At 43.9% G+C, this 221408-nt stretch overlaps 3 protein-coding genes across 3 annotated transcripts; 1 reads left to right on the top strand and 2 right to left on the bottom strand.

The window, feature by feature from the left end:
- The first annotated feature begins 14628 nt into the window (after positions 1-14628).
- Positions 14629-25810, top strand: LOC144492461 (uncharacterized). Its single transcript, XM_078210512.1, has 2 exons — positions 14629-14737; positions 23257-25810. The coding sequence occupies exons 1-2, from the start codon at positions 14647-14649 to the stop codon at positions 25305-25307; spliced, it is 2142 nt and encodes a 713-aa protein (XP_078066638.1). The 5' UTR covers positions 14629-14646; the 3' UTR covers positions 25308-25810.
- A 1475-nt stretch (positions 25811-27285) lies between these two features.
- terb1 (telomere repeat binding bouquet formation protein 1) lies at positions 27286-155806 on the bottom strand. Its single transcript, XM_078210448.1, has 21 exons — positions 155474-155806; positions 151978-152116; positions 151769-151879; positions 147018-147146; positions 143422-143553; positions 140776-140836; positions 139320-139435; positions 138119-138241; positions 128497-128649; positions 123338-123469; positions 113500-113625; positions 104956-105119; positions 97147-97514; positions 94397-94458; positions 92736-92837; positions 83615-83779; positions 74487-74600; positions 71282-71395; positions 38804-38904; positions 34200-34406; positions 27286-28298 (listed from the first exon to the last, which is right to left on the bottom strand). The coding sequence occupies exons 1-21, from the start codon at positions 155804-155806 to the stop codon at positions 28278-28280; spliced, it is 2973 nt and encodes a 990-aa protein (XP_078066574.1). The 3' UTR covers positions 27286-28277.
- Positions 155807-167797: 11991 nt separating this feature from the next.
- Positions 167798-208722, bottom strand: nae1 (nedd8 activating enzyme E1 subunit 1). Its single transcript, XM_078210511.1, has 20 exons — positions 208614-208722; positions 204632-204735; positions 204485-204545; positions 200669-200699; positions 195775-195846; positions 194519-194598; positions 193022-193131; positions 189495-189604; positions 187770-187832; positions 185359-185422; positions 183589-183680; positions 181594-181653; positions 181264-181397; positions 180157-180232; positions 179189-179228; positions 176876-176962; positions 175303-175395; positions 171275-171389; positions 170169-170218; positions 167798-168034 (listed from the first exon to the last, which is right to left on the bottom strand). The coding sequence occupies exons 1-20, from the start codon at positions 208664-208666 to the stop codon at positions 167925-167927; spliced, it is 1605 nt and encodes a 534-aa protein (XP_078066637.1). The 5' UTR covers positions 208667-208722; the 3' UTR covers positions 167798-167924.
- Positions 208723-221408: the final 12686 nt, after the last annotated feature.

Below are 221408 nucleotides of genomic sequence, written 5' to 3'. Positions count from 1 at the left end.
TGGATTAAAATCTGGAAACTCCCTCCCTAACAGCGCCGTTGGTGTACCTACACCTCATGGACTGAAGTGGCACCAGGGGCGACAGCTCAGCATTATCTTCTCAAGGGAAATTAGGGATGGGCAACAAATACTGGCCTGGCCAACGATGCCCACATTACATTAAATAATTTTTTAGAAGTGTTCTTCACAGGGGCAATTCTCAAAATCTGATGCTGAGCCAATGGGAGCTTGCCGTATGCAAGCCCTGATGAAGGGTCATCCAGACTCGAAACTTTGGCTCTATTCTCTCTCCACAGAGGCTGTCAGACCTGCTGAGACTTTCCAGCATTTTCTGTTTTTGTTTCAGATTCCAGCATCTGCAGTATTTTGCTTTTATATTATGCTGCGTGTAAATTGGCTGCTGCATTTCCTGCATTAAAATGGTGAATGCATTTCAAAAGTACTTCATTGGTTGTAAAGTGCTTTGAGATGTCTATGAAAGGCACTATATCAATGCAGATCTCTTTCAATGTTTGGTGTGCTTTTCATCTGGGCCATTCAGTGGCTCTACAGTGACACCATTGGTTCTTTAGTGAATTGCAGCAATAACCTGTGGCAATTCCACAACCGACCAGCAGTGTCACTATGGAACAACACTAGACCAATTCATCACATAAAACAACAACTTTGAACAACATAGAACCAAATGTGGGCTCTCTGGAAGAGCAATTTCGCTGGTCCCACTCCCCATATTTCCCTGCAGCCCTGCAATCTTCCATCAATGCTTAACCAGTTCCTTTTTGGAAGCCATGATTGGCTCAGTAGCACAGTGGTTAGCATTGCTGCTTCACAGCTCCAGGGACCTGGGTTCGATTCCCGGCTTGGGTCTCTGTGCAGAGTTTGCACTTTCTCCTCGTGTCTGCGTGGGTTTCCTCCAGGTGCTCCAGTTTCCTCCCACAGTCCAAAGATGTGCGGGTTAGGTTGATTGGCCATGCTAAAATTGCCCCTTAGTGTCCTGAAATGTGTAGGTTAGAGGGATTAGTGGATAAATATGTTGCGATATGGGGATAGGGCCTGGGTGGGATTGTGGTCGGTGCAGACTAGATGGGCCAAATGGCCTCTTTCTGCACTGTAGGGTATCTATGATGATCTATGAGCCACTCTGATTAGAAATCATAGAAACCCTACAGTGCAGAAGGAGGCCATTCGGCCCATCGAGTCTGCACCGACCACAATCCCACCCAGGCCCTACCCCCACATATTTACCCGCTAATCCCTCTAACCTACGCATCTTAGGACTCTAAGGGGCAATTTTTTTTTTAACCTGGCCAATCAACCTAACCTGCACATCTTTGGACTGTGGGAGGAAACCGGAGCACCCGGAGGAAACCCACGCAGACACGAGGAGAATGTGCAAACTCCACACAGACAGTGACCCGAGCCGGAAATCGAACCCGGGACCCTGGAGCTGTGAAGCAGCAGTGCTAACCACTGTGCTACCGTGCCGCCCGGATTGAGGCCCTCGCGATCTGTATCAAATCTCCTCAACCTTCTCAGAGGAGAACTATCCCAGTTTCTCCAATAGATCCGTTCATCGGTGTTGTAAAACATTCCAGGATGCTTCATAGGAGCAACTGTCAACTAAAATCTACACAGTATAAGAAATAGCAGCAGGAGTAACATTCAGCACCTCAAACCTATTCTGCCATTCAGTGAAATCATGATCAATGGCATCAAATCCAGTTTCCTGATCACTCCTCATATCCCTTGACTCTTCAGGTTTATCTCAGCATTGAATATGTTCGGTGATGGAGCACCCATATCTCTCTGGGGTAGAAAATTCCAAAGATTCACAATCCTCTGAGTGAAGAAATTCTCCTCATCCCAGTTCAAAATGATCAGCTCCGTATATTGAATGTGCCTGTGGAGATCTAAACTGCAGGCAGTCAGGTGTGGTTACACCATAGCTCTGTACAATTATAGAAAGATAGTCATTTGGTAGGACAGAACTTCTTGACACGTTGTCAAACCAGTTTGTCTTACATTCATCAGGAAGACCAAATGTAAAGGGAACAACAATACTTCATGAGCAGAGAGTGCTAATTAATTGGCAAGTGGACTCTGATTGGTGGAAGCGTTGCCATGAAGAATGCACCAGTTAACTGATGATTGACAGTTAACTGCCAAGCATTGATTAAATTCAAACCAGGCAGTTTGGCTCTGATTGGTCAAGGCATTGGCCTGAGGCATGAACCAGAGAATGGCTGTTGCCCATTTTGTTTAGTTGCAAAAGGTGCATTGCGCGCACATCTTCTGTCTGTCTGTAAAAACAGGGGTCTGTGTATGAATATATATAGCTTCAAGCACACATAAGGGAGCCAAACTGATAATCTTAAATTGGTGGTCAGTGTAATTCTTAGCACAATCAGGATTGCTTAATAAGTGTTGCCCAATCAAGGAATCAAGTCATAAACAACACTTGTCTGAAATATGCCTGTGCTGTAACCTCACTGAAGCAGGAACAGTTTGGCAGTGCAATTAACAATGTCAACAAACACATAGTAAATCTCTCTAACCTTGAACTCACTGAAAGTCAGGAGTTAGTTCTTGCGCATGGTTTAAATTTCATTCTGCCTTCATCCCATGTCAGACAGGAGGAGGTATTTGCTGAGTTTGAACTCCTCTACTCCAAGATCTCCAGCCACAAAGCGGCCTCCACTGAAGATGTTGAGTTCTGGAAAGTTCACCAGGTTGATCGAGTGCCCACATATTGTGGGATTCTGAAAGACTTGGCTGATTTTCACATGCAACACAAATATCTGTTAGCATTGTGAAGCCTCAAGGCCGTCAGGCATCGGTTAACTGGTGCATTCTCCATGGCAATGTCTCCACCAATTAGATTCTACTTACCAACCAATCTCATGGAACATAAATTGTTGTTCCTTTACAAGTGGTATTCTTGTGAATCTGTCCTGATGAGTGCAAGACGAAAAGCTTCCACAACTTGTATCTTTTATTGAAAGACCTCCTTATTCTTGTATTCCAATCCCCTTACAATAAACACCAACACGACATTTGCCTTCGTCATTGATTGCTGTCCCTGCACATCAAGAGGGAGATTTACATAGTTCTAATAAAAAAAGGGATAAGGGGATATGGGGAACAGGTGGGGAGGTGGATTTGAGACCAGGGAGAGATCAGCCAGGATCTGATTGAATGGCGGAGCAGGCTCGAAGGGCTGAATTTGCCGACTTCTGCTGCTAATTCCTGTGTTCCTATATTAACTTTCTGTGATCCTTGTTTGACTGCACCCAAGCATCTCAGAACATCACCATTTAGAAGTTTCACACCTTATAAAAACGATTTGGTTTTTCTATTACCAAAGTGAATAACCTCACACTTCCCCACATTATTCTCCATCTGCCACCTTGTTGCCCATTTACTTAACCTGAAGTACGGCCCTGTCCTCTTATGGAGTGAGCTGGCTCTCACCATCGCGGCCAAGTCTCCCAGGCGGGTGGGAGGTGGTGGGGTGCGGGGGTGGGGTGGGGGGAGGGGGGGGGGCGAGTGAGGAGGGGTGAGCTTGCTCGCTGGATGTCTGGCTGGTCGCAAGTGCAGGGTATCATGCCTCTGCTCCACACTATCCAGCAGTTCCCTCCATGATGCATGGTGCTGTGTTCCTGGCAGCCACCCCCCCACCGGGAATCGGACTCGGAGCTGGGGAGTTGGTTACAAGGAGCGCTGCACTGATTACAGAGATGAAGATTTCCCAGGGTAAGCCAATCAGAGATAGGCCACCACGAGTGTGGCGTGAATCACATGGGGAAAATATTCTTGTTAAAGAGTTGAATATATGGTGAGTTTTCCTGCCATCGGCACCAGCGGGATTTTTCCCGGTCTCATCGACACCGACACTTTGGGAAAATTCTACCCCTAGTCTGAGCAGGCCATAGAATCCCTACAGTGCAGAATGAGGCCAATCAGCCCCTCGAGTCCACAACAATCCCAGCCAAGCCCTATCCCCATAACCCCACGTATTTACCCTACTAATTCCCCAACACTAAGGGGCAATTTAACATGGCCAATCCATCTAAGTTGCACATCTTTGGACTGTGGGAGGAAACCGGAGTACCCGAAGGAAACCCACGCAGACACGGGGAGAATGTGCAAACTCCACACAGACAGTGACCCGAGGCTGGAATTAAACCCAGGTCCCTGGCGCTGTGAGGCAGCAGTGCTAACCACTGTGGCCATGAGTATAAAATCATAGAATTCCTACAGTGCAGATGGCCCATCAAGTCTGCACTGACTTGCCGAACATCTTACACAGACCCACCCTCCCACCCTATCCCTATAACCCCACATATTTACCCCGCTAATCCCCCTAACCTACACTTCTACCTGTAGTATTGTGTGCCGTTTCGGTGTCCTTATCTGAGGAAGTATGTCCTTGCTATAGAGAGAGCACAGCGAAGGTTTACCAGGCTGATTCCTGGGATGGCAGGTCTGTCATATGAGGAGAGACTAAATCAGTTAGGATGATATTCACTGGAGTTTAGAAGAGTGAGAGGGGATCTCATAGAAACTTATAAAATTCTAACAGGGTTAGACAGGATGGATTCAGAAAGAATGTTCCTGATGTTGGGGGAGTCCAAAACTAGGGGTCATAGTTTGAGGATAAGGGGTAAACCTTTTAGAACTGAGGTGAGGAGAAATTTCTTCACCCAGAGGGTGGTGAATGTGTGGAATTCACTACCACAGAATGTAGATGATGCCAAAATATTGTCTGATTTCAAGAAGAAATTAGATCTAGCTCTTGGGGCTAAAGGGATCAAGGGATATGGGGGGGGAAGGGGGGGGAATCAGGATATTGAATTTGATGATCAGCCATGATCATAGAACATAGAACATAGAACATTACAGCACAGAACAGGCCCTTCGGCCCACAAAATGAATGGCGGAGCAGGCTGGAAGGGCCAAATGGCCTCCTCCTGCTAATAGTTTCTGTGTTTCTATCTTGGGACACTAAGGAGCAATTTAGCATGGCCGATCCACTTAACCTGCACACCTTTGGACTGTGGGGGGAAACTGGAGCATCCAGAGGAAACCCACGCAGACACAGGGAGAATGTGCAGACTCCACACAGACAGTGACCCGAGGCTGGAATTGAACCCGGGTCCCTGGCGCTGTGAGGCAGCGGTGCTAACCACTGTGTCACCGTGGCGCCCACAATGACACTTAGGAGCAGGGGGAATCTGGCTTGAAGTGGACAAGGTGTATTTAAATGAATATTTAACTATGCTAATCTGCTTCGTGCACTCGTTGGGCAGGAACCAGATCACGTCCGGGCACAGGGACTGGGGGAATCTCAAAGGAGGTTCTCGCCAGCGCTAAGCGTGCTATCCCCTCCCCCCCCCCCCACCCCCCCGCCCCGCGATCCTTCCAACCTGCGCTATCTGTGCCTGAGCAAATGGGATCAGAAAATCCCCCCTCATTCTCCTGATGAATTCTCCATCCCGCCTGATCTGTGCTGTGATTGGCCGGGGGTTAACCACCCTCCGGTCTCATCGCTCCAGCATTCCCAGGCTGGGAGAGAGGCTCGTTGCCACCTCACTAATGGAATAACACAGGCATCGGTCACGTGGCTTTGTCGAGAAGCATCCTCCGGGTGCCCTGATCCCTGTAAACAACCACTTCCTCTCGAATCCCCAGTGTTAAATTACAGTGAGCAGAGTTAAACACCTGGTAAATGACAGGGCTGGCTGCAGATAACCATTAGACATTCTCTCTGCGAGGGTGGGGTTACCCAGCCAGCTGTGCCCTTGCTGCTGCCAGTCAAAGCCCAGTGCCCCTGGAGGAGATTGCCAACCGCACAAGCCATATGTCTGTCTGCTCTAAAACCCTGAAGACGTCTGTACCAGGCTAAAGCTCTGTGCCAACTCAGCTTCCAGTTCAGCGCCAACTAATTAAAATCTTTGTGTTGAGTCCTTTGTTGCAGTCAGACTAAAAATTCAAATGTTCACTTGTGTTTGTCTACCTCGGTTTGTTTATCATTGTGTGTGTGTGTGTATGTGTGTGTGTATGTATGTGCGTCTATCTGTATTTGTCTATCAGGCTGTGTGTGTATGTGTAAAGTAAAAAGTTTATTTATTAGTCACAAGTAAGGCTTACACTAACACTGCAATGAAGTTACTGTGAAATTCCCCGAGTCACCACAATCCGGCACCTGTTCAGGTCAATGCACCCTGACCAGCATGTCTTTCAGACTGTGGGAGGAAACCCACGCAGACACGGGGAGAATGTGCAAACTCCACACAGACAGTGACCCAAGCCAGGAATCAAACTCAAGTCCCTGGCGCAGTGAGGCAGCAGTGCTAACCACTGTGCCACCGTGCCACCCATGTGCTTGTGCCCGTCTGCATTTGTCTTTCAGTGTATGTGTACGTATGTGTGTATATGTGTTTGTGCGTGTATGTCTGTGTCCATCTGTACATTTGTGTCCCTGTGTGTTTGTGTTTGTGCGACTGTGTGTGTGTGCACGGCTGTGTCTGTGTGTATCTGTGTGTGTTTGTGTTTGTCTAACTGTGTGTCTGTGTGTGTGAGTGACGTGTGTGTTTGTGTGACTGTGTGTGTGAGGATGTTTGTGTGTGTTTGTCTAACTGTGTGTGTGTTTGTCTAACTGTGTGTGTGTGTGCGCATGCGGCTGTGTGTGTGTGAGGGTGTTTGTGTGTGTTTGTCTAACTGTGTGTGTGGTTGTCTAACTCTGTGTGTGTGCACAACTGTGTCTGTGTGTGTGTGTGTGTGTGAGTGTGTGTGAGTGTGTGTGTGTGAGTATGTGTGTGAGTGTGTGAGTGTGTGTGAGTGTGTGTGTATGAGTGTGTGTATGTGAGTGTGTGTGTGTGAGTGTGTGAGTGTGAGTGTGTGTGTGTGAGTGTGTGTGAGTGTGTGTGAGTGTGAGTGTGTGTGTATGTGTGTGTGAGTGTGAGTGTGTGTGTGTGAGTGTGTGTGTGTGAGTGTGTGTGTGTGTGTGTGTGAGTGTGTGTGAGTGTGTGTGTGTGAGTGTGTGTGTGTGAGTGTGTGTGAGTGTGAGTGTGTGTGTGTGAGTGTGTGTGTGTGTGTGAGTGTGTGTGTGTGTGAGTGTGTGTGTGTGAGTGTGAGTGTGTGTGTGTGAGTGTGTGTGAGTGTGTGTGAGTGTGTGTGTGTGTGAGTGTGTGTGTGTGAGTGTGTGTGTGTGAGTGTGAGTGTGTGTGAGTGTGAGTGTGAGTGTGTGAGTGTGAGTGTGTGTGTGTGTGAGTGTGTGTGTGTGTGTGACTGTGTGTGTGTGTGAGTGTGTGTGTGTGTGTGTGAGTGTGAGTGTGTGTGTGTGTGAGTGTGTGTGTGTGAGTGTGTGTGTGTGTGAGTGTGTGTGAGTGTGAGTGTGTGTGAGTGTGAGTGTGTGTGTGTGTGAGTGTGTGTGTGAGTGAGTGTGTGTGAGTGTGTGAGTGTGTGTGTGTGAGTGTGTGTGTGTGTGAGTGTGTGTGTGAGTGTGTGAGTGTGTGTGTGTGAGTGTGTGTGTGTGTGAGTGTGTGTGTGAGTGTGTGAGTGTGTGTGTGTGAGTGTGTGTGTGTGTGAGTGTGTGTGTGAGAGTGTATCTACAGTCTTCAGCCTAAGGTAATTGCTGAGAAGAGTGATCGAGTCGGAGGTGAAACCGGAGATTGGAGCGGGGACAGAAAGCAATGGCTTCAGATTTGCTGATACTGGGGAAATTATTGGCCATCCGGGGCTGGATGTTGGACAAGAAATCTGGCAATTTCCCGACAGCGTGGGAGTGGAGAATGGTGCTGAGATAAAGCTGGTGACCATCAGAGATCATTGGAAACCAACAACGTGCTTTCAGACAATGTGGATGAGAAATAGGGTGGATCCACACAGAGATTCTTGGGGGAGACCTGAGCTAAACCTGCGGGAGCAGGAAGGGAGGCTGTTGCAAGTGAATCTCTGCTGTAGATCGATAAGAATGGAACCTGGGAGAGTAATCCCAGCCAGTGGGAGCACCCAGTAGAGAGGTGTAGAAGGAAGATGGGGTGGTCACCTTGTCAGAGGCTGCAAACAGCTGGAGAAGGATGAGGCAGGAAAGTGTATCTTTGTGACAGTCACACAGGCTGTCACTGGTGATTTTGGGAAGAGCTGTTTTGGTACTGAGGAAACCTCATTGGGGGAATTCAAACCCGGAGTTCCAGGAAACACGACATGAATCTGGGAGGTGACAACTCGTTCAAGGATATTGAACAGGAAAGGGGGGTTGGGAGTGAGATGGTGGAAATGGGGTGCAGAATTATAGTGATTCTGTCTAATTTAATGGTTCAAAATCCTGGAACTCTCTCCCTTACAGCATGGCGGGTGTACCTACACCACATGGACTGCTGCGGTTCAAGGAGGGAGCTCACCACCACCTTTTCAAGGGGTAATTAGGGATGGGCAATAAATGCTGTCCAACCAGCAACACCCACATCCCATAAATGAATAACATAAAAGATGAGCCGAAAGTTATCCCCAATGTCCCGGGCAATAATTATCCCTCAATCGACATCAATCAACGTGTCTGTCTTTCACGTGTAGAGTTTGATTTGATTTGATTAACATACAGTGAAAAGTATTGTTTCTTGTGCGCTATACAGACAAAGCATACCGTTCATAGAGAAGGAAAGGAGAGAGTGCAGAATGTAGTGTTACAGTCATAGCTAGGGTGCAGAGAAAGATCAACTTAATGCAAGGTAGGTCCATTCAAAAGTCTGACAGCAGCAGGGAAGAAGCTGTTCTTGAGTCGGTTGGTACGTGACCTCAGACTTTTGTATCTTTTTCCTGACGGAAGAAGGTGGAAGAGAGAATGTCCGGGGTGCGTGGGGTCCATGATTATGCTGGCTGCTTTGCCGAGGCAGCGGGAAGTGTAGACAGAGTCAATGGATGGGAGGCTGGTTTGCGCTGAGCTGTAGTCAATAATTTAGGTGGTAATAATAGTGAGACTTCCTTAAAACTCTGCCCCAAAAAGAGTCAGGATTTACTGAAAAATGGAGAAAATAAGAACAACAAGAAAGTGTTAAAAATAAGCAACACCCCTTGGCAGCAGTAACGTCAGGGAGAGGAGAGAATGTCATTGACAACGTCAAGCTACAAGGAGAGATATTATTGAGTTTTAAAATCTATTTACACTCCTTCAGAGAGTGGTTTTGCTGCATTGAAACATGAGACTGCACATGGATAGAACTTTACCCGACAGCCCATTCGATTGCACTGGACCTCAGCACAGCTATCCTTTTACCATCTGTTTGTCCAGCTACAGCTAATCTATATTCCAGTGACTCTCTCCCCTCTGGATCCTCACTCATACCAGGGGGCAAGAAAGACTGACATTTCTACAACACACAGGAGACTTCAGTCTACAGATAGACTGGAATAATCAGATGGGCAAATGTTGCATTGATGAGGAGTTTTGTACCATGTTTTTCGGATAGTTTCTTGGAACAGCCTGGCCAGAGAGCAGGCTCAACTCGCCCTGGGCTGGAATTCTCTGATGTCAGTCACTCCGCCACCGCTGCCGGTGAGAACGGAGAATCTAGCGCTCACAGCAGCGGGACTGGAGAATGGCAGCCGCGGGCGAGGTTGGAGAATTCCAGCCCTGGTGTTGTGAAACAAGATGGAATTAATTGATGGTCTCATCGTGAAAGCAAACCTAGGTGGCAGCAATCATAATACAATTGAATTTTATGTTCAGCTTGAGAGAGAGAAGAGTGGTTCTGAGACTGCTATTTAAAACTTAAGTCAGGGCAAAGTATGAAGGCAAAGCTAACGAAAGTGAACAGGCAAATGAAGTTAAGGGACAAGTCCATTCAGATACAATGGCAAACTTTTAAAGGGATATTTCAGAACAGACACTTTTCAAGAAAAAACCTTACAAAGAAAGGACACGTTATTTGTGGTTAACTAAAAATGCTAATGACAGTTTTAAGGAAAAAGTATATTCGGCCCATCAGATCTGCACTGACAACAATCCCGGCCCCAGCCCTGTAATCCCACTGACACTAAGGGGCAATTTAGCATGGCCAATGCACCTAACCCCGCACATCTTTGGACTGTGGGAGGTAACCGGAGCACCCGGAGGAAACCCACGCAGACACGGGGAGAACATGCAAACTCCACACTGACAGTCACCCAAGCCGGGAATTGAACCCGGGTCCCTGGCGCTGTGAGGCAGCAGTGCTAACCACTGTGCCACCGTGCTGCCCAAGTGAGCCCAGGGAATTAATAATGGAAAATAGGGAGATGGCAGATGAATTGGAATGGGTATCTTGCATCGGTCTTCACTTTGGAGGATACAAGTAACATCCCATAAATAGATTGAAGTCAGGAATTGGAAGGGATTGAGGATCTCAGGAAAATTACAATCATCGGGTACATGGAGCTTAGCAAACTGTTGGAGCTCAGGCTGACATATTCCCGGGTCCAAATGGATTTCATCTCAGAGTCTGGGAAGAAATGGCTGGTGAGATGATGTGTTGGTGTTAATTTTCCAAAATTCCCCAAATTCAGGGACGGTCCCATGAGATTGGAAATTGCAAATGCAATTCCATTATTCAAAAAAGGGAGTGAGACAGAAACTGCAGGCACGAGAGCTTAACATCTCTCATAGGGAAAATATTAGAATACGTTATTAAAGATGTTACAGTGGGGCACTTGGAATAATTCACGGCAATCAGGCAGAGTCAACATGGTTTTGTGAAAGGGAAATCATATTTAACCAATTTATTAGAGTTCTTTGAAGGTGTTAGGGACCAGATCAGAAACTCCAAGGTATATTATTAAGTTAGCTGAGACCCCAACTTTATTTGACTTTGGCATTAAAGTGAGCAGAAGGTGTGATTCTATTGAACCACTAGGTAGTTTTTGTTAAAACAAATTTTATTAAAGAACACAGAATATAACAAAAAGAATTGGCATAACTTTTACCAATTGGAATATTGAACATGACAAAATTTGATTTGATTTGATTTATTATTGTTACATGTATTGGTATACAGTGAAAAGTATTGTTTCTTGCGTTATACAGACGAAGGATACTGTTCATAGAGTACATAGGGGAGTAGGAAAGGATAGAGTGCAGAATGTAGTGTTACAATCATAGCTGGGGTGTTGAGAAAGAACAGCTTAATATAAAGTATAATTCTTAACAGCGATCCCTCTCTATAGTTCTAATTTAAGTAATATCCCCAGAGACATACATCCTTCTTCAGAACCACTTAGCACTAAAAACAGATATTCTCACATGGGTGGTAGATTTTCAGGTTTTTTTCCGACTTTAAGAGTTGTAAAACCTCATTAAAATGCTGGCATCTTTTAAAGTGAAATTAAAACTCAAGTTTCCTGAACAGAAGTCTGTAGAAATATATATTATGCTCACACATAAAGCCATATCTTATTCCTAACACCTACAAAATACAAGTAAGACTTACTTAAAACAGTTATATTTTAGAACAAAGTCTCCTTGATCTTGAGGGACTGCCTAATGGGAAGAATGCTCCAAAAGCGGTGACTTCCTGATCCAGCGATGAGAGTGCTGCTCAATGAACCAGACATTTAATCTCAGACATTGAGAGGCTGCAGGTATTCAGTGGATCAAGCGATCAAATTCAACCTAGTCTCATCCTGGCCTGACATCCGGAGACTCTCCAGACTGAGCAGCAACAAGGAATGAGAAACCTGATGGGATACACCACACCAACAGCACTGCCCTCACCAACCTTCTCTGTTACCTCCTCCAAACACTCCAGCAAGTTAGTTAAACATGATTTCCCTTTAATGAATCTGTGCTGGCTTTCCTTAATGACCCTGCTCCTGTCTAAGTGACAATTAATTTTGCCCCAAACTATAGTTTCCAGAAGGATGGTTTGACAGCCAATGGGGCCTCATTTTGTGCTGGAATGGGAATGAGATGCTAGGTGAGTAGACAAGGGTCACAGCAACATAAGGCATCCTGAATATAGCAATGAAAGATATGGCCTCATCAAACCAACACGATGCCAAAATAAGCAATAAATCCTGTGTAAAAGGAAATACTTTCTAATGAAATCTAATTGTTATTATTGATATCAAGCAGGCACTCCAGCCCATTGTGTTTCCCATTGGTTGCAGAAGATACGAGAGTCACCTGACCCACAGAGAAAACCATGGCAGAGGTGGAGAGACAAACCAGCCCCTTGCCCTGCACCCGTCTGCGCCCCAGCAGCCCAACAATACAACAGCCAGGGGAGACTGCAGTGAATTGTGATCTTATTTGGGAAGACCCACAAGTGGGTCAATGTTGCTGCTCCTGCCTGACTACCTAGCGGAATGTCAGCCAGTCAGTGTGGATTGTGGACAGGGTTAGGGAGAGCCCTCTGTTAGTACGTAACCGGTGACAACTTTGTATTGGATATAATGTGACCAATGGGAACAAGATGTAAGGGTCAGCTGACCAGTAAACCAAGGAACCAATTACAGAGTGATGTAATAGTCAGCTGACCAGCTGATTCACGATAAATAAGGAACGAGGTAGAATTGTGGGAAGCTTGGATTGGCCCAGGCGAGGAGGCCCCACATTTGGCGTAATGATGTTTCTTTATTTAACCTTCTCTTTGATTTATAAGTTGGAGTGAGTTTTATTGTATTTTCATTAGCTGCATTTTGATGAAACACTCTCCTATTCTGTGTCCGGTTGGTGTGGACTGTGGACAGGGTTAGGGGGAGCCCTCCTATTCCGTGTCCAGCCTGTAACCCCTTACACAGGAATATGTCCAAGCCTTGCACCTTTCTTTGAATTACCCAGGAGCTTGGGGAGCCACTCCCTCTGCGACTGGATCCTGAACTTCCTAACTCACAGACCACAATCAGTAAGGATAGGCAACAACACCTCCTCCATGATCATCCTCAACACCGGTGCCCTCAAGGCTGTGTTCTCAGCCCCCTACTATACTCCTTGTACACCTATGGCTGTGCGGCCAAATTCCCCTCCAGTTCAATTTTCAAGTTTGCTGACGACACCACTGTAGTGGGTTGGATCTCAAACAATGATGAGACAGAGTACAGGAAAGAGATAGAGAATCTGGTGAACTGGTGCGGTGACAATAATCTCTCCCTCAATGTCAACAAAACGAAGGAGATTGTCATCGATTTCAGGAAGCGTAGTGGAGGACATGGCTCTGTCTACATCAAAGGGATGAAGTGAAAATGGTCGAGAGCTTCAAGTTTTTCGGTGTCCAGATCACCAACAACCTGTCCTAGTTCCTCTACACTGACTCGATAGTTAAGAAAGTCCACCAACACCTCTACTTCCTCAGAAGACAAAGGAAATTTGGCGTGTCCGCTACGACTCTCCCCAACTTTTACAGATGCTCCATAGAAAGCATTCTTTCTAGTTGTATCACAGCTTGGTATGGCTCCTGCTCTGCCCAAGACCGCAAGGAACTACAAGGGGTCATGAACGTAGCCCAATCCATCACCCAAACCAGCCTCCCATCCATTGACTCTGTCTACACTTCCCGCTGCCTTGGCAAAGCAGCCAGCATAATTAAGGACCCCATGCACCCCGGACATTCTCTCTTCCACCTTCTTCCGTCGGGAAAAAGATACAAAGGTCTGAGGTCACGTACCAACCGACTCAAGAACAGCTTCTTCGCTGCTGCTGTCAGACTTTTGAATGCACTTTGCATTAAGTTGATCTTTCTCTACACTCTAGCTATGACTGTAACACTACATTCTACACTCTCTCCTTTCCTTCTCTATGAATGGTATGCTTTTTATAGCGCGCAAGAAACAATATTTTTCACAATCCAACAGCAACTACCTGTGGAAAAACATTTCACAACTCAAGATGCCCTGAAGCTCTTTATTGTGGATGAAGTATTCTTGAAGTGTAGTTCGCTGTTGGATTGTGGGAACTGCAGCAAGCAATGTGTGCACAGCAAGATCCCACAAGCAGCACGAGATAAACTGTCTCTTTAGTGATGTTTGTTGGGGAATAAATACCAGCCAGGGCACTGGGGAGAACTGCCCTGATCTTGTACATGCAACAATATTCCGCATCTGAAAGTTAAATAAAGTTAATGTGAAGAAACAGTGGTTAGCACTGCTGCGTCACAGCGCCAGGCAGCCGGGTTCGATTCCCGGCTCGGGTCACTGTCTGTGTGGAGTCTGCACATTCTCCTCGTGTCTGCATGGGTTTCCTCCGGGTGCTCCGGTTTCCTCCCACAGTCTGAAAGACGTGCTGGTTAGGCGCATTGGCCATGCTAAATTCTCCCTCAGTGTACCCGAACAGGCGCCGGAGTGTGGCGACTAGGGGATTTTCACAGTAACTTCACTGCAGTGTTAATGTCAGCCTACTTGTGACTAATAAATAAACTTTAAAGAAGTCAGGAGCAGGATTGGAGCGAAGGGCAGTCTCTCTGCCAGTGGGAATTGACTTTTAGTGAAAGGATCTGTTGAAATAAGACAATTGTTTTAATCTAAAATAAAAGGGACTGAGAAAGGATGGGGGCGAGTTGATGTTTTAGAGAGAGAGCTAACAGGGAGATCAATAATGAGTGAAAGCCATTGAGTGGGAAGGGAATAAAAAGGGGGAGGGCTGGAGGAGGGGGCTCTGTGAATCGGGTTTTCCAAATGTCCCGCCCAGCTGCTCAGTCGTTGCAGAGCCGCTGGTGTGAGTGGAGCAGATCCTTGTGTTGCTGCCGGGGAGGAGAAGCTCACAGCGGTAGGTGGCAGCCAGGGGAGGGGGTTGTTCAGGCTGGGGCGGGGAACAGGGACAGATCTCTATTGTGTTTTGCAGAAGTTCTAATTGATTTTTTTTGGCATGTTTTTTTTTGGGGGGGGGGGCGGTAATCGAACCCGCTGCTTGTCTGCAGCCTCTGGGTCTCTGCTTCCCACTGTGTGTCTGAGCTACAGTGAAGTCTCAGCTCAGTGTTGGAGAACCCGGGGCTGCCCGAAGCTTTTGTTCTCCATGTGCTCACTCCCATTACTCTATCCCCGGGACTGAACCCTCCCTCCTTCTGTCTCCAACTCTCCTTAACCAAGGGAAGGTTCTTGGTCAAACTAGCTGATTCCCTGCGGGTCCGAGCTGCTTCCTCCCTCCACCCCTTTGGGAATTTCTCCTTCATTTATCCTCTGTCATGTTTTGTATCTTTCCCCCAGTCCCGTTTGCAAGGAGCTGGTCTGTATCTCAGGCTCAGTTGCCCCTCTGAGTTGCACTGTCTGTGATTTCAAACCTGGTGTTGAGCGACTTCTTGCTGTGATTTCAAACCCAGGAGAGATTGACCCTGATTTCAGAAATGCCTCTGTATTCCCCAGAGCCCTAGGGATTTTTTACACGCTGCAACTCCCCCTAAATCTCCAATTCTGGTCTGAATCTTCCCTGCAATGATTCAGGGAAATGTTCAGATCAGCATTAAGACAACTGTGGCTCTGAAGAGTAAAAATGAATAAGATACAGGATCGTCCAGTTGATTGTGATTATGGTGCTGTTAACACTCCGGGTTTGTGTCTCCACCAGAAGTGATTAAAACAATATTTAAATTAGTCACTGCCCTGAATAAAGTAGCTGTGAAATTCCGGGGGGGGGGTTCATTGAAATCAGTGACTTCATTAATTAAACCCTAATCTTGATCCAGTTCCCAGCGACATGTTTTCCACCAGTTATATTGGGGGGTGGAATTTGTCCAATTTGTCAATGTTAGTTTCGGCTTCAGAGGGTGTGAGCTGCCCAGTGGAATCTTGGTGGTTAATTTAAACACCTTCTGAATTCCTGATCGAGACATCAGCATTTCAACCGTGAAGCTGCGGTAAGATTAATTCCCACTGAAACTGGGGGTTTCCCCCATTTGACACCATTGCTTCCGGGGGTGGGGGGCGGTGGTTATTTTTGTCTCTAATCTTTCCCGGAGGCGCTTCCTCATTGAGACCAAAAAGATTTGAGCAAGGAATTAATGTGCTAATGAGTTATTGCAATCTCCTGGCATATTCGCGGTCTGGATTGACTATGGAGTGGGGAACAGAGGGAGGGGGTTCCAGGGTGGGGCTGCTGGCCAACATTTCCCCCCCCCCCTGTAAATGGGGGTGGGGTCATTCCAGTGTGTGCTTTATCTGTTCATACTCTGGACAGCTCCCACAGCAAATGTGGGACTCTGTCTGAACACTGACCGGGGGCTGGTTCCCCGCTCACTGGCAATGTCTGGGTGGGAAACACACCCTGTCTGGGTGTGAAGTGACTACTTTCTGCTGCCCAGATTTTAAAACGGGGGGGGGGGGGAAGAAGAAAAGAGCTATCTGGAGGATAAAAGGGTCTTCAGTCAATCCTGTTTGGACATGGTTTGCTCGCTAGAAGCAGTTCAAGGCTGCTTTTTGACCTAGGCTTCTATAACGGAATTGGCTTTGCTAATTTGAAGGGGTGGTGTCCAAATCTCGGATAGAAAACCAATTTTTAAATGTTGAGCTGGCTTGTCGCTGGGGTATCTGGATGTTTGCGTCGATGGTTGGGTTGGTTACCTAGCCTCCTAGAGCTCTGGATTAGTCTGCATGTGATTTGACTACACAAGAGGCAGAATGCAAACTGCTCCAGTCGCCTTGGGGAGTTGTCCGTTTGCCCTTTTGCTGTGAAAGCAAGAATGGGATCGAACAATGAAGTCTTTGTGATCTGTTTAAGATGTTGGATACTGTTAAGTAGGTCTTGATGAAGCCTAATCCTAAATGGGTTAACTATGTATTAACTACAACTGTGTATACAGTAAAAGGTATAAACCAGCAGTTAATGCCAAGCTTGCTCATACACACAGCTCTATCCCAACATGTCATGTTCTCTTGCATCATGGACTCAGTCCCATGTTAACCCTCCACATGATGTGGAGATGCTGGCATTGGACTGGGGTAAACACAGTAAGAAGTCTAACACCAGGTTAAAGTCCAACAGGTTTATTTGGTAGCAAATGTCACTAGCTTTCAGAGCGTGCTGCTCCTTCGTCATGTGGAGTGGGACACATCTCCCACTCCACCTGACAAAGGAGCAGCACGCTCTGCAAGCTAGTGGCATTTGCTACCAAATAAACCTGTTGGACTTTAACCTAACCCCGTTCATGCTAGACCCTTTATCTGGACTAAATTTCTTTCAATATGCTTGCATGGGAACTTCACCACTAACTACTTTGCAGTGTTAATGTAAGCCTTGCCTAAAACTTTACTTTTTACTTTACTCTCCAAGGCTAGACTGGTTTTGACATTGACACAACAGTCTGGCCTTGCTGCTATTGTTTGTATAGCACACAAGGAACAATACTTTTCACTGTATTCCAATACATGTGGTGATAAATGAAATCATCATTGACTTGGTCTTGGAGAGTAAGCACATTGAAATAAATATCTTCCAGGATAGAGAAGGTTCTGACATGTATAGGGTTAATGTGCAGAACTGATTGGATTTGTTTGTTCAATCTATTCAACTTGTCGCCAATCACATGAACATTGGGACAAAGAATACAGGCAATGGGGAAAGTGATGCCAGAAATCGGGAAAGGCTGAGCCAGTTGGTGCTGCTTGTAGGGATTTTTAAATTTCCCACTGTTATCCTGAATCTATTGTGGCAATCATTTTAGTTGGAGAATGGGAGAGGATTGGTGGTTTGTGTGGAACATGAAACACTTGATCTGAATAGCCTCTCGTTCTCCTTGTACTCGTTTTCTGCGCCAGTTTAAATGATGTCCCTGCTGTGGTCTACACCTTGCAGATCAAATGATTTCCAATTGGAGAAGCTACTTCAGATTAGGATACAAGTCCAATATTACTTCAACTCTGCATTCATAAAGGAGGCTGGCCTATTTTCTTAACCCTGAAATGTATATGTTGGGGGGAAAAAGTGCCTCCTCCTTGCATTCGCTTCCCACCTCGAGTTGTGGATGAGATATTCAGCATTGCTGGAGGCCACACCCAAGGGTGAAAAGGAGGGATTGAAACCTCAATTCCCTGTTGGAGGCTAAGGGTGGAACTTGGAGTATTTATCTGTGGCTTGAATATATGCTCAACTGAGCTATCATTGGATTATTTACTAATAAATTGGGATTGTTGCTTCCAGTAGGACTGAGCAAGTATGACCACAAAGTTTTCTATAGTGTAGTAGAGGCAGATAAGTCGCCACCACACTGCCCCTAAATGCATTTCAAACCTTGTTGACCATTTCTAAGATTTGGACTTATTGGATCTTTTGGGCAGTGAAATGTTGACAGTTTTACCTTCATTTCTCTAGATTCAATCTTGGATGGAGAGAACTGCCTATTGATTTTCATTTCCATTCAGTGTGCATCTTGCAGTGTCCTTCTGTACACCCAGGATGCTGGGAAATGTTCACTTTCAGTCTCCCATCTTGCTCAGGCTTTCGGGGTGAGACAAATGCCATTGTTTCCTGATTGGAGGAGCCAAATATGGCAGTGACCATATAGCTGCCTCTTGTTATCCCTGACCTCCCATGACTTGTCCATGGATTGCTCCTAGAAAGGTGAGCTACCTCTTGAAGTTGCAGTCAGTGCAGGCAGCTTGCTGGATGGTTCAAATGAGGCTAGAATCTCCATTTCAGAACTGTCTTGCTATTTGTATACCGGCATAATGTTTTCACCATTATTCAGTGAATGGCAATATTGTGCTGCATCATCAACATCCTGGGAATTGCCATTGACCAGAATCTTAATGGGACTAACCATTGAGCAGGTCTGAAGTTGGGAACCCTGCATCAAGTTTCTCACCTCATTGACTCCCCAAAGGTTGTCTCCCTACAAGGCAGGAGTCAGGAGAGTGATTGAGTACATTCTGTTTGACATTGACCAGTACAAAGCAGCCTACTAGATTGGAGGAATTGCATGCACCTGCTAGTTGCAGAGTAGTTACAAAGCATTGTAGCTGTGAGGGACAGCTCGGTGGATAGGATATTAGGATGTAGATAGGCTGGAAAATTGGGCGGGGATCCTGGATTCAGGATTCAATCCTGGACCGGGGAGCGCCGTGGGCTTGGAGGGCCGAAGGGCCTGTTCCTGTGCTGTATTCTTTGTTTTGTTCTTTGTAGCATGGCCACAGCTTCTTCAACAGCACTTTGTCCTTCTGCATAGTTGGTCTGGATTTGCAAAGGGCAGCAGATGCATGGAAATGCTACCAACTGTTACTTCATCACTTGATGCTATCTTGCTGTTCATTAGTTGCCGGGTCAGAAATCTGAATTGGAGTTTGTATGGTGTTGGCACAAGGGGGTGGCTCGCCTTGCTGGACAATTACATGTTGTGCATCAACAACTCGTCACATCCTTAGTCGATGTTCACTTGAAAAACAATCATGTGAGAGTTCAGCCAAACATGTTAGAAATATTGAAACCCCAAGTGAGCAGTTTGGATTTTTTCACGAGGCCTTTGTTTCAGGATTCCTAGTGTAATATTCTGGCCATAAGCTCTATGACCAGTTTGAACCGAATTCACTTCTGACTAAAATTTCAAACTGGCACTTGGGATGGAAAAAGAGCCTAGTCTTTGAACCTAAATGACAGAACTAACAGCCAGGCAACAGTGCCATCTCCTTGGGATTAATGGACTAGGCTGGTTTTAAAGTTGTTTTCCCCACTATCTTTTAGGATTGGGGGGTTATTTTTGCCATTGAAGCATTTCGATGCTCCAAGTGACTGTTACTGCAATATATGCAGGGTGCCAGCCTGGGTAATTACACCTTGGGCAGAAGCATGTATAGCTTGCCCATCCTGCCTTGGTGTAATAAGAAATGCTTTAATTTATAGGGAACCTGATCTGTCCATTTCTGACTATTGACAGGCACAGCTGTCTTTATTAGGATTGAAACTGAGCTCATTCCTCATCCCTTTGGACAGATGAAGCCAGCAGCTTTCAATTGTGGGTTTGTTTAGCTGCCTATGCCTCAGACTAAGTGGAATGAAATCTGATAGGCTGAATGTGTAGCGAGCAGCCATGTTTGTGGGCCCATTTTGTGGCAATAGTGCAATCACCAGTTTTGGTCTCCTTGTTTGAATTGCATTGGAAATGGCTCAAGTTCACTTGGCTGGGTTGGGCTGAAGGGTTGTTGAGAAGGCTGGGTGTCTATTCCTTAGCATTTCAGATATATTGAGATGATCTTATTGAAACCTGAGATTGGGGGCCTTTGGGGGCAGATTGTGGAAATTTGGCATGAGGGAGCATGGTTTAAAAATAAAGATGCCCATTTAAGATGGGATAGGAATTTCTGGGGCTGTTGGCATCCTGTACTTCCTGGAGGGCAGTGGCGGCTGGGTCAAGGCTGTTTACAGATCTTGGCTGGAATATCTTGAAAGGCAGTGCAAGCTCTGACCAGTAAAAATGCTGCAAGTACTGAAAATCAAAATGTAAGAACTCTGCAGGTCTGGCTCAGTTATATGGAGTCACAATATTATAGTTCACAAGATCATAAGATATAGGAGCAGAATCAGGCCATTCAGCTCATCAAGTCCACTCTGCCATTCTATCATGGCTGATATGCTCCTAATCCCCATTTTCCTGCCTTTTCCCCATAACCCTTCAACCTATTACCAATTAAAAATCTAACTCCAATTTACTCACTGTCCCACCATCCAGTGCACTTTGGAGTAGCAAATTCCACATTCTCAGTCCTTTGGGAGAAATAGTTTCTCCAACCGTTTTAAAATTGCTGCCCCTTCTCAGTCTGATCCCTCGTCCTAGAATGCCCCACAAGAAGCATCTGCTTCACGTCTACTTTAGCCATACCTTTTATCTTGTACAGCTCAATTTAACCCTTGTTCTTCTAAATTCCAGTGAGTATAGGCCTAAACTAATTCTGTTTGGCTCCATGAATGCTGCCATTCAGCATTTTAATTTTGTTTTTGAAAATAGTCCATTTATAAATGCACTTTTCACTAGTACAACTATTTGCAGATTTACTCTGCTCTCAATATCCTAATACCTGTTTTTGTCGAGGGTCTGAGTCTCAACACTTGACCATGTCATGGTGGGGGAATGAGGTCCATTTTAATGAAAGCCCTATTAGAGGACTAGGGTGAGGCATTAAATGAGAGTTCAGATCCTCTTGAGTAAATCAATCATTGATTCTGTAGAATCATAGCCCAAGCTTTAAAGCACTTTTCAGCAAAGAGTTTCTCTTGCTACATCCTGAGCTTTGGATATATGCCAGAAAAGATGAGGTGAGTTCAGATTTATTAAAATTGAGTCCATCTGCTGTTTAAGCAGGGTCTACCTCGTGTTGATCCTAGCGAAGGCTCATTGCCAGCTGTGCTCATGTGATTAAAGTGCTGTCCTCCCTCGGGACGGACTTGATGCTCAGCAACCTGAAGTAATCAATTGCTAAAAGCCACTTTGATACAGCTGCATGGTTTTGGGAGCTGTCTGCTTCAACTAGATTACATCAATTCTTTTGTTCTGTCAAGATCTTCCAGCCACCAATTAATTCCCTGCTGCATCAGACTGCCACCAGCTTGAGAGCACCTACCAAAATGTTAGTTTGTGCTTCTATCAAACACAGCTGGTTCATCCAGTTTATTTGTCCGAGCAGCTCTTTGTATGGTTCAATTAGTCCAGTAGACCAAAACATTCTCATCTTCATCTCTAGTCTACAGCACTGCCTCTTGAATGTCTATTTTCAAGCTTTGATGTTGCTAGAAGTGGTTTGGGAAAGATTGGTTTGGGCTCAGCTGTTTTTTGTTCCATTAACTTGTGTCCTTGAATGAAATAAACTTGCAGTTGAGGCTTCTCGAGGTTGGGCTGGAGTGGAGTAAATCTCCAAATAGTCACCCATTGTGCAGCAAGAACTTCAAGTAATATCAAGTATCTTAGAAATTAGAAGCAGGAGTTGGCCATTCAGCCCTTTGAGACTGCTCTGCCATTCATCTTGATCATGGCACACCATCCAATCCCATATCTTGACCCAAGATTCCTTTAGTCCCAAGCTGCTTCCAGTGTTCTGAGTCTATTACTCTATACATTAACATAAACTAGAAGCAGGAGGAGGTCATTTGGCCCTTTCCAGCCTGCTTCACCATTCACTTTGATCATGGCTGATCATATTCAATATCCTGATCCCTTTAGCCCCAAGAGCTATATCTAATTTCTTTACATCAGACAGCATTTTGGCCCCAACCACATTCTGTGGTAGTGAATTCCACACATTCACCACCCTTGGTGAAGAAATTTCTCCCTGCCTCAGTTCTAAAAGGTTTACCCCTTATCCCAAGAGGCAACTTTATTGAATGTGAGGGGTATTGGCAGGGTGGATGTGGAAAGGATATTTCCTCTTGGAGAATCTGAAACTAGGTTGAGGCTTTGGAATTCTAAAGGTAGTGGAGGCAAGGCAGAGCAAGGGGCTGAAGGTTATTAGGTGTTGGGCAAGAATCTGGAGTTGAGGTTAAAATCTGATCAGCCATGATCTTGGTGAATGGCAGAGCAGGCTTTGGGGGCTGAGTGGTCTACTCCTAACATTGTTTATCAGGATGAAGTTCCTCTTCTCAGTCTTAAAGTGGCTTACCTCTTATTCTGAACCTCCCCCTGCCCTTCCATGAAACAAGGCATCCTACATCTGCCTTGTCAAGTCCTTGTCCCTCAGTATTCAAGAGAATATGGGCACAGCACAGTGGTTAGCACTGCTGCCTCATAGTGCCAGGGACCTGGGTTCAATTCCAGCCTCGCATCACTCTGCAGAGTTTGTACATTCTCCCTGTGTCTGCATGTTTCCTCCAAGTGCTCAGGTTTCCTCCCAAACTCCAAAATGGGCTAGGTTGATTGGACATGGTAAATTGCCTGATAGTGTTATGGGGCAAGGGCCTGGATGGGATTGTGGTCACTGCAGACTTGATGGGGCCAAATGGCTTCCTTCTGTACTGTAGGGATTCTAGAATATAAACTTGGTCTCCTCGCTCCTTGTAGGACAGTCCTGACATCCCCCTGTATTGGGGTACAGATGGTGAGACAGCAACTTTCCCTCTATCTGTAGCCTAATTGTGGGGCAGTATCCTGGTATCCCTATCAACTGTTGGCATGTTTTGCCACCATTACTATACTACAGGAACCTGTAGAGCAAATTACTAAACTCTTTTGAAGTATGATGGTGGTTTTCTGCAATATCAGTTGTAAACTGACTTGAGATGGGTAAGTGGAAGGAAAACATGCCATCTATGTACATTAAATTCTTGTTTTAAATGTCCCTTTATTGCCAGTTGACCTCTTGACTTTCAATTTGCAGTTAACGGCATGGGTGGCAGGTTGAGCAGAAAGAAGAGGGGCTATAATGTAAATGACCCAAAAGAGGGCAAAACCACTGCAGAATCCCCACAAGATCCAGAGGTGAAAGATGACCTTGAAAATCCAGATGCTTCAAAGGAACAGGTCAAGAAACCAGAAGTTGAGCTGCCTGAAGAGAAACCAGAAACTGAGGCCCCCAAAGCAGCCAGTGATGCTGCAAAACCAGCTGACTTGGCAACACCTGATGTGAAAACTGAGGAGAAAGCAACTGTTGTACCAGCTACTGATCCTGTGCTGGTTTCAGATGTACAAGCCAGTGTACCAGCTACTGATCCTGTTCAGGCTTTGGATGTACAAGCCAGTGTACCAGCTACTGATCCTGTTCAGGCTTTGGATGTACAAGCCAGTGTACCAGCTACTGATCCTGTGCTGGTTTTGGATGTACAAGCCAGTGTACCAGCTACTGATCCTGTGCTGGTTTTGGATGTACCAGCTACTGATCCTGTGCAGGCTTCAGGTGTGTCAGCTATAAACTTGGTAAAGGCAACAGAACAGTCACCTGAGCCAGTTGAACACCATCTTGTAACAGAAACTGTGGAATTCAGTTCTACTCCTGATACTGGGTCAAGTGCTGACACTCCAGATGTGCCAGAGCTCAGTGAAGGGAAAACACAAACTGTTCTGGCAGTGTGTGAAGAAACCCAGGCAAAACCAGTTTTAGACAAAGAAATGGGTATGACTTCTGAACACCCCTCAAATGAGACATCTAGTTTAGGTGACCATGTTGCAACAGAAATCATGAAAGTTGAACAGTTGGAGAATTCCCACCTAATCCCAGAAGATCAAGATGAATCTGAAGTTCCTGAAGTAATTGAAAACCAGGACAATGTTTCCCCACAATCCACTTTGAAAGAAGTTGAAAGTGCTCTCCAGGAGACATCGTCTGAGTCTGGAGTTGAGGTTCCCCCTAAGGAGATTGAGATTCCCAGATTGCCAATAACTGTAGAAACACCCATTGATATTGTATTGAAGAATGAAATTGCAAGCTGTGAGAAACATGTAGCTGGACCAGACACTCGGGATGAAATCCAGGAAAAGATGGTGAGTGAAACTATTCACCCCACTGACCAAATGGTAGCTGATGTAAAAATTGAACCTACAGAGCATTCTGTAAAGAATTCTGACCATGTGCAAGATAGCTCTGTTCAAGAGGATAGTGATAAAGTATTAGCAGATCAGAGCTTGGCAGAAGGATCTGGAAATCTATCTGTAGACACTTTAAGGGGAACTAGTGTGACAGATGTAGTCCCAGCACAATCCAAGGATGCCATGGCAGAATGTCCTCCAGAGATGGTCAGTACATCAGTGAGTGCAGCAGAGGTTGTCACTGCAGAATCTACCCCTGAGACCAAGTCCAACACGGTGACAGAAACCAGGTGTGAGCAAACCCCAGAACTGATCAGCCACCAAGATAGTGTCAAAACACCTCCACTTGAGACCAGTTCTGAAGCAATACCAGATATTAAAGTCACTGTTTATACAGAAGGTTTACAAGAGCAAATAGAAACAGGAACTGAACCAACAAAGGCATCTACAGGTGATGAAAGTCTTCCTGAGAGCTTTGTTTCTGACTCTGAAGCACATCCACCCAAACTGGATAGCACTGTAGAGGATAGCACTGTGCCTGGAACTGCAAGCGCTCTGACATTTGGAGAACCAAGCCCAACAGATGTGATAAAGACAGAGGAAACTAGTTCCATGAAAACTGAAAATGGGTTTTCTGTAGATGAGCAAAGCCAGAATGAAGGAGACAAGCTGCCAGATGCTTCAGTTGTGAATGGGACACCTGTAGATAATGGAGATCAGAGCAAAAAGAGCCAAGTTGAAGTGAACAGCCAAAGTGAAACTATAAAAGCTGAAGAGAATATCCAAGGCAGCATTTCTGACTCAGCAGTAGGGTCTAAATCCATTGAACAAGTGAATACAAATCCACCTGCAATGGAATCTGGATGTGTCAAACTGGATAATCAAACTCTAGATTCAGAGCTATGAGAAGATGTCGAGCAGAAAAGCTCCTGAATGCAAGCTTGGAATTGATCACGAGATGTGTTAAGTGGAAGATGGGGAATTTGGATTTTATTCAAACCAGCTGGTGCCTAGGTTTGACTTGAGTAAAGACTGAGCTTAACTGTGCTACAAGTATGATGGACTCTTGACTTGCAGCATATGAATGAACTGGTTCCACAATCTTCCACTGACTACTTGAGATGCCAAAAAACCACGAAGATGGAATGAAGATCCAGCCTTGTGCCAATAGCTTTTGGTGTGCAAGATGTCCAATGTTAATACTCTACTTTTTAAGGCATGTAGATCTACTAAACCTGTTCAGACCACTTTAGCTCTACAGTAATTTAAGGATAGTTAAACTGCAAATTTGAAGTAGTCAAGGTAACTAGAAATTTCCAATTCATGTTTTGCAAAGTTGATTGTAACTAATTGGATGAGGGTTTTAAAATTTTGATGCTTTGACAACTAAATAAATATTATCTGTCATACTTGTTTGCACAATTTATTTTGCTCAATGGTCCAGTCCAGGGTTTACATAGACATGGTAATTCTCCTTTTTTATTCCTGAATTAAGATTGCATCAAGTTGGTAGAACTTGATTCTCCAACTTGGGAGTTGACTCCTGAGCATTACTTTCAAAAATTTATTTCCTCAACACAGATTTTAAATGTTGTGGATTGGCAGAAACCTCTGCTGTGAAAATTCAAGTGTAACCTTTAATCCCATCTTTCTAAGAACATATTCAACTGGTGCAGGAACCTAATGTCAGCACTATTGCACTTTGCAAAAGTAGCAATTTCTTTCACTTGTAAGGAAGGGTTCTGATCAAGTCCAATATGGAATTCTGGAGAAACTGGTGACAACCATTGCTGAGCAAATGCAATTACAAGAAGTATAGAGATATTTTGAGGTAAGTCAGCTTTTCATAGGATGTAGGTATCATTGGTTAGGACAGTATTTCTGTTCATCCTTAATTGCTATTGATGGTGGTGAGCCAGTCCCTGTGGTGTAGCCACACCCATAGAGCTGTTGGTAACACCACTCCAAAGGAGCATAAAGACTGGCACAGACCCATCAGTCAAATGGTCCATTCTGGACTCAGCCAGTTGAGCAGTAGCAACCTGCACCTCTGCCTAATATTCACTAATGTCAGGAATGTTGGGCTCATCAATGCAATTTCAAAAATAAATGGGCATTTAATGGCCAATGAACAGATAGGAGGGGAAGCACATCTGTTTTCTAAACAAGTTGCTTTGAGATCTGAATAGTGTAGTAGCCACTTTGGGCATGGCTCCCACATTCCACTCATTGTTAACTTCATGTTGGGATGGTGTGGGATGAAGGCTTGAGTCCAGTCTTATCTGAAGCATGCCAACTCTAAGTAATACTTAGTGGCTGCCTAAATTATGCACCCTCTTGTGGGGCTTGAATCCAAAATTGTCCTGTCCTCTGATCAGTGTGCTATCCAAGCTCTAGCTCATACAATTTTGTGGGATTACATAGGATATACCGGGTAGAAACTGCTTCAGCTCAACAAGTCTCATTCTCTGGTTTGTTCCCCAAACTCCCATCTATTCCCTCCCTAGTGTTTGTCAAGCTTCACCCTTAACTACATCTCTACCAGTTGCTTCAACTCTGCTTTCCATTCTGGGTAGGAAGTTTCTGAATTACTGATTGGATTTCTTAATGGCCTTCATGCTTTTCCCTACAAGAAATATTATCCACATTGTCATAGAATAAGATTAGACTGAATCAGCTAACAGCAATCTTGCAGTACCTCCCCAATTATATTTCCTTAACCATTTTACAGTTTACTTGTGGCCATGAATGATTTCAAAGCCAAATACTGGATGCTGTAGATGTAAGTGAGAAATTTAGGCTGCATGCGCGCACATTTGAAACTTGTAGAAAATTGAGACATGCATTCAGTACTTGCTGTGATCACAATACTTAACAGATCAGAAATGCCAGGATTAGTTTATTTTTAGATGTGTTCAATTTGATATAAATACAATGTGGACTCAAAACTAAAATGGAGAAAATTGAATTCCTAATTAAGGGATTGGGTCACTTGGGTGTGTATGATGATCAGCTGAGGGACTAATAGGATGCTGATAAAGCAATTGTGCCAAGAACCAGCACTAGTCCTTTCTGGGCCTACCTGTTGGATTCAGCAGGACTGCCTTGGTCAAGTTGGAGTTTTCTCATGATTTTCTGAGCAGTTGCTTCAAGCAAGCTCTACACCACTGTTCTATAGAACCATAGAAAATTACAGCTCAGAAATGGGCCTTTTGGCCCTTGTCTGTGCCGAACCATTTTTTTTTGCCTAGTCCCACTGACCTGCACTTGGACCATATCCCTCCACACCCCTCATCCATGAACCCGTCCAAGTTTTTCTTAAATGTTAAAAGTGACCCTGCTTTTACCACTTTATCCGGCAGCTCATTCCACACTCCCACCACTCTGTGTGAAGAAGCCCCCCTAATATTCCCTTTAAACTGTCTAAAGCAGAAACATTTTGGGTACACTACCCAATCAGTAAGCCATTCCTCTGACCACTAGTTAGTACCACCTGTTGGTGCACTCATAACATTGAGGGATTCATCATAACCTGAAAAGGTCTGGATTAAACATGGGGGCCATCCCATAATATGCCAATGAACCCCTGAAGGGGTTTGATTTGGGATTGTGCCCCCTCCCATCCACTGACTGTTTTGAATACAGTGAATGCTGACTTCTAACCAATGCAAATTCTGACACATGGAGAGTAACAGCTGTTGCAATTGATTCATTTTTGAATGTAGTACAATATGGTGGCAGGGTCTCTTTAGACTTTTACAATATGTACAGCAATTACACTTCAGCATAGAGCTTGGTTCCTTGCAGTTGTGTATCTAACAAATTGTGGATACATTTGAGGGCGTCCATTCCACTGTAGCCTGGCTGCTTTGATCTTTATTTTGTGGAGTTTCCCTTCTGAAAAATGGAACAGGGTTAAACATTAATGTCATGGCAGATAAAACATTGCAAGAGGTAGTGGACAAAAGGTGCAATAACATTGTTGTAAATTCACTTTTTCCTCCCCTCTTTCCTAAATTGAGACTAGTGCATATCTCGGCCAATATCCTACAATGCACAAGTGACTCACAGTAAATGAGACTAGAGGTGCAGTAGGAGTGGGAGAGACCATCCTATTTGGGAATGAGGTGCTCTTTTGCTTTCTAATATGGTCTTGCCCTCTTACAGGAATAGTTAGCTGTTTGGTGTGCATCTGTTGGCTTAATTCCTAAGGTTTAACATAGTAAAGGACCTAATTTGCAAATTAAAATGCTTAAAGCACCATATTTAATACTAAGGATGGTAGGACGGGTCATGTGTCAAAGCTACAGCTTGTGGCAGCTGCTGGATAACATTGATCTAGAGTGCACATCTGCAGTCAGTGAGCTGGAGGCTGAGCTGTGGACACATCAAACCAGAAGACCCTATACTAAAGGGAGGACCACCTCCTGAAACCAAGCATCCAGGTAACTCAGTGTTATGGGTGGGGGTGTGACAGCAGGTAAGGGGGACCCAGCAGGCAGGACTGCAGGGTGTTATGGGATTGGAAGTGCACTGAGATGGATAGAAAACTGGCAGAGGAAACGGTAGGAATTAATGGGTGCTTGTCAAATTGGCAGGCAGTAACTAGTGGGGTGCCACAGGGATTGGTGCTGGGACCCCAGCTATTCACAATATATTGATTTTGGATGAGGGAACAAAATGTAACATCTCCAAGTTTGCAGAAAATACCAAGTTGGGTGGGAGGGTAAACTGTGACAAGGATGCAGAGATCCTTCAATGATCTGGACGGGTTGGGTGAGTGGGCAAATCAATGGCAGATGCAGTATTGTGTAGTTTTGGTCTCCTTTTGAGCAATGATGTTCTTGCTGAGTAGAGGGAAGGTTTACCAGGCTGATTCCAGGGATGGTGGGACTTGTGTATGAGGAGTGTTTTTGCTGGAGTTCAGACACATGTTTTGGGGGGGAGGGGGTAGGATCTCATCGAGACTTATTAAAGTCTAACAGGATTAGACCAGGTAGATGAAGGGAGGATGTTACTGATGGTAGAATCCAGAACTAGGAGTCAGTCTGAGGATTCGGGGCATTTAGGACAAAGGTGACGCAACATTTCTTCACCCAAAGAGTGAGCCTGTGGAATTCATTACCACAGGAAGTAGTTGATGCCAAAACATTGAATGCATTCAAGAGGTGGCTGGATATAGCACTTGGGACAAATGGGATCAAAGATTATTTGTAAAAGCAGGATTAGGCTATTGAGTTGGATGATCAGCCATGATTGGTGGAGCAGGCTCAAAGAAACAGGAAGCCATTTGGCCCTATGAGCCTTTGCAATTGTCACAAGTTTGGGGTTCTCTACTTGTTTGGATGAGTGGGGGCTGATGAGCTGCGGAATCAATAGGCCAGAGCACTGGCACAGGAGCCATCAGTTGGGGTGGGGGGGTTGTTCATGAAGAGAAACACAATATATTGGCAGTCAGTATGAGGGGAATTTACACTGATCTTTGCATCAAAGACAGAGTCCAATGGCTGTGTTGCCCATTTGGTGGTAAAGCTAGAATTGAAAGTGGGTAAGCTTTTCTACAATAGCAAGGAATGATCTTGGATCAGATGTAGAATCCATGTGGGTGGAGGTAAGAAATAGAGGAAGGAGACATTAGTGGGAGTAGCTATGCTGTAGGATGGATAAATCCTGATGGGGGGCATTTTGTTAAAAATGGTGACTTCAATCTTTATGTGGATTGGGGAAATCAAATTGGTAGAGGTAAGTGTACTCGTCCCTAGAACAATATGCTGCGGATACAACCAGGATCGGGTATTTTGGATCTGGTAATTTTTGAGTGAAGCAGTGATCACATTGTAGGATTTGGCTTCTAGTTGAGAGAGAAACTTTAAGGTTAACTATGGAACAATTAAGAATTGACTGGGCAAGTAATTAATGACTTGCAACAAAGATGTATCCCAGTGAGGAAGAAGGCTTCTACTCCAGTCTTGCATGCCCCTCTACCACTTGAAGCAAGAACTGAAGTTGGCACACAGCCAAATCTCCATTCGCAGCAGCAGGACTGGAAATTCTGACCAGTGTTTTCTTTCACCTTTAGTGTGGCAAGTTAGAGGATTGGGAGGCATAAAGATGACCATGAATAATACGGAGAATAAACAGTGAACTAGTAAGTAATATATAGGGCAGCAAGAACTAAATTTTATTGGAAGAAGCCAAAGCAAACATGGGTCTGATAAAGAATGAGATTGTGGAACCAAATAATGGCAGACGAGTAAATATATATCGTCAATCCTCATGGTAAAAGATCCAATACCAAATATACTAAATCCAAGGTGCAAAAGGGGAGGAAATAACTCAGTAGAGGGGAGGCAAAAGTACTAGGGAAACAAATGGTGGTACAGTGGTTAGCACTGATGTCTCATAATGCCAGGGACCTGGGTTCAATCTGGCCCTGGGTGACTGGAGTTTGTATGATCTCCATGGGTTTCCACCAAGTGCTCCAATTTTCTCCCAGTGTAAGTTGGGTTGATTGGCCATGGTGAAGCATAGGGTTATGAGGATGCTGGAGTGGACTGGGGCTTGTGTAAGGTTCAATGGGCAAAATGGCCCATCCCAGAGGATTGGAAAACTACCAACATAACACACTTGCTCAAAGGGAGGGAACAGGTAACTATATAGGCCAGTTAGTTTGACATGTCACTGGGAAAATGTTACAGTCCAAGGTTGTAATATTAGCATCTAGAAATACATAATATCATGGCTTCATGAAGGGGAAATTATGCCTGACCAATTAAAATTGAATTGGTAAGGGGAACTAGTGAAATATTATGGATTTGATATGTAATAGAGGGGGAAGTATTTGAAAGACCACCATAGTGTTGCAGGTAGTATATTATGGCTAGAGGATTGGCTAACTGATGGACAAGAGTTGGAATAAGAGGGACATTTTCAGGATGGCAACCTGTAACTAATGTAGTGTTCTACAGGGATCAGTACTGGGGTCATAATTATTTACTATATTTATTACCTGGACAAGGATGACACATCAGTGATAGGTTAGGGGAATTATTCTTCCAAAAGTTGCAGCAGAGGGATTTGGAGGTGCCTGTACATCACAAAGCTGGTATGCAAGTTCAGCAGGTGAGGGAAGGCAAATGGAACGTTGGTCTTTGTTTCAAAGAGAATGGACATCTTACTAAAATTACACAAGGCATTAGTTCGGCCACACCTGGAATACGGAATAGTTTTTTCCCCTTTGTCGAAGGAAAGATATTCTGACATTGGAAGCAGGCCAGAGAAGGTACACTAGGCTGATCCTGGGTATGGAGGGATTTGTTTTGAGGGTGGGACTGTACTCACTGGAGTTTAGAAGAATGAGGTGACCTTGTTGGGGGAGGACCGACTAGATGCCGAGAGGTCATTTCCTCTGATCCTACACTCTCCCACAAGAGGATATTAAACTAGACAATGCAGAGAAGATTTATTAGGATGCTACCAGGACTTGATGGATTGAGTTATAAGGAGAGGCTGGATAGACTGGGACTTTTTTTCCTCGAGTGTAGAAGGCTGAGGGGTGATCTTATAGAGGTCTATAAAATAATGAGGGGCATAGATCAGCTAGATAGTCAATATCTTTTCCCAAAGGTAGGGGAGTTTAAAACTAGAGGGCATAGGTTTAAGGTGAGAGGAGAGATACAAAAGTGTCCAGAGGGTGGTGAGTCTGGAACAAGCTGCTAGAGGCTATTGTAGAAGTATGTACAATTGTCTTTAAGCATTTAGACCATTACATGGGTTTAAAAAAAACAAAGAAAATTACGGCACAGGAACAGGCCCTTCAGCCTGCCAAGCCTGCTTGACTGAACTAAAACCCTCTACCCTTCCGGGGACTGTATCCCTCTATTCCCATCCTATTCATGTATTTGTCAAGACACCACTTAAGTCACTATCGTATCTGCTTCCACTACCTCCCCGGCAGCATGTTCCAGGCACCCACTACTGTTTTTAAAATAAAACTTGCCTTGTACATCTCCTCTAAACCTTACCCCCCGCACCTTAAACCTATGCCCCCTAGTAATTGACTCTTCCACCCTGGGGAAAAAGCTTTTGACTATCCACTCTGTCCATGCCCCTCCAATCTTGTAGTCTTCTATTAGGTTGTCCCTCAACCTCTGTTCCTGTGAGAACAAACCAAGTTTCTCCAACCTCTCCTCATAGCTAATGCCCTCCATACCAGGCAACATCCTCCACATCCTTCTAGTAGTGTGGTGACCAGAATTGAACACTATATTCCAAGTGCAGTCTAAGGTTCTATAAAGCTGCAACATGACTTGCCAATTTTTAAACTCAATGCCCTGGCCGATGAAGGCAAGCACGCTGTATGCCTTCTCGACCACCACCTCCACCTGTTTTGCCACTTTCAGTGACCTGAAAACCCAGATCCCTCCACCTATCAATACTCTTAGGGGTTCTGCCAATTACTGTATATTTCCTGTCTGTATTAGACCTTCCAAAATGCATTACCTCACATTTGTCCAGAAAAAACCAATAGCTTCTTGGTCGTCAGACTTCTAATTCCAGATTTATTGAATTCAAATTTTCTATCCGCCATGGTGGGACTTGAACTTGTGTTCCCAGAGCATTAGTCAGGGTTACTAACCCAGTGACAATACCACTGTGCCACCACTGCCCTACTGGGTACAGAAGGATATGGGCCAAACACAGGCAATTGGGACTAAGTGGTAGAAACTGGGTGGTATGGACAATTTGGGCCAAAGGGCCTGATGTGCTACCCTTGTCCTTTAAAGATAGTGGAAGTCATGGCTTTGAGAGGTACTATTGGCCACCTTCCCCTCTAACCATCCCACTAGCTCTTTCAGTCTTACTCCATGGTATACTTTACCTCACTGGGGTAGTAAGGTGATGTGGAGATGCTGGCGTTGGACTGGGGTGAACACAGTAAGAGTTACTCTTACTGTAGTAAGGTGAGACAGGAAATTAAACTGCACTAATTGCTTGCCAATGCAGGGAATTTTCATCACTGTACAGCTGGCATTAAGCCTGACTGAATTCCATTCAGGCTAATCCCTTAAACCCATTGCTGAGTCGTATAGCTGGCAATCTCAGTGATTTGCAGGTTGGAATGAGGAACGTTGGAATAAATCCAGTGCTTCTGGACTATGGAGGGGAAATTCAACCCAAACTTGAAGTCATTCACACTGCTCTAATGTTTTCTGAAGATGGAATTGGGCCTGGGTTCTGTTACTTCCTCCATCACAATGTAAAGGTTATGATCCTGGATTAATAATCTAGAGAATGTGGAGTTCAAATCCCACCAAAAGCAATTTGAATTCAAGTGACCGAGGGAAGGAGACCTCCGGCCTATAGATGACTCCAATTTTACGCAATGTGATTGACTCATAATTGCCCCCACTTCAAGCCTCTTGGTTATAAACAGGAATGTGGTAAATTCCAACCTTCACAACAATGCTTGAGTCTAAGTTTAAAGAAAAGTTAGAGTTACTGATTCTTAATGACTACTAAATCCAAACACCAGTCTCTGTCTTCAGACATGTGGAGGAAAATGTAATCCAGCAAAATCAGAGTCTGAAAATCAACAGACTATTTTATTAGGGATGAGCCCAATCCTGTACTTACTCAATATCCAATCTTTCTAACTAATATCATTGGCTACCCATCAGGAATGAGCATTCCAGGTGCTTGCCAGCTTAAATCTATGATCTGGTGGTCCAAATGCCACTGGAACCAGCTGAACGGAGCCAAGAGAATTCTCTGCTCAACGTGCATCTTTCCCCTCACCTGCAACATGCGGTACTTGTGTGCTAGATCCACATTGGTCCTTCCTTTCTGGAATGGGTATGACCAAAGAATAGAATTCCAGTGGTACCCCATTTTCTTCACCCCTTCTACAAGGTAGCTAACTTCCTTTTCTGTGAAATTCTTGCGCCGTCGCCGCCTTTTTGTCTTTTGTTTTGTTCTCGATGCATATTTACAGATGTCTGAATGCTAAAACAAAAGAGGGACAGGTTGGTGCAAAAGAAAAACCCTAACATCAATAGCACACACACTCTGCTTGGTAAATATTGTCCAACGTGCTGCTGAGACGCAGTCTGGATGGTTATAAATTAAAGTCCTGTTCTCGGACTGGAACACGTGCTGATAACAGTCCTGAAGGAATGCCATCATTCAGGTGAAACATAACACTGGCTCCATCTACAAGGATGTTCAAAAACCCGTAGTGTGGTTTAATGAGAGAGCAGCAAGAATATAAAAACTAATAGGTGGCTGATCTTTTTGTGGACTCAGCTCCACTTACCCGCCGCTCACCATAACCCTTAATTCCTTTACTGTTCAAAGATTTATCTAACCTTGCCTTAAAAACATTCAATGAGGTAGCCTCAACTGCTTCACTGGGCCGGAAATTCCACAGATTCGCAACCCTGAAGAAGTTCCTCCTCAACTCAGTCCTAAATCTGCTTCCCCTTATTTTGAGGCTATGCCCCCTAGTTTAGTTTCACCCACCAGTGGAAACAACTTCCCTGCTATCTTATCTATTCCCTTCATAATCTTATGTTTCTATAAGATCGCCCCTCATTCTTCTGAATTCCAATGAGTATAGCCCCAGTCTGCTCAGTCCCTCCTCATAAGCCAATCCTCTCAACTCCAGAATCAACCTAGTGAATCTCCTCTGCACCCCCTCCAGTGCCAGTATATCCTTTCTCAAGTAAGGAGACCAAAACTGTACACAGTACTCCAGACGTGGCCTCACCAGCACCTTATACAGCTGCAACATAACCTCACTGTTTTTAAACTCCATCCCTCTAGCAATGCAAGACAAAATTCCATTTGCTGCCTTAATTACCTGCAAACCAACTCCTTGACATTTTTGCACAAGGACACCCAGGTCCCTCTGCACAGCAGCATGCTGCAATTTTTTACCATTTAAATAATAGTCCATTTTCCTGTTATTCCTACCAAAATGGATGACCTCACATTTACCAACATTGTACTCCATCTGCCAGACCCTCGCCCACTCACTTAGACTATCTATATCCTTTTGCAGACTTTCAGCGTCCCCTGCACACTTTGCTCTGCCGCTCAGTGTCATCTGTGAATTTTGATACACTATACTTGGTCCCCAACTCCAAATCATCTATGTAAATTGTAAACAATTGCTGTCCCAATATTGATCCCTGAGGCACACCACTAGTCACTGATCGCCAACCAGAAAAACACCCATTTACCCCCACTCTTTGCTTTCTGTTAGTTAACCAATCCTCTATCCATGCTACTACATTACCCGTAACACTGTGCACCTTTATCTTATGTAGCAGTCTTAGGTGCGGCACCTCGTCAAATGTCTTCTGGAAACCCAGATACACCACATCCACAGATTCCCCATTGTCCACTGCACATGTCATGTTCTCAAAGAATTCCACCAAATTAGCCAAACATGATCTGCCCTTCATGAACCCATGCTGCGTCTTACCAATGGCAAGTTCTTCTTCCTTCAATCAATACCATCAACCAGTGTGTTTGCTCTTTCACTCATTTGGCATTTGAGATTGGTTACCATGTTCATCAATGGTAACTGTACCCTGAGGATGGATTAAAATGGTTTTAAAGGTAAGTTCTTTAGTGATTGGAGTGTGGGATGCACTAATCGGTGAGTCTAGTTTAAGTTGCTGGTAGGAACGTTTGATTTCTGGGCTGAGAGAAGGGTGAGGGAAGTAAATCAGCCATCATTCTTAACTGTTATCTGGTGAAGCAAGTGGTTGAACAGGATAGCCCGGCTGAATGTAGAGTCACTTGCTCAGAGATTATAGATGCAAAACCCATGCCGTTTGCTAATCTGTGGGATTTGTGATGACCAATATCCGGAACTTTTACTTGGGCCTTCCTGACTTTAGCAAATCATGGCAGGTTTACCTTTTGGGCTGTAACCAGTGATTAGCAACTAATGGTGTTGCAGATCTCAGTTCAAGGTCAAATAATTAAAATGATGTATCAAGATGCACCGCACCGTTGGCCACCCAAACATGCCACAGTCGCTCAGTTTATCCAGTGAGTAGTTTTTAATCATTCATGGGATGTCGGTGTCACTAGCTGTCCAGCATTTATTGCCCACCCCTAGTTGCCTGGGGACAGTTGAGAATCAACCACATTGCTGTGGCTCTGGAGTCACATGTAGGCCAGACCAGGTAAGGATGGCAGCTTTCCTTCCCTAAAGGACATTATTTCAACCTTACGGAGCAGTCAGGTAAAGTACCAGGGCGCACATCAACATTATTGAGCAAGCAGAGAATTCTAGAACCAGGGACATAGATTCAAGATAAGTGGCAGTAGGTGTAGAGGGGCATGAGGAAGAACTTTTATACACAGAGGGTGGTGGGGGTGTCTGGAATTCGCTGCCCGAGTTGGTGATGGAGGCAGAGACCCTAAACTTTTTTTAAAAAGTACCTGGATCTGCACCTTAATTGCTGTAAACCGCTAGGTGCAGGAAGGTGGGATTAGCAAGGGAACTGGGTGTCCTCTGGCTGGAATGGACAAGATGGGCCGAATGGCCTCCTGTGCTGTTACTTTTCTATGGTTATAAGTGAAGTTACAAGATATGGCAAATGTCACATTTTTAAGTCTGTTTTGCCGGAAATGTCATGATGTGGAGATGCCGGCGTTGGACTGGGGTAAACACAGTAAGAAGTTTAACAACACCAGGTTAAAGTCCAACAGGTTTATTTGGTAGCAAAAGCCACAAGCTTGTGGATTTTGCTACCAAATAAACCTGTTGGACTTTAACCTGGTGTTGTTAAACTTCTTACTGCCAGAAATGTGACAGACAGCAACAGATAAACGAGTATGATAAATGAGCCAGAAATTCAAAGCCATCTTCCACTGATCAGCAATAAACCTGACGTTATGTTACACAGCTTTCAGATTTGGCAATGATAACTAATAATAAATTTCACTTTCACATAGTTCAGCAGAATTGAGGAAGCATATCTTACTTAGAAATATTAACAGTATTTTGTGTTCAAAAACGGGTACGAGGGATAGGCCAGAAAACTAGTCTGACTTTGGTGATGGGCAAATTATTGGCAAAAAATTAAGATGGGATAAACTAGCACGGATTGATTGAGATAGGATCATGAGGGGCATAGTTTTAGGGTAAGGGGCAGGAGATTCAGGTGGGATTTGAGAATCTTTTCACTCAGGGTTGTGGAAATCTGGAATGCGTTGCTTGGGAAGGTCGTGGAGGCTGGAAGCCTTACAACTATTTGAATGAGCACTTGAAATATCAAAACATTCAAAGATATGGGATAATTCACTGCCTAAATTGGTGGTTAGGTAAAAGGTATCTGAAATGCTGCGAGGCTAATCAGTGGGATTAAAATGAGCAGCTAACTTTATTTTATTTTGGGCCAGACATGATGGGCAGAATGGCCTATTTGTGCATTTCTATGGTCAGGGTTGACTGTGATGCCTCAACAGGCAATGTTCCACATTGAGCTGAGGTTCCAGACATTTACCTTTGCAAATGTATTCCAGGACGATTGGAGAAAATTGGAAACACTGATTATCTGCTGACTCACCATTTGAGTTTACTCCACATTCCAGCCTCTAGCCTGGTCCGGCCTCACAACTACTTGAGAATTCTGTTTCTCCAACCTGCAGGTTCCCAATTTCCATCACTCATTGGTGACCATGCCTTAGACCCTAAGCTTTGGAATTCCATCCCTCAATCTCTCCACCCAGTTCTCTTCCTTTAAAACCTGCCTCTTAGATCAGATTTTTGGTTGTCTATCCTTGGGTGGGATTCTCCAATCTCGTCTGTGGCTGCCCCACTGCAGGTGCGAATGGAGAATTTGGTGTTCCAGCCAAAATTCTTGTTTGCTTTCAGCGGCACCGGAGAATCCCAGCTGCAAAGGAGGACGGAGGTATTTGTCCTAATCTCTCCATGGTGGCACAGTGGTTAGCACTGCTGCCTCACAGCGCCAGAGACCTGGGTCTAATTCCGGCCTCTGGTAACTGTGCAAACTCCATACAGATAATCTCCCCGGTGCTCAGGTTTCCTCCCACAGTCCAAAAATGTGTGGGTTAGGTGGACTTGGCTAGGATAAATTGCCCCTTAATGTCAGGGGGATTAGGAGGGTAAATATGTGGGGTTATGGGGATAGAACAGGACATGGGTGGGATTGTTGTCGGTGCAGGCTTGATGGGCCAAATGGCCTCCTTTTGCACTGTAGATTCTATATGTTGGTCAGTGTCAGAATTCACCTTGTGATACTGATACGGTATGTTAGGGAATACAGGCTGCCCAATGATTCCAGATATAACCAGTTAAGGCATCAATCTGCAAATAGGAATTCCCTTACCCTTCGCAATAAAAAAAATAGTAAACAAACCTTATTATCATCGAAAGAGTAAATATGATCCCTGAATGTGGATTGGTTGCAGGCCTGCGGAGTGCACAAATCTTTTCTCTCATCTGCCAGGTGTTTCTGATCTGTGAAGTAGATTTATCCAAGTTACTGTTTATCTGCATTTGAAATGAAGCACTTACTATGTATGTGCTGAGCCTCCAATGCAATTTGAGTTAGAGAACAGAAACAGCACAGATTTCCCGATTGTTACTCCTGCTTGTCAGTGCACGTGGACTTTGGTGAAGACAGATTAGGATTGGGCTCAGCTTTGATGATCACATTGGCACCTAAGGGTCAGTGTCCAGATTATCAAGAAAAACAACCAACTGGCTTAGGGAGCTGGGTATGATCAGCCAATATCTGGTGGAATCATCAGGTTCCGAGTAACATTTGCAGAGGCCTGGGAAAGATGGTTGTACGTGGGTGCATATGATGTATAGAGAAGGTCTATTCTATCATTAAATCAGATTGTGGCTGTAGTGTATCACAACTACCCTCCTTTAGTCCCATTTCTCTTAACACTGTTACTTAACAATCTATCACTCTGTTTTAATTTTTTAAATTAACCCCAGCCTTCATAGCTTTTTGGGGAGAATTCCAAATTTCCACTTACCTTTTGCTTAATGAACTGCTTCCTGCCATTACCCCTGGATGACCTAGCTATAATTTCAAGATGATGACCCCTGTTCTGGATTCTCCCATCTGAGAAGTTTCTATCTACCCTATCAACTCCTTTAACCAAATTAAACATTTGCTTTAGATCACCCCTTAGCCGTCTATATTCAACAGCACATGAACCTAGTCTAAACAACAAATTCTTGCAATTTAGCCCTGGAGGTTCCCGTCAAGTTATTCATTAACCATCCTCACTTGGAAATATATCGCAATTCCTTCATTGTTGCTGGGTCAAAATCCTGGAATTCTTGCTAACACTATACAAGACCACACCTGGAATACTGTGAACAATTTTGTCCCCTTATCTAAGGATAGATATTCTGGCATTGGAGGCAGACCAGAGAAGGTTTACTGGATTGATCGTGGGTAGGGAAAGATTTTCTTATGAGGAGAGGTTGAGTAGGTTGGGCCTGTATTCATTGGAGTTTAGAAGAATGAGAGGTGACTTTATTGGGACATATAGGCTTCTCAAGGGGCTTGACAGGGTAGATGCTGAGAGGTTGTTTCCCCTAGTGGGAGAGTCTAGGACCAAAGGGTATAATCTCAGAATAAGGGATTGCCCATTTAAGACAGATATGAGGAGGAATTTCTTCTCTGAGGGGAGTGAATCTGTGGAATTCTTTACCACAGAGGGCCATAGAGGCTGGGTCATTAATATATTCAAGTCTGAGACAGACATTTTTAATGTGTAAGGGAATCCAGGGTTATGGGGATAAGGCAGGGAAGTGGAGTTGAGGGTTATCATATCCGATATGATCTCATTGAACGGTAGGGCAGACTCAATGGACCAGACGGACTACTTCTGCTCTTGGGTCAAATTGTCTAAGGTGTTTTCTTTCAGATGAGACACAAAAGCAATATTGGTCAGTACTCTCAGGCTCTTCTTCAACATAGTGCCATGAAATCCTTTACAACTACTACCTGAGAGTGGCCAGGGCATCAGTTTCAAGTTTTTTTATTCATTCGTGGGACATGGGCGTCGTTGGCTGGCCAGCATTTATTGCCCATCCCTAGTTGCCCTTGAGAAGGTGGGGGTGAGCTGCCTTCTTGAATCGCTGCAGTCCATGTTCTGTGGGTTGACCCACAATGCCGTTAGGGAGGGAGTTCCAGGATTTTGACCCAGCGACTGTGAAGGAACGGCGATATATTTCCATGTCAGGATGGTGAGCTTGGAGAGGAACGTGCAGGTGGTGGTGTTCCCATGTATCTCCTGCCCTTGTCCTTCTAGATGGAGGTGGTTGTGGGTTTGGAAGGTGCTGTCTAAGGATTTTGGTGAATCGGTGCATTGCATCTTGTAGATAGTACACACTGCTCCTACTGAGCATCGGTGGTGGAGGGATTGAATGTTTGTAGATGTGGTGCCAATCAGGTGGGCTGCTTTGTCCTGGATGGTGTCAAGCTTCTTGCGTTGTTGGAGCTGCACCCATCCAGGCAAGTGGGGAGTATTCCATCACACTCCTGGCTTGTGCCTTGAAGATGATGGACAGGCTTTGGGGAGTCAGGAGGTGAGTTACTCACCACAGGGTTCCTAGCAACCTGTTCTTGTTCCCACTGTTTCATCTGAAAGCAAGCACCTCTGGCAGTGCAGCACCACTTCTGTGCATAAATGAACTTTCTGCATTACTTTTCGGGTAGCTGATGCTGCCTTCCAAAGGTTAGGGTGGAATGGTCCCCAACAGTCTGTTAATATTTGCAGCAGAGCACCCCCTCCACCCTTTTAGTAAAGTCTGAAAGACCGGAGTTGTATTTTGTTCCTGCAACAGGGTACATGGTGGAATATTAAAGCAAGGAATCTCATTTAATTATTCTCGGTTTAAAAGCAACAGAGCTGTGACAATCCAGTTACACAAATCAGTTTTGCAAATCGTGTTGCAGTTGTGCAATAGAAAGAAATTTAATAAAGGTTGTTTTCAATTAAATCTGTCCTGTGCTGAGTAAGTCAATCTCAGAAATTGGCCACCCTGAGAGAAGGGAAAATCGATCTGTGTTCCTACCCCTGGGCTGGCAGCTGGTGAAATGTTTTAACTGTGAACATTACGTGAGGACAGGATTAAACTACCAACATTTGGAGGGCTGTTTGATCAGGAGAACAAATCCAAAAGTCTATTTATTAAGCTGGCTATGGGCGGCATGGTGGCACTGTGGTTAGTGCTGCTGCTTCACAGCGCCAGGGACCCGGGTTTGATTCCCGGCTTGGGTCACTGTCTGTGTGGAGTCTGCACATTCTCCCCGTGTCTGCTCTGGTTTCCTCCCACATTCTGAAAGACGTGCTGGTTAGGCGCATTGACCCGAACAGGCGCCGGACTGTGGTGACTAGAGGAATTTCACAGTAACTTCATTGCAGTGTTAATGTAAGCCTTACTTGTGACAAATAAATGGCTGCTAAGTGTCTGACTAGTTTAGACGGTAGCATGTTTGTCTGCAAGCCGGTTCAAATTACATACTAGACCTTGCATAGATTATATATCTGGCAGTGTAACATTCATAATCTCTCAGTTAATACACTTTAGAATAACCGCATTCAGTCCTGGGCATCATGCATCAGAACCCCGACCCGAGCATCTTTAGACTGGGGTGGGGGGGAAAGGGGGTGGTTTAAACATATATCAATAATTCCAGAAATTTCAATCCACTATTTGGAAACAATTCTGTGCCAATTATACACTTTGGAGGAAATAATAACAAATGGGATTACTATCTCAATGGAAACAAATTAAAACATGCTACCGTGCAAAGGGACCTGGGGGTCCTTGTGCATGAGACGCAAAAGCCCAGTCTGCAGGTACAACAGGTGATCAAGAAGGCAAATGGGATGTTGGCCTACATCGCGAGGGGGATAGAATATAAAAGCAGGGATGTCTTGATGCACCTGTACAGGGCATTGGTGAGGCCGCAGCTGGAATACTGTGTGCAGTATTGGTCCCCTTATATGAGGAAGGATATATTGGCATTGGAGGGAGTGCAGAGAAGGTTCACCAGGTTGATACCGGAGATGAGGGGTTTGGATTATGAGGAGAGGCTGAGGAGATTGGGTTTGTACTCGTTGGAGTTTAGAAGGATGAGGGGGGATCTTATGGAGACTTATAAGATAATGCGGGGGCTGGATAGGGTGGAGGCGGAGAGATTCTTTCCACTTAGTAAGGAAGTTAAAACTAGAGGACACAGCCTCAAAATAAAGGGGGGTCGGTTTAAGACAGAGTTGAGGAGGAACTTCTTCTCCCAGAGGGTGGTGAATCTCTGGAATTCTCTGCCCACTGAGGTGGTGGAGGCTACCTCGCTGAATATGTTTAAAGCGCGGATGGATGGATTCCTGATCGGTAAGGGAATTAAGGGTTATGGGGATCAGGCGGGTAAGTGGTACTGATCCACGTCAGATCAGCCATGATCTTATTGAATGGCGGGGCAGGCTCGAGGGGCTAGATGGCCTACTCCTGCTCCTATTTCTTATGTTCTTATGTTCTTAATTCACAAAAGCGAAAGGTATTTCAGCATTATACAATGCAGAAGAGGCCCTTCGGCCCATCGAATTCGCACCAACATATGAGAACCACCTGACCTCGCGACCTAATCCCATTTAGCAGCAATTGGCCCATAGGTACATCAAACTTTTTAAAAAAATGATAAGCAGAGCGTGTATCTGCAATAAAACGAAGCCAGAATACAATGTTGTGCTTGAAAAAATTGTTTTTCTTTAAAACAATTAATGTTAAATGAACGAAGCATTCGCTGCCTTAACCAAGGATTGTGTCCCATCTGGGATGATGTAAACATGAAGTTGAGAGTCAGCTTGGCTCAGTGGCAACACTAATAGGAAAAACTAGAACCAGAGGGCACAACCTTAGGCTAAAGGGACGATCCTTTAAAACAGAGATGAGGAGGAATTTCTTCAACCAGAGAGTGGCGAATCTGTGGCACTCTTTGCCGCAGAAGGCTGTGGAGGCCGGGTCATTGAGTGTATTTAAGACAGAGATAGATAGGTTCTTGATTAATAAGGGGATCAGGGGTTATGGGGAAAAGGCAGGAGAATGGGGATGAGAAAAATATCAGCCATGATTGAATGGCGGAGCAGACTCGATGGGCTGAGTGGCCTAATTCTGCTCCTATGTCTTATGGTCTTAACAGTCCTCCCTGAGTTAGCTAGTTGTGGAGGCCATCCTCACAGGCACTGAGATGAGTACAGAAGATGCAGCCTTTTCTGAGGTGTATGCATGTTATTTCTAGCGTTTCCCACTAGCAGCTATGCAGTGGCACAGGGGCGCTTTCAGAGACCAATCACTGAGGGCGGGCAAGCGGGCAGTCTATTTTAGCCGTGTGTAATGTTAACGTCCTTTCAATAATGTCTCAGTATGTTTAAACCTTCAAGTGTACCTTTTAAAACCACCAAATATTTCCACGAGTGATTCAACTGAGGTCAGATCCCATTTGGAGCATTGTGAGCAGTTTTGGGCCCCACATCCAAGGAAGGATGTGCTGGCCTTGGAAAGGGTCCAGAGGAGGTTCACAAGAATGATCCCTGGAATGAAGAGCTTGTCATATGAGGAACGGTTGAGGACTCTGGATCTGTACTTGTTGGAGTTTAGAGGGATCTTATTGAAATTTACAGGATACTGCGAGGCCTGGATAGAGTGGACATGGAGAGGATGTTTCCACTAATAGGAAAAACTAGAACTGCAGGGCACAACCTCAGGCTAAAGGGACGATCCTTTAAAACAGAAATGAGGAGGAATTTCTTCAGCCACAGAGTGGTGAATCTGTGGAACTCTTTGGCGCAGAAGGCTGTGGAGGCCAGGTCATTGAGTGTCTTTAATACAGAGGTAGATAGGTTCTTGATTAATAAGGGGATCAGGGGTTATAGGGAAAAGGCAGGAGAATGGGGATGAGAAAAATATCAGCCATGATTGAATGGCGGAGCAGACTCGATGGGCCGAGTGGCCTAATTCTGCTCCTATGTCTTATGGAGGTCCCCAAGTGAATATTAAGTATTTGCATTTTCACAGTAACTTCATTGCAGTGTTAATGTCAGCCTACTTGTGACACTAATAAATAAACTTAAACAAAAAGCAATTTGAATACGAGTGGGAGAGTTCTCCCCTGTGTCCTGGCCATTATTTGAATTTCAACCCCAGATTATCTGGTCATTCCACCTTCTGCTTGGGAGGTGTTGCTGGATACATATTAACCGCCTACACACGTGTGACTACACTTAATAACAAAGTAAGTAATCAGCTGTGAAATGCCTTGGGAGGTTGTGGGGATGCAGATTCTTTCTTTCAAAACACAACTAAATCATGTACCAGTGAATTAAAACGAGTAGATAAAACAAACGCGTGTGGTACTCCCAGCTGACCCGAATTCCCCTGCAATCCGAACAAGCCAGCATCCACTGATGCTCCTGGGTAAACATGACCTACTGTCCTCTGTTTATAGAGAAACCCTGGAGCTGTTGTATATGTAGTACACTATATCACACAACACTGAGAGAAGCCATGAGAAAATATGACCAATGCTCAAATCAGAGAGGTGGCATCACTTAAGCTGCATTCAAGATTTTTAAAAAACACTTTTAGTTTAAGAGGACAGGTTGGAAAGATACTGCAGCTCAGTTAACATCTGAAGTTTAAATAACAAATTAACATTTCAGGGCAAGGGGCTTTAGAATTTCAGTTCTGATGCCACACCTCATCTGAAAGTGATGATGACTAATTTACATGTTTATAAAGATTTTGCTTTGATTTCAAATTTCCAATTTTTCTTTACATCTCCCATGGTAACCTCAGGTTTCACTTCACAATCATCTCCCTCAACCTCTATCCTCTCCCTCTCTTACCTGCTCCTCTAAGAAAGTTAAAGTTAAGTTAAAGTTTATTTATTAGTCACAAGTAGGCTTACATTAACACTGCAATGAAGTTACTGTGAAATTCCCCTATTCGCCGCACTCCGGCACCTGTTCAGGTCAATGCACCCTAACCAGCACGTCTTTCAGAATGTGGGAGGAAACCGGAGCACCCGGAGGAAACCCATGCAGACATAGGGAGAACATGCGAACTTCACACAGACAGTGACCCGGGGCCGGGAATCGAACCCGGGTCCCTGGCGCTGTGAGGCAGCGGTGCTAACCACTGTGCCACTGGGAATCGAACCCAGGACCCTGGTGCTGTGAGGCAGCGGTGCTAACTACCGTGCCACCGTGCTGCCGGGAATCGAACCCGGGTCCCTGGCGCTGTGAGGCAGCGGTGCTAACGAACCCGGGTCCCTGGCACTGTGAGGCAGCGGTGCTAACGAACCCGGGTCCCTGGCACTGTGAGGCAGCGGTGCTAACGAACCCGGGTCCCTGGCACTGTGAGGCAGCGGTGCTAACCCACCGTGCTGCCCTGCAAGAAGTGCAAGCAGCTCATCAATTTCTTTATTGTAAAGATAGTGACTACCTTTCAGCTGCCTCTGCTGTTTCCTCCCCATCCTGTGAAGCCAAGACTTCCCCACCCCACCTATAGCAGTCTCTTTAGCTTTATTGCCATGTTTCCCCCTCACCATGCTTTCCTCAAACCCATTCCATCCATGAGATCAAACTCTTGTTTCCTTAATCCAAACCCATCAAACTCCTGATCACCCAAATATTTCATCCTGGCACGCATGGCTGCTGAAATCATAAATGACTCCCTCTCCTCTGGACCTGTTGGGCAGCACGGTGGCACAGTAGTTAGCACTGCTGCCTCACAGCGCCAAGGACCTGGGTTCAATTCCAGCCTCGGGTGACTGTGCGGAGTTTGCACATTCTCCTTGTGTCTGCGTGCGTTTCCTCCGGGTGCTCCAGTTTCCTCCCACAGTCCAAAGATGTGCAGGTTAGGTTGATTGGCATGGTAAATTGCCCCATAGTGTCAGGGGGAATAACAGGGTAAATACATGGGGTTAAGGGGATAAAGCCTGGGCGGGATTATGGTTGATGCAGACTTGATGGGCAGAATGGCCTCCTTCAGCACTGTAGGGATTCAATGATCCCTTCCATTCAAGACCACACAACAATTTCCATCTCCACATCCTCCAAAAAGCCATCCTCTGTTCTATTATCATCTCGTATTTTAACCTTTCCATTTCCTTCCAAAGTTCTTCAACCTGTTCTTACTGCCTTAGCCCATGCCCATCATTCCAGTTTGCATCCTTTCATTGGGGTTTCTAACCTTTCCTCTAGCTGAGGCCAAGTACAATATTGCCTGTGACTATGGTTGGGGTACATTATTTACTCAGCATAATCAAGGACCCCATGCATCCCAGACATTTTCTCTTCCACCTTCTTCCATTGGGAAAAAGATACAAAAGTCTGAGGTCACGTACCAACCGACTCAAAAACGGCTTCTTCCCTGCTGCCATCAGACTTTTGAATGGACTTACCTTGCATTAAGTTGATCTTTCTCTACACCCTAGCTATGACTGTAACATTACATTCTGCAGTCTCTCCTTTCCTCCTCTATGAACGGTATGCTTTGTCTGTAGAGCACGCAAGAAACAATACCTTTCACTGTGTGTTAATACCTGTGACAATAATAAATCAAATCAAATTACTCATCATCCTTGACCTCATTCACAGACTTGGGATTATCTTCCAGATATAGACACCCAATTCTACTTCACCACCACTCCCAACTTCATTCCTGTAACTGTGTTTATCACATTGCTTTCCGACATCCAGCCTTTGACAGCCCACAGTTTCATTCAGTTAAACGTTTGAACACTGGATCAATTGCATGTGGCCCTCGCAACAAAAACCATTTCCTCATCATTACTTTCCATTCCTCATCCCTGACCACTGAGTAGGGTTGAACCTGACTGTTAGCAACATTGGCATCATATTTAACGCCAAACGAAGGTTCTGAAACCACATCCTTGCCATCACAAAGACTGCGTTAATCCACTCCTGTAACATTGTTCACTTTTAGCTCTATCTCTAGATTGGACTATTCCAACACAAAACAGAGAATTTTTGGAAAATCTCAGCAGGTCTGACAACCTTTGTGGAGAGAAAACAAAGCCAACATTTCAGGTTTGGATGACTCGTTGTCAGAGTTCTATATTCCGATGCTCACCTGGCCAACCTCTCAGCAACCACCCTCTGTAAACTTTAACTCACCCTAAGCCAACAACTATCACCTTTGACCTTGCTGAACGATACTGGATTCCTGTCTGGATTTAAAATGTTTTTTACTTAAGTCTCCTCATGGCCATATTCCTATCTACTTCTAGTACCTCCTCCAGTCTTACATCTCTGCCCAAAGCTTTCCATTGCTTCTCTCTGGTCTCTTATGTATTACATCTTTATTTATCCCGTCATTGTAAGCAGCAATTTCTGCATCTCCAGCCTTTTTCTCTGGAATTCCCTCCATAACCCCTGCCTCCTCACCCACCACCCTCAGCTTTAACACCCTTTGCAAAACCCACTGCTTTGTCTAATTTTTTTGTAAAGTTTGAAAAGTTTATTTATTAGTCACAAGTAAGGCTTACATTAACACTGCAATGAAGGTACTGTGAAATTCCCCTGGTCGCCACATTCCGGCGCCTGTTCGGGTCAATGCACCTAACCAGCACGTCTTTCAGAATGTTGCAGGTAACCGGAGCACCCGGAAGAAACCCATGCAGACACGGGGAGAACGTGCAAACTCCACACAGACAGTGACTCAAGCCAGGAATCGAACACAGGTGCTGTGAAGCAGCAGTGCTAACCACTGTACCACCATGCCGCCCCTTAATATCAACTTTGAGTCAATGTCCATTTTAATTCCTTACATTTCTGTGAAATGCCTTGGAGAGTTTTTCTATGTTAAAATATTCTAAGATTGCAAGTCGCTGCTTCATAGAATCATACAGCACAAGGAGACGGTGTAGCCCATCGTGCCCACGCTGGTTCTTTGGAAGAACCATCCAATTATCCTTTGCTCCCTCCCTGTACTGATACAAGTTATTCCTTTCTAAGTATATGTGCAATTCCCTTCAATTTATATATTTTTTAACTTTTTAGATGTCTCTGGAGAGGGTTGAAATCAAACCTTTGGAGATTCAAAGGCCAAGCTCAGCTATGAATGCCAAAGCACTACTCTGCGCACAGATGATCAGAATGACAGTGAGTCTGACTCAGCCCTGAAGGAGCTTTGAAGTCACATAGCATTACATTGCCCATCAAGTCTTCACCAATCATCTCAGAACATCAGGCCAGTATTTCTGTTCAGCCTGTGACGCTCGAGACTAGCTGAAAGGCAAACACTGCAGGTGCAAATATCTCCTGAACAGCACATTTAGAGAAAAATCCAACATGGGCATTCGACTCTGTTAAAGGGACTATATTAGTGCAAGATATGTGTGAGAAACTGAGAAACGTTCGGGCAAACCAGTACTCAAAGGGATGTGACTCAAGTCCATTAGTCAGAACCAATTTAGAGCATTGCAGCGATTTCAATCTTTCATCTTGGCTCTAAGTTTAACAGTGTGTATTCTGCATTATGTATTCTGCATAATATATAGTTGTTGTTGACTAGGATTCTCTAAAACATGCTTGTTCAACGCGCGGCCTGTGAGCCACTACATAGCCCAGCAGGCCTCTATCCACACACGGACCCTATGTTCAAAAGGTGAATTTGAAGATTCTTCAAAGAAGTGTTCCTCCAATCACAGGCTTTTGCTGTTGCCAAAATCACGTAGTGAGCCAAACAGCAGTAAAGACGAGACAGAATCAGTCTCTGATTGGAGGAGCAGCTTTCTTCAGCCTAAAGAAAGGCCAGAAAATATGGCACGACTGCAGTGGTGAGTCTGCTGGGGAGGGAGGGAGGTTTTCAGGGTGGGCAAGAGTCAAAGTGGCTGCTGAACGGTGTAAGTGGCTGCCAAAATGGCTGGCAAGCGGGAAAGTGGAGGCTGTGTGGGACCAAGTAGGGGAGCAAGTGAATGACCATCGGGTGGGGGCAAGCAACTGGCTGGTGGTGGGGAGAGGAACCGGATACTGCTGGGGGGTGTGTGGGAGAGTTTGTGTGTGAGCGAGCGTATGAGTGAGTGAGGCTGTGTGTGAGTGAGAGTATGTATCTAAGCGATACTGGGTTCATTCCCAGTCTCAGAGTTTGCACCCAACCTCACTGTCGTATGCCAATTCACTCACACCAATTCACACAGGGTGGGGGTGAGTGAATAAATACCGAGACTGAGCGTGAGCCGGAAATACACAATTTGACCCTCTAACGCTCTAATGGCCATCTTTATTAATTACTCATAATTTTAACTTATCAATTTATTGCTTTAACATTGCTTTATTTTTACTCAGCAGGTTGTTCATTTTCTTCATACCTCAATATTTTAATGATATTCATGTTTAATGTTGTGCCAAACCGTATCATTTTGAAATTTGCTCATTGGCCCCTTGCACGAAAAAGTTGGACAAGTCTGCCATTCATGAATCTAGCTGATATCGGTTGCACTTCCAAAAAACTTCAGAAACCAGTATCGATAATCTCTCTGACGACCGAGTGGGTAACCATTTGGTGAGGTGCTGAACGGCCCCAATTCCAAAAACGGGTTTCTTCTTGCTTTTTATTACACCACAGCATCTTTAATTGTCAGTGACCCTGGGATTGAGGAGTCAATAAAAGTATCAGGGTCCCTAGTTTTGATTGTGATCTAGTGATTGTTGCTGCATTGTGTTTGTGAGACGACACCCGATAAGGACATGGCTTTGACTCAGCCACACTGACTTCATGGTTGAACATTCTGTCAACGGACACTGTGTTGGTTCAAGCAGATATGTTGGCTCTTGGACAAGGCATAACTACACCAGCATGAGCTACCACCTTTAGAGAAAGCGACTGGAGGAAATCGGGATTTCAAGTGTTAGGAGCAATGTGAAACTTGAATTTTAATTTATATTTGTGTGTTAAGAAAGGTGAAACAGGGTTCTTGTTTCATTTTGAGTTCTTTTGTGAGCTGGGTAGCGGAGGCCCTGTCTGCATACACGCAGTTTTCAAGAGATTTTACTACCCTTAAAGTGAAGGGGTTAGATGTTTAGTGAATTTGGGCAGAAAAGATAGTGGAAAAACTGTGCTCATGACAGGGCCCAGGGACACATAGAAACACAAGGAAAGACAGAAAGGCAGTTCAGTCATTTTGTGTATGCCAGAGAATGGAGGCAGAAGTTGTCAGCTCTCTAGCAAGAAATCCTGCAAGACTGCTTGGGAGTTGAAGTAATAGTGAGTATAGATTGTGGTTTTTAGGTGTTTCAGGGACAGGGACAGCTGAGGAAAAGCATTTGTGAATGCTCCGAAATGCACTGAAAGAAAACTGTCTGCAATTGAGACAATCTGAGCAAGAAACCTTGGTATTAACTTAGTGGTAAATCTTCACTGGGGATTTGTGTCTGTAAGGGGTAAAAGAATAATGTGAGTTTAAATGAATTTGTTGTTTGTAGTGAAATTTTTCCAGCTACCGTGCTAAGTGTGACGCTAAGTGCTGCTTGCACGTCACCCTATCCTGACTAGTCCGCACTGGTTCCAGGTTCCCTTCCACAGGGTAATCATTTTCAATTTCTCATTTTCAAATCACTGCATGTTCTTGCCCCATATCTGCTACCTACTTCACCCTCAGGATCCACCATGCCAACCGTGCCTCTACCCCTTTAATCCGCTAATCCTTTTTGCACTCCCTATCCTGAACTCGCCCTCAAATTCCCCCTCCCCTCATCTAAAAGCCTTTATGAAATGCATCAGAAGAAGCACCTTTTGGAAAATCCCTCCCTCCTCTTCACAGTGTGTTTTTTTTTGTTTCTTAGCTTACTTCCATTTGTGAACTGAGTTTTTTAAGGAGTTATACAAGTTATTTCAGCAGTGGTTAAAATCTTTGGCAAGGAAGCAGTTAAAGTTTTTTTTAAAGTTTAAATTTTATTTATTGGTGTCACAAGTGGGGTTACATTAACACTGCAATGAAGTTACTGTGACACTCCGGCACCTGTTCGGGTACACTGAGGGAGAATTTAGCATGGCCAATGCAACTAACCAGCACATCTTTCAGATTGTGGGAGGAAACCGGAGCACCCAGAAGAAACCCACGCAGACACGGGGAGAACGTGGAATCAAACCTGAGTCTCTGCCGCTGTAAAACAGCAGTGCTATACCAGAAAACAGTGGCTATGTGGTAGCAATATTGTCAACTAAAATAGTTAAAAGCCCTGGTGATCCATTAGTGTTATTTATAGTTTCTGTCTTTGCTCGAAACATTTCATTTCCTTCAGCCAGCCAGCTGAGGCTGGATGACCACCTGCTCCCCTGCCATTTCACAACAATTCTCCAGGGTTCCATTTTAAATGACAAGTTTTTCTGCTACTAAAATGGCCCTCTATCGTGATACTAAACTGGTGAACAAACATGTATAAATTTGACACTTTTGCAGATGTTCCCTTTAACTCTTACTATATTGGGACATTTTACATGGTACATTTATAGCTAGCCTGCAGTAAGTGAAGATTCAAGGGAATTGCTTCCAAGACTCATTTAAGAGATAACCTCATCCTGACAGACTGCTTTCTCAGTTGGTCCCTCCCCTCCCCCCAGCTCAGTCAATGAAATATAACACGGTGCAGGCAAACTCTTGAAATGGATGTGAAAAATCAGAGTAACACAACTGGTAGTCTTAGGAGTTTTAGCATAGAGACTTTACCTGTTGGGTTTACATATCAAGGATTTGTGCCCCATTATCATTAGAGGTGCCCTCTTTTGAATAAGGCAATAAACTGAAGCTCTGTCAGTCCACTAGTTGCACTTTAAAAATCCTGTGTCACCATTTCAAAGAACATAAGAAATAGGAGCAGGAGTAGGCCATCTAGCCCCTTGAGCCTGCCCCGCTACTCAATAAGATCATGGCTGATCTGAAGTGGATCAGTTCCACTTACCCGCCTGATCCCTATAATCCCTAACTCCCTTACCGATCAGGAATCCATCTATCCGTGATTTAAACATATTCAACGAGGTAGCCTCCACCACTTCAGTGGGCAGAGAATTCCAGAGATTCACCACCCTCTGAGAGAAGAAGTTCCTCCTCAACTCTGTCCTAAACCGACCCCCCTTTATTTTGAGGCTGTGCCCTCTAGTTCTAGTTTCCTTTCTAAGTGGAAAGAATCTCTCCATCTCTACCCTATCCAGCCCCTTCATTATCTTATAGGTCTCTATAAGATCCCCCCTCAGCCTTCTAAATTCCAATGAATACAAACCCAATCTGCTCAGTCTCTCCTCATAATCAACACCCCTCATCTCTGGTATCAACCTGGTGAACCTTCTCTGCACTCCCTCCAAGGCCAATATATCCTTCCGCAAATAAGGGGACCAATACTGCACACAGTATTCCAGCTGCGGCCTCACCAATGCCCTGTACAGATGCAGCAAGACATCTCTGCTTTTATATTCTATCCCCCTTGCGATATAGGCCAACATCCCATTTGCCTTCTTGATCACCTGTTGCAAAGAAGAGCAAATGAATTTTCCTTGGGATCCTGACTCATGTTAATTTCATAGCTAACAACACCAAAGATTACATTGTTCCTGGGGTACAGAAATTGACCGTCACGTTTCATATGGGGAGGAGATGGCCTAGTGGTATTATCACTAGACTATTAATTCAGAAACTGCAAGTTCCCGTCCAAGTCATGCACCATCCTGACTTGGATTTATATCGCCGTTCCTTCACTGTTGCTGGATCAAAATCCTGTAATTTCTTTCCTAACAGCATTGTGGCAGTTCCTACAACACATGAACTGGTTCAAGAAGGCAGCTCACCATCAGTTTCTCAAGTGTAATTAGTATGGCAATAACTGCTGGCTTAGCCAGCAATGCCCACATCCCTTGAATGAATGGGAAAAAAATGGTCATTTTATTAAATGCTTTTTCTAGTCCTAAATTGACAATTTATTGATTTAAACATTTGTCCTAATCTCGGTATCTAACTAGGTAATATTCTAGATTTACCTCTTCCTTAGCTATTTTATTAATCTCTATAAATTCACCTCCTATGCCTATCTCCCTATGTTTGTCCAGTCTTGCCTCAAAATGCAGGCTAGGATCAGCTTTATGTTAATTTCCTGCACTTCAATCAGCATTTGAATATCCCATGTCTCAACAACAAGAACTTAATGCAGCTGCAAACTGCAGTCTGACCACCACAGCACAACATCTGAACACAACAACAGAGGAACAAGAGTAACATTTTTAACCCTTGGACTTGTCTGTGACCTAACTCTATATACATGCCTTTGCCCCATATCCCTTAATAACTTTGGTTAATATTTTAACAATCTATTCCCCCAGATCCTCTTTGAAGCCTCCTTGAACTGTCACTTTTTCTGACTTTTCATCATTTAGAAAGTACTTTTAAAGATCCAAAGCAGATGTCTGTCTACATTGATACGGTGTAACACAAAAGATGTTAGAAAATTGGTTAATGTGCAGGAAGCAGATATGGCATAAATGGGGCATTTTCAAGTTGGCAGGCTGTAACTAATGGAGAGCTGCAAGAATCAGTGCTGAGACTTCAGCTATTTACAATCTATATTAATGGCTTAGGTGAAGAGATAGAAAGTAATGTATCTTAAGTTTGCTTACAATACAAATCTAGGTGGAAATGTAAGCAAAGAGGAGGACCCGGAGTGGCTGCAATGGGATTATAGATTGGTTAAATGAGTGGGCAGAAATATAGCACGTGGAGCATAATCTGGTTAAGTGTGAAGGCAAAATACCGTGGATGCTGGAATCCGAAACAAAAACAGAAAATGCTGGAAAAACTCAGCAGGTCTGACAGCATCTGTGGAGAGAGAATAGAGCCAATGTTTTGAGTCAGGATGACCCTTGAGAGGCTGAATAAATTGTGCCTATCTTTGTGTCATTAGCAAATTTGGATATGTTGCTTTCTATTCCATCATCTAAGTCATTAATAAGGTGAGTAGTTAAGGCCCCAATATAGATTCTTGCAGTGTAGACTGATGAAAAGTCACAACTAGTCTACAATTTCTTGGTTTCCCACTCTTACTTAAGATGAATAGCAGACTTGCAATTTTGCAGTTTTCCCATCTAAATGAATGGTTCCTGAATCGAGAGATCTTTGGATGATTATCATTAGGGTATCTACAATGTTCTCAACCACTGCCTTTAAAATCCTGGGATGGATTCCATCTGGTCCTGGGGATTTGTCACTTCAGTGTCACTATTGTCTTTATTACTGTTATTTTGCTTACATTAATTTTAGTGAATCCATGGCCCTGATTCAGTATTAATTTTCTTGGGGTATATATTTCCAATCTATACTTTTTGTTAGCATTTTGAATGCTTTTCCTTTTAGTTTTATGTGCTCCCTTATCGCTTTGGCTGTCCATGGTTGTCTTTTTGGAAATAGAGCTTTTGCCCCTCATCATACTTCTGTAGGGTTTAATCATCTTTTATGATCTTTTTCTGATGTTAGTTGTATTTCTATTTCAAAGGCAAATTGCAAAGTATGATAGTTAACCTTATCCAAAAATTGTCAAGATATGATTGCTAAATAATGTGGTTAAGAGAGCTGTGAAAGGACAAAAGTAGTTAAGCGTTTGACAAAATTAAACATGGTCTGTCTGACACCTTATACTGAAATAGCAATTACATAGCATAAGGTATATATGTCTTGAAGTTTAAGGAACAAGTCATTGGGCGGAATTTTACAAGAATTTTTCTGTCCAGCTAGTCTGCAAATGGGAGAGTTCCAGATCCATTTTTTGGGTGAGTTTTCACGCCCAATCTTATGCACTCTGTCTCTGAAAAGATAGGCTAGTCAGTTTTGAGCTGGAGAAGCTGTGGGCGAGGCTTAACTCACCAGACAGTCTGTGGAGGGAGGTACTGCGCATGTGCAGACCTCTAATCCTGCACATGCGCATTAACAGTAGCAGGGATCTGACCGACAAAGAGAGAGCTGTCAGCCCCCTGGTACTGCAGGCAGCCTCAAACAGCAACCCCCACCCCCCCCCCCGCAATCGCAGTGGCCTGCAACCTGAGACACAGCCCTCACCGTCCCCCAGACCGATCACATCTCCCCCTCCCTCCCCCACCGATCGCATGCAGAGTGGCAGCGGGGACCCTCCCCTCATTGGCCCGTCCCCATTAACCCCGCCCCCCACAGCTCCCACTGCCATTGGCACCTCCCCTGACATTGCCCAATGGGCATTGCTCAGGTGCCCAGTGGGCATGGGTGGGATTGTTGTTGATGCAGGCTCAATGGGCTGAATGGCCTCAAATCTGAACTGTGGGGATTCTATGATTCCCACCTACCAGCTTGCCCTTAGGCCAATTGATGCCCTTAAGTGGTCTATTAGGTAGATAATATACCTTATGGGCCTCAATCCTTACAGAGGATGTTATCTGTCCCCAATTATTGAATCCCCTACAACTACAATATTATGCTTCTCCTCCTCCTTCTGCCCTTTTACATCAGCCTCCTATTTCAGGGTACTATGGTAAACATATTAGTTATCCTTCCAAGCATAGAACATAGAACAGTACAGCACAGAACAGGCCCTTCGGCCCATGATGTTGTGCCGAGCTTTATCTGAAACCAAGATCAAGCTATCCCACTCCCTATCATCCTGGTGTGCTCCATGTGCCTATTCAATAACCGCTTAAATGTTCCTAAAGTGTCTGACTCCACTATCACTGCAGGCAGTCCATTCCACACCCCAACCACTCTCTGCGTAAAGAACCTACCTCTGATATCCTTCCTGTATCTCCCACCACGAACCCTATTGCTATGCCCCCTTGTAATAGCTCCATCCACCCGAGGAAATAATCTTTGAACGTTCACTCTATCTATCCCCTTCATCATTTTATAAACCTCTATTAAGTCTCCCCTCAGCCTCCTCCGCTCCAGAGAGAACAGCCCTAGCTCCCTCAACCTTTCCTCAAAAGACCTACCCTCCAAACCAGGCAGCATCCTGGTAAATCTCCTCTGCACTCTTTCCAGCGCTTCCACATCCTTCTTATAGTGAGGTGACCAGAACTGCACACAATATTCCAAATGTGGTCTCACCAAGGTCCTGTACAGTTGCAGCATAACCCCACGGCTCTTAAACTCCAACCCCCTGTTAATAAAAGCTAACACGCTATAGGCCTTCTTCACCGCATCTTTAATCTTATCCTCACAGGTGCATTATATTTGTTGGATAGGATCAGTTTTTGCAGATGGTTGTTATTTGGGTTCCCCTTGTTCTCCACACCATTGGCTACAACAACCCCATTCTGAACCCGAACCTCTCCATGAGGTATGACTAAAGTTTGGAGTAAAATATTCAGATACTGCTCCCATTCCCTTATGTGTTGGAGATTTACCTACTAGCGCTCCAGCTCAGTAACTCTGAGCCAGAGAGATTGGAGATAAAAACATCTACTGCAGATGTGTTCATTTGAGACAGCCTTGCTATCTATAAACTCACACATACTGCAATCCAGTTACTCAATCTGCTCGGCCTTATCTTAGTCTAGATTATTTACAATATTAGTTTGTTCTAAGTTTTTTCTGTACTCGGTGGCACAGTGGTTAGCACTGCTGCCTCACAGTGCCAGGGATCTGGGTTCAATTCCAGGCTTGGGTCACTGTCTGTGTGGAGTTTGCATGTTCTCCCCGTGTCTGCGTGGGTTTCCTCCGGTGCTCCGGTTTCCTCCCACAGTCCGAAAGATGTGCAAGTTAGGTTGATTGGCCATGCTAAATTGCCCCTTAGTGTCAGGGGGATTTGTAGGGCTGATAAGTGGGGTTACGGGGATAGGGCCTGGGTGGGATTGTGGTTGGTGCAGACTTGATGGGCTGAATGGCCTCCTCCTGCACTATTGGGATTCTATGATTCTACACTCACTATTTTGCACTAAGGAGCAAAATAATGGAATATTTTCTAAATGCCTCTATTTATTTGACTACTTTCTAAACCTTACCAGGAATAAACTTAAGACTTGTCCCTGTCCCTGGGAAAAACAAGATTGGTGCTCCACTACCACAGGGCCATCTGATTCACTGCTCCTCTGTCTTGTATTCTACTCACTTTGCTGTGTAGTTCATCATTCTGTCAGTGTTGTTGATCGGTTTGACATGCTTAGTGCTGAAATGAATACGTATATGTCTCTTTTAACTTCATCCTTACCTATTTCAGCACCGTTCACTGAATTGTTTTATTTTTGTTATGTATGTGGCGTGTGTCACATAGACGGTGCAGTTGAAGTGATTCACCTGACTTGAGGGACCAGTGGGAACTGGGACTAAGTGATCACACCAGAGAGAGAGAATCCTCTCTCAGGCACCATGTTGTAAGCACGTAGAACTGGGCTCGGCCCCAGGGCACCCGTCATGCTGCGTAAACCTCCTGTATCTAAGTTTCTCTTATCAGTAAATACCTTTTGTTCCTAACACAGCCTGAAATCTCTTGACGACACCATAACAGCTACGACATAACATATTGGTGACGAGGTTGGGATTGATTGAATAGCATAGCCTGCCTGTGAGTATCCAGTTTAATTGAAGTTGGGAAAAAGGAATACCTCTTGGGCGAACAGACTCAGCGAAGAGATTCAGCGAGAGTTGTTAAACTACTCACAGACCCTGAGGGGCAGTCGAAGTACTGAAGCTGGTGTGGCCAGCGAGTCAAGAGGTTAGAAAGATATAAAAAATTAAAAAGGAAGAGAGATTAGCAAGGAAACAAAAAGGACAGGAGCGTTTGAAATAAAAGGAAGATATTTTGAGCTAGAAGAAAGCTGTGTTCCAGATTTAAAAAGGAGAAATTTTGGAAGTTTTAAAAAAGATATTGGATACAGTTAATAAGTTCAGAGGCTATAAAGTGGAAAAGAGGAGGAAAAGCCTTGGAGCCTGTGCAAGTCTCCCAAACTGAACAGAACTTGCAGGAGATCTGGGTAACAGCCCCTGCCCTGAGGAATTTCCAGCAGAGAAGTTCTGAAGCTTTTGGAAGAGGAGACGACCTCCATCTGTTTGCAAGTAAAGCAATTGAAAACGCTTTTAAAAAAACAGTCCCGACTGGAGCCAGTAGTGAAATTGGCAAAATAGATCAATGTTTAAAGAAGGCGAGAAAACAAAATCTCCAAGCGGCCAGAGAAAATTGGGAAAACTGCAGAAGTTGAGATAGAAATCTTCCAGCGGCAAAGAAAGTTAAATATTTAAAGAAAGAGTCCAAGAATGGAGGAGCTGTAGGTTCCCGCCAATATCCCAAAAGCACAGGAAAAGCAGACAGACAGAAACAGCTGTTGGCAGTTAATAAAAACTTTGACAATCTTAAAGCAGTGATGCATTTAAAGAGGTAATGCATTTAAATACAAAACCCATAAGGGACAAAAGACAAGGGACAGGAAAAACAGAGAAGACCCCAAATAGGGGACAACTCTAAATTGGGGTCCATATGCAAATGAAGACCTCAGCAGAGGAAATTAATACCTCAAAGAAAGAGGCAATGCTGGAACTCATAGAAGGTAATAAGCCCAGTAGCAAGAAGCAACGCCAGACTCAGTGGGCAATAAAAGTCCCCTGAGTACGGAAAGACCGCAGGAGGGCAACAAAAGAGGCCAAAAGTAGGATGATGAAAGATCCCAGGAGGGCAACGAAAGACCCTAAATGACAAAGTGAAGAGCTGAAAGCAAAGCTGAGTTGCATCCCATCCCTTTGCATTATAATGAGAACTTTCTTGAAGTTATGGCAATGAACTACAAACAAACAGTAAAACTGTAATCAGTCAGAGAGTAAAACAAGCCACCGAAAAGCAGCAAGAGAAAAAAACAGTTGGATAAACTTTACCAAGAACTACAATAAATAGAAAATTAGGTAAAAGTTTGTGACCCGCAATCTAGATGAGAAGCAGCCTAGCTACATCAAGGAAAAAACAAAAACTCGCACTATGAAAATGGTGGAAGTAGCTAGGAAATCTATTAGGGCCAGTAAGAAACAATACAACATTCACCAACGAGTGGTCCAAGGAACTGGAGTTAGAGCTTAAGATTTGATTTATTATTGTCACATGTATTAGCATACAATGAAAAGTATTGTTTCTTGTGTGCTATACAAAGCATACCATTCATAGAGAAGGAAACGAGAGACTGCAGAATGTAGTGTTACAGTCATAGCTAGGGTGCAGAGAAAGGTCAACTTAATGCAAGGTAGGTCCATTCAGAAATCTGACGGCAGCAGGGAAGAAGCTGTTCTTGAGTCGGTTGGTACGTGACCTCAGACTTCTGTATCTTTTTCCCGACGGAAGAAGGTGGAAGAGAGAATGTCCAGGGTGCGTGGGGTCCTTGATTATGCTGGCTGCTTTTCCGAGGCAGCGGGAAATGTAGACAGAGTCAATGGATGGGAGGCTGGTTTGCGTGATGGATTGGGCTACATTCATAATCGTTTGTAGTTTCTTGGGGTCTTGGGCAGAGCAGGAGCCATACCAAGCTGTGATACAACTATAAAGAATGCTTTCTATGGTGCATCTGTAAACATTGGTGAGAGTCGTAGCTGACACGCCAAATTTGAATAAAAAGATGTCAATAAAAAGTAAAAAGGATTGAGAGAAAAGGCACAAGCATAACTCAGCAACAAAGGTCATGGCATGGGACTCGAAGAGCCAAGGAAATCTCATGTAATGGATGCTATCAGTTTTGTGATCAGTGAGAGATCTGCTCGTCTCAGAGTGAAGCACCTCAAGGATTTGATCCATGGCGCTCATGTACGACATCCTAAACGATCTACTGCAAGAGTCACTGTACTGTTGAAGCAGAAATTAGAACAGAGCTATCAGTCACCAGATCCATATTGGGAATTCTCTAGAGACCCACTCTGCAGAGAAGCAGAAATTGTCTGGTATTTGAGGGTGCGAAGGAGAACATAGCAATGGACAAACCAAGAGAGGGAACACAATTGTTGAACAAGTTAGCCATTCAGAAGAATTGTCTCAAAAAAAGGAAGAAATGTTGCATGTAGAAGCAGAGTTTGTTACAATTATAACAAAAGGAACATATCAGTTCTGAAAACATGCAAAGCATGAGAAGGGAGAAATCGTTACCAAATGTTAGAAGACAATGTTGGTTTCACCTTGGAAGAAACTCAGAAATGGATAAACTGAATGGATTGCAAAAGCAGAGAATAGAATAAAGAAATACTCAGGTCCAAGCTGAAGATTGGCTGAATCAGAAAATGAAAGGAAGAGATTGGAACATGAAGCCACCCAATTGAAAGAGTTGTACCAGAGGGAACTAGACAAAGCAACTATTCAGGCAGAGAAGGAACCTGAGATTACATGCCAGAGCAAGATTGCTGAAATGGTCACACTAATAGAAATGCACAGGAACAAATATGATAACATGGTTGATGGCAAACACGCCGAATAGAAATGCTAGGAAGATAAGAAACTTTATCACATGATCTAAGTGCCAGAAATAGAGTCCAACCACCTTTCCTTTACAAGGGACAAACTGAGATTGTGCAAGAACTGCCAAGACATAAGACTGTGTTATATTGCAATGACAGTACCTGCATGCATTGTAGAATAAGTTAGTTGACAGAGAAAAGGACCAACAAAGGATTAGAGTGACACCATCCTCAGAGTAAAGTATGTAGTCCTTGGTCAGCGCATGGTCTAGACAGAACTCGGAAAGCAGGAAGCCCGTATGGAAGAATCTCACGCAAGACTATATTTGGAACTGTGCATTGTTGAAGCGTACTAGTAGAAGTGTAAGGTTAAATGCAACCTCAAGATCACTCCATTGAACAATTGCTACATCAATTTACAAATGTCTATCTTGTTTGTATAATGTTTATTTAGAATGGGTTGAGTAAATCAATTTCGAAGATTGTATAAGAAAGTTAAAGGGGGAGGGATGTTGTGTCGGTGGTGTCTCGTCACTTTAAGACAGTACAGCTGAAGTGAGTCTCCTGATTTGAGGGACTAATGGGAACTGAGAGTGAGTGATCACACCAGAGAGAATTCTCTCTCAGGCATTTTACTTCTGGAACCATGTTGTAAACATGTAGAACTGGGCTCTGCCCCAGGGCACCCTTCATGCTGCATAAACCTCCTGTATCTAAGTTTCTCTTATCAATAAAATACCTTTTGTTACAAACAAAGGCTGAAAGCTCTTGACAGCCACAACATAAAAGTTTTTCAACCCTATGAGAAGAACCTTACATTGCCTGAATTGAATGCTAACAGCAAATGGCTTGCCCACTTACAAATTAAGGTAGGAGGGCCACTGGAGACCTCAGGGGTGGTCAGCGCTATCCTTTTGTGAGTTGCCCTAAGCCCAGGAGGAGGTTCCATACTCAAGGTTACGAGCTATGGCCAACTGTAGAACCAGTGAATTTTTGGTGGTGACAGCAGAAGAGCTAAATCCTTGAGGGACAACGGTTGCTTTCTTCAGGATGAGGACTTGTGCTTTCTTTAAGCACACATGAGGAATGCAATAGGAGACCATCTTATTCATTCTTTTCCCAAGTCATATTGTCCGTTGAGTTGAAAATATGAGGCTCTTATTAGCAAATGAAGAAAGTACAGTACCCCAAGACATGGAGAAATGAGTAGAGGGCCTGCCTTTGGGCAGATCACCACTGCAATTAAATATGATAATATGTCCTAGACCCAACCATCTTCAGCTGCTTCAGCAATTCCATCATAAAATCAGAAATGGGGATGTTTGCAGATTACTGCACAATGTTCAGCACCATTCATGATTCCTCAGATACTGAAGCAGTTCATGTCCAAATGTAGCAAGACCAGGACAATATCCAGGCTTGGACTGAAAATGACAAGTATCATTCATGCCACAAAAGGGCCAGGCAAGGACCATCTCCAACAAGTGAGGGTCTAATCATCCCGCCTTTAACATTCAATAGCATTACTATCACTGAATCCCTCACTATCAACATCCTGGAGGTTACCATTGACCACATTAGCCTTATAAATACTGTGACCATCAGAGCAAGTCAGAGGCTAGGAATCTTATGGTGAGTAACTAATCCCCTGAGCCCTCCAAAGCCTGTTCACCACCTACAAGGCACAAGTCAGAAGTGTAATGCAATAATTTCTACTTGCCTGGATGAGTGCAGCTCCAACAACACTCAAGAAACTCAACACCATCCAAGACAAAGCAGCCCACTTGATTGCTACCCCTTCTGCAAAAATTCAATCTCTCCAGCTCAGTAGCAGCTGTGTGTACCATCTACAAGACGCACTGCAGGAACTCACCAAGATTCCTTTGGCAGCATCTTCCAAACCCACAACCACTACCATCTAGAAGGACATGAGCAGCGTGGGAACACTAACACCTGGATGTTCCCCTCCAAGTTACTCACCATCCTCACTTGGAAATATATCATCATTCCTTCATTGTTGCTGGGTCAAAATCCTGGAGTTCCCTCACTAACAGCACTGTGGGTGTACCTACAGCTCATGCAGTGCATCAATTCAAGAAAGCAGCTCACCACCACCTTCTGAAGGGCAAGTAGGGATGGACAATAAATTCCAGCCTAGCCAGCAATGCCCACGTCCTATAAAATGAATTTTTAAAAAATTTCCTTTGTAATTTCTGATCACATCATTCAAAGACATCTCCAACTTCCTTAACTACAAGAATTACTTTGAAGTGCAGTCACTTTGATATATTTTGGCAAACAAATATTATGTGGAGGATTTCCTCTGTGTTTTCTTATTTCTTTTCATTGATAGAAGGCACTAGTGAAGCTTGGAAACTGGTATTTTGTGCATTTCTCAGCTGAGAAATGCCATTGAAAGGTCAGAGGAAAAAGATAGAAGGGAATTGCGCGGGGGGTTGAGAGAAATAACTTCTGGGAATAGGATATCCTTTGAGTAAAGGCAAAATTTTAGGTGTAGATCTGAAGTTGGTGCTAATTCAGCTGAAGTGAATTGTAGCTGCTACTACAACTGGCCTTGATTCCTTGGGGTAAGGAGGAATAAGTTAACTTGGATGGGAAAAAAGGAGGGTTGCAGGCATGTTTGCAGTCACGCCCCACTAAGAATCAAGGACACCAGGAAAGGAAGAGACGTAGAGATTAAAATGGCAAGAACCAACAACTATTTGCATTTACTAGTAGTGGTTTGTCCCTCCACCCCAAGGACAGGGGAGCAGCCCACCCTACAAGGCAGTCCAATAATATAACTGAGCCACCAGAGCAATAAGATAGAAGTTAGATTAATAATGATGCAAGAGCACAGGCAACCTGAATAATGCTTTGAATGAAGAAAGCACTAACAAACTGCTGCTCCTTCACTGAAATTTCAGAAGTTCATTTCAGTCCATTTCACATCGGTCTAAATAATGCATTAGTCTCCAGAGAGCTGTCAATCAGATAAAGCCAGAGCATCTCAACTCTAAATGAACAGATCATTAGTGCATAACTGGAGATGAGCAAAAGAGTTATAACTGGCACAACCTCATCGGGAAATAACAACAACAACTTCCACTTGCAAAGTGCTTTTAATGTAGAAAAATGTCCCAAAGCACTTTACAAAAGTGTAATCAGATGTCTGAAATTTGATGTTGAGTCACGGAAGGTCATATTAGGAGGAGTGACTAAAAGCCTGGTCAAAGAAGTTGCTGTCAAGGAGGTTTAGGGAGAGAATTCTAGAACTTGGGGACTAGTTCGCTGAAGCTAAGGCTACCTATGATGGGGTAAAAGGAGTGAGAAACGCACTTTGAAGGTGCTAGCCCATGAAGGTATTTAAACACAAATTTGAGAATTTTAAATTTCTGATATTGGGGAAATGGAAGTTAGTTAGTAAGTCATCTAGCACAGCGGTGGTGGGGTGAATGGAATTTGATGCAGGATGGGATTTGAATGGCAGCATTTTGGATGAGCTGAACTTTATGAAAGGTGGAAGATGCAAAGCCAACTCCTGGATTAGTCTTTAAGTGACAAAGCTATGGATAAGGGTTTCAGCAGCAGAGCTGAGGCAGGGGCTGAGACAGACAATGTTAGAGAGGTGTAGGTAGATAGAATTTGTGATGGAGAGGAATTTGTGAGGCTGGAAGCTGAGCTTCAGGTCAAATAATAACAATGGTTGTGAACAGCCTGTTTCGAACTGTGGCTATTATCCAGGAGGGAATTAGGATTAGTAGAGAGTGTAAAGCATTTGCAGAATGGGCCAAAAGCAATGACTTGTGGTCTTCTTAATGTTTCATTGGAGGTAAGTGTGGTTCATCCAGAACTGGAAGTCAGTAAAGCAACTGGCAAAGCAGAAGCAGTAAGTGGAGGGAGTAAGAGAGGCCCTGGGAAGTCTGAGCTAGGTGTAAACAAGATACATGTAAAACAAAATGGCATCTCTTTGGCTGATGCTGTAGGAGAGCAGTATGTAAATGAAGACCCCCCAGGGGAGATGCTTGGGGAATTTCAGAGGTAATGGCGTAAGAGCTGAAAAAGAACTCATTGCTGGAAATGCTCTGATTATGATTGGATAGGTAAAACGGAAGCCTGGACAGACCAATCAGCTATTCAATGCAGGAGAGTCGTCAGAAAAGAATGGTGTGACTGACTTGACAAAAGCTGAAGAAATCACAAAGGATATCAAGAGAGAATGACCATGGCCAGTCATGGGTATGTTATTTGTGACTTTAATCAGAGCCATTTTAAGGCTGTGGCAGCAAAGAAAAGAAAGAGTGACATGGATAAACAGTTAAGACAGGGAGTTCTTGGGGAAAAAGATTAAGATTCTTCTGAAAGGGGAAGGCTGGGATCAGGCAGAGACAGCTGATCTGAATCTCAGGAACAAAATAATTCATGAGCTCCTCACACATCTTGTTGGAGGTGAGGGGAGAGGTGGCAGGACAGGTTGGTAGTGGGAGATGAAAAGCTAGAGGCAATCAAAAATAATAGCTGTAAAACCTGCAGAAATTGCTAATGAAATTCTCTAGAGTCTTGATGCTCAGAAACTCATTTTCACCAGTCTCCTCTGATCTTGGCAACAGCTGTGCCTTATGATTTTCAGTATAAGTTACCCTCAGTGGATTGCAGGTGTTAAAAGAGGAACTTCAGAGCTGCAGAACCACAGGGCCTCATTATCATAAAACAATCTGAAAATTCACTCCCCAAGTGTTTGTTCTACATCCCTTTCAGGTTGAATGGTCCAAACTGTGCCATGTTGGTATTGGCTGCCCTGATGGCAATTGCTACTACAGCTCTCTATCCTCTTTCCCCCAGTCTATTGGTTACCTATAGTAAGTCACACATTAATTAAAATTCCTACCTTTAATGATCATTAAAATTACAAAACAATCAATGAAATCCAGTACTACAGGAACAATTGTAAACTTTTTATCACATTTGTGCATTTTGCATGTGGGAACACATATCAGGAAATCTTGAGGAATACCTGTAATTTCTCAAAGCTCGATCGCAGTGAAAAAGATTGTAGCAGAAGCCAGCATTCAGAAAATCATTTAGAATTAAATAATAAAACATTCTCAATCACAGTTTGTTTAAGAAAATATCCCACCAAACACAGCTTTACAGATTTAAATAATTGCCCTGATTTTTCTCATTATTTACACAACCTTGTCCTACATTTGGTTTACATGGTAATATATCGCCTCTTCGCTGTTTGGGGGAAGCAGTAGCACCAGATGCAGATTTCTTCATTGGTGTCAAAAGACATCCTGCAAGCAATTTAAAAACATGGCGATAATCCAGCAAGTTGGATACATATTGCAAAGTTTAAGAGTAAGAAAGAGTTCCTTCAGCAGTTCAGCTTGTTAAAGCCCACTGCTTTTTATGACCAATACTATTGTGAGGCTAATTCGGAACACAGGTCAATCACATTGGGACTGGAGTCATATTTCCAATGTTTTAAAACTGAATATCAAATTGCCATGGTGGGATTTAAACTCACATTCTTTACATTAGTTCAAGTCTGTGGATTGCTACTTCCGTAACACAACCATTACATTACCGTTCCCTGAGAGACCTTCTCTGGAAAGAAATAACTTGCAATTAAAAATAACACTTCTTGTGTTTTCTCAGATATGTCTTAATGTGCTTTATATGCAATGAATTTCTTACACTTATGCAGACAAATGTACCAGCCCTGTGGCATACTCTAATGCCCCTTGGATAGCATTTGATGATGGGCCAGTAAATCCAATTGCATGATGACATTGGTAAAGAGAGGAAGGTTGTTTGAGAGACCTTTTTAAAAAGTATGTTCTGGGATGTGTCACTGGCAAGGCCAGCATGTGCTATCCATCCCTAATTGCCCTTGAGCTGAATGGCCTATTCGTCCATTTCAGTGAGCAGTTTAGAGTTGGTTATTGGTCTAGTCACATGCATGCCAGACCAGGTAAGGATGGCAGATTTCCTCCCCTAAGAGACATGAGTGAAAAGATGGGATTTTACAGCAATCAATGTGAGCTTCATGTCATCATTCTGAGATGAGAATTATTTCCAGATTTATTAATTGAATTTTAATTCCACCAGCTGCTGTGGTGGGATTTAAATTCATGTCTCCAGCGCATTAGCCTAGGCCTCTGGATTACCAGTCCAGTGACATTACCACTGCACAACTATTCCCCCTTAACTTCTTCAATTAGTGCTGATGAAGCTTCCATTTCATCAGAACAGACATACCTCATCCAAAGGACATCTCTGACAATACGACTCTCCCATAATATTGTACTGAAATGTCAGCCAAGACTTTCTCAGATCTTGGAGTGGAGTTTTAAACCACAACATTCTGACTCAAATGGAAGAGTGCTAATGTCCAATCTGTTCGGAACTCAATAGAGCAATTTCTATAGCTATCTTGACCGAGATCAGTTAACTCAACATTGGAAAGGAACTAAAAAATTTCTATTATGTAGTAAAAACTAAGTGTCGAGTATCGGCAACTGGTGACTCATCTCGCCATTCCAAATTTAATGTACCAGTAAGTCTAAACATAATGTTAATTGACACTTAAAGAAACAATGGGATACCATCTAATGTTACATGATTATCATTACGTTCCATTTATTTGAGCTTCTGCTGTAAATCCTGACATTTACTATGAGTGGCAATGCATCAATGGATCTGCTGAAGTTCAGAATTCATAAGTATGAATGTGATATTCGTCAGTGATGCAGGAATACTGTCCTGTATTTGGGAGAGTCTTAGAATAATACCTTGCGGAACCAATCAGAGAACAGTCTATTTTAGATCTGGTAATGTGTAACGAGACAGGATTGATGAATGATTTCTTAGTAATAGATCCTCTGGGAAATAGTGATCATAACATGAAGAATTTTGCATTCAGTTTCAGGGCGACAAATTTGGATCTGAAACTAGTGTCTTAAACTTAAATAAAAGAAATTGCAAAGACATGTAATCAGAATTGGCTATAGTGGACTGGAAAAATAGGTTAGAGGAAAGGTGGTAGACAAGTGGTGGCAGACATTTAAAGAGATATTTCATAACTCCCAAAAAATATATATTCCATTGAAAGAGAAAGACTTTACAAGATGGATTGACCATCTCAAGCTAACAAATGAACAATCTGGTGTCAGATTGAATGAAAAGGTATACAATGCTGTGAAGATTAATGGCTGGCCACAAGATTGGTAAAAATTTAGAAACCAGCAAAGGGTGACTAGAAAAATAATACAAAGGGAGAAATTAAAATATGAGAGTAAATTAGCGAGTAACATAAAAATAGATAAGAAGAGTTTCTACAAGGAACAACTAAGCTAGAGACACAGACAGTTCTAAAGCACAAGTCTCCAGTATTGCAGCCTGGATGTTGATGGGCCCCATAGTCATTGCTGCATCCAGTATGCTCAGCTGTTTCATGAGGGGTGGTGTGTTTGGTGGTTATGTTAATGGACCAACAAACCAGCGGCCCAGACAAATGCTCTGGGGACAGTATTCGAACCAACCATGACAACCAAATCTAGAATTTAATTAACAAGTCTCAGTAATTATCAACCAAAAGAGAAAATGCTGGAAAATCTCAGCAGGTCTGGCAGCATCTGTAAGGAGAGAAAAGGGCTGACATTTGGAGTCCAGATGACTCTTTGTCAAAGCAGTAATTATCAATTGTCATAAAAAGCCTAACTTACATCTGGCTTACATGTGACTCTAGATCCATAGAAATGTGGTTGACTCTTAAATGCCCTCTGAAATGGCCTACCAAGCCACTTAAGTTGTGTCAAATCGCTACGATGTCTAAAAGGAAACAAACTGGATGGACCACCTGGTATTCACCTAAGCACTGGAAATGACAACAGCACACCCACCCTATCCATCCTGCAGTCATCCTTACTAGCATCTGTGGGTTTGTGTCAAAGTTGGGAGAGCTGTCTCACAGGCTAGTCAAGCAACAGCTTGAGTACGTTCATACTCATAGAATCATACCGTACAATGTCCCATTCACCACCGTCACCATTCTTGGATATGTACCGTCCCACCCTGACCTTATTACAGCCTTGGTCCAAACATGGTAAAAGTGCTGAACTCAAGGCAGCATTTGGCCAAGTGTGACATGAAGGAGCCCAGGCAAAACTGGAATGAGGGGGAAAATTCTCCACTGGTTGGAGTTATACCTAGCACAAAGAAAGATGGCTGCGATTGTTGGAGGACAATTATCTCAGTTCCAAGACATCATTGTGGGAATTCCTCAGGGTAGTGCCCCAGGCCCAACCACCTTCAGCTGCTTCATTAATGACCTTCCCTCCACTATAAAGTCGGAAGTAGGGATGTGCATTGATGATTGCACAATGTTCAGCACTGTTCATGACCCCGCAGATAATAAAGCAGTCTGTGCCCATATGCTGCAAGACTTGGACAACATTCAGGCTTGGGCTAATAAATAACAAGTAACATTTGTGTTGCACAAGTGCCAGGCAATGACCATCTCTAACAAGAGAGAACCCAACCATCTCCCCTTGCCATTCAGTGGCATTACCATTGCTGAATCCCCCACTAACAACAATCAGGGAGGTTGCCACTGAAATGGAACTAGAAATTGAACTGGACCAGCCATTTAAATACTGCAGCTACAAGAGATTGGGAATTCAATGGTGAGTAACTTAGCTCATGACTCCCCAGAGACTGTCTACCATCTATAAGGCACAAGTCAGGGGTGTACGGGAAACCTACTTAGCCTAGCCAGCAACACCCACATCTGTTGAAAAAGTTTAAAGAAACACATGAAGTGAACTGAACTTGCTCAAGACTGGCATCTGTGATGATGGGGACCTCATGAGGAGAAACATTTGGCTGAAGACATTTGCAAATACTGAGTCTTGCCTTTTGCATCATTGATGATGGGATGTTCATGCAGCTTCTCCTCCTATAAATTGTTTACTTGTCCACAACAATTCATAACTAGATGTGGCAGAACTGCAGTGTTTGATCTGATATTTTATTTAGCTTTGTCTATAGCATGCTGTTTACCATGTCGTTCTATAATGGAGCATTAACAAGTTGGGACCTTATTTGTAGGAATGATTGGTCCTCCTGGCATGCTCTCCACAGTCCTTATTGAATCAAGGTTGGTCTCCTGCCTTGACGGCAATGATTGAGCGATATGCTGGGCCATGAGGATTTCAGATTGTGGTGGAACACAATTCTGCTGCTGCTGGGTGCTCAGTTTTGAACTGCTAGATCTATTCTGAATCTACCCCATTTAGTATGGTGATGATGCCATGCAACAGAATGGAAGATATCCTCAGTGCGAACATAGAATTTTGTTTCCACAAGGATTGCACAGTGGTCACTCCTACCAATATTGTCATGAATAATGCATCTGCAACAGGTATTTTGATGAAGATGAGTTCCAGTAGGTTTTCCTTCGTGCTGGTTTTTTCACCAACTGCTGCAGGCCCAATCTGGCAGATACGTCCTTCAGGTCCCTCAGGCTTGATCAATAATGGTGCTAACAAGTATCATTGAAGTTCCCCATCCAGAGTACATTCTGTGCCCTTGTTACACTCAGTGCTTCTTCACAATTTGCTATAACTTCCTGGCATACAAAGTAGAATGTGACCACATGGTCTAGGAAGCAGCGGCGAAATTTGATCCCTTAGCAGAAGAAGAAGGATCTCTAATCTGTCTTGGAGAAAGAAATACCTGTCGAGGGATCTTGTCTTGGCTGAGGCCATCTGCAGGAGAATAGATTTGGCCTTATAGACATTTTTTATCTCTATAAAATATTTCATTGCCATGCCAATTCCGGTGCTGTCGCAGTGTATCCACTGCGATGCTGCTGGGATTCTTTTGCCTGAATTCAGTGGGATGGATGGAGATTATTCTCTACCCTACACCAAACAGGAGATATTCCAGTCTTGTTGACCATGTAGACTCCCATGAGATCCTCTGACGAGATCCAATGAAGCATCAGTCCAGCATGAAAATTTTTTGCTATAGCTTCCCTTTTAGGGCCAAACATGCCCATGTAGACTATTCTCCTCCCATTCTCTGATTTGAGAGCACGTAGATTCAATGACTGAGGTCTACTAATTCTTCCTATCTCACATACACTGCTTTAGAATGTCCACGCCAGCTCAAAGCAAGAGCACTCATTTTGCCTATGGGAAATCTCCAGTGGTATTTGCAATGCCAAAGGGCAAAGACCCATGGTAAAAGTCTCCATGTTGTGCAATTACTCTAGGACTCTTCTTCCACTATAAGCTATGTTTACATCATGGTTTGCTTAACATATGGTCATTTCTACCATAAATCTAAACTGCTTTTGAGCCCAGAACCAAAAGCTGTAATCCAGTACCCAACAGTAAAAACTATACTTACTTTCTCTATGACCATCTTTTGTTGATGGTTTAGACCAAGGTATAAAATCTGTTTGTTGTCTGTGGAAATTTGTCATGAGTGACACAGGCTTTTGGACTGGAGTCAAAAGAATCTCTGAAAATAGAACATTATTATATATTTCAGAATGTTACAGACTACTTAAAAATTATGTCTAAAACTTGTCATAATCATGTTTCTTGCCCATCAAGATTACCTTAAGCACAATAACTGTGACAAAAGATTATGCACAGTTGCTGAAAAGAATTTCATAAAGTTCTGCATGCAAGGCAACTAGTTAAACTTTATAAATTGTGAATGAAGTAGTCATTGACAAATGAATTAAAAGGTTTTGCAAATGTAGAAGAAGAAACATAGTTCTTCATCTTGGGCTCAAGGTGTCCCAAAGCACTTCATATACATTTAGTTTTGAAAAGGAATAGGGGGCGGCATGGTGGCACAGTGGTTAGCACTGCTGCCTCACAGTGCCAGGGACCCAGGTTCAGTTCCATCCTTGGGTGACGATCTGTGTGGAGTTTGTATGCTCCCACTGTCTCTGCGTGGGCTTTCTCTGGTTTCCTCCCACATTCAAAGATGTGTAGGTGAGGTGGATTGGCCTTGCTAAATTGTCCCTTAGTGTCCAAAGATGTGTAGGTTAGGTGGATTAGTCATGGTAAATGCTTGGAGTTGCTATGATAGGGCAAGGGGGTGAGCCTGGCTAAGATGCTCTTTTGGAAAATCAATGCAGACCCGATGGGCCGAATGACCTCTTTCTGCACCAGTGGGATTCTAATAGACATGTAGGCAAACAAGAGAGGAAACCTGTACACAGAAGCATCACATAAATGCCAGAAACACCAACAAATAAATGGCTCGAAATTGTTTTTTTGCTATTTTTAAAATAAAGTTTCTGCCAAACCAAAAAAAGATAGCTGCTACAAGTCACGTGACCACATTACTGGCCCTTTGTTCTGGAAGCTACCAATAAGGTTAGAAGAGCAAACAAATTCTCCTCTTATCTTTGTGGAATACCATACCCAATTGTAAGGACATTATGATAACAAAAGTAGGAGACTTGAAGATCAAAACTCGTTATGCTGCAGACTCATTAAGCAACCAATAGACTGTTCAAGTCCATTTCAAAATGGGGCCACTGAGGTGATAATGGATGACATTGGCAGCTTGATAAGCTCATTCTTCTAGTGGAGTCAGAGGGTCTGCCTGGACAATGGTTTTCCAATATAGGAACCTCAATATGATGGTCACTCTTTCAAAAGCTAATGGCTAGGACATTATCAGTTCTGAAATTAAAGCCAATTCCAGACACCAGATAAACATTCCTTTCAAAGTCATCGTGGTAAAAGGTCACATGACTTGTCTGAGAAGGTGGTAGAAGGTGGAATATAGAAATTTCAAAATGTGAAACCTATTTCACATTTTGAAATCTCTATATTCCTTTGAGAATTGAGAACCCCTCAGTCTGGTGTTTAACATCCAACCAGTGAACCCCAAGAAGCAGAACTCCAAACTGAGCCTTCTCCTCAAAGTCTATCTGCTGGAAGATTTCCTATCAACTGCAAAACTGACCCAGTGTCTGTGTACCAACTTCATCTTGTGGTATCTGCACAAATTGTAAAGCGAACTCTAGAACTGCGGTCTTCAGCCAACTGAACTTGAGCTCTGACATGAAAGAACTCCTCACTTGACATTGACTCTGATAATCACGTGAACTTAGAGGATGACTTAGAGGAGGGGGCTGAAGGGTGGATCAGTAAATTTGCTGATGACACCAAGATTGGTGGAGTAGTGGATGAGGTAGAGGGCTGTTGTAGGCTGCAAAGAGACATAGATAGGATGCAAAGCTGGGCTGAAAAATGGCAAATGGAGTTTAACCCTGATAAATGTGAGGTGATTCATTTTGGTAGGACTAATTTAAATGTGGATTACAGGGTCAAAGGTAGGGTTCTGAAGACTGTGGAGGAACAGAGAGATCTTGGGGTCCATATCCACAGGTCTCTAAAGGTTGCCACTCAAGTGGATAGAGCTGTGAAGAAGGCCTATAGTGTGTTAGCTTTTATTAACAGGGGGTTGGAGTTTAAGAGCCATGGGGTTATGCTGCAACTGTACAGGACCTTGGTGAGACCACATTTGGAATATTGTGTGCAGTTCTGGTCACCTCACTATAAGAAGGATGTGGAAGCGCTGGAAAGAGTGCAGAGGAGATTTACCAGGATGCTGCCTGGTTTGGAGGGTAGGTCTTATGAGGAAAGGTTGAGGGAGCTAGGGCTATTCTCTCTGGAGCGGAGGAGGCTGAGGGGAGACTTAATAGAGGTTTATAAAATGATGAAGGGGATAGATAGAGTGAACGTTCAAAGACTATTTCCTCGCGTGGCTGGAGCTATTACAAGGGGGCATAACTATAGGGTTCGTGGTGGGAGATATAGGAAGGATATCAGACGTAGGTTCTTTACGCAGAAAGTGGTTGGGGTGTGGAATGGACTGCCTGCAGTGATAGTGGAGTCAGACACTTTAGGAACATTCAAGCGGTTATTGGATAGGCACATGGAGCACACCAGGATGATAGGGAGTGGGATAGCTTGATCTTGGTTTCAGATAAAGCTCGGCACAACATCGTGGGCCGAAGGGCCTGTTCTGTGCTGTACTGTTCTATGTTCTAACTAAAATTCATTTCTGTGGTTCTTTTACTGTTACTATCCATAGTTACAATATTTTCCCATTTCACCCTGCTATGTGTATGTGTGTGTGTGGTGGTGTGAGACATTGTGAACACTCCTCCCCTGTTTGAATGTGAATAAACTAACCTTCTGAGTTAATCACAATGTGAGTTTGCTATGAGTTATTCGTTAATTGGACTACCCAAACTAAGGGTTTGGGAAAACACGCCACACTACTTAAAACAATTCAAAAGTACCTTTTGCTTATGGACAGTTAGTGAGAAGATAAAAAAGATGTTTTCCTTTCTCTCCTGTCCATAAAACAGAGTACTAGTATATTGGTTCTTACCAATGTTCCCTCTAACTTCTGTTTGTTGGTGAGCTTATTGAACTGTGCAATCCCTTTAAGATTGATATGCAGCCATGCTTATGCATTCCTAAAGGGAACGGTGCTTCTAATGAACATCTGAATTGAATTTGAGCCCAGGATCCAAAGGTATAATCCAGCACCCAGCAGCGAGAACCATACTTACTTTTCTCATGCACATCTTTTGTAGATGGTTTAGGCCCGGTTAAAAAATCTGTATGTTGTCTGTAGAAATTTGTCACGCGAGATGCAGTCTTTTCGATTGGAGTCAAAAGAATCTCTACAAAATAAAGCATCATTAGAAATTGTACACTGCCACAATCACTTACAAATCATGTATAGAATTGATCACAATCATGTTTTCTCCTTTAAGATTATTTTGCCCACAATAATTGGCATAAAAGGATTGTGCATAACTCGCTTAAAAATAGTTTCACTAAATATTACATGATTGGCAACTAATTAAGTTTATAGAATTTATGAACGAATTATTGACAAATGGATTAAAAGGTTTTGTAAAGCTAGAAGACCCATGATTCTTCATCTTAGCTTCAGGTTGTCTGTCCCAAAGCACTTCACATATGATTTACTTTCGAAGTATAGTGACTGTTCTTACATAGGCAGCAACATAAGACAACCAGCTTGGAAACAGGAATATTCCATAAACAGCTAATGGCCAGCTTTGTAGTGGAGAGATTGTCGGGCGGTACACCAGAACATTTGCCCATTCTTCTTTACAAAGTGTCAGTACATCCACCTGGACAGGCGAGGTGGTTTTAACATCTCATTCAAAAGATAGCAGTGGAATCTTTTAGGTACTGCACTGCAGAGTCAGCTGAGATTACAAGCCTGGGAATAACTTTTGGACCCACAATCTTCCAACCCAGAAATGAGTGCTACAAAATGAGGCAGGCTGACATTTTATGAAAGTTGTATTACAATGCATTAGCTCAAGTTGGACTTTATAATACTTCAGTATGGTAAAACTGATTTTTTTAATGTCCTCTAATTCCTTTTCTGAAGCTGGCATCTGAAGCACTGTATGTTACCCAAGTGTCCAAAATTTTCAAAACCTTCTTGAACTCTAGTGATCATAAATTACACAACATCCGATCCACATTTGTTCTGGAATGACTCATCTGAGATACCCCTTTGCTGAGATCATCAGTTCTGAGGTATAATGGGAACAAAACTGCCTTCCGTAAAGCTTATTTCATTGCAAATGTGAACTGCTGTATGACTTTGAAAAATACTGAAGTTTATTTATTCATATCACAAATAGGCTTACATTAACATTGCAATGATATTACTGTGAAAAATTCCCTGGACGCTACACTCTGGCGCCTGTTCGGCACACTGAGGGAGAATTTAGCATGGCCAATGCACCTAGCCAGCACGTCTTTCACACTGTGGGAGGAAACCAGAGCACCCAGAGGAAACCCACGCAGACTCGGGGAGAACATGCAGACTCCACACAGACAGTGATCCAAGCCAGGAATTGAACCCAGGTCCCTGGCGCTGTGAGGCAGCAGTGCCAGGGACACTGTGTCACCATGCCGCCCCATAATGACTGCAAAGATTTTATATATCCTATGCAGGAAACAAGTAACACTCATTGTGAAACCATGAGACATTGAGGGCTAAAGCTTGGATTGTTCCTGCTTTCAGAAGCTGGAATCACAATTTATGATTAGCCCGTGTCCAGTCCTGTTGAGTCAAGCAGCATGGTAACTTTGTGCTGTCTAATCTGCATAATCACAGTGTCTAGCCAAAAACAAAACTTGCTGCTGACATTCAAAAAAGTGTTACAAATGCAAAACTTTACAAGACATTTTTATAAGTGACTTGGAGGAGGGGGCTGAAGGGTGGATCAGTAAATTTGCTGATGACACCAAGATTGGTGGAGTAGTGGATGAGGTGGAGGGCTGTTGTAGGCTGCAAAGAGATATAGTTAGGATGCAGAGCTGGGCTGAAAAATAGCAAATGGAGTTTAACCCTGACAAATGCGAGGTGATTCATTTTGGTAGGACAAATTTAAATGTGGATTACAGGGTCAAAGGTAGGGTTCTGAAGAATGTGGAGGAACAGAGAGATCTTGGGGTTCATATCCATAGATCTCTGAAGGTGGCCACTCAAGTGGATAGAGCCGTGAAGAAGGCCTATAGTGTGTTGGCGTTCAGTAACAGAAGGTTTGAGTTTAAGAGCCGTGGGGTTATGCTGCAACTGTACAGGACCTTGGTGAGACCACATTTGGAATATTGTGTGCAGTTCTGGTCACCTCACTACAAGAAGGATGTGGAAGCGCTGGAAAGAGTGCAAAGGAGATTTACCAGGATGCTGCCTGGTTTGGAGGGTAAGTCTTATGAGGAAAGGTTGAGGGAACTTGGGCTTTTCTCTTTGGAGCGGAGGAGGTTGAGAGGAGACTTGATCGAGGTTTATAAGATGATGAGGGGGATAGATAGAGTGAACGTTCAAAGACTATTTCCTCGGGTGAATGCAGCGGTAACTAGGGGGCATAACTATAGGGTTCATGGTGGGAGATATAGGAAGGATGTCCGAGGTAGGTTTTTTACTCAGAGAGTGGTTGGGGTATGGAATGGACTGCCTGCAGGGATAGTGGAGTCGGAAACTTTAGGAACATTTAAGAAGCTATTGGATAGGCACATGAAGTACTTCGGGATGATAGGGAGGAAATAGCTTGATCTGGGTTTCAGACAAAGCTCGGCACAACATCGTGGGCCGAAGGGCCTGTTCTGTGCTGTACTGTTCTATGTTCTATGTAAGACAGATTATATATAAAGAAACAAAGGTTGTGCCCAGATGAATTGTGAGCGGCTACATATAAAACACCTGAATGCAACATGAAGGGACAAAGAAACAAGACAAAGCCAACGCAGAAAACAACAATAAAGGGATTTTGCTGGTATGACTTCTGCTCTTAATCCTCAACACAGGTGGAACGTGGCAATGCTGGGAACAGGGAAGAGCAGCTGAAGGTGAGTGAATTCCACCCATTGTCTTACTTCACATATCAGAAATCACTATTTGTGGAGGTGGTTCAAGGAACTGAAAAAAAATAAGGGATCTGTGAAAAAAGCTGCAATGCTGCAGTATCCTTACATACCCAGGCATACATATTTCCATAGTTACTAAGGGCCTCTGACAGCAATAACCATAATAAAAATCAAAGAAAAAAACAAAGAACAAAGAAAATCACAGCACAGGAACAGGCCCTTCGGCCCTCCAAGCCTGTGCCGCTCATGTGCCCAACTAGACCATTTGTTTGTATCCCTCTATTCCCAGTCTGTTCATGTGGCTATCTAGATAAGTCTTAAAACGATCCCAGCGTGTCCGCCTCAATCACCTTGTTTGGCAGTGCATTCCAGGCCCCCACCACCCTCTGTGTAAAATACGTCCCCCTGACATCTGTGTTGAACCTTGCCCCCCTCACCTTGAACCTGTGACCCCTTGTGTTCGTCACCTCCGACCTGGGAAAAAGCTTCCCACTGTTCACCCTATCTATGCCCTTCATAATTTTATACACCTCTATTAGGCCGCCCCTCATCCTCCATCTTTCCAGGGAGAACAACCTCAGTTTACCCAATCTCTCCTCATAGCAAAGACCCTCCATACCAGGCAACATCCTGGTAAACCTTTTCTGTACTCTCTCTAAAGCCTCCACGCCCTTCTGGTAGTGTGGCGACCAGAACTGGACGCAGTATTCCAAATGTGGCCTAACCAACGTTCTATACAGCTGCAACATCATATGCCAACGTTTGTATTCTATGCCCCGTCCAATAAAGGCAAGCATGCCATATGCCTTCTTGACCACCCTCTCCACCTGTGCTGCCACCTTTAAGGATCTGTGGACTTGTACACCCAGGTCCCTCTGTGTGTCTATACTCCTGATGGTTCTGCCATTTATTGTATAGTTCCCCCTTACATTAGATCTACCGAAATGCATCACTTCGCATTTATCTGGATTAAATTCCACCTGCCATTTCTCCGCCCAATGTTCCAGCCTATCTATATCCTGCTGTATTCTCTGACAATGTTCATCACTATCCGCAACTCCAGCAATCTTTGTGTCGTCCGCAAACTTACTGATCACACTAGCTACATCTTCCTCCAAATCATTTATATGTATCACAAACAGCAGAGGTCCCAGTACAGAGCCCTGCAGAACACCACTAGTCACAGACCTCCAACCGGAAAAAGACCCCTCCACTGTTACCCTCTGTCTTCTATGGCTAAGCCAGTTCTCCACCCATCTAGCTAGCTCACCTTTTATCCCGTGAGATTTCACCTTTTGCACCAGCCTGCCATGAGGGACCTTGTCAAACGCTTTACTAAAATCCATATAGACGACATCCACGGCCCTTCCCTTGTCAATCGTTTTTGTCACCTCCTCAAAAAACTCAACCAAATTTGTGAGGCATGACCTCCCTCGTACAAAACCATGCTGTCTATCGCTAATGAGATTATTCAGTTCTAAATGCACATATATCCTATCTCTAAGAATCTTCTCCAACAATTTCCCTACCACGGACGTCAAGCTCACCGGCCTATAATTACCCGGGTTATCCTTGCTACCCTTCTTAAATAACGGGACCACATTTGCTATCCTCCAATCCTCTGGGACCTCACCTGTGTCCAGTGAAGAGACAAAGATTTCTGTTAGAGGCCCAGCAATTTCATCTCTTGCCTCCCTGAGGAGTCTAGGATAGATGCCATCTGGCCCTGGGGATTTGTTTGTCTTAATGTTTCCCAAAAAACCTAACACTTCCTCCCTTGTAATTGAGATTTTTTCTAACGGGTCAACACATCTCTCTGAGACACTACCAGTCAACATGTCCCTCTCCTTTGTGAATACTGATGCAAAGTAAAGCTGCAACATGACTTGCCAATTTTTAAATTCAATGCCTCGGCCGATGAAGACAAGAATGCCGTATGCCTTCTTGGCTATCTATTATAATATTACATTATTGGACAGAAATCTTTTTGATCCTTTGGATCTTGCTCCAGTATGCCCGCAAATACATTTATACTTGTAAGAATTCTTTAATACAACATTCAGGATGGATGCTTTGCTACATAGCTACAATCTGCAAGATGCTCTTTTTTTATAGTTGATTATTTTAAGTCCTGTCATCTACCCAGCAAACTGCTGAAAGATATGACCCTGGGTCACAATCAAATGTATGACTCCTGAGCATACCAATTCTGCTTCAGAACATAATCCTGCTCTTCAGACCAAATGCATTCGTTTTTTTAAATAAATTACAACTGCTGGTAAAAGTATTCCTTCTTTATTATTAACTATAACTCCTGTTTTATAGGGCAGAAGTAATTGCTTCAAAGCACAAGATTGCTGAAACTTCACAAGCAGTAAAGAGCTTTGGCTTTGGGCTGTCGCTTCATGTAAAGCTTTACATTTTTATCATGCCAAAAAAAAATGATGATCTACTTTCATTGGCTAAGCTGACTGACTACGCAAAAGAAGATAAATACTTCTTGGCTTTTTAAAGGGGACAAACAAATCATAGTTTGTAGCAGGTTTCCAAATGCTGCAAAATAGTAAATGGGCTGGATCAGGCTCAACTGTAACATTCTGCGTGGGATTTTCTGGCCACGCTGCCCCAAGACGGAGAACAACCTTTTTTTTGGTTAATCTTTCATAGGATGTGGGTGCCGCTGGCTGGACCAGCATTTATTACCTATCCCTAATTGCCCTTGAGAAGGCGGTGGTGAGCTGCCTTCTTGAACTGCTGCAGTCCATGTGGTGCAGATCCAACCACAATGCTGCAAGGGAGGGAGATCCAGAATGTTGACCCAGAAACAGTGAAGGAACAGCAAAATAGTTCCAAGTCAGGATAGTATATGGCTTGGATGGGAAGTTCCAGGTAGTGATGTTCCCATGTATCTGCTGCTTTGTCCTTCTAGGTGGTAGAGATTGCGGATATGGAAGGTGCTTCAAAGGAACCTTGGTGAATTGCTGCCCGGAAAATCCCACCCAACATCAACAGACCGTTGCATGGTTTGTGTCCCGCCTGCTACGATTCCCGTGGTGGGTGGGTTGGGAAAATTCTGTTCTCTGTGTTGGTGTCAAATGTCTTTGTATAATAACCCTTGTGTATTGAACAGTATGCAATTTTCAAAATTTTATGTGCAGAAATAACTTCCAAGTATGCATTCGATATTCTAAAACAAAATATACAATACCCTGGAAGTTACACTATGAGACTGCATGTAAAGCTGCATCAAATTCCATACCTGTTTATTGCGACCTTTATTCTCTCAACTAGCTAAACAAAGTGAGCAAAAAATTCCATTATCATTTTTTTCTCTTTAGTACAAAAATCATCAATTGTTTAAAAGTCTGATCCTTTGGGGATTTTTCTATTAGTTGTGATTAAATTAGTATAACTGAACCTGCCATACCACAATCATTAAGCAGAATTTTAGTAATCTCAACGAACAGGACTACAGCCAATTTACAAAGAGGGTTTTCACTGATGATTCCAGATTTCTTTCTCCCTCCAACTTTGATTCATTTTGCAGTTTTTGATGCTATACGTCTCCGGCCCCATCATTTCTGAGATTTTTTCAATGTTCTTACAACTTACTGAGCTGTATTTCTTTCTGTTTATCTTTTATTTCAGTTTCTCTTTTGTAATGTGATTTACAAACTCACTTTATTTAAATCCGTTTCTTCAATTCTCTGTCTGGTCTATCATAGAAGGTGCTGACAGTCAATTTGTTTGTCTATCTTCATAACGTGGGGTTTAACTGTGCTGCTGAACGTTAATCACTGTTGGTTCTCAGATTCTGGTGGGCTCGGAAATTCAATATTAATGTACTGAGTAGGATTTTGTTCATAAACTATTACTATAATGGCACCTTGCACTGGGACAAAGTGCATCAGGTTGAGACCAGCACACCAATGCAAAAGACAAGGCTGAAGTATTTGCAACCATATTTAGCCAGAAGTGCCAAATGGGTGACTCATCTCAGCTTCTCCCTGAGGTCACCAGCATCACAGATGCAAGTCTTCAGCCAGTCTTCACTCCACACGTTAGGACAGAGCTGAAGGCATTAGATACTGCAAAGGCGATGGGCCCTGACAACATTCTGCCAATAGCACTGACGACTCGTGCTCCAGAACTAGCTGTAGCCCTAGCCAAGTTGTTCTGGTGCAGCTACAACATTACATCTTCCTGGCAATGTGGAAAATAGTACAGTTATGTGCTTGGTCCAAACATGCACAAAACAATGAAACTTGAGGTGAAGTGAGAGTGACTGCCTTTGACATCAAGGCAGCATTTGACCAAGCATGGCATCAAGGAGCCCTAGCAAAACTGCAGTCAATGGGAATCGGGAGAAGACTCTCCATTGGTTGGAATCATACCCAGCATAAAGGAAGATGGTTGTGGTTGTTGCAGGTCAGTTCATAGAATACAGTGCAGAAGGAGGCCATTTGGCCCATCGAGCCTGCACCAACAATCCCATCCAGGCCCTATCCCCGTAATCTCATGTATTTATCCTACTAATCCCCCTGACACTAAAGGACAATTTAGCATGGTCAATCAACCTAATCCGCACATCTTTGGACTGTGGGAGGAAACTGGAGGAAACCCACGCAGACACAGGGACAATGTACAAACTCCACACAGACAGTAACCCAAGCCGGGAATTGAACCTTGGTCCCTAGCGCTGTGAGGCAGCAGTGCTAACCACACTGTGCCACCGTGCCGCCTCGTTGCAGGACATAACAGCAGGAATTCCTCAGGGTAGTGTCCTAGGCCCAACCATCCTCAGCTGCTTCATCAATGACCTTCCTCCCATGATAAGGTCCGAAGTGGGGATGTTCACTGATGATTGTACAATGTTCAGCACCATTCATGACTCCTCAGATCCTGAAGCAGCCCGTGTCCACAAGCAGCTAGGCCTGGACAGCATTCAGCCTTGTGCTCAGTGTTAAGGCAATAAGAGTTTTAACAACACCAGGTTAAAGTCCAACAGGTTTATTTGGTAGCAAATGCCATTAGCTTTTGGAGCGCTGCTCCGCTCCGAAAGCTAATGGCATTTGCTACCAAATAAACCTGTTGGACTTTAACCTGGTGTTGTTAAAACTCTTACTGTGTTTACCCCAATCCAACGCCGGCATCTCCACATCATGACTCAGTGTTAAGGACCAGATCAGAAACTCCAAGGCATTTTATGAAGTTAGCCTAGACCCTAATTTTTATATTTGATTTCGGCATAAGGTGTTTAATCCCAGGTATGATTCAAGTGACCAACTAGGAAGCTTTCATCAAAACAAATTTTATTTAGTTAGAATATAACAAAAAGAATTAGCATAACTTTTATCAATTAAAATTCTCAAACATGAGAAAATATAATTCTTAACAGCTAGCTATCTCTATTGTTCCAATTTAGCAGTATCCCAACGGACATGAATCCTTTCTTTAGAACCAGCTAACACAGAAACCAAAGATGTTACAGAGGTAAATTTCCAGCCTTCTGACACTTCTGGAGAGTGATCCAGATTCTCATGCAGCAACTTCCAAAGAAAGCTCCACCCCATCTACAAGAAGCATGGCAGCAACTCACGAGGCATCCTTCAACTGCACTAGTGCAGACACATCAAGCAGAATGGCATCCTTCTGTGCTGTAATCATTCAATGATTCTATTTTGGCTGGAGTATGGTGTATGACCCAAAAACTAAATAAATGACTTGGGCAAGATTGGGAGAGAAGCCATCGAGAAGTCACTGGAATATTTGCACTGTTGTCGCATTGTCCCAAGTCTCCAAAGAGTCTACCTCAATGGACCAGTCCTCTCCTATCATTACTTGGAGTTGTTAGGTCAGTGCTCCTAATTGACTGTTTTGGGAACAAAGTGATCCTCCTCAGGTCATGGCTGTGGTCTACTGACATTGAGTCATCATCTCAATTCTTCCTGTACAATTTCCATCAGAGAGCATTGGATAACAATATAAACTGAACTCTGGTCAGTTTAAGTAAATAGGTAATTTAAAAACCACCTAATGTATATTGGTAATAGTGTTCCGAACTCTATAGTTTTGCTGTTGTATTATAAAGCTTGTGCAGGGTCAATGTTGGCTCCAATGCTAGCTTGCAACCTAAAAGAATAACTTCTTTCCAAGTTTCTCCCCGGAACAATGTTGTACATGTGGCTCTCCCGCATCTCAATGTGACAGTTTGGGTGTATAAACATTTGTATGAATATAACTTATAGCCAATCTTAAAGATGATGAATTGATTACTTACTTTTGTCATGCACGGTACTGTAACAGGTTAATAACTTCTTTAGTTCCTTTTTATATCTATCCTCACATTCTTGAATCACTTTGTGACGGTCACATTTGTTGGGGCACAACTGAAGAATTTTGCAGAAATTTCTGCTATTCAGGGATGTTGATGTAGTTGAACAACCTATTAGAGATTAAACTAGATGAGATTTTTCTCCAAGGTAATATCTGCACCATATTTCTTTTACTAATTAAGAGTTTAGAAGATTTTATTTTGTTGGATTACAGTCAGTTAAAGCTGAAATAATTGTGCCCTGGCTCCCCAACAGCCCAACTGGTAAAATCAGAATCACTTCATCAGACAGATCGGCAGGTACAAGTTTGTTTCCCATTCAGTATTCAGTTATCTGACACTAGCAGGAATGTCAGCTGATTTGGAGGGGTGCTACATTTGTCCTTGGAGTCAATGCGGCCCAATTTTAGCTCCTTGCCAGTGGGTGGGTTTTGAATGGGTCAAATTTGGGTCCCTTGGGTTGGAGTGGTCTAAGTCAGGCAGGGTTTCTGTCATCAACAGTGACCTCTGATAGAATACATGTATGTGTGTGCACATGTGAATATTGTCTAAAGGTAAGAAAGGACTCATCTTATTCATGAAGAATGATCATTTAGCTAAGTTGCAGTTTACTAGATGCCCACTGTACTATACTCGAATGTCTTTGACAGAGGATGGGAAAAAAGTTGTGTCACACATTGGAAAAGAATAATTGCTGATTAGCTGTACTGATGAAGGGCTTTATCAGGAATGTTAACATATCACTCCAGTCTTTCAGATGAAGACCAACCTGCTGTGCATGTCTAGCATTTTGATTTCAGTTTTCTTCCCTGTAACCTTGAATTCATAGACTTTGGACTAGGATTATGGTTCTGTGGCTCATAGCCACTAACTGGTACCTCTCTCAAGTGCCATTTTTTTATTATGTGCACCTAGGCAATGAGGACCAGGTTATTCAAAGATGGAAATTGTGCCTAATTCTGTCTTCATCCAAAGGCCCCCCACACACACATTTCCAGAAAGGTATCTTAACAGATATCAATAACGAGTTGAAACTGTGCCTGATTTACACCCTTAGTCTCGAGATGTTAAGGCTAACTGCAGTATCCAAATTGTTATCCTTACTGGCATGGCACAGTGGCACAGTGGTTAGCACTGCTGCCTCACAGTGCCAGGAACCTGGATTCAATTTCCAGCTTGCGTCACTGTCTGTACGGAATCTACACAGTCTCCCCGTGTCTGCGTGGGTTTCCTTCAAGTGCTCCGGTTTCCTCCCACAGTCCAAAAGACATGCTGGTTAGGTGCATGAGCCATGCTAAATTCTCCCTCAGTGTATCCAAACAGGTGCTGGAGTGTGGCGGCTCAGGGATTTTCACAGTAACTTAATTGCCGTGTTAATGTGGCACTAGTAAATTTTTTTTTAAAGTTTTTCTATTAGTCACAAGGAGGCTTACATTCACACTGCAATGAAGTTACTGTGAAAATCCCCTAGTCGCCACACTCTGGCGTCTGTTCAGATACACTGAGGGAGAATTTAGCACGGCCAATTCACCTAACTAGCACGTCTTTCAGACTGTGGGAGGAAACCGGAGCACCTGGAGGAAACCCACGCAGATACAGGGAGAACGTGCAGACTCCACACAGACAGTGACCCAAGCCAGGAATCAAACCCGTATCCTTGGTGCTGTGAGGCAGCAGTGCTCACCACTGTGCCACTGTGCCACCCCAATAAATAAACTTAAACCATAACTGGCTACTCAGCATATACCAGAAGTTGAAAGCAGCAGGGTAGATTTTCAATCTGGTAACAAATGGGCACAATTATTTGAAAATTTCGGTGGAGATGGGCTGTTCTACATGCTGTATGACTAACAGAGCATTTCAATTTTTTATTTTCAGCATTCACTTTTTGTTTGTTATGTCTACAAGGGGGCAACTCGTCAGATTGGATCTGTTGTCTATATGTCTGAATTTGGGAGGGGAGAACTGTAATCCTCTTAAACTGATTGGCACAGTAAGAAGTTTCACAACATCAGGTTAAAGTCCAACATGTTTATTTGGTAGCACAAACTTTTGGAGTGTCGCTCCTTCTTCAGGTGAGTGAAGAGCTGTGTTCACAAACAGGGCATACATAGACACAGACTCAAGTTACAAGATAATGGTTGGAATGCAAGAAACAACTGCAAGAAACAACTGCAAGAAACACAAAGTTGTGATAGTGGGGGATTTTAATTTTCCACATATAGATTGGGACTCGCATACTGTTAAAGGTTTGGACGGGATAGAGTTTGTAAAATGTGTTCAGGAGAATTTTCTACATCAGTATCTCGAGGTGCCAACTAGAGAGGATGCGATATTGGATCTCCTATTGGGAAATGAGTTAGGGCAGGTGATGGATGTGAGTGTAAGGGAACACTTTGGATCCAGTGATCATAATGCCATTAGTTTCAACCTGATCATGGATAAGGATAGATCTGGTCCTCGAGTTGAAGTTCTGAACTGGAAAAAGGCCAAATTTGATGAAATGAGAAGGGATCTGGGAAGTGTGGATTGGCACAGGCTGTTCTCTGATAAGGATGTAAATGGAAAGTGGGAGGCCTTCAAAGGAGAAATTTTGAGAGTGCAGAGTTGTATGTTCCTGTCAGGATTAAAGGCAAAGTAAATAGGAATAAGGAACCTTGATTCTCGAGGGAGATTGTAACACTGATTAAGAGGAAGAGAGAGTTGTATGAAATGTACAGGCAGCAAGGAACACATCAGATGCTCGAGGAGTATAAAAAGTGCAAGAAGCTACTTAAGAGGGAAATCAGGAGGGCTAAAAGAAGACATGAGGTTGCTTTGGCAGACAGAGTGAAGGAAAATCCAAAGAGCTTCTATAGGTATGTTAGGAGCAAAAGGATAGTGAGGGATAAAATTGGTCCTCTTGAAGACCAGAGTGGTACACTGTGTATGGAACCAAAAGAGATGGGGGAGATACTAAATGTTTTTTTTGCATCCGTATTTACTGAGGAAACGGGCATGGAGTCTATGGAAATAGGGCAAACAGGTAGGGAGGTCATGGAACCTTTACAGATCAAAGGGGAGGAGGTGCTCGCTGTCTTGAGGCAAATCAGAGTGGATAAATCCCCAGGACCAGACAGGGTATTCCCATGGACCTTGAGGGAAGCTAGTGTTGAACTTGCAGGGGCCCTGGCAGACATATTTAAATGTCAGTATTCACGGGGGAGGTGCCGGATGATTGGAGGGTGGCTCATGTTGTTCCATTGTTTAAAAAAAGTTCCAAAAGAAATCCGGGAAATTATAGGCCAGTAAGTTTGACGTCGGTGGTGGGCAAGTTATTGGAAGGTGTGATAAGGGATAGGATCTACAAATGTTTGGATAGACAGGGACTTATTAGGGAGAGTCAACATGGCTTTGTGCGTGGTAGGTCATGTTTGACCAATCTATTAGAGTTTTTTGAGGAGGTTACCAGGAAAGTGGATGAAGGGAAGGTGGTGGATGTTGTCTACCTGGATTTCAGCAAGGCCTTTGACAAGGTAACCTCATGGGAGGTTAGTTAGGAAGGTTCAGTCACTAGGTATACATGGGGAGGTAGTAAATTGGATAAGACACTGGCTCAATGGAAGAAGCCAGAGAGTGGTTGTGGAGGATTGTTTCTCTGAGTGGAGGCCTGTGACTAGTGGTGTGCCGCAGGGATCGGTGTTGGGTCCATTGTTGTTTGTCATCTATATCAATGATCTGGATGATAATGTGGTAAATTGGATCAGCAAGTTTGCTGGTGATACAAAGATTGGAGGTGTAGTGGACAGTGAGGAAGGTTTTCAAAGCTTGCAGAGGGATTTGGACCAACTAGAAAAATGGGCTGAAAAATGGCAAATGGAATTTAACGCAGACAAGTGTGAGATATTGCACTTTGGGAGGACAAACCCAAGTAAAACGTACAGGGTAAATGGTAGGACTCTGAAGAGTGCAGTTGAACAGAGGGATCTGGGAATACAGGTACAGAATTCCCTAAAAGTGACGTCACAGGTGGATAGGGTCGTAAAGAGTGCCTTTGGTACATTGGCCTTTATAAATCGGAGTATCGAGTATAAAAGTTGGAGTGTTATGGTAAGGTTATATAAGGCATTGGTGAGGCCGAATTTGGAGTATTGTGTACAGTTTTGGTCACCTAGTTACAGGAAGGATGTAAATAAGGTTGAAAGAGTGCAGAGAAGGTTCACAAGGATGTTGCCGGGACTTGAGAAGCTGAGTTACAGAGAGAGATTGAATAGGTTGGGACTTTTATTCCCTGGAGCGTAGAAGATTGAGGGGAGATTTGATAGAGGTGTATAAGATTTTGATGGGTATAGATAGAGTGAATGCAAGCAGGCTTTTTCCACTGAGGCTAGGGGAGAAAAAAAACCAGAGGGCATGGGTTAAAGGTGAAAGGAGAAAAGTTTAAAGGGAATATTAGGGGGGGCTTCTTCACGCAGAGTGGTGGGAGTGTGGAATGAGCTGCCGGATAAAGTGGTAAATGGTAAAGTGGTAACTTTTAACATTTAAGAAAAACTTGGACGGGTTCATGGATGAGAGGGGTGTGGAGGGATATGGTCCAAGTGCAGGTCAATGGGACTAGGCATAAAATGGTTTGGCACAGACAAGAAGGGCCAAAAGGCCTGTTTCTGAGCTGTAATTTTCTATGGTTCTATGGACTTTAACCTGGTGTTGTGAGACTTCTTACTGTGCTTACCCCAGTCCAACGCCGGCATCTCCACATCATCACTGATTGGGCCAGAATTTATTGCCCATCCCTAATTGCCCTTGAATTGAGTGGTGTTTCAGAGTCAACTATATAGGCCAGATCAGGTAACATAGAACATTACAGCGCAGTACAGGCCCTTCGGCCCTCGATGCTGTGCCGACCAGTGGAACCAATCTAAAGCCCCTCTAATCTACACTATTCCAATATCATCCATATGTTTATCCAATAACCATTTGAATGCTCTTAATGTTGACGAGTCCACTACTGCTGCAGGCAGGGCATTCCACGCCCTTACTACTCTCTGAGTAAAGAACCTACCTCTAACATCTCTCTTATATCTCTCATCCCTCAATTTAAAGCTATGTCCCCTCGTGCTAGCCAACACCATCTGAGGAAAAAGGCTCTCACTATCCACCCTATCTAATCCTCTGATCATCTTGTATGCCTCTATTAAGTCACCTCTTAACCTTCTTCTCTCTAACGAAAACAACCTCAAGCCCCTCAGCCTTTCCTCATACGATTTTCCCACCATACCAGGCAACATCCTGGTAAATCTCCTCTGCACCCTTTCCAACACTTTCACATCTTTCCTATAATACGGTAAGGATAAGAACATAAGAACATAAGAAATAGGAGCAGGAGTAAGCCATCTAGCCCCTCAACCCTGCTCCGCCATTCAATAAGATCATGGCTGATCTGATAGTGGGTTCAGTTCCACTTACCCGCCCACTCCCCATAACCCTTAATCCCCTTAATGGTTAAAAATCTATCTGTGACTTAAACACATTTAACGAGGTAGCCTCTACTGCTTCATTGGACAGAAAATTCCAAAGATTCACTACCCTCTGGGAGAAGAAGTTCCTCCTCAACTCTGTTCTAAATTGACTACCCCGTATTTTGAGGCTATGCCCCTTAGTACTTGTTTCCATTGTAAGTGGAAATAACCTCGCTGCTTCTACCCTGTCTAGCCCTTCATTAACTTATATGTCTCTATAAGATCTCCCCTCAACCTTCTGAACTCCAATGAGTACAGGCCCAGTCTACTCAATCTCTCCTCATAAGCTAACCCCCTCATCTCTGGAATCAACCTGGTGGATCTTCTCTGTATCCTCTCCAAAGCTAATATATCCTTTCTTAAATAAGGGGACCAAAATTGTACACAGTACTCCAGGTGTGGCCTCACGAGTACCCTGTACAGTTGCAGCATGACCTCCCTGCTTTTATACTCCATCCCTCTCGCGATAAAGGCCAACATTCCATTTGCCTTCTTGATTACCTGCTGCACCTGCAAACTGAGTTTTTGGTGATTCATGCACAAGGACCCCAGGATGGCAGATTTCCTTTCCTAAAGGACATTAGCGAACGAAATGGATTTTTAGGACAATTGATAATAGTTTCATCAGACTTTTAATTCCAGATTTTTATGGAATTCAATTTTCACCATCTGCTCTGGTGGGATTTGAACCAAGGTCCCAAGAGGACTTCCCTGGATCTTCTGAATTACTAACCCAGTGACAATACCACTATTTAATTGCCTCCCTGGATGGCTTGCATCTCAGGTTGCTATAGGAAGTTAGGGTAGAGGTAATGGAGGAGCTTGCCATAATTTTCCAATCTTCCTGGATATAGATGAGATATCACAAGACTGGAAAGTGGCGAATGTCACAAACCTTTAGAGATACAAGGAGGATATGATGATGAATTTGCTTTCCTAATTAGGTGCTTCGGTTTCCTCCCACAGTCTGAAAGACATGCTGGTTAGGTGCATTGGCCATGCTAAATTCTCCTTCAATATACCCGAACAGGCGCCGGAGTGCGGCGACTAGAGGATTTTCACAGTAACTTCATTGCAGTGTTAATGTAAGCCTACTAGTGACACTAATAAAAAAATAAAATAAACTTTAAACTACTTTTCTGCCTATCTTTGTGTCATGATGTGGAGATGCCGGCGTTGGACTGGGGTAAACACAGTAAGAAGTCTCACAACACCAGGTTAAAGTCCAACAGGTTTATTTGGTAGCAAAAGCCACTCACTTTTGGAGCGCTGCTCCTTCGTCCGGTAAGTGGGAGTTCTGTTCACAAACAGGGCATGTAAAGACACAAACTCAATTTACAAAATAATGGTTGGAATGTGAGTCTTTACAGGTAATCAAATCTTAAAGGTACAGACAATGTGAGTGGAGAGAGGGTTAAGCACAGGTTAAAGAGATGTGTATTGTTTCCAGCCAGGACAGTTAGTGAGATTTTGCAAGCCCAGGCAAGTCGTGGGGGTTACAGATAATGTGACATGAACCCAAGATCCCAGTTGAGGCCGTCCTCATGTGTGCGGAACTTGGCTATCAGTCTCTGCTCAGCGACTCTGCGTTGTCATGTGTCGTGAAGGCCGCCTTGGAGAATGCTTACTCGAATGTCAGAGGCCGAATGCCCGTGACCGCTGAAGTGTTCCCCATAAGGAAGAGAACACTCTTGCCTGCTGATCGTCGAGCAGTGTTCATTCATCCATTGTCATAGCGTCTGCATGGTCTCCCCAATGTACCATGCCTCAGGACATCCTTTCCTGCAGCGTATCAGCTAGACAACGTTGGCCGAGTTGCAAGAGTATGCAGCGTGTACCTGGTGGATGGTGTTCTCACGTGAGATGATGGCATCCGTGTCGATGATCCGGCACGTCTTGCAGAGGTTGCTGTGGCAGGGTTGTGTGGTGTTGTGGTCACTGTTCTCCTGAAGGCTGGGTAGTTTGCTGATAACAATGGTCTGTTTGAGGTTGTGCGGTTGTTTGAAGGCAAGAAGTGGGGGTGTGGGGATGGCCTTGGCGAGATGTTCATCTTCTTCGATGATGTGTTGAAAGCTCTGAAGAAGATGTCGTAGCTTCTCCGCTCCGGGGAAGTACTGGATGACGAAGGGTACTCTGTCCACCGTGTCCCGTGTTTGTCTTCTGAGGAGGTCGGTGCGGTTTTTCGCTGTGGCACGTTGGAACTGTTGATCAATGAGTCTAGCGCCATATCCTGTTCTTATGAGGGCATCTTTCAGCATCTGGAGGTGTCTGTTGCGATCATCCTCATCTGAACAAATCCTGTGTATACAGAGGGCTTGCCCGTAGGGGATGGCTACTTTAACGTGTTTAGGGTGAAAGCTGGAGAAGTGGAGCATCGTGAGGTTATCCGTGGGCTTGCGGTACAATGAAGTGCTGAGGTGACCGTCCTTGATGGCGATGCCTGCGTCCAAGAACACATTCTTGTTGGGGAACACTTCAGCGGTCACGGGCATTCGGCCTCTGATCTTCGGGTAAACGTTCTCCAAGGCGGCCTTCACGACACACGACAACGCAGAGTCGCTGATCAGAGACTGATAGCCAAGTTCTGCACACATGAGGACGGCCTCAACTGGGATCTTGGGTTCATGTCACATTATCTGTAACCCCCACGACTTGCTGGGCTTGCAAAATCTCACTAACTGTCCTGTCTGGAGACAATACAGATCTCTTTAACCTGTGCTTAACCCTCTCTCCACTCACATTATCTGTACCCTTAAGACTTGATTATCTGTAAAGACTCGCATTCCAACCATTATTTTGTAAATTGAGTTTGTGTCTTTACATGCCCTGTTTGTGAACAGAATTCCCACTTACCTGACGAAGGAGTAGCGCTCCAAAAGCTAGTGGCTTTTGCTACCAAATAAAACTGTTGGACTTTAACCTGGTGTTGTGAGACTTCTTACTATCTTTGTGTCATCAGCAAACTTAGCAATCATATCTTTTGTTCCTTCACCAAAGTCATTTGTATAAATTGTAAAATGTTGTGGCTCCAGCACTGATCCCTGTGACACATCTGTTATTGCCAACCACAAAATTATCTATTCATGTTTACTCTCTGTTTCCTGTTAGCTAGCCAATCTTTTATCCATGCCAACATGTTACCCACTATAGAATGAGCTTTTATTTTCTGCAATAACCTTTGATGTGGCATCTTATCAAATGCATTCTGGAAATCTAAGTACATTACATCCACCAGTTCTCCTTTATCTACAGCACATGTTACTTCTTCAAAGAACTCCAGTACATTGGTTAAACGTGATATTGGGAGAGGTGGGATGGTGGTCGAATTCCAAGATTATGGATCACTGTCCTCTTTGTCCTAACCTTTGCAAATAGGATACAGACATTCCCCAGATGCTAACTTAGGAAAATTGACCTCAGTATTCCTGTGGTCAGGGAAATCTAAAGCATCCAATCAGATTTTCATTAACCGAGGAGAATGAGGGCCCTAGAAAAATGTTGCAATAATTTAAAGACTTGGCATATATTTAGGTGGGTAAGAGTGAGATTCAAAAGTTATGTGTACATACCTGAACATCGGAAATCTTGGCCCGCAGTAAATGAAGGTGCAGGGTTTGTAAGACTAATAGTGATTTCATTATCAATTAGATCTGAACACAGAATCAGTGGATCTATAAATAGGAAGACAATAAAGCATTGAAAGCATTTACTTTACAAGTCTATTCTTCATTATAAAAGTAATATTTTCTTTTTCAGTCCTGCCTAATCAATAGGGTTTACAACCCATTGCGAGGTTCTCTGTCAATACAACTCTGTATCTGGAGGCTAGCAGGAGCACCATTTTCCTTTCCTTCTGGATGAAGAATCATCTCCACTCCCACATCCCAGTGGTACTGTCTGAGTTTGGAAATCAAAAGTTTAGTTGGTTAAAACAATAAGTAGCTAAACCATAGAGATCAGACTGAGTCCCAGTTCCTGCTGGGTTAGTTAATCTCAGTAAGAAGTCTCACAACACCAGGTTAAAGTCCAACAGGTTTATTTGGTAGCAAATACCATAAGCTTTCGGAGCAATGCTCCCCATCTGACGAAGGAGCATTGCTCCGAAAGCTTATGGTATTTGCTACCAAATAAACCTGTTGGACTTTAACCTGGTGTTGTGAGACTTCTTACTGTGCTTACCCCAGTCCAACGCCGGCATCTCCACATCATAGTTAATCTCAGCCAAGGTGTGATAGAAGCACCAACAGATGGCTCAGTGTCCTAACGTTACTGAGAGCAAAATCACCCAGACTTCCACCACTGATATCTTCTAATCAATAGCATGACAAACCAATTTGTCCTTTGTACATTGCAGGAATACCAAAGCGAACTTCAGCATTTTTTGTTTTTTTGCTAAGATTAATGAATTCAGACCAGCCGTCACATCTGGGATCTGCTCACTATGGTCCAATGTGATATTATGGGATACATGTTCCAAAGTGCATTTATAAATAGTTTAAATATGGTTTCGCAGATAAATCTACCTATACATTCTACTTTGGAATAGTCCAGGTTATTACCACATACAGATGGAATGCTTACACACTTTTAGGACTCACATTAGGTCCTATATGTATAACTGTAGTTTTCAAACTGGGGTGCACAGCAGCTTTCCAGGGGAATCAGCAAGATAACCTAAAATTGTTTACTGAGCACTGAAGTGAATATGTAGCAGTCAAGGGTAGGCTTGATGCAAGCCGGGAACAGAGTGAGGCCATCGCACAAGCAGCACAGAGTGGGCTGGCTGTCTCACCTAGGAAGGAAGCAGGCAGATTCATCTCACTGATATCTGTAAATAAATATCTATTTTCTTTAAAGCATTATTAAAACACCTTTTACATGCAGCACTTTCATACTATGAATATTATGTAGTATATTACTACTCATAGCAGGAAAATGCTTCATATATTGATATTCACAGAGCCCTGCATCTAAACCATATCCTATATCTATAGAGCTATATAAAATTATATAGTATTTGCATTTAGATGGGGGAATCCATGATCACTAGTCCACTTAAAAGGGGTTCCTTCAACTAAGATAGCCTGAGAACCACAGATGTAGATGATATAAACATATGGCCCTTCTTAATGTTAGCTGTATTAACCAATTGGAATTATTGATATTTCTTTCCATTCAAGAGTTTTTGACATGCTATTATCATTGTTTTCAGACTGAAGGTGTTCCATACCTATGTAATTCTGTTTGCTTCTCTTTCTGATAATTGGAGCAGGTCTTTTGAATGAGTCATGGCTATAAAGGAAAAAACAATTATGGAACAAGGTAATACAGGGGTTGAATGAACAAAATTATAATGTTCATAGTCTTATAAAGATTTAAAAAAATCATTTTTACTGGCTCATATGTAATACATTTTCTGCCTGCAACAGTTGACCTTCTGTTGACATACTTTTTGGCCGGAAATCAGAACGGGTGAGGGGCGGACAATGGTTAATCACGAGCAGGATTTTATGGTTTTGGGATGAGCGAGACTGTAAAATCCCACCCTTTGTGTCAATTTCCTCCTGTTATAAATTCTTATGCTCACATGTAAACTCATCATGATCTGGCAGCAGATTCTACAATTACTTTTGAAAGTTATTTCCCTACAGCAGCACAGTCCTTTTGGAGGTTAATAATCAGACTTTTGAATGGACCTACCTCACACTAAGTTGATCTTTCTCTACACCCTCGCTATGACTGTAACACTACATTCTGTACCCTTTACTTTCCTTCTCTATGCACGGTATGCTTTGTCTGTATAGCGCGCAAGAAACAATACTGTTCACTGTGTACTAATACACGTGACAATAATAAATCAAATCAAATCAGTTTCGACTCAACATCATTCAATCAAACAGGACTGAGAGGTGCAGTTGGTGGTCGGTTGTTTGCAGCACCCAGTTTCCAAGATTCAGTTAACAAGCTAATTAGGTCATCCTTAAGTTTATCCATTTTAGATTGCAGTATCTTATAATTTATTAATTCCTTGCTGAGGTGATGTAAAGGCCAGGTTCCTGTTTTTCAAAACTGCCTTGTGTTAAAGGACATTGTAAATTCTATGCTATGGGATATTTTTACTTGAGCACACAATTATGCCTAGACATGTTTATAAAGTTTTTAAATCTTTTCTTTTTATCCAGCAGATGAACTCTGCTTTTAATTTGAATTCTGCTTTAAATTTTAATGCCCATTTCATCGGAGAATCACTCTTTTAAATCTTATAGCGCTTTATTTAGAGTTGGACTCTCTTATAATTTTGTAATTACAGCTGCATTCCTTCACTAAAGGGACAAATGTTAAACAGCTACTTATTGCTAAGACTGACTTCAATGGGAGGATACAAGAGTCCATAATAAACTGGGCAAATGTATTGAAGGGTGAAATAAAAGGTTAGAATAAAGTGTTTAATGTGATAGTTTATTCCTCAAAGGGGCAAGAACTCTACCTGCCAAGGAGAGACAGCCATGGACAACTAAAGTGATCACAGACAACATTTATCTGAAATACCTTGGATGTCTAGTTCAACATTTAGAAAGTTGTGCACACTGCAGTCAAAATCTGCATTGTGTGATTCAAACATGTTAGACAAGCGATAATTAAGTTAGTGAAAGTTACAATTCTCTCATACACCGCCCAGTTATGAAAATGGTGAAATAGCCTGCATTTATTTAATGTCTTTCATGCCCCACAGTCAGCCAATAAAGTGCAGTGACCACTGTTCTTTAGACAAGTACAGCCAAACAGCTGTTAATCTATTTCTGTGGTAGTTTTCCTTCATTAACAATGATGAACTTCCTCGGAATGGCAATCAGGGTCAGATTGCTACTCTGTGCCCGCTTACCTGCACCAAATGCCTTCCATGCCAGTCTCACCCAACCATCTGACGCAGGCAGGGCAAGATCCAGATTTCACTGGAGACCGACATCATAGTCTAATAAAGTTGAAGCCCCTTTTTTCTCCACTAGTTGCTGTAAAGTAGTAAGTTTAAAGGTTCCATTGAAACTGACAGGTCAGGGAGAGAATAAGTGTCAAAGGTAAGTGGGCAGGTTTCGTGAGGTGGGGGGGATTGGAGGTCAGGTTAGTGAGGGATTGGACATCAGCCGGGATGAGACATCAGGGGAAGGTGGAGGGGTTGGACATTGGAATAGGATGAAAGGGTCGGACATTAGGAGAGAGGTGTGGGGGTCAGAGGGTGGGGGGGGGGGGGGATGTCTGGCCAGGCTGGTGGGTCCAGACAGATTGGGGAGTCAGGTTGGATCGAGGTGCCATCCAGCCAGGGTTAGGGCATCAGGTCGAGGATGAGAGTCAGGCCTGCGGGTTGGGAGTGGTAAGATCGAGGGGTGGGAGATTCCCATGGGGGGTGTCAAGGAGTGGGGTATGAAGTTGGGGGGGGGTGGTCAATTAATCGGAAGGGGTGTCAAGATTCCTCTGGGGAGCTGTGGTTGTGAGGAGAGTCCCATGCGGAGATCGGTCTGGGATTTTTAAAAATAGTCACACAGAAGTTAGAAGAGGTTCTATTTCTCAGTAACTATTAGTATAACATTGGCAGAACCATCCAAAGTTAGGGTGGAATTTTCCCGTCCAGCCCGCTACAGGAATCGTAGCGGGCGGAACATGAACCATGCAAAGGTCCGTTGACCTCGTGTGGGATTTTCCAGTCTTGGGGCGAGCATGGCTGGAAAACCCTGCCCGTTGTGATTTAAATCACTTTGTCAGATGGTTCCCAACACAACGCAATACAGAGGAAGTAGCACGTCTGGGTAATTGTGATGCAAACCCTCATTTGGGAACTTCCAAGAGGGATTCCCCAACACATCTTTGGGATACCCCCCAAAGCAATGCTGCAGAATCTAGAATCTATGGCCCTTTGTTTTCTTTTTTGTTTATCCTTTAAAAAAATGCCTTTTGTTCCTACTTAATCATAAGAAGATGTCCTACCTGTTTGTAAAATCTTGCTCGTTGCTGGATTTCTGCTCTTTCCTTGATGTACTTGGTCTTGGAAGTTCAGCCACAGGTACAGTTACTGGCTGGTTAAATGGCTTTCCACATTGCACAGACCAAAATTTTGCACCATATTGCTGATCAGTTTCTGGAACTCTATCTCTGTTCTTAATATCAGAGGATGCACTTGGCCCATTACTACCAGCTGGGTCAATGGACAAATCATATTGCTGGCTTTTCATATCCCTTGTTTTGGCATCAGAACTCCATTTGTCAACATTACCAAATTGCTGTGCATTGGAAATTTTTCTATTTGCCTCCTGTGGAAAACCATCTTCTACAAATATCTGTCGTCTCACTTTTTCCTAAGAGAAAATAAAGGATAAGAATTTGCTTTTAATTCCTTACTATTTATTTTTGCTTGTTTTCAATTAAATAAAGCTTAGGATGATATTTGAGAACAAGTATGTAATATTTTGATATTATTACATTGTATAAATGGTCTGTTCTCCGCCCCTCCCACAGCACAGTGAGTAAATTCATCACTCAGGTTTCCTGTTTTGTGCTGCCTTCACTGGGGCAGTGGTGGACACACCATACCCGGTCTCCATGCTACCATGAAGGCAGTAATCATTTGCCATGTGATTTCAAATCCATAATTTCCCTGATGTATCTAATTCATGCGGCGGAGGGTTCATGTAGGGGAGATTTTTAATGTTAAGAGGAATATGAAGCCAATAGTGCAGGGTAGGTTTGCAGGCAATGATAACCAGTGTATGACAGATAGTGACAAATGTACAAACGTAGGAGTGCACCAGCAAATAAAATCAAAATTGAAAAAATGGTAAGAAGACAGAGTTAAAGGCTTTTTAACTGAATGCATGTGACATTTAAAGTGAGACAGATGAATTGATAGCACAAACAGAAATAAATGGGTTGAATGAAAGCCATTACCGAAGCACGGTTGCAAACTAACCACGGCTGGAACCTCAACATTCAAATGTATTTGACTTTTTGGAAAGACAGAAAGAAAGGAAAAGGAGGCAGTATAATTCTGTTAATAAAAGATGAGATCAGTACAGTAGTGAAAAATGATCTTGGTTCAGAGGGCCAAAACGTAGAATCAGTTTGGGTGGAGATAGGAAATAGCAAAGGAAAGAAGCCACTGGTAGGAGTGGTTTATTGGCCCTGACAGTAGCCACCCTGTAGGACAAAGTATTAATGAAGAAATAATGGGGCTGCTTAGAAATGTATTACAATCAGTGGGGAAGATTTTAATCTTCATATACATTGGATGAATCAAATTGACAAAGGTAACCTGAAGGATGAGTTTTTTTTTAAGCTTATTTATTAGTGTCACAAATAGGCCTACGTTAACACTGCAATGAAGTGACTGTGAAAATCCCCAAGTTGCCACACTCCAGCACCTGTTTGGGAACACCAAGCGAGAATTTAGCATGGTCAATGCACCTAATCAGCACGTCTTTCAGACTGTGGGAGGAAACCAGAGCACCTGGAGGAAACCCACACAGACATGGGTGAAACCCACGGAGAATGTGCAGACCCCACACAGTGACCCAAGCCGGGAATCAAACCCAGGTCCCTGGCGCTGTGAGGCAGCAGTGCTAACTTTGTCACCGTGCCGCCATAGTAAGAGTGCTCATTACAACATAGAATTTCACTCTCAGTTTGAGGGTGAGAAATTTGGCTCTGAAACTCGTGTGTTAAAATTAAATAAAGGCATTTACAAGTGTGTGATGACAAAGTTAGTGGAATGAGAAAATAGACTAAAAGGTAAGAAGGTAGAGAAGCAGCTACAGACATTTAAGGAAATATTTAATAACTCTCAACAAAAATATATTCTATTGAAAAAGACTCTACAAGGCTACACCATCCATGACTAATCAACAAAGTTAAGGGCAGTATCAAATAAAAAGATGTTCTATGCTGCAAAAATAAGTGATCAGCCAGAAGATTGGAGAACTTTTAGAAATCAGCAAAGGATGACTAAAAAAAAAAGGGAGAAATTGGAGTATCAGAGAAAACTAGCAAGAAATATAGAAACACACATTAAAAGCTTAGAGTCATAGAGGTTCACAGCATGGAAACAGGCCCTTCGGCCTAACTTGTCAATGCCGCCTTTTTCTTAAAACCCCATAGCTAATCCCAATTGCCCGCATTTGGCCCACATCTCTCTATACCCATCGTACCCATGTAACTATCTAAATGCTTTTTAAAAGACAAAATTGTACCCGCCTCTACTACTACCTCTGGCAGCTTGTTCCAGATACTCATCATCCTCTGTGTGAAAAAATTGCTCCTCTGGACACTTTTGTATCTCTCCCCTTAAACCTATGCCCTCTAGTTTTGGACTCCTCTACCTTTGGGAAAAGATATTGACTATCTAGCTGATCTGTGCCCCTCATTATTTTATAGACCTCTATAAGCTCACCCCTCAGCCTTCTGCGCTCCAGAGAAAAAGTGCCAGTCTACCCAGCCCCTCCTTATAATTCAAACCATCAAGTCCGGGTAGCATCTTAGTAAATCTTTTCTGCACTCTTTCTAGTGTAATAATATCCTTTCTACAATAGGGTGACCAGAACTGTGCACAGTATTCCAAGTGTGGCCTTACCAATGTCTTGTACAACTTCAATAAGACGTCCCAACTCCTGTATTCAATGTTCTGACCGATGAAACCAAGCATGCTGAATGCCTTTTTCACCACTCTGTCTATCTGTGACTCCACTTTCAATGAGCTAAGAACATGTACCCCTAGATCTCTTTGTTCTGTAACTCTCCCCAAAGCCCTACCATTAACTGAGTAAGTCTTGTCCTGGTTCAATCTACCAAAATGTATCACCTCGCATTTATCTAAATTAAACTCCACCTGCCATTTGTCAGCCCACTGGCCCAATTGATCAAGATCCTGTTGCAATTGGAGATAACTTTCTTTACTGTCCACTATGCCACCATTCTACACATATATAAAAAAACTGGCTGAAGTGAGTGTTGGTCCTTTACAGGGTGAGGCTGGGTAATTAATAAGGGAAACAAGGAAATGACAGAGACCAGTTAGTCTCACTTCTGTCATTGAGAAAACGCTAGAATCCATTATTAAAGAGCTAGTAACAGGGCATTTAGAAAAGCATAATATTATCAGGCATGGTTTTGTGGAAGGGAAATCATGTATGATGAATCTACTAGAATTCTCTGAGGATGTAACAAGCAAAGAGGATAAAGGGGAACAAGTTGATGTAATGTATTTGGACTTCCAAAAGGTATTCAATAAAGTGCAAAATAAAAGTTTACTGTGCAAGAGTTCATGGTGTTGGGGTGAATTTTAATATGGATGGAAGATTGGTTAATTAACAGAATGCAGAGTCAGGATAAATGGGTCATTTTCAGGGGATCAAACTGTAACTAGTGGAGCACAACAGGGATCAATATAGGAGCCTCAACTATTTACAATTTATATTAATGACATGGACGAAAGAACAAACTGTATTATAGCCAAATTTTCTGATGATACAAAGATATGTAGGAAAACTAGTTGTAAGGAGGATATAGAGTCTGCAAAGGGAATTTGATAAATTAAGTATTAGATGGGTGGCACAGTGGTTAGCACTGCTACCTCACAGCGCCAGGGACCTGGGTTCGATTCCCGGCTTGGGTCAGTCTGTATGTTCTCCACATGGATTTCCTCCGGGTGCTCTGGTTTCCTCCCGCAGTCCAAACGACATGCTGGTTAGGTGCATTTGCCATGCTAAATTCTCCTTCAGTGTACCCAAACAGGCGCCGGAGTGTGGTGACTGGTGGATTTTCACAGTAAGTTCATTGCAGTGTTAATGTAAGCCTATTTGTGACATTAATAAATAAACTTAAATTTAAGTGAGTCAGCAAAAATTTGGCAGACGGAGTATAATATGATAAAATTTGAGGCTGTCAACTTCGGCAGGAATAGAAAAGAATATCATTTAAATTGAGACAGTAGATACTGCAATACAGAGAGATTGGGTGTCCTTGTACATGAATCACAGAACATGAAGATACTAATTAGGAAGGTTAATGGAATGTTGGCCATTAATACAAGGCGTGGAGTATAAAAGTAGGGAGGCATTGCTACAACTGTACAAAACATTGGTGATACCGCATCTATCTGTGATGATATTACAGCATCTGTAGTACTGTGCACAGTTCTGTTCTCCTTACTTAAGGAGGATGTATTTGCATTGGAAGCAATTCAAAGAAGTTTCACAAGGCTGATTCCTGGGATGAAACAGTTATCTCATAAAGAAGCTTGGGCCTGTGCTCATCAGGGTTCAGAAGAGATCGAACTTACTGAAACATATATTATGAAGTGGGGGGGGGGGGGGGGTGGTGGTTGACAGGATAGAATCTAAGAGGATATTTCTTCTCGTAGAGGAATCTACAAGGGGCACAGTTAAAATAAGGGGTCTCCCATTTACATAGAATCATAGAAGATAGGAGCAGGGGGAGGCCATTTGGCCTTTTGAGCCTGCTCTGCCATTCATTAAGATCATGGCTGATCATCCAACACAATAGCCTAATCCTGCTTTTTCCCCATAACCTTTGATCCCATTCGCCCCAAGTGCGATATCCAGCATTGAGTGCATTCAATGTTTTGGCATCAACTACTTCCTGTGGTAATGAATTTCACAGGCTCACCACACTTTGGGTGAAGAAATGTCTCCTCACTTCTTTCCTAAATGGTCTACCTGAATCCTTAAGACAGAGATGAGTATATTTTTTCTTTAAAAGGATTGTTAGTCTTTAGAATTCTCTTCCATGGAGAGCAGTAGAATTTGGCCGTTGAACATATTCAAGGTTGAGTTGACAGATTAAATTATGAAAGGATTATGGCAGACAGGCAGAAAAGGTCACGGCCACAATCCAATGAAACAAGATCTCACTGAATGTTGGAGAAGGCACAATGGGCTGACTGGCCTACTCCTGCTCCTATTCCTTACCTAACCATCTCATTGTTGTGGGATATTGCTGGAGGTTAAGCCCCGTCCAAAAAGGAAGAGAATAAGAAAACAGAAAATTTGGAGAAACCACCCCAAGTCATCTTTGTAAGCTTTCTATGAATAATCATTTGGTAGTACAGGACTTGAGTATTGCTAAAATAAGACATGTCGAAGCTTTTCAACTTGCTCTCATCTGGATATTTTACAAAAATAAGGCAAGAAAATAAGGGGAATTTTGCCTACATATGTTAGTTGTATTGAACTTTGTGCAGAAGGTGGGCATTAACTGGTTCACCTGAATCCCTATAGACACAGACTGAAATTGTAATCATTGGGTTAGGAAACATAAATAAATAAACACAAAAGTATGTAAAGTTTGACTCCAGTTCGACCCTTCACCAACTAGGTTTCTAGAGTAGAACAATATATAATAGTACATGAAAACAAACCACTGTTTAATAACGTGTAAAAGATTCAATATTGTCATAGGAATAAAGAACAACAAAATAAATGCCGCACCATTAGCCGCTGATCTCTGCATTGAATTTTATTCGCTTCAGCTCTTGAATAGGATGAATTAATTGAAGGAATAACAGAATCCTCTTCCCTGTATTCATTTGTTGCATGATTGAAATTGAATTTTCTTTTCTCTGGGGTAAAATCCTGATTTTTTGCCTGTCTTGTTCCACCAGTCCATTTATCCCTTGAATTATCCATGCAAAGTTTATCTAAGGAATGCTGTTCATTGCAATGTTTCAGTGGCACATCTTCCTTCTGTTTCACCATCTGGTCTCTTCCTGTAAGCAATGGCTCACATGACTGAAGCTTCAGGATCACTTGTGAATTTGGTCCTGTAGCTGCTTGGTGTACATTTGTCTCTCCAGCATTCATAACGCTACTTGTCATCTATTATATGATTTAATGCAGAATAAAGTAAGTTTGAGAAACATAATCAGAAATTATTTTTCAACAAATTCATTAGTATCAAACATATACCAGGAATAACAACACATCACTGTTCATCACCTTAACTGTCATTGTCAATATCCTGGAACTCTCCCCAACAGCATTCTGGGTGTACCTACATCTAAAGGACTTTAGAGCTTCAAGAAGGTAACTCCACTGTCTTCTCAAGGGCAACTAGGGATGGGCAATAAACGCTGGCCAGCGATGCTCATATCCCATAAATGATTTTTTAAAAATCAGTCAACTATCATGAGAGCTCAATCTGTGGCATAGTAGATAATCGCAATGGTTGCTGTAGTACTGAGGTCTTTAGAGCAGAAGTTTCCAGAGGTCAATTTCTATTAGTGCTAATCTCAGTCAGTACAGTAGCTGGTATTCTTTCTACAATTGCTTCAGTGTTTCTGAGCTGGTATAGGGGTATAAAACTATCAACTATTGTTCCTATTCCTAGTTACTATCTAGGATTAGAAGTGCTTGCATTGGCAGAGGTTGGACAAGATGGGAACCGGTTAGCTGTGATGCTTCTCCTTTACGTGAAGAGTAGCCACATGGGAAAGATGTCTGACAGTGACTGTGAAACCATAATCCATTTATCAGCACCCTCAGGAGAAATTGAAGAAATCCAAATCGTGCAACACCCACCCCTGAGTTTTTTAAAAAACAAAGTCAAAATGTTTGGAACAGTACAAGTAGCTCCACTACAGGGAGTTATTGTGGCACTGTGGGCAAGTATGGAGCAAAAGCTAGATACCTACAGCGAGGAAGGCGGATAAACCCTAAGAATTATCCCAGATTGCCTCCAAGTGGCAAGTTCATAGCAACACAGGAACTTTCAGAGAAATATCACTTCACACTTTCTCAACATGAGTGGTCATGGGTCTCTGGGAGAGAGGGGAAAAATAAAGAAATGACAGTAACTGGGGAAAGGCTCAAATATACTTTTTGAATATCTCTTAAAGACTTTGCATAATCCTTCACTGACTAAGCCTAATGCTATGAAATCACAAATTAACTCTAGTTAAAAAGGCAGGCATTTAGAGTTAATGACATGTTCATCTCTCTCATGCTGTCAGTTTCAAAAAGTAAAAAAAAAGTAATATCCTCCCATCACTTTAGACAGACTGGGATTGAATCCAATCTCCAGAGATGAAAGATTCATGTACTGATCCACTGCACCAAACAGAATCTGCAGTTCATCATCTTTCTCTGTCCATGCTGCTGAAACATTCATCCATGATTTTCCAGGCTTGAATATTCCAAGGCTTTATTGACCAGCCTCCCTATCTTCCACTCTTCCTAAACCTGAGCTTATCCAAAGCTCTGCTGCTCATGTCCTAACTTGCACAGAGTCCCATTCACCCCACCCCCCCTGTGCTCGTCAACTTATGGCCCACCAATGACTTGAATTTGAAATTCTCAATATTGTGTTCAAATTCCTCCATGTCTCACACCCTCCAAATTTGTGTAACCTCCTTTTGTCCTATAGTCCTCTGTGAACTCTGTGCTCCTCCAATTCTGCACCCTCATACTCTACTGCAGATATCCTCAGCCCCACCATTGGCGGCCATACCTTCAGCTGCCTAGGCCCTAAGTTTTAGAATTACCAAACCCTTGCCAAACCGATCTGCGTCTTAAACTCTTTTAAGACACTCCTTACAAATTTTAAACAACCTTTTAATTTTAAACTGACCTAAAAGTGTCTTTTATGGCTCAGTGTCAAATTTTGGCTGATAAAGCTCCTTGAAGTGTCTTGAGGTGTTTTATTGCACTAAGGATACTCTATATAAATGCAAGTTATTATTTTTTAGAAAAGAAAAAAGTAATTATAGGAAGGAGAACTTAAACAGTTAACCTGTTCTTGCTGTTTTTCTAATGCTTTTATCCTATTTAAAAATTGTTCTGCAAATTTCCAGAAATTGTTCAGGCTGTTGTCCTTTTGATTAGGAATGTCAGATGTAGTAAACGTGTCTCGTCTTGGTTGAACATCCTCCACCAGACTATTCGATAGTTTCTCAGCTTGGAAAGAGACAACAGCAGGTATAAAGGCAAGCATAATAAACCCTAAATATAAAGATATCGGGGGCGATTTTACCAAAACAATTCTAAGTGCCAAATGAGCAGTAAAATGGGAGAGAATCGCACCCATTTTTTGGGGGAGCTCTCAGACTCAATCTTATGCCACTTAGAGAAGAAAATGAGGCAAAGTGTGATTCACGCCAGTAGAGGGAGTGGATGGAGTCTATTCTTGCTGGGAAGCCGGCTACTGACTGCAACGTATGCTATTGCGCATGTGCCTTGATCTCTCAGTATTGTGTACGAATGCATTTTTCTGAATCTAATTACTTAAATATTTTATTTGTCCTCAGAGCCTCCTCAACTGTAACATGTTTAATCATGGTACTAAGTTCCAAAACATTGTAACTGGTATCAGGTCTTGTCTGAGCGTACAGCCAGTTTAACTCTCCAAACAAGCTTCTTAACCCTCTTTGGATGCTGGATTATCTTTCCGTGAAGACCTGATCTAATTTGTCGGAATATGATTAACACTTTCTAGGTATGATTGTTGATTCAAGGTTACTCCCGACCTGTTCCACTAATATCTAACCCTATAGAAAGACTCCTTGAAACCTGATTTCCAATCTTAAATTCCCCTTTTACCAAAACCAAAAATTGTTCAAATTCCACAGAACACCCCGTAGAAAATCGACATGCATCATAAATATGCCTGTGAGTTTCTCTTTGTGATAGAAATTGGACTATTATTTAGTTTTTCTTATGGCTGCAAAATGGACTATTATTTAAATGGTAAAAAATTGCAGCGTGTTGCTGCGCTGAAGGACCGGGGTGTCCTTGTGCAAGAATCACAAGGAGTTGGTTTGCAGGTGCAGCAGGTAATTAAGAAGACAAATGGAATTTTGTCCTTTATTGCCAGAGGGATGGAGTTTAAAAACAGCGAGGTTATGTTGCAGCTGTATAAGGTGCTGGTGAGGCCACACCTGGAGTACTGTGTACAGTTTTGGTCTCCTTACTTGAGAAAGGATATACTGGCACTGGAGGAGGTGCAGAGGAGATTCACTAGGTTCATTCCGTAGTTGAGAGGGTTGGCTTATGAGGAGAGACTGAGTAGACTGGGGGTATACTCTTGGAATTCAGAAGAATGAGGAGAAATCTTACAGAAACAAATAAGATTATGAAGGGAATAGATAAGATAGAAGCAGGGAAATTGTTTCCACTGGCGGGTGAAACTAGAACTAGGGAGCATGGCTTCAAAATAAGGGGAAGCAGATTTAGGACTGAGTTGAGGAGGAACTTCTTCATCCAAAGGGTTTGTGAATCTGTGGAATTCCCTGCCCAGTAAAGCAGTTGAGGCTACCTCATTGAATGTTTTTAAGGCAAGGATATATAAATTTTTGAACAGTAAAGGAATTAAGGGTTATGGTGAGCGGGTGGGTAAGTGGAGCTGAGACCACGAAAAGATCAGCCATGATCTTACTGAATGGCGGAGCAGGCTCGAGGGGCCAGATGGCCTACTCCTGCTCCTAGTTCTTATGTTCTTATATCAGTAGAACATTTCTGCTTTCAGCTGAAGACAACTTACTCTCAGCAAGGCAGACTTAACTGAGGAGTACCATTTTTTCTCAACACATTTTTTGAAATTTCCAGTTTCCTTTCTACATTATTCACTTCTTTAGCTGGTTTCAAAAACATTTCTCTTGAAATTTTTACCCTGCAAAAAATGTGGCTAGATAATGATCAACCTACATTCTCACGTTTCACTAAAAGAGCCAAGAAAATTATATTGATTACTTTTTCTTCCTACTCCAACATCTTGATCACCAAGTCTCTCTTTGAGCCACTAGTCTCACTTTAGATTGTAAGGCCAGAATTCTCCAACCTTTTCTGTGGCTGGAAATTTCCATTCCCTGTTTTCGTCAAACTACAAACCTTAGCAACCCTCTTATCTCTTTCTGGACTATTGCTATGTAACCTCTCCCTTCCATAAACAGAGATTCTATTGCCAATTCATGATCATTTCCTAAGGCACAAGTCACTTCCAGATTCATTATGGGAACTCTCACTACGTTTTCTAGCTCTCCACAGTTTTACCTCATTTTGCCAGTCTATGGATCTTACCTCTTGTCCATCATCTTGAACATTTAGCCAATGTTTGAATTTGCTAGGTGCTTACCCACAATGGTCACATCCCTCCATTCATTGAACCCTTCTACTGCATGTTACCCAACGACCAACTTCTGACAGTGGTCCTCTGTGTAAAATAGCCCCATTCGTACATCCTATCCTGATGAGGCCAGGCCATCAGGAATCAGCGCGTCTCCTGCCAACACTTCAGTGGAAAACTCTGAGGAAAGTACGACCAAGCGTCATAGGCATCACGCGTAACATCCATCAGTGCAGGGACACACCTCGGTGGACGGAATTAACAGACAGGCTTTAGGGTCACCATTTGGTGAGCACCACACAGCTGTTGATTCACATCAGGTAGAGGCAGGAATGTCCAAGAGATCAGGCAGATGGGGGCCCCAGCCAGATGCTGAGCCGCTGAAAAAGTTCTCCCAAAGTCCTGGAGATGCAGAGGCAGAGCTAGGAACTGCAGGACGGGGTGTCAGCAACATTCTGGCAACTGCAAGGCTGCATGGAGGAGTCCCACAGCCTTCAGGCACAGGAGACGACGCCGGCATTGTGTGGCACCCAGGCCAACACTGCAGGGGTGGCAACCGTAATGGAAAGCCTGGGGCAAGAATTTGTAGCCATGGGCAGCAGTGTCCAAGGCATGGCCAAGTCCCTGAGGACCACGGCTGAGGGCTTCAGGAACATGCTCCAGATATAGAGGGCCATGGCTGAGGGCTCTCACACCAACATTGGTGCAATGTTGAGCCTCCAGGACTGGCACCTCCAGGTGACACAGAGGTTTCTGGCGCTCACTCCAGCTGCCCCTCCATCCCATGGAATGTCCCAGGGGCCCACGAGTGCCCCGAGAGAGAAGGAAGCTCTGGAGGCCTTCCTGAGGCCTTCCGAACTCTGCCTTCCAGACACCGGTGCATTTCAAGAACAGTGAGCTGAACCGGGTGGCACGACTACATCCGTGACATCTGAAAGTCGGCCGGGTCCCTCCAAGTCCCAGCCCTCCAGAGGACGCTGGACAAGGGCATCACAGGCAATGGGGTAAGGAAGACAGCAGACTGGCTCCACCTCTGATGTGCATTCTGCCGAGTCACTTGGACGTAGCATTGGACCATGCCTAAGAAGATTTAGGATCACCGAGAGGGCATGGGTGAAGGCAGACACCGTAGTTAGGGATAGGGTAATTGCAGTATAATTAATCAGCATGAAAGAATATTGCACAGTATTTGGCACCAATATGGCGCTAGGCGCAAAACCCGTCTTTGGGCCTGCACATAATTTTCCCGGATTATTGCAATCTGCGCCAGGCACGACACGGCCAGAAAATCATAGGTGTTGTCATCCCTGAACCTAAAGCAAGTAGAATTTCCATATTCCTTGATCTTACTTTTATCTACTACCACATCAATCCAAGTTACATTTCAACCAATCCGTTCCACAAACTGTGGATGTGCAACTCTGTCCAACACAGCACATTTAAATAAATCAATGACTATTACCAAACTGAAGCTTCTTGTGATCAATACAATTCTCTCAGACTGATCAATCTTGTCAGCTTAACCTTTCTGAACCTTCAGTGTCATGAATTGCCTTCGAAAACCCTGTTGCTCCATTTTGGACAATTTACTGCATAATGATATTTCAAATCACATCTGAGACACCTGTTAATTATTCCTCAAGCATTCCTGCAGTTCATTCCTCTGTTATTATTATTATTCCAGACTTGTCATCTGCCAGATCTGCCATAAAATGTCTGTATCCTCAGTTCTTTTGTCTGTGATTCCTGTGTTACAATAAAGTATGCAGTCCTGCGTCCCATATCCGTGCAGTCTTGAAATGCCACAAGCATTGACTCCTCCATCTTTTGTGACACTGCCGAAAGTCTCATTATTTTGAACTGAAGGCCATGGCAAATAACTGCTTTCCCAGGATTTTTTTTAAAGCCTCAGGCATCGGAGAGTCTCCTTCAGAGAATCGAACTCCAGTTAAGGCCGTGACGCTTTTGCATAATCCAACAATTTGAAAGCAAACACTGAACCAGCTATTTCCAAGTTGAATTTCTGCAATTTTGTACATAGTCTGTTAAATTCAATGATATATTCTTCGATGAAATAACCATCTATCTTTCTAAGATTATCAAAGTCTTACCATGCCCTTTCTGCATTTTTAATAGATCATCTTTCTTATAAATTTTATACATAAATTTTAATAGAATATCCAAACTTTTAATGTATATAATGACTTGGAAGAAAACGTAGCTGGTTTGATTAGCAAGTTTGCGGATGATACTAAGATTGCTGGAGTTGCGGATAGTGATGATGACTGTCAGAGAATGCAGCAGGATATGGATAGGCTGGAAAATTGGGCGGAGAAATGGCAGATGGAATTTAAGCTGGACCAATGCGAAGTGATGCATTTTAGTAGATCCAATTCAGGTGGGAACTATAAAATAAATAGCAGAACTATGAGGAGCCTAGACACACAGAGATCTGGGAGTACAGGTCCACAGACCCTTAAAAGTGGCAGCACAGGTGGAAATGGGAGTGAAGAAAGCATATGGCAGGCTTGCCTTCATCCCTGGGGCATCGAGTATAAAAGTTGGTAAATTATGTTACAGTTATATAAAATGTTGGTTAGGCCACATGTGGAATACTATGTCCAATTCTGGTTACCACATTACCAGAAGGACATGGAGGCTTTGGAGGGATTACAGAAAAAGTTTAGCAGGATGTTGCCTGGTATGCAGAGTATTAGCTATGCGGAGAGATTGAATAAACTGGGATTGTTCTCCCTGGAAAGACAGAGGCTGAGGGGCGACCTGATAGAAGTTTATAAAATTATGAGGGGCATAGATAAGGTGAACAGTTGGAAGCCTTTTCCCAGGCAGAAATGACAATTACAAGGGGGCACAAGTTCAAGGTAAGGGGGGGAAAGATTCAGTCGAGATTTACGGGAGAAGTTTTTTACACAGAAGATGGTGGGGGCCTGGAATGCACTGCCAAGTGAGGTGGTTGAGGCAGATACATTAGTGACATTTAAGACTTATCTGAAAGCACACATTAACAGGCAGGGAATAGAGGGATACAGGCAGTTGGTCTAGATAGGACAACGTGAATGGCGCAGGTTTGTTGGGCTGAAGGGCCTGTTCCTCTGCTGGACTGTTCTTTGTTCCTCAGTATCTAACTGACGAGCCACTAGCTCCAAAAACACATTGCATTTGATCCTGCTTTTGTTAAGAAGCAAAGGCCAAACCTTCTGTTTCTTTGGGAAGGATATAACCCGTGTCCACATATCTACTTCATTTTCCACTTTCCATTGATCGTAAGGTTCAGATTCAGACAACATTGCAGGGTGTAGAAATCATACGCTGACACTTTACACTTGGTTTCAACCATTCTTCTCAAAAGTAACTCCAGTTACAATCTTCTGTCTCAAAATATGTTCTTAGTTTCCAATTTTCACCTTTAGGCAACCATTCTGTGGTTGTACATTAAATGGACCAAGATCAGATGAAGTACAAACCAAACACAGCTCTTTTTCTTGCTAGTAGGTTTATTCACAGGATGCAACATCTGTCTCCTAACTAATAATTCAACATCTCAGCTGAAATCAAAACCTTGAATCAAAGAATGCACATCGCTTGTGTGTCTTTAACACATAATCAGCAAACCATTAACAATTGGGAAGGTGACAGTGAGCTGCTTTAATATTGTCGGAGCTATGAATGGAACAGAACACTATCAAATTATCAACAAACAGCTCCAAACCTGACTTCATTAGCAGCTCACACAAGTACTCACTGATATTTGAAGTTCAATATTGTGGATAAGCAGAACATACAACTGCAGAGCAGTGCAGGATCCCATTCTGTTCTGAAATCCACACAAATTCCCGAAAAGGTCATTAGATAATGTTTAAGGTAGGAGCTCCCGCTGAACTGGAGGTGTTGAGGCCAACCGTACTCAATTACTCCTGATAGTTCAATCAGTAAATGTGCTAATTGTGTTAGTATTGATGCAAAGTAACAAAAAATCTGTGTTATTAATCCTCAGTTTGTATCGAGTTACTTTATCTTGATTTATTCAGTATTTGTAGCAATATGGTTGACACTCAACGTCCCTGCAAGGGCAACTAGGGATGGGCAAGAAGTGCTGGCCCAAAAAAAAAATGGTGAGTCTCCTCTAAAGTAATGCTTAAAAACATTAATGCCTTGATTGCTCTCAAACAGTTAATCAAGAGAGGATAACTGTTAGTTGAAACACTAGCCACAAAAAGGCTATGCAGCTTCTTTAATAAGTGCCAGTAGACAGTTTAAGTGGCAATCAGCTATACAACAAGCCTCTGGATGGCCATTCCAAATACTTTGCATTGGTATTCACAAAGGCGAGGGACATGTTGATTGGTGGTGTCTCAGAGGGGAATGTAAACCCTCTAGAGCAAGTCATCATTACGAGTGAGGAAGTGTTAGGTGTATTAAAAAGCATTAAGGTAGACAAATCCCCAGGGCCAGATGGCATCTATCCCAGATTACTGAGGAAGACAAGAGAGGAAATTGCTGGACCTCTAACAGAAATCTTTGTTACCTCGTTGGCCACAGGTGAGGTCCCAGAGGATTGGAGGATAGCCAATGTTGTCCCGTTATTTCCAAAGGGTAGCAAGGATAACCCAGTGATAGTGAAATTGTTGGAGAAGATTCTTAGGGATAGGATCTATACACATTTGGAACTGAATGGTCTTATTAGCGACAGACAGCCTGGTTTTGTACGAGGTCATGTATCACTAATTTGATTGAGCTTTTTGAGGAGGTGACAAAAATGATTGACGAGGGAAGGGCCATGGATGTTGTCCATATGGACATTAGTAAAGCATTTGACAAGGTCTCTCATGGCAGGCTGGTGCAAAAGGTTAAATCTCACGAGATCAGGGGTGAACTAGCTAGATGGATTCAAAACTGGCTTGGCCATAGAAGACAGAGGGTAGCAGTGAAAGGGTGATTTTCTGAATGGAGGTCTGTAACTAGTAGTGTTCCGCAAGGATCAGTGCTGGGACTTCTGTTGCTTGTAATGTATATAAATGACTTGGAAGAAAATGTAGCTGGTCTTATTAGCAAGTTTGTGGATGATACTAAGACTGCTAGGGTTGCAGATAGCGATGAAGATTGTCAGAGAATACAGCAGAATATAGATAGGCTGGAAAATTGGGCGGAGAAATGGCAGATGGAATTTAATCAGGACAAATGCGCGGTGATGCATTTTGGTAGATCCAATTCAGGTGGGAGCTAGAGAATAACTGGCAGAACCATCAGGAGCATAGACACACAGAGAGATCTGGGAGTGCAGGTCCACAGATCCTTAAAAGTGGCAGCACAGGTGGAAAAGGTGGTGAAGAAAGCATATGGCAGGCTTGTCTTCATCGGCTGGGACATCAAGTATAAAAGTTGGCAAATTATGTTACAGTTATATAAAACATTGGTTAGGCCACATTTGGAATACTGTGTCCAATTCTGGTTGCCACACTATCAGAAGGACATGGAGGCTTTGGAGGGAGTACAGAAAAGGTTTAGCAGGATGTTGCCTGGTATGCAGGGTATTAGCTATGCGGAGAGATTGAATAAACTGGGATTGTTCTCCCTGGAAAGACGGAGGCTGAGGAGCAACCTGATAGAAGTTTATAAAGTTATGAAGGGCATAGATAAGGTGAACAGTTGGAAACTTTTTCCCAGGGCAGAAATAACAATTACAAGGGGGCATAAGTTCAAGGTAATTGGGGAAAGGTTCAGTGGACATGTGTGGGGGAAGGTTTTTACACAGAGGGTGGTGGGGGCCTGGAGTGCACTGCCAAGTGAAGTTGCTGAGGCAGACACACTAGTGACATTTATGACTTATCTGGATAGACATATGAACAGGCGGGGATTAGAGGGATACAGCGGTTGGCCTAGATAGGACAACATGATTGGCACAGGCTTGTTGGGCCAAAGGGCCTGTTCCTGTGCTGTACTGCTCTTTGTTCAAATGTTGCCTTTTACTCCTTTATCAAGAGGGCATCATGCGCCAAATGCAGGCTTAATTGATGTTTGAATTTAAAACTCCAAAAGTTGGCCACCTCATCAATGCCTAAAATATTTGGTGAAATTGTTCTCTAAGAGTTAACCACATACTGGCTTCTGGTTGTACCAGTGAAATACCAAAACTACAAATCTAAATAAAGCCTTTAGTAAAGGTTGAAAAGAACATGAATGCTTTTATGTACTTACTGATTGGCTGGCAACTCTGTAGAACAAAGGTGGCTGCTTTCCTTTGCTCCTCATCCTGGGCTTCAGCTACAATTTGGATCATAAGTGGAAGACCATTGCTCTGCAGTAGCTGGTACTGATGTGCCTCTGAAAACAAACATTTTGGTTTTACCCTTTATGTTTACTAACTATTGACAAATACAAATCGCCAAATGTCAAGCAGCATTATAGAAAATAGATAAAAGCAAATGACTGTGGATGCTGGAATCTGAAACCAAAAGAGAAAATGCTGGAAACTCTCAGCAGGTCTGGCAGCATTTCGACTCGAAACGTCAGCTCTTTTCTCTCCTTACAGGTGCTGCCAGGCCTGCTGAGATTTTCCAGCATTTTCTCTTTTGGTTATAAAAAATAAACATTTCCTTAATCTCAACAAATAAAGAAACTTACTTGCTCCACGATTTCATTATTATATTTTACCCCATGGTTCAACAAAGTAATTTTGTTGCTTGGTGTAGTAATATGCCTTGGGCACCTCAAAAAAGAGTCTTGGACATTAATGTTAATTCTAATGCTCCAACTAGCACCCCAGCTGAGATCACTTAACTCTACACAAATCATGGGATTCAATGCAGTGATCATAAATCTGATTAAAAGCAAATTACTGCTCTTTACTCTAAGTCACACACTTTTAAAACTTATCTCACTAGGTAGATTTGGTTGCTCAAACAAAGAACAAATACATTCAACCTCTCCATTTGACCTCATTGCATTTGAGAATTGCATAATAATTTCCACACAACCAAAAGAAAAGAATAAACGGAGAAGATTTGAAAATGCTGGAAATCTTTAACAGTCACAAGATGGTTTCATTTGTTGTTGTAATTCCATAATTCAATGTGGTTGACTCTCAACTGTCCTCAGGCAACTAGGGACGGGCAATAAATGCTGGCCAGCCAACGGTGCCCATGTCCCACAAATGAATATAGTTTTTAGTTTTAAGAATTTAAGTTTTAACTGGAAAAATGTGGGATCTGATTGTGAAATTGATAAATAACCCTGAAGTAAATGCAATTCAAACAAGCTTGGAGTTAATTACAGTTAAATCTTCACAAATTAGAGGGAAATTAACATGTCAACATTACATCTTATGAATCACTTCTCAGCCTTTTGGCTAAGATCAAGTGTAGTTTTGGCATCCTGCACTTCGTTGAAGTCATGAGGTTACACTGAGGCTTTATTTGAAGCAATTTTTTTAAGTGGCATCTCGGCCTTTTGACTAAGATGCAAATGAGATCAAGCCTTGGAAAAGGTGCAATGCCTGCGGAAAAGTGTGAGGTGATTCACTTTGGAAGGAGTAACAGGAATACAGAGTACTGGGCTAATGGTAAGATACTTGGTAGTGTGGATGAACAGAGGGATCTGGGTGTCCATGTGTATAGATCCCTGAAAGTTGGCACCCAGGTTGATAGGGTTGTTAAGAAGGCGTACAGTGTGTTAGCTTTTATTGGTAGAGGGATTGAGTTTCGGAGCCAGGAGGTCATGCTGCAACTGTACAAAACTCTGGTGCGGCCGCATTTGGAGTATTGCGTACAGTTCTGGTCGCCGTATTATAGGAAAGATGTGGAAGTGTTGGAAAGGGTGCAGAGGAGATTTACCAGTGGTATGGTGGGAAAATCGTATGAGGAAAGGCTGAGGGGCTTGAGGTTGTTTTCGTTAGAGAGAAGAAGGTTAAGAGGTGACTTAATAGAGGCATACAAGATGATCAGAGGATTAGATAGGGTGGATAGTGAGAGCCTTTTTCCTCGGATGGTGTTGGCTAGCACGAGGGGACATAGCTTTAAATTGAGGGGTGATAGATATAGGACAGATGTCAGAGGTAGGTTCTTTACTCAGAGAGTAGTAAGGGCGTGGAATGCCCTGCCTGCAGCAGTAGTGGACTCATCAACATTAAGAGCATTCAAATGGTTATTGGATAAACATATGGATGATATTGGAATAGTGTAGATTAGAGGGGCTTTAGATTGGTTCCACTGGTCGGCGCAACATCGAGGGCCAAAAGGCCTGTACTGCGCTGTAATGTTCTATGTTCAATCAACTTGGATCATGTAGATCAAGCCCAAGACAGGAAGTGGTGAGCCTGTCTTGTCAGCTTGGATTGGGAATATCTCACTTGCCGAGACTTTGAATTGGAATTTGATTGGATTGAACTGGATATAAACAAAAAAAAACTAAATGTGACCTAGTTAGATATTTTCATCATTTCACGTGTCTTCAGCCCAAAAAGCTCTTTATCTGCTGATGCTTCATCCTGAGCTATTTTCTTGGTGGTTTTTGTCAATGATGGTTTGTCATTGTCTTCCCATCTCGGGCAGGATAAGGAGGCAGATCTCAAATCTACCTCAGTTGGAGCAGGATAAATAACTTACCAAATTAAAATTACTCATTGTTCACCTTATAGAAGTGATATCTACAAGCCACTGCTCTTCCCAGAGAAGTGATTTATATGCTCACAGTCACACAGTTTTATTTTGTGCGTGAGCAGCATTTCTTGACTACTGAAATTCATCAATTTCAGACAGCAGGGAACATGAACCATAGTCCAAGTTCCTTAATCATTTCCACTTAAGTCCTACGTAATATCTTTTTCACTAGCAAATGGAATCAGCAGTCCATAGTGTATTTACAGATTTTTAGCATTACTATAATAAAATATACAGTCTTTGAAATTATGCTGCATAAGTAGTGATGGACAAGATTTTAACTCATTCAAAAACCAGCCAGTTGCACCATTGGGTTAAAACTGGATGTCATCACTTAGAAACATAAAAAATAGGTACAGCAGAGTAGGCCATTCAGCCCTTTGAGCCTGCTCTGCCATCCATTCTGATCATGGCTGATCATCCAACTTGGTAATCTGTTCCCGCATTCCCCCCATATTCTTTGATCCCTTTAGCTGCAAGAGCTATAATCTAACTCCTTCCTGAAAACATGTTTTGGCCTCAACTGCTTTGTGTAGTAGAGAATACCAAAGACTCATCACTCTCTAAGTGAAGAAATTTCTCCTCATCTCAGTCCTAAATGGTCTGCCTCAAATCCTCAGACTGTGAGCCTGGTTCTGGATTCCCCTGTCATTGGCAACATCCTTATCTGGTATTTTAATGAAAATGTTAACCCAATTATTTTAAACTAGCGAACAGTATGTTGAAATCACAATACCATCATAGAATCCCTACTGTGCAGGAGGCCATTCGGCCCATCGAGTCTGCACTGACCACAATCTCACCCATGCCCTATCCCCACTTAGTTACTCTGCTAATCCCTCTAACCTACCACATCCCAGGACACTAAGGGTTAATTTAACATGTCCAATCAACCTAACCCACACATCTTTGGACTGTGGGAGGAAACCGGAGCACCCGGAGGAAACCCACGCAAACACGGGGAGAACGTGCAAACTCCACACAGACAGTGACCCAAGCCAGGAATCGAACCCAAGTCCCTGGAGCTGTGAGGCAGCAGTGCTAACCACTGTGCCACCGTGCCGTACCAAAACAGTGTAAACATAGAACATACAAGAAAGAAGGAGGAGGAGGCCATTTAGCCCTTCGAGCTTGCTCCGTCATTCATCACAATCATGGCTGATCATCCAACTCAAAGGCCTAATCCTGCTTTTTCCCCAGAACCTTTGATCCCATTCGCCCAAGTGCTGTATCCAGCTGCATCTTGAATACATTCAATGTTTTGGCATCAACTGCATTCTGAGGTAATGAATTGCACAGGCTCACCACTCTTTGGGTGAAGAAATGTCGCCTCAGCTCCATCTTAAAGGGTCTACCCTGAATCCTCAGACTGTAGATGCTGGAAATCTGAAATAAGAACAAAACATGTTGGAAATACTCAAGCAGGTCAGGGAGCATCAGGAACTGGGTTCCAATGAAAGTTCACAGGCCTGAAGCTGTGTCTCTCGCCACAGATGCTGTCAAGCCTGTTGAGTATTTTTAGCATGTTTGTTTTTATTTATTTTAAAATACAAACAGTTTCTTGAATTGCTAATTCAAGATCTGGCATTCTCCCACCTCAACTTCTCCTGCCATTTCCATTTTTCCCTGAAGACCAACTGGAGCACTCAAAGAGAGCAAAGAAAAGAACAAAGAAAAATTACAGCACAGGAACAGGCTCTTCGGCCCTCCAAGCTTGCACCGACCATGCTGCCCGACTGAACTAAAACCCCCTACCTTTTCCGGGAACCATATCCCTCTATTCCCATCCTATTCATGTATTTGTCAAGACACCCCTTAAAAGTCACTATCGTAGCAACTCCCAATACCTCCCCGGCAGCGAGTGCCAGGCACCCACCACCCTTTGTGTAAAAAACTTGCCTCGTACATCTCCTTTAAACCTTGCCCCTCGCACCTTAAATCTATGCTCCCTAGTAATTGACTCTTCCAGCCTGGAAAAAAGCTACTGACTATCCACTCTATCCATGCCCCTCATAATCTTAATCACTCCAGCAGCTTCCTGGGCTGACATCATTTAACTCAGCTAACTAACTCAGTTAACCAACTTATTGGCTCAGTTACACACAACCTTCACCAGATGACCTTTCTGACCAAGACCGCAAGAAACTACAAAGGGTTGTGAACGTAGCCCAGTTCATCACTCAAACCAGCCTCCCATCCATTGACTCCGTCTACACTTCCTGCTAACTCAAAAAAGCAGCCAGTATAACCAAGGACCCCACGCACCGCGGACATACTCTCTTTCCACCCTCTTCCGTCGGGAAAAAAATACAAAAGTCTGAGAACATGTACCAACTGACTTCAGAACAGCTTCTTCCTTGCTGCTTTCAGACCTTTGAATGGTCCTATCACTCATTAAGCTGATTTTTCTCTACACCCTATTTGTAACTGCAACATTACATTCTGCACCTCTGCCTTCTTTCTCTCCTCTGTACTCTATGAGCGGCATGTTTTGTCTGTATAGTGCGCAAGAAACAATACTTTTCACTGTATGCTAATACATGTGACAATAACAAATCAAATAGTACCGGAGGTGGCAAATAACGTATTTATCCATTAAGCCATTGGGTAATTGACTCCTTTAATGTTAACAAGGGAATCAGAGATCCAATCATAACAAATTTATTTTTAAAGTGTTGGGTCCATGTGACACAAAATCCAAAAGGTTTGCCATATTTAAACACTAACTTTCCACTGAACCAAAAGATGGCTGCTACCCGTTGTAGGATCACAGAATTAGCCTTTTGTTCTGGAAGCTACCAACATGAGTTGCAAGCACAAAATAATTCCCCTCTCAGTCAATGGAATCTCTGTGCAGACACCTTGTAATCAATGAAAGCAGAGGAAGTGCAGATGAACTGGCTCCCCAACCAGGACTATCATAAAAGAGAGAGATCGAAACTCATTATGCCTTGCTAACAGATCTGTTAACAGACTCTCACATCTGCCACTGTCCAGGTCCACTTCAAAAGGAGAATATTGAGAGAACAATGGTCAGAAGCACAGAAACTGCTTGTAAAGCTGCAATTAACCATTAACAGGTTATGCCACATGGCCCAAGCTGTAGGCGAGAATGGGTTAATGAACTTTGTAATACTTAGAGATTTGTAACAGGCATTGTAGAACTTGTTTTCGTGTCTGTAGAACTTGTTTTCGTGTATCCAAGAATAGATAAGCGAAGCAGCTGTCCTTGCTGCTGTATATAAGCTCATGCTTTTCCCAGCTAATTGTGTTCAGGAATGTGGCTAACCCAGCTAGAATCCATTTTGTGTTCTTTTATATTATGTACCTTTGTTGAACACTGTGGAGCTTACATGTATGCCTTCTCTGATCGTATAATAATAGATTCATATATATTCATTATATACTATTCATCCTTACCGATATAAATTGTTATATAGGCCCCTGTATTTCACTTAACTTGTTTATGCAAACTTATAATCTTGTATGCTGGATAAACAAGCCACAGGTGCCCACATAGAGGCGACAAAACAGACAGCCTTGGGATGGCCACAATTACACGGACTACACGAAGGACGGAATCGTTGAGGCAGCAATAATGGTGAGAAAATGCGGACGTGACCAGGGGTGAAAATATATGTATAAATATTTGTTCTTAACCTGCATTCGGCGAGAAGTCTGGAGACCGCGTTAGGGATCGGACTTCTCCCGCAAGCTTGTGAAAATAAACTACTGTACTTTGATTCACAACTAGTCTTAGAGGTACTACAACACAAGCCTCTGGTTTTTTCAACAGTTTTAACGATAGATTTTCGGCCTCACAGGCAGACTGCTGTTTTAACATCAACTGCAAAGGACTCTAGCAGCCCGTAGTCAGTTACCATCTCTCATCACCATGGGTGACATTTTACAGCCAGCACCACCAGCGGCGACCTCCCGCTACAGATTCTCCAATGATGGAGGATACAACAACAGGAAAACCCACTGACAGTATCAGGACCGGTAGATCCCGCCACTGGCCAATGGTGAGCTGCCGCCGCAAAACACATCACATGGGGGAAGTAAATCCTGCCCCATGAAACATGTTTGATTTTAAAAATATCTGATCATGCCTGCCAACCAGTCTAAGCACAGAAAGCGTGCGGCAGCACCGTTTGTTTCAAGGGTTTTCATGCTGTCACCTCCAACCAGAAACTCATTGGGACCGAACCAAACCATGAAGGCAAACACATTCTGGACTTTGACTTCTTGGACTCTGGACATCATGAGAACTGATATTAATTTCTGTGGTTCTTCCCCTGTTACTATCCATTGTTGTAAAACTCTTTTTCTATTCTCACCCGCTGCCATTCCCCCCCCCCCCCCCACCCCCCGCCCCCCTCCACCCCCCCCCCCCCCCCCTCCACCTCATGTGCGTGGGTGTGAAAGGAACTAACCTTCTGAGTTAACCATAACTTAAGTTTGCTACGGGTTAGTAGTAGATTGGATCACATAGCTAAGGATTTAGGAAAAAATTGCCACTGGAAATTACAACATAATTCAGAACATCCTCTGCTTATGAACAGTTGATGAGAGGAAAGATGCACTGTTTGCCTGTCTCTCTACAATCCTTAACAAAATAAACACATTATCAGAATTGGTCAGTTTACATTTGCATTACTGTGAAAGGATTCCACAGGCTGATTTATAAGATTGCAAGAAACCTTTGAAACCTGATAATTAAGCTGGAATTTGAGAAAACTTCTCATTTTCAATCTTCTTATATGGTTGTAAAGCACAAATCAGAGAATATCTCAAAGACAGTTCTAAGTTGCTTTGGGTGGGGAAACTGCTTTTGAATAGAGTACGTGTGCTTTACAGGGGTGTAAACATCATTTAGTTTCCTGCTGATCTGTGTATTGGCCCAGCACTGTCTGAGGCGAATTTGGAAAGAAGTACCAGATGAAGTTGACCAGACGCAACTGTTGTATGTTACCAGGCAACCCTATAATAAACTATTCAAAATCACAATATTCCTTTAGCTGAGCTGGAACAGGGATTCTTCTAACTTCTATATTTGAAATTGGTAAAGTATTCAGCAATAAGTAACAATATATTAAGTGCATTTTGAAAGGTTACAAGCATGGTCGGTGCAGGCTTGGAGGGCCGAAGGGACTGTTCCTGTGCTGTAATTTTCTTTGTTCTTTCTTCTTTGTTCATATCTGCAAACTAGGCTCTCCATTGCATTCAGTATGACTTAAACTTGTGATTTCTAAATTAGTCTATGAAGCAGTCTTCAGTGGAATATGCTATATGTTTCTAAAGTATTTTATGCAGCTCTGAAGAATGTGGCTAAAAGCAAATTACTGGGGATGCTGGAATCTGAAACCAAAAGAGAAAATGCTGGAAAATCTCAGGGGGTCAAAGCTTTGACAAAGGGTCATCTGAACTCGAAACGTCAGCTCTTTTCTCTCCTTACAGATGCTGCTAGACCTGCTGAGATTTTCCAGCGTTTTCTCTTTTGGTGGCTGAAGAATGTGGCTCCTCCTCGTCTTTTCCTTGATTTCCTATAGAATCCAAGGTAATTTCTTCACTTCAAAGTGCACATACATAGTATATTGCTACTTGGGCAGCAACTGGGTGGTTTCAAATGACTGTGGGACTTATCCCAGTGTCCTTATGGATAGCAGAAGTAAACATGTTCCTAGGTTTAGTCTCTAACTAGTGCCGAGGGCACTACTAGTGTCTTCAGAAGATTAAGGAATGGGGGAAATAGTTTGGTGTTCCTGTTCATCAATAAAGTTTTCTACTGGTGGAGATTAACAGGAAAATCATAAACAACTATGTTTTCCTTGTAGGAATGAACTAAATGGATTAAGTGAAATCACTGCTCCAATCTAGTAATAAAGAAGTAGAGGTGGGTGTTGGGTTCCACAAGGCTATGTATGCCCCTTGAACTTTGAAAATTTCAACGGACTGAAAATTTTGCAATTTAAAATGAGACAGAACAACTACTTAAAAATGCAAGGTCATCTTCCAAGATGAAGGTGAAAACAAACAAGTCATTCACAGGGAAACATTTTCTATAATTCAAAGACCCATCAAAACCCGTCACTGTCCAAGGAAGAGACATTAAAATGCAAAGCACTGGACATGAAACAATGGCTACCACAAAACTGCTTGGAAATACACAATGGGTTAAGTATAACCGGCCAGCTATTGCAGAGAGGTTACAAGAAAGTTTACAGCACAGGAAACAGGCTGAAAGCTGGGCTCTCTCTTTCTTGGAACAAGTGTATTGCCCAGTTCGGAAGCCAATATTACCAGAATCCTACCAGCAAACCAACATCTTGTAATAATTGCAACATCAGTTGAGGGTGGCCTGGGAATGGTCTGGGGTGGGGGAGGGAGGGCATGATTGGGCCGTGGGGGCATCACTGCAGGGGTCCCAGGCTGGCCAGCAAATGGGAGGCTGACAGTTCGAGTCCACTGTGCATGCGCAGAGGCCCGCTGGTTTCAGCCTCCTGGGTGGGAATAGGTCCCGCCCCCTTAAATCTAATGATATTCACGCTAGTGACAATTGCAATGCAGAGTGTGGGAGATTCTAGACTGAACCTCCCTGAAAAACCAGCGTGAATTATTCCAGCTTTCCCGCTAATTCAATACCTAGAATTTTATTTGGGAGAATTCTGTCTCCAATTGCCTCATTACAGGAGGGATGTGGAAATGATTGAAAGGGTGCAGAGAAGATTTACAAGGATGTTGCCTGGATTGGTTGGCATGCCTTATGAGGATAGGCTGAGGGAGCTTGGTCTTTTCTCCTTGGAGAGACAAAGGATGAGAGGTGACCTGATAGAGGTGTACAAGATGTTGAGAGGTATAGATCGGGTGGATTCTCGGAGGCTTTTTCCCAGGGCTTTCATGGCTGCTATGAGAGGACACAGGTTTAAGGTGCTGGGGAGTAGGTACAGAGGAGATGTCAGGGGTAGGTTTTTCACTCAGAGGGTGGTGGGTGAATGGAATCGGCTGCCGTCAGTGGTGGTGAAGGCAAACTCGATAGGGTCTTTTAAGAGACTTCTGGATGAGTACATGGGACTTAATAGGATTGAGGGTTATAGGTAAGCCTATATATAAGCCTAGGTAGGTAGGGACATGACCGGCGCAACTTGTGGGCCGAAGGGCCTGTTTGTGCTGTATTCTTTCTATGTTCTAATCTTTGAAATGCTGGACAACTTGGAGATCTTTATTTCAAATTTTATGACAAGCATGGAGAATTCTCAGCCTTCAGTTTCATTTCACTTTAAGCCTTGTGCTGAAATGCACTGAGCTCATTATTAGATGAAAGAGGATTCCAAATATGAAGATTCAAATGCTTTGTTAGCACAATCCCTGTTACTTACCACATCCGTCAGTGCAGTGCCCAATAGCAAGAATAATGCCCAATTTACTGCTTATGTCGAGACCATTCTGTATCAACAGTGCCAGAAGCTTGGGTACGATTAAGTATTCCGACAAGCAGGAAGCCGCAGGAGCTGTCAAAAATAAGCCTGTCAGATATATTTTCCCTTTAAAAAGGCATTTCCTTTTGATATTAAAAGGATAGAATGTGAATATAGAATCATAATAAAATGTTCACCTTGGAACAAAACTTTTGCATGGTGCTTCAATTTTCAGGGTATACTAGTCAAAATAATAAGTAACCAACCCTGTTCTCTTTAGCTGAGGTGAAAATCCTCTGTGCTCTCACAGAATAGATTTGACCTATGTTGTACAATATTGATAGGCCAAACTCTAATTAATTAGAAAGCAATAATTTATGAACAAAATGGTATGACATACAAGTTTGAAATTAGATAAAACTTAAAACAGTCCTTTAAAAAATTTGAATACATTTAGGGCTGGATTTATGCTTCCTCCACGGATAAGTATAAAGGCTGGAGGATACTGCATCCATCTGCCCTTTGCAATGTTACCAGCGTGCAAGGGTTTCAGTCCTGAAGGAGTCCTTGCAGATCATGAGGACTGCACTGACCCTTAGCTCCAAGTGCATAGCCTCAACTATTCAGAGAGTGGTGACTCTCAAGGAGTGCAGCTTCAGGAACAGAATGAGGGGTTCCTGGGGTTGCGCTCGGACCTACGAGCCCTCACACAGGCACTGACCTCAGGAGATCACTGTCAGTATGGAAGAAGGATGCGGCACCCAGTCTCTCAGATGGGTGCCCATTCTTCTGTGGTGGACAGGGAGGTCCAGGTGCATGAACTAAGCTAGTCTTCTCACACAGTGCCCTGGACGATAGCAGGAGCTCCTCTGCATCTCTGCCAGTCACTGCGCCATTCTTAGAGTCTGCGATGACTGAGGAGTGTCCAGCCATGTCATTGAGCGCACTTCCCAGGAGAAGGCTACCCACTGGCCAGAGGTCATCTATGCCAACTGAACATCAGTCATCAACCTGCCTCTAATGCCGCTGTAAGCGAAAGGGGGGTAAGGTTGACATATAGACGTAGCACCCGCAAATGTAAGCTTAAGACACAGTGAGCACAGAATGGGTTTGCACTGGAAGCTTATGTTTTGTTTTCATATCACTAGTGCTTTGAACTATTTTGATTGCAAGTTTTTGTTTTGTTTCACATTAATGTTATGATAAATTACTGCTTGTACACAAGCTATGAGTATCCCATGTATTGGTATTTGCCTCATCAAGGACTGTTGAGAAATGTTAGCGTCTTCAAACTTTATTTCTGAGGCACTGATGCCACATTGTGAGGTGGTGCCCATGACTCAGACTGAAGGCATGCCTCGCCAGCCTAGCTATTAGAAGGTTGAATCAAAGCCCCATATCCCTGCCTCCCTGAAGGTTCCTCGTTTCAGCCTCTTCATCCTTGCCATCTGCCTGCCCAGGCTCTGCATCTGCGCCTTCATTGGATTCTTCCTCCAAGGCAGGTGAACCTGCCTCAGTGTCCTCCTGGTCCAGTGGTTCCGCCCTACAGAGAGCAAAATTGTGAAGAGCACATTGATGATAAATGACAACTTGCTCTGGCGGATATTGTAGGACATCCCCGAAGCGGTCCAGGCATCGGAACCTCATCTTCATCAGGCCTATTGTCCTGTCCATCACCGCCCTTGTGGATACCTAGCAACAGTGTATCTCTCCCCTGCCTCTGTCCTTGGGTACTTGAGAGACGTCATTAGCCACCTTTTCATAGAATGAATCATAGAATCCTTACAATGCAGAAAAGGCCATTCAGCCCATTGAGTCTGCACCGGCTCTTTGACAGTATCTTACCCAGGCTCTATCCCCCATCCTATCCTACTCCTACCCTACTGATACAAGTCAAGTTAGATACTTCAAGGTGTTCTATGAAGCTCACCTGACCTGTAACGTTTTACGTTGAATTTGGCTAGGATGAGCATGAGAGGTTTCACTTCAGGTATGATTTAGCTGACCCGCGTGGAGCTTTTATCAAAAACAAAGTTTAATTAAGAATATTGTTGACATGTTTAGCAAGACAATTAGCAAGAACTTTTAACAATTACAAACAAGAAACACAGCAACCACGATGATGTATAACTCTTAAGGAAATATCTCTAATGTGTTCCAACCAAAGCCAACATTCAATGCACAAATCCCTCCAAATAAGCACAATACAGCATAGGTGAATGCTCGCTTGTTACAGAAATTCAGCGTCCTGGGTTGAATGCTGAAAATCCCTTGTGAAGAAACTCAGAAGAGGTTGTAGTCGAATCTTTTTCCCAAAACACAGCTTCTTTAAGGCAGGATGGCAATAAGCCTCTCCTTCAGCTAACATAATAGTTTCAGAACCAAACAAAAAGAACAGGGAGAGAGAGAGACTGATTCTTAGCTTGCTGCTAAACTGCTTCCAACATACTCTCCAAAACGAAACTGAAAGCCCAAAGGAAAAAACCCCTATCACCTGACAGCCACAAACAAAATTGAAAGCCCTATCACCTGACAGCTTAGCTCCAGCCCCAATGACAACGCTGAAGCTGTAAGCTGAATGATTTAAAAAATAAACTTTCTTAAAGGTACACTCGCATGACATTACACATCTTGGAACACTAAGGGACAATTTAGCATGTTCATTCCTCCTAATCTGCACATCTTTGGACTGGGGGAGCAAATCGGAGCACCTGGAGGAAACCCACGCAGACACAGGGAGAATGTGCAAAATTTACACAGTCACCCAAGGCTGGAATTGGACCCAGGTCCCTGGAGCTGTGATGCAGCAGTGCTAACTACCTTGCCACTGTGCAGCCTTCTCAAAGGATACGCCTTGTCACCAATCAACCATCCAGCTTGACACAACTGTGCGCTGCTGACGGAATACTCTGCAAAGATCACCCACTAACCCCTGGAAAGAGCCGGATGCATGGAAGTTAAGTGCGACAATGACCTTGAGAACCACAGGCACTGGTTGTCCACTCACATAATTGGAGGCTACGTCCAGGCCAATCATCTGCCAACAGTCGTGATGGCTTCCGTTGAAAGCCAAAGCCTCCTGTGCACTGGACCTCGATCATGTCTGGGTAGTTGGATCACTGCCTGTACACTCTGGCAGCTGGGTATTATATATCTTGTGCGCAGATGTCCTCCTTGCCCTCCCTGCTGGCCCTGAGCACTCCGTGCCTGTGCCTCTGCTGTAAGGTGATGTCTGCGACCATCTGGTCTCCTCTCTCTCTCTTTGTCCCGTCATCCTCCTCAGAGTAGGTGCTCCCTGCTGAGTAGACTATACCCATTTGCAGAGATGCAAATGGTGCTGATCCATGCATGGTGGGTGCCAAAGGTACACAAATCTCAGATGTCAGATGACTGTAATGTCATAGAGGTTTACAGCATGGAAACAGGCCCTTTGGCCCAACTTATCCATGCCGCCCAGTTTTACCAGTAAGCTAGTCTCAATTGCCCACATTTGGCCCATATCGACTTCAGGAAGCATAAAGGAAAACATGCCCCTCTCTTCATCAACGAGGACGAAGTAGAAAGGGTCAAGAGTTTTTAGGTGTCCAGATCACCAACAAACTGTCCTGGTCCCCCCATGCCGACACTATAGTTACGAAAGCCCACCAATGCCTCTACTTTCTCAGAAGACTAAGGAAATTCGGCATGTCAGCTACAAATCTCACCAATTTTTACAGAAACGCCATAGAAAGCATTCTTTCTGGTTGTATCACAACTTGGTATGGCTCCTGCTCTGCCCAAGACTGCAAAAGGTCATGAACGTAGCCCAATCCATCAAGCAAACCAGCCTCCCATCCACTGACCCTGTCTACACTTCCCACTGCCTTGGCAAAGCAGTCAGCATAATTAAGGACCCCACGCATCCTGGACATTCTCTCTTCCACCTTCTTCCTTTGGGAAAAAGATACAAAAGTCTCAGGTCACGTACCAACCGAGTCAAGGACAGCTTCTTCCCTGCTGCCATCAGACTTTTGAATGGATCTACCTTATATGAAGCTGATCTTTCTCTACACCCTAACTATGACTGTAACACTACATTCTGCACTCTCTCCTTTCCTTCTCTATGAACAGTATGTTTTGTCTGTATAGCGCACAAAAAACAATACTTTTCACAGTATGTTAATACATGTGACAATAATAAATCAAATCAAATATCCCTCTATACCCATTTTACCCATGTAATGTTCTGAATGCTAAATTCTTAAACCTCCCAAAAACTCTTAACAACTAAGCCTACCTTTGCTTCAGCCTCCTTTTATCTCACCCTTGGATGAGAAAACTGCAAAAACGGGTTGGCTGCCTGCCGTGTTGTCTGTGCTACCTGTGTGCTGACCTAAAAATCGCACAGACAATGAAATATTGTGGTCAATTGGACACTTAATCCTCTCAAGTAGCTCCATAATTGTTGGTGGGCAAACTAGCACTTTGCATTTCAATCTCTTCCTTTGTTGAGTGTTGGGTTTTGATGACTGTAGGTTTCCTTTGAAATGTCTCTCTTCACACTTTTGGAGGGGTTTCTTGTTTGCTTTCTCACCTTCACTTTGGAAGATGGTCTCACACTTCAAAGCAGTTTCCTGTCTTGTTTTTAAAGTACCGAAATTCCAGTCAGTTGAAAGTTTTTTTAAAATCATTTTTTTTATTTAAAGAGGCATTTTTGTGACAATGCAGAAAATTGAAACTGTAATTCACTTCCAGGGTTAATGGCTGAAGCAGAAGCAAATTAAAAATTAGATTAGGTAGCTAGGTGGATGAAGGAGAAGGAGTTGAATGGATTTGCAAACAGGATGAGTAATTGCCACTTCAAAATTTTTTTTTTATCAGTGTCACAAGTAGGCTTACATTAACACTGCAATGAAGTTATACATAGACACTCACAGGCTGGTTACGCCAAATTGTCTATTTCTGCTTTGTAACACCAGGATTTCATAGGTTATCTTGATCCCATTCCCTCTCTTTCATATACAGACACTCATCCAACCAGAGTCAGTTGATACCTGCTGATTATCCACATTGCGGCCCACTCCCCTTAGACCCCTGAATGCCTCTACGTCTTAGGAGATCCAAACTACTGATTTACTCACGATTTTCTGAAATACAGGAATCCAGTGTCTTTATCACAGCTACTGCCAGCTTTGTTCTGGAATGATGTCTTATGGATTCGTCCACCAATCTCACAAGGACCTGAGCAAGAGCATCCAGGCCACCAACTTTGCAAAAGTGGTCCTGTGCGTATGCTGAAGGCAAAATAAGAGAAATAATAAGTGCAATTATGGTTTAGTAATTAAGCTTCTGGAAGGGAACATTAAACTCATTAAGATCAATGAAGTTTGCTTTGAGGAAAAATAACATTTTCTACTTTTCATGCCCAGTGTCAGGAACAGATCAGTCTTAAGAAACCACTGGTAAATGTCTGATCATAAAGCATAGAATCCCTATAGTGCAGAGAGATCATTCAGCCCATCGAGCCTGCACCAATAACAATCCCACCCAGGCCCTATCCCCATATATTTATCCTGCTAATCTCCCTGACACTAAGAGACAATTGAGCATGGCCAATCAACATAACCCACATTCTTTTAGAGGAGTCCAAGGGGATTGTGTGAATTTATTAATATAATAAACTGCATCTCTTTCTTATCAGTATCTCTTAGTGATGACTTGCTGTTCTCTGCATTAGAGCTTTCTTTCCATTCATGGGATATGAGCATTGCTGAAAATGTCAGCATTTATTATTCATCCCTAATGATTTTGACACAGCGACAGTGAAGAAATGGTGATATTGTTCCATGGTAGGATGGTGTGTGACTTGAAGGACAACTTACAGTCCCATGTGTTTGCTCATCTCCTGCCTTCGTACTTCGAGATGGTGGAGGTCGCAAGTCAAAGGAGCTGCATCTATATGCTGCCATTTTGAGCCAGTTTTTGGGAGGGGGTGTAATGTTTATGTTGGCAGATAGGGTGTCGATCAAGCGGGCTGCTTTGTCCTGAATGAATGTTTTTGAGTATTGTTGGAGCTGCATTCATCCAGCCAAGTGGAGATTATTCCGTCAAACGCCTGACTTGTGCTTTGTAAATGACAGACAACCTTTGGAAAGTCAGGAGGTAAGTTACTCAGTGCAGAATTCCCGGTCTCTGACCTGCTCTTGTAACCAGTATTTATATGGCAGGCCCAATTAAGTTTCTGGTCAAAGATAACTCCGAGCATGCTGTTGGTGTGGGTTTCAGCAATGGTAATATTGTTAAATATCAAAGGGAGATGGTTATATACTCTCTTGTGAAGGTATCATTGCCTGGCATTTGTGTAGTGCGAATGTTGCTTGCTACTTATCAGACCAAGCCTGAATTTTGTTCAGGTACTGCTTCAGCATCTGAGGAGTTGCAAATGGTATTGAACACTGCATCATTAGAAAACATCCCCATCTCTGACCTTACAATGGAAGGAAGGTCATTAATGAAGCTGCAGAAGATGTTTGGGCTTAAAACATTAATGTCAGGAACTTCTGGAGCAATGTTGTGAGGCTGAGATGGTTAGTCAACAACCAAAACCATCTTTCTTGGGATAGAAGCAGCATTACAACAGAAGTCCCCTCTTGTGAGATCACAAAATCCTACTCAGTGAACTTATTGCTGAGGATCTACCCATTACACACTGAGACCACTTGTGTGGTCTATAGACAGGGCCTCATGACGTCACATATGGAAACCTTTTATTTGCAAATTCTGCCCTGTAAAGCAAAACAGCATTTCTGAGAGGTCCCCTTTAAACTCAGCCTCAAGTGCACAGCCTTCATGGCACCAGTATAACATTTCAATTCCAGTTATCTTTACAAGCTGTCTGAGCAAAGCCGACAAGCAGTGGTGGATTAGGAGCAGTTTTATACCAATGTTTCAAGATGGCCCAAATTCACTTCCACTACCCCTCCTATGAGATTTCTAATTGCTGGGGTGTTGAGAAGAGGCGCTCTGAGTGAGTGAGTGAGTGAGTAAGGGGTTTGGGAAGGATCCTGCTGACTGAGTGGTAGAGGAGGGAGTTGCAAAGAGGGGCTGCTGAGATAGTCAATGGGAGAGGGATTTGGGAAGAGGGGCTGCTGAGTGAGTGAAGGAAGGGATTTTGGAAGAGAGATGAGTGAGTGTTAGAAAGAGTGGCTGTTGAGTGAATTGGGGGAGGTGGTTGAAAAGAGAGCTGGTGAGTGGAGAAAATAGGTTTCGGGAGAGGAGTTGGTGGAGGTGTGTGTGTGAAGGGAGTTAGAAAGAGGGGCTGCTGAGTGTGTGAGGAGATTGGGAATTGGGAAGAGAGGATGGTATTTGCGTGAATATGTGTGTGGGGTGGAGAGGTGGAATGAGAAGGTGTGTTTGTGTGGGGAGGACAAAGGGTAGCGGGACTTTACTGAGCCTTGTTGTCACCTAGGTATATGGAGAACTTAACTGAAATCCAAAAGTAGTTTCGAAACACAGACTTTCATATTTATCTGATGAACATGTCACTGGATAATTAGTGTAGGAAGAAGGGTATCAGATTTCTGAGGCACTAAGAACAAAGAACAATACAGCACAGGAACAGGCCCTTCGGCCCTCCAAGCCTGCGCCGCTCCCAGGTCCAAACTAGACCATTCTTTTGTATTCCTCCATTCCCACTCCGTTCATGTGACTATCTAGATAAGTCTTAAACATTCCCAGTGTGCCCGCCTCCACCACATTGCCCGGCAGCGCATTTCAGACCCCCACCACCCTCTGTGTAAAATACGTCCTTCTGATATCCGTGTTTAAACCTCCCCCCCCCTCACCTTGAACCTATGACCCCTCGTGAACGTCACCACCGACCTGGGAAAAAGCTTCCCACCGTTCATCCTATCTATGCCTTTCATAATTTTATACACCTCTATTAGGTCTCCCCTCATCCTCTGTCTTTCCAGTTTTGGACAGTAAGAAGTCTCACAACACCAGGTTAAAGTCCAACAGGTTTATTTGGTAGCAAATACCATAAGCTTTCGGAGCGCTGCCCCTTCGTCAGATGGAGTGAAAATCTGTTCTCCAACAGTGCACAGAGACACAGAAATCAAGTTACAGAATACTAATTAGAATACTAGAATACTACATTAGAATACTACATTAGAATACCAGTTTTGGGCCAGATTGTACCTGTACAAGCTGTAAAGGTTACACATTAATCAGGCCAGGACCAACATCCTTGCAGGAAGATTTGCAAGTGCTGTTGGAGAGGATTTAAACGAGCTTCAGCAGGTTGAGAACCTGAGGGGTAGCCCAGAGAATTGTAGGTTAATAGGCGGAGTTGGAGTAAAGAAGAAAGTAATGAAGTCCAAATCAGAGTTATACTGGATGTATGTGAATGTACAGTGTATAGTAAATAAGATTAGAACATAGAACATTACAGTGCAGTACAAGTCCTTCGGCCCTCGATGTTGCGCCGACCAGTGAAACCAATCTAAAACCCATCTAACCTACACTATTCCAATATCATCCATATGTTTATCCAATGACCATTTAAATACCCTTAATGTTGACGAGTCCACTACTGCTGCAGGCAGGGCATTCCACGCCCTTACTACTCTCTGAGTGAAGAACCTACCTCTGACATCTGTCCTATATCTATCACCCCTCAATTTAAAGCTATGTCCCCTCGTGCTAGCTATCACCATCCGAGGAAAAAGTCTCTCACTATCTACCCTATCTAATCCTCTGATCAGCTTGTATGCCTCTATTAAGTCAGCTCTTAACCTTCTTCTCTCTAACGAAAACAACCTCAAGTCCCTCAGCCTTTCCTCATAAGACCTTCCCACCATACCAGGCAACATCCCAGTAAATCTCTTCTGCACCCTTTCCAATGCTTCCACATCCTTCCTATAATGCAGTGACCAGAACTGTACACAATACTCCAAGTGTGGCCACACCAGAGTTTTGTACAGCTGCAACATGACCTCCTGGCTCCGAAACTCAATCCCTCTACCAATAAAAGCTAACACTCCGTACGCCTTCTTAACAACCCTATCAACCTGGGTGCCAACTTTCAGGGATCTATGCACATGGACACCGAGCTCTCTCTGTTCATCCACACTACCAAGTATCTTACCATTAGCCCAGTACTCTGTAATCCTGTTACTCCTTCCAAAGTGAATCACCTCACACTTTTCCGCATTGAACTCCATTTGCCACCTCTTAGCCCAGCACTGCAGCTTATCTATGTCCTTCTGTAACCTGCAACAACCTTCCGCACTGTCCACAACTCCACCAACTTTTGTGTCATCCGCAAATTTACTAACCCATCTTTCTACGCCCTCATCCAGGTCATTTATAAAAATGACAAACAGCAGTGGCCCCAAAACAGATCCTTGCGGTACACCACGAGTAACTGGACTCCAGGATGAACATTTCCCATCAACCACCACCCTCTGTCTTCTTACAGCTAGCCAATTCCTGATCCAAACCGCTGAATCACCCTCAATCCCATGCCTCCGTATCTTCTGCAATAGCTTACCGTGGGGAACCTTATCAAACGCTTTACTGAAATCCATATACACCACATCAACTGCTTTACCCTCATCCACCTCTTTGGTCACCTTCTCAAAGAACCCAATAAGGTTTGTGAGGCACGACCTACCCTTCACAAAACCGTGTTGATTATCCCTAATCAAATTATTCCTTTCTAGATGATTATAAATCCTATCTCTTATAATCCTTTCCAAAACTTTGCCCACAACAGAAGTAAGGCACACTGGTCTATAATTACCAGGGTTGTCTCTACTCCCCTTCTTGAACAAAGGGACAACATTTGCTATCCTCCAGTCTTCTGGCACTATTCCTGTAGACAATGACGACATAAAGATCAAAGCCAAAGGCTCTGCAATCTCCTCCCTAGCATCCCAGAGAATCCTGGGATAAATCCCATCCGGCCCAGGGGACTTATCTATTTTCACACTTTCCAGAATTGCTAACACCTCCTCCTTATTAACCTCAATCCCGTCTGGTCCAATAGCCTGAATCTCAGTATTCTCCTCGACAACATTGTCTTTTTCCTGCGTGAATACTGACGCAAAATATTCATTTATCGCCTCTCCTATCTCTTCAGACTCCACGCACAACTTCCCACTACTGTCCTTGACTGGCCCTAATCTTACCCTAGCCATTCTTTTATTCCTGACATACCTATAGAAGGCTTTAGGGTTTTGCTTGATCCTACCTGCCAAAGACTTCTCATGTCCCCTCCTGGCTCTTCTTAACTCTCTCTTTAGGTCCTCCCTGGCTAACTTGTAACTCTCAAGCGCCCTAACTGAGCCTTCACATCTCATCTTTACATAAGTCTCCTTCTTCCTCTTCACAAGAGATTCAACTTCTTTAATAAACCACGGTTCTCTCACTCGACCACTTCCTCCCTGCCTGACAGGTACATACTTATCAAGGACACCCAGTAGCTGTTCCTTGAACAAGCTCCACATTTCAATTGTGCCCATTCCCTGCAGTTTCCTTCCCCAACCTATCCATCCTAAATCTCGCCTAATCGCATCATAATTTCCTTTCCCCCAGCTATAACTCTTGCCCTTCGGTATATACCTATTCCTTTCCATCGCTAAAGTAAACGTAACCAAATTGTGGTCACTATCACCAAAGTGCTCCCCTACCTCCAAATCTAACACCTGGTCTGGATCATTACCCAGTATCAAATCCAATGTGGCCTCGCCTCTTGTTGGCCTATCTACATACTGTGTCAGGAAACCCTCCTGCACACATTGGACAAAAACTAACCCATCTAAAGTACTCGAACTATAGCTTTTCCAGTCAATATTTGGAAAGTTAAAATCCCCCATAACAACTACCATGTTACTTTCGCTCCTATCCAGGATCATCTTTGCAATCCTTTCCTCTACATCTCTGGAACTTTTCGGAGGCCTATGGAAAACTCCCAACAGGGTGACCTCTCCTTTCCTGTTTCTAACCTCAGCCCATACTACCTCAGTAGACGAGTCCTCATCAAACATTCTTTCTGCCACCGTAATACTGTCCTTGACTAACGATGCCACACCTCCACCTCTTTTACCATCTTCCCTGCTCTTACTGAAACATCTAAACCCCGGAACCTGCAACAACCATTCCTGTCCCTACTCTATCCATGTCTCCAAGAAGGCCACAACATCGAAGTCCCTGGTACCAACCCATGCTGCAAGTTCACCCACCTTATTCCGGATGCTTCTGGCATTGAAGTATACACACTTCAAACCACCTTCCTGCCTGCCAGTACACTCCTGCGACACTGAAACCTTATCCATGACCTCACTACTCTCAACCTCCTGTACACTGGATCTACAATTCAGGTTCCCATCCCTCTGCTGAATTAGTTTAAACCCTCCCAAAGAGCATTAGCAAATTCCCCCCCCCCAAGATATTGGTACCCCTCTGGTTCAGGTGTAGACCATCCCGTTTGTAGAGGTCCCACCTACCCCAGAATGAGCCCCAATTGTCCAGGTATCTGAATCCCTCCCTCCTGCACCATCCCTGTAGCCACGTGTTCAATTGCTCTCTCTCCCTATTCCTCTCCTCACTATCACGTGGCACGGGTAACAAACCAGAGATAACAACTCTGTTAGTTCTAGCCCTAAGCTTCCACCCTAACTCCCTGAATTTCTGCCTTACATCCCCATCTTTTTTCCTACCTATGTCTTGGATGCCTATGTGAACCACGACTTGGGGCTGGTCCGCCTCCCCCTTAAGGATCCCGAAAACACGATCCGAGACATCACGGACCCCGGCACCTGGGAGGCAACACACCAACTGCGAGTCCCTCTCGTTCCTACAGAATCTCCTATCTATCCCCCTAACTATGGAGTCCCCGATAACTAATGCTCTACTCCTCTCCCCCCTTCCCTTCTCAGCAACAAAGCCAGACTCTGTGCCAGAGACCTGTACCCCATGGCTTCCCCCTGTTAAGTCCCCCCCCCCAACAGTATCCAAAACGGAATACTTGTTATACAGAGGAACAGGGGATCCAGGGGATCGCTGCTCTGACTGCTTCTTACCCCTTCTAGCCGTCACCCACGTATCATCATTTCTAGAAGTAGCTACCTCCCTGTAGCTTCTATCTATAGCTGCCTCTGCCTCCCGAATGAGTTCATCCAGTTCCAGCTCCAGATCCCTAACACGGTCTTCAAGCAGCTGGAATTGGGTGCACTTCCTGCAGGCGTACTCAGCCGGGACACTGGTGTCCCTCACCTCAAACATCCCACAGGAGGAACATTGCACTGCCTGCACTGACATCCCTGCTACTTCCCTTACTAAGAAACGAAAGAGAGAGAAAAAAAGCTTACCTGCTCTCACTCCGAGTCCTTTTTTTTAGGTTAGAGGAGGGGGGAGGGTGGGGGACTCTACACGTGTAGAGTCTCAGGTTACCTCCCCATTCAAATTTATTGGGCAAAAAAAAATCTTCCCAGGCCTCCCCGCGGCCTACTTCCGGTTTCCTGTTTAACTGAACAAAAAACTCCGCTAAAAAGTAAGGTAAAAAAAAAATCACTCTTACCCTCAGCCACTACTGACATGAGTTGCTCCCTCTCTACTTTGCTCCGGTGGAACAAGATTGCTGAGTTACAGGCCCAGATTACCACGTGGAATTATGTTGCGGTGATAATGAAGTTTCAGAAAGGACAAGACTCGGTGTTAAATATTCCTGGGTACAAGGTGTTTGGAAAAGATAAGAAAGACACGGGGATTTGGGGGTCCACGTGCATAAATCACAAAAGGTTAGCATGCAAGTTCAACAGGTTATTAGGAAGACAAATGGAATGTTGGTCTTTATTTCAAAGGGAATGGAGTAAAAAAAATGGAAGTCTTGCTAAAACTCTAAAAGGCACTGGTTAGACCACACCTGGAATACTGTTAACAGTTTTGGCCCCATTGTCGAAGGAAAGACTGGCATTGGAGGCAGTAAGAAATCTCACAACACCAGGTTAAAGTCCAACAGGTTTATTTGGTAGCACAAGCCACCAGCTTTCAGAGCACTGCCCCTTCATCAGGTGAGTGGGAATTCTGTTCACAAACAGGACATATAAAGACACAAAACTCAATTTACAAAATAATGGTTGGAATGCATTCAGTTTCTGAATGCGATCAGTTTCTCGCATTCCAACCATGATTTTGAGTTTTGTGTCTTTATATGCCCTGTTTGTGAACAGAACTCCCACTCACCTGATGAAGTAGCAGTGCTCTGAAAGCTTGTGGCTTGTGGGACTTTAACCTGGTGTTGTGAGACTTCTTACTGTGCTTACCCCAGTCCAACTCCGGCACCTCCACATCATTGGAGGCAGGCCAGAGAAGGTTCACTAGGTCGATCCTGGGTTTGGAGGGATTTTCTTACGAGGAGAGATTAAGTAGGTTGGGCTAGTACTCATTGGAGTTTAGAAGAACGAGAGGCACCCTTAAAGAGGCATGTAGGATTCTCAGGGGGCTTGATGCTAAAAGATTGTTTCCCCTAGTGGGAGAGTCTAGGACCAGAGGGCATAATCTCAGAGTAAGGGGTCACTCATTTAAGACAGATATGAGGAGGAATTTCTTCTCAGAGGGTAGTAAATCTGTGGAATTCTTTACTATAGGGAGCTATAGAGGCTGGGTCGTTAAGTATATTCAAAGCTTAGATATACAGATTTTTAATCAGTATGAGGATCAAAGGTTGTGGAATATGGCAGGAAAGTGGAGTTGAGGATTATATCAGATCAGACATGATCTCATTGAGTGGTGGAGCAGACTCAATGGGCCAAATGGCCTACTTCTGCTTTTATGTCTTATGGTTTTATCAAGTGTCAGTGGGGAACACTTAGGAGACAGTGATCATTGTACCGCAAGATTTAGCAGGACAGTAGAAAAGGACAATGGGCTATCCAGAATAAGAATAATTATTTAGGAGAGAACCAACTTCAATGGGACAGGAATGCAATGAAAGGTTGGCAGAAGAAACTGTGATTGAACAATGGGCTACCTTCAAAGAAGAAATGGTTCGGGCACCATCAAAGTATATTCCCTCAAAAGGGAAAGGTAGGGCAAACAAGTCCAGAGTTCACTGGATGAAAAAGGAGATATAAATTAAGATAAACAAGAAAAATTGTGCTTATGAGAGACTTAAGGGTAGAAAATACAATTGAGACCCAGGCCCAGAAGGGAGGTGAAAAAGCATATAAGAGAAGGGAAGAGGAATAATAAAAAAAGACCAGCAGCCAACATAAAGGGGAAGAGCAAAGTGGAGCAGGGTCTCCATTCATTTGTACTTGGCATGCATTTTCCGAAGTATCTGCTCCTGGTCACCCATGAAAAGTAAAACAGACAGTGGCCTCAGAAGCTGCGATCAGCTACTTCAGGTTTGAGGATTTGAAAAGAGATGCCCAGCAACCACTTCTGGCCCGTAGCAAAAGGATTTTGACAGAAGCCAGAACACTCAGTGCCTGTTGAGAATTTGCATTCTTTTAGGCCTTTCAGACAGCAGCACACATTCCATGATTCTTTCTGGGCCATCCAGCCATTCATTGGGCATTTCCAGTTGAAAACCTGGCCACACGAACAAGCTAATCTCAGAAATTTATGAAGCTGAATCTTAAGTGGGGGAGGGGGATGGTGGAAGTGAAACAGAGGAAAAATGGCCTCTCCTACTCTTTACACACTATATCACATCATACAAATACAAATAACCATTTCATACAGCCAAATACTTACAGTTGTTAGCAACAGCGAGACCAATAAATGCACAAATGGGCCGGATTACTTCTTGTTTGATGCATTTCTGCAGGCAGTCTTTTGCAAATGGAAAGGCTGCTGTACACAGTCTCTGGTTCTCTTCTGTAACAGTTGCACACAGATCAATGTAGATGACACCATAAAAGCACAAGTGAATTCAACAATATTAAAATTCCTTTTACCAAGCCAGTTTTCTCCCCCCCTCCCCCCTCCCCAATACGGATGATGACTAACAGTTTCACCAGTATTGAGTGCCCTCTGGTGCTTTTTCTATGTAGCTATTCTTTGTCAACCTAGACACTGAGTGATGACAGGCTATTCACTGGACATCTTAGCTGAGCCTGTTCTGTCTTCAACCAATGACATCAACATTTTCTCGATAACAATTGGCAGTGAGAACTTGAATTGATTTTTATTACCTAGCTGAGGAGTTTTGAGGCTAATCATAGAACTTTACTGCTATTCTTCAGAGCAACTAATTCAAATTGTGTTTTTTTTATTTTAATCTTTCCTGCCATGACCTGCTCAAATAAGCAGCAGGCAATCGTTTGGCAGATTTATCTGTAAGCATAATTGTCAGGGCTTTGCTCCAAGTCCTCATGAGAACATGAAATAGTTAACAGCAATGAGAACTTACTATGTAAAGAGCAGGTCATTCTAGCTGTTCAATAAAATCAAATCATACTGTTGTAGGCTCATTGGGTGAATGGAGCATAAGCCATATCTGTACCGTGCCAACAAAGTTCTTAAGTTTTAAAGCTGATCTCTGCTAAGTTAGCAGATCACTATTATTGTTACGATTATCCACAGCATCCCTGAGCTACAGAAAAGTTAAAAATAAACCAGGGTTATTTCTATTGAACTTTATCCAACAACTGCCAACTGGAAATCCACATCTTGTTAGCTCAGATGTGGTTCTGATTTTCCTCAGTCAAAAACTTGCCGATAATCACGGCCTTACACACATACAAGGAATGGCCACACTTCGGCAATATGTTTGAGTCGAGTGGAAACTAGAAATATGAAGAATGATGAATCATAAGGCAATCTTCATGAAAAGGTAGTAATGCCGCAATTAAAATAAGCATAGCTTCTCTTTAATCATTATACAAAAATCCTGAAGAAAATACTTCAAAAAACAAAGTCACAAGCACATCTGAAAGAGACAAAAATTAAATACCGTTTTGTGGATTGTTGACGCAGGCACAGAGAGTGCTACCAATGGATGACCACAGCTCATAGCACTGACCAATATTTTCATGTATGGACTGCTTGTCTGATATTGGGAAACTAGTTCTGGTGAAAAGTAAAAAGAAAATCAAAAAAGTAAATCTACATTTGTTACGATAGAACCTTGGTTCAAAAGACCATAACTTTTACAGAGTCACAGAACTGCCAATTAGCTTTTAACAACAGGAAAAATAATTTATTAGACATGAAAAGTTTGACTATAATACAATATTCCTTTACTCCCCCTTATCTTCATAAAGGTACACCTATTGCAAGGATAACACACAGGTTACACAATATATCTTGGCGATAATATGGAGTTGAGGTCTAAGATCAACGTTCATCTTTTAGAACGATGGACATGGCTCAAGAGGTTGTAGGGCCTACTCCAGCTCCTATTTCTGATGTTATATTTAATCCAAGTGAGATTAGAACTTCAGTAACCTGTTGCTTCATTTGTTATTTCTGAATATCTTCAGCAGGTGGTTTCTTAAAATTAAAGTTCTTCAGATAACTTTTCAGTAAATTCTCAGTCTGTGTGGTACTGAATCACATAGACCTGAGTGTTCCAGGCTTGACTTCTAGTACATCTTAATTTAGCTGATCTTAACTAGGGCACCAATTGAGATGCTAAAATGCCTTCACTATCTCTGTGTTAAGAGTGTTGGAAGGCTTTCCCAGAAGCACACTATTCTTCTTCACACAATGTCCAAATATCCACAGTGGAAAACCCTGAGTGCACTCAGGCATACAGAACCAACTAAAGAAATAAATACCAAAGAATGACTTTTGTCTGTGGAACCATACCCATGTATGCTTGCATCTTTCACTGTTTTCACGCAAAGAGGAAAGGAGAAAATTAGCTCCATATAAGTACTGTGGCTGCAAGTTAATAGGGTTCAACTCACCTACTTTGAGGTTGGCTGGGCCGCCTCTGATCGTCTGACATTGCATTGAACTATCTGCTAATCTACCTGTTGATTTTATGTGGGTTAAATCTTTAGTTAAAATAGCAGTCAAAGGAAATTGTTATGAACACATTAAGCCATCATACCATTATACTGCACAGCATGCTTTCCAAGGTCATCGTATCTCTCATTCCCTCCATTCTCCAGTAAAATATCTATTTGTTTTCTGAAGCCATTTGCACTGTTTGCCTCTATATTACCAGATAACTGTTCTATATCTTTTTATTTTTTGCAAACAAAGGACATTCATGATTTCCCTTTTTATGAGTTTTTAACTTAACTCCCTGATATTTCAATGAATTGCATGCATTCATTTTGTTAATTCCCATCATAATCTTGAATGGATCAAAAGTAATTTTCATGGTATAAAATATGTTTCCGTCTATCACCTTTGTGAATAACATGAGAAAAATGTGAAGTGCACAATTTGCTAATTACCTGAACAAATTCAGCAGAACATCAATACATCCAGTTGTCCTCATCAATGCTTGCCCAAACTCTGTAAAAATGCCCAAAAGGAATTACTGTGTTTAGATTTAATTTTAACTGACATCAGTGCTCGAGAGGTTATCGTTTTTGTACTTTTGTTCAGCCCATGTTAGGATAAAAAATGCTCCTGGCATGCCACACACAAAATAATGGGTTGGATTCTCCAACCTCACCCGCAGCTGAGCGCCAAATTCTCCATTCTCACTGACAGCAGGAAGGATGTGAACAGCTGGAGAATTCCGGCCTACAACTACTCCCACTCTAAAACCTGTAAGGTACCTTAATGAGTTAAAAAAACACAATAATGTTGATACAGCAGGTGATGTGTTGCAGCTATCGCATGTGGGAGCTTGTGGACACCAGTGAGATGCATGCCAATCTTATCAGCAGTAAATGGCTGCAGTCACAAAACTATGGCTCAGAGTTGATGAACTGGAGTCTGAGCTTTAAACACATTGATGCATCAGGGAGGGGGATAGTTACCTGCACACGTTGTTCAAGGAAAGTGCCACAACTCTTAGGCTAAGTACTTCTGATTTGGTACATGGTCTGGAACAGGAGAGTGTAACCGTGAATGAGGAACGTATAGGAACTCAAAAGGGAGCAATGGAGGAGCCTCAGCCCCTACAATTGTCCAACTGGTTCAAGTTTCCTGCAGCTTGTGTGGACTAGAACAGGGACTGCAGGGGGCATGCTGACTGTGGCATCATAGTGCAGGGAGCTATTTAAGTGGGAGGAGTAAAGAGGAATGTAGTTGTAGTAAAGAACAGTAAAGTTAGAAGATAGATAAGAACATAAGAACATGAGAAATAGGAGCAGGAGTAGGCCATCTAGCCCCTCGAGCCTGCCCCGCCATTCAATAAGATCATGGCTGATCTGAAGTGGATCAGTTCCACTTACCCGCCTGATCCCTATAACCCCTAATTCCCCTACCGATCAGGAATCCATCTATCCGTGATTTAAACATATTCAACGAGGTAGCCTCCACCACTTCAGTGGGCAGAGAATTCCAGAGATTCACCACCCCCTGAGAGAAGAAGTTCCTCCTCAACTCTGTCCTAAACCGACCCCCCTTTATTTTGAGGCTGTGCCCTCTAGTTCTAGTTTCCTTTCTAAGTGGAAAGAATCTCTCCATCTCTACCCTATCCAGCCCCTTCATTATCTTATAGGTCTCTATAAGATCCCCCCTCAGCCTTCTAAATTCCAACGAATACAAACCCAATCTGCTCAGTCTCTCCTCATAGTCAACACCCCTCATCTCTGGTATCCACCTGGTGAACCTTCTCTGCACTCCCTCCAAGGCCAATATATCCCTCCGCAAATAAGGGGACCAATACTGCACACCGTATTCCAGCTGCGGCCTCACCAATGCCCTGTACAGATGCAGCAAGATATCTCTGCTTTTATATTCTATCCCCCTTGCGATATAGGCCAACATCCCATTTGCCTTCTTGATCACCTATTGCACCTGCAGACTGGGGTTTTGCGTCTCATGCACAAGGACCCCCAGGTCCCTCTGCACAGCAGCATGTTGTAATTTCTTTCCATTTAGATAATAATCCAGTTTGCTATTATTTCTTCCAAAGTGAATAACCTCGCATTTGTTAACGTTATACTCCATCTGTCAGATCCTCGCCCACTCACTCAGCCTGTCCAAATCTCTCTGCAGACCTTCTACGCCCTCCACATGATTCACTTTTCCACTTATCTTTGTGTCGTCTGCAAACTTTGTTACCCTACACTCAGTCCCCTCCTCCAGATCGTCTATATAAATGGTAAATAATTGAGGCCCTCTATTGTCCTCTGAAGCCGAGAGCTTGCGTTCGAAAGGCTGTGTTGCCCACACAGTGCCAGAGTTTCAGAAATCTCCTTTGGGTTGGAGACCAATCATAGAATGCAACCATAGAATCCCTACCATGCAGAAGGAGGCAATTCAGCCCTGCACCAACAACAATCACACACAGGCCCTATCCCCGTAACCCCCACACATTTACCCTGCTAATCCCCCTGACACTAAGGGTTAATTTAGCATGGCCAATCAACCTAACCTGCACATTTTTGGAGCGTGAGAGAAAACTGAAGCACCAGAGGAAACCCACGCAGACACGAGGAGAATATGTAAACTCCACGTTGTGATCTGAGGCTGCAATTGAACCAGGGTCCCTGGCGCTGTGAGGCAGCAGTGCTAACCACCGTGCCACCCTTAAACAGCACACCTCGCCTGCCAGCAGTCCACTTCTAGTGGATCTATACAGTTTATTTAGCAGGGCATGTTTTGTTCAGTGTGGTGTTCCTGTTTGATCATAAAGGCAAGGGTTATTTACTGTGCTTTCTGGCATTTCTGTTTATTAGTACAGCACAATATTGCTTGTTACTTACTTGCATCAGGTTGTTATTTATTCAATTGTATAAGGATTAGTTAATGTATAATTGTACACTGGCCTGTTTATTCATACAGAGAGTTTCATTAACTGTACTGCAAGGGTTTAGCAGGATAAGGGATAAGTAATTATATGATATTTATGCTTATTTGACATTAAGCTTTTTTACTTGCAGAACAGAGGACATTTCAATATATAAACATGACTTCCATACTGTTTTGTGACACCAAAACCAGGATCACATAGACATTCATCCTCTTCAGAATCAATGAAGCATCCTTCTGAGCAAGTGACAAGGCAACATCAGACAGCAGTTCTGCAGTACACAAACTCTGCTGGCAGTACACTGGAAACACATAAAAGAAGAAGTGCCATGATATATACTTTGCAATAGTCAAGAAAAATGAACAATAATTCATGCACAGCTAGCTGATTTCAAAAGGCTTGTTGGAAGAAGCTTGAATGACTTATAAGCATTTTCTGAATAAATTGTGAATCCTACCATGAAACAAACCCATGCATCCATTATGACCCTCTCAATTTCCTTCTCGCTCCCAAACTTCCTGGATGCTTGGCCCTTCTAGAACCTGAGACAAATGTTCATTTCTTCTTATGCAGGAGCTAAGGCAGTGCGTACTAAATGGTCATTTAGATGCGCAGAATATCATTGTCAAACCTGATCAAGTTCTCACCCAACATTCACACACACACCTTTCAGCAGGAAGCACTGGATCCTGGATAAGGAATGGGAAGCTTGGTAGCTTTTTCACCACATTCCTCCACAGCCCAGGGGTGCCCCGTAGAACACCAATTACCACCCTTTCTGAGACCAACAAACTCAGTGCATAAGAGAAAACAAACGTCAAACATTTTGGTGTATATGGTGTGTTTTTTAAATCCATTTATGGGATGTGGGAGTGGCTGCCCATCTCTAATTGTCCTTGAGAAGGTGGTGGTGAACTGCCTCCTTGAATTCAATTGAGTGATTTGCCTGGCCTCTTCAGAGGACATAGAAACATAGAAAAAAGGAGCAGGAGGCCATTCAGTTCTTCGAGTCTGCTCCACCATTCATTATGATCATGGCTGATCATTCAATTCAATAACTTGATCCCGCCTTCTCCCCATATCCTTTCATCCCCTTCACCTATATCTAACTCCTTCTTGAAAACATACAGTGTTTTGGCCTCAGCTACTCTCTGTGGTAGCGAATTTCACAGACTCACCACTCTCTGGGTAAGTAAATGTTTTCTCATTTCTGTTCTAAAAAGTCTACCCTGTAACCTCGGACTGTGACCCCTGGTTCTGAACATCCCCATCATTGGGAACATCCTTTTTTCATCTACCCTGTCTAGTCCTGTTAGAACTTTGTTGGTTTTAATGAGATACCCCTCATTCTTCTGAACTCCAGCAAATACAATCCTAACTGACTCAATCTCTCCTCATATGTCAATCCTGCCATCTCATACTTCAGTCCTGGCATCCCAGGAATCAATCTGATAAACCTTCTCTGCACTCCCTCTAGAGCAAGAACATCCTTCCATGAGGAGACCAAAACTGCACACAATATTCCAGGTGTGGCCTCACCAAAGCCCGGTATAATTGTATCAACAGTAAGAAGTCTCACAACACCAGGTTAAAGTCCAACAGGTTTATTTGGCAGCACCAGCTTTCAGAGTTCCAAGCCCCTTCTTCAGGTGAGTGAGGACTCGTGTTCACAAACAGGGCATACATATAAAGACACAAACTCAATTTACAAGATAATGGGTGGAATGCGAGTCTTTACAGGTAATCAAGTCTTAAAGGTACAGACAATGTGAGTGGAGAGAGGGTTAAGCCACAGGTTAAAGAGATGTGAATTGTCTCCAGCCAGGACAGTTAGTGAGATTTTGCAAGCCCAGGCAAGTCGTGGGGGTTACAGATAGTGTGACATGAACCCAAGATCCCGGTTGAGGCCGTCTTCATGTGTGTGGAACATGGCTATCAGTCTCTGCTCAGCGACTCTACGCTGTCGTGTTTCAGCTTCCACCCTAAACACGTTAAAGAAGCCATTCACTATGGACAAGCCCTCCGTATACACAGGATCTGCTCAGATGAGGAGGATCGCAACAGACACCAACAGACGCTGAAAGATGCCCTCATAAGAACAGGATATAGCATTCGACTCATCGATCGACAGTTCCGACGCGCCACAGCGAAAAACCGCACCGCCCTCCTCAGAAGACAAACACAGGACACGGCGGACAGAGTACCCTTCGTCATCCGGTACTTCCCCGGAGTGGAGAAAGTGCGACATCTTCTCCGGAGCCTTCAACATGTCATCGATGAAGACGAACATCTTGCCAAGGCCATCCCCACACCCCCACTTCTTGCCTTCAAACAACCGCACAACCTCAAACAGACCATTGTCCGCAGCAAACTACCCAACCTTCAGGAGAACAGTGACCACGACATCACACAACCCTGCCACAGCAACCTCTGCAAGACGTGCCGGATCATCGACACAGATGCCATCATCTCACGTGAGAACACCATCCACCAGGTACACGGTACATACTCTTGCAACTCGGCCAACGTTGTCTACCTGATACGCTGCAGGAAAGGATGTCCCGAGGCATGGTACATTGGTGAGACCATGCAGACTCTACGACAACGAATGAATGAATACCGCTCAACAATCACCAGGCAGGAGTGTTCCCTTCCGATCGGGGAACACTTCAGCAGTCACGGGCATTCAGCCTCTGATCTTCGGGTAAGCGTTCTCCAAGGCGGCCTTCACGACACGCGACAGCGCAGAATCGCTGAGCAGCGACTGATAGCCAAGTTCCACACACATGAGGACGGCCTCAACCGGGATCTTGGGTTCATGTCACACTATCTGTAACCCCCACGACTTGCCTGGGCTTGCAAAACCTCACTAACTGTCCTGGCTGGAGACAATACACATCTCTTTAACCTGTGCTTAACCCTCTCTCCACTCACATTGTCTGTACCTTTAAGACTTGATTACCTGTAAAGACTCGCATTCCACCCATTATCTTGTAAATTGAGTTTGTGTCTTTATATGCCCTGTTTGTGAACACGAGTCCTCACTCACCTGAAGAAGGGGCTTGGGGCTCCGAAAGCTAGTGCTGCCAAATAAACCTGTTGGACTTTAACCTGGTGTTGTGAGACTTCTTACTGTGCTTACCCCAGTCCAACGCCGGCATCTCCACATTAATTGTATCAAGACATCCCTGTTCCTGTACTCGAATCTCTTGCTAAGAAAACCAACATACCATTTGCCTTTTTTATTGTCTGTTGCACCTGTATGCTTACCTTCAGTCACTGATGTACAAGGGCACCCAGGTCTCGTTGCACATTCCCCCTGCTAATTTATGGCCATTTGGATAGTAATCTACCTTCCTATTTTTGCTACCAAAGTGATAACCTCACATTTATCCAAATTATACTGCATCTGCCATTCATTTGCCCACTTACTCAACTTGTCCAAATCACACTGAAGGATCTCTGCATCTTCCTCACAGCTCACCCTCCCACTCAGTTTTGTGTCACTTACTTTACAGTCAACCACCTTGCTCAGGTGGTCTAAGTAAAGACAGCAGATTTCTTTTCCTAATGGACATCAGGAATGAATCCAATAGATTTTTACAACAATCTGGTAGTTTCACAGTCACCATGACTGCATCAGCCAATGCTTTTACTCACTGTCAGGGCAAACAAACAAGAATGAGGAAATAAAAGCTTACAAAAATAGAAATTGGGCAAGTTTCAAAAAAGGTAAAAATAGAATTACATAAAAGTCATTCCTACCACTGCTTTCAGCTAAAGCTCCTAAAGTGAACAGGGCAGCCTCCCGAAGGATAGGAGCATCACTCAGCTTTATAAGTCCATTAACAAACTGCAAGCCTCCAATCTCACGAAAGTAATCGCTTGCTTCACCTATTGATAAGAAAGCAATGAAAAGCTTACTTTATAAAGACAGATGGAGATTTATGGTTAACGTAAGATTTAATTTTATTTCGCTACCATTCCACATATATTTATTAAAACACTAAATATTATCTATCCTTTCAAAATGAAAACCAACCACAGTAGTTGTGCCTATTTGCTTTAACTGTTTGGCAGTGTGTTTAATACTGTAATTATCCTGCAATGATGCTGTTTGCATCAACCTGTGACAGTTTAGCCAATCAGATCCCAAGATTAGTCATACTATTTTCGTGACAGTGCAGACCAATCAGCATTCATAAAAATACACCAGGTAGTTTTTTCTTATTTCTCACTTTGTTACTTTTCAATTATTATTTATCATTCGTCAATCTTTTCCTCTTCCTGCCCTCTGAGAGGTTATTTTCCCAATTGAAAACTGCCCAACTTGCCATCTTTGTAACTGATGGTCCAAGAGGTAAGTGCCACTCTCCTCACTATTGCTTTCCAGCTGACAATCTCTGGGCCAGATTTCCATCTGCTGGTGAGATCGGGAAAGCCAAAATATCAAAATGTTTTGCAGCAAATCCATAATTCCAGTCCCTTCCCAAATCTTGCACTATTTTTGTGTGACTCTTTCACAGGTTGGGAAGGCGTCAGGTCGCACATCCGCGCACATGTCTGCTGACATCAAGGCTGCCATTATAAAAGGTGCAGTCATTTCATATTTTGTCTTGCACCCTATTTGCATCTTTTCTAGCATATTTTGTAAACCTTAAAAGAAAATGTATCCTCTGTTGAGTCCTAACCACTTCTGCCAGACGGGGAAGAGTTGGGAGAGAGGGACAGCAATCTCTAGTATGCATTTTTTCACCTTTTAAGAGTCAGTGCTGGCCTACCAACTAAAAGGTTCTTCTTCTAGGGAGGAAGAGAATGGACGGAGGAGTCTCTGCAGGCTGCACTAAGCCCAACTATAGGCCTGTTAGCAATAGGGCTCCACTGTAGCCTCAATGTGCCATGGTCAGTTACTCCCTTTGAAATTGTCTCCTAGATCATGGGTGCAGCAGCAGCCACATCCAAAACATAGAGGCACAGATGCAGCAGCCTCACCACAAATAATTCTGTGGGCAGGAGAAACCAAGACATCGAGTATCTGCAAGAAGTGGGTGTCAAAGAGTGAGGCAGTACCGACTAGAAAGGGTCTACAGGAACATTCACTTGCTTAGGTATAAGTATGCCACAAGGCAGCAGGAGGCTGTGCCTATCCCAACAGATTGTGGCTGAGCTTTGCGCCCAGCTTCAGGAAGTTTTGTAATCAGAGGCATGCTCTACACTGCCAATAGCAACAAAACCCATTGTGGCACTTAATTATTTTGCTGGACATTCATTCCAAAGCTCTGTAGCAGCAGACTCTTAGTCAGCAGTACACCGGTGCATCCATGCAGCGATCAATGCCTTTTTCGCCAGAGTGGCCGAGTTCATTGCTTTTGAAACAGCATCTCGAACACAGAGGGCAACAGGGTCTGCCTCCATAGCTAGCCTCCCCTAGGTGTAGAGCATGGTCGAAGCATACCTTATCGAATGTTACGATAAAGGCTCACATGGAGAATGCAGAGTTAAGGGTGGTTGACATTTTCTAACATATAGCTAATTAGATGGCTTGGCTACATTCAATTCTGGGTATTTAGATATGTTGATTGAGGCTGCCATATAGACACAGATATGTTTATTACAGCACACTGCATGTCACAAGGTCATAATTACACTCACACTGAAGGATCAATGACTTCAACTTCCATACTACAGATCTAGTGAGAGATAATTAACAGGAAATTGCGGCGAGATAGGAATTTTTCATGCTTCATTTCATTCATTATATCCAGACAGGAGTCTATGTACAAAGTAAAATCTTCTCAAAGATAATTATAAATTATTGAACTCTCCTCGAGGAGTTTTCCACCAGCATCTATTTGAACAGCAGCCTACAGGTGAGTGGTCACTTGGCTGCAAGTCTCTCTGTCTACCCCAATCCAGGTCAGAATAAGTCTCCCTGCTGCAGGCCAGATAACAATCTCTCTGATTCTAATTCTTTTAGTTCTAGTTTGGTGTCCAACACTCAGTGATTGATGGGGATGGTACTGTCCTCAATCTGTGGATCCTAGCATGTTTGGATTCAACAGCACCAGTTTCTTCTCACATCATTGACTGTCTTCATGTGTATTGGTAGCAATGAATTTATAAACACCCAATGTGAGTCTGACAGTCAGTGAGAGAAAATGGGAGATCGTTACTGAGGAGACCAGACCAGAGAAAAATGTTCACCCAGTGAGTTAAAGGGTCTCCATCATAATCACAGAGCAATACGGTGAGCTCGAGTTGATTTGTTTGCACTCAGAGAAGCTGGAATCCAGGAAGGGGCAGAGATCCAATTTTAGCGGGATTGTTATCAAGTGAGTGATAGATATTTCTTCAATTGACAGCCATTGCTTTCAGTATGTCTGACTGTGCAAGGAATCACCTCATTCTGTACTCAACTGAAGTGGTCCTTATTTGATGGTCACATACATTAGTTTCCAGCAGGAGTCACTGAAAGGCAACAGGAAACAAATATCTAGCCTGATTTGCTTTGCTCTAATCCACTCCACTGATAGCACTGCCTTGGTCCTACGGACAAGCCCTCCGAATACACAGGATCTGCTCGGATGAGGAGGATCGCAACAGACACCTCCAGACGCTGAAAGATGCCCTCATAAGAACAGGATATGGCGCTCGACTCATCGATCAACAGTTCCGACGCGCCACAGCGAAAAACCGCACCGACCTCCTCAGAAGACAAACACAGGACACGGTGGACAGAGTACACTTCGTCGTCCAGTACTTCCCTGGAGCGGAGAAGCTACGGCATCTCCTCCGGAGCCTTCAACATGTCATTGATGAAGATGAACATCTCGCCAAGGCCATCCCCACACCCCCACTTCTTGCCTTCAAACAACCGCACAACCTCAAACAGACCATTGTCCGCAGCAAACTACCCAGCCTTCAGGAGAACAGTGACCATGACACCACACAACCCTGCCACAGCAACCTCTGCAAGACCTGCCGGATCATCGACACGGATGCCATCATCTCACGTGAGAACACCATCTACCAGGTACACGGTACCTACTCTTGCAACTCGGCCAACATTGTCTACCTGATACGCTGCAGGAAAGGATGCCCCGAAGCATGGGACATTGGGGAAACCATGCAGACGCTACGACAACGGATGAATGAACACCGCTCGACAATCACCAGGCAAGACTGTTCTCTTCCTGTTGGGGAGCACTTCAGCAGTCACGGGCATTCAGCCTTGGATCTTCAGGTAAGCGTTCTCCAAGGCGGCCTTCACAACACACGACAGCGCAGAGTCGCTGAGCAGAACTGATAGCCAAGTTCCGCACACATGAGGACGGCCTAAACCGGGATGTTGGATTATCAGTAATTATCAGTAACCCCCACAGCTTGCCTCCTGGGCTTGCAGAATCTCACTAGCTGTTCTGTCTGGAGACAATACACATCTCTTTAACCTGTGTTTAATGTTCCCTCCACCCACATTGTCTGTACCTTTAAGACCTGGCTGGCTGTAGGGATTCGCATTCTAATCAGTATTCTGCAACTTGATTTTGTGTCTGTTTGCACTGTTTGAGAGCACATTTCCACTCCATCTGACGAAGGAGCAGTGCTCCGAAAGCTTATGGTATTTGCTACCAAATAAACCTGTTGGAATTTAGCCTGGTGTTGTGAGACTTCTTACTGTGTTCACCCCAGTCCAACGCCGGCATCTCCACATCAGATTCAAGTAACCCAGCAGAGACTGGGGCTGGACTTTCATCTCCGAGTGGAGGTGTGAATCAGGTTGTGAAATGTTGAGCTTCTTTTCTTTTGCTGGAAAAATAGATTTCCTTTGCCTACTCAACCCCACGCCATTTTTGTGCAGCCTTTGAGCAGGTTGGGAAAGATTTAGGTACAAAACACACAAGCACCTTTTGCAATGTTAGGGTCCCCATTGTGAAGACCACAGGAAAACTGTATTGCCTCCCGAATATGGTTTTATTTTGCGTGATTTTGGAACCCCTTAAAAAATACACCTCCTTGGAGGATTTGTGACCAGTGGGAGAACCGTGCTGAGGAATTGACAACATTATGAAAGGTAGGTGTCACTTCAAATGTCACTATTAGATTCTGCATTGTAATAGAATCGTAGAATGGTGACAGCGCAGAAGAAGGTATTTCAACTCATCATGTGTGTGCTGGCCCTCTGAAGGAACAATTCACTTAATTCCACTGTAGCCCTGCAAATCTTTCCTTTTCCAATAATGATCCAATTTCCTTTCAAAGGCCTCAATGGACGCTGCCTCCACCAATTCTCAGGCAGTGCACTCTTAGGGAACATAGAGGCCAATTTCATTTTTGGTGTCATGCCTTTGTGTACAACTTTAAACACTTCTTCAGAGTTTAAAGTTTATTTATTAGTGTCACAAGTTGGCTTACATTAACACTACAGTATAGGGAATGTTTACTGCAATATAATAAATCTAAACATTAATAATTCCTAAAATATAATTTGCATGAAATCTCAACATAATCCATCTTACTGTTCTGTTGACATATAGAATGGATGGTGATCAGAGCTTGTTTCTGAGTCACAGGGCTGTCCATCTGATATTTCAGACACTCGAGCAGTAAATTCAAGTCTGTTTTTAACCCTGTAGATTAAAATAAAATATAACAACATGCTATCTGCATGCAGGATGATACAAGTTGCAAACACAAGAAGGAAATCTCATTAAAATTAAGAGCTTACAAAGCACGAATGGCAGCAAAGTCAAGTCACATCTCTGATAATAGTAATAGTGAAACTTGTTTTCATCCCTGTATGTGTAACTCCTCAACCTTTGCACCGCAATAGAAAATATTATGCATATATTATCATGCCTGTGACACTAAATCATGTAAGCAAATATTTAAGCTGGTAACACAATAATCCTCTGCACTAGGTGTTTGTGACTCTTTTTTTATTCCTTCGAGGCACATGAGCTTTGCTGACTGGCCAGCATTTGTTGCCCATCCCTAGTTGCCCTTGAAACTGAGTGGCTTGCTCAGCCATTTTAGAGAGCAATTGAGAGTCAACCACATTGCTGTGGCTCTGGAGTCACATGTACGTCAGACAAGGTAAGGATGGCAGATTCCCTTCCCCATAGGACATTAGTGAACCAGATGGGTTTTTCCAACAAACGACAATGGTTTCATGGTCATGATGTGGAGATGCCGGCGTTGGACTGGGGTAAGTACAACACCAGGTTAAAGTCCAACAGGTTTATTTGGCAGCACTAGCTTTTGGAGCGCTGCCCCTTCATCAGGTGAGTGGGAGTTGTGTTCACAAACAGGGCATATAAAGACACAAACTCAATTTATAAGATAATGGTTGGAATGCAAGTCTTTACAGGTAATCAAGTCTTAAAGATACAGACAATGTGAGTGTAGAGAGGGTTAAGCACAGGTCAAAGAGGTATGTATTGTCTCCAGCCAGGACAGTTAGTGAGATTTTGCAAGCCCAGGCAAGTCGTGGGGGTTACAGATAGTGTGACATGAACCCAAGATCCCGGTTGAGGCCGTCCTCATGTGTGTGGAACTTGGCTATCAGTCTCTGCTCAGCGACTCTACGCTGACGTGCTTCAGCTTCCACCCTAAACACGTTTAGGCAAGTCGTACCTAACCCTAACCCCCACGACTTGCCTGGGCTTGCAATATCTCGCTAACTGTCCTGGCTGGAGACAATACATACCTCTTTAACCTGTGCTTAACCCTCTCTCCACTCACATTGTCTGTACCTTTAAGACTTGATTACCTGTAAAGACTCGCATCCCAACCATTATCTTGTAAATTGAGTTTGCGTCTATATATGCCCCGTTTGTGAACATCTCACTCACCTGAAGGGGTGACACTCCGAAAGCTTGTGCTACCAAATGAACCTGTTGGACTTTAACCTGGTGTTGTGAGACTTCTTACTGCATCTTCCAGAGAAACAGGCTTCAAGAAGGCTTAGTCTTGATGTAGGCTACTGGACAGCCTGGAGTCCTGCTATGTTGTTTGCGGGCTCGAGGTTAAACAGCAGGCTGAGTTGCAAGTCTGGAAATGTAATAATAAAACTCTCCAAATGCCAGAAGCTAAGGTCATGTGATGTTGTCCATTAATGAGTCTGTTGCAGGCTAATAAACCTGCATTGTTTTGCCTCTGGTCGAAACCCACTGTTCACCTTAGGAGATAAGTGCTGGCTATCAGCGCCCTTGCAGGCATAACAAGTTCGATGGCTCTTCTTTTGTTACAGGACCAGGCTAGGAAGACAGGTTATCTGCTGATCCCTGGTTTCACTGATTGCAATTTCATTCACAATGAAAGGTCTGAGATTCACAAGGATGAAGGTTGAGCCTTTGTTCTGCTTTTTGAAACTGCCATAAGCTGCAGCCAACTTGTAAATCATGATCTGTAGCAGCCATATCCTGCCTCAGCAACATCCACTTTTTAAATAAACAAAAAACATATGGCTTGATTTAAATAGTTTATAACCCCTTTCATATCTTTGGGACATGACATGTTAAATCCAATCCCATCTTCCTGCTCAGGCAGCCATGAAAGCTCCATGGCACTCTTGAAAAAGTGTTGGAGCTTTCTGGAGCTTTCCAAGCCAACAATTATCCCTCAACAAATCATCAAAAAGCAAGTTAGCTTGTCATTAATCTCACTAATGTTTACAGCATATTGCTATGTATAAATTAGCTACCATGTTTGCCAACAAAGCAGACCACTAAATTTTATCAATTTGCAATGAAGTGCTTTGGGGCATCTTGAGATCATGAGGTGTAAAGTTTATTTATTAGTCACAAGTAGGCTTACATTCACACTGCAATGAAGCTACTGTGAAAATCTCTAGTCGCTACACTCCGGCGCCTGTTCGGGTACACTGAGGGAGAACTTAGGATGGCCAACGTACCTAACCCACGGGAGGAAACTGGAGCACCCAGAAGAAACCCACACAGACACGGGGAGAATGTACAAACTCCCACAGACAGTGGCCCAAGCTGGGAATCGAACCCAGGTCCCTGGCGCTGTGAGGCAGCAGTGCTAACCATTGTGCCACCGTGCCGCCCCCGATATTTTACACAAGTTCATTCTTTAATTTCTTTTTTAAGATTAATTTTGCTTTGGAAGAGTGCAACTGACCTGGAGCCAAGGAGACTCTGGGTTTTAGGATAAAACCTCTGATACTTTAACCAGGGTGTAATAACTTGACTCCACCAGTCATGAACAAAGTATAAACGTTTATTAACAAATTATTTACAGGGTGATGCAAATTCAGTGCTTCCAATCATGTCTCTAGGATTTGCTCAGGTGATCCCATGTACTAGTTACCGATTGGACGAGTGGGTCACATGACCCTCCAGAAGCCCACCCCTTAAAAGGGTTTTCTACTACATCCCATCCCCTCTAAGATCCTTAATATACAAAATGATAGTTAATTTATATATTTCCCTATAATTTACGACAAAGAACATTTCTAATCAGTCCGTCAAAAACCCAGTCTTTTTGGTGGCTTCTGTTTCCTTGTAGAGTGGCACAACTCCACCGATTGGGGTGCTTCTGCTGGGGTACTTTCTGTAGAAACTGTCACACTTGGTCTCTCTTTAGGTACTGGTGCTTGAACCTCCTCTATTTCAGTCAGAACAATACTCTTGTCTGTCACAGGCTGATTGGACATTTCACTTCTCAGGCAGCCAACAACACTCCCAGCTGGCAACAACGAATCAGCCTGTAACACAAGTGGCTCTCTGTGTGACTCACGTCCACACAAATGGTCTAATGCAGGAGGGAAGTATACCGTAAATGGCAGAATTCTTAGAAGCATTAACATACAGAGGGATCTAGATGTACAGGTCCACAATTCACAAGTTGCAAACACAAGAAGGAAATCTCATTAAAATTAAGAGCTTACAAAGCACGAATGGCAGCAAAGTCAAGTCACATCTCTGATAATAGTAATGCATTTCAGTGAAACTTGTTTTCATCCCTGTATGTGTAACTCCTCAAGTGGCAACACAAGTGGGTAAGGTGGTCAAGAACGCGTATGGCATGCTTGACTTCATTGGTCAGGGCATAGAGTATAAAAATTGACAAGTCATGTTGCAGGTGTATAGAACTTTAGTTAGGCCACATTTGGAATATTGCGTACAGTTCTGGTCACCACACTACCAGAAGAATGTGGAGGTTTTGAAGAGGGTACCCACAGTTGTAACACTCTGTACCAATCCTAGGCTTTTGATTAATTCTCCTGAATCTTCTAACTCTACGAGCTTCTGTATTTGTTTCTCATTGTTGGCGCCACTGCTGCCTGCAGCTTCCCGACCTAACTGTTGGACCGTGCCATTCTGCTTGTTCTGGAGTTCTTGGGTGCCCTTCTCAGCATTCTCCATCATTAACGCTATTTCCAGCGCCTTTATAAAATTAACCTCAGCCTCTGCCAGCAGCCTCCTCTGTATGGCCTCATCATTGACTCCATGAACCAAGCAATCCCTCAGCATATCATTTAGTGCTGTCCCAAAGTCACAGTGTTCCGCAATTTTTCTAAGTCTTGCCATGTTGGTTGCAATGGTCTCCCCTAGAGCTCTCCCCATGGAATTCAATTTAAGTTGTTGCAAAATCACGGAGGGCTTTGGGTGGTAGTGCCCTTTTACCAAATCCAGAATCTCTGCAAACAAGCTTGCATCGGGACATAAGGCTATGGATTAAATTATAGGTTTGGGTCCCATATGCACTTAATAACATCGCCTTCTTCTTTCCCTCTTCCTCAATTTTGTTTGCTTTGAAGAAATATTCTAATCGCTCAACACACCGTACCCAATTTTCAGCGGAGGTGTTGAATGAATCCAATCTACCAAACACAAGCATCTCTGTAGCTCTCTACTACTTTGTGAGCTTGACTTCGACTGAACCAGGTTCTGTGCTGATGATCTTGCAAGCACTTTTGCTGCTTTTTCACCTTGTCACCAAATGTAATAACTTGGCTCCACTAGTCATGAATGAACTATAAACATTTATTAACAACGATTTACAGGATGATTCAGATTCAATGTTTCCAATCATGTCTCTAACTGAGCAAAAGCCTGTGCTCTGCTTGGGTGATCCCACGTGCTAGTTACGGACTGGATGAGCGGGTCACATAATCCTTCAGAAGACCACTCCTTAAAGGACTAGCTACTACAAGGAGAAAGCACATACCTTCTAAGAATTGACTCTTTACATGTAGAGCTGTACATATTACTTTAGAAAGCAAATCCGGACCAACTTTACCAAAACATTATTCAGCACCACATATCTCAGATCAGTTAATAAGATAAATCATTCGAACTAAACAACCCATAAAACAGTTCCTGGCATTAAAATCACTCAGTATAGAAACTTCTTACCACAAAGTATGTTGCCACCTATTCTTTCTGGGTTCTCCATCTTTACCACATAGCTCCCCGAGTTTTATTGAACACAAAGAACTGGATCCTGAAATTTAAAAGGTATTGTTAATTTCCACTAAGTGGCTTGTAGAAATGCATCGCTTGATCAGCAGAAATTTGACGTAGGTTCAGCAAACACATCCCTACTTACTAGAAAATCTGTCTAGCATACTTAACACTGTTTTACAAGTTACCATTAGATTTTAACCCCTGATTTATCCACAGCATTGGCATGACAAGTCTGTCCTTGGCCTGCTGCAATGTTCCAGTGAAGCTAAGTACAAACTGGAGGAATAGCACCTCATCTTCCAATTAGGCACGTTACAGCCTTGTGGACTTAACATTGAATTCAACAACTTCAGACTGTGAAATTCTCTCCTCCATCTGCATCTATTTTTATATCCATCCTTTTAGTTTCATTTCTTCCATTGAATTATTTTTCCATCCCCTATTTCATCCCGCTTCCCAACTTTTTTTCCCTTACCACTTTCCCTTACCACGTCGCCAATGTAATTGATGTTTGCTACACCAGCAGGAGTCAGGTATAAAAAATTGAAATTTCCTGCTCTGTATCATGTGAACACCACATTAGCACATGGAGTCATCGAGAAAAACTTACTAATAAGGAAATATTTGGAAGTAGATGGTTTAGTCAATGGTAAGTTGCTGGCAAAATTTTATTTCATGAAATGTACCTGTTCTGCAACTTTTATGAGGCATTCTTGTTTTAAAACTTGATAAAAGTTGGTTACACACTCAGTTCCTGTACCACTAAGAGCATTTGTTAAATACAAATCTGTACACTGCCTTAAATATTTCAATAGATTTAGAAATCAAAATCCTGTAGCTATGCCTTTGCAAAAAGGAAATAACATGAATTTATTATAAAGGCAAAATACTGTGGCTGCTGGAATCTGAAACAAAAACAGAAAATGCTGGAGAAACTCAGCATGTCTGACAGCATTATTGTTTTAATGTAATATACAGGCTTAATCAAACTAAATATCAAATCTAAGCCACATTTCTTCCATTAAACTGCTAAACTCATATCATTCAGTGGAAGAACAATAAATTTTAAGGAACAATCGGAGTGAGGAAATTTCCTCATTCTTCCATCAGACTCCTGTTGTAATTGTGGTAGAACTACTCGGAAAAAGGTTGGGGCTCCGACATGCTGGGGTGAAATTGGGAGGAAATCTCTGCTCAACCCTTATAAGGCAAACCATGTCAGAGGGGCATGTGACTGAACTCAGCTCCTTTCCTGCACGGTGGCCCGGAATTAAGATTTCCTGCGGCAAGGGGCAAGCAAATATCCAAGATTCAGGGTCAGTGCAGGAAGGCATCTCAGTGTAAGTGCTAGGTGTGCAATCTACAGATAGTCAGGTCTGAAAATTTGGACAACGAGACTGTCAAGAACACGACCAGGAAAAGTTATTTTAAGTAATCCATTTTTTGTTAAAGACTCTATTTTATTATAAACAGATAGCTTTTCCAGAATCGGCTGGCCATAGCATCCTGAAAAATGTCCAAACATTACCTCAGACAGAAAGATCTTTATGGTGATGCAAGTTATAAATATAAAAAACAATATACAGCATTTAACTACTCTTCAGAATGTTGATCCACCTTGAAATAAACTAAAGTTTAGTTTAAAGTTTATTTATTAGTGTCACAAGTAAGCTTACATTAACACTGCAATGAAGTTACTGTGAAAATCCCCTCAGATAAAATTGGACTGCTCTAAGGCAACATTAGGAAGATACGGGGACTGAGTACTGAGGGCAAGTACTGAGCTCAGTGGATATAACATGAGGCGTCCCACAACCTTTGCATCACTGGTGTATTGAATATGTCATGACCTCTAATAAATCTCTAAGCAAAAGACTCTACATCTGGAATTCTCATTCTTGATGTGAAAACAACAGCTCAAGGCTTGTTTCTCTTAGCAGTATTATCTGGCATTTTGGCACCCCAGAGGAATTGGCTATTTTACAACATAATGGATGAAAAAAATGACTTTACCAGTCAAAACCGAGAAAATTATTTTATAAAATAACAAAGGTACAAAGACAGAAACTAAAAAGTATAAGAGCCGAATTAATGTACAGGATTACAAACGAGAGTTATAGCTGTAACTAAGAAATAGGCTTACAAGGAGCTGGCTTCAACTAGTTGTCATAAAATCTCTTTGGATTTGAAGCTTCAGCCACTTGCAGACCTTAGCATTACTAATTTTGACATCACAAATATTTCAATTTTTGATTTATTTTGTGAGAACTCATTTTTTCAGTTACTCAGTATATATAAAAATTGTCTACAAGGCATATTGAAGATAAGGTATAAGCTAATGAATTGTCATATGCCATCACAGCTTTTATACATGCATTTTACGTTTATCCTCTGAAATTGGATTTGAACTGAATCAGAGGAATTATTTGCAGACCGTGGATTTGATCAAATTATTAAATAATGTAAAATGCTTTCCAGTAGGTTGGTCTAGACAGCTGAATGAGTAAATTGTGCAAACATCCCCTGGACTCATGATACGGGACTGTCACTTAACAATTTGAGTTCATCACCCATAATAGGGAATCAATAATTTAATAACATGTTTAAGAGTAAATAAGTAGTGAATGTTGTGTAAAATTAAGGTAAACAAAGTTGTTACGTGAAGTTTCAGAGAATCTGAATATAGCGGATGCTTTAAAGTGTAAATGTTAAAGCATTAAATAAATTTTGCCTTTGAAGATTTAAATCCAACAACAGTATGGCTCAACAATGTGAGAAATTTGAGGTAGTCCACTTTGTAGCATCCTTTTGAGATTATAACAGTTCATTAATTGCAACAATTAATTTAGCCTGACTGTATTGGATTAAGTTCACGAGTGAATAGTTGTCAGAAAGTTAATTAAAACTAAGCACTGGAGTTTTCTAACTCTGGTATTCAGGAAAACACAGCAGTGAACATTATAGTGGAGGGTCACGTATTTTGATAGTTAAATTGAGGAAAAAGCACAATAGAATGCAGATTACATCAAAATTACTTGCATAACAAGTTTAATTGTGGCCATGTTATTAGTGGAAGAGGGAAAGAAGAAATTCCAACACATAGAAAGAGCTGGATTGAAACTTTTTCAATTGCCCTCAATGTAATCTCTGCCCAGGTCAAGAGAAAAAATGACAGAAACATTTCTATCCATCTCAATCCATAATGTAAGACTCTAAAGAAAGGAGAAATTTTCCCTTTAAACTAGAAATGTTTCCTTTAAAGCATCTCAGCTCGATACATTTAAATGATTTGCAATCTGTTTCACACATGAACTCAGGAAATTTCACTTCAGTGAGCACACGCATTTTCCTCCTGAGGGCTGCAATATGATATGGGTAACAGAGTGTAAAATATTGCATCAGGCAAACTGGGTCAGTTCTGTTCTTTCACTTGAAACAAAGTTTTTAAAAATTACACCTGGGAAATGAAAGCATCTTTAAAAATGCTGTGTCACCTCCGATATCGGTACAGTGGTTAGCACTGCTCTCTCACAGCTCGAGGGACCAAGGTTCAATTCCAGCCTTGTTTATTTATTAGTGTCACAAGTAGGCTTACAGTAACACTGCAAAGAAGTTACTTTGAAAATCCCCTATTCGCAACACTCCAGCGCCTGTTCAGGTACACTAAGGGAGAATTTAGCATGGCCGATGCACCAAGCCAGCATGCCTTTCGGACTGTGGGAGGAAACCGGAACACCCGGACGAAACCCACAGACATGGGGAGAATGTGTAGATTCTGCACAGTCAGTGACCCAAGCCGGGAATTGAACCTGGGTCCCTGGCGCTGTGAGGCTAACCACAGCTAACCACTGTGCCACCGTGCCATCCTAGTCTCCCAATCTTGGGTGACTGTGTGCAGTTTGCACATTCTCTCCATGTCTGCGTGGGTTTCCTCTGGGTGCTCCAGATTCCTCCCACAATCCAAATATGTGCAGGTTAGCCATAGTAAATTGTCTCTTAGTGTCCAAAGATGTGTAGGTTAGGTGTATTAGCCATGCCAAATTGCCACTTACTGTCCAAAAATGTGTAGATTAGGTGGATTAACTGTGGTAAATGTCTGGGTTACATTGATAGTAAGAAGTTTAACAACACCAGGTTAAAGTCCAACAGGTTTATTTGGTAGCAAAAGCCACACAAGCTTTCGAAGCTCTCAGCCCCTTCTTCAGGTGAGTGGGAATTCTGTTCACAAACAGAGTTTATAAAGACACAGACTCAATTTACATGAATAATGGTTGGAATGCGAATACTTACAACTAATCAAGTCTTCGCATTCCAACCATTATTCATGTAAATTGAGTCTGTGTCTTTATAAACTCTGTTTGTGAACAGAATTCCCACTCACCTGAAGAAGGGGCTTAGAGCTTCGAAAGCTTGTGTGGCTTTTGCTACCAAATAAACCTGTTGGACTTTAACCTGGTGTTGTTAAACTTCTTACTGTGTTTACCCCAGTCCAACGCCGGCATCTCCACATCATGATTACATTGATAGGGCAGGGTTGGGCCTGGGTAAGATGCTCTTTCTGAGAGTTGGTGCTGACTTGATGGGCTGAATGGCCTACTTCTGCACTGTAGGGATTCCATGTTGCTAAAACCAGTCTGTTGGGAGTTGTGGATTGTTTTTCATGATGTAAAAATGAATTATATTGATTTTTCTTGCTACTCTCAAAATGTTGTTTGTACTGAAAATACAAATTGTTTTATGTATTGATAGATTTCTCATTGCATCACTCATGGTTGAGTTAGATAATAGGGGGATTTGTCAGATAAGAGTCTGCCATTAATGGCAGTTGTGTGGATTGAAATGCTGGATTGGTAAAAAAATATTTAAGATACTGTTTGGAAATATTTAAATAATACAAAGGCAAATAAATAAATCTAATAGTTAAATGTGGAGAGAAACAGTTCAGATGAAATAACTGAATAGGGCGAAAGAGGGAAGAAATACCTAACATGGTAGGAAACATGTTCCAGTTTTCTTCCCACCCCACACCTCTTCTCCCCAAGAACATCAGGCTTGCTCTGTCATTCAGTACAATTATATACATTGATCTTCTAACTCATCTCCATCTTCCCACACTATCCCCATAACCCTTCGTAGACAAAAGTCTGTCTTGAATATGTTCTACCCAGCCCTCTGGAATAAAGAAGTTAAAAGATTCACACTGCTTTGAGTGAGACATTTCTGTCCATGTCACTTGTAACTAGCCAACCCGCTAACTTGAGACTATGTTTCCGTGTTCGAGATTCTCAGCCGGGGTATAAATACATCCAGTGTCTACCCTGTCAAGCCCTTTTACAATTTTCCGTTTCAATTAGATCACCTCTTTATTCTTCTAAATGCCAGGGAATTAAGGTTTAATCTATTTAATCTCACTCTGGCGGATAATTTCCTTTTCCCTTTCCCGGTCCAATCCCTCCGGAACACCTTTTGCTTCCATGTCCCTTTAAGCTCCCATTTCCCTCCCCCTTTCCCCTCACCTTTACCCCTCTGCTCCCCATTCCCATTGCCCAATTTTCCATTGCCTCATTCCCCATTTCCCCCATGTTCCCATTGTCTCCTTGTCACAGTAACTTCATTGCAGTGTTAATGTAGGCTTACTTGTGGCACTAATAAATAAGCTTTAAAGCTTCCTCCTCATTCCCATTTCTCCCTCATGTTTGCCTCTCTGATTTTACTGCATTCAGTCACAATCTGAGCCCCGGGTGTTTTTCAGACTCTCCGCCTCATTATTGCTGACTTATTTCTCGGTTTGACTGCAAACAGCCGCGTATCCAGCTGGGGCCTCCCCGCCGCGACCTCCGGGCACCGACCCCTGGTTCAGTCGGAGCCGCGACTTCGTGCGGACGAAATGTCCCCGCCAAAAGGGAACCGCCGCGCACGCGGTGCACGCGGACGTCTTGACGTCACAGCCCGGCCAGCCTCTTGCGTCACGCCGTCGGACTTGAGAAGGCGGGGTCGTGCGTGAGTGGGCGGGGATATGCGTGAGTGGGCGGGGCCGTGCGTGAGTGGGCGGGGCCGGCTTCCCCTGAGCAGTGGCCAAGGTGAGTTGTCCAGGTGCGCTCACTCAGCGCCAAGGTGCCCACAGGTAAGGCCAGACAGCAACTAGCGATGACTTCCAAGGAGAACCTTGCAATAGTAAACAGCGAGACAAGGAATGGGAGACAGATTGATTGGAAAAGTGGATGCAAAGAAACATGTATAAGGATGGGTACCAGAATATAGAGATCATAGAGATTTACAGCATGGAAACCGGCCCTTCGGCATAACCTGTCCATGCCGCCCTTTTTTTTTAAACCCCTAAGCTCGTCCCAATTGCCCGCATTTGGCCCATATCCCTCTGTACTCATCTTACCCATGAAACTGTCTAAACGCTTTTTAAAAGACAAAGTGTGCCCACCTCTACTACTACCTCTGGCAGCTTGTTCCAGACACTCACCACCCTCTGTGTGAAATAATTGTCCCTCTGGACACTTTTGTATCTCTCCCCTCTCACCTTAAACCTATGCCCTCTAGTTTTAGACTCCCCTACCTTTGGGAAAAGATATTGACTATCTAGTTGATCTATGTCCCTCATTATTTTATAGACCTCTATAAGTTCACCCCTCAGCCTCCTACGCTCCAGAGAAAAAAGTCCCAGTCTATTCAGCCTCTCCTTATAACTCAAACAATCAAGTCCTGATAGCATCCTTGTAAATCTCTTCTGCACTCTTTCTAGTTTAATAATATCCTTTCTATAATAGGGTGACCAGAACTGTACACAGTATTCCAAGTGTGGCCTTACCAATGTCTTGTACAACTTCAACAAGATGTCCCAACAACCAATGAAACCAAGCATGCTGAATGCCTTCTTCACCACTCTGTCCACCTGTGACTCCACTTTCAAGGAGCTATGAACCTGTACCCCTAGATCTCTTAGTTCTGTAACTCTCCCCAACGCCCTACCATTAACTAAGTAAATCCTGCCCTGGTTCAAACTACCAAAATGCATCACCTCGTATTTATCTAAATTAAACTCCATCTACCATTCGTCAGCCCACTGGCCCAATTGATCAAGATCCCATTGCAATCCAAGATAATCTTCTTCACTGATCACTTTGCCACCAATCTTGGTGTCATCTGCAAACTTACTAACCATGCCTCCAATATTCTCATCCAAATCATTAATATAAATGACAAATAACAGTGGACCCACCACTGATCCCTGAGGCACACTGCTGGTCACAGGTCTGCAGTTTTAAAACAACCCTCCACAACCATCCTCTGGCTTCTGTCATCAAGCCAGTTTTGTATCCATTTAGCTACCTCACCCTGGATCCCGTGAGACTTAACCTTGTGCAACAACCTACCATGCACTACCTTGTCAAAGGTCTTGCTAAAGTCCATGTAGACAACATCAACTGCAATGCCCTCATCTAGCTTCTTGGTTACCCCTGCATCCACATTTTTTCAATCAATCTGTTTCCCATTCCTTGTCTCACTTTATTATTGCAAGGTTCTCCTTGGAAGTCATCGCTAGTTGCTGTCTGGCCTTACCTGTGAGCACCTTGGTGTGAGCGCACCTGGACAACTCATCTTGGCCATTGCTCAGGGAAGCCGGCCCCGCCCACTCATACCCAGTACCGTGCACTCGGGGTATAACTATCACAAAAGATTTAACTGCTTGAGGATCTATTATCTAAAAAATAAGACTAGCATTGAGGTATCACCTTTCACCAGCTCAGGACATCTCAAAGCACTTTAGAACCAACTAATTCAACTTGAACTGTAGTTTTTGCTGCATTCGGTGGGTTACCATTAAACAGACACTGAACTGGACCTGCAATCTAAATACTATGGCTACAAGAGCAGGTCAGAGACTGGGCACAAAGATCGGCACGGTGGCACAGTGGTTAGCACTGCTGCCTCACAGCACCACGATTCCCAGCTTGGGTCACTGTCTGTGCAGAGTCTGCACATTCTTCCCGTGTCTGCGTGGGTTTCCTCCGGGTGCTCCAGTTTCACCTCTCAGTCCGAAAGACGTGCTGGTTAGGTGCACTGGCTATGCTAAATTCTCCCTCGGTGCATCGGAGTGTGGCGACTAGGGGATTTTCACAGTAACTTCATTGCAGTATTAATGTTAGCCTACTTGTGATACTAATCAATAAAAACATTTTAAGAAAACAAGTACTGGCCTTGCCAGAGGTGCCCATCAATAAGAAAAGGAAAAGCATTTTTACGAGTGGTTAGGATCTGGAATGCACTGTTTGAGAGTGTGACAGAAGCTAATTCAATCATGGCTTTCAAAGGAAATTTATAAAACACCTGAAGGAATAAAAACAGCAAGGCTCCAGGGAAAGGACCGCAAGGTGGAGCTAGCTAAACTGAGATTGATAGACCTTTGGCAGTATTAAAGAAATGGAGCCAAGGTGGGTAGACTGAATTACAATAGATTATCTGTAATCTAAATGAATGGCAGACCAGGCCCAGACTCAATGGCCCACATCTGTTCTTGCATTCTTAGCAGCTTCTTGCTTCGGTTGACAAGCAGGTTTTCCCCCTCTAGTTTATTCACCCGATTCAAAGTTCCAATAATATTGCATAAATGATGAATTTGTTATGTAATCTGGTGTGTTTAGTGCAGTTTCTATACACACAGATTGGGGGCACGTTCATAGATCCTTAAAGGCAACAGAACCAGTAGGTAAGGTGATTAAGGCGGCATATGGGACACTTGCCTTTATTAGCTGAGGCATCGAATGTAAGAGTTTGGAGGTTCTGATGGAGCTGGATTAAACACTCATTAGGCCACAGCTAGAGTCCTGTGTGCAGTTCTGGTTGCCACATTATAGGAAGGATGTAATTGCACTAGAGAGGATGCAGAGGAGGTTCACCAGGATGTTGCCTGAGCTGGAGCATTTCAGCTATGAAGAGAGGCTGGTTAGAACAAAGAACAAAACAGCACAGGAACAGGCCCTTCGGCCCTCCAAGCCTGCACCGATCATGTGTTCCTAATTAGACCATCCGTTTGTACCCTTCTATTCCCAGTCTGTTCATGTGGCTATCTAGATAAGTCTTAAATGATCCTAGCGTGTCTGCCTCAACCACCTTGCTTGGTAGTGCATTCCAGGCCACCACCACCCTCTGTGTAAAATACGTTCCCCGCATATCTGTATTGAATCTTGCCCCCCTTGCCTTGAACTTGTGACCCCTTGTGTTTGTCATTTCTGACCTGGGAAAAAGTTTCCAACTGTTCACCCTATCTATGCCCTTCATAATTTTATAAGTTTCTATTAGGTCACCCCTCAACCTCCGTCTTTCCAGGGAGAATAACCCTAGTTTACTCAATCTCTCCTCATAGCTAATACCCTCCATACCAGGCAACATCCTGGTAAACCTTTTCTGCACTCTCTCCAAAGCCTCCACGTCCTTAGGCTGGGGTTGTTTTCCTTAGAGCAGAGAAGGCTGAGGGGGACCTGATTGGGATATACAGAATTATAAGGGATATATAAGAGTCAATAACCAGGGGACAGAGATCTAAGGAAAGGGGCAGAGGATTTCGAGGGGATTTGAGGAAAAGCCATTTCACCTAGAGGGTGGTAGGAATCTGGAACTCACTGCCTGCAAGGGTGGTAGAAGCAGGAATCCTCACAATATTTAAGAAGCATTTAGATGGGAACTTGATATGCCATAGCATACAAGGCTTCAGACCCAGTGCTGGAAAATGGGATTAGAATAGATGTTTGGTGGTTGGCACAGACACAATGGGCTGAAGGGCCACTTTCTGTGCTGTTAAACCCTATGATTTGAAGAGCATCTTTCAACCTCGTGGTTCTCTGAACATAGTGTACCAGACTACTTAGTTTAACTTTATTTTAAGATTAGATCAGGGGTGGGCAACCTGCAGCTTAGAGGCCACACACACATATGAGTTCCGAGTGTGGCACAGAATACACAGTTGCCAGATTCTGCTGATTTCTGTCCGTGTAGTTTTTTTCCTCCTGGTGAGACTGAAGTAATTTGCATCTAAAGCAAGGGCAAGTGAAGCGAGGTGCATCTTGATTGCTCACAACATTGAGAGAGAGCCGTGCGCTCCCTGTGTCCAAGGTGTAAATATTTCTTTGGTTTTTATCATTTCAAGTTGATGCTAGTTCTATTAACATATAAATGATTAAGTATTTTCTATAACTCTATAAAATATTCACTGTATTAATGTATTTTCAGCTTTGACTGTTAACAGTGTCTTGCTCAACTGAGTGCTACATCAGTGATGTGGCAAGGTGTTTGACCCAAATACCAACTCAAAACACCAGTCACCTACACTTGTCCAAATGCAATGCCAGATCCAGGAGGATGGAACCCACCAACTCTGGCTTGAGCCAGACACATTCTACCTCTCAAAGGGCATAAACGTGAAATGAAGAGAAGGAAGCAGCGAAGGTGAAGACACTCAGAGTCCAGCTCGTGGCTGTACTAGTCTACTTTGGTCAGGACAAGAGCTGCAAGATACTCGTAGCTCCCAGCTTCTCAATCATCGGTACAAAGGCTGTCATTTGGTTATTCAGGAAAGAAATAATTTGCATTTTCATAGCATTTTTCAATACAATGTCCCAAAGCATTTTACAGCCAATGAGGTACTACTGTCATGTAGAGCAGCTAAATTGCACACAGCAAACTCCCACAAAAAGGCAATGTGATAATGACCATGTAATCGGTTTGTGATGTTGGTTAGCAGATGGATATTGACCAAGATACTTGAAAGAACTGCCCTGTTCTCCTTCAAAATACTGTTGTGGGATCTTTTACCTTCACTTGAGAGAGCAGGCAGGGGCCTTGGTTTCACTCCTCATCTAAAAGACAGCCCCTTCGATAGTGCAGCACTCCCTCAGTCTAGTTTTGGTTTACTGAAGCCTCTGAACTGTGGCTTGAACTCAGCCTGTTGTGATTAACGCAAGGTGATGGCACTGCCCACAGAGCCACGGCTGACGGCACGGCAACAAGTTTCAGCACAAATATCCCTCAACAGGTCGTTCGATCAATCACATTTTTGCTACAGAATTCACTCCATTCCTTTGGAATAAACGTAGCACTCTTAGAAAAACAAACATGGAATTTTATTAATTTAATTTTATGTTACATAAATTGGTTACTAACAAAACAACTCCAGAAGTACACTCCTTGTGTTAATGTACACACAGACACGTGGCTGTGGGAAGCCTGGGCCCTACATCCTCACAGTCATCGATGTCTGTAACATTGCATTGTAAATAAAGGTGTTATTGAATGGTACAAACTGTCTGGTGATGATTTTGATGGCTTCCTGGGCAGCAGCCCCTAGGGAAATAAAAAAACATACAGAAATTAATAATGCAGATTACTGTCAACCATCTAATAAACAGTGATAGACAAAGCCTTTGGTGACAGGTCTTAATTACAAAGAAAGCTGCATGATGGTTGTGCCACAAACCCCAGCCAGAATCCAGGGTATGAGTGTGTAATTACCCCCACCAAAAACACAGTTTAAGAGGCTGGGATTGAGTTTATACACTCCCCGTTACTGCACTTCTCAGGAGTAAATAAAGCTGTTGTACTACAGAGAGTCTCCAGGGTGTCGCAATGGTGAATTCTGTTTGCTGCAGTCAGATCAGTCTTTGAGAAGTTGAGATGGTGAGTTGATTGGGGGAGGAGTGCAGAGCACAGGGTCATTTGTTGAAGTGGGTGTGGATGTTGTAAGATAGGTTGTGTGGGGGCTTCAGGTGGGGCCTGCGGGCAGGCTTCACAGACAAGCCCATGAATCCAGGCTTCTGGTGGGCTGCCATTGTAATTCTCTACCTTGCTCCTGCACTGACCCTCAGCATCCTGCATGGTTCCAATGAAGCTCAATGTGAGCTTGAGGGAGTCTCTCACCTTTTGATGAAGTACACTACAGCTTTCCAGATTAGACATCAAGTTCAACAATTCCAGACTAATCTCAGTCCACATTTTGCTTCCTTTTTCTTTCAATTTTTCTCTTGTTTTCGCTTTTGGCCTGCAGCTGTTCATCACGGCACAACACGATGGCACAGTCGTTAGCACTGATGCCTCACAGCGCAGGAAACCGGATTCAATTCTGGCCTTGGGTCACTGTCTGCGCAGAGTCCGCATGTTCTCTCCGTGTCTGCAGTTCCTCCGGTGCCTCGGTTTCCTCCCACACTTCGAAGAAGTGCATGTTAGGCTGATTGGCCATGGTAAGTTGACCCTGAGTGCCAGGGAGATTAGCAGGGTAAATGTGTGGGGTTACAGGGATAGGGTCTGGATGGGATTGTGGTCGGTGCAGACTCAATGGGCCAAATGGCCTCTTTCTGCACTGTAGGGATTCTATGATCATTCAGCCATTCACACCTCCTCTAGACATCTATCGTTTCTTGTTCCAAAATCTTTGACCTTGTATGACCGATTCTTGTTCTTTAATTTCTCCCATCTCCCACTTTATCACTGGCCTTCCCGTTTGTTCATTATCTCACCCTGCCTCCTCTTTCACTTGCTTTAAACCGAGTACATTTCTGACTTTAAGTCAAAAGCAAAACATTGCGGCTGCTGGAATCTGAAACAAAAACAGAAAATGCTGGAAAATCTCAGCCAGTCTTACAGCATCTGTGGAGAGAGAATAGAACCAATGTTGAGTCTGGATGACCCTGTAACAAAGGGGTTCTATGGTTCTATCACAAGGAGACTAGATTACAAACAGGTAGATGCTTCAGTTATGGAGCCTTGATCAGCTTCATCTCGCTTCACTGCACTTTAGGAAGGATATACTGATCTTGGAGAGTGCAGCACAGATTGACAGATAATGCAGACCTTAAAAGGCTAAATGATGAGGACCGGTCAAATGGCTCAAATTTTGTCGTGTTAATGTTCAAAATGATAAAGGAATTCGACAGGTTCGAGAGAAACATTTCCTTCTATGGGGGAGTCCAGAACAAGGGGCAAAACCTTAATTAGAGTTAGGTCATTTAGGAGAGAGGTCAATCTGAATTATTTCCCCACACATACAATCGTGAAAATCTATGGATGCTGGAGGGGAAGGGAAATTTTAAGACTGAGATTGGATGCATTTCTGTTAGGGAGAGGTATAACAACAGGAGAGTCAAACTTAAAGTACCCGGATGAGCACTTGGCACGTCATAACATTCAGGGTTATGGACCAAGTGCTGGTAGATGGGATTAGGTGGGAGGTCAGGTGTTTCTCACGTGTCAGTGCAGACCCGATGGGCTGAAGGGCCTCTTCTGAGTCTGTGAAAATGGGGCTGAGGCACTGATTAACCACGATCTAACCGAGTGGCAAAATATTAAAGTTAACATCTTACAAAGACAATTTATATATTTTTTAAATGTTAAGAGCAGGGAAGATAAAATAAGCCAATCAGCTCACATTTCACCATAACTAATGTAACAATTAGCTGTAATCAGATATAATCCAATAACATACCTCCCAAAAACGAGGCAACAGCATGTGGTTCGGAAGCACCATAGCGACAACTGAAATAGAACAGGTATGCTCTTCAGAAACTCTATGCAGTTAATAGCAGATTTAAACTGTCCATGAAACACAGCGCCCATTTCCCCTTAAACATACAGCAGTTTGCAGTGATGCTCTCAAACATTCTTTTGTGTGGTCCTCTGTCTGTGTCCAGCAGCTTTCAAAGTCAAATATCAAAGTTTAATCCATGCCACTTTTCCAATTTGAATTTATTCACTTTGGTACACCCTAATTAAAGTTAAAGTTTATTTATTAGTCACAAGTAGGCCGACATTCACACTGCAATGAAGTTACTGTAAAAATCCCCTAATTGCCATCATTGGCACAGTAACAGATACAAGATTAATCTCATGGCACTTAGGACAGAAAGTAGGAGAAACACTTTCACACAGAGCGTAATGAGATTGTGAAATAGACAACAGAGTCAGTGATTACCATTCCTTTCCTGACATAGTTGCAGGTTGCCAATGAAGCTGGAGAGAGGGATTGGTGGCATGGTGGTGCGCATTGCTGCCTTTCAGCGCCAGGGACCTGGGTTCGATTCTGGCCTTTGGTGACTGTGTGGAGTTTGCACGTTCTCCCGATGTCTGCCCCTTAATGTCAGGGGGGCTAGCAGGGTACATACGTGGGGTTACAGTGATTGGGCCTGGTGGGATTGGTGTTGGTGCAGGCTCGATGGGCCTAATGGCCTCCTTCTGCACTGTCGGGATTCTATGCTTCTATTCTATGATTGTGAACCCTCACATTGATATAGTATCAGGGGTTGTGAGTGAGGTGGTGTGGTGGATTATGAACCCCCATATGGGTATAGTTTGAGTGTTGATGGAGTTGGTGTGAGGGGCTGCGATTCCCCTACACTGATATAGTGTCAGGGGGCTGGAGCAGGAGATTGTGGAATTCCCGCTGATACATTCTGGGAGTGTTCTGAAATAAGTAGATGAAGTGAACAACAAGAGATCTGAACCTCTCCCAGCAGCATTGTGCTTTTAGACATCATCCACTGAGTTGTCTCTAACAGTGAGTGACGCACACAAGACCATTTAAACACAACGTACAATTCATGGATGTAGTCGTCCTTCACGGATACCGAGACACCCCAATCCTGCAGCAGGCTGACCACGCACGATTTCAGCTTCCCAATGTCCTCTTCCACTTGGTTATTATAAACACCTGCCAGAAGAAGAATTCATTATCTCCTCAAAACACAGCATGCTTCTAAAATAAATGAGAGACCTGTCCTCTCCAGTGTTGGGACACAGTTCCACAGTGATCCAGTCCTTCATCAGTATAGAGATTGCACCAGGAGTCAGACCAGAAACAAGAACAATGATTTCTTCTCTTTAACCAAAAGCTACTGAGGAAACTGTCACATCCTTAACTGATGCAGCAGCTGAGGTCACTAATTCGGGGAAGGGAACCTGGGTCCTTCTAGTCTGTAAGGTTATTTTTCACAAGCCAGATGCACTTATCCACTCTGCCATATTCTTTAGCAAGCAGAATTACTCTGTTGAGAGCACATGGTAGTAAGATCTCCAGAGCATTGCTCTACAGAATGAGAGAGCACTCTCTACACCCTGACAGAAGCAATCATCGATCCTACCCAGGTTACATCATAGAGGCACAATCGCAGGGCCCTCTAAGCAACAGGTCATGTGGGTGGTTGGGGGTGCTCATTCATACAACTGACTAGCCATTCACAGGGCAGAACCAGTAACCACTTTACTTCAAACACTCCTCAGCTATTCATCACATTTACCAATGACTCAGGATGGGGTAGAAAGTCACAGATGCAAATTTGTTAATGACATGAAGATCAGAGACATTGTAAATAGTGTAGATGGGTGCATTCAGTTACAGAAAGATATCAATTTGCCACAGTTTTGCCCAATATAAGTAATTGTGAGGTAATTTATTTTGGACCTAAAGTAGATCAGAGAATTTCCTAACTAGTGAAATGCCAGAAACCGTGGACTTTCAAAGAAACTTAAGGACCCATGTATCTGAATCATTCTAATGTCATAGAAACTAGAAGCAGGGGTAGGCCATTCGGCCCTTCGAGCCTGCTCTGCCATTCACTTTGATTATGGCTGATTATCCAATTCAATATCCTGATCCCCCTTCCTCCCATATCCCCTGATCCCTTTAATCCAAAGAGCGATATCTAATTTCTACTTGAACTCAGTGTTTTGGCCTCAACTACTTTCTGTGGTAGTGAATTCCACACATTCACCACCCTCTGGGTGAAGAAATTTCTCCTCACCTCAGATCTAAAAGGTTTACCCCTTATCCTCAAACTATGACGCCTAGTTCTGGGCCCCCCACCATTGGGAACATTCTTTCTGAATCTACCCCGTCTAACCCTGTTATGGACAGATTCAGAAAATGCACAAGAACACAGTGAGAAAGGTTTGGAATTCTGACTTCTATCCCCTCATATTCTGACTAGAATATGTGGGGATAGAAGTCGTGTTTCAGCTATACAAATCCCTCGTTAGACCGCAGCTGGATAGTGTGTTCAGTTCTCATACTGCACCTTGGGAAGGATAGGTTGGTCTTGGAGGGAATACAGCGTAGATTTACGAGAAAGGTACCTGGGCTCCAAGATTAAATTATGAGGAGAGATTACAGAAACTAAGGTTGTGTTTCCTGAAATTTACAAAGTTATGGAGCAATTTAATTTACGTTTTCAAGATGCGGCACAGTGGTTAGCACTGCTGTCTCACAGTGCCAAGGACCGGGGTTCGATTCCCAGCTTGGGTCACTGTCCGTGTGGAATTTGCACGTTATCCCTGTCTGCGTGGGTTTCTCCTGGGTGCTCTGGTTTTCTCCCACAGTCTAAAGATGTGCAGGTTAGGTGGATTGGCCATGCTAAAGTGCTCCATTGTGTCAGGGGGACTAGCTAGAGTAAATGCATGGGGTTATGTGGATAGGGCCTGGGTAGGATTGTGGTCGGGGCAGACTCGATGGGCCGAATGGCCTCCTTCTGCACTGTCGGGATTCTATGATTCTGATGTTAAGGGGAACAGATTAGCAAACAGAAGTAACTTCTTCTGGTTGGGAACTTAACCTGGAGGTTAGATTGTAAAGTCCAAAAGTTAGAGCCAGGCCTTTCAGGAGTTAAATTAGATAACACTTCTACACACAAAGGATGGTCGGAGATGGGAACTGTCTTTGACAAATGATGGCGGAGTGATAACATCACTGGATAATAATCCAGAGGCCTAGACTAATGCTCTGGGAACACCATGGCAGCTGGAGGAATTTAAATTCAATTAATAAAATCTGAAATTGAAAGTTAGTCTCAGTAATGGTGACCACGAAACAATTGTTGAAAAAAAAAACCCCCATCTGGTTCACTAGCGTCCTTTAGGGAAGGAAATCTGCCGTCCTTACCCGGTCTGGTCTACACGAGACACCAGAGCCACAGCAATGTAGGTGACTCTTAACTGCGCTCTGAAATGGCCGAGCAAACCACTCTGTTCAAGGGCAATTAGGAAGGGGCAACAAATGTCTTGCCGTTGATGCTCTCAATAGACAGAATAAAATTTGATGCAACATCAGTTCAGAACTGGAGGGTTGCTGTAAAAGACATTTTGTTGAAGATTTACATCTTGCACTCACCAGGACAATCGCAAGAATATCAATGTCAGGGGAAAACAATAACTTTATTTTGTCCAACAAGAGTGCTGATTGGTAGAGGTGTTGCCATAGAGAATGCACCAGTTAATGGTAACTGGCAGTTAACTGCCAAGCATGATTTAAAAATTCACACCAGGCTGATTGGTCAATGCATTGCTCTGAAGAATGAACCAGCGAATAGCTAACACATTTTATTTACCTGAAACAGAACCAGAGCAGTCTGCAAAGAACAGGGCCCTGTGTATATGTAATTTCCAATACACGCAAATGTGTCACGCTGCAAGCCCGACTGACAATCTTTAATTGGTTGTCAGCGTAATTCTTAATCAGGCTGAGGATTATTTAGCAAATGTTGTCCAATGCAGAATCACATCTAATGCTGGACACTGTTTCGGGTTTTGCAAGCACGGTTTGGTACCTCGCTCGGTGTGAACAGTGGAAACAACATTATGTTTGATACGATACGCCCATCAGAGGCCAATCAGCACTTTCTTATCATACATTATGGGGCGGCACGGTGGCACAGTGGTTCGCACTGCTGCCTCACAGCACCAGGGACCCTGGTTCGATTCCCAGCTTGGGTCACTGTCTGTGTGGAGTTTGCTCATTCTCCCCATGTCTGCGTGGGTTTCCTCCGGGTGCTCCGGTTTCCTCCCACATTCTGAAAGACGTGCTGGTTAGGTGCATTGACCCGAACAGGCACCAGACTTTGGGGAATTTCACAGCAACTTCATTGCAGTGTTAATTGTGACTAATAAATAAAATTTACTTTAAACTTTGTTTCCCCCTGACATTGGTATTTCTGCGATGGTCCTGATGAGTGCAAGATGAAAAGCTTCAACAAAATGTCTTTTGTCAGCAATAGTTCAGTTATTAAATTTAAATCTGACAGGTTTTGGTTAACCAAAGGGATATGGGGCAAATGCTGGTACCTGGAGTCAGGTACAGCCCAAGGATATCCCAAAGCACTTTTCAGTGACAAAGTACATTGTGAAATGTCGTCACTGCAGCCAACATGCACAGAACAAGCTTCCCCAATCTGTTTAGTGATGCTGTTTGATGGACAAATGGACACCAGGGAGAACTCTTTGCTCATGCACCAGTAACACAGGATCCTTTACACCCACCCAAGTGGATAGATGGGGCCGCAAATTGAAGCCTCATTTGAAGGATAGCTGCACTGAATGCAGCACTCCCTCAGTACTGTACTGGAGCGTCAGCCTAAAGTTTTGATTCAAGCTCTGGAGCGGGCCTCAAACCCACAACTTTCTGACTCTGGGACAAGAGGCCACTGAGCCACAACTGAAAAATGGGGAAGATTGCTGTTGGAAGCTGACGTAGATACAATGAATCTCAATCTGAAAACTGTGTGCTTGAGGGGTTATAACTGGTCAGGAAATAGGTGTCGGGAGGTAGCTGCGTACCCCATGTAGGGATTACATACCTGGGTATCGCCCATGCTGCTTATGAAAGCTATCAACAGCTCGTAGCATTATGTACAAAACCATTTCGCTGTCGAGATTCTCCATACATGATGCTGCAAGGCAAAAAAGGTTTACTCGTGAGCAAGAGGCTTCAGGCCGAGTGTTCACGGCAAGTTAAGAATACTCGAAAGCTGTTGGAACAAACAAGCGGGTAAGTACTGTAAAGGATGGAGTTCATAGCGATCAGTGCCATGTGAGGATGATGAAGTAGAGAAGCCATGTCCTCTGCAAACAAGGAGTGCTCGGATCTTTTTCACAAACGCAAATGGTATCTGGAGTCATTACTGAGGCAGACAGATATTGCATTTTCGTTTTTATCGCTCAACATACTCCTCTCCTTTTAGATGTTTCTTAAAGCCTAATGCTTTGACCAAGCTTTTACTCATCTGTCCTAATATCTCATTCACTCCCTCCACCACCGACGCACAGTGGCAGCATTATGTATACTCTATAAGATGCACTGTAGCGACTCACCAAGGCTCCCTCGAAGCACCTTCCAAACTCACGACCTCTCCCATCTAGAGACAAGGACAACAGGCACATGGGAACACCGCCACCTGCAGATTCCCCTTCAAGCCACTCACCATCCTGACTTGGAAATATATTGCTGTTCCTTCACTTTCGCTGGGTCAAAAACCTGGAACTCCCTCCCTAACAGCACTGTGGGTGTACCTACACCACATGGACTGCAGTTCATCACATCTCAACGGCAATTTGGAATGGGCAATAAATGCTAGCCTTGCAAACAATATCATATCCCTGAACCATTAAAATAAAAACGCTTGGTCTAAATTTGATTGCCAATCGCTCCTGTGAAACACTTTGGGAAGTTTTATTATATTAAAAAGTACTTTCTAAATATAAAGTTGTTGATGTTATATATCTTGTGAAGGGGAGCATTGGCTCTCCCTCGCTAGCATTGGAGGGTGCACGGACTTGACTTCTTAATAAGGCAGACAACTGGTTTGTGAAATTTATTGATGAGGGGTTTAACTGCACAGAATCAAAAGGAACATTAATCAACAAAACATTCTGGTTTTCCACACTCCCTCAAAATTAATTTTTATTTTAAATCTTAGACATCCTTTCCTAAATTGTTAATTTGATGGGCACAGCACAGGTGCCTCGAGGACAGAGAAGGGCAGCAGATGTAAGGGAACACCATCATCTCTAAGTTCTCCTCCAAGGAACGCACCTTCCTGGCTTGAACATTTATTAACTACTTTGTCATTGTTACCGAATCTACAACTCCCTTAACTAACATCATGGCAGATCAGGCAGACGGAGCCTCAGCACCTCTGACAGTGCAGCACTCCCACAGTAGAGAAGATTGTGGGCATTGAACAGTTTTCCAAAAGTCTGATTAAAACAAAAACTAAATCGACAATGCAAAAACTCCTGAAAAACAGTTTAATACTTTTGACACATTCTTCAGATATAGTTTGGCTGGCTGCACACGTCCTGCATTAATATATATTTTTAGGATACCCCCTTTAAGACCACTTGTGGGCCCCACAAACTGACAACATTTACCTATTTGATCTTTATTGGTCGTCTCTGCATTGAACTCCTCTGCCAGCGAACGGCATCGCACCAATCGTAGAAAAGCAGCATTCCTGCCTGGTGATGGAGATAGCTGAGATTAGGAGCGATACCATTAAAAAAAATAAAAATTCACAAATGTTTAAGGACAGTATCTTTTCATCCCCCATTGGACTCTGCTTATGGAGAAAACAATCGGAAAACCAAACCAACAATTGGAAAACCAAGGACGGCACAGTGGCTAGCACTGCTGCCTCACAGTGCCAGGGACCCGGGTTCAATTCCAGCCTCGGGTCACTATCTGTGCTGAGTTTGCACATTCTCCCCATGTCTGTGTGGGTTTCCTCCCACAGTTCAAAGATGTGTGGGTTAGGTTGATTGGCCATGCTAAATTGCCCCGTAGTGTCAGGGGGATGAACAGGGTAAATATGAGGGGTTACAGGAATAGGGTTTGAGTGGGATTGTGGTTGGTGCAGACTCGATGGGCTGAATGGCCTCCTTCTGCACTGTAGGGTTTCTATGATTCTAAACACTTTGCTGCATCAACTTCCTCATTAATTGTCTCGTCATCTACAATTCCCCACACAGAGAAACTTCTGATCTCAACTGGGCTAAGAGTGAAATCAAAAGGTCAGGAATGTCAGCTAGCGAGTTCTCAGGGGGAAAGTTTAAAAGAGATGTAGGGGACAAGTTTTTCACACAGATGGTGGTGAATGTCTGGAACGCGCTGCCGGAGGTGGTGGAAGCAGATTCTATAACAACGTTCAAGAGGCATCTGGATAGATACATGAATAGACAGGGAATAGAGGGATATGGACCACGTAGAGGCAAGAAAATATTAGATTAGAGAGAGTTATCCGTGTCGGCACAGACTGGGTGGACCAAAGACCTGTTCCTGTGCTGTACTGATCTTTGTTCTTTGATATGATCTGCCAGTCATTGAGGCATATGGCTTACATATTTGGCATCACAGGCACTGAAATTTACAGATATACATTGCTTTTTTGTGCGGTAGGCAGAATGTCTTGCCCGCTTGATGGCAGCATCCTGCTAGTCGAGTACACCGCTCACGTTGCGACTGCAGAGTAGCAGCGTGAAACAGCTGGTGCCATCAGTTTACTGTGTCAAAGGTGTAACTGCTACATGCAAGCTGTTTGTTCAAAGAGCAAGGCTGGGACGGTACCTGGAACATCACCAAACTGTCCCATCAGCCAAAAAGGGGAATTTGTTTCAGGCAGGAACAATGAAGGAGGAATTGACACCTACAGAAGAACCCACGTGCATAACATATAGAAAGGTCGCCACACAAATCTAATCATTTGGTCTCCTCAATCTGGGTATTGACTACCAATTTGTTGGCCAGTTAGATGTGGAACACAATATCGGAATTTCAGCATCATGCATAACCCCACCCTTCCTGAATGAGATCACAAGGCATGAATAATCAACAACAAAACTCAATGGTTCAGAGGCTAATCTAAAAAGCATTGAACAGAAACACATGACACTTGTTTCTTTACTCATTCTCAAAATGTGGGCGCTGGGCATTTATTGCCCATCCCTAATTGCCCTGCAAGTTAGTGTCAGCCTTCTCCTTAAACCTCTGATGTAACTGCTAGGCCACTTTAGAAGGCAGTTAAGAGTCAGCCACTTTGGTGAGGGACTGGAGTTATCTACAGGCGAGAGCAGGCAATAATGGCAGGTGTGCTTTCCTACTGGATGTTAGTGAACCAGGAGGTACGGTGGCACAATGGTTAGCACTGCTGCCTCACAGCACCAGGGACCCTGGTTTGACTCTTGGCTTGGGTCACTGTTTGTGCGGAGTCTGCAAGTTCTCCGTGTCTGCGTGGGTTTCCTCCGGGTGATCCGGTTTCCTCCCACAGTCTGAAAGACGTGCTGGTTAGGTGAATTGGCCGTGCTAAATTCTTCCTCAGTGTCCCCGAACAGGCGCTGGAGTGTGACGACCAGGAGATTTTCACAGTAACTTCACTGCAGTGTTAAAGTAAGCCCACTTGTGAAACTAATAAATAAACTTTAAAAACCAACCGGGCTTTCACAATCTCAGATTTCCGGTCTGTACCAGCCTTTTATTTCCAGATTTTCTGAATGGAATATAAAATTTGCAAGCTGTCCCCGTGGGATTCAAACTCATTCCCTGGATAACTAGTCCAGTAACATAAGCATCGCACTTCCCTACTGCAGCTTCCTGTACAGCATACCTGGAATAACAATGGGCCACAACAACAGCTTCCACATTTAGAAAACAATGTTACACTCTCAGAAATGGGTTACAAGTTCACTTACAGAAAAGCCAAATGTCTTTTTCAGAGATGGTCTCGGGAGGCTGTCAAAGGAACACAAATAACTTTTAATTTGCACATCACTACACAAAACAATAGAAAAAAAACTCCAAGTAAACAGTAAACATAGCAAAGGCTAACCCATGGCCCATGCCTCAGGCTCAAAAATTAAGAAGGTTTTTCACCCTCTGAAGTTCTTCTCTAATTAAATAATAGAAATTAATAAGGATTCAGAGAAAGCAAAAGGACTATAAATGTATACATATATATTTTATATAATAAACATATACATAAAATGAGCTACGTTGTCAGAGGTGCTGATGAGATGAGATATTAAACCTGGTCTGCCTGTCTAGGTGGATCTAAAAGATGCTGCGGTTTTACTGGGAGGGGAACAGGAGAGTTCTCTTAGTGCTCTGGTCAATGTTACTTTCTCAGCCAACACCAAAATCAGATTAGACGATCATTCACCAGACTTATCCTTCACCGGATCGGTAAATTCCATAAAGATATTCATTAGTTGTGAGGCATAGAATCCCTATAGTGCAGAAAGAGGCCATTCGGCCCATTAAGACTGCACCGACAACAATCCCACCCAGCCCCTATCCACATGACCCCATGTGTTTACCTTGCTAATCCACCTAACCTGCACATCTTTCGGAGTGTGGGAGGAAATCAAATCACCCGGAGGAAACCCATGCAGACACGGGGAGGATGTGCACACTCCACACAGAGAGTGACCCAAGCAGCGAATTGAATCCGGTGGCGCTGAGAGGCAGTCATGCTAACCACTGTGCCACCGTGCTGCCCAGCATCACAAGACACCCTGATATATATGTTATTTAACAGTCAGTTTTTAAAGTAGGTGAGTAGGAGGAGAAAAACGGAAGGAAAACTAATGGAAACAAACTGCTAAACAACTCCAGCTGCAAAAAAGTATAGGTAAGGAGTACAATCCAGAGGGTAACTTACCCTGCCAATAGATTCCAATATTTCGCTTACATAATCACTTATAATTGATGCATCTTCTTTTGCTTTCTCACGGTATCTGAGAGAGAGGGAAAGAGAGAGAGAACCAAGTATATAAATAGAAACAGTAACAAGAACTGTCAGTTATTTAAAACTAAATATCAAGGGAAACAGGGTGGTTTAGGCCACAGCAGTGATCACCAGGCCCATGATCCAGTACTGTATGGGGCAAGTAACACATTGTTCAACTTTCCATCTGGATGCGGGACTGAGATCCTGCCTGCCTGTTCCAGCAGGTAATAGAAGCTCTGGTGGGGAGATGAGATCTCACAGGTCAAGGAGCGTTCCACAATCTGACCTCCTGGGAAATAATTTTTGAAGAAGTGCGGCGCTCCCTCAGCACTGACCCTCTGACAGCGCGGCGCTCCCTCAGCACTGACCCTCTGACAGTGCGGCACTCCCTCAGTACTGACCCTCTGACAGTGCAGCACTCCCTCAGTACTGACCCTCTGACAGCGCGGCGCTCCCTCAGCACTGACCCTCTGACAGTGCGGCGCTCCCTCAGTACTGACCCTCTGACAGTGCGGCGCTCCCTCAGCACTGACCCTCTGACAGCGCGGCGCTCCCTCAGCACTGACCCTCTGACAGCGCGGCGCTCCCTCAGCACTGACCCTCTGACAGTGCGGCGCTCCCTCAGCACTGACCCTCTGACAGTGCGGCGCTCCCTCAGCACTGACCCTCTGACAGTGCGGCGCTCCCTCAGCACTGACCCTCTGACAGTGCGGCGCTCCCTCAGCACGACACTGGAAATGTCAGCCTGGATATTGTGCTCTTCTTTTGAGTGATGCTTGTACCAGCGACTGAATGAGGGTGTTAGTCACTGAATTAAATCTGACATATCAAAACCAGTAAGCAGCACAGTATCCTGTAGTTGCCAGGACAGATCTCTGCAAAGGTATAACATAGAAAAGGGAATGGCCTGAAGGTGTTAGGACCTAAAGGACACTTACAGGAACAGGTGTGAACCAGAGACAAGATTATGGTAGCAAAATTTCCACATCAAACTGCGCAAAAGGAAAATGCTTTGCTTAAAGCACATGAGTTACATACACGTTTTGCAGCCTAATAAACCTTGTCGAGTCTGCTATCATATCTGGGATAGTGCCACGTACTGGCAAGCTTCCTAGTCCTTCTTTTTCCACAAACTGCTTTACTGCTCGGGTTAAGATCCAAAACGGAGGGCTCTGTAAATAAAAAAGACAACCATCAATGCAAGTACAATCAAACACGGACGCAAAACCAATAGTTCAACAATATACGTTCAATTGCAACTGATCCTTTGCGGGAGACAGAGTTAAATGCATTACAGAAAATTCTCATCTAACTTAAAAGTTCAAATATTCTCCTTCAATATTTTTTGGTCTTAAGTTTTGTTCCAACCTGTGGATTGATGTTGGTGCATCTCTCATCCTTGAACAGCTCTTGGACATTACTTGGAATCTGCGAAAGTGCATTTGGACAGAAGGAGAGTAAATGCCATGAGAATAGGAGATGCTCTCAACTATAATATTGAATCATACAGCATTAAGTAAGATACTTTCAATCCATCACTGAACAAGTTATCCAATCAGTTCCACTCCACTGCTCTTTTCCTATTAGCCCTACAAATGCAGCACTCCCTCAGTACTGACCCTCTGACAGGGCGGCATTCCCTCAGTTGTAACCCTCTGACAATGCGGCATTCCCTCAGTACCTCACTTGGGTGTGTCAACCTGGATATTGTGTTCAAGTCTTTGGAGTGATACTTTTCCTTCTTTAAGTATTTATCCTCCTTTCCAAAGTTACTATTGACTCTGTCCCTACTAACGTTTCAGGCAGCACATTCCAGTTCAGAGTAACTTGAGCGTACAGAAACTTCCCCCAGTCTCAATCCTGGTTCTTTAACTCAATTACCTTCAACCTGTGCCCTCTGGTTAATGACCTTCCCATCAGTGGAAACAGTTTCTTCTTGCTTCTTCATAAAATCTTCTCTTAACATTCTCTGCTGGACCAGCAGATGGATAAGTTATGTTCAAACGTCTTCCTCATCCAAAACCATCTCGCAATCAGTCATCATCTACCAGCAGTGGGGTTTAACATTCGGTTAACCAGATCAACTTGGAGTGGGGGAAGTATCTGACTTCACAAAACATCAAAAATTACCCTCTTGGAGAAGTTGGCTATTCTAACTTGAAGCAGATATTATTCATTTTCTGCAGCTGAAGTCTTTCTTAAAATTTCAAATATGTTCCTACTCAACTTTGCAATTAACCATCTCCTGGCCAACCCTCAACACAACAGGTCAGCGTTCTGCATCTTAGGACGAGAGAAACAAGACAAGAACTTAACTAATGCTGGAATGAGAGAACACAGGTGCACAATTGTAAGCCAGTTTACTTTAGCGTAACGCTGGATCACACACTAAACTTTAAAGATCATGTTATCAAAGTAAAGCTGAAGGTGCAAAAAATAACCATGTCTGAAAGGGTCGGCTAACTCTAAATGGACAATTGACCTGAGAATATTACAAATGACTGCCTTTGCTCTGCTTCTCAGCAGCTGATAAGAGAACACTCTATCCATGTCAAGAAGTTGGATTCCATTATTATTATAGCTCCTATGAATAGCTGCTTAAAGTGGACAATCTGTACCTCCGTGCTGGCATTGATACGCTCACCATTAGGAGGCAAGTTGTGTCAGGAGTAGAACGGACAAAACGGACTGGTGATTCTTCGGCGAGCTGTGTAATGACCTATGGGAACACCCCCATGACCTAGTTAGTTATGGCTAAATCACCTCAGAACTCGTGCTGGCCCCGGCAAGGCCCATTTGCGGAAGTGAAAGTTTTAAAGTTTATTTATTGGTGCCACAAATAGACTTACATTAACACTGCAATAAAATTGCTGTGAAAATCCCCGAGTCGCCACACTCCGGCACCTGTTCGGGTACACTGAGGGAGAATTTAGCACGACCACCTAACCAGCACGTCTTTTGGACTGTGGGAGGAAACTGGAGCACCCGAAGGAAACCCATGCAGATACGGGGAGAACGTGCAGACAGTGACCCAAGCCAGGAATCGAACCTGGGTCCCTGGCACTGTGAGGCAGCAGTGCTAACCACTGTGCCATGCTGCCTTGTACAGTCAAACAACTTCGGTCGACTGCAACCGTGGAGAGACATCGCAAATGATGAAACAACGTCTAGAATGCCCTCTACAATCCACGCAACCCTCAGTATATGAAGGTCTTCAACTCTTGAGCTATAGTCTGCGTGGAACAACAACAGGGAAGATGTAGCAACACAACAAGAACAGGAAAATGTCTTCTTCTGATGCGTCAATCTCATGCTCAAGTATCAAAGCAAAGCATGATGCAATAACCAGCCCACCAGTTGTACCTTGGTAGGGTTCAGGGCAGTGTTGACATTTTTGATTGCTTCATCAAAGTTCTCTTCATCTTCTGGTGCTCCACTGTCTTTCTTCAACAATCCTGAATTCATTTGCAAGGCAAAAATAAATAATTAGTGGCCATTAAACTTGCTTAGCGCAGGCCAGACTCGGTCTCAGTAAAATTCATGAAATAGTTTCAAATATTGTTTTTTGAAACAGAAACCCAAACATCCAAGTTTTTGGGTAAAAAAAAACTGATCTTCCTGACAGTTCCAGGCCTGCTTCCTCACCTTACCTCACACTGTGTGGAGTGGTGCCTGTTAAGCTATATAACCAACTGTCTCCCTTTAATGGAGAGAATAACTCACAGTCCATTGTGGACTATCCGCGATGTAATATAAAATTCCTAATGTCACAAGCGGATCTTTTGCCAATTATTTCAAGCCCTCATTCTCTGGTTGCCAAACCTTCCGACATTAATGCTAGGATGTGGAGATGCCAGCATTGGACTGGGGTAAGCACAGTAAGAAGTCTCACAACACCAGGTTAAAGTCCAACAGGTTTATTTGGTATCACGAGCTTTCGGAGCGCTGGAGCAGTGCTCCAAAAGCTCCTGATGCCAAATAAACCTGTTGGACTTTAACCTGGTGTTGTGAGACTACTTACTGTCCGACATTAGAAGCAATTTTTCCTTAGTTACTCTATCTTCATAATTTTCAACGTGGATTTGCCAATGCTAAATTGCCCCTTAGTGTCCAAGGATATGTAGGTTAGGGAGATTAGCCGGGTAAATACGTGGGGTTATGGAAATAGGGTCTGGGTAAGATGCTCTTTCAGAGTTTATGCAGACTCAAAGGGCTGAATGGCCTCCTTCTGCACTGTAGGAATTCTATGGTTCTATAAACCAGGAAGGATATCAGAGGTAGGTTCTTTACGCAGAGAGTGGTTGGGGTGTGGAATGGACTGCCTGCAGTGATAGTGGAGTCAGACACTTTAGGAACATTTAAGCAGTTATTGGATAGGCACATGGAGCACACCAGGATGATAGGGAGTGGGATAGCTTGATCTTGGTTTCAGATAAAGCTCGGCACAACATCGTGGGCCGAAGGGCCTGTTCTGTGCTGTACTGTTCTACCTATCTATCATAAACACTCTAGTGGGGACTAACCGGACTTTTATAAAGTTTTAACATAACCCCCATGCCTTTATTTATAAAGCCTGGATCCCAAATGCCTTTTTAAGCAGCCTCCTCAGCTTGCCCTGCCATTTTCAGACTGGTGTATGGACATCTCTTGGGTCATTTTGTTCCTGCCACCTCCCCTACCAGTCCATTTAAAATTGTATCAGTTTACAGCATTTATCTACACTGATTTTTGAAATGTACATTATTTTATAGAGACTTTCAAAATTGAAGATGACACTGGGTCATATCCGGCAGCAAGTGACACCGTCGGGTGGGTAGGGATGGCAGGTTCCCAGCACTGAACGTCATCCACCAAATGGCTGGGTTTTCACAAAACAGCATCTGGGCAGGTTTCTGGGACAAGGCCTTAAATTCCCGGGCCTTCTGAATTTAATTACACAGCTTGCCATGGGAAGGGAGACTTCAACTCATAGCTTTCAGATTGCTGGTCCAATTGTATAACTGCTGAACCACAAGAACTATTTGTTTGACAAGCAAGTTAGGAAGATCTAAAACAAATAAAAACAATTGGCTGTTCGCGTGGACTAAATCTAATTGACAAAACCACCCATAAAAAGAAACAAAGATTCCGTACCTTGTCGTATTAACTCTCGAAATGCTTCCTTTTCTTTGTACGTTTTTGGTAACTGACTGTTGTGCTGCACAGTTTAAAGAAAGAAGAGGAAATGAGATTCTCTGATCACAGAGGCAATTCCATTCACAAAGACCACACAAGTATTCAATGAATGTCTTTACAGGGTTATGTCAGCACAGAGCAGTGGTACATTTTAATGTTGGAGTTGTTGAAGACTTGCATTCATACGAATCTGTCAAAACCCAAGAAAGTCCCAAACTCTTTGCAGCCTATGAGGTACTTTCGATGAAATGGCGTCACTACTGGAACATAGGCAACGTTGCAGCAGCCAATCTGTGCATAGCAAGCACAGAAACAGCAATGAGATATTGCCCAGGCAATATTTAAGGGATGCTGCTTGAGGGATTAAACATTGGCTAGGACACAAAAGTTAACTCCCCTTTCTTTTCTATTTGTTCCAGGGATGCGAACATTGCTGCCAAGGCCAGTATTTATTGCCCATCCCTAATTTCCCTCAAGAAGGTGGTGGTGAGCTGCCTTCTTGAACCACTGCTCCAGGTACACCCACAGGAAGGGAATTCCATGATTTTGATCCTATAACAGTTATATGGTTCCAAGTCAAGATGGTGTATGACTGCAGGGGGACTTCCACCAGTTCCCATGCTGCCCTTGTCCTTCTTGGTAGTAGAGGATGAGAGTTTGAAAGGTTCTACCAAAGGAGCCTTGGTGAGTTCCTGCAGCGCACCTTGCAGCTGGTACACACTGCTGCTCCTGTGCATTGGTGGACGGAGTGAATATCTAAGTTGGTAATGTGGTGCCAATCAAGTGGACTGCTTTGTCTTGGGTAGTGTTGAGTTTCTTCAGTGTTGTTGGAGCTGCGCTCATCCAGGCAAATGAACAGTGTTCCATCACCCTCGTGACTTGCATTTTGTAAGCTGATGGACAGACTTTTCAAAGTCAAGAGATGAATCACTCATCACAAGCCTCTGATCTGCTCTTGTAACCACAGTATTTATATGGCTTGTCAATGTTACTGGTCAATGGTAACCCTGAGGATGTTGATGGTGAGAGATTCAGCGATGGTGATGCCATTGAATGTCAAGGGAAGGTGGTTAGATGCTCTCTTGTTGGAGATGGTCATTGCCTGGGATTTGTGTGGCACAAACGTTACTTGCCACTTCATAGTCCAAGCGTGAATGTTGCCTAGGCATACAGGCATGGACTTGAGAAGTATCAGAGAAGCTCTGAATGGTGCCGAACATTCCACAATCAGCAAACATCTCCACTTCTGATCTTATGATGGAGAAAAGTCACTGATGAACTCCTGCAGCAAACTCTTGGTGCTGAGATAATTGGCCTCCAACAAACATCTTTCTTTGTGCTAGTTTCGACTCCACCTTCATCAAATAGTCGTCACGGGGTCTTTTACATCTACCTGAGGGAAGTGACAGGGCCTTGCCTTTAGACCTCATTCAAAAGGCAATGTAACACCTGTGCAGTACTACACCAGAGTGTTAGCCTCATTCACGTCACTGAGTCAGACTTGAACCCAGAACCTTCTGACCTAAAGGCAAGAGACTACCTTCAGAGCCACGACTGACCCTTTGTAACACAGTTCCAATTGTGCTTTAATACAGTAATTGTTTGGACCTAAATCTAAATCATAACACACACTGCAGCAAAACTATTTCCTTTCCTGAAGATACTGGCTTGTGTTCAGATACAGCTCCATGGGCAGATGACATCTGCTGTGTTATCTAAGTGATCTCAGACAGGATAACATGAGAGCAGGAGGAGGCCATTCAGCCCTTTGGCCCTGTTCCACCATTCAATAAGATCATGGCTGGTCTGGTTATGGTCTCAATTCCACTTTTCTGTCTGCCCCCATAACCCCCGACTCCATTGCCTAACAAAATAGGAACAATGGGACGTAGATGTGAAAGGCACTCGGCACTCCAGGGTTGGGAAGGGAAATGTCACCAGTGACTCCCGCTGAATTAGGATGAAGTCTGAGATTTCACTGATCCATCCCTCACGAGGCAGAGTACGTGATAATGACCACTTATTCAGCAGATCTGCACCCTGACAATACCTGAAGGAGAGGTGGAAAGAAATGAAGAATGACAGAGAGAAGGGCAATGGGAAAAATTCACCAGTAAACAAGAGGAGGCAGAAATTGCATTCCCTACATGTTACAGACACAAGATTTGTAATTTAAACATTGTGTCAATATTCCGGACATTTTAATGTCCCAATTTAATAATGGCATCGGAATGGTAACGAATCCTTTGGAGATTGAAGTAATATTTTCTATCTTGTACAGAACTATTTGTAAATGTGTGGGGATTCGATTTATTCAGCTGGATAAGATTACATATCAAGGAAATATCAACAGAAAATCCACAACGTACCTCCATACACCACTTTTCCAGGTATTTGGCCATCACAATTATCCATGGTGTGTGACTATGGTCCTGCAGGGAATGGGAATAAAGTGCATTAGTTGCTACAATGGGTACAACTGCACCAGTGAACATACATCACAATAACTCATTTGGCCTTATTTTTTTCCCCTCAAAATTTTCTTTCTGTGCGTGAGTTTTTACACAAACTTTACTGCTTTGGGCAGTGTGCCAGCTCTCAGACACAACATGGGTTACGCAGAAGCTAAAACTCCCTTTACTCAACGCATTCACACTGGTTCAGCATTTTCCAATCCCACTCAGACCCTATACTGCAGCCTAATTGGGAGATATGGTCAATTTAATACCAACTAATTCTAAATTAAACGTTTTCTGTGCTATGGTCTCATGCTCATTAAGCTGCCCAAACTCATTTCAAGGATAACATAATCATACATCTCCAACATTACAAAGTAGTGCCATATTAAGTCCTGACTTTATAACTTACTGAATCCAAAGGAGATAACAGCCTCATGGAACACTGAAGTTACTGATTGATGAGTGGGACTGGTCTACCTTCAATACTGCTGATGTCTAACAATAGCTTTCAACTAGCTTTGCTTGCTTCTCCCAACACGATGGCACAGTGGTTAGCACTGCTGCCTTACAGAGTCAGGGACACAGGTTCGATTCCCGGCTTGGGTCACTGTCTGTGTGGAGTCTGCACGTTCTTCCCGTGTCTGCGTGGGTTTCCTCCGGGTGCTCAGGTTTCTTCCCACAGTCTGAAAGATGTGCTGGTTAGGTGCATTGGCCGTGCTAAATTCTCCCTCAGTGTATCCAAACAGGCGCCGGAGTGTGGCAACTAGGAGATTTTCGCAGTAACTTCATTGTGTTAATATAAGCCTACTTGTGACTAATAAATAAAACTTTTAAAACTCAGCTATAGCCACAGGGACTTTCACCTGAATACCCTGGGCTAGATTTAAATCAATGCCACAACTGCAAAAGCAATTTCTAAACCTATTAAATCATGTTTAGCAATGGCAACTTGCACAAGAAGAGTAGGCAATAGGCCTCTTTGAACCTGCTCTGTCATTCAATAAGATCATGGCTGATCTTCCACCACAACTCCACCTTCCTGCCCTGATTTCCATATCCCTGGAATTCTGCAATGTCCAAAAATCTCTGCCTTAAATTTACGCAGCATCCATAGCCCTCTGGGATAGAGAATTCCCCAGATTCACAACTCCCCGAGTGAAGTTTGGGCAGCACGATGGCACAGTGGTTAGCACTGGTACCTCACAGCGCCAGGGACCCGGGTTTATTCCGGCCTTGGGTGACTGTGTGGAGTCTGCATGTTCTCCCTATGTCTGCGTGGGTTTCCTCCCGCAGTCCAAAGATGTGCAGGTTAGGTGGATTGGCCATGCTACATTGCCCCTTAGTGTCCCAAGACATGTAGGTTAGGGCGATTCATGGGGTAAATGCATGGGGTTACAGAGAAAGGTGTGGGGTGGGCCTGGTTAAGATGTCGGCGAGTCGGTGCAGACTAGATGGGCCGAATGGCAGCCTCCTGCCCTGTATGGATTCTGTAATTCTATGAAGAAATTTCCTCTCACCTCAGTTTTAAGTGGCTAAACCCTTATCCTGTGTTCATGACCCCCTAGACCTAGACCCTCCGGCCACGGGAAGTTTCCAGCTTTATTACTGGATCTTTCACCGGCCTTTGCAATATACCTTTCTATCCATTCTATCCAAGTCATATGCCTGAATGTGATCCTTCAGGTGAGGGAAAGGCGAGTCAAGTCTCAGATCTTCCAGTGCGTTGTCAGGGTGCGATTCCACAACTAGAAAGAAAACAGCTGCATCAGCAAGGCCTTAAATTCACAATATACATCATAAATTCAGCAATAAACCTAACATTGTACCCTGAATGGTCTCAATGACTAACTTCAATCTCTCAAATTCACCTCAATCTCTGACAAATTTAAGGTACAAATTCAGGATTTTAAATGCTGGATGTTAAGTAAACTCTCCAGAAGACAAGTGTGTATGTGTGCATTTGCACGTGTTTCCAAATGTGTTTGTACCTTTTACCAATTAATCCCACTCCTCCGTATTTTCCCCATATCCCATCATTATTTCCATTTCAGGTATTTATCCAATTCCCTTTTGAAAGGTACTATTGAATCTGCTTCCACCACACGCTCAGACAGTGTTTCAGATCATAACTCACTCCTTTTAAAATATTCTCCAAAAGCCCTCTGGTTCTTTTGCCACTTTCCTTAAATATGGCTTTGTGTTATCACCACGCCTGTCAGTGGGAACAGTCTCTCTAATAACAAACTGTATAATTCTGAACATTTTTATCAAGTCTCCCCTGAATCTTCTCTGCTCCAAGGAGAATAATCACAGCCTCACTAGTCCTACCACATCACGGTGGCACAGTGGTTAGCACCGCTGTCTCACAGCTCCAGGGACCTGGGTTTGATTCCCGGCTTGGGTGACTGTCTGTGTGGAGTTTGCATGTTCTCCCCGTGTCTGCGTGGGCTTCCTCCGGGTGCTCTGGTTTCTTCCCACAGTCTAAAGATGTGCGGGTTAGGTGCATTGGCCATGCTAAAATTGCCCTTTGGTGTCCTGGGATGCATAGATTAGAAGGATTAGCAGGGTAAATAGGTTGGATTACGGGGATAGGGCCTGGGTGGGATTGTTGTCGGTGAAGACTTAACGGGCCAAATAGCCTTCCTCTGCACTTAGGGATTCTATGATTTCTATTCTATGATTACTGATGGTCAACTTGGGCTAGTGAGTGGGCCGCATGAGTGGCCCTCCTTCATCTCAGAGGGCCGCAAGATTGAAATCAGGCATGTTCACTAACCCTGGCCCCACAAAAATATATTTAATATACGCCAAATATTTCATAATGAATGACAGAAAATGGTTAATCATTTATTAATAGAACTGTCATTGATTCAAATCGTCAAAAAAAAAGAAATATTGACACTCTGGACACAGAGGGAGCGCACGGCTCTCACAGTCAATGCTGTGAGCAATCAGCACGCACCTCACTTCACTTCTCCTTGCTCCAAGTGTGAATCACTCCAGTCACATCGGTAGGAAAAAAAACTAGGCAGACAGGAATCAACGGAATGTGGAAACCCTGCCCATGGCCAACTAAATGTCTTGTGGGCCACATGTGCCCCTGGGTCACAGGTTGCCCACTGTTCTACATTGTGGATGTGCCTTTTAACACTGCATTACAATGTTTCTGTGGTATTAGTTGTAAGGTTTGAGTTATAAAGGAGAGGCTGGATAGACTGGGACTTTTTTCTCTGGAGCGTAGGAGGCTGAGGGGTGACCTTGTAGAGGTCTATAAAATAATGAGGGGCATAGACAAGGTAGATAGTCAATATCTTTTCCCAAAGGTAGGGGAGTCTAAAACTAGAGGGCATAGGTTTAAGGTGAGAGGGGAGAGATACAAAAGGGTCCAGAGGGGTAGTTTTTTCACACAGAGGGTGGTGAGTGTCTGGAACAAGCTGCCAGAGGTAGTAGTGGAGGCGGGTACAATTTTGTCTTTTAAAAAGCATTTAGATAGTTACATGAAGATTGGAGGTTAGCGAATGTTGTCCCATTGTTTAAGAAGGGGAACAGAGACTTCCCCGGGAATTATAGACCGGTGAGTCTCACTTCTGTTGTCGGCAAGATGTTGGAAAAAATTATAAGGGATAGGATTTATAGTTATTTGGAGAGTAATGAATTGATAGGTGATAGTCAGCATGGTTTTGTGGCAGGTAGGTCGTGCCTTACTAACCTTATTGAGTTTTTTGAGAAAGTGACCAAGGAGGTGGATGGGGGCAAGGCAGTGGACGTGGTATATATGGATTTTAGTAAGGCGTTTGATAAGGTTCACCATGGTAGGCTTCTGCAGAAAATGCAGATGTATGGGATTGGGGGTGATCTAGGAAATTGGATCAGGAATTGGCTAGCGGATAGGAAACAGAGGGTGGTGGTTGATAGTAAATATTCATCATGGAGTGCGGTTACAAGTGGTGTACCTCAGGGATCTGTTTTGGGGCCACTGCTGTTTGTAATATTTATTAATGATCTGGATGAGGGTATAGTTGGGTGGATTAGCAAATTTGCTGATGACACCAAAGTCGGTGGTGTGGTAGACAGTGAGGAAGGGTGTCGTAGTTTGCAGGAAGACTTAGACAGGTTGCAAAGTTGGGCCGAGAGGTGGCAGATGGAGTTTAATGCGGAGAAGTGTGAGGTAATTCACTTTGGTAGGAATAACAGATGTGTTGAGTATAGGGCTAACGGGAGGACTTTGAATAGTGTGGAGGAGCAGAGGGATCTAGGTGTATGTGTGCATAGATCCCTGAAAGTTGGGAATCAAGTAGATAAAGGTTGTTAAGAAGGCATATGGTGTCTTGGCGTTTATTGGTAGGGGGATTGAATTTAGGAGTCGTAGCGTTATGTTGCATCTGTACACAACTCTGGTGCGGCCGCACTTGGAGTACTGTGTGCAGTTCTGGTCCCCACATTACAGGAAGGATGTGGAGGCTTTGGAGAGGGTGCAGAGGAGGTTTACCAGGATGTTGCCTGGTATGGAGGGGAGATCCTATGAGGAGAGGCTGAGGGATTTGGGATTGTTTTCGCTGGAAAGGCGGCGGCTAAGAGGGGATCTTATTGAAACATATAAGATGATTAGAGGTTTAGATAGGGTGGATAGTGATAGCCTTTTTCCTCTGATGGAGAAATCCAGCACGAGGGGGCATGGCTTTAAATTGAGGGGGGGTAGTTATAGAACCGATGTCAGGGGTAGGTTCTTTACCCAGAGGGTGGTGAGGGATTGGAATGCCCTGCCAGCATCAGTAGTAAATGCGCCTAGTTTGGGGGCGTTTAAGAGATCCGTAGATAGGTTCATGGACGAAAAGAAATTGGTTTAGGTTGGAGGGTCACAGTTTTTTTTTTTAACTGGTCGGTGCAACATCGTGGGCCGAAGGGCCTGTTCTGCGCTGTAATGTTCTATGTTCTATGTTCTATGGATAAGATGGGTATAGAGGGATTTGGGCCAAATGTGGGCAATCGGGATTAGCTTAGCGGTTTTAAAAAAAAGGCGGCATGGACAAGTTGGACTGACGGGCCTGTTTCCATGCTGTGATCCTCTATGACTCTATTAAAACTATGCTGTCCGATTCACCTTGAGCAGCACCGCAAGAGGATCAGTGCTGGTCGAGTGGTAGTGTTATGTGGAAACCTACCTGGATGCTCCTTAATGGCCAGTCTCATATAGCCAACCAGCCCATACGTGCGACACACCAGCAGCGGCACATCAGCGTTCCAAAGGATGGTCGACAAACGAAGCAATGAACTGACAGCAGCAAAAAAAAAAGCCATTTATTTTCTAAGGATACGGTCATATCTAAAAAATTTACAAATAGCCACCAGCACTCCTGCATTAGGTTTACTGCCATCTTCACCTCCGCCACTAAGTACAGGAAGGTAATGGTTCCACCCATTTGTTAGTCTGTTTATAAACAATAAGTCTCAAAAAGTAATGAACGGATTTCAATGAATCTTGGTACAAAGATAGGGTACAGCCCAAGGAAAAATGGATTCATTTTTGGGTAAGATGTAGATCTGGATCCTGGAATTCTTTTTAAAAGGATCCCTCCATTAACATTGAGAGATAGGACAATTCGATTTGTTTCTTAAGCATGTTGTTGAATGTTTTAGAATGTTGTGGATCACCTCAGCTGGTGTGATGGAATTTGTCACGGGTGCCAAAACATGTGCAGAGTTTTCAGAGCAGGCTGTTGGATGCAAATTGGCATTAAGCCTCCCTCAGTGAGATAGAAGGTCTTAATAAACAGATTTCTTTTGTCAGCTTTGTAATTACAGAGCATCAACCAAACAGGGAAAAATTCAGAAGGAAGAGCTGTGTAATTGTAACAATGTTAAATTAACAGTGTGGTGGAGGTATGTCCTCCACTGAATCCCCCCTTCCCTCATTATTCTTTTCTTGGGTCTCTGACATGCGCAGAAAACCAACCATGTTTAAGGCAGCCCACTGTTTATGGTGCCAGTAATCCCAGAGATGGCAGCATATCCTTGCAGCTAATCTGCAGAACCAAGAATCTCCAAACCAACTGCTCAGCTGACAAAGTCAGAGCTACTGTAATCACCCAACTTAATGTATCACCATCTACTCCTCAGGCAAGCTAAAGACTGATATCTGTTTTAACTTTTATTTTTGGACTCACTGCTCATTTCTAATCTGTGTGTACATGGGTTGTGTTCTATTAGCTTCTTCCTGCATTTTAGTAAATAATAAATTCACCTTTTTAAACTCAACAAAGCCTGGTTAAATTGGCTCCTTTTAAAACATAGAATACATTCGGACTGAGAAAAGGTATCCACGAGGGAGGGGGTCCTTTTTAAATTAACCTTGTTGTGACCGACCGAGGGGGTTTAATAAAGGGAAGCCAGTTCACCCCTCCTCACCCGGGAGCAGAACAATCTGGGGGGGGGGGGGGGATCTGCCCAGAATCATCATAAATTGGGGGGCCGGTCATAATGAGGGAGCGAATATTGAATCTGGTGAACGGGCTGCTTTGCTCTGGATGGACTTGTGCTGCCTCTTTGCTCTTTGAGCTATAACCATTCAGGCAGGGAGAGTGTTCCTGACTTGTAAGATCCTGGAGGGAAGGGAAAACAATGATGGAAAAAACATCAATGCATTATAAAGCTCTGATTACCTTTCTGAGAGTTGTGTAGCTATCACCATGTCGAATCTGAGGAAGACTGCGGGATCATTCTCAAGCAGCTGTTCAAGGCTCTGAAATTGTCAACATTTCATTTCCCATCCGATTCCAAAAAAGGCATAAAAGATTATACAGAAAACATTTAGTTTCACATACAAATATCCCCCCATTATCCTTTCCTTCACAAAGCTGCCAACTACTCACACAATCTCAGCTGGACCATTAACTTCCTTCACTCACTCTGGCCTGTGTGACTCCTGTCCCATTCTCCGTGACTGACTTTGAATGTTATTAACCTCAGGACAGGCAATGAAGGTCAATGTCATCCACATCCCAGGAACAGATAAAGATGTGAAATGTAGATCCTGCTCCCCCCCCCCCCCCCACATTCTGTTGTCTTAGGTTAAAGTCAAAGGGCCATTGAGAGCTGGGTGCTTCAAAAAAAAAAGCTCCATCCTTACCCAGTGGCATCCCAACCAACACTCGCCCCAAACCATCACTCCACCCCCCCAACAGGGCTTCAACCACCACTCCCACCCCTAACCAACACCCCCCTCCCCTAAACAGCACTCAACCAACACTCACTCCCAACAACACCCAACTTGCACCCCCTTCCTCCAAACAGCACCCCAACCAACACTTACCAATGCTATCCCAACCAACATTCACCCCAAACCACCCCCCTCTCCCCTCAACACGCACAGCACCCAACCACCACTTCCACTAATGGTATCCCAAGAACAGAGTCAAAAACAAATTAACTGGTTTTTCAGCACGTGTTTTTTTGGTCAGATGCCATGAGGTAAAGCAGCTGTCCCATTAACTCAACTGTGCCTCATTTGGTGTAGAATATTACAACATAGTGGAAGGACATTCAGCCCATCTTATCGGTACTGGTTCTTTATAAGGACATGTCCGGTTAGTCCCACCCCCCGCTCTCTCTCCATAACCTGAATGTTGTTTTCCTTTAATCGAAATTCCTTTGGAAAGTTTCTATTGGCTCCGTTTACTGCTCCTTCAGACTGTGCATTCCCGACCGTAACTACTTTCATTTTCATCTGCCCGCTGGCTCTTTTGCAAATTGTCTTAAACCTGTGACCTCGAGTAACTGACCCTCCTGCCAGCGGAAGCAGCAGCTTCTGATTTTAATTGTGTGGAAGGACTTTGCAATATGACATTGTTTTGTTTCTAATGCTATTTTATAACAACTTAGGAAAGTCTTGTACGCGACTCGACAGCAACATCCTCACCTCCTCCATGAAGTTTCCGCTGACGTCACTATTCAGCTCCTGTAGGAGCTCTGTGGCTGCCTGGGCACGGTTCTGAATTGAAAAATCAGAAACATAAAAACTTCATTCTAAGAACATAAGAACTAGGAGCAGGAGTAGGCCGTCTGCCCCCTCGAGCCTGCTCCGCCATTCAATAAGATCATGGCTGATCTTTTCGTAGACTCAACTCCACTTACCCGCCCGCTCACCATAACCCTTAATTCCTTTACTGTTCAAAAATCTATCTATCCTTGCCTTAAAAACATTCAATGAGGTAGCCTCAACTGCTTCACTGGGCAGGGAATTCCACAGATTCACAACCCTTTGTGTGATTCATTTTGGTAGGACAAATTTAAATGTGGATTACAGGGTCAACGGCAGGGTTCTGAGGAATGTGGAGGAACAGAGAGATCTTGGGGTTCATATCCACAGATCTCTGAAGGTTGCCACTCAAGTGGATAGAGCCGTGAAGAAGGCCTATAGTGTGTTAGCTTTTATTAACAGGGGGTTTGAGTTTAAGAGCCGTGGGGTTATGCTGCAACTGTACAGGACCTTGGTGAGACCACATTAGGCATATTGTGTGCAGTTCTGGTCACCTCACTGTAAGAAGGATGTGGAAGCACTGGAAAGAGTGCAAAGGAGATTTACCAGGATGCTGCCTGGTTTGGAGGGTAGGTCTTATGAGGAAAGGTTGAGGGAGCTAGGGCTTTTCTCTTTAGAGCGGAGGAGGTTGAGAGGCGACTTAATAGAGGTTTATAAGATGATGAGGGGGATGGATAGAGTGGACGTTCAGAGACTATTTCCTTGGGTGGATGTAGCTGTTACTAGGGAGCATAACTATAAGTTTCGTGGTGGAAGATATAGGAGGGATGTCCGAGGTAGGTTCTTTACTCAGAGTGGTTGGGGTGTGGAATGGACTGCCTGCTGTGATAGTGGAGTCGGATACTTTAGAAACTTTCAAGCGGTTATTGGATAGGCACATGGAGCACACTAGAATGATAGGGAGTGGGATAGCTTGATCTTGGTTTCGGAAAAGGTTCGGCACAACATCGTGGGCCGAAGGGCCTGTACTGTGCTGTACTGTTCTATGTTCTAAGTTCCTCCTTAACTCAGTCCTAAATCTGCTTCCCCTTATTTTGAGGCCATGCCCCCTAGTTCTAGTTTCACCTGCCAGTGGAAACAACTTCTCTGCTTCTATCTTATCTATTCCCTTCATAATCTTGTATGTTTCTAGAAGATCTCCCCTCATTCTTCTGAATTCCAATGAGTATAGCCCCAGTCTACTCAGTCTCTCCCCATAAGCCAACCCTCTCAACTACGGAATCAACCTAGTGAATCTCCTCTGCACCTCCTCCAGTGCCAGTGTATCCTTTCTCAAGTAAGGGGACCAAAACTGTACACAGTACTCCAGGTATGGCCTCACCAGCACCTTATACAGCTGCAACATAACCTCGCTGTTTTTAAACTCCATCCCTCTCGCAATGAAGGACAAAATTCCATTTGCCTTCTTAATTACCTGCTGCACCTGCAAACCAACTCCTTGAGATTTCTGCACAAGGACACCCAGGTCCCTCTGCACAGCAGCATGCTGCTATTTTTTACCATTTAAATAATAGTCCATTTTGCTGTTATTCCTACCAAAATGGCTATCTCCAGCTATCTGCTACTTTCCCTTCCTTTCGGAAACATTAACAGCACAGAAACAGTCTGCTTGGCGGAGATGTTTATTCTCCACACAAGCTTCCTCCCACCCTATTTCACCGCTTTGTCAGCAGATCCTTCAGTCCCTTTGTCCCGTGTTTAGTGAGAGTCCCCTTAAATATATCCAGAACATTCACCTCAACCACCCCTGGTGATCAATCCACATTCTCAGCATTCTCTGGGTAAAGTACTTTCTATTGAATTCCCAACTGGATTTATCAGTGGCTCTTATAATAATGCCTCCGAGTTCTGGTCTTTCCTGCCAGTGGAAACCTCTTTACGGCACAGTGGTTAGCACTGCTGCCTCATAGCGCTAGGGATCCGGGTTCAATTCCGGCTTTGGGTCACTGCCTGTGTTCTCCCCCGTGTCTGTGTGGGTTTCCTCCGGTTGCTCTGGTTTCCTCCCATAGTTCAAAGATGTGCCGGTTAGGTTGATTGGCCGTACTAAATTGCCCCTAGTGTCAAGGGGATTAGCAGAGTAAATAAGAGGGGTTACGGGAATAGAGCCTGGGTGGGATTGTGGTTGGTGCAGTCTCGATGGGCTGAATTGCCTCCTTCTGCACTGTAGGGATTCTATGATTTACTAGGATGATCTTCTCAAACACCTGCATAATTAAGAGAAGAGCTCCAGTCTGTTCAATCTTCCAAGGTAGGTATCAGCTGGTCAGTTATCGGCTTTCTTCCATCTGAAAGATGCTGGATGTGCAGCAAACAGTCCAGTTCAGACGGGGCATCTTCATATGGCGCATCTTTGCTGGTGGCTGTGAGAACCAATTCTTGAGAGGCAGATTCTGGCACATGTACCGGACATGAAGCTATTGAATGTCATTGTCAGCGATTGTTCTGGTGTTGCCATCTGTTGCCAAGTTGCAGTGGTAGTGCCTGCTAGCCCAAAGGAGATTTCGCCATTTCAAGTAGTCAGTTAGTGACTCCCAGAGTGGGCGGTCAGTGTCCCTGGGCGGTCAGCGTCCCTGGGCGGTCAGCGTCCCTGGGCATCCAACTGTCTTCTATCCCGCAGGATGTGCCTGAGCCAAGGAAGCCGCCTCTGTTTGATCACAACCTCGGGAGTTCTGGCTTTGAGAGATGTGCCACATTCATAGTTTTAACCTGCCAGGATATACCCATAATGTGCCGCTGAGAAGGAAATTGTGGAGCTTCTTTCCTTTGCTGCAAGTCATCCATGTTTCAGAGCCCTGCAGCAAGGTGCCGAAAACACAGGCCCCGTAAACCAGCAGCTTGGTCCCAAAGTAAAAACAAAATACTGCAGATGCTAGAAATCTGAAATAAAAATTAAATGTGCCCGAAAAACTCAGCAGGTCTGGCAGCATCTGTGGAGAGAGAAACAGAGTGAACAGCATCTCCAGATGCTGCCTGACCTGCGGAGATTTGAGCAAATTCAGTTTTCAGTACAGGGATACAGGTGGTTGGTCTAGATAGGACAACGTGATTGGTACAGGCTTGGGGGGCCGAAGGGCTGTTCGTGTGCTGTACTGTTCTTTGTATTTCTGTTTGATCCAAAGAGTCAGCTTGACATTATTCCATAAACGTTTCAGGAGTTGGCCAAAGGCCCTGCATCCAGGGACAGATTCTCTGTCACAGGGGATCTGAGGCAGCGGAATTTGCGAATCAAGTCCAGCAAGGTGTTATCCAGTGTGATCAGGTGCAGAGATGTAACACTCTGCCCCGTGACCACAGTTTTATTGACACTTATAGACAGGGAGAAGTCATCCCAGAAATGGGAGCCAGAGTGCACGAGTCTGTAGCGGAGATTCTGTGTGGGCGAATAACTCAGCATTGTCCGTACAGAGGAAGGAGTCTTTGATCAGGACGCAATACGTTTCTGCCTTTGCTTTCAGTCTGGACAGATTATAGAGCTTGCCTTCTGACCTCGTATGCAACTAGGTTCCTTCCATATCGATAGAGAAGACAAAGGTCGGGAGTATGGAGAAGCAGCCAAACAGAGGATGCAGAGAGGTATAACTTTTCAGTTCCGGTACCTTCCCAGGAAATCTTTTTTGTACCTAAAGTTTATTTATTAGTGTCACACTAAAACTAGAGGGCGTAGGTTTAAGGTGAGAGGGAAGAGATACAAAAGTGTCCAGAGGGGCAATTTTTTCACACAGAGGATGGCGAGTGTCTGGAACAAGCTGCTAGAGGTAGTAGTAGAGGCGGGTACAATTTTTGTCTTTTAAAAAGCATTTAGACAGTTACATGGGTAAGATGGGTATAGAGGGATATGGGCCAAATGCGGGCAATTGGGATTAGCTTCGGGGTTTAAAAGAAAGGGCGGCATGGACAAGTTGGGCCGCAGGGCCTGTTTCCATGCTGTAAACCTCTATGACTCTAAGTAGGATTACATTAACACTAATTGCCCAGTGCCTCCACATCTTTTTTAAATTTGGAGACCAAACTGTGCACGGTACTCAGAATGTAGCCTAAACAAAGGTCTACACAAGTTCACCATAATGTCTCTGCTCTTCAATTCTATTCCTCTAGAAGCTAACTCCAACGTTGGGCCTGTTCTTTCTCGTGGCCCATTCGCCTCTCTGTCTCACTCTTCCCAAATGGCTCAATCCAGCTGTAGTGCGATTCACACAGGTTTTCACACCGTGAGCTCCACTCTGACTGCCCCAGAGAGCACACAGCTACAGCTTACACCCAACCCCGTTCCAGACCCCAGCCTTATCCCTCAGACCCTGTTCCAGAGCGCAGCCAAACCCGAGACCCCATTCCAGACCCCAGCCTTACCCCTCAGACCCTGTTCCAGAGCGCAGCCAAACCCGAGATCCCGTTCCAGACCCCAGCCTTACCCCTCAGACCCGTTCCAGAGCGCAGCCAAACCCGAGATCCCGTTCCAGACCCCAGCCTTACCCCTCAGACCCTGTTCCAGAGCGCAGCCAAACCCGAGACCCCGTTCCAGACCCCAGCCTTACCCCTCAGACCCTGTTCCAGAGCGCAGCCAAACCCGAGACCCCATTCCAGAGAGCACACAGCTACAGCTTACACCCAACCCCGTTCCAGAGCTCACAGAAACCCCGTTCCAGACCCCAGCCTTACCCCACCTCGAGTAAAGGCGTGAGTGCAGTGACCAGGCCCCAAGAGGAAAAAGACAATCTCCCTTCATGGAGCTATTCAATTCGCAGCTTCTGAATTTAAAGATGACACAGGAACCCACCTTTCCAATACTGTCTCTTGTCAGGAAGAAGCTGCAAGAGGATAAAATACAGTCAGTAAAGAGAATAAAATCTCGCAGCCACTTCTCACATCTGGTGTCTCAGAGCAGGAGATAATGAACTCATAACTCTAACTACAAAGACATTCAGACAGGAAGGGAGGAGGAACAGGAGGAGACCATTCAGCCCCTCGAATCTGTTCCATCATTCAGTTAGATCATGGTGCGTCTGTATCTGCTGGATAATGTCACCTTTAATCCCACTCACTTGTGAGATGATGGTGCCGTGGTATTGTCACTGGGTAGTGATCCAGAGGCCCAGATTAATACGATGGGACATAGGTTCTGAGAGTCTGGAATTGAAAGCTACTCTCGGTGATGACAACTATGATCAACTGTCATAAAAACCCATCTGGTTCACTAGTGCCCTTTAGGGAAGGAAATCTGCCATCCTTACCTGGTCTGGCCTAAAGTAAGAAGTCTCACACCAAGTTAAAGTCCAACACCTGATGAAGGAGCAGCACTCCGAAAGTCCGTGCTACCAGATAAACCTGTTGAATTTTAACCTGGTGTTGTGAGACTTCTTACTGTAGAATCCATAAAATCCCTACAGTGCAGAAGTAGGCCATTCAGCCCATCGAGCCTGCATATACAACAATCCCACCCAGACCCTATTCCTGTAACCCCACATACTTATCCTGGTAGTCCCCCTAAGACTAAGGGTCCATTTAGCATGGCCAATCAACCTAACCTGCACATCTTTGGACTGTGGGAGGAAACCGGAGCACCTGGAGGAAACCCACGCAGACACGGGGAGTACATGCAGACTCCTCACAGACAATGACGCAAGGGAATTGAACCAGAGTCCCTGGCACTGTGAGGCAGCAGTGCTAACCACTGTGCCACCATGCCGCCCACTGTGCCCACCCCAGTCCAACGCCAGCATTTCCACATCACAGTCTGACCTGCATGTGACTCCAGAGTCACAGCAACATGGTTGACTCTCAACTGCCCTCTGAAAATGGCTGAATGAGACACCTTTCGAGAAGGTGGTGTTGAAGAAGGCTTTTCACCACCACTTTCTCAAGGGCGATCAGGGCTGGCCGAGTCAGTGACAACCACACCCTAGGAAACAATAACAACCTTCCTTCAAATGAAAGGTATTTGCATGGACAGCAGCCACACCTGCCTTTTCGTGGGGCCAATGCAGCACTGTGCGTGTCAGCTGTGCTGCAGTTGGTAGCACTCTCGCCTCAGATTCACAAGTTTCTGTGCTCCAAGTCCCACAACAGGACTGGCGAACAAGGCTGACACTGCAGTGAAGTAGTGCTGCCCTGTCAGTGGTGCCAGCTATTGGGTAAGACGGTAAACTAAAGCCTGTCTTCAAGGCTGTACTTCCAAGAAGAGCAGAGGAGTTCTCCTCAACCTCCAATTGAGGTGATTCACACCTTAATCAGCAATCACAAAAGCAGGTTGTGTGGTCACATTGCTGTGGCTGCTGACATCAGAGATGACACTTGGGGCGACACGGTGGTTAGCACTGCTGCCTCACAGCGCCAGGGATCCGGGTTCAATCCTGGCCTAGGGTCACTGTCTGTGTGGAGTCTGGACGTTTCTCCCCATGTCTGCGTGGGTTTCCTCCGGGTGCTCCGGTTTCCTCCCACAGTCCAAAGATGTGCGGGTTAGATGGTTTGGCTATGCTAAATTGACCCTAGTGTCAGGGGATTAACAGGGTAAATATGTGGGGTTACGGGAATAGGGCCTGGGTGGGATCGTGGTCAGTGCAGACTCGATGGGCCGAATGGCCTCCTTCTGCACTGTAGGGATTCCATAACTTCAAACGAGTGCTCGAGATGTCCGGTGATTGTGAAAAGCACGACATAATTGCGCGTTTTTCTTTATTTGTTCTTTTCTTATTCAGGTCCCCCTCCCCATTTCCTTTTATCATACTTGTGGACAGTATTGGTGCCATTTGGTGAGGAGAGAGCGACTGGCTTCAATATCAAGGCAGCATTGGACCAGATGTAGCATCAAGGAGCCCTAGTAAAACTTAAGGCAATGGGAATCGGGGGGGAACTCTCCATTGATTGGAGTCATTCCCAGCACAGTGGTTGTTGAAGGCCAATCATCTCAGCCCCAGGACATCATTGCAGGACATCCTCCAGAGAGTGTGTTCTAGGCCCAGCCATCTGCAACAGCTTCATCAATGACCTCCCGATCATTAATATTAGAAGAGGGGATGTTGCACAATGTTCAGCACCATTTGCAACTTTTCAGATACTGAAGCACTTCATGCCCAAATGCAGCAAGACCTGGACAATATCCAAGTTTGGGGAGACAAGTGGCCGGTAACATCCATGCCACACAAGTGGCAAGCAATCAGCATCTCCAACAAGACAGAATCTGACCATCTACCCGTGACATTCCACAGCATTAACATTGCTGAATTCCCCACTCTCAATATCCTGGGGGCTACTATTGACCAGAAACTGAACCAACCCCCTGAATTCTTTTGTTACGGAGCCCCATTTTTGTTTCTTTTCTTGGCCCATGACCACCCCCTTTCACTTTCCATCAATATCCTGTCATTTCCTTTATCTTGCTTCCACTCTGTCCCGCACATTCACTTTTGTCCTTTCCTCACCCCCCCATATCCCTACCTCTGCACTTTCCTAAAACTTGTTACATCCTTAACCGTTCCCAGTTCTGATGAAAGGTCATTCATTATTTCTCTCTCCACAGATACTGTCTGACCTGCTGAGTATTTCCAGCATTTTCAGTTTATAATTCCAGATTCTCAGCATCAATAGTGCTTCACTCTGGCATCTCAACTCCTTCTGCCCGTCTTGCCCCAGTAATTGTCAACAGCCTTGCCAAAAGCTCTATCAATTGCAGTTTTGAAATTTTTAACTGACTTCCTTTAACCAAGGCCCGAAAACGGCTTCGATCGGGACCGCGCCCGATGCATTTAAATTGACTAAATGGGGTGCATGCCCAATTTGACTGGCACGTCCCCATTTACCACCGCGTTTTGCCCATCCAGAATCAGCGCGAAACAGACATGCTCCATATAAGTTCGATTCGGCGCTCCATCAGCGAGGGTTAATGAGGAGGTAGGTGCCTAGCATCCGACAGCTCTCTGCTTGAGATCGGCTAGGGGGGTCCACTGCCACTCTGCCCAACATCAGTAAGGGGAGGGGGGTGGGAAAGAGTGCAAGGGCCCGCGATCGGGGGGGGGGGGGGGGGGGGGGGGGGTGTGAGATAAGGCAGTCAGTAATGTTGTGGGGGGCTGGGGCAATGTCTGTGGGGGCCAGCGGGAGGGATTATCCGGCCCGGTAACGATGTGGCAGTGGAGCTGCATTCTATGATTATTTTCTGCACATGCGCAGTTGGAGGCGCCGATCGGAGCTGCAGGATTTCGGGCGCATTAAGCCCCGCCCACAGGCTTGTGCAGCGCGATTCGGAATCGCTGATATTTTTTCAGGCAGAGTGTGTATGAGGGCGCCTGAGAACGGGTCCAAATGTCGGATCTGAAGCACTCCCAGTTTCAAGTCCAGCCAGCGCTTAAAATCAAAATGGTGAAATAGGGCCCAAAGCGCAGTCGCCAAGCCTGAGGGAGAAATGGAAGGGAAGGACCAGTCAGGAGCAAGTGAAATCTTGGAATAAGAGTGATGACTGAGGTTGAATGCGGAGGGAGGGAGCTCTAGGATTGGGGTCAGGCAGCATGCTGGCCTGTTCGCGCTCCTGCACAAAACATTATATATTCAGCATTAAACTTCAAATGGACAAATTAAAACATTACAACGTTTAAAGACTTACTTATTGCCAACATCCTCCCCAGCGACAATGCTGCCATCTACTACGGTGAAAGATCCAATTCCTGGGGATGAGAAGAAGGGGAATTAATATTTCTAACAGGCTGGCTGTAATTTTGTGTTACTGGAATGTTAGCTGCTCCAATCTTACCGGGAAGCACCAGGTTCTTCAGGATTTCAGTGCCGGTGGCACTAGCGTTGATCAGACAGACGTGAGCAGCCTCCAATGCTTCCTGTCCATGATCCCCCCACAGCCTAGCGGAGGGAATGCAGACAGTGGAATTAAACTTTGCAAGCTCGCTGAAGCAGAGTGACAGACAGACTGACACAGGTTCACTAAGTAAATAACTGTGCACAGATGGAGTGAAGTCGCGCACAGCATCCATTGCTCTATTCCTGGTTTTGGTTGATCTCACTGCAGTGGGGGGGGAAATAAAATGCGTTCTATAGTTGGCTTGGGTGTGGCTGTACCTATCCTGCATTCATGTAGCATCATTAACATAGTATAACATCCCAAAGGGTTTCACGGGAGTGTTATTAAAAAAATAATATCAAACCCCTTGAGGAGATATTAGGTTAGAGGACCAAAAGCTTGGTCAAAGTGGCAGATTTTAAGGAGTGTGTTACAAAGAGAGAGGTAGAGATGTGTAGGAAGGGAATTAACATAACTAGGAGCAGGAGTAGGCCATCTGGCCCCTCGAGTCTGCTCCACCATTCAATAGGATCATGGCTGATCTTTTTGTGGACTCAGCTCCACTTACCCGCCCACTCACCATAACCCTTAATTCCTTTACTGTTCAAAAATGTATCTATCCTTGCCTTAAAAACATTCAATGAGGTAGCCTCAACTGCTTCACTGGGCAGGGAATTCCACAGATTCACAACCCTTTGTGTGAAGAAGTTCCTCCTCAACTCAGTCCTAAATCTGCTTCCCCTTATTTTGAGGCCATGCCCCCTAGTTCTAGTTTCACCCGCCAGTGGAAACAACTTCCCTGCTTCTATCTTATCTATTCCCTTCATAATCTTTTTTTCTATAAGATCTCCCCTCATTCTTCTGAATTCCAATGAGTATAGCCCCAGTCTACTCAGTCTCTCCTCATAAGCCAGCCCTCTCAACTCCGGAATCAACCTAGTGAATCTCCTCTGCACCCCCTCCAGTGCCAGTATATCCTTTCTCAAGTAAGGAGACCAAAACTGTACACAGTACTCCAGGTGTGGCCTCACCAGCACCTTATACAGCTGCAACATAATCTCGCTGTTTTTAAACTCCATCCCTCCAGCAATGAAGGACAAAATTCCATTTGCCTTCTTAATTACCTGCTTGCAAACCAACTCCTTGAGATTCCTGCACAAGGACACCCAGGTCCCTCTGCACAGCAGCATGTTGCAATTTTTTACCATTTAAATAATAGTCCATTTTGCTGTTATTCCTACCAAAATGGATGACCTCACATTTACCAACATTGTACTCCATCTGCCAGACCCTCGCCCACTCACTTAGACTATCTATATCCCTTTGCAGACTTTCAGCGTCCTCTGCACACTTTGCTCTTCCACCCATCTTAGTGTCATCTGTGAATTTTGACACACTACACTTGGTCCCCAACTACAAATCATCTATGTAAATCGTAAACAATTGTGGTCCCAACACTGATCCCTGAGGCACACCACTAGTCACTGATCGCCAACCAGAAAAACACCCATTTACCCCCACTCATTGCTTTCTTTTAGTTAACCAATCCTCTATCCATGCTAATATATTACCCGTAACACTGTGCACCTTTATCTTATGTAGATTCCAGAACTTGGGACAAGACAACAGAAAGCACAGCCACCAGTTAAAATTGGGGATGTGCAAGATAAGACCATAAGATATCGGAGCAGAATTAGGCCATTCAGCCCATCAAGTCTGCTCTACCATTCAATCATGGCTGATATGATTTTCATCCCCATTCTCCTGCCTTCTCCCCATAACCCTTGATGCCTTTATTGATCAAGAACCTATCTATCTCTGTCTTAAAGACACTCAATGACCTGGCCTCCACAGCCTTCTGCGGCAAAGAGTTCCACAGATTCACCACTCTCTGGCTGAAGAAATTCCTCCTCATCTCTGTTTTAAAGAAGTGTCCCTTCACTCTGAGGTTGTACCCTCAAGTTCTAGTCTCTCCCACTAGTGGAAACATCCTTCAGATGCCAGAATTAGAAGAGCGTAGCTATCTCTGAGATAGCTACGCTCCAGTGGGGGCTGGAGATCAGAGAGATAGGGAGAGGGAGGCCATGGAGGAATCTGAAAACAAAGATGATAATTTTAAAATTGAATATTGCAGATAAGGAATCAAAATAGTTCAGCCAGCACGGAGGTGATGGATAAACAGACTTGATGTGAGGCAAAATGTAGGATTATTGTCCAGTGACTGCTGCCTGGGATGAGGGTTAGAGCAGTGTAGAGATGCAAAGCCTGTTTGTAGGAACCCAGGTTCAATTTCAGCCTTGGGTCACTGTCTGTGCGGAGTCTGTATGTTCTCCCCGTGTCTGCGTGGGTTTCCTCCGGGTGCTCCGGTTTCCTCCCACAGTCTGAGAGACGTGCTGGTTAGGTGCATTGGCCGTGCTAAATTCTCTGTGTACCCAAACAGCTGGCAGAGTGTGGCAACTAGGGGATTTTCACAGTAACTTAATTGCAGTGTTAATGTAAACCTACTTGTGACACTAATAACAAATAAGTTATGTCAAGGGGGGGGGGGGGGCATCAGAGAGTGTGGGCAGTGAGTTAAAAGCAAACTTATTGTGGATGCTAGATTCTGAAAAAAAAAATAGAAAATGCCAGCAGATCTGATATTGAGGACATTTTCTCTTCCACCTTCGTTCATTGGAAAAAAGGTACAAAAGTCTGAGATCACTAACCAACCGGCTTAAGATCAGCTTGAGTCAGTGGCACAGTGCTTAGCACCACTGTCTCACAGCACCGGGGACCTGGGTTCAATTCTGGCTTCAGGTCACTGTCTTGTGTGGAGTTTGCACATTCTCCCCGTGTCGGCGGGTTTCCTGCGGGTGCTCCGGTTTCCTCCCACAGTCCAAAGATGTGTAGGTTAGGTTGATTGACCATGATAAATTAACCTTTAGTGTCAAGGGGACTAGCTAGGATAAATGCATGGGGTTAGAGGGATCGGCACTGGGTGGGATTGTGCTTGGTGCAGCTTCAATGGGTCAAATGGCCTCCTTCTGCACAGTAGGGATTCTATGACTCTATGATAAAAAACAGCTTCTTCCTGGCTGCCATCAGACTTTTGAATGGACTTACCTTGCATTAAGTTGATCTTTCTCTACACCCTAGCTATGACTGTAACACTACATTCTGCACCCTCTCCTTGCCTTCTCTATGAACGGTATGCTTTGTCTGTATAGCACACAGAAAATAATACTTTTCACTGTATATCATAGAATCCCAACAGTGCAGAAGGAGGCCATTCAGCCCATCAAGTCTGCACAAACCACAATCCCGCCCAGATCCTACTCCCGTAACCCCACATATTTACCCTGTTAATCTCCCTGACCTGAAGGGGCAATTTAGCATGGCCAATCAATCATAGAATCATAGAACCCTTCAGTGCAGAAGGAGGCCATTCGGCCCATCAAGTCTGCACTGACCACAATCACACTCAGGCTCTATCCCCATAACTCCATACATTTACCCCAACTAGTCCCCCTGACACTAAGGGGCAGTCCAGCATGACCAATGCACCCTAACCAGCACGTCTTTCCGACTGAGAGGAAACTGGAGCACCCGGAGGAAACCCATGCAGACACGGGGAGAATGTGCAGACTCCACAGAGACAGTGACCCAAGCCGGGAATTGAACCCGGGTCCCTGGAGCTGTGAAGCAGCAGCGCTAACCACTGTGTCACCCACATATATACCCCTGTATACTAGTACATGTGACAATAATCAATCAGATCTGATGTGTGTGGAGGGGGAGGGAGGGAGAGGGGGGGAGGGAGGGGTACCCAGGCTGGAAACACTGCCTCACTCTCCCCCACACACTGCCTCACACTGCCCAGCAGCCCCTGGGATAGGGTGAGGATCAGGCCTACCGCGGGCCCAGGGCTCAGGGCCCCCTCTCCCGGCCTCGGGCTCACCGCAGCTGCCGGTCATATTTCTCCTCCTTCCTCAGGCCGCTGCCCGCCGCCATGGAGCCGCTCAGGTAAATGCCGCTCCCCGCTCTGCCCGCCGCAGATTCGCCACCGAGACAATGGCAGCGGCTCAACAGCAGAGGGCGCAGTGAGCGCGGAAAGGGGCAGTGTCCCTGGATTGTTAAAGGGGCAGAGTCCCTGGTCTGTTAAAGGGACAATGTCCCTGGTCTGTTAAAGGGACAATGTCCCTGGATTGTTAAAGGGACAATGTCCCTAGACTGTTAAAGGGGCAGAGTCCCTGGTCTGTTAAAGGGACAATGTCCCTGGATTGTTAAAGAAGCAATGTCCCTCGACTGTTAAAGGGGCAGTGTCCCTGGATTGTTAAAGGGACAATGTCCCTAGACTGTTAAAGGGGCAGAGTTCCTGGTCCGTGAAAGGGAGATTGTCCCTGCTTTGTTAAAGGGACATTGTCCCTGGATTGTTAATGGAACAGTGTCCCTGGATTGTTAATGGAACAGTGTCCTTGGTTTATTAAAGGAGCAGTGTCCCTGGTCTGTTAAAGGGAGATTGTCCCTGGTCTGATAAAGGGGCAGTGTCCCTGGTTTGATAAAGGGACATTGTCCCTGGATTGTTAATGGAACAGTGTCCCTGGTCTGTTAAAGGGGCAGTGTCCTTCGTTTATTAAAGGGACAGTGTCCTTGGTCTGTTAAAGGGAGAGTGCTCCTAGTTTGTTAACTCTTACCTGGTGACGGTTGTTATAGAGAGATGTGGAGATGCCGACGTTGGACTGGGATAAACACAGTGAGAAGTCTCACAACACCAGGTTAAAGTCCAACAGGTTTATTTGGAATCACAAGCTTTCGGAGCGCTGCTCCTTCATCAGGTGAGTGAAGAGTTGGATTCACAAACAGGGCATATACAGACAAAGACACAATTGCAAGATAATGGTTGGAATGCGAGTCATTAAAGGTAATCAAGTCTTTACAGGTGTAGACGATGTGAGTGGAGAGAGGGATAATCACAGGTTAAAGAGGTGTGAATTGTCTCAAGCCAGGACAGTTAGTGAGATTTTGCAAGCCCAGGCCAGATGGTTACAGGTAGTGTGACATGAACCCAAGATCCCAGTTGAGGCCGTTCTCATGTGTACTTGGCTTTCAGTTTCTGCTCGGCGATTCTGTGTTGTCGTATTTCTTGAAGGCCGCCTTGGAGAACGCTTACCCGAAGATCGGAGGCTGAATGCCCGTGGCTGCTGAAGTGCTCCCTGACTGGAAAGGAACACTTCTGTCACACGGTGTCCATTCAGCCATTGTGGTAGCGTCTGCATGGTCTCGCCGATGTCCCATGCCTGGGGACAGTCTTTCCTGCAGCTAATAGAGAGTGACTGAACGAAGTAGAATCAGGTATGGCTCAATTGCTAGCACTCCTACATCTGAGTCACAAGTTCAAGGGTCCCACTTCGGAACCTAAACACAAAATAAAGTCTGAAACTCCAATGCAGCACTGAGGGAACACTGAATTTGCATCGGCTGCTGTCAATCAGGTGAGATTTTTGGGTTAAGAAATATATTTTCCTCACTGACATTGAGTTACTGAGTGTGGTTCTCACACCCTTCCAACTTCACCATCAATTCAATCAATCACACCTTTTGGTATATATGGCACTGGGTGCCAGTCTTATTCTTATATCTTCCATTTACCACACGCCATGTCTCAAATTACTCATATGCTATATCCTGAGGTAGATGGCTATCTCAGTTTGACCACATTCGTGGATAACAGTGCCTCCAACAATGTGACGCTCCCTCAGTACTGCACAGAGGTGGCAACCTAGATTGTGAGTTCAAGTTTAAGACTGGGTCTGATGTGAGGGAGGTGAGAAACAGGGCATGCAGGTGGCCATGTCCATCAATGTCCATCAGTTATTTTACATTCATAAAAATTCAACAGCAAAATACGCAAAAAAAGGAGAAAATGTATTCCTACCTTAGAATGAAGGCAACGTATGATTGGACAGCTAGAACATTCAATTTAACAAGTACTGGTTTAGCTCAGCAATTCTGAGCACGCTCTCTCCACGGCACATTGCACCAGGGTGACAGATAGCACTTACATCCCAGATCCTATCGGGACTTTGAATTATTGAACTCTGAGGGATGTTATGATCATGACTTCTTGTTTGAAATCCCAGTTATCCGCTCAGAGAATAAAGCCACAAGTTTCTATGGTTCTAAACAAACCTCACGATACATAGTTTGAAAAATAAAACGCTTAACAGTACCTATCTTATATTCCAACATTCTGAATTAGCACAAGGTAAATACAAAACAGGTAAACTGTGGTCAAACCCACCGCACTGCAGAATAAATAACAAAATGAACCAAGACAGTTCCCATTAATCTCTCAGCAACCTATCCAGACATCAGTGTCCACTGTGTGTCACACAATCTCATTAAATCTCTGTCTCCATCACGAGGGGGGTTTGAACTCTTCACTTCCAAAATTTTAGGCTGGAATTTTACCGACACACCCGTCCCGATTCTGGGGGTGGGCGAGTCTCGGAGAACGGCATTCTCCGTTGGCCTCGGGCGAGATCGTATGAACCTCGGGCGGACGTGCCGGTAAAATCCCACCCTTAGTCTCTACATTCCCTTAAAAGCCGTTCCAACTCTGAATGATTGCCTCAACAACTGCGCACCTCCTCATGGTTCAATCTCTTCTCCTGAGACTGTGCTCCACAGGAATCACAAAGCTGCACTCCTGCCACTAATTACTGGCACAATTCTAGTTCTATGGCTCCATCTCTTCCAGCTGTTAACTGCTTCAGTCAACACGGCTAAAACGTTTTAAGTATAGTAGACTCGCAGCTGCTTTAGTTGTATTTATCTCATTTTCTCAGTTAAATTTTAGTCTTCCCAGAGCTGATTTCCGATTTGTCCACCCAGGAAGGAACAGCACTCGGAACAGCACTTTCCAAATAACTCCAGTCACAAAATATTCCCCACAGCCCCTGGTTACAGTTTCCCGCAGAGCTCTCTGGAATGAGATAAGTTGGGCTGAAGGGCCTGGTTCCATGCTGTAAACTTCTATGACTCTGTGACCTGGATTGGGAATTCAGGATGATTTTTTGTCCTATAGTTGAGGGGGTCCCAGGCAAAGCTCCCAGTGGCCCCCAAAAGATCGCTGCCAAAAGGTCGTGAATGTAGCCCACTCCCTTACGCCAACCAGCCTACCATCCATTGACTCTGTCTACACTTCCCGCTGTCTTGGCAAAGCAGCCAGCATAATTAAAGATCCCACACACCCCGGACAGTCTGAGGTCACGTACCAACCGACTCAAGAACAGCTTCTTCCCTGCTGCCATCAGACTTTTGAATGGACTTACCTTGCATTAAGTTGAACTTTCTCTACACCTTAGCTATGACTGTAACACTACATTCTGCACTCTCTCATTTCCTTCTCTATGAACAGTATGCTTTGTCTGTATAGCACGCAAGAAACAATACTTTTCACTGTATGTTAATACATGTGACAATAATAAATCAAATCAAATCAAATCAAATCATGTAGGTACATCCACAGTGCTTTTAGGGAGGCAGTTCCAGCATTTTGACCCAGCGACAGTGAAGGAGCACTGATATGTTTCCTGTCAGGGGAACTTGCAGGTCGTGGTGTTCCCGTATGTCTGCTGCCCTTGTCCTTCTAGGTGATAGGGGCTGCAGATTTGGAAGGTGCTGTTGAAGGAGCCTTGGTGAGTTGCTGCAGTGCATCTTGTAGATGGTACACACGGCTGCCACTGTGTGTCAGTGGTGGAGGGAGTAAATGTTGAAGATGGTGGATGGGGTGCCAATCAAGCGGGGCTGCTTTGTCCTGGATGGTGTTGAGCTTCCTGAGCGTTGTTGGAGTCGCACCCATCCGGACAAGAGGCGAGTAGCTGGCAGATAGTGGACAGACTTTGGGTGACAATCAATATACTGGGAGTTACCATTGACCAGAAACTGGACTGGATTAGCCGTATCAATACTGTGGCTACAGGAATAGGTCAGAAGCTCGGAACCCTGCAGTGAGTAACTCACCTCCTGACTCCCTAAAGCCTGTCCACCAGTCAGTTGAGTAAATGCCATTTGATAGCAGCGTTGACAAGCCCTTCCATTCTACCCTAACCCTTGTGTTGCCCCGCCTTCCCAATCAGAAAGTGAGCAGACTTAACGCTACCCAGTTTGATGATTCTGGACTCTACCCTTTCCCCTTATGTTCAATACTTTTATAAACAACAAGTGGAAGTATTCAAAGATAATGAAAAATCAAACACGATAAGGTCACAGCGATTTCTCTCCTGGGTCCTGGATCCCAGCAGGATCCTGGAGGTGAACCTTCAATTCCAGGTGACTCCAGGGCAACCCTGGAGGGTTGGCAACCCCCCCCCCCCCCCCCCCCCCCAGGTGCTGCCATGGTTGAGATGAGAGGTACCCAACTCCGAATGTCTCCCTCCCACACAAGCGGGTGCATTCACCAACTGACCTCCTATGCGGCACGGTAGCACAGTGGCACTGCTGCGTCACCGTGCCTGAGACACGGGTTCGATTCCCACCTTGGGTCACTGTCCACGTGGTGTCTGCACGTTCTCCCCATGTCTGCGTGGGTTTCCTCCCACAATCCAAAGATGTGCGGGTTAGGTGGATTGGCCGTGCTAAATTGCCCCTTAGTGTCAGGGGGACTAGCTGACTAAATACGTGGGGTTACAGGGATAGGGCCTGGATTGGACTTTGTCAGTGCAGACGTGATGGGCCGAATGGCCTCCTGCTCTGTAGGGATTCTATGACCCTCTGTTGTGAAGCAAAGCAGCTTAATTATTCAACGGGTGTTCCCTTTTTCCCCCAGCGAATCCCCCAAACCATTCCCTTCCCTCCGCACCTCCTGACAACCCCCTCAAACAGTCTCTCCTTTGATTGGGAAACAGATGTCATTTTAATTTGGTTTTCTCAGCTCTCTTTCATCTTCCCGCCTGTCTGCAGTGTCTCTTTGATACGTGACTCGGATCACTCCAGCTCAGCAGGTTAATGGGTTCAGCTGCTTCGTGTGACAATTATACAAACCTATTCATTCGAATACTCTGCTTTCTGTCAACGTGTCACTCAGATATATCCGGTGGCATTGAATATCGACCTTTTCAGCAACAAGGTGCATTTATATATCGCCTTCAGCATACTGAAATGTCCCAAGACTCTTTGGGAGCAAAGTGTGATATTGAGCCGCATAAGGAGATTTTCTTTTGATTTTGATTTGTTTTTTTGAGTTTTTGATTTGATTTGATTTATTATTGTCACATGTATTAACATACAGTGAAAAGTATTGTTTCTTGCATGCTATACAGACAAAGCATACCGTTCATAGAGAAGGAAATGAGAGAGTGCAGAATGTAGTGTTACAGTCATAGCTAGGGTGTAGAGAAAGATCAACTTAATGCGAGGTAGGTCCATTCAAAGGTCTGACAGCAGCAGGGAAGAAGCTGTTCTTGAGTCGGTTGGTACGTGACCTCAGACCTTTTATCTTTTTCCCGACGGAAGAAGGTGGAAGAGAGAATGTCCGGGATGTGTGGGCTCCTTTGCTGAGGCAGTGGGAAGTGTAGACAGAGTCAATGGATGGGAGGCTGGTTTGTGTGATGGATTGGGCTACATTCATGACCTTTTGTAGTTCCTTGCGGTCTTGTGCAGAACAGGAGCCATACCAAGCTGTGATACAACCAGAAAGAATGCTTTCTATGGAGCATCTGTAAAAGTTGGTGAGAGTCGTAGTTGACATGCCAAATTTCCTTAGTCTTCTGAGAAAGTAGAGGCGTTGGTGGGGCTTTCTTAACAATATTGTTGGCATGGGGGGACCAGGACAGGTTGTTGGTGATCTGGATACCTGAAAACTTGAAGCTCTCGACCCTTTCTATTTCATCCCCGTTGATGTAGACAGGGGCATGTTCTCCTTTACACTTTCTGAAGTCGATGACAATCTCCTTCGTTTTGTTGACATTGAGGGAGAGATTATTGTTGCCGCACCAGTTCACCAGATTCTCTATCCCATTCCTGTGCTCTGTCTCGTCATTGTTTGAGATCCGGCCCACTACGGTGGTGTCGTCAGCAAACTTGAAAATCGAATTGGAGGGGAATTTGGCCACACAGTCAGAGGCGTAAAAGGAGTTTTTGGAGGGCCGAAGGGCCTGTTTCCTGTGCTGTACTATTCTTTGTTCTTTGGGAATAGTAAGGGGCTGAGAACACAGCCCTGTGAGGCACCGGTGTTGAGGATGATCGTGGAGGTGGTGTCGTTGCCTATCCTTACTGATTGTGGTCTGTGAGTTAGGAAGTTCAGGATCCAGTCACAGAGGGAGCGCACAGTGGCACAGTGGTTAGCACTGCTGCCTCATAGCGCCAGGGACCCGGGTTTGAATTCCCGCCTTGGGTCACTGTCTGTATGGAATCTGCACGTTGTCCCCGTGTCTGCGTGGGTTTCCTCCCACAGTCCAAAGATGTGCGGGTTAGGTGGATTGGCCATGCTAAATCGCCCCTTAGTGTCAGAGGGATTAACAGGGTAAATACATGGGGTTACGGGAATAGGGCCTGGGTGGGGTTGTGGTTGGTGCCAGCTGAATGGGCCAAATGGCCTCCTTCTGCACTGTAGGGATTCTATTATTCTAAGGTCAGATGATTTTAAGGAGCGTCTTAAAGGAGCAGAGAGGTGGTGGGGTGGTTGCAGCAAGAGAACTCCACAGCTTAGGGTCAAGCCAGTGGAAGGCATGGCCAGTGAAGATGGAAAGATTGAAGCTGAGGGTACACGAGAGGAACACAGATACCCTGGAGGGTTGTGGGGGCTTCTTGTCTCCCTTCCCCCTCCCACTATCACTCTTTTCCGGCCCCTCCCCTCCTCCTCCAGCAACACAAGCTGAACAAGGTCCCCACACTTTACACCACAGCACTGTCGATAACGGCTGTCCGACCCTGAGCTGTGACTCAACAACAACACCCTCAAATCCCAATCCAGAAACGCAATCCTGGCTGACACTCAGTACTGAGGGAGCCCCACCTTGTCAGAGGTGCATCTTTACAGGTGAAATGTTAAATCGAGGCCACTGAATTTCTGCCATGTGGATTTGATGATTCAATGAAATTATTTCAGACAGAAGAGGGTTTCTCCATGGCCAGTATTGGGGGTTTATAGGCTGATGCATTTGCTACAATACAATAATTACACCTTAAAAAGCTGTCAAACACTTGGGGATATTTGAGGATATGAAAGTCGCTGTATATAGGCAAGAATTTTTATCCCATTTTATCATTCTGAAATCGAATGATCGGTTTGACGAGAGCAGATATTCCCATGTCCAGCAGGGTGCAGTGTGGTCCACACTGCACGCTGAGTTAAGGGCAGTGATTCATTCACACCCTATCACTCGAGTCGACCCCAACCATAACTCCCGTCCACAACCATCAGACCAGAACTACACACAGCCTGCCTCACTCTGCTCAGAAATAAGCTGCAATCAAATAAACGGCACTGAATAATCTCTGCTCTCCCTGAGATGAATATTAAACATACTATAAACAACCATGTAGAGGGAGCTTTACTCTGTATCTAACCCCGTGCTGTACCTGTCCTGGGAGTGTTTGATGGGGACAGTGTAGAGGGAGCTTTACTCTGTATCTAACCCCGTGCTGTACCTGTCCTGGGAGTGTTTGATGGGGACAGTGTAGAGGGAGCTTTACTCTGTATCTAACCCCATGCTGTACCTGTCCTGGGAGTGTTTGATGGAGTCAGCGTAGAGGGAGCTTTACTCTGTATCTAACCCCGTGCTGTACCTGTCCTGGGAGTGTTTGATGGGGACAGTGTAGAGGGAGCTTTACTCTGTATTTAGCCCGTACTGTACCAATGCTGGGAGAGAGTCTCAATGGTTTGAGTGGACATTGCACGCTCCATCTCGAAGGTCCCCCCCCCCCCCCCCCCCCCCCCGCCCCCCACCCTGGTGCAGACAAGATCACAGAGGAGTTGGAGGCAATTGATGAGATCCCCACCTCTGACCACATTCGACTTTGACCTTTGGATAGCCATCAGGACGGTCCCAGTCGCAGACTCACAAGAATGCTCCTGCCCTGACCCTGACCTTGACCCCTGCCCACGCTGGATCAGGACCCAGGCTGGGGACTGAGGCAGAGCCAGCTAAACAGACAGCAACTGCAATCTCTCATTCTCAACATCAGTTTTTAATCATCAGTTACATTTTCTTAAGCACATCGTCACACTCTTTTGGGCCTTGGAAGGATTGGTGTGGAGTTTTGGAAGGATTTTTCTGGCCAATTCAACAACCTGCTCTGACCCAGGTCAACTCTCCCTCCATGGCTAACACTTCCTCCAATGGGAACTGAACCTGGGACTTGAAGCTAATACACCCTTTAGAATGGACTCTAACACTTTCTCAGTGACAGATGCTAAGCTAACAGATCTATAGTTAACTGTTTTCTGTCTCCCTCCTTTTTTGAATAAAGGCATTGCATTGGCAGTTTTCCAATCCCCTGGGTCTTTTCCAGAATTTAAGGAGTCTTGGTCGATTACTACCAGTGCATCCACTATCTCTGTAGCTACTTCCTTTAATATCCTCGGATGCAACCCATCAGCTCCAGGGGCCTATTGGCCATTAGCCCCATTAGTTTCCCAAGTACTTTTTCTCCAGTGATAGTTATTGGCTGCAATGCTCTAGCCATTCACACTGGTGGGATTCTCTGGTGATACCAAAGGCACTCCCCACCACGGTGAGGGGTGCATTCAACAGGAAACCCCATTGACAATGGTGGGACATTAAGATGCTGCCACTGGCCAATGGTGACCACCTCTGAAACACAAGGCGGGTGACGTAGAAAATCCCACCTGTTGTATTTATTTCCTCCCCCGCTTTTGCCCCTTGATTATTGAGTATTTTTGGAATGTTATTAGTGTCTTCCACCGTGAAGACTGATGCAAAGTATTTGTTTAACTCTCCTGCCATTTCCTGGTTCCCCATTATTATTTCCCCAAATCTCATTCCCTAAGTTTTCCTTCAAATAACGATTCCTTCGCAGAGAATTCCAACGCTCACTCTGCATAGTGAATTTTCTGTCAAACTTTCCCTTTGATTCTGGGGCGGCACGGTGGCACAGTGGGTTAGCACTGTTGCCTCACAGCGTCAGGGACCCGGGTTCGATTCCCGGCTTGGAGTCTGCACGTTCTCCCCGTGTCTGCGTGGGTTTCCTCCGGGTGCTCCGGTTTCCTCCCATATACCAAAGATGTGTAGGTGGATTGGCCATGCTAAATTCTCCCTCACTGTATCTGAACAGGCGCTGGAGTGTGGCGACCAGGGGATTTTCACAGTAACTTCATTGCAGTGTTAACGTAAGCCTTACTTGTGACACAAATAAATAAACTTTAAACATTTTGATATCTTGCGCACATTTTAAGTAAGTTTTTATCCCAAATAGGAGCTGAATAGTTTTCTTTCACAAGGGTTGGTGGGAGGGGTGGGGGGGGGGGGGGGGGGGGGTGGGGGGGGGGGGGGGGGGGGGGGGGGGGGGGAGGTTGAGGTTTGGATGTGGGAGGGGAGGGGAATCTGGAATGAAGCAACATGGACAGTGAGAGTGCGAGTGAGCCACGCTTTCAATTCATCACGGTATTAGGTTATTCTATTCACTGATCAATTTCCCTTTACAGGATAATCACTAATTTAAATCACATCGGCTTGAGATAATATAGTTTATGTCTGAAGCCATGGAATAGGCTTTTAATTTATTGTGGAATTGAGTGTTATATACACTGGGATAGCTTGCTCAGCTTAGCAAGGATCTTATCACATTAAAATAAATAAATTATCCTCAAATTTAATGGCTTACTCCTGATCCCAAGCCCTCCGTCCCTCTGAATTGTCTGGCTGAGGATGCTGAATAAAAATCAGATTCTGTGATCATTTATCTCATTCCTCTTTTGTGGGATCTTACTGTGCCCAAATTATCAACATTACAACAGCGATTCCACTTCAAAGGTATTCCACTGCCTACAAAGCATTTTGAAAACTCTTAGAATCATTGACTCATACAGCAGAAACCCAGGCTATTCAGCCCATCATATCTGTGCTGGCTCTTTGGTAAAACTGTCCAATTCTCCCCATTCTTTTGCCCTATGGCCTTATTTTTCCTCCTCCAAGTATTTATCCAATTCCCTTTAGAAAGTTACGATTGAATTTGCTTCCACTGCCCTTTCAGGGAGTGCATTCCAGGTCACAATAACTCACTGCGTAAGAAAATGTTTACTCACTAAACTAAATGGCAGCAAATAAACAGTGAGAAACATTTAAAGAAATTATTCAAATTCAGCAAAAATATGTTCCATTAAAAAAAAACAAATTTGCAGCAAGGAAGGTTCATCTGTGGTTTACCAATGAAGGTAAAGGATTGTACTGGATTATAGAGGCTTAGAATGTTGCAAAGAACAGCAGTGTTGGGATTTGAAATGTAACCAATCTGACTGACCCCTCTGCTTTCCATAGTCATGTGACTATGCCATGAGGCTGCCTGGGGAGACAGACATTTTAAGATCAATTCGATAAAGCCTCTCACAGAAATCAACATTGAAGAAGATGCTGCCAGACCTAGTGAGATTTTCCAGCGTTTTCTCTTTTGGTTTCAGATTTCAGCATCCGCAGTAATTTGCTTTTGTTGAAAAAGACTGCTATCCTTATACATCAAACGTGATGTGTACATAGAACATAGAACAGTACAGCACAGAACAGGCCCTTCGGCCCACGATGTTGTGCCGAGCTTTATCTGAAACCAAGATCAAGCTATCCCACTCCCTATCATCCTGGTGTGCTCCATGTGCCTATCCAATAACCGCTTAAATGTTTCTAAAGTGTCTGACTCCACTATCACTGCAGGCAGTCCATTCCACACCCCAACCACTCTCTGCGTAAAGAACCTACCTCTGATATCCGTCCTGTATCTTCCACCACGAACCCTATAGTTATGCCCCCTTGTACAAGAGGATAGGACTAGGTTTGTGAACTCTGTAAACGTGCAGAGGAGACACCGAGAGCCCAGAAACACAGAAATGTTCAAATCTGCAAAATAAAGCTGCTGGAAACAACAAAGGAAAACAGACAAAGGGTGCAGATGAGCTCAGAAAGACACATAGAAAAGTACAAATCTGCAAAAAATTAGCTCCTGAAAAAAGGACAAAAGAAAAGCACACAAAGGCTACAAGTGAAATTATGGACAGCAGAGAAAAGGACCAAGGAAATACGGACAGAGGCTGCAAGTAAATTACTGAGTGAGTAAAAAATGGCTACAGTAAATTTTCCAATCCCATCTCCAGTCCAATTGAAAAATGGTGCATGGCAAAACTGGCAGTTTTTCCACTTACAGTGGCAAACTATGAGATTGCAACAGATTTAGTTAAGAAGCCTGAACTGATAAGAGTAGTCAGACTCCTAACACTGCTGGGGAGGGACTGCTGCAAAGCATTTACCACTCTAAATCTTACAGATGAGCAAAGCAGATGGCAGAGATTTTGGAAGCCTTGAGTGCACATTTTGAACCCCAAGTGAATGTTACATATGAATGTTATGTATTCAACATTCGAGTTCAGAGTGAAAATGAGACCATTGAATGGTACATCATGGCAGTAACACTGCTAGCAGAATCATATGAATTTGGACAGCTAAAATTTGATCTGATTAAAGATAAATTAGTCTCAGGCATGAGCGATCAGTTGGTGAGAGCAATTCTACTACAAGATGAGAAACTGATGCTGAGGAAAGTGCTGTGCTGAAATCCAGAAGTTGTAAAACATCAGTTAGAGCATATGCATGGCAGAGCAGACCAGGGGATATATTCTGCTGAGGGACAGACCAATCTGAAAGAAAGGAGCTATCACAGGCAAAGAGCAGGATGCAAATGCTGCAGAGCACAGCATGCACGGGAGAAGAAGAATTGTCCAGCAAGGGGAAAGCAGTGTTTTAACAGCAAGAAGCAAAATCATTTTGCACATAAGTGTATGCCCAGAAAAAAAGCAAAACTTGTCTACATGGATGGCTAGTAGAGAGATATCTGCAAACGAGTCTAATGGAGAACTAAACACAATACATCAGGTTGATTCAATCAAGTCTATAGACAACAAATGGTTTGTGATTGTTACCGTATCGCAGAGTGAAAATAGCATGGGAGCAAAAAATGTCAAATAGACACTGTTGTGTAATGCAGTACAATCACCTTCACAGATCTGTGCAAAGTGACTCAGCACGGTGATCGGAAAGTTATGCCCTCGAGAGTAAGATTGAGGCTAAATGATGGCGTGATACTCATAGCAAGAAGATAGATGAGTCTGACAGCCCAACGCAATGGCAAGAAGGAAGATCTGGAGTTCCAGATCAAAGATGCGACACAACGACCACCCATTTCAGCTGAAGCAAAAGGGAATAGAATGTTACAGTAAACTAGCCAGGGACATGAAAACAGATTGTCAGAGCTTTTGGAAGTATATAAAAGTAGAGTAGCTAAATTAAACATTGGGGCTTTGGAGGCCAAGGCAGGAGAAATTCTCTTCATTAAAGGACAAAAATGTTGAATAAATATTTTATGTCTGTCTTCGTAGTAGAAGATTCTAACACAATCCCAGCAGATTGGAAGTTAGCCGCTCTCTTTACCCGCCTCTCTCTCCAATCTCTCTCTTCCCCCTTTCTCCTGACACTCTCTCTCTCTCCATCCCCTCTCCCTCTTTTGTCTCTCCCAAATCTCTCCCCCT

Source organism: Mustelus asterias, chromosome 4, assembly GCF_964213995.1.
Source record: "Mustelus asterias chromosome 4, sMusAst1.hap1.1, whole genome shotgun sequence".
NCBI classification, from domain to species: domain Eukaryota; kingdom Metazoa; phylum Chordata; class Chondrichthyes; order Carcharhiniformes; family Triakidae; genus Mustelus; species Mustelus asterias.
The sequence above is the reverse complement of the archived record's forward strand: the minus strand, read 5'-3'. Positions and strand labels throughout refer to the sequence as shown.

Coding starts and splice junctions, on each gene's coding strand:
- terb1 (XM_078210448.1), bottom strand. CDS start 155,806: ATGGCAAGACTTAGAAAAATTGCGGAACACTGTGACTTTGGGACAGCA. Junction 94,459..97,146: donor GAGCAAGATTTTACAAACAG/GTAGGACATCTT, acceptor TTTCCTTTATAG/CCATGACTCATTCAAAAGAC. Junction 34,407..38,803: donor ACTCTTTCGATGATAATAAG/GTTTGTTTACTA, acceptor CTTTTGTTTTAG/CATTCAGACATCTGTAAATA.
- nae1 (XM_078210511.1), bottom strand. CDS start 208,666: ATGGCGGCGGGCAGCGGCCTGAGGAAGGAGGAGAAATATGACCGGCAG. Junction 204,546..204,631: donor GAAGAACCTGGTGCTTCCCG/GTAAGATTGGAG, acceptor TCTCATCCCCAG/GAATTGGATCTTTCACCGTA. Junction 171,390..175,302: donor GCAGCATGGGCGATACCCAG/GTATGTAATCCC, acceptor TTCTTCTGGCAG/GTGTTTATAATAACCAAGTG.
- LOC144492461 (XM_078210512.1), top strand. CDS start 14,647: ATGTCCCGCCCAGCTGCTCAGTCGTTGCAGAGCCGCTGGTGTGAGTGG. Junction 14,738..23,256: donor GGGAGGAGAAGCTCACAGCG/GTAGGTGGCAGC, acceptor TTCAATTTGCAG/TTAACGGCATGGGTGGCAGG.